The sequence below is a fragment of the Equus caballus genome, chromosome 30 (assembly GCF_041296265.1).
Source record: "Equus caballus isolate H_3958 breed thoroughbred chromosome 30, TB-T2T, whole genome shotgun sequence".
Lineage (NCBI taxonomy): Eukaryota > Metazoa > Chordata > Mammalia > Perissodactyla > Equidae > Equus > Equus caballus.
The window spans coordinates 16,153,381-16,420,389 of record NC_091713.1 but is presented as its reverse complement, the minus strand read 5'-3'; the positions used below and the strand labels follow the sequence as shown (position 1 = coordinate 16,420,389).

Below are 267,009 nucleotides of genomic sequence, written 5' to 3'. Positions count from 1 at the left end.
GGGACACTGCCTAATATAGTGCTGGGGGGGAGAGGATGGCACAAAAGACCGGGCACATTCCGCTCTGCTGTCCACAGGGGCGCCAGGAGTCGGAATCCACTCCACAGCACTAACCACAATGGAGTAGTACTAGTGGCCTCCAAACTGCCTATTTTCTGAATTGCATGCTGCCTGGCTTTTATTTAACCTTAAATTTTCCCTCCCTACGTCCCTTTTCTTGACTCAATCTCTTTCCTCGTGCTCGCTTTCTTCAAGCAGTGGAGGGAATTTCTCATCAGACTGTACAAGCGCAGTGCTTTAACTTGCAAAGGCTTTCCGACAGTGCATGGCTAACTCTGTAACTCTGCTCCTTTAAAGTCACCGACAAATTCTAACACTAACACACCGAGAGGGGGAAAACACATCAAAAATGCAAGCATACCCTTTGGGAGGCCAGCTGGCAGAAGACAGCATTAACATAGTCTCAAGTTCTAGTTCAAGGTCTACCTGAGCAGTGATAACATTCAACATATACTAAGTTTACCAAAGTGCCAATGAGCCACTTGGCAGCAGACGGGCCAGGTAAATACTATACTCTCCGTTTTTCAAACGTCCGACATAATCTACGGTAACCACAAATGTAGTTCTGAACACCGCTAATCAGGCCATCCCAAACTTTGCTGATCGCAAACCAACAAAATATTGACACAGTGAGGCAACTTACTGCAAAAGACCACACTTAGGGGTCGAAAGAACAGAGACAACGTGATGGTCACAGCTACACGCAGCATAAGCACATTCTTTCCCACGTACCCGCCACTCTCAACTCCACAGTGGGGACACGGGCGAGCCAGCGCTCTACTGGGGAGGAGCAAAGCCAGGCTGTGGCTCTTGGGTCACCAGGAGCACAGGAAGGTTACACCGTAAAAATATAAGGGTCACTAAATGCTCAAAATGAAAATGTGACAGGAAGCAGCATCTGTTCCATCACCCGGGTCACCTGATGGCAACGAGCCACTAAGAGACAGTCAGAATGTTCAAACTCCCCAGTAACTATCAAAATGCAAGTTAAAACAGTGAGTGGAAAATCTTTGACAATCATATTGACCAAAAAAAAAAAAAAAAATCAGCATTAGAACACTCAGAATGAGAAAATGGGCATTCCCACGCTGCCGATGCTGGGACCAACTTTCCCGGAGCTGTTTGGCGCCATGTACGGAGACCGCTAAGCTGCTCCGCCCACCCAGCCCAGCAGCTCCACTCGAAAGAATTTACCCCAAGAAGTGTCAGATCGTCTGAGATTGTTTCCAAGAGGGAAAATGTAGAAACAGAAAAACCTAAATGTCTATCAATAAGGAGGCTGATTTTAACAATTATGTTACGTCTATACAATTGATGGTCTATATCCAAACAATACCATACAACAAAAATGATGTAGAAAAACAGAACGCAGAAGGCCAGTCCCAATATTTTAAATGTAAAACTCCAACAGTATGTACACAATCCAGTCTTTTAAAGTTATTAAAAGTCTGTGTGCATTTTATTCAGAAAAAAGGTAATACTAAGTGAACAGAATAAAAGATGACCTTTAGTCAATTCCTTTTTTAAAAGAATAGTTTCCACTCTGCCCACCATCTAAAATAGTCCTTGCGCGAGGTCCTACAGGCTCCTTCCTACACCCGGATCTTTCCAACCTGGAGCTTTGAAAGCAATTCCGTTAAAATGACCAGCTTTGAAGAGGGAAAGTGACCAAGTATAATGATGCTAAGAGAGCAAGAATATGTTTTTATAACATAGAGTTCTGTGTCATCATTTTATACAAGAACTTACACACTATAAAAACTTTTTCAGTTCAACCTACAATCTACATCTATTTCAAATTTAAACACTGCTTTTTCTTAAACCACGATATTAAAGAGCACTCTCATAACTTAAGATCATTGTTTTTCATTGGTATTTAAAAGCATTTAAAAGCATTTCCATTCTTCCAAACATTCATTTTTATCTCATCTCCCAAAGTCATCACCTTAGATTTGATGTTTCACTGACATTTTAATATTTTAACTGCAGGTAATTTGAGCACACAGACATAAAGTGGAAGACTGTGTTTTGGCAGACTAAACACTGAGTAAGGATAAAGATCCCCCAAATACGCGTACACGTACCAATACCAGTGGTGTCAGTTTGACTTCCAACACTTCCTTCCTCATTTCCTTCACGCTGGCCTGGTGCGAAGCAGAGGCGGACCGGCGGGAACCTTTAGGAAGTCGGCCAGGCGACCGGGAGCGCGACCTCGACCTGCTCCCTCGCCGTCTGGAGGGAGAACTGGAAGTTGAGCCACTTTTCCTTTGCCTAAAGGAAGTTAAAGGCTAGAGAGGGAGGAGAAGGCAAAGAGCTTTACCCCAAGTCGTAACACATGCAGGCAGACCCGAACTGGAAGAGGGGCGCAAAGGCAGTAACTGGTACCGTTAACTCTAAAACCATCACGGGAAATCATGGCTCTGAGAAGGGGTCGGATGAGGCCAGTGACAAACACTGCAACAACAAGCCATCTCTCACGAGGCAAACGCAGCCTTTCCACTCCCCAGTCTTTTCTGAAGGTATTGCCATGAAATCAGTGTGTCTAAACCAATTAGCTGTACATTTTCCCAATAACGTATCCAAGGAGAGTTATAACTATGATTAAAACTGAGATCATGGGACAAAAGAAATTAGCACACAGACACTAACAGGAAACTAGTCCCACAGTTTCTCTCTGAACAACACGCACAGGGAGATTCGGAAAACGAGCACAAGCTGGGACGACTGAGCAGCGTTTTACCTGCCGTGCCCACTCCCAACCACTCCTCCCAGGGTCTCCAGGGACTTCAACCCGCAGAAGGCAAACCACACCCCAGCCAGGTCCTTCCCACCCGTTCTTGGGCAGCCCAGGAGCTAAGCATGGCTTTACATTTTTTAAATGATTGCAAACAAAACCAAAAGAAGAATGAAACTTCATGACACCTGAGAATTAGCTGAAATTCAAATTTCACTGTCCACAAATAAAGTTTTATTGGCACACAGCCATGTCCACTCGCCTCCAGGCTGCCCAGAGCTGCACTCCGCGGCGGAAACCACATGGTCCATAGAGCCTAAAACATTTCCTGTCTGTCCCTTTACTCAAAAATTCTGCCAACCCCTGGTCTAGGGCACTCAACTGTGGTTCACAGGCTACGGGTTCAAGAACTGTTCATTATTGATGTGCAAGAAGGAATGAAATTGAGAATAGGTCAGTAGAAATTTTTATCGCATTTCAACAAAGTAATTTTATGTCTGTTGGATCTGGTCATAAAAAGTCAGGCCTTTTCCTTCGTATGTGTTCCTTTGCATTTGTCTACTGACTCATTTTATGCTATTTTACGTAAGTGCTTGAATACCATGGATCAGACATTTTAAAGCTCAGACCCTCCCCAGATGAGCCAAGAAGCCCTGGGCCAGACTCAAGTCTAACTGATGCCACTTCCCTGATTAAATCGTCAGGGCTCGGGATGAAGCCCACACTGCTCCAGGTCTGGCTCCTGTTTAACCCTCCGCTGACCCTCGCCCACCAGGCCCTTCCAGTACTTGGGGGTCCACATGCCCCTACCCCAAGCCTTTGGCAGGCTGCCCTCTGATGAAGACACTCCCTCCACCCCTGAGTTTTCCCCACTTGGTCTCAGCCCCCAGCTCAGGTGTCACCAGCTCTGAGAGCCTTTCCTGGAACCCAGGGCCCCTCCCTCACCTCCACATGCTCCGCCAGCAGCCCAGTAAACCCTGTCGCAGAATGCATTCAACCAGGGAGATGAGCACTGTAAGCACCTGTCCCCCCAGCACACTGAGGGCCCCTCGGGAACAGGGCGCTGTCCCTCATGCACTCCCAGAGCCCAGAACAGTGTCTGACCCAAAGCAGGAACGCGCCCCTGCGCCTCCAAACAGTCAGAACTCACGGCTCGAAGCTTAAAAGCCACACCGACAGTCGTCTCCCGCTCCTCACAGACACATCTGGCAAACCACAGGAGCGCTTACCTTGATGTCACTCTCTTTCAGCTCAAGTTCGGTTCCATCTTTGTATTTGACCGTGTAAAGCTGGGAGCTGCTGTCATGGCTCAGAATTTCTACTTCAAAATAAAGTGAGCTCCCGGGCCACCGACCTCTCACCAGCTCCCCATCGGCGAATTTCCTACTTGGCATTTTCAAAAATGAGTCTGAGGAGTTTTAAAGAAAAGAAATGGAGTCAATGCATATATACTGATGTTTGTCTTTTTTCACAGATTGAACGTTAACATACAACTTTCCGAAATTTTTAAGTGGTCAAACTTTTAGGGCCATAAAGGCCTCTGGAGGAGAGAGTGCACAACCCCGTACTTTAAAGGTGAGGAAACTGAAGCTTAAAGATGTTAACTGCTTTGTCCACGGGCATAAGAATACACGGCATGCAGTGGCAGAGTTAGGGCCACACAGAGGCTGCCCCTTCCGCTCCGTCCTGTCTCGTCCGCAATCACTTTACACGGGACGACTCCGCCACTGGGGTACACAGAAGTGACACTAGAATGAACTAGGACAACACGTCAAGCCAGCAGATGGTTTGCACTATGCACAATGTTACCCACCTACAATGACAATATTTCTTTAAACAAGGCACAATCTCACAAAGGACACATTTTCTGATTTATAAACTTGCATATAGTCTTACAAAGCCTTTAAAAATGTATTTAATTTTTAACAAGTTACCACCTTTCTTAGAAACAGTAAACTCTATGAAACAGACTGTCAGGGAAAATCAAGGATATATAATTAACGTTACTATAACTCACCAGAGGAGAAAAATAATCCCAAATCTACAACGAATAGCAAATTTGGGGTTCTTTCACAAAGCTTTCAAGTCTTACAGCCAAAATCCCAAAGGCGTCCAAGTAACTCTGCCGACCACACACCTGGGCCAGCACGTCCCCCTGGCCTTCATCTGGCCTGTCACTCTCAAGCCACAGCAAACATCAACGCCCAGTTATCACATTCTTTCCCATACACGGCCCACGAAGCCTTGTATAAACAACACCCTAAGAAGCGACAGCAATCTGCACGAACTGCCACTGACTAAGGCCTGTCTGCCACCCTTTTTTCAAACATCAACTGACTGCAGGGTCTCCCAGCTCTTTGGTAGTAACGGTCCCCCCCACCAGCAGATCCACATTTCCACACCACAAAACCAGCGCCTCTGACCTCTCCCACACCACCCGAACGCGCCGGGCCGCATCTAAGCAGCAGGTGGCATGACAGAAAAATCTCTCCTAAGGCACTTTCATCTCACCAGCTAAGCAATTCCCGATAACAAACAGACATTCCTCCCCCGGCCCCTGTCAAGAGCTGAGTCTACAACAACATTCAAGAACTTCCAAAGACGCGGAGTGAAGAACGGAGAAAGTTACATTCCCACACCCTCCTGAGAAAACTTTCCTAAGCACCACATTTCTTCACAGATAATCGCCTGAGAGAGCACTTAACAAGCTGGCTTTCTCCATGACACCCAGCCGAGATGGCATCCCGAGATAGCATCCGTCGGGGTAATGAATGGGTCTGGGTGGGGAGCAGCAGGGAGAGGAGCCCCGAGGCTCTGGGGATGAAATCACACCCGGCTGAGGAGTCACCTGAGGGGCGCTTGGAAGCAGGGGACAGTGGACACCTTGGGACTCGGACGAGGGGCACAAAAAAGGAAGGTGACAACAGCAAGCTTTGCCTATTTCAACATTCAGCCGCAAGCCTCCGAGTACCAAGAAAGAGGAAGGAAACGTGCCTTCCCTTCTCTCTCCTCTCGTGCCCTCTCCTCCTGGACCCCCGAAAATCAAACCACTGTTAGCACTAGTTCTATGACCCTGGTCAACCGGGTTGGAAGAGGACAATGATATCTTTCTACAGGAAGATGCCATTCAAGTTTCCAACAACTCTTTATAAACTTTTGAAACACAGTCCCTCAGGCTTTTAGGGGCCACCTGGATTTTTCAAAAGGCCTTTGTGCCAAAAATTCTGTACCTTTCTGAAAATTTGTTTACTGGCATCGTTCCATTGCGCCTATCACACACCACATGCATAGATCTGTGCAATACTGGACACAGGTCAACGCCAAAGAGCTTTTCTGTTACCAACTAAATATCTGGGGCTAAACAAATTAAGACATCTGGTGGATCTCTGTTAGGTCGCTAAGCTTAATCTTTTGAAAAAAGTTAAGAATGGGGACTTGATAGCAATCTTTCATAGGGTGGTTAAAAAAGAAAAAAGGAACACACCAGCACTCTCCTTAAGAGACCTCTACCTTATATACAAATGTTCCAAAGGATGAAACCAGCAACATTACGCGCACTCCCACTTTGCACAAGACCCACACACCATTGTCACACATGACAAAGCCGTGTAATCGCATCTTGATATAATCTCCTGCACAAGTGAATTAGCCAGGATAGCACAGAAGAGCCCACGACATCTGTGCCTGTCATCATACACCCCTAATGGAGTCCCGAGACTCAGGGACAGGCTTCCCTTACAAGGGGTGTTTGGGCCAAGTGTGTTTGTAAAGAAAAATTTTGTTTACTGAACACAATGTCCTCATTCCTCATAAGCAGTGGAAACATGGGGACCCTTTTTTCGATTAAGCCACATGCTTGCTAACTTCAGTGTCAACTGGCACTGGAATCCGCACACGTTTTGGCTCCAATATGTTACTATTTACCAGCACAACAGACTGCGGCTATTCCCTGCTGCTTGCGGGGTTACAAGGGTCTTTGGTCCAAAGGAGGCGGCGAAAGGGAAGCTCAAATGAAGACTGACAGCTTCCCCCTTCAGCACCTGAGCCCAAGGCTGGCCTACTGGGCAAAACGCAAACAGCAACCCCTGGCCTTGTCCCGTGCCCCTGCCGCAGGATGCAAAAAAACCGCCACCTTCCGGGCGCCAGAGGCCAAGGGGACCGACTTTTCCCCAAAGTAACACAAACACCTTAAGGGAACCATCATTCGCCTCCTACTCCCACTTTGCCCTCCTCCCCAGACAGCGCTCAGAACTAAACTTACGCTGGACCTGCCGCCCAGCCTCCGGGAGGGCCCCGGCTCTCCTCCGCAGCCCCCATCCTCTCCTTCACAGCAGCTGCTACAAAGCGTAACCACAGATTTACACGTGTCCATCTGCAAGGTCCCCGAGGGCTGGCCCGCCAGCGCGGCTCTGGCCCGGTGCATGCATCACACAGCGGTGAGCCAGCACACTCGCTCCGGCGAGACCCCTCCGATCGCCCGCGCGCTGCCCCGTGTATCCACGGCACGGTTCCGCCATCCACAGCCTGCCCTCCCCACTAGACCGCGCAATCATTCTGGCGCAGCGCCTGGAACCCGGCCCTCTGCAATCAAGCGCTTACTAAGTGCCCCTTGAGACCGCTGGAGGGTGTCATTACGAAGAATTTTTTTTTAAGTCTTTAAAAGGTTGTCAAACAGGACCGAGCTTTCGCAGGCGTACGCAAACCTGCCCATCTGTTTTTGGACGTGCGGAAGCCCCGGCGGAGGGAACGCAGCCCGTGCAGGCGAGCAGCCCTGCAGTCCGCGCTGCACAGCCACCAAGCAAGCAGGCTGCGACCCTCACGGCCGGTGACGCGCGGGCGCGGTCAAGTCAGCCCTGCACCCCACTTCCCCGTCCGCCCGGCTGCCGCGCCTTTCCTGCCTCCCCACGGCCGGGACCCGCTAATCTGTCAAAACGGCGCTCGGGGCGGGCCTGGGAGGGCGGGCGCCGCAGGGCGGGGACACAGGGGCCGGGCAGGGTCACTGGCCCGCAAATCCGCCCCGGCCAACATCATCTTACCCCGACGCGCGCGTCCAAAATGGAGGGAAACGTGCGCAATTTAAACCCGCAGCTGCATTTCCGCAGCGGGCCGGCCGGGCGCGCTCGAGCTCGCCGGCCGCCGCCCCGATCGACCCGGAGGAAGGGCGGGCGAGGCCGCGGCGTCAGGCCCGGCGCCCAGGGTCCGGGGTCCCCGGCCCGCCTGCAGCGCCCGGCCCGCGGGCCTCCCCCAGCCCCGGGCCCTCGGAGTCTGCGCCGCGGGGAGCGGCCCGGGGCTGCGAGCGCTCACCTGCGCCGGGCTCCGGCGGGAACACGAACGGCTCCGGGACGGGCGCCGAGCAGCACCCCGGCGGCGGTTCCGCGCGCGCGACGCTGCCCGCCGAGCTCTCGCGCTCTCGCGCCCCGCGGCCCCGCGCCCCGGAGCGCGCCGCCAGGCCCCGCCCCCCACGCTAGCCCCGCCCCCAGCGGGGCCTCCCAGGGCTCCCATTGGTCCCCCTTCCTTTTGAATCGTCCCTGGCGCTGTCGATTGGTCGCACGGGGTGGCGCGTCCGCCCCGCCCCGCGGCCGAGCTGGCCAGCCGGGGCACCGAGGTCGGAGGGCCGGCGGCTCGTGGGGCGCGGCGGCGTCTATTCGCCCCGGTCTTATCTCGGCCGCCCAGGCGCCCGCGGCCCGCGCGCTCCCGCCCTTCCCCTCCCTGCGCCCGCTGCTCGCCTGGCGATGCGCGGCGGAGAGTTTGGGGTGCCAGGGGGCTTGGCGAAAGAGATAATGAAAAGCTACAAAGAAAATAATAAATTCGCATCGTGCTAACTAAAGATCAGCCGTCCGAGGCCGAAGATGGTACTTGCTGAAACACTATTAGTGCTCTCCTGACCGTGTTAAAATCTTCCAGAAGCCTCCGGGCCAAGCAGTGGCTCTGAAGGCGATCAGGGGCTCCTTTGTCTTGGCGGTGGCTGCGCCTGGGTAGAAACTGACCTGGACCACAGCTTGAGGCCAGTGGGCGGAGCGGGTGGTAAAGGATGTCCAAGGGTCCCTACAGCTCGCAGGGTTCCTAGGATGACTGGTTTAAGGAGCGGGGTTAATATTAAGAGGAGGTCCTCCCGAGATAGGCTAGAAAATAGTAACGTGCGGCATAGAACAGAAAATTCTCTGCCTTACACACTGAGATACAAATTAACCTGTAGCCCACGAGTCTTGTTTCAATCTGTCTCCAAAATGCTGAATCATTACATTGTTAACTCCGATTCTGCTATGGATCCTAAACCTTTTTTCTCTCCAGTTATCATTATTGGTTAGTTGGCTTCCTTCCTTTGAGGTCGAGAGTTTAAAGCAGTCCATTGAAATTCCCCATTTTGCAGTGTGGTTTTAATCAAAGTATTTCTTAACCTGACTACTAGTTAACCTAACTTACTAGGTAAATTTAAGTGAATTTCTTTTTTGGAAGCACTATCCTTTAAATTATAATAATAAATAGGCTGTTTCCTTTAGAGCCCAGCTTCAGGCACAAGAGCTCTCATTTTCTCGGTTATAACTACAAAACATTCAGGGTTACTACTTTAAAAAAAAAAAGCTGATACATTGAGCTATTGCCATCATTAACATCATTCACATGATGAGTTCATCAGAGCCTTTCCCGAGAACCAGTTCTGACGTCCAATTATCATTGTCATCAAACTTGCCCTGGGTGGAAATCTGAGCTACAGAAATGCACACTGCACTTCGAAGTCAGAAAACCTGTGTGATTTTTGGCAAAGCCCTAAGCCTGAGTGGCCTTAACACCTAAAGTAAGATAGTGTTAGCCCCACCTCATTATTTGCAGTAAATGACACAGAAATGAAAAGGCTACACCAGGTTTACGCGGACCTAAGATCATTATTTTTCCTAAGAGCCAAGCAGTGCTACATTATTCTTTTCTTATATGTTCTACCCAGAACCAAGATTTCCCTGGATTTCCCTTGAGACACACATTTCCTGGATCATTTCCGTTTATGAAATAAAAGAAAATTCACTTTTAAAAAAACCCTCACTTTAAAGGTCAGGCTTATAAAGTCTCGTCATAACAAAATGAAGTGAAAAGATTATAAATTACTAGAATCAGTTTAGTTAACATTCTACCTTATAAATTATCTACTAAACACACTTTTAAAACAGAACTGATTTTGACATCAGAGAAACTAGGCAAAAATTATTGTTTGTTTCTAGTTAGAGAACCACAGTATATTGAGAAAAATCAGATTACTATCTGGGCCACTTTCTCAATAAAGGAACTGTTGGTTTTTCCTCTTTATCTTTTTAAGAGACTACTAAAAAGTGTGTAGATTTGGGAGTGGAGAATTTCCAGGTTTAGTTCTCAGAGAGTTGCTTGTCACCCACAATTAATTAGTAAGTTGTGAATTTTCTGAATATATAAAGCAAAAGTCACTTAAAGAGCCACGTCTTGGCACTGCTGTTGTTAACGTGGCCGTGAGTGGCACGGTTCCCTGCCCCATTTACAAGGAAAATGAGAAGCAGTGAGGAAGCCAAGCGCATCAGCACTGCCACTGAAGCAGCCAAAACACACATGTGGGGCCCGGAAACCTTAGATGGGAAATACGGGAGCCTCAGTGCATTGCTTTCCATCGTGGCCATTATTTGGCTCTGCTTTCCAGAGGGTCTGGCCTACCAGAATGGAAGAAGCATTTCTTTCAGGAAACAGGTCTAGGTAAAATGTCACGTGGCATAAAGAAGTCCAGTTGGACTCATCGGTACTGTTTTATAAGGAACAAATTGTTATACGCTGGGAGCTTCATTCATAGAGTAGAAGCACCCCAAGAGCTGTCTGATGAAAACACGTTCTACTGATGTTGTTTGAGCCAAATGGCTTCTGGTCCCACAGAAATGGCGCTCAAGATTAGCACGATGGAATCTTTATGTCCGTCTCAATAACGATTTTTTTCATTCTTATTTGAAACACTTACACGTATGTATATTTTCAGCACTTACTTATCTGCCTCTTTTTTTTTAATATTTAACTATCAGAGGCCAGAAGGGGAAACTATCTGAACAGATGGATCCAAGTACACTGCTGTCGTCAGCTTCAGTGGAAGAACTTGAAAGCAGGGGCAGCTGTACCTTAATGCATTGGTGACACAGAAGGGAGAGGAGCAGCAAGATCTGGCGTGGTAATCATCATAACTAACATTTAGTGCGTTCTGGCCTCTGCCGGCTGCTGCTCAGAGCACCTCATGTGTCCTGAGTTGTTTACCCCTCACGACAGGCTGGGCCAGGAACCCTGCGTGCTCGTGCAAGGCCGTGTGAATTCCAGTTCCAGCCCTTGCTGTCAGCCCTCCTCCAGCAAGTTCTCTAAGTCTTGATTTCCTCATCTGTAAAATGGGATGATAGGGTACCTATTCCACAAGGTAATTGTGAGGGCTAAATGCAATTACACATGTTAGAAGGCATGGCAGGCAATGACTCCTCGTCTGACTTCATTTTATTTCAGGTTCGTTGTCACCATTTTTAATCACTTGTAAATAGATTAAAGGGTGTTTTCAATAGCAAATGTGTCAATAAATTTTTCGTGCATTTGTTGCTTTTTATCTAAGTCTCTAAATCCTTTGAACCCTCCTATGGTGCACATTTGAGACGGTTGTATCTTTGGTCTTTTCACCCATATGGTTCTAACTGAAAAATCTAAACCACTCTCTGGGTTAGTCTTAAAACTTAAAGATCCTTTGTTCAAAAAGTAATTATTATTCAAACTTATACTGTCTTTAACATTTGCTGATTAATAACTGTTAAAAAAAAAAATAGCCTACAATTTGTTTCGGTGTGTTGGGAGTTCTGAAACATTTGTCTGCAGGAAAAAATTCAAACTCTGTAGCATGACACACAGCAAAGACCTTCAAAACCTCTTGCCCTCATGGATCTCTGCCAGCTGGAGCTTCCTCTGTCCCTTTCGATGCCTGTCTCACCTTTCCCACCCACTTTTCCCTCCAGTTCTACAAAATTCTGGACGGGGCCACAGGTGAGCCTTGTCCTGAGGATGCCTTCCCCTTCCTAAGAGTGGCCTATTCTTGCTCGTCCCCACCGAAGCTTCCCGTGCCTTTCTGCTCGCACGCCACTTCCCACTTACACCTGTCACTGCCTCACCGTGTTGTAGGCATGCACACTCCTGGAAGGCAGGAAGCACACTTTATTTCTCTTTGTATCTCTCCCATTAAATAAATGAATGATTAGTTAATGAGGAAGCTATGTCATCTATGTTCCTCTCAAAGCCAGACTATATTATATTCTCTCCCTCTTGGGCTAGTTACTAAGCTTCTAGAAGGCGGGATTAAGGCAAGCCACAGTGGAGCCTTTGCTGGTAGTAATTATTCCCATTAACCAGGACAGGTGAGGGAGCTTTCTCCTTTGGGAGCAGTGCTGACTGCGCTCCCCTCCACGTCTCCTTTGCCCTCGGCCACTGGCCCTGCTTCCTCGCCATTGTCATCACCATCGCCATCCGCCTTGGTCTTCATCTCTGCAGCATCATCTCTGGTAATCCAGAACATGTAATTAAATGTTTCTTTTGAAAACCTACTGTATATCTCCCGCAGGGTTTAGACACGGAACACACGTGCAGGGTTTGTGCTGGCGCAGTTGCTAACCTGTGAGTCCCTGAGGGCAGCCTTCCGCCCCCACCTCCCACCCAGAGTCTGCACTTAGAGGCCAGCCGGGGCCTCCAGTGTGGAACAGAGCGTCCTCCTTTATGTAATATGTAATTACTCTATTTCTTCACTTCCGGCCAAAGCTAGGGCTTAGCCCATCAGTGCTAATGTTTAGCTCCCTCCCTTCTCTTCAGTGACTGCGCCCACTCCAACACTAAAACTGAACCCTGACCTCCAGGAAAAGTGGGGAGCACCCCTAGTTGGCATCAGGGTAGTGGAGAAAGGGAAGGAGTGGGGAGGGGACTCACGTCTAATGAGACCCTGCTGTGTGGAAGGCACTCTCCCTTCTTGACCTTATTTATGGCTCAAATCAACTCCATAAGTACCATTATCCCCATTTTTAGGACAAGGAAACTGAAACTCAGAGAGGTCAACAAACTTGCACTGGGTTAACCAGCAAGTAAGTGCTGGAGAAGAAATTCTAACCCCATCTAAGGATTCCAGAGCATCTGCTCTTTCTACCACCTGAACGCACCTGGTCCCCGGGCGGCCCCTTGGTTCTCCTGGCCGTCGACTCCCAGTTGCCACAATAACTCATATGACATGATCCCACTGTCGTGTCAGCTGGCGACTTCCAAGGCTGATGGAATATAGCTCATGGGCTTTTTGTCTTCATTTCTGGGGCAAAGAACACCCATAACTACGCTCCCTGAGCACAGCTGTCATGTGAACTTGCCCTTGCCTCCACCCTTCGACTCTGCTCCCTGGCTCTTGTCATTCTGATGCCCTAATTCTGGACTCCGCAGGATTGCTGGACGTCTTCCTTCCGAGGGGCTGTCTTAGAAGAGTCACTTGAAAGAGTCATAACAAGGTCAGGATCACTCTAATCTTTGTACTAAATTTGGTACAGTATCCAGGGCAATGAAATCCACTTCAAACATGTTTGAGGGGGATGATATAAAATATTTGAGATAAATGGTTAAAATCAAACTTGCACAATTATTTTAAATTTCTTCCTTTCACTTGAGCAAGAGCATCCTAATTGATTGTAAAACCTATTTGGAGCACAGTAGTATATTTTATTCGGAACACACACCTACATAAATCACCAAAAATAGATATGAATATTACATCTTCTTCTTCTTCTTTTTTTTTTTTTTTTTTTTTGGTAAGGAAGATTGGCCCTGAGCTAACATCTGTTGCCAATCTTCCTCTGTTTTGTATGTGGGATGCTACCAAGCCATGGATGATGAGTGGTGTGTATGTCCACACACGGGATCCAGGCCCGCAAAGCCTCCCTGTCAAAGTGGAGTGCACGAACTTAACCACTCCACCACCAGACTGGCCTCTAAAAGGGTTGGAGGAATATTCACAGGACCGAGTAACAAAGAAAACGTGGACTTCAGAGTCAGGGAGACCTGCATTTGAATCCTGGCTTCTCCGTCTACACTTGGGACCTTAGGCAAGACACTCAAATTTTATTTTCAGACTGTTTCCTTATCTGTAAAATGGGAAAAAGAATACCCACCATTCACGCGGCTGGGGCAAGGTTTAAGTTTAATAATAAGCAATCACTAAATTGTTCTGATTCATCAGTTTATTAGTTCATTCATTCAGCAAATACATATTGATCTCTTACAATAGAAGAAATTTGAAATCAAAATTTAAAAGAAAATTTGCAACAAATTCCAGTGGTGTCTGGGATTTTTATGTTTATCAAAATGAGTTACAGGTTAGGGGCCAGCCGAGTGGTGTAGCAATTAAGTTCGCACGTTCCGCTTCAGTGGCCTGGGGTTCACCAATTCGGATCCTGGGTGTGGACATGGCACCGCTTGGCAAGCCATGCTGTGGCAGGCGTCCCACATAGAAAGCGGAGGAAGATGGGCACGGATGTTAGCTCAGGGCCAGCCTTCCTCAGCAAAAAGAGGAGGATTGGCAGCAGATGTTAGCTCAGGGCTAATCTTCCTCAGAAAAAAAAACAAAAAGAATTACAGGTTAAGTCGGGGGGGAGGAATGAAGTGCACTGCTTTTGAGGAATTATTTCCATAGGGCTTTCCAGCGAGGATCCACGTGGCTGCCGTCCAGTTAGCCTGCCTGGAAAAGTGCGTGCAGCCAGCTAGCTCTTGTTCAGAACACAGCCTGCCACAGGCAGGAGACGGCGGTTCCCGGGTCCCTGAATTAATACTTTGGGCTGGAAAATCGTCACCGTATCACTGATCCCAGTGACACTGGACTGACTCCTTTATAGCTGGATGAGTTCTTCGGTCTCCTTCCATCAGCCTAGAGTGACTAAATTGAAAAAACGTCTTCCCTAGTGTTTGGAAATCTCTCAGAATCCAAAAATACGGCCTCTAAAAATACTTGTAGTGCTTGGGCCACCGTGTAATTATAAAATGCAAGGGGCCAGTTGGCAGAAAGGCCTTCAAATTGCTTGCACGTGCTCATCGCCCCACCACACGCACACCAACGTCTGCCACACCCTCTGCCTTTACACACATTTTGCAATGAGTCCTCACTGAGCTCACACCAGGCCCTTAAAGATCTTACCCAGTGGTCAGTGTCGACCGAGGCTGATCTGAGCTACCGAAGAAAGCCCTCGCCTGCGATAGAGAGGGGGCATGGTACACGGCACACGCCAGGTTCGCCAGTCGGATTTGGTGCTCCTCAAGGTGACGTTGCCACCCGCGCCCATGTGGAAATGAACCTGCTGTGTCTGGCGCAGACTCAGGAGTGTTCTATGATGAGTTTCATTCCCTGTCGGTAAGATCTGGGTCATTTATAGATGTTTGCTTCCACTGCCCCTATGCCAAGCATTAGAAATTCTGAACACACTTAATTAATGATTAATGACATCCTGAGCTCCCTCTGCCGGCCCTGCCACAGCCGGCTGTGGCGGGGGTAGTTCTGTTTATATTTCTTTCAAGAACAGAGCAGTGTATGAGCCACAAACAGACGATGGAGCCGAGGATGTTTGAGATGTAGCTCGAAGTCGACAGGCACTCAGGAGCAGGTGGACCCTTGCAGGCAGGGGTGGGGTTGTCTGTGCTGCTCTCGGCTCGGGGGAGATGGCGCTCACTTCCAGAAGCTTATCACAGCGAACGGATGAAACCGAAAGCAGAGGGACTGGAAACTTTTTCGTTTTTTGTGCACCTGAAGGAGCTCAGAGAGAATCACACAGTATCTGATCTCTGTTTTCTGTTTCAAGTTTCTAAACAGGAAGAACAGAAAAGCCTTGATCCGCGTGAGATCACCCCAGCATGACAGGCCCAGTGGCGCCTCCCTTAGAGGAGGAAGGGGCCCTCCGGCAGACACCCTCGGGAGCTCTGCAGAGGGCACCCCGCCTGGCACTGCCAGAGCCCGGGGAGGGCCGCCAGCATCGGTGGGGCCCAGCGTGGCCAGCACACAGGCACATCTTGGCCATCAGGGGCTTGTGCTGCGCGTCCCCCCTCGTAACTGGTATCACCACACGTCAGTCAGCATGATGTGCAACTGGCTGTCACTCCAAACCGAGGACAGGCACTGTTTCATCACCTTAGTGGTCTTTGTGTCCTTGTCATGGTATCGCCCAATAAAGATCTGTTGGGTAGATAAATAAACACATGAGGGAAGAAGAAAGGGTAATAAGGAATAAGAAGAGCGGAGGAAGAAAATGTGCCACCCTGGAGGGGTGACGTGGTTGCTATGAGGACCTGGACATATTGGCCCAGACAGTCCCCAGCCATCAGGGTCTGCCCAGTCACTGTCCAGCGGTGCTGCCCCCGAAGCATGCTGCCACCTGGCCTGGGAAGGGAGGTGACAGAGAGCTGGCTGAGACAGAGAGCAGGGCACCCCCGGGAAGTCAGGTTCTCCACAGCCGCCCCACGGAAGTGATCAGGGGGTCTGCATCTTGGCAGGATTATCTAGAAAGGATATACTGGAGGAGAGAGAAAAATAAGGAAATGTGAAGTTTGACACCTGCCTGCCGTCCCACGTATCATCATGCCGCAGCCCACTGCAGGCCAGCCCGTATCTGGGATGCAAAGATGCATGAGACTACCTGACACTTGTGACAACTCCACTAGGTGCCAGCATTTTACGTGCAATCGCTCCATTAATCCTCCCAACACCCTGTGAGGTGAGAACACTTATCCCCATCGTGCAGGTGAGGAAATTGAAAGAAGGGTTGACTGACTTGCCGGGTTGACACAGGGAGGGAGTGGCGGAGCTGGGAAGAGACATCAAGGGCGTCACTCAGAGCCCACGGTGATGTACAAAGGACAAGAGAGGCCAGCCAAGGGCAGCTGAAATTGCACTTGGTTCTCAAAGAGTTGGGATGGGACTCAAAGATGTCTCTGAGGTGGGAAGTGTCTGCTCCCCCGCTCAGAACCCATTATTGTGCCCCTGCTGGGGGTGCCAGCTTGAAGTGGGTGTGGGCGCCTAAACTGTGAGCACCCTGACAGCTGGGTCCATCATGGGCTCTTGTTACAAGTCCCCTACTTTGGCGGCCATGGCTGTGTGCTCAGTACACCCAGTCAGTTGCTTGCTGTTCGGCCCAGCTGTCTTTTTACGACACTTTCTGTGCTCTTTGTAATAGCAAAAAACCAGCCCCCACCAGGGCTATCTGATGTCACAAAAACCCAGCCTCCTAACTCTGCTTCTACCAGAAGGGCTTTCTCTAACAGCTCCCCTGGGAGCCTCAGCTACACGAGCAAAGGAATAACCTAAATACAAATAAGTAAAATAAATAACAGATCAACATCTCCATGCATAAAGGTAGAGTTAATCCATATTTAATTTCGAAGGCCTGGAGTTTGTGGGATGGGCTGGGGTTTGTTACATGAAGAATTTCAGGTCTATCTGAAGACAGGGCACTTCTGACCGCGACAGGGCTGCAGAGGAGCCTCAGGAAGTGGCCTCGCTATTGTTCGGGCTCTGCTTTTGACTTCACTTCCTGGAGGAAAAGGTCGTTGCAGGCCGTGCACGTGGGCAGGAAATGGGCAGGGCTTGCTCACTGCCTGGTGGTTCATGAAAGAAGAAACGCGGAGAAGTCGTAACCTCTGCGGTTTGGTTTATGTTGCAAGATGGAAACCAGGAAGCCCGTGTTCGAGGAGACTGATGTGTAAAAGCTGGGAATGGAGTGGAGCTCTTACCGCTGGAAACTCAGGAGGGGAGCCAGCCTGTGTCCTCCACGGAAGCGCCCAGGTCCCGGCAGCTGGTAAAACCATAAAACTTTGGAAACATCCCCCAAAACGTAATCACGTCATCAGAATGGGACAGTCAGAAGAGTGTTTACAAGAACGCAACTTGATTTAAAAAAAAAAAAAAAGAGTTTGATTTTCTCTAAAACTTAACAGCCCCTCCCTGTGGTTTGACTTGAGGGAGAAGCAACATGAGTCGGTCGGTGATAGGAAATGGGGGGACAGTGACAGGAGATGGGGAATGCTGATGCCCTGCCCTACTGCTCCTGGGTCTCAGGGCACTTCAGCGGGTGGAGCCAACCTGTCTTTCTAAGTCTGTGGGTCTGCTTGGTCTTGAAAACCGGTCGGGCAGTCTCGCAGACGGTCAAGAACCACAGCCTGGATCAGCGCTAACACGAATGCCAGAAAGTACTGCTCACGAGCCAGCCAGGAACATGTTTGTACCAGAAAATTGCTTGAGAAGAGACCACAGTTTCGGTAGGGATCTGCCAATTAAGGATAGAAAAACGCAAGTTTAGTGAAATGGAGCATCCTGATGGAGCGACAGGAAGACAAACCCCCTGACAGTCACGTCAACAGCATCCTGAGGGCATGGGCAGGGTGAACCTCACTGGCTCCCAAGGTTTCTGGGACCATCAAGGGGGAGAGAAAACAACCACTCACCTGCTACACCTGGCTCAGCAAGTAAATCAGACTGGAAAAGCAGGACTGGGTGTGGTTCTGTCACACTTGCTTGAGGAAATGTCTGAGTATTATCAGTTCCTCCTGAGTTTCTTATCACTTTTTGAGATAAGACACCATTAACTAAATTTCCAAGCACACCCCCAGGGTGGTGTCACTGGTTCCCTGGGAGAAGTCCTTGCAGGCTGGCACCCCTGCAGGTCTGGCACAGGTTGCGTTGTAAATACCTGTAGAGGCTGCCGCACCCCCAGGGTGAATGGCAGAGTCACTTTGATCTTCATTAGCATTTTGGATATTAAATAATCACCTGGCTCCCAGGGAAGGGAGAGAGCTCAGGAAAATCCTGCAGGTGAAGTTCTCAGGGGTTTGGGGCGGGCTGGCCTCCAGAATCCACATGGAGCTCTTCAGCAGGCGGGGGGCACAGCTCACCTCTGCCCAGCGGCCCCGGGTGTTTCCCAGAAGCCTCCTCCCTGGCTTTGGCCTCTGAGAACAAAGAGAAGAGCTGTGTGTGAGGGGCCATGCCTGAGACACATGGGGAAGCCATGGCTGCCAAAGGTAAACACACACTGGCCATAATGTTCCAGGAAGACGATGCCATTCTGCATGGGGTGGAGGGAATATGTTCATATGCAGGGAGGGTACTATGTGTGCAGAGACCCCTGGCTCCCAACCTTTGGGTTATGGCTGAAGGGACCCCCTGCGGAGGCTCTGGGAGCTGGAGAGCTGGTGAGCATGTCCCAAGTCCGGCCCTGAAAGGAACAGGGGCCCCTCTTCCGGCCCAGAGCATCCCCTACTCAGGCTCCCACTTGGACAGGACCCCCCAGGTCTGATCACAGCCACAGGCACTCACTGGGCTGGGTTTCCCTCAGGAGGGCATCCTGCCAAGCAGCTCCCGGAGCATCTGGGAAAAGGCCCCTTCCCAGGGGCGTGTTTATCTCATAATTAAAGGGTTGCATTTCAAAGACACTTCTAATGATCCAAAATGTTGTTGCCAGTGTGGGGGATTGGAATTGGCCACCCTAAGATATGCCTGTTTGGCATGAGGATTATTTGGGGCTGGTTACTCTTAAAAACTACAGACATGAGAGAAACTCTGAGAAGTAGAAGTTGCCCTTTGTAAGAGACATTCACATTGTAAAGGAAATCTCCATCTATAAAGGTGTCTCTCTCTCTGCACCAGGAAGAAGGGGGATGACCTTATCTCTAGAAACTCTTATTAATGAGGAAGGCAAGGACTTAAATCTGCATAATAATCTTACTCTTGTTTACTGTGCTTTTCTCGTAATCTCTCATAACTGACTCCCCCACCCCCAACATCCTCCTTTGTTGCTGAAACGGTATTTAAGATGAGGACCTCTGCCATTTTGGCAAGTTGCTCAGTTTTCCTGGGTCTCTCCCATGTATACGTGTTATAAAGCTTTGTTTGATTTTCTCCTGTTATTCTGTCTCATGTGAATTTAATTCGTAGCCCAGCCAGAAGGACCCAGAGTGGGTAGAGGAAATGTCTTCCTCCCCAACACCAGAAAGGAAATAATCTAGTTGGCATCCCCAAGGGACTGTATGTTGAGCCTTCTGCACAACGCCTGGTGTGGTGAGCCCACAGTCAAGGTTACACCCTCGTCAGATGCTAGAGAAGGGGGTCTTGTGGATTGACGGTGGATGGATGGTCACTCATTCAGGACAACACCGATGGAGCGCCTGCTGGGTGCAGGCCTGGGCTAGGGCTGCCCACCGCCTATGGGAGAGACAGACGGGGGTCCCCATGGGCCCAGCGTGGTCCCGCTCTGATGGAAGCCAAAGGCCCAAAGAGGGGCAACATCCAAATCTGACCCAGCAAGTCGGGGACAGGTCAGGCTGGGGGGCGCTGAGGGCCCAGGAAGAGCAGCAGGTCACCCAGGCAGGCAGCCCCTGCATCCGGCCCGCCAGGCCCTCTGAGGCAGGACAAGCTCCTGACACTTCCCCCCACGGTCGAGAATTCCAGGGTGCAGCCTTCTCCAGCCAGCCCAGTGCTACGAAGCTGCGCCGCCTGGTGAGACGAACCGAATATGCATGAGCATAAGGGACTGCTTTTCCTGCCCACACAGTTGTGCCAGGTGTCTGTGCAACTCCAGCTTCCTACTCAGCTCCCCGCCAGCGAGTCCTCGGGCGTGTGTCAAGGGGAAGGTCGAAGGGCTCAGCAACCCTCGCTCTCCTCACATGGCTGTGGGCAGTGGCTCTCTCTGAACGCCATCTATACAATAAGGACCTTTTCAGTAAAGTGCAAGGGAAACCCAACTCAAAGTGGCTTATGCAAAAAAGAAAAAAACAAGGAAATTACTTGATTGCTGCCTAACTGGAGAGTGCAGGATAGAGCTGGTACTTCAGGTACAGCTTGATCCAGGGCTCACACATCTTCAGGAGGCAGCTCTTGCCTCCACTCCTGCCAGAAGTTTCCTTTCATCAGGCCCCAGCCGTTCAAGATTTGGACACTCCTTCCTGCTGTTAGGCCCAGTAGGAACGATCTGACCCCAAGGTCCTCTGCGAAGTCTCATTTAGCCTCTCTGCTCTGAGTGGGACCTCTGCCGCTGCCTAGTGAGGACCCTGTGAGTCCCAGCTCCCCTGTTGCTGAGCTGTTTTCCACACAGCCACCAACTGATTTTCTCTTCTTAAAATGTGAGGTCATGTCATTTGTCTGCTTAAAGCCTCCCAGTGGCTTCCCATCTTTTGCAGCAGTGCACAAGGCTCTTCAGAATCCGCCCACCCCTCCCACCCTTCACTGGCCTCATCCCCTGCCACCCTCTCCTCTGCTCACTCAGCACCAGCCACCCTGACCTCCTTGTTGTTGGCTTCCACCTCAGGGCCTTTGCACATGCTGCCCTCTCTACTAGAGCACTTCCCCAACACTCCCATGGCTCTCTCCCTCTCTTCTTTAGGTCTCGCCCCAACGTTACCTTCTCAGTGAGGCCTTTCTTGACCATTCTACTGAAAATTACAACTGCCACCAAGCCCACTTTCCTGTCCTTTTCTCCACTTTCCACAAAACATATATACGTCCCTCCTTTTATGGTTATCAGTTTTTCCGATCTAGACGAATACCTCCTCATGGGCTGTCTAGGGCAGGGGTTTGTCTGTTTTCCCAGCCCTAGAGCAGTCTCATGGAGCACACAGGTGCTCCCTAAACCTAAGGGAACCAACGACTGTTCAGACTCTGCTCTGTGGAGCATGCCACAGACTGCCCGAGGCGGCCTGCTGTCCTTTCTTCAAGGACAGACACCGGGTGCTGTAAGGAGATGCCCTTTGAACAGCAAGTGTGGGGAAGGAAAAAGCCTGTGCTTGGGCTGCGCTAGCCGTTTGCAGTCAGTCCCCGACGGTTCAGTCACCTCCTTCCCGAAGGCCGAGTAGACGAGCCTGGCGGTCATTTAAAGACCGCCCCGGAGATGCTCCTTTGTTAGGGCCGGACAGCATCTGCTGGAACCTTTATTTAAATTTTTTTTAAAGTTTCTAAGAACAGTGGTTGTCAGAAATCTTCGGACTCCCCCTCACTTTGTCCCCACCTGTCACAGATGGGCTGGGGAGAACAGAAAACAAAAAATGAGACCAGGAAAGGAAATGTGGGGGGCCGAGCAGAGCTGGACTTCTGTGTCTCTGGGAGCATCTTGCAGACCCGCACCCCAGCGGCCTGAGGAAGCTCCGTCAGACCATCGTGCGGTCCGAGAGCGGCAGGGCCACTAAGAAGCCCGAGCTCCCATCGTGCGCCCCTGCGGCAGGTGCCTGCGCCCGCGCGGGGGCCCCTCTGGAGCGTCCCCGGGGAACCGGGTCTGGGTGCCGCGGGTCCTGCGCCGGCTCCGCCCAGCCAGCCTGGGTTCCCGTCACGGGGCCGCCCGGATCCTGGGGACCCACCGCCCTGCGCTCTCGTGCCTGGATTCTGGGAGAACTGGAGCCTTCACGGCCCAGAAGGGAGGCACAGAAGGGTGGCACAAGACAGTAGAAGCCAACCTTTGTCCTCAGGGGCCTCAGGATCCGGGGGAGGAGGCAGCCGCCTAAAGGGATGGTTAAGGGCGGTGGTGGGTGGCGGAGAGGCGCAGGGTGCGGAGGTGACGGCGCCTTCTCCCCACCACGCAGCCCTCGGACCCCCACTGGCCGGCCCTGCTCAGGCCTTGATTTCCTTCATCAATACGGTGGAAACAGGCCTGTTACCCCCACGTTCATAGCAGCGTTATTCTCTCCAGCCAAAAGGTGGAGGCAACCTGTGTGGGTGGACCCATGAAGGGATATTCAAAATCTGGTGCGTATGTGCAATGGAATATTATCCAGCCTGAAAAAAGAAGGACATTCTGACACGCGCTTCAACATGCATGAACCTTGAGGATATTTTCTTAAGTCAAATAAGCCAGCCACAAAGGCACCAGCACTGTGTGATTCCGCTTAAATGAGGGATCTAGCCCGACTCCTGGAAACAGAAAGCGGGGTGAATGGCGGTTGCTGGAGGCCGGGGGAGGGGGATGGGGCTCACTGTTTGATGAGCACACAGTTTCAGTCTAAGATGAAATGTTCTGGAGATGGATGGTGGTGATGGTTGCGCAACGAGGTGAATGTGCTTAATGCCACTGAACTGGACATTGAAAAATCGTTAAAATGGTAAATTTTGTGTATATTTTACCACAATAAAAAAAATCTAAATTCAGCTGCTTAGGAGAAGATGTGTTTGCGTGCATTTCATCTGCAGAATCCATTGGCGAGGATGTTGGTAGATATTTATTTGGAGGAAAGGGTATAGCATACTGGCAGGAGCATCAGTCCTGGAGACGTTTCTCCTGGATTGAGATTCCCGGGTTCTCATCTGGCAGCCGTGGGCCCTTCCTCTGCTGTAAAAGGGGGCTAATGTCAGCTCCTTCCCTGTATGGCTTGTAATAAAGGTAAGAAGGGAGAATGCAGTGAGCGCTCAGCACAGCTCCTGACATACAGCAAATCCTCCGGACAAATGCCAGCTCTCGTCAGCTGTTATATATTGGGAAAACATATAACCAAAACTGGGCAGCCCTGCCCTCAGGAAGCGTGTGTTCTAGAGGCAGAGTGAACTCTCCCCCGACTCCCCCACTGCCCCTTGGTGAGTAATAATAAAACAGGTCCCATCATGAAAATATCCAGGAGTAGGCGACCTTAACCAGAACACGACTCAAATAAAAATGGTCATTCTTAGAAAAGGACGTGGCTCAAGTCAGTCAGGACACCCTGAGGGGCAGACCAGGCCCGGGGCTGGCTGGGGAGGGGCCCTGCATGGTCACTCCAGAGGACCTGCCCAGGGGAGACGCCCTCTGGTCATTCAGGTCTTAGCTGAGATGTCATCTCTGGAGAGATCCTCCCTCAGCATCTGACCTCAAGTAGCCCTTCCAGGACGCTCCAGGCTATCCCTGTTATTTTCTTCAGAGCACTTAACAGTGCCGACATCATCCTGTTCATTATGGGCCTTTCCCCTCCCTAGAGTGCAGACTCCACAAGAGCCAGGACTCGTCTGTCCGGCGAGCCCATGACAGGAGCTCAAGGCACCCACCTGAATGAGGAGGCCCAGGCCTCTGCGTTTTAATAAGTTCCCACAGCGATCTAGATGTGCTCCTGGGTTAAGGGCCAATGATCTACCAAGACGAGACTGTCAGTCACCCAACATTTCCCAACTTGTGATTCACATACTAGTGACTCAGCCACCCGTTCAGCCAGAGTGATGGGGACATCAGCAGCACAGCACGGCTGTGGTCCAGCACAGGCTGGCTGCTCCTGTCGGCTCTCCCACACGGCCCACTCCTTACAGTGAGCCTTAGGAGACCAGGGCCAGTGTGGCTATTGCCCCACCGTCCACAGGGAATTAGAAGAGATCTTTAAGCAAAAGAGTGAACCCAGATTATTATTATTATTTTTTTAATTTGAGGGAGCCAGGATAGCCAAGACACTCCAGAAAGAGAACAAAGGTGAAGGACTCACACTTTCTGATTTTAAAATTTACTCTTTGTTGTAATCAAGACTGTGTGGTACTGGTACAAAGACAGACATAGAGACCAATGGAATGGAATTAAGTCCAGAAACACACCTTCACATTTACAGTCAATTGATTTTTTTTTTTTTTGAGGAAGATTAGCCCTGAGATAACACCGGCTGCCAATCCTCCTCTTTTTGCTGAGGAAGACTGGCCCTGAGCTAACATCCATGCCCATCTTCCTCGACTTTATAGGGATGCCCACCACAGCATGGCTTGCCAAGCAGTGCCATGTCCGCACCTGGGATCTGCACCAATGAACCCCGGGCCGCCGAAGTGGAACGTGCGCACCTAACCTCTGTGCCTCCAGGCCGGCCCCTACAGTCAGTTGATTTTTGACAAGGGTGCCAAGACAATTCAACAGGGAAAAATAGTCTTTGCAACAAATTGTGCTGAGACAACTGGATATCCACGCGCAAAAGAATGAAGTGGGACGCCTACCTCACACCATATACAAAAATTAGCTCCAAATGGATCAAATACCTAAATGTAAGAGCTAAGACTATATTTTCTAAGAAGAAAATATAGACATAAATTTTGTGACATTGAATTAGGCCACAGTTTCTTAAATATGACACCAAAGGCGCAAGCAACCACAGGAAGAATGTAACTAAATTGAATTTCATCAAAATTAAAAGCTTTGTGCTTTTTAAAGGTTACTCTCAAGAAAGTGAAAAGACAACCCTTGGAATGGAAAAAAGCTTCATAAATCAGATATCTGATAACAGCCTTGTTTTTAGAATTCATAACTCCTACAATTCAACAGTAAAAAAATAACTAACCCAATTAAAAATAGGCAAAGGACTTGAATACGTTTCTCCAAAGAAGATATACAAATGGTCAATAAACACATGAAAAATACTCACCATCATTAGCCATAAAGGAAATGCAAATCGAAATCACCATGAGATACCACTTTACACTACTAAGATGGACATAGTGAAAAAAAGAGAGACAGAGATTAACAAATGTTGATGAGGATGGGGAGAAAACAGAACCCTCACACACTACTGAGATGATTACAAAATGGTGCAGCCACTGTGGAAAATAGTTTGGCAGTTCCTGAAAAATTTAAACACCGAGTTACCATATGACTCCTGGGCACATACAGAAATGAAAACATACGTCCCACAAAGACTTGCACACGAATGTCACAGCCTCATTATTCATTACAGTCAAAAGCTGGGAACACTCCATTTCTCGTTTGGTTCATCCGATGAATGGATAAACCAAAAGTGGCATATCCACACCATGGAATGTTATTTGGCCATAAAAAGAAATGGTGGCCTGCTACGACGCGGATGCGCCTTGAAAGCATGATGCTAAGTAACAGAGGCCGGTCACAAAAGACCCCATGTTGTGTGATTCCATTAATATGAAATGTCCATATAGGCAAATCTATAGAGATGGAAACTAGATTAGTGGTTGCCGGGGGCTGGGGGGCGTGGAGGCAGGCGGGGGAGTGACTGTCAATGGGCACAGGGTTCCTTTTTGGAGGGACGGAAATGTTCTAAGATTGGTTGTGGAGCAGGTCGCACATCCCCATTCAGCATCTGCCGGGTGTGAGTGACAGAGAGCGGGTGTCCTCCACCAGCCGAGGGTCTCTTTCACGCACCTGCTGGCAGACATGCACCGCTGCCACTGCCTTGGCCCAGCAACGGAGGTGATTTAACTTCTCCTTCGAGTCACTTCCTCTGCTCTTAGCTGTCCTTGAGCGTCTGAGGGCACAGCATGTGGGGCTCACTGCCCCTGGCCGGAGCTCACCAGGAGGGGTGGGACTGCTGTGGAAGGACTTGGAGGGCCTACCCATCCTTTATCTCGCATCCGCTGTTTGCTCCTTCCCCCTTCCGGGTCTGACGCCCTCCACTGGGGTCTGGAGGGCCGGTGTGGGGCAGGGGAGCAGCGGGCAGAGCCCAGAGGGGCTGCCTTCAAACACATTAGAAACCAAATGGACCGACACATAAAACAATCCCGTAAAGTAAGCCCCCTTAGGCAAGCCCCTGCTGGCCCTCTCAGGGCTGTGCCCTCTGCTCTCAGGGAGTAGACGGCCTGGGGGGGTTTCTGGCAAACGGCCTGCTTCTTGCTGAGACCCTGCGGGATCCGCCCCCTGCGGCCAATGCCAGCCCAGGGTGCAGTGTCCTGCGCCTGCTAGCCTCCCAGACCAGGCTAGAAGAGACCACGGGGTACACTGTTTTGTCCCAAAGCCAGAGACGGCAGGAGGAGTCTGGGCTCCCACGCCCCCCTCCCCGCCCAAGGCCCCGGTTGCCTGGAGGAGCAGAGGGTTTTGTGAAAACCAGGATAAAGAATGGCCTGGCCCCAAACCACCCTGGACAACGCCCACCCCTGCTCTGAACCCCGTTGGCAGGAGTGCCCTGGGGGAAGGGAGGGAGGAGCACAGTCGCAGGGATGAGGGGGGGTCCAGCCACCCAAAGCATGATGGCGCTTCAGACGACTGGGGGACCCGCCTGCCTGCAGAGAGCAGAAGCTCAGGGGTACGGACCGTGCTGAGGGAGGGAGGCTCAGGCTGGCTGGGGCCACAGAGCCTGGATTACTTGCCATGGGACCACATCCTCTTCTCCCAGAGTCTCCTCCAACATCTGTATGATGGGCACATGACCCCTGCCCTGCCGCCTCCCGGCCCAGCTGGCCGCAGCTCTTCTCTCTCTCTCTCACCAACTTCAGCTGCTTCCCCAGGCCGCGTGGTGGTGGAAAATGCCTCTCCCATAGCCCCACCCACACCGTGTAGGCCCATTCCTCTGAAGAAACGCCAGCACCATCCAGTTCCTAATTCCCAGGGAAGAGACTGAACGGCGGGGGCTCCTCCTCTTGCAGGAGGAGGTGTCCTGTTGAACTGAGGGCAGTGACCCGGGACCAGCGAGGGGGAGGGGGTAAAACCCCGAGAGGTGGACAGAGGGCTGCGGCTAAGGCGGTTGCTGGGAACCAGGAAGCTGCTCCAACAACACATCCACTGGAGAGACCGTCCTACAGAGAGGGATGTGGGGAGAGCCGCAGGCTGGGGGAGAGAGACGGGGAGCGTGGAACCGCGGGCCCTCCAGGACCACTTCAACTGACTCATCTCTTACCAACAGAGTGATTAAGAATTGCCTTTCAGAAAATCTATGATGTCACATAACCAGAGCATGTGCAGAAGAAGAAATCTTGACCTGAAATGACCACGGAACCAAAGATTCTCCTTCCCATAGAACCCAAGGACCAGTACACGACCAAAACTTGAAAGTAAGAATCTTATCAGAAGTGAGGAGTCCATCATTCAGGAAGATCCATGGTTTTTATTCTAAAAATATGCTTTTTTTTTTTTTTTTGTGAGTAAGATTGGCCCTGTTGCCAATCTTGCTCTTTTTTTTTCCCTCCCCAAACCCCAGTACACAGTTGTATATCCTATTTGTAGGTTATTCTAGTTCCTCTATGTGGGCTGCCGCCACAGAATGGCGTGATGAGCCGTGTGTAGGTCTGTGCCCAGGATGTGAACCAGCAAACCCTGGACAGCCGAAGTGGAGTGAGCAAACTTAACCACTCGGCCATGGGGCCAGCCCCAGGTCAGGTATTAAAATTCCTTCCACACTTCATCATAAATGTTTAGGACCCTGTCATAGAAGTCTAGAAGCTCATCATAAATGTTTAGAACCTTGCCGTAAATGCTTGAAGCCCACCGATCAAAACATCTCTCTCCAGCATTTCCACGTGCCAACCTGTTCTCCCGAACCTCTTAAATTTCACCCCAAATCCTGAATCGGGGGGACAGATCTGAGGGCGCACGCCCCTGTTCTCGCTGCAGGTCGATGTCACAGAATAAAGCTGACCTCTTTTCCCAAAGGCTGATGCAGTAATCAACCGGCCATTTATGGGCATCGGGCAGAGAACCCCAGTTTTGTGGGGTAACAAGTTCAGGCATGGACGCACTGAGCCTGAGCGGCCGAGGCGGCTTCAGGGTGTGGCTGTGTGGTGGAGGCAAGCACGTCCTCTGAGAGGTCCTGCCCAAGGAGGGCAGCTGGGCCACCCGCATCCGGGTGGGAAGCGAGGTCATGGGAGCTCACCCAGCGTGAGAGAGCCAGGAGGGCTGAGAAAGGGGCAGCGAGGACCAGCAGCAGCCACGCCGGGCAGAGTCCAAGGAGACAGAGGAGGAGCAGCCAAGGAGGCAGGAGGAAACCAGGGGGCGAGACAGATCCGAGGGAAGAGGAGTGAGTGGCTGGGGCTGCAGAGGTCAGGTGAGACACAGCCCCAAAGGGGAGTGGCCTGGGGGGTGTGCGTGGAAAGGCCCCCGAGAGGGTTGTGCTGAATCTGGAGGGACCCGTGGGAGCTTTCCAGGTGGAGAAGGGGCAGAGCCAGGCATCCAGGACGCAGAGACACAGAGGGAGCAGAACGCCTTGTGGGAACCGTGAGTCATATGGACCTGGCAGTGCATGGGGCGGGGGCGTTAGGGGGGTGTAGGTGGTGACAGTGAAGAGGTGGAAAGGAACCAGCCCTGGAGAGGTCTCTTATCGCACGCTGAGCTGTCCACATCGTATTCTGTAGATCAGGGCAGGTAAACTGCAGCCCACAGGCCAAATCCAGCCTGAGGCCTGGTTTTATAAATAAAGTTTTATTGGCACACGGCCCCACCTCTCATTTACATATCACCTCTGGCTGCTTTCCCATACCATGGCCAATGGCCGAGGGGAACTTCTGACCAGAAAATATTGTGTCCGACCCTCTACAGAGAAAGCCTGCTGCCCCCTGCTGTAGACAACATTTCACTTCTGAGCAAGAATGAGCAGGAGGGTCAGCCCTTGCCGGCTGCAGTGTTCACAGTGTGGGAGCAAGTGAGGCTTGAGACAGGGGAGGGTTCAGGGGCTGTAGCTGTCGTCCTGGTGAGAGCTGGTGACAAGGTGGTCAGGATTGGGGGGCCTGGCTTTACAGGAATGGCAAATAAAATCCTTTGATTGGCACTGGATGCCTGAAGCACTGGGTTAAGAAAGATTCTGAGGATGTAACTCTGCTCAGCAAGAAAGATTTCACTGTGTCATTAACCTCATGTGGAGGAAGGATGGGGAGAGGGTGGAGGCACATGACCACCTATTTCCCCCCTAAATTAAAATGTCTGTTACCCTTTTGTTGAAAATAAACACTAAAGCTTGGCTGCTGGAATTTCTTCTTTGCTGAAAGATGCTTAAAAATGAAGAATTCATCTTGGGACTTGCTCTCATCTGAAAATGCTGAACAACTCCCTTTGTTCTCCTTCTTAAGGACAGAACCTAGGAGGCTTGTCTGGGCGTTTACGCAAAGGCCCCTGCCAGCAAGCCCATTCCGCATCCTGAGGGAGGAAGTGATGAGAGCTGGGGTCCGGAGGCTGCCTGGGCTCAGACCCGGGAGCCAGCTCTGGGCTTCGACCAGCAGGGCCCAGGGAGGAGCCACGCGGGCGGCGGCGGAGGCCAGCCTGGGCCGAGTTGGCAGGATGCTTTTCGAAAGAAAGGCTGTACCGTTGTCCCGGTTGTCGGTTGTCTGTAAGTGCGTGTCGGGGGAAGCAGGAGTGCTGGCCCCGGGGCCATTGGGGTGTTGGGTGACCTGCGAGCAGACGGTGGAGGCCGGGGCAGAAGGTGATGCTGGGCGGTGGGTGCATGCAGGGAACATGGGGGCCTGGGTGGGACAGGAAGTGGGATCTGAACAAATGAGGTGACAAGCTCCCCTCAGCCCCAGCTCAGGGAAGGAAATACGAAGCCTCGTCTTTTCCTGAGTGAGCAAAGTGGGAGCAGCGGGGTCCTCCTGTCCCGTGTCAATGCGGAGGTGCGGGCTGTGGCCCGGGGCTGTGGTCTGGACCCCCCTCAGCACCCTCTCCCCTGAGCCTCGGGGCCTCCTTTGAGGCATCTTTGGCTGTAAGTGTGCGGGATGGCTCTGAAACACACGAGGAGCAAAATGAGGGGCATGTTCCCTCCCCCACCCAGGAGGACAGACGCCCTCTGTGTTCCCAGCCAGGCCCTTGGAGGGAGGGAGCCGGAGGGAGGAGGAGGCCATGGGGACGTGAACTGAGTCTTTGTGCTTCAGGGAGGGGCTGCCCAGGCGGGAGAGGAATCCACTGGGCCTGCCCACGCCTGGCAGGGGAGCCCTGGCCTTGGGGCTCCTCCAGTGGGAAGGCCGGACCGCCCGGGGGCACCGCACGGGCCCTGGACTAGCGCTTGGAGTCCCCAGCCTCGGAGCAGGGCGGGGTTGGGGGGATCCCTGTGCGTGTCTGTGGCCCCTCAAGAAGACCCGGTGGGGGGGCATCTCTGAGGTCCCGGAAGTGGGGACATGCTCAGGGATCAGAAGGAGCCACAGTGACTGCCCAGGACTGCAGCCCAGGCCCCTTCCCAGTGTTCTTGTTCCCCCAAAGCCTCGAGATTCCTGCGTGAGCCCATGCAGCAGGGAGGGGTCCCCAGGAACTAAGGGGAGACGATCCCCCCCAGGGAGGCGCAGGCCTGAGATCACAGTAATTCCGTTTGGGAAAACGATGTCTGTCTGTTTTACGTTCCAGGGTTGTGGAATGGTTACATGCTTACGTAACAGAGACCTTAACTTTTCCAAAAAAGGCAATTCACTGGAAAGAGGACAAGGGAGCAGAGAGAGCCCAAAGGTGGAGCTGCAGCATGGTGTCTGGGCACGGGGACGCCAGCAAGAATCTGCAGGAGCCCCCTTTGCTGGTCTCTGCTTCATCACCCCCAGGCGTGGGCATAATCAGAGCTGACCCCTGCTGAGCCAGGCCCAGAACTGAGAACTTTACATGCGTGGTTTAATCCTCGTGACAACCCCATGAGATAGGTGTTACTACTATTCCTCCCATTTTGCAGATGTGGGATGAGGCACAGAGAGGTTGAGTAACCACTGAAGGCCACACAGCCAGTACATGGCGAGCCAGGATTCTCTCCACGGCTCTACTGTGCTGCCTCCAGAGAACCAGGGGCCATCACAAACTGGATGGACATCCCAGTGTGTCTTCTACTCTTGACAAGTCCCCTCCCGGTAACTTGACAAGGACAGGCAGGGAGAAGACGGGGGGGTAAGACCTGTGTGTGTTACAGTTTACACGACAACTTCACACACGTTTCCTCATCTCAAGCTCACCACAGCCCCCGGGGGAAACGGAGGCCCGGCGAGCATGTGACGGGCCTGGGGCGCCCCCAGGGTCTCGGGGATGTTGCTTGCTCCCCTCGGCCTTGGCAGGTGCACCGGGGCTGGGCCGCTGGTGCGGCGAAGACGGGCCGGCGGCGCCCGGACACCAGACGAGCACCATCTATGTGCAAGGCCCTCTCTGATCCAGGGCTGCGTTGCGGTTCTCCAAGTCCTGACGCCGTGGAAGCCACTAGGAGAGGCTGGAGCCAGGCGCGAGGCCTCCCCGCCCGGGCGCGTAGCTGCGGCTGCTCCCTGCCCGGTCCTCTGCGCGGAGCCAGCAAGGCGCTCAAATTAGACCCGTGAGCACCTCCCCGAGGTTAAGGGCGCCTCGTGGGCCCCCGGCCAGGACTCGGCCGAGCCGGAAGTCCGGGGGAGGGGCCCCTAACTGCAGAGCGACAGTCACCCAGGAGCAGGTGGGGCTCCCCCAAAACCACGCACCTGCTCCTCGGGCTCCTTCTAGAAACCTGCGGGAGCTGAAGACCAGGCGCGGCGCCAGCTTCTCTTCACCCCTGTCCGCGAGGTCCCTAGAGACCCTGGAGCTGTCGGTAGCAGGAGGGGTTTACACCAGGTGACCCGTGAGCAGCTTCCCAGCTCTGACCCCAAGACAGTGAGTCAACCCCCTGGGCTGTGCATGGAAAATGCAGGAAGGAGGAGGGAGTAAGACAGACTCTAAGGGGGCTTCTTTAAGACGGTGAGTCCTGTGCCTGCCCTACACCTACTAAATTAGAGGCAGGACCCAGGATCTCCTTTTTTTTTTGTTTCCTGAGGAAGATTTGCCCTGAGCTGCCATCCAATGCCAGTTTTCCTCTTTTTGTGTGTGTGTGAGTGAGCTGCCCCCACAGCATGGCTGCTAACAGATGAGTGGCTTAAGTCCGTGCCCAGGATCTGAACCCAGGCCGCAGACGCGGAGCATGCTGAACTTAACCACTAGGCCCCCGGGGCTGGCCCCAGGATCTAGGTTTTAACCAGCTCGAACTAAAATCTGAGACCACCCCACACTGGCCCTTGTGGGATTCCTCCCACCGTCCCCTGCCCCCACCGTTTTCCCAGATCAGCTCTGCTGTCCCTTGATTTCATTGAGGTCTGGCCCGATGTCCCTCAGAGGGGTCCTTGCTGAGCCCCTGGTCGAACAGGTCCACTACAGGTCGTTTTGTAGTCCAGGTGTGTCCCTGCAATGTTCGGGAAATACACTCATAAGTGTTTATTGTCAACCTGAAACTGAAATGTAACTGGGAGTCCTGTGTTTGTATTTGCTAAGCCTGGCAACCCTAAGGGAGGGGACGCAGCGCCCCTGACAGTAGGGCCGTTTGCCAGTCTGAGTTTCCATGGGCAGCAGATGGCTGCAGCCGCCACCCTGGCACAGCCCTGCCCCTCCGCACCCACCCAACCACCAGCAAGAAGGAAAACCGTCCCGTGGGGCAGGCCTGCGTCCCTGCAGAGGGGTTTCTGGGCCGGGAACAAGCCCTAGGATCTTTCTTCTCCATCTTCCGCTCCCGTGCACAGCTTCCTGCTGCAGGTGCTCAGGGATTCTGCCCGAGGCCCCAGGAGGGATGGGTGTAGGTGCCCCACTCAGAGGACGGCTCCCTACAGGACACGCCCAGAGCCCCGGCCGTGGGAGACAGACACCACGCGGCCGACTCCGAAATAGACAGTGAGCCCCTGCCCCGGACACGGGTGATCGTGGCGACTCAGAGTTAGGGGTGGAATTGTGTCCCCCCAGGTTCCTTTGCTGTTGTCCTAACCCCCAGTGCGCCAGAATGTGCCCTTGTTTGGAGACAGGGTCTTTGCAGAGGTAATCAAGAGGTAATGAGGTCATGACGGAGTCCTCAGGAGAAGGGAAGTTTGGGCACAGACGAGAGCACGTGAAGACACAGGGAGGAGGCGGCCATCTGCCAGCCAAGGAGCGGGGCTGGAGCAGGTCCTCCCTGGCAGCCTCAGAAGGAGCCAGCCTGCCCGCTCCTTGAGCTCGGACTTCCCGCCTCCAGACTGTAGGTGACACGTTTCTGCTGGGCAGCCACCCAGGCTGTGGCCCTGAGCTATGGCGGCCCTGGCTACCTCGGGCAGGGCAGCGGGTCTCAGCGCCCTCTGTCCTGGCACCTTCCATCCCTCCATTCACCCCGGTGGGGTCTCTACCAGGACGGGTGTGTGATGAAGCCTCAGGCCTCCCTGAGCGTCTCAGATCCCTTAACTCTGGGCTGAGCGACAGGCTTGGCTCAGGACAGGCGCTTGGTGCCACCCAGGCTGGGGACCTAGCTCCAGGGACTGGCCTCCACGTGGGGAGCACGCTTGCTTTATAGCAGCCTTGCTGGGGAAATTTGGGCCCCGGCCACAAAAAACTCACTGGGAGCCAAGAATAAGATTGTCAGGTCCTGTGGCTGAAGGAAAGAAATTCAGACCAGGCAGAGTAAGAGGAGGGCCCTGGGCGCCTGAATAAAGCAACGTGGAGACCGACCTTCCGGTTTGCAGAGTTCTCTGTGACCTCAGGACGACCCGCAGTGAGGGAGCATGCTCGCCAGTCGCAAAGACCGTTTTATCTCTTCGTGTTCCCAGCACAGCGCCCAGCACACAGCAGGTGCTCAATACGTGCTAAGTACTTCCTAAAATAAAGCATAAACATCCTGCTCCTAGCAGCAGAGAAAGGAGACAATCACCGTCTGCTGGGGGTGGGCAATGTGATCTGGTGCTTTAAATGCCCAGACGGGGTGTGAGGACTCCCGATTCCGGAGCGGACATCCACTGCTGGGCGACCTCAGGCGGCTCTCCCCGCGCGCTCTGGCTTTCCGGGTCTGTGAAGTGGGACAGCCTGGTCCCCGCTGGGGCAGCCTCCAGCCCCAAGCATCCCTCCTGGTTCCGGGCTAGGTGCACGGTGCCTGGTCCTGAGAGGCCTCGCTGGAGCTGGAGACGGAGCTGGCCGGCGGCAGGCAGCCGAGGGCAGAAAGCTGGCAGGTGGCCCTCACCCGCCAGCCGCTCAGGGCCCCCAGGCACCGCACCCCCAGCCCGACACCACTTTCTAGCCATCTGGGTTGTTCCAGAGTCCTGCCCTGTGAGGTCAAAGCCTTCGGAGCTGGAGGGAAGGACCAGAGAAGACGGCCCACCACCAGCAGCCGCGTCAGGGTTTGCACGGTGAGGAATTCCACGGAGCCGCTCAGTGCTGAATGTGTGCCCAAAGTCATAGGCTGAGACCTAAGCCCCAAGGTGATGGTGTTAGGAGGTGGGGCCTCCGGGGGTGATTAGGGCATGAGGGCGGGGCCCTCAGGAATGGGATTAGCATCATTATGAAGGAGACTGAGAAGAGCTCTCTGCCCCTTCGGTCACGTGAGGACGCAGTGAGAAGCCATCCGTCTGTGCGCCAGGGAGCCGGCTCACTCCAGACCCCGCGTCTGCCCAGCCCTTGAGATTGGACTCTGAGCATCGGGAAGTGTGAGAAATAAGTGTCTGTGGTTTAAGGGCCAGGCTGCAGTATTTTCCTATATGGTCTAAGACAGGGGCAGACTTGGCTTGTTTTTAGCGTTTTAGGGAAATGAATGCCAGTTTTGAGTGACTGTCACCTTGCACCTGCCCCTGGACAAGGAGCAGCAGGGCGTGGGAGAGAGGCATGGGGGGAGGGGCTCCAGAGGGCCACATCGTCACCCACTGCATCTGGCAACACCAGTAAGTGGGCTGGGCCCCTCCCTGGGTGGCCTGGGGACCCCTGGGCCGGAGGAAAGGGGATGAGAGCAGAGGGGTGGAAGGTCCAGAGCTCTGCTCCTGGTGGGGGGCTGGGTGTCCTGAGGGGAGGCCCCAGCACCCCTGGCCTGTGACCTGCCATCACTGCTGGCCCAGGAGGAAGAGTGGACAGACACCCACAGGGGCAGAGAGACCCCGAGGCCAGCAGGCGACCTGCACACTGGGTCCAGGCAGGGGTCAAGGACAGGGCTGAAGTGAGCGAGATGCTCAGGTCCGACACTGTCGCCCTGAAGAAGGCAGGTGGCCTTCCTGTTGGGCCACTGCCACTCTGAGCTGTGCCTGCAGGCCACACGCACTCTGTGCTCAGGCCCCTGGTGAAGCCACATCTGCCAGACGTGAGCCACCAGGGACAGGACGACCCTAAGAAGTCAACCCCGGCCTCACTGGGGGTCCAGGGCCCAGCAGTTGGGAGACCACCCCTCCTCCCTGGGCAATGGGGAGGAGCTTGACGACCCCATCGGGGTGGCCTCTAGGGGAGCCCTGGGCCCTGAGGCACGAGGTCCACCCCGCGCTAGGGCAGACTCAGAGCTGAGCTCCTCAGGAGCAAGAGGCTACCCAGCTGCAGGGAGGGGGGGGTCAGCGGATGGCTAACCCGAGGACGGGGTCTGCCTCGGCTGCCAAGGTCAAGGTCATCTTCTCGGGCCCTGCAGCCAGAGTGAGGGAGGGTGCGAGGGCCCAGCCCCTTCCGCCCCACGCGGGCTCCTCCGACGGGCAGCGATGGCTCGGAGCTCCACCGGGCTGTCGGAGGCGCGCGCAGCAGATCCGAACATCAGTTTACCAACCCCTCCTACCCACCCCTGCTCGTCCCTTCTCTCCACCGGTGCTGCTCCCCAATAAATCTTTTGCTCCCCTGACTCTGGCTCAGGGTTGGCCTCCTGGAGAACCTAACCTGCAGCACCCTCTTCCGCGCCCTTGTGCCTCAGTTTCCCCTCGTGGGGTGGTACCTGTGCTTCGGGTTCAACACTGCACGAACAGGAGGATGACCTGTTTCCTCAGTACCCGAAACACCCCCCCGCACCCAGCCGGCAGGGCACGCGCAGTGGAGAAGGGGGCGCCCGCCTCTGGTGGCCTCAGCGCCCACCCCACCAAGGGGCTGCCACTAAAAACAAAACACGACATCACAAGACCCAGAGAAAGCGGGGGAACCGAAGGCTGGCTGTTCTCCGGGGCGCCCCCTCCCCGCTCCCCTGCGGGCTGGCAGAAGGGGCCCCCTCGGACTTTAGGACGCTCCCCAGTCACCGCCTGCGGCTGGGACCACGCTCTGCTCCCCATCCCTGCTTGCCCCAGGTCTGCAGCTCCCCTCGTGATGCCGAGGTGACACGTTCCCCCGCCGAGCCGGCCCCGTGCACGCCCACCCCCGGAGCGCTCCGACCCCGTGGGCCCCCCCCCACCCCCGCCCCCCCAGGAGGAGAGAGCAGCCGGCCTGTGCCGGCCCTGCTCCCAATCCCAGCGCCCGCATACCCTGCACAAGCGGTCAGCGCCGCCGAGGGTCTCCCCGCATCCATCCCACCCCACGCCTGCCAGCACGCGGCCTGGGGGCCTGCCCTGGGCCCGCAGGGAGAGCACAGCCCTGGCCCATGGAAGGTTCTGGACTGCAGAGATCTCCTGCCTACAGCCTCCACCACGGAATCCAAGGCGCTCCGGACCCTCTTCCCCACGCAGCCCTTCAGGTGCGGGAGTCCCCGAGGCCCCTTCTCTGAGCTAAAACACGCCACTCTTCCCATTCCTCCTCATGTGACTGGATTTTGAGCCCTCCCACCATCCTGGCCACACAGTCTGGAATGTGGTTTGCTGATGACTTTCCGAAAGTGGGGTTCCCAGGGCTCAATACGCTCCCGGGAGCGGTCAGGTCAGCCGGCCCGGGGAAGGCTCTGCGGACACGTTTTGTTGACCCAACTTGAGGTCCTATCAGCTGTCGCGGACCCCACGCAGACTCTGCAGTCACAATGCCCCGATTCATGTCCCTTCTCAGCCAGTTCCACCTTGGGTAAATTATTTAGCTTCTCTGTACCTCAGTTTACTTAACTGTAAAATAGGGTCATAACGGCACCCCCTCTCCCCCACCCCAAGCCAAGACGCGGGAAAAGAGCCGGGCGGCCGTCGGCCGGCAGAGGGCGCTGCACGCCCGCCTTGGACGGGATGCGCTGCCGGACGCGGCCGCCAGGGGTCGCCCGAGCGCCGCGGCGGACCGAGGAGACCCCTGGCCGGGCCGCGCCTGCACCACCCGACTGGTACCCACGAGGGGGGAGGGGGGAGGCTGCGCCGACCCTGGACTGGCCGCCCCTTGCCTGCGCCTCACCCCGCCCTTCTGGAAGACTCGGAGCAGTTTACTGCAACCTCCGCACACCTGATGCGGAGCCAAATCGCAGGCGCTGTGGCCGCCAAGCAGGTGCAAAGGGGAGCGAGGCTCGGGGGGAATCGGGGGGATGTGTGACCCCAGTGACGCAAAGCCTTTGAAAGAGCGGCAGTGACACCGCCCAGAGGCGCAGGACACACCCCCGGGACCCGGCCACATCCGAGAACAGGATAGGGCTGCTCACCCGCTCCTGAGACCCGCGCTGCCTCGGGTCATCACATCCTCCCCCTGGCCCCCACCCTGGACCTCTCCACCCTGCATGGGGTGCGCTTGCTGTGTCCAGGTGTCCAGACAGGTGAATTAGAAGGATCTGGGGAGTCACGGATGGGATACGGAACTGAAATCTACTTCCTCCCCTTGGCCATGAAATGGGAGAAAACCTCCTCTGTTCAGGGTGGGGAAGGGCATACATGGTTCCTGGAGGAGGAAGCCAAGGGCAGCATTTTGATCTGGCCCACAGTAGAGAAAAAGTCCTGTCTCCAAGGTCTGCCAAGGGTTTGGCATCCAAGGTAAGATCAGGACAACATATCTAGGATGGTTAATTTTATGTGTCAAGTTGACTGGGCCCAGAAATTTGGTCAAATATTATTCTGGATGTGTCTGTGAGGGAGTTTTTGAAAGAGATTGACATTTAAATCAAGAGACTGAGTAAAGCAGATTGCCCTCCCTGGTGTAGGTGGGCCTCACCCAATCAGTTGAAGGCCTGAAGAGAACAAAAAGGCCGAGGCTCCCACGAGTAAGAGGGAACTCCTCCTGCCTGACTGATTTCCAGCTGGGACATCAGCTTTTTCCTGTCTTCAGACTTGAGCTGAAACATCGGTTTCTCTTGGGTCTTGAGCCTGCCTGCCTTCAGACTGGAACATCATCAGCCCTCCTGGGTCTCCCGCTTGCTGACTGCAGATCTTGGGGCTTGTCAGCCTCTGTAGTTACCTGAGCAATTCCATACCCTCTTGGTTCTACCCCTCTGGAGAACCCTGGCCATTCACTGGCCTAATCGACAGAGCAACATGGTATCATTCTCCTCTCCTCTCACATCAGCAAAGACAAGTCCTTCAGGTGTATGGAGGAAATCGAACGTGTGCAAGTCTGTCGAGTCAACATGCTGTCTTTGGAGTCCGTCCTTGGGAACCAACTGCACGTGGTGGGGTGTCTTGTGCACATAAGGATGTTGGGAAGGACGCTCCCCCACCCAGCGCCCACTGCCCTCCTGGTAAAGGGGCTTCAATGCCTGGTCAGTCAGAGCAGTCTCCTGGCCAGGGGATTGGCTCAGGTTGGGCCAAGCCAGGTCAATTAGGGTAAATGAGATTTTATTCTGGCAATTTGTAGGAACTGACTTTAAAAAAAAAAAGTGTTTGCTTTTTCTTCTGAGAAGATAGTTATCCACTGAGGCTTCTGGCAGCCATCTTGTCACCATGAGGGGAATAGCCGGCCTGAGAATTTCCAAAGCACGCAGGAAAGTCTGAGAGCCACTCATGCCCCAAGCCGGAGACTTCCCCTGGGTGTTTCATTTCCATAAGCAGTAATTTCTCTTGTTTGATTCAGCAAGTGTAGCTTGTGTTTCTACAATTCTGACTGATTCGACAGGGCTGCACTGCTGTAACAGTGGCAAACAGGTCATTGAAATGGCCGCAACGGTAAGTTGATCAAATAACTGTCCAGGATCCTAATAAAATGCTTTACAGCAATTAGACAAGAGGATGTAGATCTGTATTTGTAGGCACAGAAACTGGTCCACGTTATAGTATTAAGTTTTTTAAAAGGTTATAAAACAGCAACAGCATATAATCTGGGAGAATAAATAGCAAACATCTTACCCACGGTTACTTCTAAGTGGTAGAATTGTAAATTTTTTTATACATTTAGTGTTGTCTTATTATCCTTCAATGCTAATTGTTTACTTTCTAAATTTTTTTTATTTAAAAAAATTTTTTTTTTTTGGAAGATTAACCATGAGCTAACTGCTGCCCATCCTTCTCTTTTTGCTGAGGAAGACTGGCCCTGAGCTAACAGCCATGCCCATCTTCCTCTACTTTATATGTGGGACGCCTACCACAGCATGGCTTGTCAAGCGGTGCCATGTCCGCACCTGGGATCCGAACCAGCGAACCCTGGGCTGCCTAGAAGTGGAATGTGTGCACTTGACCACTGTGCCACCGGGCCGACAAATTTTTCACTTTTATAATCAGAATAAAAAATTATCACTTTCATTTTGGAAAATGAGAATATTTGATAATTTGTTTTTTAGAGTGTTTCGAATGTCCCTGTGTCAAAATGGCCACTTAACTGCATACCTATTAGAACAGCCAAAATCCAGAACACCGAAGGCCAGTGAGGACACGGAGCAACAAGAACTCTCGTGCGTTGCTGGTGGGAATGCAGAATGGTGCAGCCACTTTGGAAGACAGTTTGGCAGCTTCTTACAAAACTAAACAAACTCTCCCCGTACAATCCAGCAATCCCACTCCTGTATTTACCCAAAGGAGATGAACTTACGGTCACACAAAAACTGGCATGTGGATGTTTGCAGCAGCTTTAGTCCTCGTTCCCAAGGCTGGGATTTCTTCTGTGACGTCTACGCCTTGGCTCCTCCAGTACTCTCGGCCTGGAATACCCTTCACCCATCTACCCTCCAGTGTTAAACTCAGACACCACCTCCGCCATGACGGCTTCCTCTGCTCTCCCACAGCACCCTGCTTGTGTCTCTTGGGAATCCTTTCAGCCACAAGTAACAGAAACTCTGGCGAGCAGTGGCCTAAACAAATAGTGGTTTATTTTTCCTTTAAGGAGGGAGGTGGTTGCTGACATCAGTTCAGTGGCTCAGTAAAGTCAGAGCTAGTGTCTCTGAGATTCTCTTGACCTGCCCCTCATGACTACAAGACGGCTGCAGCTGCTCGGGACATCATATCCTCACATCACATTCAAGGAAGAGAAGTGAAGGGCCGAGCAGGGTAGAACATTTTTCCTCATTTACCGTCCTCTTATCTGGGAGGAAAAAAACTTCCCCAGGAGTTTCCAGCAGGCATCCTCCTATAGCTCATTGTCTAGAACGGGGCCACCAGGCCCCCCTCAGACCACAGTGGACCTACGTCCCTGAGATCAACTTGATTGAGACCCGAACTTGATTGAGATGGGAACGGAAAGGGGTCATGTCAGGAGGGAAGAAAGGAGGGGAAAAGGCACACTTTTTTTTGTTCCTTTGTCCCCCTTCACCCATTTTGCCCACTCCTCACCCTCACCTCTGGCAACCACCAATCTGTTCTCTGTGTCCGTGAGCTTGGTTTTTTGCTTTTTGTGGTTTTTTTAGATGCCGTGTAAGTGAGATCATACAGTATTTGTCTTTCTCTGGTTTATTTCACTTAGCATAGTGCTCTCAAGGTCCATCCATGTTGTTGTGAATGGCAAGATTTCATCCTTTTTTATGGTTGAATAATATTCCATAGTATATGTACCACAACTTCTTTATCCATTTATCCTTTGGTGGACACTTAGGTTGCTTCCATACCTTGGCCATTGTGAATAATGCTGCAGTAACATGGGGGTGCAGATACCTCTTTGAGATCCTGATTTCATCTCCTTTGAATATATATTCAGCAGTGGAATTGCTGGATCATATGGTATTTCTATTTTTAAGTTTTTTTGTTTTTTGGTGAGGAAGATTCACCCTGAGCTAATATATGTTGCCAATCTTCTTTCTTTCTTTTTTTGCTTGAGGAAGATTCACCCTGAACTAACATCGGTGCCAATCTTCCTCTGTTTTGTATGTGGGTCACTGTCACAGCATGGCTGATGAGTGGTGCTAGGCCCACGCCTGGGATCCAAACCCACAAATACCAGGCTGCTTAAGTGGAGCATGCAAACTTAACCACTACACCACTGGGCCAGCCCCGTCCATTTTTAATTTTTGGAGGACCCTCCATACTGCTTTCCATAGTGACTTCACCAATTTACATTCCCACCAACTGTGCACAGGGTTCCCTTTTCTCCACATCCTCGCCAACATTTGTTATCTCTCGTCTTTTTGATGACAGCCATTCTAACAGATGTGAAGTGGTAGCTCATTGAGGTTTTGATTTGCATTTCCCTGATAATTAGTGATGCTGAGCATCTTTTCATGTACCTGGTGGCCATCTGTACGTCTCTTTGGAAAAATGTGTGTTCAGATCCTCTGCCTGTTTCTTACACGGATTGTTTGTTTTTTGCTATTAGTGGCATGCGTTCTTTAGATGTTTTGCATATTAGCCCTTTGTCAGATAGGTGGTCTGCAGGATCTCCTCCCCTGCCTTTTCACTTCTTTGATGGTTTCCTTTGCTGTGCGGAAGCTTTTTAGTTTGGGGCCGTCCCACTTTGCCCTTGCCTCTGCTCTCGGCGTTGGGGGAGGTTTGAGGAGGCACTGGACGGTTCTCTCACAGTGCCAGTCGTTTCCCTCCCCTTCCCCCGGAGGATGGGGCCAGGCCATGAGAGGGCTTGTTAGGGGTCCAGGCTCCATCCTGCGGACAGCTTCGAGCAGAAGGGACGTGCTCTGATCCGCATGTGGTGAGGCTGCCGTGGACTGTCTGCAGGGCAAGAAGGGAGAAAGGGAAGGAGGCTGATTTAGGGTCCAGCGGGAGGCCCTACGGCGAGCCTGGACCAGGATGGAAGCAGGTGCAGCTGCGGGAGGCACATTCAGGAGGGAAACCATGGGACGGGTGCATCTATTCGCAGGGGAGGTGAGCCCAGGAGAGAAGTCAAACAGAAGCCCTGGAGGATGGGAATGGGGGAGGCGTGCGATGAGCTCGGTGGGGCATCTGGAATCTGAGGTGCCAGAAGGTCGCTCTGAGGTCTCGTCCAGCAGACAGGTGGGTAGAGGGTCTGGGGCTCCGGAGAGGACGGGGCTGAGACCCTACTCAGAGCCACAGGTGTGTCGATGGGACACTGGCCTGTGGAGACTCAGAAGACGGCTCTCCCCGGAAGACACAGAGGTAGACACAGGACCAAACCTTCAACAGCCCCAGCAGAGAGAAAGAGGGACTGAAGATGCTGAGGAAGGAGCCAGGACAGGACGGCGCCAAGGAAACGCCTGACATGACCTCTTCTCTGTAACTCACGGGTTCCGCGGCCTCTAATCTTTGGTCTCCAGGAACCTCAGGTAAACCCCAAAGTGACGACATTTCGCTCCACGTGCAGCTGTCTGGATCGAACGAGGCACCCACAGGGGATGTTGCAGCTGCCTCTCTCGTGACCCGCAGCTCCCGATCCGTGCCGTATGGCGCACACCTCGGACCTTCGTAACAAACCGTCGCTCAGTCCTCACAGGGGGACACTAATCTCAGTACCCGCCCTCCTTCTGTGTTGCAAAAACTGCCCCCCGTCCCCTGCAGTTCCTTCCCCGAGACTGTTTGACCAAGGCTCTTCGTTGTGTGCCGCATACAGAATGCAGAGAAGGTGCACCGTCATTCATTTCACTGTACGGACCAGAACGAACCATCATCGAGTCCAGAGAGGAGTTTCTTTCTGTTTCTCCTCAGCTCTATTTGACAAAAGCTTGAATCCACATAAATCCACAGACACAGCCATTCGGTTTTTGGATTAAAATCCTCCAACGTGTGGCCCACACAAATGCATTGCTACCTCTCAGACCACAGGAGCTGACTTTGGGCACAGGAAACAAGGTCTGCACAGAGATGTGATGTGCCTCAGTTTCCCTCCTAGAAACCGCCTCTCCCCAGCCACGCCCACTCTTTCCTTGCCGGGCAGCCAGGTGCCCGGAAAGGTGATGGGACCTGAGAGATGAGTGGTAACTGGTCGGAGCCAAGTAAGGGAATCTCACTGCTGTCTGCAGATGGAGAGCGGTGGGCATGGACCAGCTCTGCTGGGGTCGGAGGGAAGTCACCAGGGCCCATGGAAAGATTTCCCTCCCTGAGGGAAAAAGGAGGGATGCACAAGGAGAACACCTCCTCCCTGGAGCTGTGGCTGTGACAGTGACGGAGAGAAAGGCTGGTACGAAGCTGTGACATCAAAAGCCATGGAATTAACCAACCTGGGCTGTTCTGCCTCAGAGTTCATTGTCACGTGGGCTGGGCCCTAAAACTAAGACCCAATATCACGTGCTGCCTTGACGTCTGGTGAAGTCGGGACGGCCTCCTCTGGCCCACCTGCAGGTGCCCCTCCCGACTCTGCTCCCTCGGATAAGGTCCCCAGGCAACAGCCCTCCCTGAGGGGCCGGGCGCAGCTCCTGCTGATCCCTGAGTGGTGGGTTTCCCTTTCTGTCAATCACATCCCCTGGTGGGAAGTAGGGGGCACCCCACCCTCTTGGTACTACCAAGCCCACCTCCCATAGCCCCTGCTGTTCCCTCTCTTCCCTCCACGTGGTGTGCGGTGCCCTCCCGAGCTGTGAGGACCAGTGGTTACTGAACGGCTGCCAGCCTCGTCTGTCCCATGTGTGGGGTCGTGGTTGGCCATTCCCATCGCCCTGGGTGGAAAGCCCGGCGTCCCCAACAGGGTGGCTCGGAGGCAGTTACAGCAAAGCTCCCATGAGGGAAGCTGCTTTTCAGTGGGAGCTCTGTTGCTTGTGGCTGGGAGCATCCTGTCACATGAGCCCAGGCCCTCCCATAATACCCAACGTCCCCTGTCTTGAATGTCTCCCACTCACTCTCGCTTAAACCAGCCTGGGGAAAGCACCACGCCCATGGCTCCTCATTTCCTGGGGCCAGCGGGTGACTGATCACCTGAGCTGACCGCTCACAGCATTGCCAACGAATCCGGTAGCACCAGCCTAACCACCCCCTGCCACCATCCGGGAAACGGGAGGCCAGCTTGTTTCCTGAGGGGGCCACTGCTTCTTACTTTCCCCCTGGACACGTTCAACCAATTTAGATAGAACGTGTCTTAAAGAGCCGCATTAGATTCTCCACATGGGGTCTAAACGTGTGGGAGAATGCCAACCCAGAAACCACTGTGGACTCCAGCAGACAGGGACCGTGTCACATATGTTTCTGCAAACCTCACACAGTCCCAGCATGTGCTGGGTTTCAGGGGAGAGCCTGTTCAGGGCAACAGAGGCCCACAGGCCCTTCCAGCCAACGTGCCCTCACACGTACAGTAGCTCCATCACCATCAGGAGCATCTTTAAAAGTGGGTCAGTAGAGGGGCCGGCCTGATGGTACAGCGGTTAAGTGCACACGTTCCGCTTTGGTGGCCCAGGGTTCGCTGGTTTGGATCCCGGGTGCGGACATGGCACTGCTTGGCAAGCCATGCTGTGGTAGGCGTCCCACATAGAAAGTAGAGGAAGATGGGCACAGATGTTAGCTCAGGGCCAGGCTTCCTCAGCAAAAAGAGGAGGATTGGCAGCAGATGTTAGCTCAGGGCTGATCCTTCTCAAAAAAAAAAAAAAAGGTGGGTCAGTAGCTACTTGAACTCAGGCACACACCATGACCCAACAATTCTATTCCAGTTACACACCCAGAAGAAATGCATCCATATGTCACCAAAGACACCTGCTAGGATATTCACAGCATCTACCCATAACAGCCCCAAGCTGGGAACAACTCCATCACAGTGAGGACGGATAACCCACCACGACCCACGCTGTGGATGAATCTCACTTGTAAACTTGAGGGAAAGGAGCCAGACACAAAAAAGCACGATTCCATTTCTATAAAGCACAAAACCCACCAAAACTCATCGATGGGCTTAGAAGTCAGGAGTGTTTCTCCTGGGTGTGGACGCTGGCTGGAAGGGAACACGAGGGGGGCTTCTGGGGTTGCGGCAATGTCCTTTCTTGATCTGGGTGCGGGTCACATGGGTGTATTTAGTACGGTGAGCTGTACATGAATGTGCACTTTTCTGTGTTTTACTTCAAGTTAAAAAAAAAAAAAGAGAGAGAACCATAATGGTGGGGAATCCTGGCTGTGAGGACCCCTGACAGCAGCCCTTTCATGGGGCTTGGGCGGCCCCGTAGCAGGAACCCTCTGTCCCGGGAAGCGGCAGCCTGCTCCTTGCCTTGGGATCCGGTCCCACAGCAGGGTGGGGCACCCTATCCCGGGCTGGCTGTGACAGTGCCCATCTGCAGGGTCCTGGCACCCCACCCAGTCTCACATCAGAGGCAAGAAAGACACAACTCTGCACTCTGCTCCTAATTTCAGCTTCCCGGCTTCTCACACAGTTCTTGTTTGGGGGTCAGGAGTGATGACTTACACTATAATCATCCAAGAAGGACAGAAATCGCTATCACATCCCGAGGGATGTTCACAAACAGCCTTGAAGGGTGGTCTGCAACGCTGCCTTCCCCCACAGGAGTGGCTTTACAAGCGTCTACATCAGTTCAGCGCTACGTGACCCCCAGCCTCTGCTGGATGGCTCTGTGGCCAGAGAGGAACGGATGGTGGTTCTTTCCACCCAGTTCACAGAGAGGAGCCTTGAACTTGACCTGCAGGACCTCTCCGTGCCCAGGGCTGCAGCCGTCTGCGAGGTCAGAGGCTGTCTCCAGTTCTGTGATACTGATTGTCACTGTCAGCCTGGCTCATCTGTAACAGGGACCCTCAGCCGTCTGCAGCCGGGTATAAAGGCCACCCCCAAAGACCCAAACACTAAACTTTCCGGCGGAGAAAACAGAAGCGCTGAACTCCCAAAACTCAGGGCCACCCAGTTGGGGGCTGCCTTCAGCTCCGCACCTCACTTAGCAGCCCCTGGATGTCTTGCTGTCATACAATTGCTAACGCAGCATCTTAGGGTATCAGACCTCAGGATAACAGGCTCCCAGACAGGCTCTTCCTGGAACTGAGGGGCCTGGGAAATCTTTGTAACATGGAGTCTCTTAGCCTGGAATGAAACCATCCAAGACTGCAGGAGCCAAGGAAGCGTGAGATGCTGCAATGGCCGAGCGCCTTCTCCCACAGCTCCTTCCCTGTGAGCCTCGGGGGGCTTCTCGGATATTAAAGAGGGGAGGGAGGTAAAGAAATCCACCCTCCTTAGAAACGAGGCTGGTGGAAAAGGAAACCACTCAGGCGGCTCCAGTTCAGTCTGTGAAAGAGGCCGGAGCCTTCTTTTCGCTTCCCTGACTTCAGAGTATGAAAATGAGGACTGTGCAGAAATTAAAGGGGGCCATTAAAAGATCACACCCTGCTCACTAACGTACGAGCAGGCTCCTTCCAAACCAGAGGTGCACAGATGTCCTTAGCTGACAGGCAGCCGCTCTAAGAAATGCAGAGAGCACGATGGTGACACAAGGACATGGGGTGTCTGCTTTGCCCTCGGTTCTCAACTCCAACGTGCTCCAGGCATCGGGGGACCTGCACTGGTCCCTCTCCTGGATTACAAATTAAACCCAGGTGACACTGAAAGCACCGGGTATGGGGGAGGCGCACCTGCACGCAGCCGTGCGTTTGTCCGACAGGCCACTCCCCAGTCTGGGTGTCTCCAGCGCAGACGGACCAGGTTTCCGTGGACACCTGCAGAGGTGAGGAGCAGCACTCAGGGGCACGACAGCAGATTCCTTGACACCCTCTGCGAATGGCTGCCAACGCAGAAGGATGCCTGTAGAAAGCTCCCCAAGCTTTCTGACAGAGCATATTTTAGGATCAGATTCACACTGGAAGCGCAACCCAGAACTCTTTTTCACAAAGTCAGCCACCTTTGGTACACTAAGAGCGACTGGTAAAATAAATACACGTCTCCTTTGAATTAAGTGTTTCATCTTTTTATTTTAAAAGAAGGAAGGATACCAAGAAGCAGAAGGGGGAAGCAGTTAAAACCAGCAAAGCTGCCAAGTAGGAAAGAAATCGAAAGAGAAATGGACCAGATTTCAATGATACGGTTGCTTAATGCCAAGGCAGGGGTCGGACGCCACAAACCTGTCACAGAGTCCGGTGACGTCAGCGGGCTCGCTGACCCATCAAAGTGACGGAGCAAGGCCCCTTTCTGCTGCCTCTCAACTGTACACAGTCTAGACACACGTCATGCACGTACAGGTTACACTTCGTGGTTACATGAAATTGCATGCGGTTCACACAGAGTCATTTTGAAGGCACTGGATTGGGCAGCAGAAGCTGCCGCTTCCTGGCAAGTCTTTCCTACGTCGTCTGGCGGCTGGTCTTCCTTTTTATTTATTCCTTTTTGGAACTTTGGTGCAAAACCCAGGTGCTGTTTAATCCTACCTACCCTGCCCACTCTGTTCCTTTCCCGTCTCACCCTCGCTCCCACTTCCCCTCCTTAAAGGTAGATGCCAAGCTTAGAAGATGCTGTTTCCTGACAATAAGATCTTGTTTTAATTGGATTTACAGATGACTTGAGTCAAAGAGCAATTTACTATTTGTTGCTTTAAAACAAACTGCTACCAGTGTCTTTTACTCCTGAAACTCAGCAAGGCCCGTATGCCAGAAATTCCACGAGCGAGGACACACGAGGTTCCATGTGCACATTAAATAATTTCTCATTCTAGTTAAAATATGGCCTTCTGTGTTTAAGTCAGCTTTAACTTTAAAAGTGTTATTTCGGTCCACGCTGCCATAAGAGAATCGTGCCCAGATTACAAAGCCCCAGATTCATGGGACGCACGCGTTGACATCCTTAGTAAAGAGCGCTCTACAGGCTCTTTTCAGGACGCGAACACACATTTCTACTTTTAACATTTATAGCAAAGCAAGATAACATGAGAGACTAACCCATTTGGACCGAAGAAATTCACCTTAAATGTTATCTACTGTGCTGTACTGTAGGCTTTTGGCCTGCCAGCTTGGTAGGTCTGAAAAGGACAATGTATTTACCATTGCAAACCTCGTAATGGAAACGGTGTCTGTGGCTCTCTGACCAGAAGGGCTCATTGTAACTCCCCAACCTTCAAAAACCAAAGGAAAAGCACCAAGAAAGCTTTCCTGCCGTGCGCTCACTCCGGTGCGCATCCCGGCTCCCCAAGGGCCAGCAGAAAGCACACGGACGTGCTTCCCATTCAGGTCAGGGAAAGAAGGCAACAGAAAGCTTCAAACTAGAACTACGGGGTGGACTTCGGCCTGAGTCCTGCTCAGCCACAGCAGGTCCGGCTGGCCCTCCCTCCCCCTCTCTCCATTTCCGGCTACAGACGAGACAGACACTTTCAGTGTGTTTCCATAATTTCAGGCGCACAGAGGCCTCCTCTGTCTTACCAAGCAAACCAAAAAAGAATTTCTCTGAAAATAGGGAAATAGTGTAATTGAGTATTATAGAATATTTCCCATCAACTACAGATGCCTCAAGACAGAATTCTCTTTCTAGCTCACTCACTTTGTTCGAAACATTTCATTTTCCCAAAAAAAGAAAAAAACACACATCACAAAAAGCACATCCTACCGCTAACTAAAAAGGAACCCATCACCCCCCCCCCCCAAGCCCACCGAGAACTGAAGCGGAAGGGGCTGCAGGACAGTGATCCCCACCTTCCCGCTCACCCTCTCACCTCGTGCCAATTAGCTCCATGTTCTTAAGATCAAGCAATGGCTCAGAGCAACGTTCACTCAAACGCCACAGAGGACTGCCCTGGTGTAAGAAACTGCTGTGACCGTGTTTTGGATTAAAATGAAGAACTAGGAAAAAACGACAACTTGTATAAGAAGAAGGGCAGAGAGGGGAGGGTAATGTTCCTTTTTCCCTCGAAGACAACAGTGACAGAACAGACGACAGCCCAGGAGGTTCAGGGGATATGAAACCGCCCAGGTGTGTTCCTCCTCAGGGCTGCTTCCCGCCATCCAGCTCTGCAGGGTGTTTACTTACAAACAGCTCCTGGGCCAGGAGAGTTGAAAGGACTTGCGGTCACTGAGATATCACAGTTGGAGCATGGGTCTCATGTCTCCTGGGATCCTGTCACATTACTACAGTCAGTCTATCTGAACGGCAGGCTGTGCTTCCAGGCCAGGAGGGCTGTGGACGGGAGATTGCAGCAGACGCCTGTATCCCAACCTGGGAAGGTGCACAGACGATGCCAAGAGCAACCACGTGCAGCGCACCACATCAACAACACTTCCTACCACACTGGTGACCTCCAGCCATCAACTCATTGACTTGTCCTTACTGTTCACTCCTAGGAGGTACGTCTTTCAGTGAACGGGATCTAAGATTTCAAAATAATCAAGATCAGAGAGCAAAACTCAGGCCTTTTTCCCCTTGGATCAAAAAGAAGAAATAAACTAACCAGTAGCTGCAGGGGAGACACTGAATGAAGAGGCGCAGAACTGAGTGTCAGAGGAGGAGGGGACCGTCGAGACGAGGCTGGGCGAGGTTAACTGCCCTGCCCTGCGCTCTGACAGCTGCCTCAGCAGCCGGGTGCATCCAGTGACGGGCCCACAGCTCCAAAAACGGGAGGAGCAAGGCGGCAGAGCGGAGGACAGAGAGCATCAAGTCTCAGCAAGGGCTGAAGAAGTGGATTAACTCAGAGTCCTGGAAGAAGGTTGACTTCCAGGAACGAAGCTATTTCACGTGACCAAATACTACCCCTCAGACTTCACTTTCAGCCACTGAAACTTAGAAAGATGAGGTATCTCTGATAAGGAGACCAAACTGTAAATTCTTGGCTCGGGCCTGAAACTCCCACCCCCTTGGCAATAAATAAGGATAAGAGAAAATGATGCCAGATTTAATGTGGCTTTCTGCTGAAAAGCTAAACCCTCCCAATGCTTTTCTGAGCAGGGACTCCTTCTCTCTGAGGCTTGTGACCGAGTCAGTGCCTAGTACCAGCCCTTCGAGCGCTGTTCCGAGGTGCAGAACGAGCTTGGGTCTACCCAAATTCATCAATGCTCAACCGCCAGCCCTGCGGCCATCAAACGGGGCTCAGGTTTCTTTACATGCTAAGTGGGTCCACCACAGAGAAGGGGCAAACCTCAGACTCAAGGAGTCAAGGGAGACCCCGACATTTAAAACACCCAAAGCCAGGGCAGGCAGAACCAACCCAGTTTACACCCGAGGTCAACCCACGGCCGACAATGGAAATCCCAAGTCGATATTTCTCACCTAAAATTTAAATGAAGCAAATTGATAGACGTTCTAAAAAAAAATGCCTTTCATCTTTAAAAAAGGCCCTTAGAGGTCCCACGGATATTAAGGCTTTTTAAGAAGCACATTTTAAAAAGCCTTCTGTGACATATTTCTTTCTTTGGTTACAATAGCATCTATTTTAAGTGTAAGACGAGAATCTATTTTCTCGGTTTCTGTGGATTTGAATGGAAACTTTCGGACCTGATGGAGCATTAAATATCCCTCAGTGTAAACCTCTATCAAGGCCGATGTCTTTTCTTCTAAGTGCTATTTCCTGTGTAATTCAGAGGACTGCCTGCTAGCTTTCTATATATCCTAAACCTGCTTGGAAGAACCATTTACTAACAACTAACTAAACAAACCCGTAACATTCTTCACTGCCTTTATTAGTGATTTCTTCTTTATACATAATTTTAAATTCTGTTATCTACTGCTAAAGAAATCATTCTCGGAACTGGAGAGAGAAAGTTAAATCAAATTTATAACATGATAAACTATGAGGTTGCTGTTTACATACAGATTTTTTAATGGAATAAATGCAAAGTGAGTCCTTTAATGAAATACTAAGATTTTCTAATAATTTTTATTAAGATGGAAAGCTGTATTTTTTACTCACAACTTAACTTTAGTGACAGACGGCTGAATTTAGTGGCCAGTTCCCTGGTATATTTGAGTTTCTCAACTACCAGGAGTCACAGGCCTTTAAAAAAATGAGCGAAAGGGGAGCCCTTTTCAGACGTGTATTTTTTCTCCTTCCTCCACCCGCCCCCCACCTGCGCCCTACAGGCCCACACCAGGCGCCTGCAGAGACTCCGCCCTCCACCCCATTTCTGAGTAGTCAACATGCTTGGTAGAAGTGGGGCACAGCTCAGTGCCTAGGGTCTTGGGGCTCAGACACTTCACTCAAGTTTCAGCTTTATTCTCTATGTTAAATTAATTGGCAAGTATTTGAGGCCTGCTACATGCCTGGGACGAGGGTAACATTTCTGTTTATAGAGCTTATGTGCAATGGACAACATGTATAACAACTGACAGGAAAAGTCATTTTCTCGCTTTCTCAATCTTCACGTATATAGATTTAACAGAAAGAACTGATCAATGTCGCAGTAATTTTTTTAACATCCTAAGTGTTTATGACCAAGTTATTTATTTACCCTCTCACAAGGATTGTTACTTTATAAACTATTTAGAAAAAAAGACAGATAAATGGACAGAGTTCAGATTTAAGCAGTTTTCAAATATACCTCCTTACCCCAAGAATCCGTCTGCCTCTTACATGAACTCGTCATTAGCATTCAACAAAAGATTTACTCTAGAACTCTGTGTAGGTTGACACTGAATATCCCTAAACCATCCTAAATTTACTCTTTCAATATTGTTTTTTCTAATCAATTTTAGACTTCTTTCAAACTGGAAGGTTTCACTTTTCCAGCATCATTAACATAGAAAAATCTCTTTGATTCTCAAAAATTACCTAGAGACAACCCAAAGGGAACAAACCTAATCCACAACCCTATTTGGATGCTGGGAACAGAGGAAACCTGCACTACAGACCTCAACGCACTGGCTCGTCTGAACAGCCTTTCTTGGAGGGGTACCCACTCTAGCTTCTTAAAAGCAAACGTTCTCCACGTCTCTAGGTAGCCAAAGGTGCCCAGAACAATTTTATTCACTCAGATTCACAAAGATTCCTTATACATACTTCAAGTTTTGACTTCAAAAGCATTTAAGTAGAAATATTAAATGGCTTTTCAGGAAAAGTCAGAGGTATTAAGCATCACTAATTTCCACATTCTCATGGGTTAAATTCCCATTCCTTGGAGCTTTCAAGAGATGGACAGATATAAATTCATCTTTCTATTATAAACAAAAACGGAACTAGCAGGATCAGGTTTGGAGCTTCAGAGTGAACGCTAGTATAAATGTCTTTAGGAAAGTGGATTTTATAACAGCTACTTAAAGGAACTAAGAGCTCCTAGAGAGTTCTTTCACACTGCATGCTTTATATGATGTCATTTTTATGCTTACAATCGATAGAATTTAAAGAGTACTGGGGTTATGAAGTTACGATGGCTACAAAAAAGAAGGACAGAGATCCTGCAGCCTCCTTTGTAAACTGTGCTTCCTCAGACAGCACTACTTAGAATGTAAGGCCAGTTCTGCACAATGGCACTGAAAGGATCTACAAACTTAGGAGGCGCAAAAGTTGCAGCAAGGCAAACTGCAAAAGCGGCCATCTGTTACTTCATTCATTCTCGAACGGGAAGAAGTGACTTTAGTTTGCAGACAAACATTCTGACTTACATATGAAAGGAAGCAAGAACCTGAGACAGGACAGAGAGAAACACCAGTTGATATTTTTAGAACTGTGGCTGTGTAACGAATGACAAGAACACGCCCTCCATGAGGAGTGGAGAGGACAGCAGAGGGAACATCCGGGTCTGGAAAAGGAAAAAAGACAAGGACCACTGTATTTCTAATGAAGGCATCAGAATTTTAAAATGGAACTCAAAATTAATCCTTCATAAGGGTCAGATAAAAAGTACGGTTGCTAATACGTAGATTTCCAGAAATTGGCATGATGTATGAATAACACCACAGAGACAGATTTCACTATATTTAAAGTTCATACTCGATAAGGCCCTTTACCACACAATGTCCTTTATACCCTGCAAATACATAAAGGAAGATTTGAACTGTGTAAATGAGCTTAAGCATCTGAGTATGTTGTAGAACAAAGCAGAGCAAAATTAAATATTTATCATTCTCTTGACTGTAAGAGTAAGACAGTGTGTCAAGCTGGGCCAAGAGAAAATAAGAACCAAGAGGAAACACCCAAAAGTTATTTCAAACAAAAAGTAGATACATTACACACATTCCCTTTGTATACATTACTTAGTATTTAAGACTTTTATGAAATCTTTAAAGAACAGTGGTGTGATACGTAAACTTTGAAGTAATGAAGTCGTGGACTTTAAAAAGTGTTCTTCACATTCAATATAACTTATTTGAGAACCAACAGATTATTTCAGATGATTATCTAAGTGTCACAAACAAGCAACATGTATATACCGCAATTTTATTTCAATCGCACAAACGAAGTTAGCGTGTAGGAAATTTAAATGAAACAGTACGGTAAAAATAGCAGAGAACCGAAAGATCTAAACAGGAAGTACACCTAAAGCATGAGAATCCGACATTCATTAGTGTTTCATCTTCAGTTTTGAGTGACACTTGATGCTCGCAAATTTCGAAACAAACTTTGAAACCGTGATGTCTGTTCTGAAGAGATTTCAGCACCAGCACTAAGATTTGTACATTCAGTTGGTTTGCATTGACTGGTTAGCCATTGACAGAGCGTATGGTACAGATTTGTCACAGGTCAGATCACAGTGTTGAGGGAAGAAGTGCCTTCCTGTAATGAAAAAGGGCCCCTGAACTTCGCTCAGCGTAAGACATCCAATGTACACGAGCACGAAACCATCGGAATAAGGGGTTCCAAGGAACACAGTTTTGAGGAGGAAAATAACTTAAGCTTCTGTTTCCCATTTTAATTACTGAAATCTCTAACAATGACAAAACTGTCACGCCTGACAGTAAATATATAGAGTAATTCAATCAAACCTCTTGGAAAGAACACAGTTAGCAATCTGGGATAATGCAAAATGATGGAAAATAGAATGTGATTCGACACTGGTTCTTTTTGTCATTTTACACAGACATCGTGTCAATATTAGACCAAGGCACAAAACGTTTAGTGCATAAACCGGTTTCTTTTAAGATCTACCAATTTATTGTAGTCTTTTACCTTACTTTGGACCACTGTACCCAGTACTCTATCCTACCATAGACTATTTAACTTAACCAACAAAATCGAAAGTGATTTCTGACCAGATTTATAGGGGACATAAACGTTTGTATCATTAAAGTGTTTGCATAACCAAAAGTACAATAATAAAGATGAAAATGCCTCCTATTTCTTTTAGAAAATAGTACTTATAAGCCTTCACTACTATTGCATGACGGTGAATAGTTTATAGAAAAAAGAACTGTATTATTGAATTATGATAGCTCATCCATCACAGATTAATCTCAAAATGAAGTTTCTACAGAAACAAGAACTATTTTAACAAGGAAAAAATATTCCCTCATTCCAACCTCTCTGCAGTGGTAGTGGCTGCAGAAGGGCAGCATTTAGAAAACTATGCTATCCACAAGCTCTGTCCTTATGAACCGAGAGGTAAGAAATCTAGAAAGCAGATGAAAATGGATTATGTCTCCAAAATTTTAGTAGAACTTCTGATAATCAAAGATTTCAAAGCAAATATGGCACATAACAACTCAAGCATAAATCAAGATGGAGAGCCTGGAGAATTTCTGATTTCCTAAATTTTCAAAAAGAAATCTATCATTGCAACATACAGGATTTCTCCCCTATTTTAATCTTACGAGTTTCGAAGAAAAGGGAGTGGATTACATACATGCCTGCCTGCGCACACCCACACGCACGCGCACACAAACACGTGCGCACCCACACAATGAGAACTTGGGTGTCTAATTCCTCTTCCCACCACCTAAGTCTCGCTTTATTTATTCAAAGAAAATCATGAAGAAGTCTTCATTGGTTTCCCTTTACCTAATGATTTCTGAGATCCTAAGGGCTGCCATCATTGTTAACTCTTGTATTTCAACATAACAAAGTTCAAAAGCAGCTTCGTTGTCAGGAACATGTACCTGGACACCTGTACAACTGCAGGGCCCCGAGGGGATGGCAACCGCCAAACCCGGGGTCGAGCCTCTGAGCTCCACAGTGAGAGGGGACTCGGGAAGCTCAGAGTCACGTTTCAGACCATCGAAATTACTGAAGTTAAAATACAAATAGCTGAAGACATGATGTAACAGATTAAGTACTTGGTTCTGTTAACATATTTACCAATTAAAGTCACAAAATATTCCTCATTATTATTCATGCAGGTAATTGAGAAAAAAAGATAGTGCAGAAGTTAACTTTAAATAAAAACTTATTCCTTCCCTTCCTCCCACTCCCCTATACTCTACAAAACGATCTCCCTGGGACTAGGCCTTGCAAAGGCCACTACGTATTAGTGTGACATGCATTACTGTCTGCAATTAAAAAAGCTAACTTTGTGGTGGTTGTAATTACGTTATAAAAATGTCCACATGCATAAATCTAAAAAAGGTTGAAAACCTACAGTAAATCTACAATATATTGTTTTACATTTGACCACTGGTTTGTGTTATGTAGGAGTCATAGATTTGGTAAAGCATTGTAACAATTTAGGAAGGCATCTAAATCTTTAAATTCTGGACGAATTTTATGTTTTAATCTACAAAATTGCATGAAGGCTAACTCGAGAGACTTCCTATCATTCTAAAATTCCTCAAGCTGGACAAGTCATTTTTAGGATACTTTCTGATAAATATCACCCTTGGAAAGCACATACAATTCCATTTGTTCCACATTTTATGATCTTAACCTACATCTCAATTATTCATGGAATATCAAATATGATAGGAAGACAAACCTGAGAGAAACATTTACAATACAATAGCATAACTTGCTAAATTCTTCATCAGCGCTCTCTGAAAAACACTTCTTAAGCCTTTTTCTTCTTTATTTTAGCAATGGACTGTGGGAAGTGTGCAATTTTTTTCTCGACATGAAAATATTTCAATGCACGGTGATCCTGTCTGACGGGTTTAGTATTTTCTGCATAACTGTCGTAGGAACTCTTACATGACTCTCTTCCATCCTGTTGAAAAGGTCAGAAAAAAGCAGCAAACTGGGAGGGAAATAGCTTATCACCAGAGTAAGAATGTCTGAAGGCTTTCAAACACGTTGGTTTTTCCCTCCTTCTGACTGTTTGTCTCCATTTTCTTCTTACAGCTCACAAAATCTAGGGGTTTGTTGTTTGTAGGTTTTTTCTTCTTTCTCCAGATTAAAGTCCTCTCTTCTCCTTAGTTTGTGGCTCTACGCGGTATTTGACTTGCTCAGTTCCTGCCTGATTGCTGGTAGGAAAAGGAAAAGTATTGAAAGCAAATATAATGATAAGGTAAAATAAATGAGTAATTCATTTTTAAGAAATGTTCATGATTGCACTCAAACTCCCAGTAATAAAAAGATACTCTGACCTTGCATCTTTCATTGCATAGACCTTTGTTTTCTTACCACAAAGATGACACTAATTTCTCTATGTGTGTATTTATTTATTCTCTCCCTTTTGTATACAAAACGAAAACACTGATTCTGTGGGCTCAAAACCAAGAGGCAGTGGGGTGGGATGGATGAGGGGAGGTGACCTAGAGAAAGGCTGGTTTGCCTGGCTTTCCGTCACCTGGAACTTAGGGATCTTGTTGGTCCCTAGTTTTACAAATGATTTCAATTAAATGAAGGAGCGAGAGATCCTCCCTCACACCCTCAGCCAAGCGAAGGGCAGGACACTGGCAAAGTAATTGTTTTATGCCCTCAAGTAATCAACTGGACACTTCCTTATCTGCATTTTCTTAAAAATGGCTATTTCTTAAACATCACTCTAGGGGCAGAGAATTTTTTTCAACACTCACCATCAATGAGTTCTTCTTTTAGCTTCGTTAATTCTTTTCTCATTTCATCTAAAATGTCCTAAAATATTAGAGAAAAACATCAGGAATACAGGAAAAAAAATACTGCTAAAAACACTCTTCTTCATATAAAATTTTAAGAATGTATGAAATACGACATGGGTTTTTTGTTTCCAGAGCCACACTTATGTCCTAGAAGACTAGCCTTGGTAAATTTAACAGTCTTCCCTTCCCAATCTCTGCTTATTCTGGCCTAGCCAGATATGAAACAGAATGGTTTCTCAAACTAAAATAATTACTCTGCCATCCAATGAAAGGCATGATTCAGATAATTTCTGGAAAAGACAATAGCTCTGCTTTTAATCTAGTCTTCTGGGAGCAGACTGAGAAGTGATGCAGAAAGAACTTTCAAGGAAGACAAGTCAACTGGACAATGAGCTCTTGGCACATCTGTCATCTGGACTGAAGTATGGTGATTCCTTAGGGGTCACCAAAGCTGCCAGATTATGTTTCCAGGAATCTAGGATTCCCCTGGAGGGTCCTCAGGGGCTGCTCAAATAGATGGAGATTAGGTGGATGGGATCCTCCTGGACCCGCTCTGTCCAATATGGCAGGCACCAGCCACACGTAGCTACTGAGCACTCGAAAGGGGCTCGTCTGAAATGAGATGCTCTGTAAGTGTGAAATATACACCAGATCTCAAAGATCTAGTATGAAGAAAATAATGCACAATAACTCATTAGCAATTTTAAAATATTGATTACATATTGAAATATTATTTTGGTTATATTAGGTTAAATAAAATATATTAAAATGAATTTCACCTGTTTCTCTGTACTTATTTCATGTGGCTACTAGAAATTTTAAATACTTCTGTGGCCCATGTTACAGTTCTATGTATTAGTGATGCTCTGGACCCGCCTTCCTCCATGAAAACCACTCCATCTTCATATTTTTTGCAAAATCTCTAAGTTCAATTTGAAATAATGGACATTCTCCAATTAAAAATGATCAAGAACTGTATAATATGGAAGCTAAAAGGGCTACATGACAAGGTGACAAAGTTTTAATGAGTGAAAAGAACATCTATCCTTCGGAGGGTTAGGTTCGAATTACGTGACTTCCTTTAGTATTGCACGTCTCAGGTAAAATGAAATTGCTCTGTGCTAAGCTTCATTTTTTTTAAAAAAACTTTCCATGTTTAAAATAAGGTTGAAAACTATCAATTAGTTTAATCCCTCCATTTCACCAGTGAGGAAACTGAGGCACAGAAATTAATACATGAACTAACAGATATACTTATTAAGATTAATCTTAAAATCAGTGCTAAAATCAAATCTATCCTCTCTTTTACTCCACTACTTCAGATAGCCAAGAACGGACCATATTTTAAAGTGTGTGCAAGTGCTTTATTTTAAAACATTTTGCAAGAAAAGAAAGCCATATTTAATACACAGGAAAACAAGGGCTTGATCATCAATGACCACACGGTTCCTTTTCAAATTATATAACTCAACTTAATTTTTCAAATAGTTTTGCAGTATAAAAATTAGGTTTATCTGAAATTACTGTTAGTATTTCTCTTTTTAATTGCTATTTAACTTGTATTTTGAACTCACATTACTACAAAATTATTGGTCCCTTTTTGAGTTCCAATTAAACACCTGCTAGTGTTTTAAACAATGAGTGATGGAATGGGGAAAATGGGCTTTGAAGAAAGATTTGGGCTCTAATCCTGACTCAAGTACTTACTTAGCTGTGGAACTGAGTAAATTTAACTTCTCTGAACCTTAGACGTGCAGAAATTGAGTAGAAACATGACACGACTCCCATTAGGATTAGGAGACAATGTCACGTGAGAACCCAGCAAATGCCTGGCACTTACGTCCACCAGACAGTCAATAAATGGTTGTTTTGGTGATGAGAATAACCCCTATTTTCAGAGGCCATCCTGAAGGGCAGGGTGACAAGATGGAGATTAAATTCTGCATTACAGGCCCATCTGTACTCAGGTCTGCAAAACCGAGAGCCGTTTTACTAAGATGCACTGCCTTCCATTTCAAATCTTTTTAACACTACCAATTTTTAAAAAAACATTATTTTACCTCTTCTCGGAATAAAAGCTGCACAATCTCATCAGCTATCACTCCTTCCACTTTTTTCCCCTGAGTACACAGGTATTAAATATAATGCATATGTATCCAAAATAGGGACACCACCTTTTTTCTTCTTTATAAAGTTGAGATAATTGTCCGTATAGTTTGGTTACCTGTTTCCCCTAACACGAGAAAGTGTTCACAATTCACTGTTCACTCTTCTCAGTCACGATTCCCTAACGCTGCAGGGCCCTCCCACACGCTGTGTATTCATATATTTCTATGGTCTTGTCTCAGCATCAACTCTTGGAAGTGAAACTGCTGAGTTCAAGGGTAAGACATTTATTTTTAAGGCTTTTGAATGTTTTCCCAAACTGCAAAGTGCCCATTTTTGCCAATGATAAGTGAAAAGTGCAAGCCTTTTTTTTTTTACACAACTATACACCAGGCACTCACATTTAAAGTTCACAGTGCACCATTCAACCAGTGCGCCCACCCTCCACCACTGTTGGAACTTTATGTGAACTCACTGACGCAAAACATGAGGATTGAAAAAGGCAATACAGTGCTAACGCCACTAATGTTTAATTTGTATAAAAATGTCTTAACTCTATATTCTTTTCAAGTACATTCATGATCTGTCAAATATACGCGTGTACATTTCTTAAAAAGAAACAAACAAAGGGGAGTTGCCACGGAGCACCCACCTGCTTCAGTCTGTCGTAGTCCAGCCCCTCCGTCTGGACTCCGTTGGCACTGGGCTGGGACGAGGGTGCAGATTTGGGTCTGTACAAACGAGATTTTCAGGACAGGTAAACAACACTTAGGATATTGAATGAGTTCATGAACAACTGCAAATTTACCAAACCAACACCAGATTTAAGTACAGTTCTTAAATCACACTGTGTTAAAAAGTTAATTGTCAAAGCTGCAGGACTGATTAGAACATAAAGCAGAAAATATTTTTCACTTTTCTCAGTACTTTCAGTTATTTGTAAAGAAATCAGAAAGAGGCGATGAGATGACGGGACTCCTTCAGTAAAGAGTAGAAGATAGTGTCCTCTGGGCACGAGGCAGGTGACCAGGAGAGGTGAGCGTGCTGATCAAGACAGAGGTGAAAGGCCAGCTGAATACCCGAGGCCCACGGACACAATCTCATTTTCTCCTTCTTTTGAAATTGTGCATTGTCTACTAAATATCTGGAAAACCAATGGAAGGGAAAATATAAAGACTTGAATATTTTACACCAATATGGATCAGTTTGCAAATTCTAGGCCTTAATTTTCAGGAAAAAGGCATTTTAGTAAGCATGATTTCTCTGTATATGCTTTATTCCATTTCAAGCATCAAAATAAATAAGAATGTTGGAAAAGTGATTATTAGATTAAAAGTATATTTATCTTGGGGCCAGCCCGGCAGCAGAGCCATTGAGTGTTCACACTATGCTTCGGTGGCCCAGGGATTGCGGGTGTGGGTCCTGGGTGTGGACCTACACACACGACTCATCGAGCCATGCTGTGGCGGAGTCCCACATAAGAAATAGAGGAAGACCAGCACAGATGTTAGCTTAGGGCCAATCTTCCTCACCAAAAACAACAAAACAAAACAACCTATATTCATCTCCAATTGGCTATGTGGCCAGTTCCAGATAAAGTTTTTATGGAGATGTCATCTGAATAGTGTTTCCAACTATTTCCATAAAATTATTTTGTTTAAAAAAAAAAGGAATGCCAGACAGAAGCAGACTGTCAATTATTATTACACTTTCAAAAGTTTAGATGCTATTAAAAATTTTACATGAAGAAATAAGTCTTAGGGATTGGGTACTTTCTTTGTTTTTTTTAATAAGATTTTATTTTTTCCTTTTTCTCCCCAAAGCCCCCCGGTACATAGTTGTGTATTCTTCGTTGTGGGTTCTTCTAGTTGTGGCATGTGGGACGCCGCCTCAGCGTGGTCTGATGAGCAGTGCCATGTCCGCGCCCAGGATTCGAACTAACGAAACACTGGGCCGCCTGCAGCGGAGCACGCGAACTTAACCACTCGGCCACGGGGCCAGCCCCTGGGATTGGGTACATTTTAAGCAAAAGTTTCAATATCAAATAAATCAGTCATGGCTCCCTCTCCAATTCTGGCAATAAGAGAAAATCCTAAGTGGAAAATCTAGAGTTTTGAATGAGTACTCCTCTATTTTCTGCGTTAATACAATAAGCAGCCACTCTCTAGGGGCCATAAATCAATGCAAATGAAAACCATCAGTCAAGTCACATATTTTCCATTTTGCAGAGTACCCGTGGTTAGAAGTCTGAACCAAGACTCAACAGGTATAATAACTTTTTCAAAGTTATAATTTCATAATTCTTATAAGGCATATTATACTTCAAACCCACAGGCATAGTTTGTGAAGTTGAAATACTGAGTTAATTTGCTTTAATATCAAAACACATTACTGCTTAAAAGGTTGTTACGAAGCAAGTCAACCAATTTCACTTTATTAGACATCTGCTGCTCTGCTTATCTGAACAAGGAAACTAAGAACTTCCAGAAAGCTCCATTCAATAAGCACTGAGCCAAGCACTGGGGGGATATGAAGATTCTATGACGCATTTCCCTTCCTCTTGTGAGGAGACACCTTTATCCTTTGCTGGGAAGGCTGTTTAGTTCCAAAGTCACTGAAGATTTACTGAGATCTACCGTACGCAAGGCCCGGCGCTCTGTGCAGTCTGGCTGAGCAAATATCCTTGAAGGTGACACACTGTGCACTTCGTACACCGTGCTCTCTATGCCCGTGCTCCCGGATGGCAGTCTTCATTACTCCGCTTTTCTTTTCATATTTAAGTGGTACACTTGGCTAATTATTTTCGCCTCAGTTACATAATGAATACCCCCGAAATTCATGTGAATAACTATAGTCTGCTACTTAACCGGGTGGTATGTTATGAATATATCCATATTTACCAAACAATGCAAAAAATTATTGTTGTTATATAATAAACAATTGTGGAAACATGCAATGTTTAAAAAATTTAATTCATGCTAACATGCAATCCATTACCGCCGCCGCCACCACCACCACCACCACCACGGTAATTAACTAAAGGGGGGAACTTTTCATACTGAGGGAAAGAAGTAATCACCACTTTTTAAAAAAAGGATTATCAACAACTTACCCCCGGGGCTACTATGTGTGAAAGCAGAAAGGCAACTGAGAGATTTACAATGGAAAATCTCACTGTCAAATGCTATTTTTCTCTCTATGTACTAGCAAATGAAAATAATTTTAGCAAAGAAAAATTTGGCCAAATAGAGTCTGATTACAGAACTCCTTGCTCATTGCCATAGACGCCCCCTCCACAGACTATTTAATTCATGTTCCCAGTAGACTGGATGTGCATTTTTAAGAATACATGCACATAACAACTTGGGTATACTTCGATTATTTCTAACCTATGGGTTTTCAACATAATTGGTCATAAAATATGAAGGTTTCTCAGAAGTTTTTATTACTTTATCATGAGAATGTTGCCCCTAGAAGCTGACTATAAAATAACTGTAATATGATATTTAAGTCCCTATTCTGCCAAATTAGTTCTAAAAATAAGTATTTGAGGATTTTTAAAAATTGTCAAATTTTTTTTTAATTAAGAAAGAAATATATGGTTCATATCTTAAGTTTTCTCAATTAAAAAAAACATCTGCTCAGGATGTTAGACGTTGGGTTGTTAAAGATAATTTATTACAAAGTATCTCGGAAACAGATTTTCCTCAAAGAAAAAGGATGCACAAGTGTGGCTATAATACCGTCCGGCGTTCCAGTAACGACCAGCGCACGGTGTGCTCCTCCACTGTTTAAAAGCCACGTCGCACAAAGAGAACAGCCTTTAAAGGAAAGTGCAAGAGCTACAAACAGCCCGGGTCCAACTGGGGCCCCACTGCGTGTTTCCGAGGCGTTTACCACTTGTATCCATCCTAACCCGGCTAGAAACCGTGGCAGGGAAATGGATGCTAGGAAGTTTTTCTAATTAAAACCTCTTAGGATTTTCTTAAGTGTTCTAAATAAAGCTAAATATGAAAGACTCAGTGTTCCTAATGGGCTCCCCGTGGTGATTACCCATCCACGCAGAAAAGCTCAGCCCTCCCCTCAGCAGGTTACTTAGTCCCAAGTCACAAAGGCACAGCAGGGTGATACCTGTGTAATGAATCATAGGACCTGTTGTCAAAAACAATCTGATTTTTCCTTGGAGAATCCCGTCTATGAAGGGGAAAAACCATTTAAAGGGGTATAAAATAGAACTTTTAAGAATAATTCTCATTATGTTACTGTTTTATAGGGTTTTAGCCACAGCAAACAAAGTAAGAACTGAAGGAGTCCATAAACCTTAAAACGATCCATGTTCCAACAAAAAAAGAAGATATTTGGAGACTAACCCTAGTTATGCGAGGATACTGTTTACTTGACAATTACAGAGAATTAAAAATATCATTATGCAATGCTTACTTTTATAGACTGATGACAGTGAAACCTACCCACACACAGATTCAACAAGTATCAAAACACAATCAAAGACGTGCTATCAGTGAACGTAAAGCTACAGACTCAAGTGAAAAGCACCATGAAAATCACTGCAGCTTCGAGTACACAAACTTAACTCTTCTCATGAGGCACGTGAAGAACTTCTGATCTTGAATATAAGATCTCTAAGCTCTTAACAAAATCGCAGGAAGAGCTCACAAACTTTCCAATGTTGCATTCCAGTCATAGTTTAAAGCATTTTTTAACTATGACATTCTTGCTTTTATTCTGCCATCTGACATCGTCACTTAATATATACAGCATAATGCAACATGTCATTTATATGACAGGATTAACCCGTCTGACCACAAACATAATTTTGACATGGACATTCGGAGGAGAAACAGCGGCTTTCAGTACCGCACGAGGATGAGGCACATGTCAATAAAAACATAAAATGGCCAATGTACTCCTTTCAGAAGGAACAGGGGAGATGACTTGGAAAGAAAAGCAATACCGTTCTTAATCTTTTAAACATATTTTAAAAATCTTTTATCATCTAAAACTGTTCGCAGTGAAATTTTAAGACATACATATCAGCGGTTGGATCAAACCTGTCAAAAGGTATGAGTGGCCAGGAAATAATCGGGCATTTCAGAATTTCTACTTGGGGAAAGGAGAGGAAAACCATGCACCAGAGTCAGAACATGATTTCAGTGCACTACTAGATAACAGTAACCAATATTCAATTAATCTATGTAAAAATAGTTTTTAAATGGTGACCTTTAGAACACTTATTAAATTTCCTTTGGAAGTCTGAAAAATCTTTCAAAGAATATTTTTTCCTTCACTAAACGAACCCAAACACATCAAGGGACATATTCCATTTGGAGCAGCCTTCTAAGATGCGCCCTCTGCCGTGAACTCAGCTTTAGCTTTCGGCAGGCTCACGGTGGGACTCCTCTCCACGCGGCAGGGACGGACGAGGAGGAGAAAGAGCTCCTCCCCGTCACCACTCACATCTCAAAGGACTAATCATCGCAGTTCTGTTCTCTGACACATCCTGGATAACGAGGCCTCATAGCGTGCTACTGAAGAACATCCAGAACTATTAGACACGCATTAGAAGGCCACCTCAGTTAGGCATCTAGGAAACACAAAAATTTTTCTACTCTATCGAAACATGTCCACCAAGGGCAATTCCTGCATTTTCCTCTAAAGTCAAATACATTCATCTTTCAGTCACTTAGAAACTCCAAGCGTCTATACATTCAAAAAGGCCCAGTTTCCTCATGGAGCTTAAATAATTGTGTCATCACCAAATCTTTCCCTTACCAGCAGAAAGAACCACACAAAAATCAAATCCAAATGTTCAGATTCAGGCTAAGACAGAAGAGATTTGTGACAATATGAGGCCCTTCCTTGTATTTTTATTAGGTTTCTATAATTAGAGTCAAGTTTGCTTTTTATCAGGCAAATAGCTCAGAGAGAAAAGGCAAAAAACCTTTTAGTCTCTGAATACATACTTTTTCTGGGAAAAATGAGTCCTATAAACTATCTCATAAACCAAGAAAGGGTTTTATCCATGTTCAAGACCGGTGACATTACATTCAGTTACAATAATAAAGCATGCCTAGCTAAGGAGAGCTGGATTTGCTGACCGTGCCCAGGTGGCCCCTTGTAGAGAGACACCTTAACTAGCCTTGTTTCTGGGTATTAACTTCTCTAACCTGATTATATAGTGTCAACTGAGAGAGATATAAATCTTTCCACTTTACAAATTCAAAGTTTTAGATTTTACGTTGCTCTCTCTTAAACCCTGTAGTCTTTTCTCTCCAGCTGCTTTTCAGTTTTAAACATAAAAATTTCTCTCCACAATTACATTTACAAAATGAAGGATGTCACGGAGATTAATGGGGAACTGCGAATATATACATTACATAATATAATGGCTTAATGTTAAACTTCCTGAGAGTGATAATGCTCTTGGGGTCACATGGAGAACACCCTGGTTATTAGGAAAATGTTCAAGTATTCAGGTTGATGCAGCACATATTTGTAAAGTGTTCCCCAACTATTCAGAGGGAAAAAAGTGTGGATGTATAGGTAAGAGTTCAAGCAAATGTGGCAGAATGTTAATATAACTGGTGGATCTAGGTGACGGGTACATGGGTGTTCACGATGCTGTTTTCTCAACTTATCTGTAGTTTTGAATTTTTCAAAATTAAAACACTGGGAAGAATAAAAGCTATCTAAAAATTTGAGAGAAACTGTCAGATAATAATAAGCATACGGTAGAATTTAAGACAATCACTAGTAAAAATATCATGGGGCTCAGTGGTTGTCCAACAATAGGATTATAGTGTCTTCTTTGCTCCTTGTACAATTTCCGATCTACCGTTTGATTTTTTTCTACAATAAAGATGCAGATGTTAATTTCTCTTTCGACACAAATGTAACAAAGTTGATACCTGGAGATGACGGGCGACTTGCTGCCATTCATTGTGTTTGTTCTTTCCCAAGGTTTTCTCGTTGGTTCTTTAAAAATAAAGAACATAAGTTAGTAACTATCTTATATGTTCCCAGAGATATTGTAAAACAAATAACAAAATACTAAATCTCAATATCATGTTAATGTAGCAATATAGATAAAAATTTTTTAATTTTAATTCTGAACTTTAAACTCTATACAGATTCTAAATTGTATTAATTTCAGACCTCAAAATGAAAAGAAATAAGCAAGTGAGACAAGCTTCCTTAGGAAAAACTTAGATTAAGTCTAAAGTACTATCATTCTAGGGCCAGCCCCGGCAGCCCCGTGGCTCAGTTCGGTGCGCCCAGGTTCCAACGCCACTCATCGGCGTCCACACTGTGGAGGTGTCCCACATACACAAAGAAGACTGGCACAGATGTTAGCTCAGGGCGAATCTTCCTCAGCAAAATAATAATAATAATAACCAAATCTATACACCAGAGGGTAAGAGATTCTCTAGTACAGATACGATAATAGGAATAAGAACAGGATAATTTTAATTGGAATGGAATAGTATAAATTATTTGAAATTAATAAGGATAGTTAAATTTGTTAGATGGGGTAGTATTGACTATACTATTTACTAAACTACTTTTAGTGCCAGCGGTAAAACAAAAAGTATAATCTTTAATATGTTCATGTACTTCAGTATTTAATCTAAATTCAAATAGCCCTCTTGAAAAAAAAATTCAAACAACTCAACACAAACTTCAGAATCAAGTTCTACTGTACTTCCTTGATGCTCAAACAACCAATACTCGGGACTTAGTGGACAACTCCAGCTAAATATAAATAAGCTCAGGCTAAGCTCTTATTACAGAAGACCTACACAGTGACGCACTGGTCAGCAGTCTACGGTGCTGTGAACCGCTGCTCTAATTTGGGCCGACCCACTGAGGCATCACAGGCCTCACTCACGACTGGGTGACACTGGGAGTGGCATCCTGTCATGGAAGGAAGCATCTGGGCCACATGGGAATCGAGTCTAAGTCTGAGTAGTGATCTCACTGCCCAGTTTTCCATTCCTTTTCTTTTTTCCTGAGAAAGACTGTCCCTGAGCTAACATCTGTGCCCATCTTCCTCTATTTTATGTATGGGATGCTGCCACAGCATGGCTTGATGAGTGGTGTAGGTCCCCGCCTGGGATCCGAACGCGCGAACCCCAGGTTGCTGAAGCAGAGCGCGTGAACTTCACCTCTACGCCCGTCACTGCCCAGCTTTAACCAGGAAACTCTCCACTGAGTTCCAATGTGGCCCCTCAGCTGGCTTCTGCACGTTCTCACCGACATAGCTCGTCCTCTCTTCAGTCTACACAGATGCAAAACTAAACTCAAACCCGCCCAGGAAACACGGCCTTTGGTGTGGATTTCTGCCGAGTTCAGTCACGTGGTGTGAAACCTTAGTCGGCACTGATCTTGCTTTACTCCTCTCTTCAATCAATCATCAACTCTCCCCTTCAAATTACACTTTGCCATTCCTTCTTTTGTATTCTAACCGCTAACACATCTCTCAGTGACCACCACAGAGCAGGCCAGGGGACATCAGCTAAGCAGAGGAGGTCCAGGACAGACAGAATCAGAAATACACCCACAAAACACCAGCCAGAGGAGGCGAAGAGGGAAGTCCTGAACGACACTCAAGGACAACTGGACAGGCAGGGGAATGGTCATCAGGACATCGTCGCCAAAGAAGAGGTAGGCAACGAGATGAGGAAATAACTCCAAGGCACCAAGAGGTAGCGAGTGCTGCCGTTTAACGGCTGGCTGAGGTCCCTTCTCAATCGGCCAAACCAGAACTATTTAACCTTAAGAGAGCTGCTCTGGTTTTGAGGAAGAGCAGGTCAGTTCAGCTCCACAGGGAGAGCGGTCCCCTTCTCTCCACGGGGCTCCAGGCTGCTCTCAGGAGGAAGGACAGAGGCTGGGCTACCTCCACCAGGATCCCTACTGGCACCAGTTCCCCTATCTCGGTCCTGCTCACAGCTGCCATTTTAATGTTCCTGAAACAGCTTCAGCTGGTCATCAACTCGGTCCTCTCAGGATAAAGTCTAAGCTCCTGATCTCCCATAAAAGGCTTTCAACGTTTTGGTTCTAACTCACTTTTCCAACCTTTTCCCCCAATCCGCCTCAAAAAGAATTCTCTGTTCTAGGCAGGCAAGTCTACTTAGCATTTCCTGGTCTCTTCTTGCTCCTCTCCAGCCCCCCTTCTTTGCTCACGCTACGCCCACTTCCTGACGTATCACCCCTCCTCTGCTTTCAGCCAAACTACATACTCTTCAAGCCACAGCAAAATGTCCTATTTCTCTCCAAAGACGACCGAGGCCACTCCAAACTCTAGGACCCCCTCCCTCTTTGACACATTATTTAACGTTCAACATGTGGTCATGAAAGATTAGCTTTTCACTTGTCTGTGTCTTGACTTCCCAGGAACTCTAGAGTTTCTCGTGCTCAGGGCAGCAATTTCACTTCTTTTTGGCCTGTCAAGTGTCTGACACAGGCCAATTACAAAAAAAAAAAAAAAAACACCTGAATGAAACAAGTGAAAAAAGAAGCCCCCAGTCGTGCTGAACGAATCCCTGATTTTATACATACGGCACACACGATGCAAACACACACACACCATCCATGCTTTAGTTTTCCGTCTTTTAAATAAGGAGATATATATGAGGCAAGGAATTCTTAACTTGGGGTCCATGGCTAACCTTTAATTAATTCATGAACATTTTGAAATTATGAGCAAATTTATATGAATATTCCCTGGGGAGAGGATTCACAGCTCTTTTCAAATCCTAAAGGCTTCTGTGACCCCAAATTACAGTTGAGTTCCAAAATATCTGCGGTCTTAAAAACAGCATATATAATTAATTTTGGCTGATAGAAGAAAAATAAAGCTAAAATCAGTGGGTCACAAACTAGAGAATTTTTGACGAAAATTAATGTAAACTGACTTGAGTCCTTTTCAGAGGAAAAACAAGGAGAGCTGAGGAAAAATAGCTCACAAATCCACAATGTACCTATAATTCAGCAATCAAAAGACTACTCCACAGTCTCGATTCAATAACGAGAATGAGAGGTTGGGGCTTTTTCGTTGCAAATGGGTTAAAATCACAAAAACCGAAGTATCTTTTCTAAAAAGTGGAATCTGGAGGCAGCTGGGGGTCTCCAAATCACGACGTAGGAATTAATATAGATATTTCTCTAAAATGGTTACCTATGGATCATTCTAGATATTAATTCATCAAAATCATCAAATTTATTTATGTGATCTAATTCCAAATTGGATGAAGAGGTGAATAGATAGTCCAGCTCTTAGCCTTTCAGTCAAATATGAAGAAATGACATGTACATTTGTAACAATCTCATATTCTCATCACAGATACAGTACTAAGTGCCTCCAGTGAAATATATTTTGTTAATATTCTAAGTAATATATTCTATGTCCAAGAGTTGTCAATGTCACAAATTTCACCAAATTCAAGAACATTTCCCAAAAGCTTTAAGGAGATTTTTTTCTACCTTACAAATTAGAAGCTTTATTTCCTTGATTATCAATATCACCCAAATGAATGTTAAAATGACAAGCTTCTCAATTTGAGAATGTTCTGAAATAGACTTCAATGCTAGCTGACACACTTACTTAATCTTTACCCTCAAGAATCAATTATTAAAAATACTTCCCTTTTCACCTGATAATGTATTTTTCTTTGTTTTACTGAACGATGTCAAATCATTAACAATAATACACATGGAATCTGTAAAAATTATGATTTTCAAAGACACAGTCATCAGGAAAGAACTCTGGGTTTTACCGGGTCTCCCAAAATCAGAAAGGAATTAATAGCTATTTCCGGGATCAGAAAGGCAGAGGGAAAAACGTCAGTGCTTTCAAGCGTGAACAAAGAACCTGAACATTTCAGTGACCACGCAGTCACTTGATCCAAACGTGGGGAAATTGGGATTTTTAACTGGGGAGTAGTAATATTTAGAGAAAGTTTTTAGGTTAAAACACATCTCTTGAACTTACCAGGTGTACTTGTTGAAGACGCCTTAGAAGTCACAGGCTCTGAGTCTTCCTAAATGAACAGAAATATGTATTAATGACATCAGATCAAGGAGACGCCTGTTGTACATATTTACTGTTTAAATTTCCATGTCCAGCCTTCTTTCTGCCACTCCCACCTTCCCTTCATCAATCTTCTCTCCCTCTCTCCAAGTTCAGGCTCTTTTTTCTCCTACCCTCCTACATTCCCCACGGCTCCTTCCTCGTGTGTTGTCATGGAGCACTGCACCAGCCAATGTTACTGAGCCAGATCTAAGGGACAGACTTGAGGAATGGACCAAAGAAGGCTAATACAGCAGGGAAAACAATTATATCATTTGTCAAACACCCATACATAGAACAGAGAAAGCAGTTTGCCCAGGTGAACTGGGGAGGGGGCACGAAGGTTACACTCAAGCTAACGACCACAGGGCTCCTGGGGGAAATATCTGAAAACCGTTCACTTCGCTTCATTCCTTCACTTTAAATGCAAAGAAACTGAAACTCTAAGAGTAAAAAAGAAAAAAACCTGGTAGCAGGTCATGTACTCATTTACTGGTGGGCTTAGGTATGGTTCTAAACTCTACAGGTTTGAACTTGAGTGTTTTTCCCATAACTCCACACATTCAACCCATTTTACTAAAAGGACCATTAAAAATTTGCTCAAAACAAGCGATTTTTAATATCTGAGGAGTTAAAAACAAGTAATTGTGGACTCAAATTAATGAAATTCACACTAATCTTTGACACGATTTCCTGAATGAGGTGTTCCTGAATTTCACATTTTTACGTGTAGTAGACTATAACTTACATTTTTGTCCTCTTTTTGATCTGTGTCTATTGTTGATCCCTTTTCAGCAATTCTTCTCCTAGAAAGAAGGTAAACTGCATTTTTTAAAAAGTCATCCAACTCTTAGTGTTAAAACTACTTCTTCAAAAGGGAAGAATTGCATCTAGTTAAATTATATTTGAATAAAATTAACAAAATCCTCTCAATTCTGGAGACATCCACACAATTTCTCACTTACCTCCTGGCCAGCAGGGCACTCATTTCTTCCATTAAACCACTACCCCCTAAAGGAAGGGGTCCATTTCCACGACCTGAATCTGTTTTAGATGAGGCCGAATTCACGCCAATGGTACTCCCTCCGCTTGGGACAGAGGCATCCTCCATCTTAATGAGAATATACATCATCATAAACTCCTATGTTAGACAATCCTACATTTATTAATAGATTACATTCAAAACAGAAGGAGACATCAGCATGAACGTCAATAAACACAGTTAAATATTATTATTATTCTGCTGGGAAAGGCTTGCCCTGAGCTAACATCTGTTGCCAATCTTCCTCTTTTTTTTTCCCCTCCCCAAAGCCCCAGCACATAGGTGTATGCTCCAGTTCTAATTCCTTCTAGTTCTTCTGTGTGCGCTGCCACCACAGCATGGCTACTGACAGGCAAGCGGTGTGGCTGCAAGATGGGGAACCAAATCCAGGCCACTAAAGTGGTGAGAGCACCGAACTTCAACCACTAGGCCATGAGGGCTGGCTCTAAATATCATTTTGTACATTTTCTTAAGAACCAATGGAGTAAAGAGCATTGACTTTATATCAATGGCAGTTTTATAAAAGGTAACATTACAATGGGACGAAATGCTAATATCACCAGGTGTCTCGTGTGATACACTGAAGAGGACATGTTACTTCGGTGGTAAAAAATGCATCACCCAAATCTAATCTTGAGGAAACACCAGACAAACCAAACTAAATGATATTCTAAAAAGTAATTGCTTTATGGTATTCAAAAATGTCAATATCATGAAAGAAAGATTAAGGAATTCTAACAGATTAAAGTAAAATAAAGACATATTACAACTACATGTAATGAGTGATCTTAGATGAAAAAACATTTGCCATAAAAGACATTATGGGACAATAGACGGACTTTAAATAGATTTGTAGATTATAGTATTCTAGCAATGCTAAATTTCTTGGTTTTGATAATTATACTGTGGTCATGTAGGTGACTGTCCTTGTTCTTACAAAATACACACTGAGGCATTTAGGGAAATGGGGCACAGTGTCTGACTTCCTCTCAATTCAGACAAAAAGAGAGCGTTTATAGAGAAGCAAATGTAGACAAAGAAAGAATAAAGCAAACGTGGTCAAATGTTAAGTGGTGAATCTGGCTGGTGGTTTTACAGAAACTCTTTATATTATTCTTAGGACTTTTCTGTAAGTTTAAATTATTTCAAATTTTTTAATCGATGAAGTTAATAAGCTTCATAAAATTAGAATACAATAAATTCAGTATTTTAGATATTGAGACAGGATAAGACATATATAAAAAATACAATCATTTGGAAATGCATTTACCCGCGACACTTTCCTAAGCTTTGCTCCAGCAATTGCAGCTGCAAGTCCAGTTAAAGGGCGATTGTCTTCCGACATGGATGCCGCAAAAAATCCAGATGCAGGGAGAGGAGGAGCGGGCGGTGGTGGAGGCGGAGGGGGGACTTGGTTAGGAAGAGGGGGTGGCGGAGGTGGAGGCGGAGGCCCTGAGGATGGAAGAGGAGGGGGTGGAGGGGGTCCTGGGGGTGGAGGGAGTGTGGCTGAAGCCTGGGCAGGACCTGGTGGGAGGGGAGGCGGGGGTGGAGGTGCAGGTGGTCCCAAGACAATGCCTGAGAGATAGAAACGTTAAATAAGACCATCAACATTAGAGCTAAGTGATAATATTTTATGAGGAAAGGTATGCAGAATGCCAAGCTAAATTAAACTCACTCAAACGTTACTACCTGTTAACGAGTTCCATTTACCATAATGTTTTAAGTCTAGATCAGTATTAAAAAGATACTGAAATGTAAAGCCGAAGTGTATAACTACTTACACACTTTATTAATAGAACTATGCAATAGATTTAATTAGATTTTTTGGTTGTTGTTTATGGGGATTTGCTAAATAAACAAAATAAACCCTTCTAAAGTTTGGGAGGGAGGCAGCCTCCGTAAAAAGTAAACTAGTGTACATGACGGCAGTTAGTGCTATTTGAACTAAGAGAGCCAAAGTAATCTGTGCAGACCTTAATTCTGGACACAATAAACCCCACAATAGTGAACACGTATATTACTTGTTTATAGATAGCCAAAGTGACTGGAGTGAGAATACGAAGGGGGGGTGGGTCCCAGGCTTCAATTTCTCAAAACATTCCACGTCTAAATCCAATGTGCGGCGAGAGCTGAGAATCACCAACGTAAAGGAATCTACTAGTACAACGCAAAACCTCAGGCTAACTATCAGAAATAATTAAATGCCATGGAATTTGAAGTGCAGAGTTTTTTCAGCCTGGAAGACGGGTGGTAAGAGAGAAATGTCCAAATCTGGTGCAGTCCACAAAGGGAGTGAACAAGAACTTATTTACTATCAGGAGACTGAACTAGCCGGTACTCTTTTCCTTAAAAGCTTAAATGGGCGTTTTAGGACAAATAAAATGCTATTTGTACACTGAGTGGAAAATTTTTTTAAGCTGCTAACTTTGAGCAGTTACACAAGCTGAAAACAAAAATTGCTCAACGAAGAGTACTACGGGGCACCAGGCTGTCAATCTGCCCCGCGTCCCTGGAGCTCTGAGGACAGAGCACGAAGGCCACTTCACCTATCAGCGCACTGTGCCTCTGCAGCCCAGCAGTCCCGTCACAGCGATAACTGAAGCGCACGGTTCAAGGTATATGCAAATCCGCTCAGTCAACAGGAAAAACAGATACACAGCAATAACAACCCTTGGTACTTTATCTTAAGAACTAAGGTTTTTTAAAAGAGGTGTGTTTAAATCCAGACTATGACACTGTTTCTTTGTAAGTACCAATTTGTTGTCGTATTCCTTCCTGTAATTCTTGCTAAATCCTATTAAAAAAAAGAGGAGGAGGAGGAGGTCGCTGGACATCTTCTTATTTACTTACAGAACCAGGTCCTTCTGTGCTTACAAATAATCCATCTTAGAGGACTGCATCCTCCCTGCCCTGCTGCCATGACAGTGAGGTTCAGGCATGGGGAAGGGACACTACAGAGGAGGCTACTCTCCCAACGATCCCTTCAGCCTGTTACTTCTCATGATTCTGGACCCTCAAAACTGGAGGGTCTATTTTGAGGGTTTCAAAAATGGAACCCTTTGGGACATATGTCAAGCCTGCCACCCTCCAGCCCTCCTGCAGTCAGGCTGCTCCAATCCCTGGAAAGTCCAATATGGGAGGCCCAGCACAGGAGAGCCCAAGATGAAACAGGTCCACCATCAGAACTGTTCCAGAGGGGCCTCCAGGAAGATGTACACGATGATTACAGTTGGGCACTAAATCTCTAAGTTTCCCAGAAATTAAAAGAAGACAAGTTAGGCCATAAATTTATTACACAGATCAAATGAGTCACGTAATGTTTTCCTAGTGAAATTTTTAAAAAATGTATTATGAAGGCCCTTAAATACTGGAAAACACCTCCAATTATGATACTACAGAAGATACCAAAATCTAGTTCAATATGGAAATTCCTCACATCGATCCTTTAAATGCAATTAATTCAAGAGAGAAAAAAAAACATTCATTTTCTTTCTTTTTTTTTTTTTGGTGAGGAAGATGGGCCCTGAGCTAACATCTGTGCAATCTCCCTCTATTTTGTATGTAGGACACTGCCACAGCATGGCTTGATGAGTGGTGTGTAGGTCCGTGCCCGGGATCCAAACCCAAGAACCCCGGGCTGCTGAAGTGAAGCATGTGAACTTAACCACTACACCCCCGGGCTGGCCCTGCTTTAACTTGTTAAATTACAAAAAATATGGTACTACGGCATAAAGATGTTCAATCATCAAAACCATCCTCCCCACTCTTCCAGGCAGTTAAAGTTGCCGATGTGGAATACTTTCAAGTGGTTAGCTGTCAGCGGCAATGACGGAAGCCTTACCCTGTTGGGCTGGAGTCTCGGCCGGCTGAGAGGCTGCCTGCAAGCCTGGCTCAGAAGCAGAGGAGTCTCCCAGCACAGAGTTTAGAGGAGTCTCCACAGAGGCGGGGGCAGCTGCAGGGGGAGAAGGGAGAACACTAGGCTTGGATGAGGGAGTTGAGGCAACGGGGGTGCTCGGAGGAGGAGAGGCTTGAGATCCACAGTGTGCGAGTGGCGCGAGGGAAGGCAGTGGAGGTGGCGGAGGCGGCGCTGCGGGCCCCGAGGTAGGCGGTGGAGACACTGGGTATGCTACCGAGTCAAGCAGCCCGTTGGGTGCGGTTGGTGATGGAGGCATTTGGGGCACAGGAGAAGAAACACAAACAGGGAGGACAGGCCTTGGACCCGTAGCTTTGCCTGGGGGGCTGCTAATCATGACTGGAGGAGACGGAGGGAGGGGCGAGAAATTGGAAGGAGACCAGGCACAGGGCTTCGCAGCTGGAGGCTGAGAGGAGGGTGTGTTCACAGGAGAAGAAGGCCGAGAGTTTCTGTTCAGAGGACGAGGAACTGTAGCGTAATGGGGAAGAACAGGGTGGAAGGCTGAACCTAGAGATGTTGCAAAACGGGTCGCTGGGTGTCGAAGTGGTGGTGTGGGGGGTGTGGAAGTAGGTGGCAAAGCGGTCACTACGGCATAGTCAGGAGTGGCCTCTGATACTGGAGCTGAGATGACTTTAGCATATGATGGAGGAGGTGCTGAAGGAGGCTGGCAACTGGCATACTCAGGAAGTGGAGCACTATACAGGGAGCTGTCTGAAGATGGAGCTGGGCAGAGGTGGGAAGCGGCAGCAAGAGACAGGGTAAAAAAGGAGAGAGAAAAAGGGAGCGAGTGAAGCCACGAAACCAGCATTCAGACGGAATGTACAAACGCACACTACAGTTAGTACAGAGAATTAGCCACAAGTGCAAACACCTAATCTCACCCCAGAATACTGTAACTTATAAACACATTTTGAGATCCAGAAGAGGACGAAATAAGTTTTGTTTTTATCTAACAAGTAGATTGATAAATTACATCGATTAGTTTAACCTTTACAAGAAAAAGACAGTAGTCTTAATTTTCATTATTTAGTCCACTAGGAGGACGTTAAGATTACATGAATAGGACCACAAGCAGAAGAAGAAGTTTAGTTGTTTTTTTCAAAACAACAAATAGCAAAACTGGCAAATATTTATTATAAAAGGCTAGGAACCCGCTATTCAGTGTTTATTTGCAGAAAAGTTTTGTTTTGCTGGCTATAACACCAGAAAATAGTTAGGCAGTTAAAAATAAATGCATTAACTCAAACAACAGACCAGTCAACCAATATTGAATCAACCCACATCGAGACTTTTCACATAAGCTACATGGAATAAAAAAATAATTCTTAAATCCTATAATAAATGTTAATTTTAATGAATGTAAAAATATCTCAAACTTTCAGTTATATCTTAACCCTTAGGGTCCTTCAATAAATTATATAAATAAGTAAATCCATCAGATCTAGTAATTTTCTCTAATTTTTTGCAATACTAGAAAATAAATGTAAATAGTCAGTTTTAGAGAGGGTATTTTCACCTACTGCCTTTAATTCCTCTTTCAAAAACTTTGGAATACAATGAAGAAAATTTCTTGCTGAATGATACTGTAATACTACAGTATTCAAGACAATTTTAAGCAATCTCAAAAGGGAAATATATTCCAAGTTCATCCAATATAAAAATTTCCCCATAAAAACACACTTTACACTTTATAGCCAATTTATAGGGAGTCAGAAGAATTAGAATGGCAGAATAAAAATTTCTAAGAGCTTTCGTCAAGTCTCCAAGCAATAAAAGCAATACAGAGAGAAATAAAATGTTCAACTGCTTGCATATTTTTCCTAATTTCCAATCGTATCGCTTAATCCCAAGCATCTCCAATGGGAAATGTTCTAACATGTGAATACACAAACCCTCAGCCACCACCAAGCTCAGACATCAAGAACGCAGGACAACGTGTCAACTTCTTACCAGCATTCGATACTCTTCGCTCTCGCTCCCATTCCAACTGCTCCCTTTCTAGCTGCTCCTGCCGCTCTCTCTCCTGCCTCTCCCGGTCCAGCCTCTCCAGCCGCTCGCGCTCCAGGCGCTCCCGCTCCAGGCGCTCCTGCCGCTCCTGCCGCTCCCTTTCCTGTCTCTCTCTCTCCAGCTGCTCCTGCTCTAGTCGCTCCCTCTCCAGTCTTTCCCTTTCTAGCCTCTCCCTCTCCAACCTCTCCCTTTCCATTCTTTCTCTCTCCAGCCTTTCCCGCTCCAGCTCCTTTTGTCGTTGCTGTTCTTGTAGTTGCCTGAAATGGAAAACAACAAAAAAAATATGCATCTATGGCTACTCATCATTAAAAACCTATTCCTTTCACAGTGAACCTATGTGAACCTTATCTCTGACTCGAACACAAAGCTTTGGAGAGCATGCAGTCAACATCTCTCCTCCCACCGGAGGAGGGCAACTTTAGATAGAGATGACACATTCGTTTCATAGAAATGAAAACAATTCCTCTTCTCAAGACCATTTTTGGCTGAATGCTTCAGCACATTACACTAATCTCACTTTATTCTGTACTTATCATGAATAAAGTGTTGCAAATTCATGCATTTTCCAAGTAACTGAACATAGCACTAACAACAAGTCATTAGTTTAATCAATTATTGAAAAAAATTTCTAAGTTGTCATTTCCTTCCTAAAACATAACATGAAATTTTCATTGTACAAGTAATATACTATTATTATATAATATTAGGAAATACACTGGCTGGTCACAGCAATAGCTCAATAAAAGTTTGCTGAATGAAAAAAAATACACAGTTAAGAAAGAAGGAAAGAAACAAACTGAAATCATCTCATATTCAAAGGTTAACTATAATCAACATTTTGGCATTCATACCTCCAGATTCTCCTCACGTAAAAATATACATATAAACTTTAAAAACCAAATAAGACAAAATACTATTTCCCGATCGCTCTGAAATCTACGTTCTTCTCTGCCATTTAAGATACTGTAAAAGGTTATTCCAAGGCACTCAGCATAGTTTCGCATCGTGGTTTTTCAGGAGTGCATAGTGTTCTGTGGCTAAGCTGTCCGTGTGCAAGCAGTCTCCTACGGCAGGATGTCAGCTAGCCTAACACCATTACTAACACCGCAGCAAACATTTATCTCCATTGATCTTTGGACCCTTTCTAACTGCTTCTTAAGGATCACCACTGATGACCAGATTTGCTGGGTGAAAAGGTATAAATATCAAGATTTTTGATACACGGTTCCAAACTGTCTTCAGGAACAGCTGTGCCAATTAATACTCCCAGCAGCCCAGCAGTATATGAGAAGGCCCCCTTCCTTTCCCTCACTGACACCGAACATGACTGTCGTTTTAATCTGCTAACATGACTGATGCCACATAACAGTTTGCATTGTTAAGTACTTGGAACCTGTTCACTGATTCTGCACATGGGTACTGTGAAATGACGGCACACAGTCTCCCCCAGTTTTCTCTTGGGATAGATAATATTCCATATTCATTTGAAAGAGGTCTTTTCTATATGGAAGATAATAACCCTTTATCACATGTTAGGCATGTGCATTTTAACTTTTACTCTTTTTTTTTATGTCTTTGATTTTAGAAGTTGTTCTGCAATACGGCTGTTATTTTTATGTAGAGGATCAAGGAATAACATTCCTTTGTGTGATCCTCCCTTGATATCTTTCTAAGGCAGCCCTTCCCCATAGCAAGATTATATAATCACTGACACTTTCTTTAAATACTTGTATCTTTTCTACTAAGATCCTGACTTCCTGTGAAATTTACCCTGGGTTGGAGACAGGAAGTAGTGATCTACATCATAGCACCGTTTATCGACAGCCCTGATTTAAGATGCCACCTTTCCATGAGTTGACTTTCTAACTTCCAGGATGTTTCAGGTCACAGATCTGTTTGCCTTCTATGCACCAGTATCTGGATATTTCGATGTCTGAAATAGTCATTTAAGGACGGGCACATGTTCTGAGAAATGCATTGTTATGCGATTCTGTAGTTGTGCGAACAACACAGAGTGCACTTACACAAATCTAGACGGTGTAGCCTCCTACACACCTAGGCTGCATGGTACTATCTCAGAGGACTACCATCATACATGTGGTCCATCGTTGCTCGAAATGTCATTACGTGGCGCATGACTATATACTTTAACATCTAGCAGGGTGCATCCATCCTTATTGCTCTCCTTTTGTTTATTTTTTATTAAGACTATGATAGTTTACAACCTTGTGACATTTCAGTTGTACACTATGGTCAGTCATGTTGTAGGTGCACCACTTCACCCTTTGTGCCCACCCCTCCTTGCCCCTGGTAACCACCAATCAGTTCTCTTTGTCTACATGTTTAACTTCCACCTATGAGTGGAGTCATACAGAGTTTGTCTTTCTCTATCTGGCTTATTTCACTTAACATAATACCCTCAAGGTCCATCCATACTGTTGTGAACGGGACTATTTTATCCTTTTTTTTGGCTGAATAGTATTCCATTGTATATATATATACCATATCTTCTTTATCCAATCATCAGTTGATGGGTACTTAGGTTGCTTCCATGTCTTGGCTGTTGTAAATAATGCTGCAATGAACCTAGGGGTGCATGGGACTTTTGGAATTGCTGATTTCAAGTTCTTTGGATAGATACCCAGTAGTGGGATAGCTGGATCGTATGGTAGTTCTATTTTTAATTTTTGAGAAATCTCCATACTGTTTTCCATAGTGGCTGCACTAGTTTGCATTCCCACCAACAGTGTATGAGGGTTCCTTTTTCTCCACAACCTCTCCAACATTTGTCACTTTTTATTTTATTTTTGCCATTCTAACAGGTGTAAGGTGATATCTTAGTGTAGTTTTGATTTGCATTTCCCTCATGATTAGTGATGATGCTTATTGCTCCTCTTTTTGAGTTTTTCTAGATAATTCTCAGACATTTGGCTTTTCTAGGTAAATTTTAGAATCACTTTGTTAAATTTACGCTTTCTCCCAAGTCTCATCCTCTCAATTCTATTAATGTTTTATTAAATTTGAAGATAAACTAGAAAAACATTCACATGTTTTTATCTCCATATCTTGAACATACGGAATGTCTCAGTGTTTATTCAATTCAATTAAAAACCTTCTTTAACTCTCGGACTTCAAATGCTGACTACATGTATTGAAACCTACAGAGGCTTACAGTATGTGGCTCTAAAACACTCATAAAAATCAAACACAAAAGTTTGCTTTTTACCTTCCATACACATATGTATGAAAGAGCATGAAAATGTCTCCAGGACCCACACCTGCGCCTAGACGATCATCTTGCCGTACAAGCTAACTCTCCCTTAAATAAAAAAAAGGACTCTTCACCTTACACGTAATACATTCCGTAGCTCTGTGGGGAAGATTAAATGAGGTAGTCAGTGCCTTAAAAGCGCTTTAAAAAGTACCCAGAGCATAAGAATGCTCAATAAATGTCAGCTATAATAATAATAATTTGGAAACGTCAATGGGACTTTCTCTGGGCTAACACGTGTGGCAGCACTGAATGACAGAACATGTCTGCTACCCTTCTTCGTTCCTCCTGGTAGTAGCAGTAAACCAGTAAGATCTTTCCAGAATGTCTCCCCTTCACGTTTCCTAAACTGACTATAAAACAAACAAAGAAGCCCACTTAAATAAATCAATCCCACTTCTCTCACAAAAACACAAAGCTTCTCTCTGGATACAGCACCATACTTAATAATGGCAAGAGAAAAACACAAGAAACCGAGGTATCACTTATTATGAGTGGCAGCTGTTTAAGATCCTGACTGCTAAATAAAATAATCAGATTTTCAGAATCTAATACCGACTTCATTACGCTATTTGATAAGCCACTAGCTGCCAACGTTCCTGAGGGACAACATATCACTGGGGGAAGAGGGCAAGAAATTAGGTGCATTCACAAGAATTTTTTTAATAATAAACTAGCAGAGAAAATCAGTTCTTACTTTTTTAATAACCTGCATCTAATGAATAAACTCACCTGGGGATTATATGTATTAAATTTAAAGCATACAATATGCATCAAAAAATAAGGCCGGTTTAAACGTAATACTCTATCTATTGGGTCCAAAAGGCAGAAGATACACCCACACTACTCTAATTAGAATACACCTGAATACAGAAGCTAAGGGAAAGTATGTAACTTTCGAGGACAGTGGCTGCACCAAGAAATCTACGATAAAAAGATCCACGTTATTGAGTCCTTTTACATTCTGTGCCACCTGTTTCACTTTATTTGATCAAAATAGAATGAGCACAGTTTTTAAAGCTTGTAACAAAAACCAGCAATTCACTGCCCTGACCCTCCCACCCGTTTCTAACACATCAGAGACGATTAGTGTCAACTCTTCTAGCTGTTTCTCATGTTTTAAACTTTAGATATTACTTACTGACTTTCTAATAAGAAGGTGCCTCTTGCAACCCCGTCCTCACGCACAAGCTTCTTCCGATAGAGTCATGAGAGACTATAGATTTCTGGGTAAGTCAATACTCAGAGTTAACGTTATTAATATAATAATCTAAATAGTGCTCACAGCTGAAACACAGTATTTCTAAGATTACATTTCATTTCTTATCCAAGTTCTTTGTTTTTCTGCCCCTAAGTTACTGTCTGCTTCTCTCAGCAACACAATGCTTTTAACATAAAAAGTAAGCTTAATCACAGGTAGACGGCCAGGGACGCGTAAAGTGAATCAGAGAATTACCGAACGACGACATTTACAACTAGGATGTCCCAACTTAGGAAGATGGTTCCACATACCATAATATTCTAGGGTTTTCTGTCTAGAAAAGACGAAGAGCATCTACTGAGGCAGGAAGAGAGCACAATGCCAGAGAGATCTCCCAAGTTCACTGACAGATGACTAAAGCAGGCAGTTCACACAACTGCAGATCTGCTGTCTATTTTCTTGGTTTGAAGGTAAGAAAGGAAAGCGTTAAAAGTCCCCAACAATATTTAGCCCGCTCACTGAAAAGACGCACAGCTACATATATTTCCCAACGTAGTGTGTCAGACAGAAAAATCCCAGGCTTACAAATCTTTAGCGGCATGAATAATTCCCACCTAAACTGGAGAGTATATAAATCTTCCAACTTTCAATGTTTTGACCTCTAAAGCAGGACATTTGTTTATCTTTTTAGGGAAACAGTTTCCAAACTTATAAACTCTGCTTTTCTTAGAAATATCACTGCCAACACTCAGCCCGGAAACGCACGTGACTCTTCTTCCTAGAGTCTATCTACAACCTCCTGCTCTCCTCGCTCATTGACAGAATCATCGGAAGACTGTGTTTCGAAGTCCAAAGGCCCTAACTCTGAACTATGGAAAAATTCTGGTGGACTGATTTTTCTTTTAAGTTAGGATATGCATTTTACAATAATTTTAAAGTTAATGAGAAAATATATATTTTCTCAGAAACAATTACAGTGCCAATGACCAGTATTATAGCCTTCAAGAACATTTAAAAAATATCAGAAATAGTTCCCTCCACCACCAAAATATCTGTTTTTCCCCAAGTGAAGAGATGCACAAAGCACTGGCCGACAATGAGGTAAATAGTTTTTTTAATATATTCAAACACGTTTAATTTATGTTGATTCGACTTATTTTTTTAAGTAAGATATAAATAAAATTTAAAAACACATTTCATTCAACTTTCCTATAATGAATAAGTGTTAGGTAAATAAAAAGTGATTTAAATTTTGACATAATAAAGTAGGAGGGCAGACCAAGAAAAAGGTCTGGGTTCATAACATATAGTAACACTTTGATGATACTGACAACTGTCAGAAAATAAAACTATACAAATACGTTTTGATCAGATCATGTGGGCATTTCACCTCTCCATTAGTAAATAAACGAGAAACAGATCAAACTAAACAAGATAATTAGGTTTTAATATTATAAAGCTCCTGAGACAAGAGACAACACTTACAGGAGAAGGCGGTCCACCCTGGGTCCATCCTGCCTCTGCGGGCCAACCGGAGGGCCATACACTTTCATGGCTCCAGCTCCCTGCTCTGTGCTGGGGTTATTGTTCCCCTTTTATAACCGCCAGGTAGCGGTGGTGATTTGCAAACTATTTATAGATATTAAATAATTAAGTTCCACGTTGAGACTAACACAGGACTGACTCATGTTTCTTAGAATATGTTTTTTCATCACAATCAGCCAAGAGAGCCAACTATTAATAATACGAGTAGGAACCAAAAGCTGATATTAACAAATGATGCACAATGAACAGAAAACTAAACTACACTATTCATGGTCCTAGAGTAAAGGTATTGGACTAACAAGACTTAACACCTAAAGTAAATACTCACTTTATCAACTTAATTTCACCCTTTTTATTAAAAATTTTAAAATTAAACTTATAAAACACATACACATAGCTTAAAAAGTCAAATAGTATTACAAAGCTTATAACAAAACAATCCTCACCACTTCTGATTTCGCTCCCCAGAAGCACCTACTTTCGACACTTTGGTATTTATCTCATATCTCTAAATATAGTTAAACCATTTAGAACTAATATTTCTTACCAAACAAATTATTTAGTCCCTACACCCTCCAACCCCCTGAAACCGCTCCTTCCTCATTGTCCCAATAAAGTCCTACCACCACCTTGGAGACGTCAACATTCACTCACTCATAGCTGACTACAGTCACCTTTCACAACAATTTATTTCTTACTCTGGTGTTAAAAGTAATACTACTTTTTAACGTTTGTTTCTCTTTCTATTCCAATTTCACCCCAAACTCTCCATAGAACTGTAAACCCTCTCAATACGGTCAAACATATCAGCTGAGTATTCTACTTTTGTTTGCTCCTTTTGCTTTTCTTCCCCCCGGAAACACGCCATCAGGAGCCTCGGCCCTCCTGGCTCCCGACGGACGGCTCCCTAGGTTCTCCTTTCCCCTCAGTCACCCTGGGAATTCCCTCATCTCTTTCTGAAGTCGGATCCCTGGCTACCTGGCTCCTCCCGTGGTCTCATCCTTCTTGGTTTACACTCTCATTTGAATAGAATCCATCTTCCAGTAGCTTCCTAGGAAGCTGTACAGAGGAAGAAGTTCAGATTGGAAGTCTCTCAGGAATTTGAAGTTCCCTCCCTTGTCCCATTCCAAGCTTTTAAAATCTTCTCTCTATTCAAGTACTCTAAAATTCCACAGTGATATATGTCTTGGTGGTGGGCCTTTTTATGTTTTTCCTACTTACTGGTCTGGACACTTGGTGAGTCTTTTCACCCTAGACCAGGGGGCCTGGTAAACGACAGTCGGAGGCCCAAACCTGGCCAGGCCCATCATTTACATATCGTCGTGGCAAGCTACAAAGGAAGAGCTGAACAGCTGCCATAGAAACCTGTGGCCCACAAACTAAAATATTTACTATCTGGCCCTTTGCAGAAAAAGTTTGCAGTCCTCTGACCTACACAAACAAGCCACTGAGTTCCAGGAAATCTTCTTCTGTTATGTATTCACAGATTCTGTTTCCTCACATTTTTGTTCTTTTCCCCCCATAGCACCTATCATTGGGAAGCTGGACGTGCTAACCTGATCTTCTTCCATTTTCTTTCTCATATACTACCTCTATCTTTTACGTTATTTTCAGGGCAATTTCTTCAACCTTATTTCTCAAACCTCCTATTATTAAAACTAATGCTGTTTTTTTTTTTTTTAAATTTGTAAGTACATTTTCTTACGCTCTGTAAGTTTCTTTTTAAATAACTTACAAGTTTTTGCTTTATGAATAAAATATATTCTCTTGGTTCTCTGAAGTAATTACAGCATATTTTTAATTTTTCTTTTGCTCCTTGTATTATTTCCTCTAATTTCAATTTTTCGTTTGTTTTGATCTGTCTTCATGTTATAGAAGTTGTCCTTAATGGTCTGACGATCCTTGGCTGTCCATTCATACTTAAAAAGGGCACGAAAGCTGATCAGAAGCCTTTAAATAAATGAGCTTCACTGGGAGGGACCCTGAGTGCCAACATCTTTGTCTTTTCTCTCCGCCAAGCCAATTTTCCCAAAGGGGACTCTCAAAGTTTCTTGCCTGGCCTCCACAGGTCTGGCTGCCGATGTCTAAGAACTGAGCAAGGGAAAGAAATCAACTTGGCTAACTTTCACTAACCCTTCCTTCCACTATGGCGCCTCACCCTGCCTCACAGCTGGGCTGGTGTACCTCAGTCTAGACCAGCGGCCACCAAACTTTTTCTGCAAAGGGCCACAAAGTACTCTGTCGAATATTCTTTTTAAATTTTGTTTTTTTTTTTAAACAACTCTGCAAAAAAGTAAAAGCCATTCACAGCTCTTGGCTATGCGAAAGCAGGCTCAGGGCCGATGTGGCCAGCAAGTTACAGTCTGCCAGCTTCCAGCCTAGACTGCTGTGCTGTCCAAAATGGTAGCTACTAGCTATCTGTCACTACTGAGCACTGAAGATGTTCCTTGTCTGAACTGAGATGTGCTCTAAGTATAAAAACATAACACCAGATTTTTCATACCTATATGAGAAAAAGAATGTAAAATATCTCTAAAATTTTCGTATCAATTACCTATTGAAATCATATTTTAGCTGCACAGTTTTATTATTAAAATTAATTTCACTTGTTCCCTTTAAATCTCTAAAAATGTGGTCACTAGAAAATTTTTAAATGACACACAGTTTGCATTCTAGTCCCATGGAGCAGCACCGGCCTAGAGCATCTCTGGGAGAGAATAAATCTCCAGTCTCCTGTTTGGGTGTGGCAGAGAAAATGTGGATATCTGAAGACTCCTTATGAAGACTTTTAACTAACCCTCTGGGGTGCAGCATTGTGAAAGGGATTGCTATTGGCAGGCACCACAGCAACTCAGCCCTTCTCTTCTCTGTCTTGGCTTGTTTTAACTTTTGCTGGTCTCCCAAGTTAGCTGCCACCTGTATTAGTATTTCACAGCTGCCATAATAAAGAACCACAAACTTGGTGGCTTAAAAATAACAGAAATTTCTTCTCTTGGTACTGGAGTCTAGAAGCCTGAAATCGAGGTGTCGGCAGGGCTGGCTCCTTCTACGGGCTCGCAGGCAGAATCTGGTCCACGCTTCTCTTTGGCTTCTGGTCGTGGCTGGTACACTCCTGGCGTTCCCTGGCTTATAGATGCGTCGCTACACCGTCTGCCTCCATCTTCACTGGTGCTCTCCCTGTGTCTCTGTGTCCTCACAGGGCCGTCCTGCTTCTGTGTCTTTCTCTTCTTAAGGGCTATCACTCATGTTGGATTAAGGGGGCCCACCCTACTCCAGTATGACCTCATCTTAACTAATGACTCTATTTTCAAGTAAGGTCACATTTTGAGGTATTGGGGACCAGGACATATCTTTCTTGGAGGACACAACTCAATCCAGAACATCACTCCTCAACAAAATTGCGTAAACGAGAAAGTGGACGGCCATTTCTTGTCTGTCACATTGTCTAACTGATGCGCCTGAAGTGCCACTGCTGTTCCTCAAAGTGCAACTGATTTCTCTAAACAAAATCAGACTCTAAATATGCTGTTACGCTTTTCTTTAAGCAATTAATTTCTTTTTTTGTAACTATATTCAAAAGCTAAGAAAAATAATTCGAAGAATAAGAATTTTTAGCTATTAAGATAATCCAGTTATAATTTATGGTTCTGAGCTAAAATCCTATCAAGAAAGTTTTTTATGCATATGAAACATATACGTGCGTTCACATGCCTGAGGAACACCTTGTTCATCTTTCTCTTCCCACCCCATTCCTTATTATTAGCTCGCCAAATACAAACCATTTACCAGTCTTCAAAATTCAACTTATGAGACCCCCCCAAGAGCTCACCTGAAAGTAGTAACAGAAATGTAACATTACTGATTATAATATGAACTTTATACTAAAAATATAACCACTGAAACTTATGCATGAATACTAGGATGCACATTAATATTCTTTTTCATTACAATTCTTAGCAATGGGGTAGAAAAGAGCCAGCTACACAGCCAAAGTTAAAGGACAAAGTTACTCAGCTTATGAAATAAAAGTTCGCCCAAGGGTATTTTATCACACCTCTGAAAATAAAACCAAGTAAAAGAAAATTTATTTTTATATGAATAACGGCATGAAATAAATTTTGGAAATAGAATTTCTATTGGGAAGCAAACTTCTCCCGAGACCATGCTGTACATCCCTCTGCCATTGTGTTTCCTAACCTGGGAAACCGCTGCTGGTGAGAAAAGGTGAAGACCAGTACTAACTGTCTAACAGAATTTAATCGGTATTTTGGGGGCTTGTAGTATCTTTTTCTAAGTGTGGTTTAACCATAGGCAAAAACAGATTATATGGGATGAAGGTCAAAGGAAAATGGCATATACCTTTCTTATAACTTGAAAACACTACAGTGTTAAAAAGCAAGCTGCCTCAGGTCTCTATTATTATTCAGGTCTCTACTCTCAAGCAGCCTATAACGGTCACTGTGGAGCTAAGACTCCTATGTAAAATAAACAATAAAATATGAGTGTATGATTAAGTGATAGGAGTACAGAAAAGAAAACCATTACTAGGCCTGAAGAAGAGTTTACAGAAAATGACAACACAGAGATGAGAAAGGCGTGTCAGAAGAGGTAAAGAGGAAAAAACAAGTATAGATACAGTGGCAGGCAGGAGAAATGAAAGAGATACAAAGGGTGGGTTCTGAAACGTCAGGCCAAAGAATGAAACTGGAGGTGAGGAGAGGCGGCCATCAGGAATGCTGAGCAGGGACACAGCATCATCGGAGCACGTGGACTCCTACTCAAGCTGGCAGATTTGAGCAGTCAGACTATCTTCGCCTACTCCAAGATTCTACTGGAATTCCAGAAAAATCATAAAACTGTACACAAAACCATTATAAGTAGAAAATTGAGGAGAGTGGTTATTAGTAAACCAAATTTATCATGCAATTTCTAGAAGACAGGAAGGGTAGAGAGGAGCTTTCCGGCTAGACCTCTTGCCTAGTTCCTACGGACTAGTACATCCACCTACCTACTCAACGTCTCCACTTGGATGTCCAGGGAAAATCTCAACCTCCTATCTTCAAAATTCATCTCTGAGATCCCCCAATGAAATCTCCTCTACTCACAGTCTTTCACATCTTGGTTAAGGTCAACTCCACCCTTCGCACTGGCTTAGGTTAAAAACCACAACTCCTGCGCTTCTCTCACACCCCACAGACAACCAACCAGGAAATCTAAGAAGCTAACTTCCCACCACCTCCAGTACCTGGCGGACGCCACATCATTCCTTAATTGGCTTCTTGCTGGGCAGCTTCCACTCGTGCTGCTCTGCAGTCCAGCCTCAGCAGAGCAGCCAGACTGATTCTGCTAAAATGTTAATCTAGATCATTCCTATTAAAATCATCCAGTGGTTCCTCACATCTCTCAGAATAAAAGCTAAATTCTTTACAACCCCCTGCAAGGTCCTGCAAGATATGACTCCCCATTATCTTCAAACTCATCCACTACTCTTTCTTGTTTCCTCCTCTCGTTCTCTCTGCTCCAGGCTCAACGGCCTCCTTGTTTTTCCCCGTAACACAAGCACAATGCTGCCTTAGGGCCTTTGCATTACTGTTCCCTCTGCACACAGTGCACCTACCCAGACATCCACTCAGCTAACTCCATCCTTTCATCTCAGTAAGATCTACCCTGAACGACCTACTTAAAATTACAACCAGCACCTCCTCTCCCTCTCTGCCACATACACTCCCCTTTACTTGGCTCTATTTCTTCCCACAGCACTTAGCATCTTCTCATACACCACGTCACGTCTGTTGTTCACTGTCTGACTAGGGTAAGGCTTTTGCCTCCCTGTGTCGCATGCCTTCCCCTAGGTGTCCTAAGCCCTTAGAACTAACGGTGTCTGGAATATAACTGGACCACAGACTGGAGGCAGCCACAGTCCAGAATGCACACTGAAAACGGCTGAAGCAGACACGAGAAGAGCAACCTGGCAAATATCTACTGGCGATCAGCAAGGAGAGAGAACGGGAAGGGGCACGCCTCGTCTGAAGAACAGCTGCCCCAGCCCAGCCCTTCTCCAACCCCAGCTCAATGGAGGAACGGCGTCTGCCACAGAAGACAGTTTTCTGAAGAAACGGGACAGGCTGACTCAGGCGAGCTAGGGCGTCTGGTGGATAAGCATTTGTGGGGTCCTGAGGCCTGTCTGCTCCCCACTCTTGTCCTGAAGGAGAGCCTGTCAGTCTACCTGCTCTGCCTTCTTCCACGGACCTCCTTGGCAGCCCCCTCAGTCAGGGAAGACGCTGCCCAGGAGAGATCTAAACTCCACGATGGAAGAGGAAACCCAAGACAAGCACTGATCTCATTCAACCTAATTCTTTCATAGAAATAAATGACGAGTGAAGATCACCAGATATTTGAGTAAAACCATTAAGATAAACAATACAACTCTATAGGAGGCAGATAATTGAAGCAAAGAAAGAGAAACAAGAGAGACTTAAGATATGGTCATGAATTTAGAACAGGCTGTTACGATAAAGGAATAATTACGAAAAAGAAAAAGCTGTTGGAGATTAAAATTAAAATTAAATTTTCAATAAAAAGCCTACTACTCTGCTTTCCAATTAGGTGGCCATGAGTGGCTACGAGCGGCTCCTGAGCACTTGTGATGTGACTAGAACAGAAAAATGCAGTAAGTGTAAAATACTATCGAATTTTGAAGACTTGGGATGAAAATTAGAATGTAAAATATCTTAATAATTTTTATACTTATTTCATGTTGAAATGATAATATTTTGGATACACTGGGTTAAATAAAATACATTATTAAAATTAATTTCACCTGTTTCCTTTTACTTTTGCTAATATTGGCTACTAGAAAAAATTTAATTACATACATGGCTCATAGTTCTACCAGATAGGGCTGGTCTAGCATCTACGGTTAAAAATATCGTCAATGACAGGGGCCGGCCCGGTGGCGCAGCAGTTAAGTTCGCATGCTCCCCTTCAGTGGCCCACAGTTCAGTAGTTCAGATCCCGGCACAGATCTACAAACCGCCTATCAAGCCATGCTGTGGGGGCGTCCCACATGTAAAGTAGAGGAAGATGGGCACAGATGCTGGTTCAGGGCCAATCTTCCTCAAGAAAAAGAACCCATCAAGAATACAGAACAAAAAAAAGGGAGGCAGAAAATGATAAAAGGTAAGGATCATAAGACAATAATCCGGGAGGTCCACCATTTGACCAGTAGGAGTTGCCCCCCAAAAAACAACAGAGAAATCAGAGAGATGGAAATGGTTAAAGACATAATTTTTTTTTTAATTTTAAGAGTTGTGGCCAAGTCTTCAAATGGAAAAGGTACACTAAATACTGAGCTAAGTAAGTGGGGGGAAAAGGCCAAAACCCAAATCATATCTAGTCAGACCACCATGGTTAATCAGAAGGTTTAAGAAGATTCTAGAAGTTGAGGTGGGGGAGATCACTTACAAACCTAAAGACAAAGATTTAATGACACTTATGGAAACATTGCAAATGTATAAACCTTGAAAATAGAAAAACGATATGTCTGCCAAAAGCAGGTTGGAGAACGGAAGAAAAGGGACAGGCAGATGTCCAGCACCACTGGGGCCCTCTTCCGAGGGAGGAGCTAAGAGGTAAGTGTCTAAAGTTAAGACACAGGATTGGAAAAGAAACCATCAGCGGAACTAAAAATAATAACTACTGATAATTGGCAAGGGAAGCGAAGAATGCACCATTTTTCACAGTGGAGAGTCAATAGCTACTAGCTACAACTTGATTAACCAAGAAATAGAAACATAAACATATTATTTAGTGGAGGAAGTCATTAGAAGTACTGAAAGGAGAAATGGTTAAAAGTGATTAATTCTGGGGATTCCTATGCGGGAGGGGCACAACCGTGTAGCAGAGGACCTTCACCCATTTTTGGCCCTCCTGTAGTGTTTAAGATTTTCTTTGTTTAAGAAAAATGAATCGGGCAGTAATAAAGTAGAAATAACCAAAAGGGATCGAGGTTAAAAAAAGAAAAATTGACTAAAAACCATGGCAGTACATAAGGGAATAATGAGACTGTCAGAAGAGGAAATCTAAGAGGCTTTTAGAGAAAGAAATAATAAAGTATACCTGAAGAGAGATTGTGAATGAAGATAATTACAGACTTTATAAGCTGAAAATTTGGGAGGAATGTTAAAGAGAAGAAGGAACATACATTAAGAATAAAATCATAAAGAGTTAAAATTGAGGTGTCAGTAGGACATCGAAATGGATGAGCTCTACAAGAGGAATTCTCATTGAAGATCCAGTGTCGGAATGTATGGGCTCTGTGACCCTCAGAAATGGTACACGTTTCTTCATTGAAGTGCGTGCACATGTGCACCATCACACACATATCTGAAGGACCTGGGGGTCAGGGGGAAGAGGGCAGTAGTCTACTGCTCTCACCAAATTCTTAAAGGATCCACAACACTCCATTTAGCTGGAAATATGGGTCTGGATCTCCGTAGTGGATGATCACAGCGGGAACTGTGGATATGGAAGCCACCAGCATAAAAGTTAAGAGAAAACAATAACATCCAACCAAATCATCAATTTGTCAAAAAGCATACTGCGTACAGAAAGGAAAAAAGATCGCTAAGTGCAAGGCCCTATATAGGAAAAAGAAGAGGTACAGAAAAGGATAGAAAGAGAGAAGAGTCAGCAAAAGAGAAGAGACTCTACAGCATCAAAAGGAAGACAGAAAAGCGGCAGACGTGGACTAAGAGGAGACATTTAAACCAGAAGCCAGTCAACAGGGGAAACCACGTGTCCAGCAGACTTGTGGAGACGCAAAGCAGATTTCACAAGACTAAAGAGGAAATGGGAGGAGAGGAAAGAGAGAAACGGAGATGAAACTAATACTGAAAGAGAAAGAAATTGATTGCTGTCTCGTGGAAGGTTTATCAACACGACAAGAGTCTGTGCATGGCTACGGAAAGAAAATAACTGAAAAATTCATACCACTTTTTCAGAAACTTGTATTTCAGTCTTCAAAATGACTGAGTTCAAGTCTTCAACTAAACAAATAAGTAATATAAACAACAGTGTCAATTGTCAAACCCTTATGTATCTACTTAGATCCAAACAGGAAAACCTCAAGTTCAGATGGGCACTGACAGGGGAGCACTTTGATAGGAGAAAGCATATATGTGAGGCTTGGAGTTTTTATAACAATTACTAAAAATTCACTCAATACTCTCTTACACCAAAATTGCAAGCTGCAAGTCCTTGACAACCCTCTGTGCAGTGGATCAGCCATCGGGGACCCTTAACAAGCCAGGAGTACCTCCGACGGTCTGTTTCTATCCTGTATTGTCCTGACCTCCAGCAACCGTCTCAGGAAATACCTGCTTGTCCATTCTGTATTACCAGAGATTATCTATTATGTTCTGGGTTCTCTCCTGGTTCCTCCTAGTTTTCTAAAGATGTGTCACTCTCAATAATATATGATCATTTTTTACTAATTACTTCTCTGTTTTTCTATGTATGACAACAATATCATTATAATTTCTAACTCTTGGAATTATTTGGGTATGTTTAAAACTCTCCACATGGAACTGAAATTGTATCTTCTACGCTTTCCTATTTCCACAGAAACTTAATTTTATTTATTTCCGTTACAGCATCACTCAAAAGAATTGGACAGATTTTCACCAAATTTGGAGGCTATTTCCAGAGCGATCTACTGAAAACATAGCCTATGGCAAAAACAAAATTCATTTTGGGAGATTCCCAGAGGACCTTCCTCAAGAGCTAAGTAGTTAGACACCAAAGCAGCCGACACGGAACCATAGCAAGAGATCCCTTTGACCGTCCATCAGGGGAATATGACACAAATATTAAGACAACACAGAGAATATGAAGACTGTTTCAAACGTCAGATCCAAATCAGAGGTCACAAGATGAAATGCTGGCTTGCCATGGAGCAAATGCTTCTCAACTGGAAACGTCCATCTATATAATAGTTACGAATTCTCCAGAACAAAGCAGGGGTAATCTACTAGTGATAAAATGCAATATCAACATCTCCCAAAAAGTTTTCATTTGTTTAAAATGGGACACCTGGTTTAACTAGCTCAATTTTAATTACCTGAATTTAACCTGAATTTTATAAAACTATTGTTACAAAGTAGCTTATAATTCAGAGATTATATGCTAATTCAGAAAACACTACCCCTAAATGAGGCTGCATTATAATTTCAAATGTTATTTCTAAACTGCACTGAAATAATGAAGATAATGTTACTGATCACATTCATCCAGCAGTTTAGTCGTAAGAGAATGATTCTGTATTCCATTACTAAACCCCACGGTGAGATCCCAAGATCAATGCTTTATAGAAAAGCCAAGACCATTTCAGCTTTCTAGTTAAATTAGTCACGTGAAAGCCATAATGATCCAAGATTAATTTATAACTACCATAAAAATAAGGCTCCTTGAAGTGTAAAGACAGTTTGTATGCTGTTGAGCGTATTTAAAATACGTTAAACCTACACTAGTACAATTTTTACCCAAAAAGCAGATATGAAATTTCATAACATCTCTTGTCCAACATAACAAGAATCTGCTCTCTTATTAACAGTGATTCCAAAACTTAATAATATAACAGTAAGAGTTCTGACTTTTAAATGTTTGCCAAGACATAACCTACTTTCAATATTAGGGTGTTCCCAGTTTGGTCTTGAGTAAAAGAAAAAGTGCCAACGACAACTTGTGAATTTACCTTCTTTGAATTTCCAATTCTTCTTGTGATGGGCCATTTTGAACCTGGGCAGGCAGTTGTGAATTTTGTCTAGGCAATGTTGGCCCTAAAAAGGGAGGAAAACATTATAGATGAACATTATCTTTATATTTAGCTGGACAGAGGAGATAAAATCATGAGAGTAACATAAAACCATCACATATTTACAAATGTTCCTTCTTTTTGTTTAGCAAAATAAAATAGAAGCTTTACATAACACAGAGCAAATGAAAGACTGCAACATAATATTATCATCATCTCCAGAAGGCTTACTTGAAACAAATGGAAAACGTCAACAATAAAGGAAAAATAAACATTTATATATGAAGAGCTTGAGTCAAACAAGTGTTCAATGAGCATTTGAATAGGCACCTAAGCTCGACATTTTCTACGACAATGAGACATTCTCTTTGGGGGGCTTATTCATGGAGTGGAGAGGGAGAACTCAAATGAAAAATCAGAATTCAAACTCACCTAAATAGAACACTGGAAATGAAAAACAGGAGAGAGAGAGCATGAGAACCTTATTACTAGACTGACGATTGCTAATGCATTTATCAAATTTGCCCAATTTAAGCTGCCATTCTTATTTAACGGCCTGGCATTTCCAGCACTGGTGAAAACAAACATTTGCTAAACTTCCATATATAATTAACCTACGTATCTGAATTTTTAATGGAACAGAGGTAATCTTAATAACTTTTCATTTGGGGTTAAAAAAAAAAACCCTACATTCAAACCAACAACATGATTCTGTCATGAGAAACTAATGACCATCCATTCCCACATATCAAGTACAATGCAGATCCATTTTTAGCATCTTATGAAGAATGCCACTAAATTATGGGACATTTTAATGTCACTGGATATAAAAATTAAATGTATCATAAAATGAGATAAATAAATACTAGACCTAATGTACAATGCCTAGGCTTACAATAGAACAATCTTGAAATCTAATGCAGTAAATAAGAGAATAAAGAAATGGTAGTTATCTTCCACTCTTGGAGAGAAATATATGAGTAATGATGCTGTCCGTATTTGTGAATCCTAGTGTGCCAGCAAATGCCCCTAGTGGATATTCTGAAAGTGTTTTGTAGACCACTAGTATAAAAATCAGTGAATAAATAAATGCTCTGTGCACTACAGCAAATTCTTGTAATCTATGAGTTAAGAGCGCAAAGTATCTATTTTATACTAGTGGAGCAGTCTTCACAACTAGTAGGATACGGTTCATTAGAATGTAATACAGTACTAGCATATCCCAAGTGCAGAAAAATAAATAATCTGGTCTGAACTTACCTACTAATTTTTTTCCTCATCTCTTTACACGTTTTTAAATTAATCATGTAATTTGTCCTCTAAAGACAAATGAGATGACAAATGCAGTGATATAGCTCATTAGATTTCCTAAAAGACTGCTATTTTGAGAACCACATAAAGGAAATATAAAAATATATTAATGCCATGTAATCAGTAACACCAACAACAACAACAAAATCAAAAAGCTTTTTAAATTAAAATTAAATATGCACTTGAATGTTTGCATAAATGAAAATCTATAACTTGTCTAGTCAACAGACTGGTAGGCTTTCCTTCTTCCAGAAATTAACACAATGATGCAAAACAGACTGTCATATTAAGCCATACGCTTAATACTTTACAGAGAAAAGATATGTCTTCTGGCAGAAGGAGGGGGACAGACAAGGTGAGAGGGTAAATTTGAGAAAATATAAAGTATTTGGGTGAAGTATTTTATGTATCCAAAGGTATGTTTATCCAAAAATACTAAATGTGAGCATTTAGCATGGACAACTTACAAGACCATTATGGTTTAACTATTTCTTAAAATAATGTTTGTGTATTTAAGTGAAAACCTCATGCTGCTCAAATAATTAAACAGCTGGATGTGAGCAGGTTAGACTTGCCTGCCATCCATCTCAAAGAACAATGCAATCACACTACGGACACCGAGGGCAGGCATTATAGCTCAACCATGTTAACAGAATTCACCAATTAACATCGACCAATGTAAGTTTTAACTCAAATATACAAATTCAAGAAAAAGATGTCAAAATTTCAACTCAATCCTATTGATTTTATTAAAGAGGTTTTTTAAAAAAAAAACTAACAAAAGTTGGATGTAACTCAAAAAAATCTGAATGAGAAAAAAGTATCTTAGCACTTTACAGAAACTATTTTGGATTTTAAGTTAAAGTTTACTTAGAAAACTTGTTTTAAAAATATGGGCAATATTTTCTGGCTGATATCATTAATTATAAAAATAATTTACTACATTTTATTCATGCAGCTGAGAAGCATAGAAAAACTTCAAGGAAGGGCTTTTTAAAGTGGGGAGAATTTTGATCCAAGAACAGCTCTTAAAATTCTTTTCTACATGGTTCTTTGTGATAATGGCCTGTTTGTCTTTCCATAGACATTTCTTAAATGGCAGGCAAGAGAGGAGAAGCCTTTCCCTTGGCATTTTCTCACGTCTATATTTAATCTGGCTGTTTTGTTCATCTCTTCATCAATATTGTCAAGTCACAATAACGAGCACATTGAAATTCATGTGCATTTAAAAAATAATATAAATATGCTGTAAGCATCAAATAAAAGAATTCTAGGTAAATTATAAACTTCAGGTACACAATTACATTTTTCCTTCTCGTCAAACATTCTTCTGGGTTATACAATTGGTAAATTATACTGAAGGCATCACATACAACATGAAGCAGCAACTGAGATTAGGCAAGGCTGTCAGCTGCCACTGTATTGTCTGGAATATAACTATTACTTACTCCACATAGGCCATATTCCTAGGTGAGTATCTGTGTTCTCGTAGAATGCAAAAAAGGTACTTTCCTAACCAGTGGGCAAATGACAATATTTTATGAGCATCATATGGTGGTTAACAGTTCTCTTTTGGAAAAAAAGAGAAGAAACAAGGGAAGCTGCTTTGTTCCGACTATATTATCATAAAGAACAGTAGCTATTTGAGGACTAGTTTTCTCTGTTTTATTACCACAGCCAAAGACAATGGTTGATCTTAATTTGTCCTGGCTAGAATTCATATAGCAAAGTACGTGAATTACTGTTTCTAACAGAGAAAACGTGTCCATGTCACTGACATGGTGTCTTATAAATGACGGAAATCAGAATAGAGTATCTCTCAACCAGGAATGAATGGCATTTCAGTCTTGACTTCAATATTGAGCTTTGGCTAAAGCTTATTTCACTTAACTGCCACATTTTAATTTCCACAAATTCCACACTTAGCCACAGACTATTTAAAAACACAGGACTAAAAAGACAAATAGGTGTTAATATACACAATACAATCAAGTTTAACCTTAGTAATGTGGTATTATTTGTACACAGTTAAATCAATTAAAGGTAGTAGTAAGTAATGGGGAGAGATCTGCATATTAACACATGATGAAGGCCAAACCAATCTTTTCTCTGCAATTGGGTAAACTGAGTCTCTTATTCTGCACGTGGAACTCAATGTATAAGTAGCCAAGTATAGAACATCAAGTAGGTTTTCAAAATGAACTAAAGAGAGTCCTCATAAAACAAATATGAATAATGACTCGTGACTAGTTCACAAGATGGCCTGGAGATCCCCCAGGAGGAGGCAGAAAAATCAGACACAAAAGTTACTGATGAGACACCTAATCTGCACTGAATAACTGGAATCTGGGACGGAGAGGGGGTCTGCAAAGAGCGGTACAATAGGCTGGCAGCTCTAACTGTGTCACCTGGGGCCATCGTAAGATGTAAGCTTCGGTGATTGAGAAATACATTAGAATTTTCACTTTTGGAAATTTTTAACACATGCTTCTTTGCCTAAACCAGCAAGCACATATGTTTTAAAATAATTTTCTTTGGAGGTAAAGAAACAGTATCAGTACAACTGAAGAATCAAGTCAAAAACTCTGAGTCACGTGGATAAAGTACATATAACACAGCTGAACTGTTTATATAAACTTTTAGCAGTACGTCATTTTATAATTTTCTCTCTCATAAAACAAGCTGGTCAGCCAAGGTATACAGGAGTCAGAAAGGCATATATGAGTCAAAAAAAATCTAAGATTTAAAAGTCACTTTTTCAACTTGGGTTTTCAAAACAAAGTTTTAGAATCAAAGGAGGATAAGAAGAATTCAGACAAGAGTGTCTGCGTGTGTGCGTCTGTTTGTGTGTGTGTGTACAAACATACAGAAACATCCCTGTTCAAGAACAAGGATATGATGTATCTGATTAACTGTAATTTGGGGTGGCTAAGTGACATATCTGGTTTCTCCCTGCAAACAATATATATATGTGCACACGTGTACATGAGTGTGAAAGAAAACATTACATCAGCCTGGATTCACTCTTAAGCCACACATATCTGAGCTACTGACTAAAGGAGGCTGTCGGTCGGAAATCAGACCATGAAAGAAGGAACAGCTTACATCTGCCTCACAACAGGCACACCTAGAAATTCATTCAAGTGAAGTAAAAGCTCCCTTCCAATAAGGCACATTGACATCCCCAAATCATAGTATAAAGATGGATATAATTGTTTTACTTAAACGCTAAATTAAAAGATTGCTTTCAAACAAAATAGTTGAAAACAAAAACGAACGAACAAACAAAAACCCCTCATTCGTGTTGGAAGAAGCAGGCAAGACTTAGTTTTTTTAAGATCCTACTATTAACTAAATCCTAAGAAGCCAACTCGAAAGCTGACCAAACCACCTACATGAACCACAACAAATATCACAACATAAGACAGCAGCTGGCCATATACCCCAAACCACGAACCAGACCATGGCCTCAGGAAACAAAAGTCATGGAAATGTGCAAGTAGTATGTACCACAGCTTGAAAAAGTAATGTAAACGTAATGTTGCTTACCACAGAAAATACATCGCAAATTAGTGCTGTCCTGGGTAGCAGTAACCTTGCTCTGGGCTGCAACAGACACCTTGGTGTTAGAAACGTCAAAGGACAGCGGGGCCATCTGAAGAACGCACATAAACTAACAGGTGCTTTGAAAGGTTCAAAATGTATTTAGACATACGTCCTATCTAGATCCTCGTTCTGGAAGCTCTGTAATTTAATAAAAACGTATCCTCTTTAACATGAGCTTTAAAAAAATTTATGTGTCATCGTATTTGTGGAAAAACCCTATAATAAGCCACAGATCAAATGATGCACTTATAGCTTAACTATTTCCTGAGTTACAGAATCAGAGAGTGCAATCGATTTCTGTTTTACAATTATATTTTAAAAAGTAAATGGAGCTGAGGTATAGGAAGTCAAGATCTACGGCCATTAGTGTTAATTTCAGGATAACTACCCTCTTTTAGAATTGCTCAGAAAGGAACATTTGCGGCTGAGAAAACTTTAGGGGAAATGCTTAAGGTCAACTAAACATGAGATGAGCTCATTTCTACTAGCTGAAAATGACCCAAAGCCATTTTAAACAGCCTACAGCAATTAAAGTGTTTTATATTGATTGATGTAAAATACGAATATTTTCATTTGCTTTGCACTTTGAAAAACATCAAAACTAATCATTGTTTTACCAAGCCACATTTTATTCTTCCTTTTTTGCTCAATACGTATATATGTGTACATATTTGACGAAATATCTTATTAAAAATGTGTGGCCACATAAAATAGCCATTTAATATTTAAGTTATCTACATCAAAATTTACCTTAAGTATTAATGAAGTAAATTCTCTTTAAGAGGAAAAACTCAATGAGAAGGAGGGGATAATTTACGAAAAGGGGGAAGGGCTTATATAAAATCAAGCTGACGCTCAAAATCAAGGTGGAAGAAACAAAATTTTAAAAAATTTTAGTAGTATATTAGTGACATTCAAAACTTCACAGCAATAATTTTCTATAAAATCCTCAAGACCTTCTTTTCAGCATGGGAAAGATTTTCTTTTTCCAATGGGTATTAAGCAAGAAACAATGAACAGGTTAAAAATATACTGACTTAAGAAAGACTACATAAAGGCAAACAAGACAATATTTGGAATTTCCCCTAAAACTGATTCTTTAAAAACACAGTCTATGCTAACTAAAAAAGTTGGCAGAGAATCAGAACCAAACCAATTTATATTTAAAGAATGCACATCTAAAAATGGTAATGTCTTAAATAATCAAGAAAATTTCTTATCACATTTAGAAATTAGATTTAATATATCCCATTTAAGTTTAAACTTTGCTTTAAAAATATTACATACAGCAGATATTTTAAACACAAACAGAATAGATAAGACTGATAAATGTCACCTTTGCTAAGTACTGCTAACCACTCAATCTATTATTTTTAAAGTCGCATGCACAATATTTGCAGTAATGACATAAAAAACACCACAGGCATACATATAAACTGTCTACCAAGCTAATTAGATCATTGCAAAGGAGATAAACAGTTTAGAAAACTTTCAGTAAGTATATTTTAAGTTTAAACAAAAAAAAAATCTGTCTTACCGATGTTTGTCAATGACTACTTCTATAAAGCCTTTATTAAATAAACATGCCTACTTTTCAGGCTTTACCTTTCAGTTCCTTTAATTCATATTTACAGGGGAAACAAATAAGAAAAATATAAAAACTTACAAGAAAAACCCGAGAAATTATCTCGTCTCTGACAGCAAAGAAACTGCCACATTCCATTACCAATCATTTTGGCAAGAAGCCATCTGACAATTGTCAGAATGCAGGTAAACCGTTATTATTGCGTAAGACAAACGTTTTCAACCAAAACCTCCCAATCTCGCCACAGTTTAAACTATTATGCAACATTCTTGCTCTTGGTATCTTTAAGCATTTCCTCTTTCTAGACTTTTACTTCATAACATCACGTAAAATACTGATCTAAATTCTGATAAGGTTGCTTGAATTCTACTGCAGTTTGCATTTCCTGAAGATACTAAATTATTCATCCATCATATGCATAAGGCTAACAGCACTTCCTGCTTAATATGATGCTATTAACTCTTTCTTCACTCAGTCAAGGAAGAAGGGGTGAATATGGGAAAGAACAGTCATTGGCCAGATGGAGTAAATTCAGTAATACGATGATTACAGCATAATCAGTTTTAGGACTAGCGTCATATTCCATCTATCTTACATTTTGCCTATGAAAGGCCATTTCTCTTTTAAGTTAGCCATATTAAAATAGGCTTTGGGTTGACAGAAATTAGGATGGGCCATAAAGGAAAGCATGAACTGAGGAGGTTCACGTATCAAAAAAAGGCAAAATTTAGCATCTATATCAGACTTACAGAGAAGAAAAATGGCCAAGTTTATCAGCTATGCTGACCTTACAACAATCTTGTCATGGTTGTTCATTTATCTCTAACGTGGTTTGTAAAACAGCTGTCCCACAGGCTTTCCCCCTGCCTTTTAACATTCCCTACCATTAGGTGTTTTTTTTGGACGAGCAGGGAAATGTAGAAACCCTGGGTGAGATGTGAGCAGCAGAAAATGCCAGGCTGTTTAGATTTGATCAGCATTACAATATTTCATTTCTACATATAATTACTATAGCAGACCCTTAGCATTCCTATGTTTTAACATTAGAAGTTTCCACGATTAGCCGTTAACCCCAAGGCAATTTGTAATGGGGATATTACCTATCTCAGCATTTTTTCTGAGGATTAAACGAGATGCTTGCTTAAAGTTGGTTTTGAATTGATTGGCACTCTGGAAAGCTGGTCTGTTGAGTGAGCACAGCATCAGCATCCAAATTAGCAGGGTTCACACTCTGACCACCAATGGGCCCCCAGGTATTACCCCCAAGACTGCAAAGATCTACTACAAACATTACATGAAGGCACGAAAGCAAATGTGTGCGTGTTGTTCTAAGGTATCCGGAACAGAACGGAGGGAGACCCTGCAGTGCCATGGCTGCCTGCATTCAAAGCAACAGGCACCATGGAAATGTAAATCGGTGTAGCCGCTAGGGAAAACAGTATGGAGGTTCCTCAGAATGTTAAGAATAGAGCTACCATACGACCCAGCAAGACCACTTCCGGAACTATATCCAAAGGAAGTGAAAATTGGATCTCAAAGAATAATCTGCACTCCCACGTTCACTGCAGCATTATTCACAATGGTCAAGATACGTAAACAATCTAAGATGAATGGATAAGGAAGACGCAGTTTATATATACACAATGGAATAATATTCAGCCATGAGAAAGAAGGAAATCCCACTGTTTGTGACAGCATGGACAGACCTTGAGGGCATTAGGCTAAGTGAAATAAGCCAGACAGAGAAAGACAAGGACTGCATGGTATCACTTGTATGAGGAGTCTAAAAAAGTCAAACCCATAGAAACAGAGTAGAAAAGTGGTTCCCAGGGGCTGGGGGTGGCAGAAACAGGGAGGGGCTGGTAAAAGGGTACAGACTTCCAGCAGTAAGATGAATAAGGTCTGAGGATCTAACGTAAAGCTAGGTGAAATTTGCTGAGAGCAGAACTTAAATATTCTTACCCAAAAAAAAGCTGAATATGTGAGGTGAGGTGACAGATATGCTAATTAACTTAAAGAGAGAAGTCCCTTTACAATGTATACACATAGCAAATGACCACAATGCACACCTTAAATATCTCCTAATTTTACTTGTCAATTATACCTCAATAAAGCTGGGGGGAAAAAACAGGTACCCAGTGCACTGTGCCAGGAGACATGAGATTTACAAATAGTAAATTTTATTCAAAGGGACGGCATCTTTAAACTAGTATTTGAAAATATTTTCAAAAGAACTTCAAATTTTGTTTTAAAATAGAAGTCGTTCTTAATAAAAGAAAATCCTTATACAGCTCAGGAAATGGAGCATCCATAGCCACATATGAAAAAACACCATCATATAGAACCCTCTCCCTCTCTTTTTTGTTTTATTGAATCTTAGGCAAAACTATACACATGATTGGGTTCCCCCACCCCCCTGTTTCTTTAATTCTCTCCCAACTTATGGCCTCAAATGCATTTTATTCCGTTCTAAGCAAATATGAAAATGACGGCTAACAGCCGATAAACTGCTGGTAATTTACTAGGCTTGACTGACAATAGTCTCAATATGCTCCTCGGTCCAGCATCTATTCTGTAAACCATTTATTTCAGTTGTGGAATGGATGGCTCTGCTTCTAGCAAAAGAAATGTCAAGAGTCAACCAGAAGTTGAGGGGCCTATAATTTACCAAGGGAAATACATAAACTATAAAGGCACACATATTAGGAGATAAGTTCAAAAATTAAGAGACTACCAGCCTAGGCTCCTACAATAGCATCATCTAATTAAGCTGCCCATTCTCATCTTGGTACCTCCCCCCTTCCCACTAGCAGCCAATGATACTTTAGTAACTAAACCAAAGCAAATCATCTCCCTTAGGAAAATCTCTTCAATTGCTTCCCACTGCTCCTAAGGTAAATATTAAAATCCAGCGCTTTCTCCTGCAATGTGCCTATCTCATCCAATTCATACTTTGTCACTCTCTATGCTCCAGGTACACTGGTCTTCGAATTTTTCACACATGCTATTTATATGCACATGCACATGCCTTCTGCCCATGATACTCTTTTCTTGGTCAACTGGGATGCTTATTTTTTTACTAATTAGAACTTTCTGGTGGTCAACACTCAACTTGCTATTAGCCCCCAGACAACCAAGGTAATTATTTCTCCCTCCTTCACTGGGAATTCTTATTCTCTACTTTTATATTTTTTCCTATTAGTGATTTCAAAAAATTTGAAAGGAGATAATAAGCACAAATATGAAATTAGATAGTATCAAATTTTCTAAGAAATATCAAGAATCTGTCTAAAGACTTGAGAAAAGTTTTAATGCAATGTTAAAACTGGGCAAAGTGGTCCAAACATACCAGACAAGAAAGAAAGTGGGAGACCAAGAGAAAATAGCTCTGCAACAGCCTAAAAACTTAAAGTTTGGAGAGAAAATGATCAAGGCATCCAATTCTATGGGCAAGGCTCATGTGCAGGAGGGGGCCTGCATTCAAGGACATGAGGGTGCCTCAGATCATGTTTAGGAAACTCATGCAATTTCACTCCCTCATCCACATGTAAAGACCTGAAACTCTCTTAATCAAGAATAGTATTTTCATTCTAAAAATATAATACAGAGACTTTCAAAGACCATATCTGTTATTTCATATTTCTGTAGGAGAAAAAGAATTAAGAGAACCAAAAAAGTATGAAGTTTCTAAGCTAATGCACTTGGGTGTGGAAAAAAATGAAGGCAGGACAATTCTGGGCAATAAAACTGAGCCTGGGGACTAAAAGAATAAACTTCAGAGATTTCACAAATTTGGTCAAGTATTCATTCTATTTATGTTGAGTTTGGCATAAAAATTACTACACAGTTCTGCTTTACACAATCTACCAGGTTTTTAAATGCTCACTTTTTTTTGAACTAAAGAATCTGAGGAAGGCTTTTTGCTTTGCTTTTAATCTCTTTATCTAAAAAATGTTGATTTTAGTCATTTTTTTCACTGTACACCATACTCATACAACTTTAAAACAAGAGAATCAATTGTTAAAACAAGAAAGTCAATTGTTGAAACTTAGAAAGCACACCTACATATAAGAATAGATGCTTTCTATTATGCTTTACTTTTCAAATTGCCACGTATGATACATGCTATAAGCTGTATGAACCTTGAAAATGTTACACTAAGCAAAAGAAACCAGTCACAAGAGCATCAACTGCATGAGTCCATTTACATGAACTGTCCAGAGTAGGCAAATCCCTGGAGACAGAAAGCAGGTTAGCGGTTGCCAGGAGCGGGGAGGTATGGAGGACCTGGGGTGGGCGAGGTGTGGGGATGGTGACCATGGTTTGAAGGTGCATGCTTTCTTTTCGGTGTGATGAAAATGTTCTAAAATTGACCGTGGTGATAGCTGCACAACCTTGTGAATATACTAAAAACCGCTGAATTGTACACTTTAAATGAGTAAACTATGATATGTCAAGTAAAGCTCAATAAAGCCGTGACGGAAAGAAAAGTGCCATGTTCTGCCTGTGTTCTTCATCTCAGAATTGTTTATTATTTTTCAACACAAAGTAGAAAAATATCTCAATGCCTACCCCTTTTCCATCACGGAAAATATTGAAGGTGATTACCTCTGCGTGGTGGGACTTTAGGTATTACTTTCTTCCTTATGCTGTTCTGTACTGCTTCAATTTTTATAATAAGCACACGACTTTTTAGTCAAGGAAAAAAAACCTTATTTTCACTTGAAAAACAAAATGCAGTGCTGGAAATTAGAGTTCTATTCCCCAAAACAGCTCTTTAGTCGGGTGGAGCTCTAACGGGTTCTAGTTTCTGACAAGAGAATTGGATGTAAACAATGAAGGATGTGACTCGATTACTAACACCAATGTGACCCCAAGTGGCTGGGGGGACCGAGGGCTGGGACCCAGACGCCCTTTCCAAACACCGGAGCTGGTCTGGGAAGGCACACGGCAGTTCCTCTGCCGTCAGGTTGTTTTTCTGGAGGAATCTAAAACCAAAGGTGCTTCTTAGGTCCTGACTCTGAACACACATCCATCCAGGATGGTTCATGGCAAACCAGGACTGTCGCCTTCTCCAGGGATCTCCACTGCACTGGCCCTTCTTCTTTTGTCTGCACAATAATTCATGATACTTCATCACTGAAACCAGGAAGCAACTTATCTCCAAAACAGTGCAGGACAACTAATATCTAAATGACAAAGATGTCCAAACTTACTTTCTGAAATTCAAAAATATGTAAAATTTTATTGAAAGAACCGTTTTGTTGAATACATAAAAAATTAAATAAACTGGGTTTATTTACCTCACATGGAGTTTATTAAACAGAATTCAGTACAAGTAAAGTTATTGGTGTGGGCTGTCAGCAAGGACATTAAAATAAACTTGTTTATAAACTAAAAATCATTAACTTCAGTCTGTGAAATATAATTATATCAGTAAGAATATGTATCTTTATTTCACTACTCTCTAAAAAATATATTGTCTCATAAATAGCAGGCCATAAATTCTGGTATGCCAATTCAAACATGATGGCATGTGGTTCAGACGAAACATCAGTACATTAAGGCAAACAAAGAAAATGAAAAAAGCCATCATTTATGTTGCCAAACTTGTAAAAATTAAGGAAACTTTATATTAGGAGTCTCATGTTCCCACTCTTAAGACTTAATATGTTACTCAATAAAGTACTTCTTTTTCAGGAAAACTGTGCATAAAATACCTATTACCATATTTTAAATGATATTTTTAGTATTTAAGTTCAATCTAGAAAGGCTTATATTATTCTATTTTCTTCATTAGACATTTTCCGTGTTAAACCTTAGTCTTTTACTATTCATACCCTCTGAAAATAAGCTATAAAAGCAACAGCAAGTCATTGTTATTCAAAAACAAAACAAAACAGAGGGAGGGGGGAAAAACCCTTCAGTATCGGCAAGAGTCCAGAAGCAAGCACATTATAAAACCCCAGCACCAACTGGTAGAGCCCAAGATCTTTCCAACATACTGTGTGACTGACGAATTATTACTTTACATTACCTACTGAGAGTCAGCTGTCTGCCTCACTAGACTTCAAGATGCTCAAAGGCGGCATCTGTGCCATATTCACCTTCCTATTACCAGCAACCAGAACAGTGCTGGGCACACAGTAATTGACAAATTTGCTTAACTACATTGTTTTTTTTACAGAACTGATGCAACTTAAATAGAATTTGTCGGAGGTATGCTATGTGCTAGCTGTAGTCTAAGTACCTCTATACACACCAATCCATCTAAGTAATGCACACGGCAGAGAACAACTATGAGAATGAATGAATCTGTACATAATTTTATAATAAAGGAGGAAAAATATACTAGACCAGAAATATTTAAACAAAAGTCAGGGAAATAAAATTGTCTTTAACTAAAAAACAACATTTATGTGGATGGGGAAGTCCCCCCTTCAAAGTCTAATTCAGTATAATGTAAAGAAAACCCCAGAAAATCCATATCTGGAGTTTTTAATGGACTGTAAGGTTGGGATCCCACAAGCTTCCAGGAAAAAATTACCTCTTTAAAAAGCAAGGAAGAGGGCTGGTTCTTAGCCACTTCCCAGAGTGAAGAAATTCAGGTGAAGACAAGTTCCTTCCCCAAGCTTCATGACCAAGAACCATCACAAGGCAGTACAAGAGCCACGATAAAGGGAGGGGACTTTAGAAACCAGGGGTGTTCTTTAGAAAGGCAATCTGGCTGCAACTCCTCTGGCAACAGTCTTATGCTGAACTTGTTTTTGAGCGAGTCAAGACTACAAGCCAGCCACGGGGACCATATCATCACTATTCACAGGAAGATGAAATGGAAGAAACACTGGTGGGAAGATTTAAATAACACCTGTCCAAGTTCACACCTTAAAGATGAAAGGGTAGATTTTGGCAGAGAAATAATTGGTGGGCTAATTGAGAATGTGGAAATATCACAGAATCCTGAAATCCTAGTTCTTGTCTGGGATGTGATACTTGAAAATAAAACTGTTACTATCCAAACTGAGGCAAAAGTACCTCTTAAGAGAGAGAAGATATAATTCAAGCTGATTTCCCAAAACAATAGTATCCCTTTGAAACTTCCTAAGAACAAAATTCTAGAGACTTAAACATCTATTCATGTAAATACCATAAATTACTATTATTGCATTAAATATACTTGAGAGCTGTTTATATATTGTATCTTAATCCAGATTAATAAGACTGTAGGCTACACTAAAAAATAGATGTAATGTCTTTTGGCAGAAAGAGAAAGAGACACTTTGAATAATTTGATCTCTATATGCAGATAAAATCTGTTAGAGGTGTCACTATATTAGCATTGTCACTAACTTAGGTTCTGCCAAATTTATTCATACAGTTCAGAAATTAACAGTTTAAATCATTTTGAAAAAAATAAGTCCAATAGTGGTGAAAGAAGGCACAGAAAGTACAAGGATCTGGCTGCAGCAGAGTGTGCTTGCTTAATGCAGAGTCAGAGGGGGCCAGCTCATGAAGGAATCGAGAGTCAGGTTAAGGAGCCTACACGTTATTCTAAGAGCACTGGGAAGCCACTGCAAGATTCTTTGGTACACAGAACAGTAGGTATGCAAAAATCCACCCTATCTCCTATTAATGTAAGGTCGATCCCAAGTATTATCTGCAGAACAGACGAGACTCATTTTCCCAGAATTAATGTCACTAATCCAGTCAATATCTTAAAATTGGGAATGTATAACTCTAATGCTTAAAGAAAATTTTAAGTCCATGAGAACCAGTGACTCTAAATCTGAATGAGAAAAGTAATCCTTTGTATTTATCATAGTATTACCACAGTAAAGATGAGGACAGTATTTGCAAAGAAAACTCCTTAATAAATATCCCTGCAAATTTCCAGAAAACAGAAGTCATTTGTTTTCTGGTATGAATCATCTCAGAAATTGCAAAAACCCATAGAAATAGCAGGTCTACCTTATAAAAATTGCTTTTGGCATCTTTACATGAGTAGCGTGCCATATTTATTTATGCTACTTCCTAATTACCACTCTGTACCATTCATGGTACTTATACTGCCTTGCTGATATTTCTGACCATGTCTTATCCTCTCTACACAATTAACACGCCCCTAAGGTCAATAATTTTGAATTATGCATTTTTGTTTCTCTCATAGCATGTAACACAGTCCCTTATTAGGCGTACAAATAATTCCGTTCACCGTGGCTTGTCTTCTTTTAGATTATGAGATCATTTACCTCTTAGAATGTTTTATGGATTAATGAAACAATGTTACAAAATTCTTTATATAAAATACTGATTTCAAAGGTACCACTATTTAACACCATCTTCAAAAGACTGATTAAGAATTCTTCTACCTTGCCTAGATCATAAAAGCAGGAATACCCAACCTTAACTCAGAGGCATTGCACCAACGTGCACACACTGTTTGCTGAATAAAAACATGGACACCCCAATGAGACACCACCACATGACAGACCGATGAAAGCACGCCCAGAAGTAAGCTGTCAACACTGAGGTGCAGGTCTGGTCACCACCATGTGCTGTGATTGCTCACCAGAACAGAAGGGGTTCCTGCAATCCATTTCTTATCATCAATAGACCACAAGATAGAATCTGCTCTATTCAAGCTTCTCCCTCTCCCCTGCATCCTTGTTTAAAGATGAAAAAAATCCTACAAAAAAAGTATCCGAGTTATTGTGGGAAAATGCTTCTCCAATTTGTGGGCAACAAGTATGATTAAAATTCAGGAACACAAGTAAAGTAACTGTATTCAAATTACTATTCTCACGCAGGATTAAATTCAGGAACACAAGTAAAGTAACTGTATTCAAATTACTATTCTCATGCAGGAAAACATGCAAATAACAGTAGATGACATCCTTCCTGGGATCGTACAGCACCATTAATTAAATTCCAAGCTTTACTGTAAAATAAGCCTGAAGAGAACTGAAGTCACAGACAGATGCGCACCAGACAACACACTCTAAGACGGCCACCTGCCAGAGAAGCAGAGAACAGGAACAAGAGGCAGACAGAACACAGCGTCTGTCTGACAGCAAACTCCAGGCTAAAACAGCTTTCTCTAAGGTTATAAAATGCAGATTTATCACAAAAATCCTATCTGCCTCTTTTAGCCACTTAATCATTCCCACTTTGGAGCAGGACAAGATATCCTAAGTCCCACAACGTTAAGACTAAAGCCATGCTCATGAAAAACGGAGTATCACACCGGAGCTGCGTCCAGCTAAAGCTGCTTTCCCACACAGCTAGAGATCAGGAACTTAAAACCCACAGAAGTAAACATTTTAAAGTTATTTTATTATAAATAAGAATTCACATATTACGTGAATATATCACTCACATGATATTCGAATATATGATAATTCCTATATTGTAACACAATTGTGAAAAATCACACACAGAGAAGCCACAAATGTACCAAGTAACTAGAAACCAGAAGAACCTGAATTTTTAGGAAGCAGAGATAGAAACAGCAACACTGGTTACTGCTGCTGCTGGACAGATGATGGTTACAAATCTAATCACCGGGCAGTGTTCAGAGATTAAGCACAAAAAAAGACCACCAGACCTCCATTTTCCCTTTCATTGACAGATGATGATGATGGGAATTAGACAAATCCCCACTTTTAAATGCCCAGCCCTCCATGAAGCCTTCTTCACAGGGGAGGAAAGAAGATGAAAAGCAGGAAGAGAGGAAATCATTACGATAGGAAGAAAGGTTTCTCTGTTATAGGCAAAGCCAGGCTTACAGTGAAGAGAGAGGAAATAGGGAATAATAAATTCTCATCCAATAGACAATCGGATCCAACAGACAACAGACAAGATTTCTTTGCTAGGCCGTCTGGAAAAGATAAAAAGACATTAAAAATTCTGTTCTCAGTCAACAGCTCTCCCTGATAAGTCAGGGCAGGATTTCTCAAAGCTTGTTGGCATGGGATCCCCTCATACTCTCAAATAAAATTACTCAAGACCCTGAAGAGCTTTTGTTTATGTGCATTGTATCTATCATTATTTACTGTATTAAATAACCACATTTTTTCACGTTGAATTTTTAGTCATTCATTTAAAAGATAATTAAAAAGCTGTTACATGTTAACATAAATAACATTTTTATGAAAAATTATAATTTTCCAAAACAAAAAAATTACTTTCCAAATAAAAAATATTAGTGATTAGAATGATGGTTTTAGATTTTTACAAATCTCTTGAATGTCCGGCTTAACAGAAGACAGGTGGACTGTTTCATTCGCTCTTGCCTTCAGGATGCTGCTCTGGTTAAGTATAATGGAGAACAGGGGGTGCTTTCAGACCCCCTCAGAGGGTCTGGAAGAGGATCCTCATGGGGGCTTAGAGCATACTTCCTGAATCTGTGAGTTAGCGTTTTAAACTCGAGATTTCTGATTCTGCATCCGGTTCAGCCCAAAAGAAAATGAGAATATGGAGAACACTCAAGCAGACAGTAATCCAGGCATTAATCCCTCTAATGACGAGGAGGTCTGCAAACTAAGAGTAGCAGCTACGTTAAACATTCATTCAAACTTTCCTCAGTGACTAAGAATTAGATACAGAATAATTTCAAGTACTGATCAATAGAAATATTAGCAGGTAAAGCTGTACTGAACAAACAAGAAAGCTGATCGCTAAGTAATTCTCACTTCCATTAATCCATGGTCATTTTCTGGTCCCGAGTCCAGCCCAGAACTTCAAGGTACTTCTCGCAGGTGAAAACAGAGGTATATATATAGAGAGGCCAAGGGAAAGAACAGAAGAGAAGCGGTCTTCCAAGAGATTCTGGCCCTAATGCATCCAGGGTAGGTAAAGAATGTGCCCAAAAAGACAGTCACCCAAAGCACTTTCCATAGAGCTGAATTCCCTCATGGAACCCTGGTTGAGAAAGGTGCAGAGAGTGGCTGAAAATTGAGGCTGTGAGTGGGTAGGGCGTGCGAACAAGAAGCCTAATCCAGCAGCTCCCAACCTTTCCAACCCTTTTATTATTTTAACTAACTTCCTTGGACTCAATATCCAGAGTGAGCCTGTCCAAAGAAACTATTTATCATTACTCTTTGTTCTTTCACAAGTAATCAAAGATACATAATTGGCCATTTTCAATTCAGGCACGGAGACTATCTAAACTTTTCTTATCAGTCACTGGCACAATCACAAGATCCAAAAATGCCAAAAAGGTCAACAACAGTTGATTAGAACTTGTGACTGGTTTCAGCTAAGTATCTCTACAAAGAGCTGGTGAATTTTAGCCCCAAACAAAGCAGCTTAATATCAGAGTTAGGAGGTATAACCAACGCTATCACAGAACGCACGGACACTGTTGACTCAGCTTTCCGAAACACTGAGAACGATCTCAGAACCACTTCCGTGGTTTTCAGGCACCAAGCTGAAAACCGCTGCTCTAATCCAAGCAGAATTACCTCCCAGGAAAAGGACGCTGGTAGATCTCCTGTACGCCAACTCTGTTAATAAATTACTAAGCTGGGGGCTTAACATATTCACACTCTAATTTCACTTTGTCTAATTAAGAAACTAATGAAGTTTCTTCTGCCTTACTGTGAGTTCTTTAAAAACAAACTTGTATCTATGTACCTTTCTTACTAAAACCTGGACTCAGGTTCACAGCAGGAATTCAAAGATGCTGAACTATATTTTCATTTTTCACCTTTCACCCAAACTACTGATTTTCTTCAAATAGCAGAAATAATTTTAGGTACCACATCATCTACAAACAAATATGATACCGTCCCAGAGATCTCTACTGTTGTCATGTGAAAATGGGTAGCCAGAATTCTTTTTTAATGAAAAAAGTTACCTAAAGGGATGAAGTACAACCAATTCAATCATGGTTTCCTGTTTAAACTCACCTGATTCTACCACTGTAATCTCTCTCCTATTTGAATTTTCTTCTCTACTCTACTTCTGCCTCCACTCAGCAATCAATGCTTGAACCACAGCCTCCAGTGCCTCCTTTTCAAACCGCTGCTAGCTTTCTCGAGTACAGTTTTGTTGACATTATGCCACTTGCTCAAAACCTTACACGAAACCGCTATCAGCCATAGCTCTCAAAGGCCCTTCCTGATCAGACTTACCTCTCTGACTTTATTCCCACAAGGCCAATCACGTAACTCCCTGCTCTGCAAACACATCTCATGCTTCCCACTTCTGCACCCTGATGCTATTTCCCAGGCCTTACAGGCCTCTCCCCCTCATCTCTCCATGCCTACATTTTATCCACCTTTCCAAATCAGCTCAAAAAGCCATCTCCTCACCAATGCTTCCCCCAATTGCTCCAATGAAAACAAATCTCATTCCTCTTCTTGTAACCATATAGGATTTTCTCTGTACCTCCAGTATGACTTTGTCTTTTGGATTATGGTTGTGTCTTAGCCCCCCTTCAAGAGCAGAAGAATCCTTGAGGACAAGATTTGAGACTAATTTCCCCTTGCATACAGATGCACTCAAATGATAAATGAAGTAACTAATTTCCTTGGGGAAAAAATATAATAAGATACTTCTTTAATGGGCAGTAAAGACAAAAAACAGGTTGGAGAAAATTTGAAAGTCTCTCTACTACTTCTTCTCTAAGTAAATTAATCCACACAGTAGAATTTTTTATGTATTTTAAAATACTGGCATTCAAAAATAACATTTTATAGTTTAATAAGACTGATGTCCCTATCTCATTTAATTCCCATAACGCTATCCTAACATAGGTATCCTCATGAGCCACATTTTATACGTAAGGAAACAGCTTTAGAGAAGGCAACCTGTCACCAGAGGGAGAGAGAAGACTGGAGTCTTCTGATTCCAAGTATGAGTTCTTTCCGCTAAATCACAATAAAAGACCTTAAAATTTTACTAAAAAACATAAAAAGAAAATGAAAGTTCTTCTCTTTCCTACCTTCTCACCCTAAAGTGACTTCTCTCAAAAGCCTTTTAAAATATGCGTTGAAGATCTTGAATTAAGAAACAGAGAAATGTAATAAAAATGGCCTAAAGGTCACAAGACCCAGTCCCAGCTGTGCCCCCCTTTCTACGTACATACGACTTCAGCGAAGTCCCATCTCTCCACGTCAATCTTCCTAATTGGAAACTGGGAGCGATAGTACCGACAGACTAAGTTCACATTACTGTGAGATGGTGAGCCCATGAATGGGGAGGACTGTGGAAGAGTATCGATGAGAGTGAAGAAGCACGCGACAGCACCCACGAAAGAACGTCCCACCACCCAACCCCCAAACCTGTCACTCCTGTAAGCCCGACGAGCAGCTCATGCTTTATCGGTTTCAAAACGTTACTCCTCCAATCAGGTTAGTTGATGTAGGAAATCTAAAAGTGAAAAACACTGTCCAAGACTACCTTTGGGATCCTTTCCAGGTCCAATTTTATCTAATTTTAAGAAAGCATTAATAAAGTACCCCAAATGCATTATGTTCAGAATCAGATTTGTTATCCACTGTCCAATTCTCTTACTCTCCACCTCTGGCTAACAGTACCATCTTCCCAGTGACCCAAACTGACACATCTGGCAATCATGTTATAACACCAGGGCCTGTCTACTACACCTCACTGTCTATTACACAGGAAAGAGGCTGAATTCTAAAACTAGATCTGGATACAAATCCCACTTAGGCCACTGTCTAGGTGTGGGCCTCAGGCCAGTCCAGTGACCCTCTGTAAGCCAATCTCCTCTTTAAAACAAGGATAATACCACCAACTCTGCAGGGTTGTATAAAGATTATCAGTAACATATGCGCCCAGTTAGGATCTGGCACACAGCCGGTACCCAATAAACAGATCACGATTCCTGCTTCAGAACTGCTTTATGGACTAAATGAGGACATAAGGAGAAGGCCTAAACAATGTCTTGGCAGGTACAGCAGGCATCAAATAAAAGTTTGTCACCTCCTCTTCACTGTACTCCTTTCCTCTTTCTACTGTATCATTTCAGGCCTCGTCTTTCTCAGCGAAATCACAACAGCATCCTACACTGATCTCCGTGCTTGTAACCACGTGCTTACCAATCCATCACGTGTGTCCTAAAGCACAAACCTAATTACATCAAATATTTCTTAGCTCCCTTCAATGACTGTGCCACTGCTTGCATCACAATATGCACGCTCCTCAGCAGGAACGCAAGGCCCTTCTCAACCTTTCCACTCTTAGCTCTTGTGACTTCCCTCCCCCGCACATAAATTCTCATGCCCAAGCCACAACACTGCCTATCAGCTGTTTCCCAATTGCTCCATGCTTTCATGCCTCCAAGCGTCCCTAGAATGTTCTATCATGATGAGGTCTACTCATTCCTCAGAACATACATAGCTCAAGCACCATCTTTTCTTCAAAGCTTTCCTTGACCCTAGAATTTTCCTTGGTATTCCAAAGGTCCTTCTGCATACTTCATTCACGAACCATTCTAATTTTGCTGACCTTGTTTCTAGTAGCTCAGGCCCAGTTGTGATGTCCTGGAAGGCAAGGGATGGGCCTTTTCATGTTCGTATTATCTCCAGTGCCTAGCATAGCACCTGTGCTGAAAACATGTTTGATGGTTTTTGTGATATCCCCTTAACATTGTTCCCATGAATACTGGCAATCTAGAAAATTGAAAAATAAAAGTGGCACTGTGAACATAAAATATTTCTAGAAACTTTTTGAGATTTTTTAAAAAATCCAATTAATTCTAAAACATCTCAAAAAGATTAAAAAATGCTGAGATAAAATTCATGCAAATGCTCATATTGGAAAGTATATCAGGCCAAATTATCTAAGGAAAAAAATGTATGGGATCTAAATATTTATAAATATTTATCCATAAAATCTAAAGAAAATTTCAAACATGAGGAATCCTTGACTATGTTCTCATTTTCAAAAGATATAAAAGAAAATCTAGCAAAAGCTGTCTTAGTTAACGGTAAAATATTTTTATCTTGGTTGAGTAGAACAAAATCTTACTGGTATGCATATGATTTTCATTTTTAAAAAAGAGATTTAAAAAGTTATCTCCTATTTTCAAATGACTGAAATTTTTTTCAAAAATGAAACAGATTGTGTAAATTTACACTATCAATCATCACAAGGATTGACTTTATATTTTATATAATCTATAAATACTATCTGCAGAATTGCTATAAATGTACTTGATAAATAATACAGAAATCAAAAATACCAGTCTGGATAATGTGCCTTGAACGTACTTGTTTAAAATTGAGTCCCTTTCCATTAGACAAAGGAAACAGATAAACTGTAGCATTTAGTATAAAAGGAAGAGCACTAATCAACTCTTTTTCAAAAATACTAGAACATGCGATTTGTGCTTTTTAAATTCCAAATATAACTCACTGTATTTAGCACCTCCTGTACTTTCCAGTATATTAGATAATTGCACACCAAGTTAAAAACAAAATAAAGGAAAACATTCCTGCCACCCACCCTTTTCATAAAACAAATGGAAATATTAAACACACACAGAGCACCTTGTAAAGGTCAGTATGACTAGCCCCAAAGAAAGCTGTTTTTTCTTAATTTAAAAAATTTGTTTGAGGATTTAGAGGACTTGGGGGGCAAGGGAGACAAGACAGGAGAATTGTGTGATTATTGGTTTTAGCAAAAAAGATGGGTTAGTAATTTTCAAGTCCTGCTCTGGAGAACCACATAGGGGCCTCAGTCGCTGGGGGCTCTCGACCCCTACATTAATCAGAGAAAGTCCATTTCTTTGTCCGTTTATGGACTGAGCTTCTGAAAAAGATGTTGTTTGAACAAGAACAGTGTCCATAGCTTTAAAAAGTCTGAAAATCACTAAGAAGATTTAACCAATACTCAATGGATAATATTGGTATCAACATCTAATAAACAAAAAGATAAACAGGAAGTATTCAATACACAAAAAATGGTTTTAAAATGTGGTAAAACATTAAGAATAGGAAAGACTAACATCCATAGTTGCTTTACCTTTATGAATGTTTGTTTCTTTTACTTCTGATCAGAGATTTATTGGGTACATTGTTTGCTTAGGGAGGGGAACATGCAAGTTAAGCTTTTTCAACTTGGTTTTGGCAGGAAGACAATAGATGGTTTTAACAAGGAATTGGCTGTGAACCCCAGGCAAACAGCTGTGGAAGGGGAAGATATGTTCAAGATGAGAGGCGACATTATGGGGTATGTTTGTTTAGGTGGATGGGAGGGGACCCACTAAATAATATTGGGGTGGGGTACACACCTTTCCGACTTTGGAGATCTCTAGAAAGAATCATATCCTTTCCCAAGGACACTTCTGATTCTTGGCATCTAAATTCTCCTATGCCGCCACTTCTAAGCTGATTAATAACTGCCATCAAAAATCAGAAATTAGTGTTTACAGTAACTTATGAAAAGTCATTTTCTAAAAAAAATCAGACTATAAAGAACATCAACCATTTTATATGCTTGTTTTCTCTGATGAAAAAGCTACAGAACTAAAAGCTTCTTTGCCAATGACTTGGCCATGATAAAGGAGATGGCTAGCATGGACCAACTTCCACCATTCTTTCTCTTTCCTCAGCTAAGACTGTGACAGAGAAGAGGATAAAGTTTCAAAATCATCATTTTTTCCCCTCAGCAAAATGCTTGAGTAGCTAGTGAGATGATGAGCGAGTTTCCCATTTGCCAAACTTTTTATAATGTGGAAATTACAACAGAGAATGTAACTAAGTCTCTCCACATTGACTCATTAATTTCAAAAGATCAAGATCAGGAGAAAAAAACATTAATTAGCATTTGCATTTTGAAAGCAAACTATACGACTACACACTGATAAAAAATAATCCTTTCCATTTGGTTAAAAAAAATTGATGCCAGATGAACAATAATTTTAATCACTTTAAATTAGTATCATTTCATTCCTAACATCAATGGATACTCTTCTGAAGGTTTAGAAATAAAAATAATGCGAGTTTGTTCCAAACATAGGGAAGCCAAATGTTTCTGTCATACACACACTCTCTAAACTTGGTCCTTTACTTATCTATCACGTGGTTATCTATTTAATAAGATATCAAGAACCAAAACCCTAGCTTCTTCCCTATGGTAAAATGATGGTGACACAACAATTCTATACCTACAATAGAATGCCAATAAAATACTGGGTGCCTGCGAGGAAAACACAGTGACTCAGAAAGATGACCTACATACAAGACTGTACATACAGGCAGACCTTCCTTCGCTATTTTCTGGACTTACTGACAAACCAGGAGAAGCGCCAGTGGTTACTTTCTCAAAATAGATAAGATATGAAAGCTATGCACAAATTATTTATAGAGGTATTAATTTCCTCAAAAGAAGATCTAACATAAACCATCTATAGGAGTAATAATGTAGTTCTGGATGCCAAAACGTCTTCTTGCTCTCAAATTCATATTTGAAATAGACTAACACATGGGCTAGATGTTTCGATTCTTTTTAGAGCAAGGCAAAGTATAAATAAAATTTAACATATCTATAATAGGTTTTAAAATTCCATACCTTCAACAAGATAGCAAATTTTAATCTCACTATGTAAGTCCTTCCGCTTAAAATACATAAATAAAACTTGTTTATAGCACATTTGCATCAAGGTCACTACTAAAAACACAACAAAGGCAAGAGTAATGAGTAATCATATTTATATTATCTTATATATAATATTTATTTTCTGGTTATAAAATCTATCACCCTAAAGAGATAGCCACACATCCGTGTATTTCTTTGCCTAGTTTTTAAACAAAAACAAAAACAGAGCTCATCTCTGACACATACACATCAGACTGTTTTTTAAAACAGTAATTTAAAAGTGAATTATTTCTACATGTCTTTCTAACCACCACGCAGTGTCAGAGGACATGCAATTCATGGCTTGTACCACCCGAGGGCACTCCTAAAATCTTTCAACAACTTTTAGAATCAAATTTTTATCTACTAGGATGAAGAAATCTAGTGCTACTTGCAGTTCATGGGCTGGGTACTGGCTTAAAAAAGGTGTTTCAGAAAATGCGTTTCTTCATAAAGAGTGAGACGATAATAAATATGCATAATTTCTATCCACTGCATAGTCTCTGGGCCTCACGTCCTTGCAACAAGTTGAGGTTCTAGAGCACGATGAACATTTTACCTAAATAACTTCAAATGAGAGGGTTAAAAAATCACTAACTAATCAATCTCATAAGATGACCCTTCTAGACTATGTTTATCATCAACAAACAGAAGTTCACATTTTTGTAGAAAACAATAGAAATTTAAGAAATACTTAAAATACTTCTATGATTTAAAAGTTGGTCAGAAAAGATTAGCTTTAACACATACATGGCACTCCAAGTCAAGGAAACAAGGAAACCACGGGCACCTTACCTGTTTCCTGGGAATTCAACACCTCTAAGGCATGCATCATGGCACTTGCGAAGACATTGGCATCCTCTTTGCTGCCAAAGTTGAGACCATACACCTGTCTAGCATCTCGCCACTGGTGGAAGGTCTGTGTAGCCTGATTGTACTTCAACCCTTTAGGAATGGCACAGTTTATCACGACCTAAAAGACAGGAATTCTTCATAAAGTCAAGCTAGTAACTGGTAAAACCAACAAAGTCAACAAGTCCTGACTGGACATATTCATTCAAACATGTTCCTGACAAACTTTGGCAAAAAATAGTTAAAGCAGTTACCTAAGGTAAAATCAGGTGCAGAAATAACCATGAGATGGAAGTTCAGCTGCCTGATGGTTACAAAGGTCTGCAAATCAGCAAAATCAATCTATATCCCTCATTAAATATATTTTAACATGTTTACTGAAGTACGATAAACTCAGAAAAACATAAGCATGTATCTCAGCGAACATTCCTGTGTAGCCAAAACCTGCTCAAGAAATAGGACGTTAACATCAGGAACCTCCTTTGTAACTCCTCCCACCTCCGGAAAAGCACTAGCCACACTTCTAACACCATAGATTACTTTTGTAGGTTTTTGGTTTTTACATAAATGGAGTTACACAATATATACTGTAATTGCCTTCTTTCCTGCAAAATTGTTTACAGTCCTCTATTTGCTGCAGGTAATTGTGGTTTATTCTTTCGCATTGCTCTATGGTATTCCGTTGTATAAATCATGTTTGTTTATCCAGCCTCTCATTAATAGACATTTGGATTATCTGCAGTTTGAGGCTATTAAAAATAGTGATGTCATGGGGCTGGCCCCGTGGCCGAGCGGTTAAGTTCGCGCGCTCCGCTGCAGGCGGCCCAGTGTTTCGTTAGTTCGAATCCTGGGCGCGGACATGGCACTGCTCATCAGACCACGCTGAGGCAGCGTCCCACATGCCACAACTAGAAGAACCCTCAACGAAGAATACACAACTATGTACCGGGGGGCTTTGGGGAGAAAAAGGAAAAAATAAAATCTTTAAAAAAAAAAAAAAAAAAAAAATAGTGATGTCATGAACATCCTACTAAATACTAAAGGTCTTTTGGTACACATGAGCACACATTTCTGTTGGGCATTTACCCCGGAGCAGAACTGTCACAAGCCATATATATGTTTAACTTTAGCGGAAAACTCCAAGTAGCTTTCCAAATTGGTTCCGTCAATTTTCACTTCCACAGCACCATACAACAGCTTGCACAACTACACATACTGAGTTGTCCATCTTTTTCTTTATTGATTTGTAAGAGTCCTTTATACATTCTGGATATGATCCCACTGTTGGTTATCTGGGTTGCAAATATCTTCTCCGTTTCTTTGGCTTGTCTTTTCACTCTCTTAATGGGTGTCTTTTTTTTTTTTTTTTTTTAGATTTTTTTATTTTTTCCTTTTTCTCCCCAAAGACCCCCGGTACATAGTTGTGTATTCTTCGTTGTGGGTCCTTCTAGTTGTGGCATGTGGGACGCTGCCTCAGCGTGGTCTGATGAGCAGTGCCATGTCCGCGCCCAGGATTGGAACTAATGAAACACTGGGCCGCCTGCAGCGGAGCGCGTGAACTTAACCACTCGGCCACGGGGCCAGCCCCTTAATGGGTGTCTTTTGATGAACAGAAGTTTTTAACTTTTATTCAGTCCAAATGAGCAATCTTTCCCTTAATAGTTAATGCTTTTTGTAACCTGTTTAAGAAATGTTTCTCAACCCCAAGGTCATGAAAATATTATCCCATATTATTTTAGAGAAGCTTTATTGTTTTAACTTTCATATTTGCATCTCCCATCCAACTGGAATCGACTTATGCCTACGGTGTGAAATAAGGTTCAATATGGTTCTCCAACTGATCAGCACTATTTATTAACTGTGCTGTAGGTTTACCGTTTTCATAAATCAAGTGTCTAAATGGCTCTCTTTTGTTCTGCTGGTCAACAGGCCTATCTCTGAGCCAACATCACAGTGTCTTAATTATTGCTGCTTTATCCTAAGTCTTGAGAGCCACAGAAAACATCCTCCTACAGTGCTCTGGCCAGGCTCAGTCCTTAGTGTGTGGCTACAATTTTATATCAGATTATCAATTTTGTGTTATTCATCCAATCTGCAGTCTCTGCTTTTAATCAGAGTACTCAGTCCCTTTACATTTAATGTAAATACATTTGGGTCTAAATCTAGCATACTTTCCTTTAGAGTTTATTATTATTGCACCCTCTGTTACTTCATGAATTATACGTGTTTTTACTGTTATTTCAGTGGTTGCCCTGGAGACGACAACAGGCATCTTAAACTTATCAAAAGCAGATAAAAACTAGTAGTTTTCCCTTTCCCTCAACACAAAAACTTCACCATACGTTTTCTCCAACAGCACTCCATCTCCCACGTCCATCTCAGGACTCCTATGCTATTTCTACCAGGTTTTAAAATTCTACATGTATTTTTAACCCCACAAAACACATTAGTAGTTTTATACAGTTGACGATCACTTAGGATTTACTCTATATTTACACTTTCTGTTGCTTTTTATTCCTTCTGCCTTCTCCAAACTTCTGTTGGGACCATTTTTGATCTTAAAGAACGCACTTTAGCATTTCTTTCAATGCAGATCTCCTGGTGATGGATTCTCTCCATTTTTCTTTGTCAGGAAATGTCTTTATTTCACCTTCATTTCTGAAGAATACTTTTATTAGATATGGAATTTTAAGTGGTCATTATTTTCCTTCAGTACTCTGAAATCCACTGGCTTCTAGCTTTTGTTGTTTCTATTGAGAAATCAGCTAAAAGTTTATTGTAGCTTATTTAAAATAGTTTTTTTGCACTTGTATTTAGTTTAGTAATCTTAATATGATGGGTTTATATATGGTTTTGTGTTTATCCCACTTAAGGTTTATAGCATTTCTAAGTTTATGGTTCTTTGATCACTTCTGAAAATTTTTGTTCATTCTCTCTTCCATTATTGTTTCTGCCTCAATCTGTCCTCTACTCTGGGATTCTAATTACACACACATTATGAGTTATTTTTACTGTATTCCCTAAGTCTCTTAAGCTTTTTTTATGTATCTATATTCTTCTCTCTCAGATTAGCTTAGTGTCAGTCTGAATATTTTCTTCTGATCTATATTCCAGTTTACTAATTCTTTTCAGCTCTTTATAATCTGTTGTAAAACCCGTCACTGAGTTGTTACTGTTAATAGCAGTTATTTTTCAATTCTAAAATTTTCATTTGGTTCTCTTTTCAAGTTTCCAGCTCTGCTGAAATTCCCTATGTTGTCTTTTATTTCCTTGAGTATATTAAGTACATTCTTTTAAAATCAATTTCTGATAATTCCATTAACTGTCTTCCCAGAGGGTCTGTTCTAGCGCTGTTCCTCCTGTCGCCTCGTATGGCTGGCTATTCTGACTGAGTGCCAGACACTGTGCATGGACAGTTGTATGGAAATTCTGAAGCCTACAATGATGTTATATTTTTCCAGGGAAGATTTACATCTGCTTTTGGCAAGCAGCTAGGGAAACTAACAATCTCACATCACTTTAATCCAAAAGCGATTGGAATGATTAGAGGCTGGGTTTCAGTTCCTTCAAAGGTCAGTCTAATTCTGACTCAAACTTCTTCCCAGGGTTTGGGGCTCCTGGGTCTCAAATCACGGCCTGGGGGATTACCAAGACAACCCTCCCCTCATTAGAAGGCCTTAACTTCTAATTTTTGTTCTATTAGCTCCATGAGTCTGCCAAAAGCTTTGCTCAGCTCCTCAGCCCCCCTTTCAAATCTGACACATGCCTCTAGGCAGAGAGGTCCAATCTGGGCTCACTTCTCTGGTTCTTTCTGGTTTCAGATCATGGACCCATAATTCTTCACAGTCATGTGAGCCCTTGAAATAGATTTTTTTCTTTTTAATTATTTTATCCAATTGTTTTAGTTCTCAGAGAAAGGCTCTATCTAAATTACCTCATCCCAGCAACACTCAAATTTGAAATTATTTTAAAACTATGACGACCTCTTAAAGACATTATGCTACGTGAAATAAGCTAAATGAATTTTAAACTTCCAATATAAGGAATTTTACAATTTGAATCAATTATTTCATTCATTTCTAACTTTCAAGGATAGACAATCCTGTAAATAATCTCAAAAAGCTTTAAAGGCTTTTACAGCTTTAACAACTGGATTTTCATAAGCATGTCATCAGGTTTGGACTTCCTCATAATCCTAAATTCTGCACTTCAGACCCAATGAGCTTCAGTCTAGATTAGAGGCGCTGCTCCATCCTCCACACGCCCATCCATTTTGGCCTGATCATAACACAGAAAATCACGCAGTAAACATTTACTCCTCCCTGTGACTTGGTTCAATATCTTACCTTGTCTATGAAGTCATCCACGATCCTCTTCCCCATCTTCTCAACAAACTGATGATTCTTTCTGTTTTTTTTTTTTTTAATACTGAATGTCACTTTGAATTTTGTATTTTTGATGAATGGCCTGCATTTGTCAACTGACTGATGATATGATTTTGCAGACTAAATATCCCTAGTTCCTTTTTTCAGATACTACCCATCCTGGAAAACGCAGGATTCAAGGTCTGTGACCTGAGTTCAAGTCTTGACTCTGCCCGTGGCCATTCCCATCTCTCCCAACACTCCCCTAACAGTTTATTTGGACCGCAAGATGAAAAGCAATGCTCATCAAACATCTTGCTCTAAACTATTTTCAGTCTTACTTCCCTCCATCCCCACCAGGCATGCTAGCCTCCATCCATCTCCAACTGCTTCCTCTGCTTGAAGGATAATGCAAACTTCAGGTGGACATTGTGGGCCTTTGTACAAGGGGTCCATCTGCCCCTTTCTCATATCAGCCACTGTGAGAACTCCTACTCGTGCTTAAAGACCCAGATCAAATTCATCTCTGCTCTCAGTGTGCTATGATTTACATTTATCATTACTGAAACAATTTACTGCACTTCTTTCCTCACCTTCTGAACATCCACACTCTCTCCTGTATCTTTCTTTCAAGGTCGGGAATTTTATTACATACATAAAACCTAAACACAGTGCCCAGAACATAATAAGCAGCTAAGTGTTACGCAAAAAAATGAAATATTTTAATATATATTTATATAATTTGTACATATTCAATTTTACAAATAAATGGTGAGGTTTTTTTTAATGGCTCTACAGTGCTTTCTTTCTACACAAAGTTTAGATTTGATTTAATAAATTATAACATGTTTCCACTCAGAACTGACTGACATCCATTAAGAAGTGTAACAAGGTACTCTGGAATGAGAGGAAACCAATTATTTATTAGATTTATTCTTAGGTATATTATCATTTTTGTTACTTTAAGTAGTATCTTCATAGAATTATATTTTCTAATTGTTTATTGCTAGTTATACAAAACTCCTACTGATTTTTATATACTGATCTTGTATCCAGCAACTCTGATGAACAACCTTGTTAGTTCTAATATTTTATCTGCAGATATTTTCGGGATTTTTTATGTAGACAATTATATCATCAGTGAGCAAAGTCAGCTGTTTCTTCTTTTCAATCCTGATAGCTTCCACTTCTTTATCTTAATATGTTACCTCTTCTGCAATGCTAAATGAAAATGGTTAAAGCTGAAATCCTCAATTTATTCCTGAGTTTAATGGAGATCCTCCCAACACCGTACTGTCCTATAAGATGTTTGCTATATATTTATATTATCCATCCTTATCAGCTTGAGAAAATCATTCTTATGCTAAACATGCTGAGAATTATGTAAGAATTTTAATTTTATCAAATTCTTTTCTTGAATCTTGTTTCTTGTACATTTTCCCCTGGTAAATTACATTAGCAGGTTATCTAATGTTAAACTATCCTTACACTACAGAGATAAAGAGAGAGAAACCCTATTTGGTCAAGAGGAAGTCTGGTTTTTTTTTCATATCCATTGCTGCATTTGGTCTGCTAATATCTTACTGAGGACCTTTATATCTATGTTAATATTCAGAATTGAGACTGGCTTATAATTTTCATCTTTCAAACTGATCTATGTTTTAGATACCAAAATTATACCAGCCTCAAAAATCTATTCTTTAGAATAGGTTGCATAAAACAAGCAATTATCTTGAAAGTTTTTAGATTTTGTCTGTAAATGCTATGGATGCTCCCTTGTATTTTTTTAAATTTTGGGGCTAGATTATTAACTATTGATATATTTTATGACTGGAGATCTATTATGCTTTTCTACTTTTTTGCCAATTTTGGTCAATCATATTTTTCTACAAAATGGCCCATTTACTGGCATAAAGCTGTTCATAATATTATCTTATAATTTATTTCCTTAGTATAATTATAGCAATATCTCTTTTCCAATCTTAATATTGTTTATTTGTAACTTTTTTTATTAGACTGTCATTTTTTTCTATTCGGTGGAGCAACTTTTGTGTTAATAATTTCTATTTCTTTTTCTCCCCAAAGCCGCAGTTGTGTATCCTAGTTGTAGGTGATTCTAGTTCTCTTATGTGGGACGCCAGCACAGCATGCCTTGAGGAGCAGTGCTAGGTCCGTGCCCAGGATTTGAACCGGAGAACCGTGGGCCGTCGAAGCAGAGCATGTGAACTTAACCCTTTGGTCACAGGGCCAGCCCCTATTTCTTTTTATTTAATTAGTTTCTTCTTTTATTTTTAGTATTTCCCTCTGCTTTCATTGGGTTAAGCTCATTATATGCCATTAAGATTTGTCCATCTAAGGACAGCTTAGACGTCCTATGGGTTTCTATATGTAATATCTTGTCACTCAGGTCTAAGCATTTTCTTATTTTATAAACATTTTCTAATCTTCATAACGTTTTCATCTTAGTCTCATGAATTATTCATAAGTATGTTTTCAAATGTCCAACCATTTTAAGAAACACTCCATTTTTCAAAAGCTAGAGGAGAGCTTACTTCTCTTATGAATAAAAATTTCAGTGCTTCATATGGAAATGTCCTGACTTACACAAGATTTCTTTCTAATTCTTTTTAAATACTCATTTTCCTTTTTACCAATATTTAGATATTTTTAGGATTGTTTATCAATTCACCAAACTTACCAAAAATGTGTTTATTTTACAGCTACTCGGTTAGAATGTTAAGAACGTTCAACAACCTCTACAAAGTTTTAATTGTCCAGTTTTCATTTGTTCTCTCTAATAGTAGTATTTGATTTGTCCCTGGCCTAACTCACTGCTGGGACACTTTGCTGGACGAAAGATAAAAGAGCAAAGAAAGCACACAGGACAAGCAGGACTACCAACGGGGCAGAGAGGGTTCCTGCTACAGAGACTGGGGAGACCAAAGCAGGCTGTGCAACAGTACATGGAGCAAAAGGCAGATTTGCTAAACTCAGTGAACTGCTCTTTCTGCAAATTGACTCAGGTCTATGAAGTTGTCTCCAGAAGAGCACTGTACTTGTTTCTGCCAGGTGCCCCAAGAGTTTCACTGGCCTGCAACCAGTATGCGTTCATTCCTTGACTGGAGTTGTGTAAGTGAAGTTGGAGGTTCCCACTCTTCAGGGGAGCCCCTAACCCAGCTCAGACAGAAAAGAACTCCTCTGCTTACCTGTGCCAATAGAAGGACTTTTCTTAGTTCTTTTTTACAGTGCGCAGCCTCTCTAAGAGTCCCAGCTTTATGCAGAGACACCAGTTTCAAAGCCCAACCTCAGAGGCCCAGTCTCTACATGCACATATGACAAACCTAACTCCCTAGCTACGGCCAGTTCATCATCTCCATCCTAAAAGCGCAGGGCTGGGCAGCAGCTGTTTACACAGCACCCTGTTTCCTAGTGGAAACCCAGGGCTCTACCTTTCTTTAGAAAGAGCTCAGCCGGAAACGTGTTACATTTTTCCCTGCATATCCTCAATGCTGGTTGATTCCACCATCTTGCCAGAACCAAAAGTATCCTGTCAATCTATTCCTTATAAAAGTTCTCACTGCTATTATTATATGCTTAATGCTGGTAAGACCCTATCTACGCTTCCTCCATCTACTGCTCCTGATCGGTTAAGGCCCAAGAAATCAAGTAATCAGATAATCCAGTCACCTTTCCAACAAATCCAGAGCAGGGAATTAGTAAAAGCTTAGTTGTCATCCCAAACGTGAATTACAAAAGCCTAACTATTCTAGCAATCATTATACCTACAATTTTTCTATCAGAGATGAATTTAACAATATTTTCTGAAACTATTCGCACTTTCAATTCCTCCCTCTAGCCCCATTCCAAATTCCTTTGACAGGAAATGAATTCCTTAAACACACAATCTGCTACTTAAGTGGTGTTTCACATTCTCGTTTGTCCTAATTTTACTTTAGATTCCAAAAGCTAGCTAACTAGCTGTAAGGCCAGAGGATCTAAGGAATATTCACAATTCAAACACTGGTATTCATAGTTTTGTACAATCGGTTCTAAATCTTCATCTAAATTCAGGCTTCATGAAAGGTGAAAAGGCTGGGCAGGCAAACCTATAACCAGTTTTTCCTAGAGAGACTGTTCCAACTATAGTTTTAAAGCACTACTTTATTTTGCTGAGTATACCAAGTCCTTTGTAATACTGGGTAACTTTGAGAATTTAACAGACCCTTACCTGATGGTCCTGAATCTTCCTGCCCACCACTCTGAATGTGTTGTTGCCTGTATGGTGATATATATGAACTCTGCTGAACCCAGTTGAGCCACCAGCTGGCACCCACTTCTTATTGGCATCATCATAAACCATCACAGCAGCTCTTGCCTGACAGATACTCTGTTCACTGTAAAAAAAAAAAAAAAAAAAAAAAAAGGTAAACAAGATATTTAAAATACGCTAAGTTTCCCACAAAGCCAGATAAGCCCAAGTTTGCCAAACTAACAGTCAGTCAACAATTAGTGCTTTACTGGGTGCTGGAAACAACAGTGAACAAGAGAGAGGCTTCCCGCCCTTATGGGTACAGTCTAATGGGGAAGACAGACCAGAAAATCAAGTGTAATAAGGGAGCAGCAGAGCTCAGGAGCCACAAAGAGCACTTAGACAAGCAACATGAGGTGTTTTCTTCTAAATCTGAGAATCTAATACGTTCAATAAACTGAGCACAACTGCAAGTGTAAATTAATCTTACAGTTATAAATCAAGTATAATCTAATTGCATATACAATTATAACATTGGTGACCTGGTAGTGATGACCTCTCTTTACTTGCAAAATTATTTTTATCATCAGGCTTGCTTCAAGGCCTATATAACAAATTCTCCTAAGCTCTATCTGCTCCTTGAGATACGGAGTGGCCAGTGACAATCAATGGATGGCACTGTAACTAAGTCCTTGATTCCATCTGGGCAAGGTAACATCCCATGCTGCACATTTCTTCATTTAAAAATGAAAAAGTGGGGCTGGCCCAGTGGTGTAATGGTTAAATTCACGCGCTCCGCTTTGGTGGCCCGGGATTCACTGGTTTGGATCCCGCATGCAGACCTACGCACTGCTCATCAAGCCATGCTGTGGCAGCATCCCACACAGAAAATAGAGGAAGACTGGCACAGATGTTAGCTCAGGGCTAATCTTCCTCAGCAAAAAGAGGAAGACTGGAGGCAGACACTAGCTCAGGGCTAATCTTCCTCAAAAAAAAAAAAAAAGAAAGAAAAGAAAAAGTAAAATGAGATGATTTCTAAGGATCTTTCTAGATTTTAAGTTCTAACCTTCACAAATATTAAAGAAGAAAAGATCAATTCCATGACAGAATCTTTAAATCTCAGCTTCATCTCAATTATTTGTTAACAAGTGAGACTGAGATACACAAATAAATAGAATGTAGAGATGATCTTAATTTCATATTAAGCAATATTTTCAGTTTTCAAATATTCCATACTACTACCAGGGAAAAAAAGACTGATTTGAATTTTACTTTATTTCATACCATATTTTATTTTTAAAAAATCAAATACCAAAATTGAGCAACAGAAGAAAACATACATTAACTCTATGCTATTAACAATTAAAAGAACTCAGTCTCCATACAGAAGACTTCTCTGACGCCTGAGCGTAGTGAACAAAGATGCTGCTAAGCAGCTCATCCAACCCCATCTTTAACAAAAGCGTTGCTCATTCCACCAACGTGAGCCCCAACGACCTTACACAGTAAATCATGTGGGTTCTTCCTCAATATTCTCAGAAACAAGAAGTCACTTCCACGCCCTCCCCTCTTACTCACCCTCTGCCCCATCTCTCAACAGTACACCTAAGTGTTTTACTCGACTTGTCAGGTGACTTGATGACAGAAGATGGTGGGAGACCTAAAGAGGTCACAAGAGGAAGCCTTGAAATCCCTTCAGATTAGTGGGGTTCTAACTGTACATAATTTCCCATTACAGAAATTACACAAAAACTAACTTGTAACAATATTTGCGCAGCGCAAACCCTGAAATAAACCCAGTGGTACCGACTAAATCTTTAGGCTGCAGCGAAATTTTTTGGTAAAATAGTTCTGGGGGAAAGGGAATAAAAACAAGCCCATGACTAAAGCTTGAATTATTTTTAAAAGCTTCATTAAAGAGCATTTGTCAGCACAGCAGTTGAAATCTCTTCATCACTCACAACAGAAATTCTTGTTAAGTGACAACATTTACATAACCCGATAGAAAGATTACACGAAACAAGCCGAGGCAAAGTGCCTCTTACAGCATACAATCCACAAAACAAATTTACTACTACTTGTAAATAACAATTCAATAAACAAATCGGTATATTAATATAGAACAGTCTTTTCCAGTTTTCAAAAGTTAGCGTTTTGGGACATACACTGTTTCCCAAGGTTCAAGAAATAATGTCTCTTCAGGAAGTCCCAGTGGGATCAGACAAGCTAAAGCAATAGTTGAACCCCTATTTTATAAATTAGGTCTTTCTGTGCCTCAGAAAAAAAAGTTAAAAAAAATAGAGAGAGAGAAAGTCTAAAACCCGGAGAATTAGACATAATGTCCCAACTTTTCCCTCCATCCTTTTTTTCTCCATTGCTGTAGGGTGGGTTGCTGGAGCCATTCCAAATAGTGAAGCACAGAGTTAATTAAGCTTTGACTAGTGTTTAATCAATCAAGCTATATACAAACCACCTGGTCAGCAATCAAACGTCTGCCCACTTCGATTTCCCTGGGAAGGCTATAGCCATGGAAACAAAGACACCCCCAAATAAACATATCTAAGTAGCCAAGAAAGGCCAAAACTGCAAAAATTAGGTGATTAGTTGATTCGTTTTCTAATGAAATGAAATCTTCAAAATGACATGTTAAGGATACACATCCAACTCTGAAATAAGCCGAGAAGCCAAGATCAAGGAAAGAAATAATAAGATGTGGCTAAGAGCTGAGGTGTTACTGGAGAAGCGGGAACCGCCACGTGGGTATGTGGCAAGCTGTGAAGGCACAGGTTAAGCCAAAATAACTCCGTGGTCCTGGGAGACCTCAGGCACTCAGAGTAAGCCACATCAAGGCCCAGCCAGGAAGGGATGGCACTGCCCACTGGGGTTCTCAGTGACAAATGCAAATCAAATCTTCACGTTCCTGCCCACAGCATCTGAGGACCTCTCCTCCCTGGAGGCAGACGTCTTGTGGTACAGGAAAAAATATTTAGGCTTCGCCTCAGTTCCTGGCACAGAGCTCCTAAAATACTTGGAATCCCCTTGGTGTCAAGTAATTAGTAAATTACTAAGCTATTGGGAAAAGAGGCACTAAATCAGTTCTAAACGAAAATTTCATTTTATCACCAAATGCAACTGGTATTTGTAGTTGATTATACTTCATCTTCCCGATGTTCATTTTGGTATTTTAAAATGAAATATGGCATTAGAAGGCTAGAAAAGCTGGTTAAAAGGTCTAAAAATCATGACACTACATTACAATTTTTGTGGCTTTATCAGGTAGTTCATGTCTGAACACAGTCAAATTTCCTAAACAGGTATACACGATGGCAGAGAACGCTTGCCAAATTCTACTCTCACGGGTACCAGTGAACGAAGTGTTTCCTGGTGTTGAAGCTGACGGAGGATTGCTCGGCTATTCTTGAATATGCTATTTACTGAGGTTGCAATAAAGCCAGGTCTTTGAAAATAGCAACTGCCTTACAAAGACACCACTTGTCAAGGTACAAATATGACAGTGCCTAGTACATAGTAGGCACTCTTCAAATGCTTGTTCAGTGCATAATTTCACCTAACAAAATCCTACTCATCAAGACCTGGATCAAATACCACTCCTTCTGTTAAACCTTTCTGGATGCCCCAAAGCCAGAATTAACTGCTCCCTCCTCTAAGTTCCCATACTCCTCCTCAACTTTCAACAAGGAGGACTCTCGGAGCACATAATATTTGAGCCATGGGAGGGTGTTGGGAACTTACTCCAAGGGCACTGGGAAGCCACTCGATGGCTTTAAGCAGAACATGACTTCCATTTTTAAAATATGACTCTAGCGACTGTGGAGAAGGGATTCAAGACGGAGGCATGGAAATCAAGAAAGGAAGCATGAAGATCAGTGTGAGATGGACTTATGGTGAGACTCGGACTAGACTAGAAACAAAGAGGGAAGCCTGTGGGATAAATACTGGAAGGACGGCAGACAGGCTTTGCTAACAGAAGATGAAAGAGGAGGGGAGGAGAGGGGACAAGCAAAGGCAGGAAAAGAATTATGGATGACATCTGGCATCTTACTGATACTCCCAAAGTAGTACATGACATGTTGTAACATACATCACTACTCAAAGTCATGGTTCCAGTTCATTTATTCTTACATCCACACAAACATGTCTCACCATCTTTGAAAAAGGAGAATGTCATTCATCTTCAAATCCCCAATATGCAACACAGAGCCTGGTCTGTGGTAAGTTATTAAGGTCTGCACAATAACCTCTACTCTACTACCAACCACTTAGAAAGTTTGCCCTGAGAAAGAGAATTAGCACCTCGTCTGTTTTGATACTGAGTCACTCGATGACCTAAGATGTCAGTTACTCAGAAGATAAAATATTAAGGAAGAAATTACACAAAAAAGTTGGGAGTTTTAAACACAGGATTTCCAACTTATTCTCTGATGTCAAATTTTTTGCTCAAGGCTGCAATTTTATAACACTTGAAGCATTAAAAAGGCTCAGAGTAAAGACAATGTTGGATTTCAATTCAGTTCCACAAATATTGTTCCACAGCTCCTAGGGGACAGTAAAATTGAGGTAGGTCATCTCCAATTATAAAAGACTATGCACCCAAACCAGAATAATAAACGTGCATTTTTCTCAAAAAGGAAAGTAAACAATAAACAGCACGTCCTATATTGTGATAAGCACTAGCAGAGTCACGAACAGAGTGCTTTTTCTCTCAGTTTACCACTCTGGACTCTACTCATCCTGCAGACTCCAGAACCCTCCCAGCCCATCACTTGCCCGTGCGCTCAGACACCAAGGCCCATCAATTCTGCTCCTAAAGACATCTAAACTCATTAGGTCCCTCTGTTCACAATGCTCAAAAGCTTTAATTTGGGCACTCCCTAGTTTCTCAACCGGATTATTTCGACAATCTCCTAACTGGTATTTCTGACTGCAATCTTACTCCCTCCTCTCATTGCTTCCAGAGGGACACTTTACGAAATCACCTCTGATCAGATCACTCTTCTGTTCTGGTTAAGACACCCCAAAGGCTCACGTCAGGATAAACTCTGGCTTCATAGCATAGCATACAAGGTCCCCAGTGAACTCACCTCTGTCTTCCTTGACGTTCTTTGTTTGTTTCTTTCAAATGGTGTGGCAGACACCATTCCACCATCCTATTGCTGGGGGCACATAAGTGTTCAAAATAGTCCAAAACCCCAACACTAGAGCCATAACAACTATGCTATACCTGCCCATATTCCTACACCTCTGCACAAGCCTTTCTCTCTGCCTGACCCATCGGAACACGTCCTCTTTCCAAACACCTTCTAATACTGACCGTCCTTCAAAATTTAGACACAAGTGTCACATCTTCTTGAAAGCTTTTCCTCTCCCGTCCAAAACAGGAACTCATTCCCTGTCCTCTTGCAACACTCTATGCATATCATCTCTGGTTGCCGTTGTGTCTTTTCATCTCTCCTAATTAAGATCTGTTAAAGCAGCAACTTGAAACGTAGTAAGAGATATTAACTGTAAAAAGTAAAAATCTGTAAGCTTTGAGTAAGAGCCCCAAAATATGCCAGCAAAAGTTCCCTTTTCTGACTTCCAATGCCCAAATGGACAATGCGTCAAATTCTCTCCCTTCTGTCTACAAAACACACCATTAGCGCTTATAAAACTCAGAGCTAGTAAGCTCTAACCGCCCTGCACGGTCCACTCCCAGCAGCTGTCTACTTACCAACAGGCAGCTGTGTCTGCCACCAAATGTATTCATCCCAACTGTACTCGTAACTATGCAATTTAAATACCATATAAACGGGTACAATGCAAAATTACAGAAATTCTGTGAAATTAGGTCGACAGTTTTGGAAAATTTCTATCAAGGTGTAAGACATATGTAAAAGATGGGGCATCAATCAAGTCTGGGAGAATTCTGTGCTCAGAACGCTTTGCTTAGCTCCAGGTTCTCTCTCCACTTTAAAGAAGCCAAAGCTGAAACTTTAGAGTAAAACATGGGCACGCCTTAGGAAAGAAAAATAATGTAGAACTCTCATCACCAGACCAACACTAAAAGCTTTACTGAAAAAGGCTACAGAATTAACAAGTACGTTATAAAGTAGACTAAAGTGTTTAAAGGTATATGTTGTTTTTAAGGATACTAAACGTGAACTAGTTCAGTTAACCAACCACTATGACCAACACAGATCACATTAGAGATGAGAGCTTCTACGACGGGTACATTCATGAAATACTAAATAGCTTTCTCCTTTTGTATTCCATCCAAAAAGAAAAAAAAACTTGCTAAGATTCAGGATGGGTTAAAGCTGCTTTTAGTAACAATTAGGTGCTTGCTGTCCCGGCTCACTGACTGAGGGATACAGGGAAAACACCGTGAATGCCCCTGATAAACGGCAGGCACAAATAATGGCAGCAAACAAACTCATTTCTTGCAAGGCAGGAAAACCGGCTGGGAGGTCGCAGCTCCAAATATGCAGAAAGGCAAAACTCCGTCAAGACCACACACTTGTTATCATTCATCCTTCTAAGAAATTCCACGATTAAAAAAAGAGCAAAACTATCATAATCTCCCTGCTAAACTCTTTATCCCACAATATCCATATTCATGTACAAAGTATAAATGCAATCTAGTATGACAACTGATCCACAGTTACCAGAGAAAATGATCAGCATATCTAACGCAGGATAGCATGTTTTAGAAAACATTTCAGCAAACCTGTTGGGTTACCCTTTAGGAGGAAAAAAATCTCTTAAAATAGAGAAAAATCATTAGGTTAAGTAAAATGTAGAAAAAGTGCCTTAAAGGAGGCACCTGCTACTAGCAGTCATGCGTGTTTCAGAATAATGAGAGTATTCATTTTAAGATCTTTACGGTACCATTTGACTTGAATTATGAACACCCCTTACTTGAATAAGTAGAGAATGCACAAAATTCTATAAATGTGACGGCCAAGAAAAAGAACCTGTCTCTGTCAACAATATACCTGGAGAGAGAGGAACAATATAGAAAATAAAAACGCACAAATCCAATATTCTTAGAACCACAATAGAGAGAAGAAAACTAGACTGGAGTTCATAAAAGTTTGTGGAGAGAAAATAAGTGAAATCATATTGAGCAGGGAGTAAAAAAAGACAGAAGAAACTAGTAAGACTGGAAAGACCCCGGAGGGGAGCCTGCTCCCGCGCAGCCCTGCTGGAGCAGACCCGGCCTGCCGCTGAGGAGCACGGGCAAACGCAAGCCCTCCTCCTTTGCTGGGAGAAAGAAGACGGTAACAAAAGTAAAGCAAATGTTATTTTTTTAAAAATTGAAACCAACTGTTTCGGGAGACTGCACTCTACAACTATCCATAGGTAAATATTTTCACAGCCTACGTTTCAAAGTGTCGCTTAACTGCAAACACAAAAATCATAACAAAATCAATGAGAGAAAATGTATTAATGGATTACTGTCTACAGTATCTAGTACAGACTGACATCTCCCCAGTCACAGTCATAAAGAATCCAAATCTCCTCACGTTACGAAAGACCTGAAACCCAGAGACAATTAAGTGACGTAGGTAATTAATGACTGAGCCAGTGATGGGATAATAATCATATGAATTATAAAAATAAATACTAATAGGAATATAGTACTTGATAAGTGCCACACACTGTTCTGTGTGCTTTGCCTTTATTAATTCATTATTCAATAACTTGATTTGGTAGATACCTGTTAATATTCCCATTTTACAGGTAGGAAGTTGAGAATAAGAAGTGAATTAATCTGACCAAGGACATACTACAGGAAGTGGCAGATTCAGAGCAGCCAGTCCACTTCAGAGTCCGGACTCGTGACCACTCTACTTGAATGAGAGTTAGAGTCCGTCTGTCGACTCTATTAGTTCCACAAAATTATCTCCTCCTAAGTTTTATATTATTTCCACATTATACTTTATGCTATATTTAAAGCTAAGGGAAGGGAATCTGTGTATTTGCTGAAATTGACATTCTTGCAGAAATAAGCATGGGTTCTTCTGAAGATTTCACTTGGGAAAATATCATGTTATACTATAACAAAAACATGTCTAGACTATCACAGCTTTTTTTTAAAGATAGTGCAAAACATATGCACAACATTAATACTTCGGGGGAAGTTTCCTTCAAGTAGAATCGCAACCTTCTTCAAAGAATTACATGAAAGCAAAATCTCTGGGAAGCATTTTAGGCACCAAACTACACACACACACACACACACACACACACACACACACAAATGAAGAGTATATAAATATAACACGATTTTTAAAACAAGTCACATGGTAGAACAGCACCCCACATTTCATTATTTTAAACTACTCTGATTTTGTTACTACACAACGTATCAGTTTAGCATTACAGGGAGTACATGAACTTTAAAATAAATTAGCCAATTTGAGGAATACAACTCCCATTTTTCAAAAAGAATAAGTAAAAAGAAACAATATAAGAAACTTTATTTTCATCCAAGTCAGTGTAGGAAAGTATCAGCTAGAAAATTAAGATAAAATTTCAACCTAAGCTACAGAAAAAAAGATCCTTCCACATAAACGAAAACGAAGAGGGTTGAATATGAGTATGGATCGAACTAAGGGATGACACTGTAATTATTTACTAAAGTCTCCCCAACTAGATTGGGAGGGCAGGGACCATGTATTACTAAAATATTTACCTTAGCTGGGTGTTCAGCTCACTAAATTTCTCCTGAATCAAATACTTTGTGTAGAGTGAAGTGATGAATAAAAATATATATATACAGTATAAGAAAGCTCCATTTTGTGGCCAAGTTCTAGATGGTTAAAGTTGCCAGAAATCTCACCTTTAGATAAGTGGCTATTTTAGTGTCTCTAATTTTCTAAAATTGGGCACACCTATATTACAATCTGAATCTAAAATTATTGTAGAAAATGTGAAAGGGCGGCAGACCCAGTGAAATCTGGTGTGGCAGCTTGTTTATCTTTTTAAACACCATAACGTCCCAGCATCTTAAACTACAACACTGCATCAGAGTTAACTCTTCCTTAAAGCAGTCACTGAAACAAGATTCTTCATAAAAACTTTGGTCTTCCACAAAAAGGCTAAAAAACAATACAACTTGGTAAAGTTTAACGAAACAATTAACTACTTAGGTATCTACCATTTGCCTTTTTAAAACAGTAGAAACCTCTCTCGTCTGATATAGATCTCTTTTTCAAGACAATTAAACTTAAAGCCAACTCCTTCCTATGTGCACCTGTACCAGGAAGCCTCTACAATAACGCCCAGAGTGGGGACTCAGACATCTGCACACTAATGTCCACAGCAGCATTTCTCAGAACAGCCCAGAGGTCAAAACCACCTGAATGTCCATGGACCAATGAATGGATAAATAAAATGGGGTCTATACATACAGCGGAATATTATTCAGTCTTAAAAAGGAAAGAATCCTGACATGTGCTATGACATAAAAGAACCTTCAAGATATTATGCCAAGGGAAATAGCCAGACACAAAAATACAAATATTGTATGATTCCACTTATACGAGGAACCTAGAGTAGTAGATTCATAGAGACAGAGAAGAAGGGTGGGTGCCAGGGCTGTGGGAAGGGAAGGGTGGGGAGCAACTGTTTATGGGGACAGTTTCCGTTTGGGAAGATGAAAAAGTTCTCGAGGAGGATGGCGGTGATGGCTACACAACAATGTGAATGTGCTTACGGCCAACGAACTGTACTAAAAATGGTTAAAATAGTAAATTCTGTGTATTTTTTATATTTTACCATAATAAAAAATATATATAATAGCTTCAAATAGTAAGAAAATCTAAGAAAGTATTTTTGTCCTCCAAAGAATAAAACTATATTTATTAAATCTCACTCGCATTTGAAGGTTGTATCTTAACACAAGTTTTTAAAAATTAATATTAATAAAGAAAACATAGACAATGACATTTTCTAGAATTGATTCAACTTGTTATAACATGAATATAGAAAGTTTTGCTACATCCTTTTATTTCAGATGTTTTGCTACTCTTACTTCTTCCTATAAGACATCTCTTTGGGTTGTTACTGATAACCCATAGCTTCCTAGCTGTAAACTTTGTTTTAAAATTTCTCACTGCTCTATGTTCCTGGCTCCTACTTTAAGTATACACCATAAGAAATAACTTAAATCGACTTCTTCCTTCCTCCCAATAACAACAAAAAAGATGGCTCCCAATGATCTCTATCTCCTGGTATCCATGCCTTTGTGTAATCTCCTCCCCTGTGTGTGAGCTGGACCTAGCAACTTGCTTCTCTTCTACAGCAAAAGTTATGGAATGTCACTTTAAGGCAAATTTACAAAAAGACTGTGGCTTCCATCTTGTGGGAAAGGCCCACATGACAAGACTGACTGTAGGGTAACAGAGACCTTCAGTCCAACTGCCCGAAAGCAACTGAATCCAACCAATAACTAGGTGAATGAGCCTAGAATCAGATCCTCCCGTCTAGTGACTTCAGTTGAGAGTGCAGCCCTGGCCAACATCTTAACTGCACTTAAGAAACCCTGAGCCAGAGGACCCAGCTAAGCCATCCTCAGATTCCTGATCACAGAAACTGTGCGATGATAAACCTGTGTGTGTTGTCTTAAGCCACTAAGTTTTGCTGTAATTTTATTGTGCGGTCATAAATAACTAATACATCCCCCCCACACACACATACTCTTGACTGTCCCCAAGACCTTAAACTTCTTTTTTCCCCCCATTATATTAGTTTCAGGTGCACAATATAAGGATTTGATGTTTGTATATATTGTGAAATGATCACCACAGTAAGGCTAGTAAACATTCACCACCTCACAGTTATAAATTTTTTTTCTTGTGACGAGAAGCTTTTTTTTTGAGGTCACATTGGTTTACAGAAAACTTTCAAGATCTACTCTCTTAGCAACTTTCGAATATGAAATACAGTATTTTAAGTAAACTTCTTAAAAGCCAAGATAATCTCAGATTTCACATGCCCCACAGCACTTAGCAAACAACAGACACATAGGGCTCAGATTCTTGATCTAGCCATCCATCTTTTTTTCCACTGGGTTTGCAGTTTTCAAAGATTAATTTGCAATGCACTAGCTAACCCAAACTCTCATTAATAGCATGACAGCTCACAAAAAGTATACACATTTAGAATTAGTCACAAAGGAAAAAACATGGGGAAACATTTCACCTGGCATAATCCTCCCAACAAGAAATTTTTCTCAGAGCAACTGATTAGAGATTATTTCACCTGTTTCCTGAAGTTTTTTGCCTCATGATAGTTTTATCAGGTTATACAGCAAAGCAGCCCAAAGTACTTCCAAGCATTGCTGAGTTAAACATACCGAGTGTGGCTGATTTTAGCTATAAAGACAGCAGACAGGGCCAGGTTAGGACAGACGTGGAAGGAAAAACAGGCACAGTGGGGAGTGGGGTTTCTTTTCTTTTCCTTTATATTCGCACTTTGCGAGATTATTAACTTCCTGAGATCATAATTCAGTGACCATGTGCGGGCAATAAGGCAAAAGACAAGCACCATATGAGATCAAGAAAGAAAACTGAAGCAGATTACTGCAGGATCTTAACTTGTTTTTCTCAGAAATCTACGCAGGCAGGGTTCTGCTTCTGGTCAAGTAAGGGCCACATGAGCTCCTTCCCGAATGACCCTCCCATAGATAAAACTGTAAACTCTGGATAAAATTAACAGAACAACTATGCGAGAGTACTGAAGAACGATGGGAAGGAAGTCAACTTTTGTAGGAAACAAATGATGTGGGGAGAATTATCTGATTTTTACAGCTTTTAGACTGAGGACAGGTCCCAGTCTGTGCTACATGGGAGAGCTAAAACTTCAACAGAAAACCTCTTTAAGCTAGTCTTTCTACTTAAAGAACCAAAGAAGAGGGGTCAGCCCATGGCCGAGAGGCTAAGTTTGCACACTCTGCTTTGGCAGCCCAGGGTTTTGCCAGTTCGGATCCTGGGCGCGGACACGGCACCACTCATCAGGACACGCTGAGGCGGTGTCCCACATGCCACAACTAGAAGGACCCACAACTAAAACATACAACTATGTACTAGGGGGATTTGGGGAGAAGAAGGAAAAAACAAATAAATAAACTTAAAAAAACAGAACCAAAGAAGAGAGTTCTGGGCAATCCATAGATGCTGGAAAACTGGAGGACAATTCTAAGGGAGAATGGGAGGGGGGAGGGAACACAGGTTAAACTCTGTGTACAAACTCTGCCTAAACATCTGATGACCCCTGAACGATGCACATGCGGAGTGCTTTCTAAGCAACTTAGCTAAGGCCAAAAGAACTGAATTAAAACCTGACCCGCTGCCCAAAAGATAGAATTTTCAGTTTAAGTCCAACCAAGTTATTTGCCTATTATAACAAAAATATCCAGCCTCTTCAGAGCACCATAACAGAACCAGAGCACAATACACCATTTACAAGGTCCAGAATACAATGAAAATCACTCAACACTCCCAAGAGAAAAGACAGTTAATGGAACCCACCCACAGGATGACGATGATGCCATGCCAGGCTTGAAAGCGGCTACAGTAACCACGTTCATTAATATAAAGTAAAATATATTTACAGTGAAAAGACAGGAAATGTCGCCAGAATAGCTTTTTGAAATACCAAATGAAAATTTTACCACCGATATTTACTTTTCCTTATTATTAAAATTAAAAATCCCCCGGATGGGCTTAACAGCAGAATGGAGATAGCAGGGGAAACAATTGGTAAACTTTACGATTTATCAATAGAAATTATCCAGTCTAAAGATGAGAGAGAATAAAATGTGGGAAAAATGAACTGTGGCTCAGGGATCTGCAGATCGATACCAACAAATCTAACATACGTGGAAGAGTCTGAGACCAAAAAAAAGAAGTGAAGCATAAAGGAAAATATTCTTTAAAAAAAGAAGGCAAATAAAGACATTTTCAGATAAAAGAAAATTCTTCAAGATGAAAGGAAATGGTACTAGATGGAAACTCACACTCAGTATGGAAGGAAAGCATTGAAAATGGTAAATATAAATTAGATTGTGACTGTTGAAAGCAGAAATTGTAATATCATCTTATGGCCTTTCAAACTGTGCCGACAGAATACACACGACAACTACAGCAAAGCAGGCTGGGGGAAGACAGCTAGACAGCCGCAAGGTTTCCACACTTTATGTGAAGGCTACAACATTAACTCTAAGTAAATGGTGAAAAGTTACGGACATACACTCTAAGAACTAGAGCAATCCCTGAAGGAAAAGAAATGCAAAGAGGTACAGCTAAAAAGCCAGCATCATATGGAATTCTAAAGGGATTCCATTTACCCAAAAGAGGGCAGGAAAGGAGTAAAAACAGAGGCGACACTCAGAAAACAAATATTAAAATGGCAGACAGGAGCCCAACCATATCGATAATTATATTAAATGTTAATGACTAAATACTGATTAAAAAAATGGATTCTTTATTAAGGATCCTATTATACGCTCTCTTTAAGAGAGGCACTTTAAATATGTAAGGCTACAGATAGGTTGAAAGTAAATGAGTAGAAAATTGTACGTCAAGAAAACAATAAGCATAAGAAAGCTGGAATTTATATAGTAATATCAGAAAAAGTAGACTTTAAAACAAAAAGCAGAGATAAAGGACTTGTAAAAATTATAAAAGGGTAGATTCATTAGAAAGAACAATCATAAATGTGCATGCACCTAATTACAGTTTCAGAATACATGAAGCAAAAATTGACAGAATTATCATTTCTGCAACATATAAGCCTATCAAGTCAACACCTTAAACTTCTACGATCTTATATGTCAATTATTTCTCAATAGAGCGGGAAAAAAAACTGACAAAATTTAAGGAAGAATGACATTTCCACAGTATTAGTTGCCAATTTTAACACTCCCTCTCAGTAAGTGATAAAACTAGACAATTAATAGAAGGACACACAAAAAAATAGTACACACAGATCTGAAAACTCAACCACTTTGATTTAATTGATATTTTAAAAACATTATACCCAACAATGCAGCATACACATTCTTTGCAAGTACACATAGTATGATCACCAAGACAGATGATATGCTGGCCCATAAAAAATTCTCATAAATTCAAAATAACTGAAAGCATACACACTATGTTCTCTGATCACAATGGAATTAAACTTGAAATTAACCACATAGGACAACCAAAAAAATAAATGTGGAACGTTTAAAACATACTTCTAAGTAATGCATGAGTCAAAGAAGAAACCACAAGGAAATTAGGAAATATTTCAAATTAAACCATTATGAAAATATGATCAAGAAAAATCATGAGATGCAGCTAAAGCAATGTTAACTGGGAAACTGATAGTTGTAAATGCTTGTTTTAAAAAGAAAGCTCCAAACCAATTGTCTAAGCTTCCCTCTCTTAGGAGGTGAGAAAAGAGCAAAGGAAGCCCAAAGGAAGTAGAAGAAAATAATAAAGAACAGGAATCAGTGAAATAAAAAACAGTAAGAAAAATTAAAATTCCTGGCTAAACTGCTCAAGAAAAGGAGAGAACACAAATTATCTAACGGAATGAAAGAGCCCTTATCACTACAGATCCTATAAAAATATTAAAAGACTAGTAAGGGAATATGATAAACAACTTTATGCCACTAAATTTAACAAATTTGATGAAATGAAAAAATTCCTTGCAAAAATAAATGGATACAAGATAAAACAAAATCTAAACAATTTTATCTATTAAAGAAATTATAGAGCTTCCCACAAATAAAACTCCAGGCACATAATTGCACTACTGAATTGTATCAAACATTTAAGGAAAACACAGCATCGATTTTATACAAACTCAGAAAATGGAGAAGGAAACATTTCTAACTTGTTTTATGAGACCAGCATGGCTCTAATGCCAACACCCGACAAAGATATTGCAAATAAAGAAAACTACATTATCCTTCAATAACCCAGATGTGAAAAATTATTAAAATACTGTCACATCAAAATTAGCAACATATTTAAATAATAATGTATCATGACGAAGTAGACTTTATCCCAGGAATGCAAGGCTAGTATAACATTTGAAAACCAAAGTAAGTCACCATACTAACAGAATAAAATAGGAAAACTGTGCATTGCAAAAGACGCAGAAAAGGCACTGGATAAAATGTAGTATCTGTCATGACAAGAACTCTCGGCAAACCAGGAACAGAAGGGAATTTCCTTAATGTGATAAAGAATATCTACAGAAACAGCTATAGCTAACATCACACTTAATTGTGAAACAGTGAACTCCGTCCCCTTAAAATCAGGTACAAGGCAAGGAGGCCCATCACCACTTCTAGTCAACATGGTAGTAGCAGTCCTAGCCTTCGCACTAAGGAAAAAAAAAAAGAAAAGAAAGAAACAAAAGACATATCAGAAAAAGTAATGGCCTCTAATTACAGATGACAAATTATTTATATAGAAAATCCTAATGAATCTACGAAGCAGCTACTACAACTAATAAGTAAATTTAGCAAGGTCGCAAGATTCAAGTTTAATAAAAATTAATTGCATTTTTTATATAGTAGCAGCAACCAATTAAAAAGCAAAATTTTTTTAATTCCGTTTAAAACAGTACCCAAAAAGTTAAATACGTAGGAATAAACTTAATACCAGATGTGCAAAATCTCTATGCTGAAAATTAGAAAACACTGGTAAGAGAAATCAAAGAAAACCTAAATAAAAATATATACCATGTTCACATATTGGAAGGCTCAATATCATTAAAATGTCAAGTCTCCCTCAAATTAATCTATGGATTAAATGCAATTCCAAAGAAAATCCCAAGAGGTGTTTTTCTAGAAATTGACATACTGAGTCTAAAATTCATACGGAAATGCAAAGAACACAGAATATCCACAACAACTTTGAAAAAGAAGAATAATGTTGGAAGGCTAACACTATACAATTTCAAGACATTATAAAGCTACAATTAATTGGGAGAGTATGGTACTGGCTTCAAGACAGACAGATATATCAATGAAACAAAATAAAGTCCAGAAAAAGACTGACACATATATGGACAACTGATTTTTTGCGAAGGTAGAAAGGCATATTAGTGGAGAAAAGATAGCCTTTTCAATAAATGGTACTGGTAAAACTGAACAAGCATATAGCAAAATGTGAATCTCAACCCCTACCTCACACCATACAAAAAAATTAAGATATACTTAAACATAAAAGCTAGACTCATAAAACTTTTAGAAGGAAACGCAGGAGAATATCTTCATGAGCTGAAGGTAGGCAAAGGTTTCAGCAATAATCATAGAAGCAAAACGTAGGCAAGTTAAAATGTTCTCTCATTAAAAAATACCTTTAAGAAAATGCATACGTATGGTACATGAGTCACATCTCAGTAAAGCTGCGACAGAGAGGAAGGAAGGGAGGGAATACATGGGCAGGGCACAGATGAGAAAAAAAAATCTGCAAAACATAAATCCGACATGTATCCAAGACGTATTTTAAAAACTCCCGCAACTAAAGAACTAAAAGACAGACAACCAATAAAACACTGGGCAAATAATTTGAACAGATGTCACAAAACATGATATATAAATGTCGGTAAATCCATGCGAAAGTGCTACACATCATTAATCATCAGGTAAAAACAAATTAAAACCACAGTGAGACGCCACCACACACCCACCAGAAAGGCTAGAATGTGGCACAACGGTAACGTCCATACACTGTCAGTGGAGCATACAGTAAAATGGTTCAACTCTGAAAGACGATTTGGCACTTGAACAGAACTAAACATACATTCGCCCTCTGACCCGTCAATCCCAATGCTGGGTATTGCCAAAAACTGGAAAGAGCCCAGGGATCCATCAACAGAATGCACACACAATTTGTGGTATATTCACACAATGGTACATTACAGAGCAAGAAAAACAAACAACTGCTATGTGCCACACCAGAAGAAATACACAAACATTACACTGTGAAGGAAGCCTTACACAGGAGTATCTATTTTACGATTCCTAACAGATGAAGTTTGGCAACAGGAAACACTAACTTACAGTGGAAACCAATCAGAACAGCAGTTGTCTGTGGGGGAGAGGGGCGACAGTGAGATGGCATGGGAAGGAGCTTCAGGGAATGTTGCCATCACCCCAGAATGTCCCATATCCTGAAAGGTTTGGGTTCCATGGGTGTGTGAGTCTGTCAAAACTCACCCAATGCTCTGTGCATTTCACTGTAGACATTTACTACAAAAGGAAAAAATACTGTATTACTGAACCCTACTTAAATGATACACGTATTGAAATATTTGGGAAATAGTGCACTGATGACTAACTCACTTTTTTGAAATGCACCAAAATAAATAAATTATATATAGATGGATAGACAGATTGATAAAACAAGTACAGTAAAATGTTAATGGTAGAATCTAGATTGTGGGTCTACAGATTTTTACTGAATAATTCTTTCAACTTTTCTGCATGTTTGGAATTTTTCATAATAAATTGTTGGGGGTGGGGGATATTAACCAAATGTTCATTCCTGTGCAGCCTTCTCGATAAAGGAGCTAATTATACACAGATTTCACATGCCTAATAAAAATTACATAATATAGTACATTTTTATATCTTCATTAATAAAAAGGAAAGACAAAAGACTGGCATGTTTTATTTCTGCATGTTCATTCAAGTAAGAACTCTAAAAATTTTGAACTGAATGAGTTGAGACACAACGTGTAGATGAAAATGTTTGGCAAGTTGTGTAGTGACTAACCTCCTCTCCTTGTCACTCAAAACACACACCACCACCGGCAGGACCACCACCACCACCGGCTTAAACAGAGCCCATACTCATATTTAACACTAATACCTGTTAAAAAGTGCCCAAAAGGTATTTAAATTCCAGACTTCTCTCCTTAGCTCCAAACCCACATAGACAACTGCCTAGTATATTTTTCTACCTAAATATAACAAATGAACCTCAAAATGCAACCTATTTTCCTCCCTCACCCTATCTGCTCCTCCCTCCCCATTTTCCATCCCAAGTGAAGGATCTGAAAAAACCCTACTGTCTGGCCCCAGCTAGAAACCTGAGTGTCACTCTAGACTGGCCCTCTGCAGTCATCCCCACATCAGTCACCAAGCCCTGTCAATCAACCAACCAAATCGCCACTAAAACCCCTCCATTCTGTCCCACAGCCGCTGCATTAATATATACTTTCCCGGATTACTATCGGGGCCTCCAAAACAGTCTTCCTACCTCCACCACTCCAGCTAGGAGCCCCATAATTAGCACTTCCTGATCAAGGATAAGCAAGCATCTTAATATTATCTAGAAAATATGTCCTACTGTTTCTGCACAGGAGACTCTAGTTGAGAATATTTTAATCAGGACCTTTTACAAAATAGATGTACATTTCTGCTGGCTTCACTAATCTCATTTTCAGGTAAACTGATAAAGACAGTTTATCCACATTACCACATCACTTTTGTAGTTAACACCAGGTGACAATGATAATCTTAGATTTCATTATAGAACTGTTGCTAAGCATACGTATGTTATGGAAATCATTGATACATGGACTATACCTTTTTCCACTCACACAGCCTGTAATCCAACAAGGCTTCACATTTCTCTCTGAGATCTGAACATCAGTACTAGGTTCCATAAGGCACAGAGTGGGTATCCTTAGAAGTGCTGGAGCCTGGGAGTCCAGCATTAAACCTGAGAGAATTTCAATTCCAGCTCTCTCCTTTCCATGCACACATCCGTGTGACCTTAAACACGTTGGTATTTAGCCTCCCTAAGCCTCAGTTTCCTGATGTCTAAGCGGAATAATAACAGTACCTACCTCCCAGAACTGTTGTGAGAATAAACCATGTACTACAAAAAGCACTTCAAGTATCTGGCACCTGATGGGCACTCAGTCATGTCAGCCATCGTTAGTAGCAGCAGCAGCAGCATTTTGGTAAATGGGCACAGCAAATAAATGGGGTCCCAGAACCACAAGTGAGCGCACCACCAACAAACATAACATCTGATGTGTCGACAACAAGCCTACTGATCCACAGTACGCATGGAGTCATCTTTTGACAAATTCAAGAACTGGAACTTTGAGGCCAGCCCGGTGGCGCAGCAGTTAAGTGTGCACATTCCGCTTCTCAGCAGCCTGGGGTTCGCCGGTTCAGATCCAGGGTGCAAACATGGCACCGCCTGGCAATAAGCCATGCTGTGATAAGCATCCCACATATAAAGTAGAGGAAAATGGGTGTGGATGTTAGCTCAGGGCGAGGAGGATTGGCAGTAGTTAGCTCAGAGCTAATCTTCCTCAAAAAAAAAAAGAACTGGAACTTCACACTTGGGAGACTGGTACGTGGAGAGTGAGCTTGATCAAGTTCCTGTCATCTACATGCCAATGGGGCTTTCTTCATTTCTACTCATCCTTGGGTATTCATTTTATTTGGTAGCTATTACAGGCTACAGTGGGTATTTACGGATCTGGGGATTCACAATGGCCTTGAAATGTCGCCAGCACACTGCTACAAATGGCTGCTGCTTGGCACATCTCTACGGGACTGGAATACACTTCTAACTTCTTGTTTCAATTTAAGTTAACCGCTACTGCATGTAACTTAAGAATTATGGACTCTTCAAGTCCTAAGAAGATGCTATTTGTTAATTTTTAACATCTGAATTAAAAGTCAACTTAAAGTGAGATATATATGAATACGATATTCAGGTACATTGGATACTTAGTCAAACTGATTATAAACTCATGTTTCTCATGCTTAAAAATAACCACTTGAGGAAAGCCTGGTTTTTCTATTTTCCTAAGCAAACTCTTAATTTTCCAAGAGCATTTCTTGGACATTCATGGTTCCAGACCAGATATTTATAAAGTTTGGCAAAAACTTCCAACATTCACCAACTGCCAACTCCTGCTCAAAACTACTTTATAAGTTGTGAAATTCTGTCCTGAAAAACAGCCTGTCCACTACAGCTGGGAAAGCACACTTCTCTCCTCTTTCTCCATATCTAGTTCTTCCATTCAGACCAGGAATTCAGCCCCTAAGGACGATTTATCCCATCACCCTTGGCACAAATTCGCTAAATCAAACAAGGTCAGCATACCTTAGCTCTGAGGACTAGACTGTGATGACCACCACAAAACAAGAATTCCAGAAAAAGTCTATGAAGATTTTACACGACAGCCGAGTAGACTTCAATACGCATACCCTAAAGACATCTAGCAACTCTAAAGAGCCTACAGCAAACAAATTTCTTAGAAGGTTCCTGTTTCATATTAAAATTTAACGAGTATTTTGCAATTCACTCCACTATACAGCCTGTTTTCATATCATGTTGTCCCCAAAAGGTTTTTAGTAAAACTGACGTTCTGGGTAGATACGCTGCAATTGTCTATGGTCTGCTCCACACACTAGGACACACGGCATGTCCCTGAGGCGGGTCTAAGTACCCGAGCAGTATGAGAAGATGGAAGCACCAAAGAGTGCCATTAAGTGCTAAAGAGGAAGCCTGAATTTCAAGGTGAATACCAAACCTACATGGAGACACTGGGAGGTGGAAGAAATTGCATAGCTGCAAAGTCAGCAGTCGTGTGATTGCCACTGACAACAGCATACACATGATAAAAGCTAAGAGTGACTTAGGAATCCCTAGCATATGATGTTCTGTTCACACACTCTGGCAGCGTGCTCAGGAAGTAATAACAGCACAGCATAATCAAAGAGAATTCCTGGCCGTAATCTGAAAAACTGGGGCCAGCTTTATCATTCGTCTTCAGACAAACACAAACTGCATGACCTTCAACAAATTTTGGAATTTCTTGTCCTGTACTTCTACAAAATGTTCAAATAAGGTGTAATGGTAATTATTACACTTTTTTTTTTTTTAAAGCTGCGTGCCTAGAAGGCCTTAGTGCTGTGCTTTTCTGATAATACCAACAAAGTGCAGTTATGAACAAGCAATGGTTGCGGAAGAGGCTGTCTGCTGGGACCTAGAGAAGAAGTAACCAAACTAACGTGCCCTGAGAGTCCACCTATTGTGCTCACATTGTATCAGCTGTGAAGACTCTCTTCTCCAACCACCTGAAGCAGCAGCTGAAAGAGTGGACGTGCAAGAAAAGCCAAGATGAGCCTGGAAATGCCGACATGATTTCACCTCGAGAACCAACTACACTGCCTCCCTGGCAGCCTGCTGGATTCAAAGTTTAACAGCAATCTGTTCTTAAATGGTTGTGAAAAGTGATAAGCATACGAAATATTTATTTTTTTGAGTGAGGACATCTTCAAGCAGTGCACAAAGTCTCAGTTTCTGGGACTGCTTCAATGAAATTACATCATTAAAATCTACTACATCTTGTCGTTCCCACTGGGGCAACAGTCTGTCTTCTCTCCGTTCCTTTAATCGCGATTCCTGAACGTCCGGAAAGCCTTCTTTGCCCCACCCTCTTGTCAACTGTTACTGCTCAATCCGCATCTCACAGCTTCCATCCAAGGAGTCTCCCGGGACTGGCCTCTTCCACACCACCCCTCCGGGAGGCCCCACAGCCCTCCAGGTATGCTCCCACCACGTGCAGTCCTAGTGCAGACGGCTGCAGCACCTCTGTCTACAGTGTTAACACTGAAGCAGATTCAAGTAGTTGCTGAATGTAAACGAACCAATGGATTACACTGCCCAGCATGAAACACGGACAACCACTATTTTAACCTTCTTAAACTTTTTTTTATTAGAGATCGCCTCCCACAAAAATAACAGGCAATTTTGTATTTGAAGTCAATGGGAAAATTTCCCTTACTTTATAGACAGCTTTGCTAAAAGCTTATAATCAGTGAATGTTAGAAACTATCTATGTACTAAATAAACAGAGAATTGATATAATTGAGAGAAAATAAGCATATAGAAAACAACACATACGGTGTCGATTTATTGAACTGAAGCTTGAGAGCACCTCAGTCTTAAAACTACCGAATTAATCACAGCACCAAGGTTCAAACTAAATATTCCTCCTCATCAATTAATTTTAATCGGATGAAGTGTGAAAATGAAGTTGATTTAATGAAATACACTTTGACATAAGTAGTTGGTCACACTTACTCCAATTCCTAACAAAATGAGGAGAAAATGCTCCCAGCTTTCCAACAGAAAACCCAAAGCCAGTCACCTAATCATGAAATGCACCCTGTCGTGACAAGCAGGAACCTAAAACAAGGCAGGCACTACTCAGAACATTCTCCAGTACGATGTTTATACCCATATTCCCAAGTGTTAGCTTAATCTTTTAACTTTGCAGCAGCTGACTATCAGCTGGCATAGGCTCTAAATCCCGATCCTATTTCTCAAAGCAATTCACATACATCTCCAGGCAACAGCTGTGTAATTTTTATAGTACGTCTAAAAATATAAAGTTCAAAACATTCAGCGAGTTTCATCTAACATTTAGGAATATGACTGAACGAGAAACACAGTCAACTCAATTCATGTTAAAGGAGTAATTTAGCAGAAGGCAACATTCAAAATGATGAGTAATCCAATTCATAAAAAATTAAAATGTTTATGGGCTGCACTTTAATTTTAGAAGCGCTCCCTTTTTTCCTCAAGATATGTAATAGCTGCGACTGTACTTAAAGTATTCTTTTTTATTACTCTTTCCCTACTGCTAAAGAGGACATTCTTCTCAGCTAAAAATTTAGAGACCACAGGTTTCTCGATATCCTGACGTAACTGTGCCCTCCCACAACTGTGACTGACACAGTCTTCTGAAACTGGCTTACTCTGTCTTCCCTGACTGACCTCATAAGCCACTTAGCTGCACAAGGCTCATGCTATCTTTAATACACTGTTTAACTGTTTATATTCATCCAATAGCACTTAAATTATACAGAAACAGACGATGAATATTCTCCAATTATTAAGCCCGGAAGGAGTGATTCGGCTTATGTATTTGGCTCTAAATCAATTGTAACAGCTTGTAGGAAATTTAACTTATTTGGTCTAGGAACATAGTTGAAAGCTTGATCTTACAGAGAGCAATTCCATTTCAAAAGCCGCCAAAGAAAATCATCATAATTAAGTGATTGGACAGCAAAAGGTTAAAGATTCCCCTTTATCTTGCAGTTGGATAGGCTATTCCTCACACACAGCTGCCTTCTGAAGACTTCAATCTTTCTCTAGATGTTCAAATGAAAACCAAAATAAAACATCTGACGAGTAAGATAAAAATGGTAAATCAGTTGAACAAGTGGTCCCAGCTGTCAGTTGCACTGTTTCTGTCATTCTGATGAGAGGTCTAGACAGAAGACTTCATTCAACCCCCTTCTCATCTCTCCTCTCCTTTCTCCTATATTCTTGAAAAGGACCATGGAAGTGGTCCAGTCAAATGCTAGACACCATTCCTACACCTGGGACACATGCCCAAAGTAACCAGTTTCTGTTTCCATTCTGCCAAGAAGCAAGCATCCTACCAGTGGTGATGGATAACAATTTAAACATTAAAACCAAGTTAAGGGGCCAGCAGTGTGGCCCAGTGGTTAAGTTCAGCATGCTCCACTTTGGCTGCCAGGGTTCGGTTCCTAGGCACAGACCTACACTACTGGTCAGTGGCCATTCTGCGGCAGTGACCCACATACAAAATAGAGGAAGATCAGCACAGGTGTTAGCCCAGGGCTAATCTTCCTCAAGCAAAAAAAGAGGAAGATTAGCAACAGATGTTAGTTCAGGGCAAATCTTCCTTAACAACAACGAAAAAACAGCAAGTTAAATCATTACCCATAGAAACTCCATGTTTTGTAATGATGGTAGTGCCTTGGAACAAGGTTAATACTGAAACAAAATACAACCTGAACCGGAGGACATTACACCAAATAAATAATCTTTACTCATCAAAAAGGTCATGGTTAATAAAGACTGAGGAACTGTCCAATATTAAAAGAGATGTGACAACGAAACCCAACACGCCATCTGAATTTATCCCTAGACCAGAAAAATATTTATATATATATTTTTTTGCTACAGTAAAACCGCACGAAATATTAGCAGATAATACATAAGGTCTACTAGACATATTCTAAGATCATATTCTACTGAGACCTGGATCTGAAATCAACCTAACTTTTTATTTAAATCTTTTTAATCAGTGGCATTTTCAGAATTTCCCTCTGCTTAATGTTTTTTATAATTATTAACATTATTATTTAGTCATATGCTTCTATACGACCTCAAACTTCACAAAACCTCTGCCAGGTCAGTATTCTTAATTTCCTTTTTGAAGATAAGGAAACAGCTGCAAAGAACTGAAGGAAGCTACCTAGGAGCACCCAGCTGAACCAAAAGCGTTCCATCTTTCAAACAGTGTTTCATGCACTAATGTCTCATGGAGTAAAGTGGAAGGGAATTAAGTTGTTCAACTTACAAGAGTATTTCTATACTCTAAGCATCAAAATTTTATTTTTAATTACTACTTTAATCATTGGAAAGATAATATAAATTATACAATATCCTGCTGTCATCTACAAGAAAGAACCCTACACAAGAGTACAGAGAACAGGAAACAAAGTGAGGAGGAGGAATGAAGGAGAAGGAGGGACAGAGGGAGTAAGAAAAAGGAAAAAAGAAATAAAGGGAAATACAGAAAGTATAGCCACAATTAAAGAAAACAAAAACCCTAGATAATATCAACTTGACTGGGTGGGGGAAACACCTCTCCCAAGAACACGGAAGTGTCATAAAGTCCTTGTCTTATTAGAGAAGATACAGACAGTGGTAAACTTTTTAAACTAATAAAAGCAAATAAACATATATATGTTTTAAGTTAAGAGCAAATGGCTAAACACACACACAAAAAGAATGGATAACTTTTAAACCAACTGAAGAAAATTCCACCTATCCAGTGGAAAGCAGGAAGGGGTAGGGAGGGACAAGAAAGAATAAAAGGATGGTAGAAGATATAAAAGAAAGTTGATAAGAGCAACCTTAATACGTAATAAAGTATAAAGTAAGGCAAAACTATAGAAGAATGGCAGTTAACAGAATAATAGAGAAAAGTCACTATTAAACTACTATTCGATTAAAGTAAAAATCAACAGATGCTCAACACTGGGTTAGAAGTTGTTGGATATTGACTCAGTCTCAAAGCATCACTCCACAGACCACGTGGTAATTATAAAGACACAGATGCTTTTACCATGGAGAGATCTGGCGGACACCATCTTAACAAAACAATCAAACAACATCATAGTATGAGGGAAAACAGCCACGAAAGGCCTCCAGGTGATGGATTGAGAAGAACACAACATAGCTGTTTAAAATAATACTCTTGCCTCAAAATGGTTAGCCTGAATCTACTCACGCAGAAACAATCAAATATATCCAAAATAACGGACATTCTACAAAGCAACTGGCTTGGCCTCCTCAAAATGGCAAAGTCAAGAAAGAAAAAAAAGGCTGAAGAACCATTCTAGAATCTAGATTAAAGGAGACTAAAGAGAGAGGATGACTCAATGTAATGAATGAATGCAGGGAGGGGGGAGAAGGGCGATGAAGAGTATCATTGAGAAACTGAAGAAAATCTGGGCGCACAGCATATTAGATAACAACATGGTACCGCTGTTAAATATCTAGACTATGATCACTGTTTTGTGATTACGGAGGAGTATGCCCATGTTGTTTACATTTAGGGGGTAAAGTGCCGTGTGGAACTCTCAATTGGTGCGCCAAACACACAGATACACAAAGAAAAATTAGTAAGAAAGCAAATACGGAAAATAGTAACAATTGGTGAATCTACATGAAGAGCACATTAATTTCCTTTGTAATACTCTCATAACTTTCCTAAGGGTTTGAAATTTTTCCCAAAAAAGGAAATTAAAGAGACATAAAGAAGAAGTTATATACTGATGAAAACGACAGGAGAATAAGATCTATCCACCATAAACAAATTCACTCTAAATAATATGCCTCAAAATATATCTAACAACTAAAAGAACTGTAGGGAAAAATCAACAATTATTCTTAATTTAATCTACTCTGTTCAGACCTGATAGATGAAGCAGACAAAATACAAACAAAAACACTGAAGTCTGGAGCAATACAATTAGAAGGCTCAAATTAGAAATATATAGAACTCGGCCCCAACGGAAGAGAAAATACATATTTTTTCTAGGCTATCTGAAACACTTACATAAATAAACTATGTATTAGGCATAAAGGAAGCCTCATTAAATTCCAAAGAGTCTATTTACAAATTATGTTCTGATAACAATGTGATAAAATTAGAAACCAATAACAAAACAACAAAAAAATCTCAAATTTGGAAACCAAAGAAAAAGTATAATTAAACAACCCTTAGGTTAAAAAGGAAATAAAAAGTTCTGCAAAGGCAGAACTTAGGAGGAAAATACATAGGTTTAAACACATTTATCAGAAATAGAAAAGGTTTAAAACTTAAAAACCAACAGAAGGGGCTGGCCTGGTGGTGCAGCAGTTAAGATCGCATGTTCCACTTCGGTGGCCCTGGTTTGCCGGTTCGGATCCCGGGTGCGGACATGGTACTGCTTGGCAAGCCATGCTGTGGTAGGCGTCGCACACATAAAGTAGAGGAAGATGGGCACGGATGTGAGCTCAGGGTCAGTCTTCCTCAGCAAAAAGAGAAGGACTGGTGGTAGATGTTAGCTCAGGGCTAATCTTCCTCCAAAAAAAAATGAAAACCAACAGAAAAAGCCAAAGAAAGAGGACTTCATACAGACAAAGGGAGAAATCAACGAAAAATCTAGACCAAAGGAACAAGTGAGAAGATAACAAAAGCCAAAAGCTGCTTCTCGGCAAATATTAATAAACCAGATAAAACTCTAGTTTAAAAGTCTGATCAAGAAAAAGAGGAAGAAAACCCAAGAAAAGGGAAGTAGCTAAACAGATTTTTTCCTTTTAACTAAACACTAACGAATGTGTAATCTAGATGAAATGTCAAAATTATCACAAAAATACAGAGAACTGGAATAGACTGAAAGAAAAACAGATTGAAAAACAGATCAAAAGATTAAAGAAACTGAAATGGCAATGCTTCTCTCCCCAAAAAAACTCTCCTGGCTGAGATTTTTTTAATAGGCAAATTCTATCAAGCTTTTAAGAAACAGTTTATTTTTATCTTAAACAAGTTGTTTCAAAAAGTAAAAAAAGGGCAAAAGTTGCCTAGTTCATTTTATCAGGCCAGTACAATCTTGACTCTAAAACTAGATAACAGTATGAAGTTATAGGCTAATTCACTTACAAAAGTAGGAATTAAAAATACCCTGAATAAAATACTGACTAACCAGATCTAAAAGTGTGCTTAAAAAAACAAAGATTGTCCATTATTAAAGGCTAAAAAAAGAAAAACATATGATTATCTCAATAGAAGGAGAAAAACTGGAAGACATCAGCATCTATTTAATTGAACTTTTTTTTAATCTTAGCAAACTAGGAACAGAAGGGAGTTTCCTTAATTTGGAAAGGTTATGTATGTATACCAAAAATTCCTAACAAATATAAAATAGAGAAACTTCAGGTGCACTCCCCTTAAGTCAAAGAAGGATGTTATCATGCGGTCTAGCACAACGCTAGAGTCCCTGGCCAACACAGTCAGAAAAGAAAAAGAAAGAGTGCAACAGTTAGAAAGGAAGAGATGGAACTGGCGTTGTTGCTGATGACATCATCGTCTACCTAAAAGAACCAATACAATCCCCAAATATCAGAACAGCATTTCTCTACCAAAATTAATGTATAAACTTAATGCAATCTCAAATTCTACTTGGATTCTTTAAGGAACTCAATAAACTTCGCCTAAAACGTTTACGCAGCTTTCTGCTTTCTGGGGAGGGGGGGCGGACCAGACGCGACGTCGACATGCGCGGACCTGTGCGCGCCGCGGGGATGCTCCGCCAGCAACAGCGTCATCAGCACTGGGGACCATACGTCCATCCAGATGAAGGTGGCCGAGGTTGCATAAATAAATAGTGAAAATCCCCCCTCAAAAAATGTTTATGAAAAATAAAGGTTAATCAATAGCTAAGTCAACCTTAAAAAGAGTAAACCGGCACTCTCAGATACTGACATACTATAAATTACAGCCACAATAGTGAGAACAGCAAGGATGCACACAAGAACAGATGGCCAAACAGAACTAAGGCGAACTTCTCCATGACACACAAAATCAAACAACAACTTTAAATAAAGGATAAAAGAGCACCACAAATCAATGGCCAAAAAAACAGATCCTTTAATCAATGGCTCTTGACCATCCAAAATGAAGACTCCACCTTAAAACAGGTCATTTTCTCTAAGTAAAAACAAGTAAATAATTTAATGAACATACATTTAAAATTAGATGTGGAACTTTTTGAAACTTCCGAAGAATTTTTTTTAACTACATATATCTCTATTAGAGTTCAAGGTACATGTTTAAAAGCTAGTGAATTACCAAAAGAATAACCCCTGAAATAAGTTAAGATACGGTAATTTGCCGCTCCTATAAAATTGTATTTTTCTTCATTTTTTTATTGAGGTAACACTGGTTTATATCATTATATAAATTTCAGGTGTACATCATATTTCAATTTTAGGCTACACAAAAGTCAAGAATTATTTTTAATTCTACATTAATACTCAGAGAAAACTGGAAAAAAGTATGCCTTCAAATATAACTTTGCTTTTCTCTTTCTTCAAACAGCTGTTCTGTTAGTCTTTAAATATTACATAGTATCAAGCTTCAGTTTCAAAAAGGAAAGGAATTGCCATGTTTATTCTACCACAGCCCGAAATGGACAGAGAAGCATTCATTACAGGCCTGCTCCAGCTACCTGAGCGCTGTGAGCCGCGTTTATTTTCAAAGACAAACTTAGGGAGTACCAATCAGACGCACAGTGAAAAAGTCAGTGAAAAAGTACATGAAGGAAAACGTTACTATTTAACCAAATGTAAAATTTTAAAAATCAGAGCATCAGCCAATATACAAAATCATAAAACTGAAATCATTTTATATAAAAGTTCACAAATTTAAGTAGCATATGGCTACGGCTGTAAATGGTCAAAATAAAAATTGTTGATCACTTAGGATTGCAAAGAAAAAAAGATCATGGTGAAATCAGAAATGTGTTATATAAAACAGATGAAAATAGGAGCTAATAGCCTTTCAAATATCAGGTTTTAATGGGTCAATCTTATTGTAAATCTTATTTATTCAACCATAATACAATGTAAAACTTTTTGTGAGTAGTTAATTTCTGCTAGAAACTTCTAATAAGCAAAAACTCCTATGCCAAAAAATCTTCAGTAACAGTAGACATGATGAGTAAAATAATAACACTGTCATTCCACTAAAACTCAGAAACTTAAATAAGCTATTTTTAGTCGCAGACATAAAAACCGGAATTCCTTGTCTCTTGCATTTTGAAAAAACCAAACTCTTACGGGTTTTCCAGGAACAATTAAAGTCCAGACTCCACCATTTTTGGCCAGTGAAGTTACTACTGTTTCTTTTTTTCTTTGGATAATGTCAATTACTTGAGGGAGAATGGGCAAACAGATAAAGGGGAAAATAAGGGCTTAATATAACGGGGATGTGGGGGGTGGGGGGGCATTAGGTAGGTGGGAAAACATGCACTGAATGGCTATTAAACAAAGGGGGACTATACACTGAGGGAGTGACTTAACCACTGGAAATAAGTTTCAAAGTTTAAAAATTATATGTCTTAACATAAAATACTGGAATATATTAATAACAGTAGGCGAAAGACCAAACAGCATAAATTCTCCTTTTTTATTCAGCTAAATATTCAGCAACAAATATTTGTAAATGGAGAAAAAACAAGATTTGAAAATAAACATAACTCAGAGTGTTTCAGTAAGCCCTAAGAGACAAGATTAAGGATGGCTGCAAGCGCACTCTAGTCAACACTAATTAGACATTACAGTAGGTTGTGAAGGGCTCACCAGTTTATACCCAATAGGGATGATGTCAGCGTATAGTGCTGATTTCTCACAGGGCTTACGAAAGAAAATCTGCATGACAGAAAAACAGATCCAAAAACCCAAACCTAGAGCAATCAGATTGCTTGTTATTCTCTGAAACACAAACAGGAAATACCAAATTAAAAATCTAAAAAAAAAAAGCAAACAAATTACTTTGAAAAGACAATAAGAACATTACAAAATAAAGCTTAAAACATGTAAAAACAAAGCACTACATCTGCCCTTTCACCAGTCCTGTTATAGCACAAAAAGAAGTACCAATGACGGGCAAACAAGCAGTGAAATGTATCTAATTGAAAAGCAGACTGGATACACAGGTCTAGCTTTTAAATTTTATTGAAAAAGAAAAAAGTCACCAATTTTTCTTAGCATTTAGCCAAGCAACATCTAACAGTTAAAACTAGCCTTTTGGTCAAACGGTTCTTGTCACGTGCAAGCTTTAACTCTCCCAAAAATCAAGATACATGGAGGGTGTGAGTTTGTGTTCTAACATGACCAGGTAGAAGCAAAACTCATGTGCTGTCATGAACAGGGTCAGTTACTGACCTCTGCTGCAAACCACTGCTGTGGACAATCAGAATCCCTCTTAAATATGGCGTATTATGTCCTATACTGTTTTCAAACCATCATCACATAATCAGAAAAACAAAAGCAACTAAATAGACATATTCAAGAAATCATTTTTAAGACTAATTACAATCAGCTGGGAACACACTCTGTCTTAAAATGAAAAATGATAAATACTATTTAAAATAAATACTTGCTTTCTATTAAATGCTGATGAGGTTTCTAGTGAAAAGGTTGGGAATGCCAAAAAACAAAGGGCACAGAATCAGAAGTTCTACTCCCACAGCCATTATCTAATCTTACTGCTGACAGCTAACCTTCAATGGTACTTACAACGTGACACGCACTGGATAGGAGCTTTACAACCGCTGTCTCATTTGATCCTTGCAATAATCATGTGAAATAGGTACGTTGTTACTTCCGGTTTTGCAGATGAGGAAATTGTGGCTTATATATTAAAGAGCTTGCCTAAAGTATAAAGGTACTAATCCATAAAACCAGGATTCAAACTTGAGCAGTCTGGGCCCAGAACTGACCCTTCCCTTAACTACCAAGTGTGTATGCATTTGGTCTTTCTGGTTTCAGCTTCTTCATCCATGAGATGAAAAGGTTCTATTCTCTTTAATTTAATTAACAAATGGGAAAACAGTAAAAGAGTTTTCAACTTTTAAACAAGACAATCTAGAGACAAAGGAAAAGAGATCTTTAAAATCAGTAAGGAAAACAGAAACACCTCAATATAAAAATGAACAATCCACACAAAAAATTTAGAGAAGGCTGACAAAGGTATGAAAAATACTGAAGCTCAAAGAAATGGCAAAGAAATGCAAGTTAAAACAAGAGATCCTTTTCAACCATGAGAATGTCAGAGTAGGAAAAGAGCATCATCCTATCTTATTGATAACAGTGAAATGGTATAAGCATTTTGAAAGGTACAGGCGTTATGCATCACAAGTCTTCAAAATGTAGATATCCAGTGATGGAGCAGATTACATTTCTGCAGGTTTCACTTAGGGAAATAAGGAAGAGTGTTACATATGTATAAGGATGCTAAACCAGCAACTACTTGTGGGGAAGGAGGCAACGTTAACAAACTAATCCTGTATCTTCCATAATGGGAAGTCAAGAGATAAAGTCTAAAAATTGGAGCAAGTCAAGAAATGTTGGTTTAAGCACACTATCTGGGAAGACCAAAAGACTGCAGAAGAAACCAGTAAAAGGGGACAGTGGTCCCTCTGGACAGTTGGATTCTACAAGGGAAAGGAACATGGCTGGGGACTTTTCTTTTTTTTAATTCTAAGCCTTGCAGAACTATTTGACTTTATAAACTTTGTACTACTTTGATCAAAATTAAATTTTAAAATCATGCTTTTATTTTAAAAAATCATGCTTTAGAATAGTATTTCATTACAGAGGAAAGTATTGACAGTACATTATTGAGGGGGAAATCACACCACAGAAGATTATGTTTAACAGAAAACCAATATTGCTTAAAAAAAAAATAGAAAGTAAACACACCAAAAGTGGTTTTTCTGGAGTAGAGGTGTTACAGTCATGCACCACAACATTTCCATCAACATACAACAGGTAGACACAACAGCCCCCTAAGATTAGTACCATAGAGCCCAGGTGTGCAGTAGGGTGTACCACCTAGGTTTGTGTAAGTCACTCTGTGATGTTCGCACAACGACAAAATCGCCTAACAACGCATTTCTCAGAACAACATTAAGCGATTCGTAACTGTAATTTTTTGCATTTTTCAAATTTTGTATAACATATATGCATTATTTTGTAATTTTAAAAGAAAGTAATTCAAGGAGTAGAACATTAGTAGAGCTCAAAGACCAAAGAATTAAAGTAATATTGATTCCTGCCCCAATAAGTCACTTCGGTGCCACTGTGGGATTAAAAATAAATCTGTGATTTTTACAATTACTATAAAAACACTGGAGGACATTCTTAAAATCTAATAAGAAAACAAAACAACCCCAGGTCCCTGGGTCAGAAAATATTCTCATTCTTTTCAAGTATGCTTACATTTCATTAGTCTTCAACTTTATACCAAGATTATCTGGCTCAGAGAGCTACCTTCCAATTTCAAAACTCTAGATGGAGGAGTCATTTTCTAAACTTGAAAGAAACCAAAGAATGTAAAAACAAAACCACTTAAAACTTCTCTATATCCAAAAGAGAACTGAAAAGAAAAAAAGAACCAACCAACAAAGTAGAGGAAATACTTAGACCAATGGCAACGTTGTAAAAATAAGACTAAAACTGAAGCTGGTATAACCACTACAAAAGCCAAATCTGACCCCCACACATATACTCAAGAAAAAAACAAATACGAGAATGTTCATAAGATTCCAAGATCCCAAAACTGCACACAATGCAAATATTCACCAACAGCCGACTACATCAGCAAACTAGCAGTTCATACGATGGAATAACAGGAACGACGTGCACGAACAGGACAAACCCAGCGTTGAGCCAAAGCAGCTTGCTATAGAATACATACTGTGTGATTCTATTTATCTAAGTGCAAAAACAGACAAAACTAACTCAACTATGTTTCTAAAGGTGCGCTGTGGTTACCGTTCGGGGAGAGGCTGAGACCGTAGGAGGGCACGAGAGGAGCTGGATTCTGTTTCTTGGTGTCGGTGGTGGTTACACCGGTCTACTGAGTTAGTGAAAACTGAGGGGAACGCTTACGACAGGGGTACTCTTCTGTACCTGTTACACATGTAATATTCAACAAAAATTTCAAATTGAAAAAAGATAAATACTCAAATGGTCAACAAGCACATGAAAAGATGCCCATCATCAGTGATTAGGGAAATGCAAATCAAAAACCACAATAAGATACCACTTCACTCAGGAAAAACAAAAATAACAGGTGTTGGCAGAGGATGTGGAGAACCTGGAACCTTCATACATTGCTGGCGGGAGTGTAAAATGGTGCAGCTGTGGAAACCAGTTTGGTGGGTCACCAGTAAGTTAAACAGAGAACTACCACATGACCCAGCAATTCCACTCCTAGGTAAACGCCCAGAGAAAATGAAAACAGGCACTCAAACAGGTACTTGGGCATCGATGTTCATAGCAGCTCTATTCGCAATAGCCAACAGGAAGAAGCAACCCAAATGGCCACCTACAAATGAACGGATCATCAAAATGTGGCAAATACAGACACACCAAACAATGGAATAGAAAGGGCGAAGCTATAAAAAGGAATGAAGTACTAACACTTGCTACAACATGGGTGAACCTTGAAACCTCAGCTAAACAAAAGAAGCCACACACAAAAGGCCACATCGGCCGTGATTCCATTTATATGAAATGCCCAGAATAGACAAATCCATAGAGACAGAAAGCAGATTAGTGGTTGCCAGGGGCTGGGGGCTGCGGGGCTGAGAGGCTGAGGAGGGAGGGGGAAGTGACTGCTTACAGGCACAGGCTTCCATTCCAGGTGATGAAGAAGTTCTGGAACCAAACAGTGGTAGTAGGCGCACAACACAGTGAATGTACTTAACACCGCTGAATTGTACACTTTAAAATGGTTACCATGGTAAATTTTATGTTGTATGTACTTTACCACAATAAAAAAAAAGTTTTCAAAAGAAAAAGATGATAATGCAGGTCAGGATACAGCAAGCATTCATTGGTAACTGAAACACAAACTAAAAACAATCCATTTTGCAAACTATTTTGGCAATAAATAATAAATATTCATATCTTTGCCCCAGTTCATATTTCTCCTTCTGAGAACCAACCCTAAGAAAAAAAAGGCTTTAGATCCAAAAGTGCTCAAATTATAACATTTATAATAACAAAAAAAAAAAAAGAAAGAAAGAGAAAATCTAAATGCCAAACTATCAGGGAATGGGTAAGTAAATCATGACACAATTACAAAATCAATTATGCCAAAACTAAAACCGTATACTAAAGGCCTTCATTGTGAAATGGGGGAACATTTACATTACGAAGCAAATGGGATAAATGCAGAATACAAATTCTATGAACACAGGCCAAACTATACATCAAAAAAGACTCAAAGTATGTTTACTGTGGGTTTGCCACGGACGCTCTATTTCCTTCCCCTTCCTGCCCCTTTGGACAAACCAAGCTCGTTCTCATCACCCTGCCTTTGGACCCGCTGTACCTTCTATCTGGAATGCTCTTCCTCCTTATCTCCACATGACTACCTCCTCATCTTTCTGGTCAACTCAGACCTCATCCCCAAGAAGGGACTTCCTTAACCATGCCAATCAAGTCAGGTCTTGGGGCACCCCCTCCCCCATCTTTTCCCACCACCCATTTATCTTCTTTGCACTTATTGCAACCTGATACTACCAGACTTACTGATTTATTGGTACATCTTTCCCCTCCATCCCCTACCAGAACGTGGGCCTCCTGAGTACAGAGACCTACAGAGCCCCAGGCCAGAAAATTGTGCCTGGCAGTAATAACAAGTATTTGTAAGGTTAATAAATACTAGTTGACCTATTCACTTGTTCCTTCTTTTCCATGCTTCGTCAATTTTCTATAATAAGCACATCCATTTTTATATTTTTAATGCTATTTTAAATATAAAACTACTTCAATGGGCAAATATCACTTATCAAGCCAAAGAAAATATAGAACTTTGCTGGGTATTCCCTAAAGTCAAGACAAGGGTCTGGTTCTCAGTCATAACAACAAAAATCACTAATTATAAATCCTTCCTGACAAAGGATAATGCTCCAGCCCACTACGAAGTGAAGATACGCTATGAGGCACATCTTATCTATTTTCAGAAGCTTAGACACCTGTCTCAAATTTCTGCTCCCATAAGATAGTTAATAACCTTCCCCCCTTCCATCACCCCATGCCCTTCCCCCCACACACAAACCCTGTAATATGTTAACAGAGTCACATCTAAGGCATGAGAATTATTTCAGAATTCACTGGAAACAGTATGCCAATATTAAATAATACTTAGAAAAAAACTAAATAAATTTAATTTTACCAATATAAGTGATTTCAAATTAAAATACACTAGAAAAGCAGCCTAACTACATTTACTCTTCTGTTGATCTGTAGTTGAAATGCAGTTTCACAAGAACATAACTATATATAGTATTTACAGCTATATTTACATGGTATCCATATATAAAAATTGAAGAGAAAAATATCCTTTTCTGAAGAGAAGAGTTGGTTGAGATGTTCAAGAATCAAAAGTGATACCACTCTTTGGAGGAGATAATTCCAGACTCCAATAAAATACAAGCACTCAAAGTTTACTGTCACATTTCTACTAGTGATTCGGAAAACGGAGCCCACCCACTCCATCAAGGTTTGAAACTGCCCAGCTTAAGTGCTGAAAATCCGCTGAGCTCAGGCCACCAAATGCAACCTGGGACATCAGAAACAAAAGGACATTTGCGTCTGTGATTCTCTAGTTAGATGAAATTTACCAGTCCACTGACGACTGTGTCACCAACTCTAAAAATGAATTTAAATTCTACTCACAAAGATACCACCAAACTTAACATGCAAATACACCTCCGAATCCTTGGACCTTACTCTTCCAGGCTCAGAGATATCACAAAAAACCTTCCAGATAAAACAAAAGACCTTCGAGCATACTGAGCTTGAAAGCAAAGCCTAAATAGAGATTGGGGTTGTTAAGATCCTGGCTCAGGATTGAGACACATTATCTGATACATAAAGGTCAGCATACACCCAAATTAAAAGCACATACTGCAGGTTCTTATTTCTGTAGTATTAAATAAGTATTCACTCAGATAATCAGAGCAATCTTAACAGAACAGCGCTAAGTGGGCAATGGTCAGAGGCTGGCAATTAATTGAGTCTCTTCTGTAATCTCTTGGCGTAATTAGTACCACCAGAACCGGTCAGACAGGGACCCATGTATGCAACCCCAACCCACTAGCAAGCTTAGGATTCAACCAGGTAAGTAAACTCTACTACTAACACTTCGAAAGGTTGTTCGAACTTCAATTCCACTACAAGGCATGGACAAATCTCGCTAGGTACTGCCATCGAAACATTCAGAAGGCATCTTCAGTCTCCGCCATTACCAAAGTGGTTAGATAATAAACAGCTAACTTTTTAACTCAAACATCCTGCTACCACCAACTTCTGCTTAAATTCTGAGCAAAAACTAAGGGAAGGCAGAAGCAACATTTTCAATTCGCTCAGAGTAGCTATCAAATGCTCTTTCAAGGAAGCTCCCTTAAAGCGAAAGGTTATTAGTTAGAAACATTACCAGACAAAACTAAGCGACTATGACTGGATTGGGCAGGAAAACATTTATCCTTGAGGCAAAGGAACATAACTTCGGGAACCAGGAGGCAGATTTCAACGACATACCAACTTGCACCTAATCCCCAAACAGACTGTTGAGCAGCTGCTGCCCTGCCAAAGCAGCCTCACGCTCATCCAAACATCCCCCAGGAGGAAAACGACAGCTCCCTGAAAGCAATCAGCCTCCCCAGCAATCAACTTCCCCGGTAACTAGGGAGAAAGAAAAAGTGAATCATGGGCCAATATCCCTAAAAAACAAAACCAGCAGCAGCTCTGTATGAATGGCTTACCCAGCTCTCCTAAAAACGAATGGCCATCCAGATACAAAGCCGGCCACAGGGACTGCTGTTAATCAACCAGTTGCCAATTTGGGATTCCTTTCTCCTTATCGCTCTCCTTCCAAGAGAGCACAGCACAGAAATAAGGGGAAGATGATCGCCTCTCTGTTCCTACCATCCTCACTCACCAGCAGCAGTTCACGGATCCTAGACGAGTACTCAGGACTCTCTCCATTCCTTCATCCAGTCCACAAATATTTACTGAGTGCCTACTAAATGTCAGGCACTGTTCCATCTTGTTTTCTCTGAATCACAGACGAATCCTCAGGGATTTCTGGACAAAAACTCAACTTAGGAAGTTCTATGTTCTATTCACAACACTGAAATGAAAAACGAGAAAGGTGCCTCTGTGCCTTACGTTTTCTATTTTTAACTACCTTTACCCCAGCAAATACTAGGAAGCCCCTTAAAAACTAACAAACAAAGGATTCTGCCCTTGTGCTACACGATATTTCATCACATAGCAGGTAAAGGAGGGACGTGAGCCGGAGTCTGGGGGAGCTTGGAGCACCAGTAGAAGGAGAGAAGGCCTATCATTCCGGACCCCAGTAGAAAGGGAGAAGGAGAAGGAAGTCCCAGGACCCCTACAATGGCATACTGTGAATCCCTGAGATGCCTGACCCAAACCAATTCATCCCCCACAACAGCATTCGTCAAAGTTTTGAGTCTGGTGATAAACACACCGCATATACTGCAACCCAGCGCACATGCACACAAAGACCTGAAAGTTTCATGGAACAGTACTTGCCATTGCCATGTGCAACACATTCTGATGTTTTCTATTCTATTCTTTCGATTTTGATAAATGCTGTTAAAAATGCACAGTTTGAAGACAACCACCCTAAAACAGCTCCCCGCCTTGCCTCTCTTCCTCCCGCACTCCGTAAGTTTTATTCTGGGGACAGAGGAAGGGAGCACGACTGTTAGAAGACCCATCAGAACCTTGAGACTTAGGAGAAACCCTGTTCCCAAAGCAGATTAGGGAGCAACACCCAGGGGAGGGGGGAATCTTCAAACTTGGGCATCCCAATTTGAAACACTGAATGGGTGGTCCCAGAGGAATGTTTGTAAGACACATCCATCAGGTCAATTTGGTAGCACAATATTGTTACTGTTAAGCAAACAAATTATAGACATCAAAAATGTCTGGTGAGGGGCCGGCCCAGTGGCGTAGAGGTTAAGTTCACGCACTCTGCTTCGGCAGCCCAGGGTTCGCCAGTTCGGATCCCGGGTGCAGACCTACACACCACTCATCAAGCCATGCTGTGGCAGCATCCCACATTGAAGAACCAGAAGGACTTGCAACTAGGATACACAACTATGCACTGGGGCTTTGAGGAGAAAAAAACAAGAGTAAGACTGGCAACAGATGTTAGCTCAGGGCCAATCCTCCTCACCAAAAAAAAAAAAAAAAAAGCATAAAAGAGTCTGGTGATAAGCAAATGTACTGGGTTAAACCATATTAAATCGCCAATACCTGATGATTTTTTGACCTCCAAAACCAGCACGTTTCATATAGTTAACCTAATAAGATAATACACACCTCAAGGACACGATGCATTGAATGGCCTGAGGCTTGAGGACCTAGTCAGCCTTCATAAAACCACAGTTTCCACTGAAAGGCATGTGCTGAGCTCCTAACAAACACGTGATTTCAAAAGCTGGGACCGTCTGAAATTAAGCTGTGATGGGATCTACTATCTCTGAAAGCTTTTTCAGTGTGACCATTCCTGGTTTCTCCTCTTACCCACCAGAAAAGTCCCAGGCCCCTATTAAAAACCCACGACTTTCCCATGCAACCTGGGATCCTGGTTCATTCTTGTTTTCACAGTTACCCATCTGGAGCCTCCACCCCTGCCCACTCCCCCATCAGCCCTATCTCATTTTCTGAAAGTGCGTTGGGTTTAAGCCAACAGATGATAAGCTCCCTACTGGTGGGGACAATCCTTTTTAATTGTTGGAAATCCACTTCTCCGCACAGTCTCTTACTATCAAACAATAAAATGTGTCCTGAATTAAAACCAATCTTCTCCAGAAAATCCCCGCCGCATTTCAACTTGCCTAAAATCTTCTTCTGGAGGGTGACAAGGCCATCATCCTATTACCAATTCCAGAACGCTGGTGCAACCTTCACACCTCACGGTCTTTCATCTCACCATACTGGAGTCATCACCAGACTAATGCTACTTTACTCACAAAAACATCTTCCCAGGGGCTGGCCCGGTGGTGCAGCGGTTAAGTGCTCACGTTCCGCTTCGGCGGCCCCGGATTCGTCAGTTCAGATCCCGGGTGCGGACATGGCACCGCTTGGCAAGCCATGCTGTGGTAGGCGTCCCACATATAAAGTAGAGGAAAATGGGCACGGATGTTAGCTCAGGGCCAGTCTTCCTCAGCAAAAAGAGGAGTGGCAGAAGTTAGCTCAGGGCTAATCTTCCTCAAAAAAAACATCTTCCCAAACATTTCTTCGTATTCCTACCAATTATCTAAACTTGTCCTAGTAACCATTCTCATTACATTTATCACCGTTCTGACCCTCCTGGTATGGCCATGAGCATTATCTCTTTAAATCTACCTCTTAGCACTATGCTAAGTAAAATAAGCCAGACAGAGAAAGACAAATATACTGTATCTTCTCACTTAATCCGTGGAATCTAAAAAGGCTGTCCTCAGAAACAGAGAGTGGAATGGTGGTTGCCAGGGGCTGTGGAGTGGGGGAAATGGGGAGATGTTGGTCAAAAGGGACAAACTTCCAGCCATAAGATGCATAAGGTCTGGGGATCTAATGTACAGCATGGTGACTATAATTAACAACACTGTATTACATACTTGAAAGCTGTTGAGAGAACAGATTTTAAATGTTCTCACTACACACACAAAAAAAGGTACTTATGTGAGGGGATGTAGGTGTTAACCAACTTTATTGTGGTATTCATTTCACACAATACACACATGCATCACATCATCACAGTGTACCTCTTAAAGTTACATATACGCCAACAGTATCTCAATAAAGCTGGGAAAAAAGAAAGAAATGTGCATATGTAAAAAATAAGTAAATCTATCTCCATCAATCATTGAGATTACATATATACCATGAGGCTCCTGACACTCCACCTACCAAATTCTTCATTGTTTTTTCCTAAATTATTTCATTTGAATTAAATTGAATTTCAAAATTCAAACTTCTCCCATAAGCTACATGGGCCTTTAACAACTGAATATATCCCAACTAGGCACTCTCAATTTACCATGTCCCTTACCCACAGCTTCAGTTTCACTCAATTACAACGTACAAGCTCTCGGTGGCATACCTGTACCCCACTCCCAGCCCTTGGGGACAGGAGTACTTGCTCTGGAAAAGAGCAGAACACCCAGAACCACTTAAGCTCTCCTTGCCACCTTCTTCCTCTCTCTTACTTCAAAAGCAGCTGAAAATCTGTTTCTATCCCCAACATGAAACATTCTGTGTACTGTCATGTTAGATGTGTAAAGAGGGTGTTTCAACATGCCATTGGTCAACTCTTTAAAAAGTCTTGCTATTATTAAGACCCCGTAACAACAGGGAAAAGTGTTCATGATACCACGTTAAATGAAAAAGGACACCGAAAATTATGCAAATTAAGTGTTAGGGTTTATGGGTGACTTCCCTTTTTTCCCCTACATTCCAAATTTTTGTTGACATGTGTATATTACATTTTAAATCGGGGGTGATGGATAGGTTCACTAACTTGATTGTGATGATGGCTTCATGAGCACATACATGTCAAAACTTGTCCAATTATACACTTTAAACATGTGACATTTATTGTATGTTAATTATACCTCAATGAAGCTGTTAAAATGTCTAAGTTGTATGCCATGTTTGAGAAACTATGGCAGAATGACATAACTACAAGCCTCAAACATGCAAGGAGAGCCTTTAGGAAAAGGCTGGAGGCTGAGGGACACCGAGAGTAATCTGCTCCATAAAGTCACTCAAAGGGTGAATTTAAACGCAAGAAACCACAAAAAGGAGGAAAAAAAAAAAAAGATACACTTTTAAAGAGAAATCCCAAACACACATCCAGTTTACGGAAGTCTTCTCTACTTGAAGCAAAAAACCTTGCGAGTTAAGTTTTAGAAGTAGAAGAACTTTTATATTACAGAAAAGATTCTGGATTACATGAAAATCCGAAAGAAAAGCAGCCCAGAACTTTCAAGACACTAGAGGTCTTAGGATGGATTTAAGAGATTCCTGAAAAAACAGGCTTAGAGAAAGGAACAAGATAAAACAAAAAGGGAGGGGTTTTCTATCTGTTTTTAGGGACATATGCTTCTTGTGTTTAGTATTTATATTCTATTGCCCAAAGTTTTTTCATATTTTACCTATAATTAGCAAAGTAAGTTAGTCCCTTTGATTTGTTTTCTAAACTATCTTTCCCAGTTTCTCTTTGTTTTGTTTCATATTAGTAAAATACTTCCTCAAGGGCTCAGTCTGGGGGTTAACTCTTTTGAGTTGGTTAGCTTTTCTAAAGAACACCTGTATTATTAACCCACAATTGAAAAAAGAAAGGAAATAACAAGTCTTTTTATCAGCAATCAAAACCCCAAAATTTTACCGGTAAATCCAAAGGACAAGGATACTTCCATTAACAAATCTCTTGGAAAATACAGAAACTTTAAATGTTAAAAAATCTTCATAATTTAGTGGAGGTTAGACAATCTGTGCTAGCAATGAAAGGATGCTCTATTTTCCTCAACATTTGGACCCTGCTATAGGGAATGAAAAGGCCAAGACTAAGGTCCCCTGAAGAGGAAATACTCTGGGATCCTGATACTTGTGACAGCTGTCACAGGGTCGATTGTTCCCAGGCCACAATCTTACGTGGTGTGTATGGCTCTGCATCACCAAATAAGGGAGAAAGCTGAGATGTAAGTGCCCCCTAACCCGGAGGGACGTGCAGTGGCTCCTCCCTTAGGCTGATATGTGATGGGGGAGCACTCTGGTCAGCAATGTGGACGTGGAACACTCAGACGTGCAATTCCAGTGTCCCTACTCTCACACAGAACCCGTTCCTGAAAGCAGAAGGTGGAGGAGCTGAGCAGTAGTCTTAATTTAAAAATTAGGGTTCATTCCAAGAGCCAAAAAATATGAAATGCCTACTTAGGGGATGAATGTTTAGTTTTAAAAACTAAGGTACAAGCAATCACTTAAAACAAGATAAAGTAAATATAAAGTGTAGATAAAATTAATTTTCTAAATAATTCTCGCCTCCAATTCTAGTTTTTACCTACAGCAATATTTAGTAGACAGAAGTGATTTTTTTTTAATTGCTCAGAGACTTCACAAGAAGTGAGACGCTGTCCTACCAATTTTCTTAGGATGAAGGTGAACCCCAGCCTTCTCTTATTAGTGTAAAGGAAAGGAGTGTTGCAAGTTACGTCCCTTAACAAGCTCTAGAATCCTGTCCTATAAGTCCAACAGATCACTAAAACATTAATCTCCAACTTCTTCCATCATCAGAGTTCACCTTTTAGAGATGTTTCCTGTATGTTGTGTATTTAACTTAATTTTGCTACTGTCCTTGTTAGTTGGATATCATAACGGATATCTGTTGCCAACATTCCTTCCCTCACTTCAGAAAAGTGTTCATTCCCCACCACCCACTGGGGCTCATCACAGTACCCCCCATCGCCCACTGGGGAAGAAGGGACAATGACCCAACCAGGGCTGGTCACCAGTCGTAATCCAGGATTTTTCTACCTGAAGACTACAGAAAACAGTCTTTGACTTCAATTTACAAAAACTGGAAGAATAGAAAAACCATCTGAAGAAAGACTGCAGGGACAACAAATAAAGCTGAGCAAAGATGAGAGAGAGAGTAACTCCTAGTGAACCAAACTGGCTCGCTCTCCTGTCGACCCTGAGGTCCTGGAGCTGCCCTGGCCCTGGGAGCGCTCACTCTGATGACGGAAGCTATAAAAGGGTCCTTCTTAAGCTAACTTGAGTTTCCGTCAGTGATAACAAAATTATCTCGTCTGATACAAGATACAGACAACTGGCTTACGCACAAATAGGGTCCAGTCCCACTGAGACTGAAGAAATACCTCTTCTGGAATAGCGAGAGACTTCCATATCTACCCAACTGTGTTATTAACATGAAATTTCTTCTACTCTTCCCCTCATTTTTACAAGGGCAAAAATACAATAATAGTCAAATAAGCAGGCAATGCTCTACAAAGGCATCAATACTGACAAAATTCAACTGCTGATTGAGCAGGCTGTACGCCATGCAATAGTTCAAATTACTGAATACAAAATACTCAACTGAGGAAAAGGAGAGGTATTTCATGGCACAGATATATACCACAGACGAGCTCACACGAGTAAAATCTTTTAACAATTTTCACACTCAGTTATTCAGAAGGAAATAGGTAAACTTTCTTTTGGCTTACCAGAATAAAAATAATGGCATCTAAAGGTCACAAAATGAGAGCAGAGGACATTCATTTCAATATTACAAAATCTTATATTGGTATTATTTATCATTTAGCCCCTTACGTTATTTTTATAGTTGAAAATCTGAGGGAACCTTCTCACTGAAATACCTATTTATCGTAAGCATAAATTTGTATGAACATATCACACACTCAGATTTGGACATGGATATATAAGGGGCCTACGAGTTACACAAAATTAATTAAGTTGGAGCTCCTAAGAGTGCTGGCCAGAAATGGAAATGCGGGAATCAGGAGTGCACAGCAGGGAAAGCCCAGGGGCTCAGTCAGACGGGGTGGGGGGGGGGGGGGGAATGAAAGTCAGAGGGGAAAAAAGAAAGAAAAGGCAGGGAAGGACCAAGCAATGCAGCCAATGAGATAAGGAGAGAACCCGGAGAGCACAAACCACTCAAGTCAAAGTGGTTGGAGGCCAGGATGGTGACCAGTGTTGAACGGCTGTGTGAGGTCAGAGGCAGCCAGATAAGCCTCCAGACTATCGCCTTTCTGGGATGCTCTCCCTTGACCTCTCTTCTATTCGGTGGAAAAAATTTCTACCAGTACTCAGTCTATCTGAATTCCACGACAAGTCTTTACGGAGAAGCCTCTTTACCCCCAGAGTTGTTAATGATTTTCTAGCTAAACAATGATTTTCTAGCTAAAGCAGCAGCAGTAACCCAGGCTACAGGTGAGAGGCACGCCCTGGACAAGGTGGCCACTGACCTGCTTTCAGACACCTCTACTGACCCATGGAGCCCACTGGCAGGCTGAAGGAGGGAGCCAATGCTTTTCCTGCCCCAACTTTCAAGGGAAATGTCATTTGAAACACACTCTCCTTTGTCCCGTACCATTCAACTTACCAAATAATTTAGGGGGTTGAAATGCAGAGGAGGGAAGTCACTTCATGCACCCAAAAGAGTAGAGCGTTTCGTGAAACCTTACCTGGGCGGCGGCTGTCCCAAAACCGAACTGGAAAAGCAGTTTAAGGAGCGGAACGTAGTAGCCAGGCCTCCCTTCTCTCCAGTCCCATCCCGACCAGGATGACAATTCTAGGTGTAATTCAAGATAAAGCTCAACACAGCCACAAGGCAAGTCTTAGACTGAAAGGTCAATGTGAAAACATTCACTGCTGCTGCCGGCTGTGGGGAAACGGACACTCCATATATTTGCTAGCTGGCATGAAAACTGGTACAACACTTTTGGAAAGCATTTGGCAATATGATTCAAGAGCTCTTAAAACTGTTTCTATTTCTTCAGAGATCTAACACTATTTCTGGAAATCTATCTTAAGAAATTAGTCTGCAATTAGGAGGAAAAAAACCCTTTGGGTTCATGAAACATTATTCATTATACAAAATCACTTCAGACCATGTAAATAGCCATTTAAAAGGAAATAGGTAAATTACAGTGAAATATGCAACTAATAAAATTCTGAGTTTTTTCAAAGCATAGAAAATGCAAAACATATCAAGTGAACAAAGCAAAAACTGTGTGGAGTATAATCAAACGTGTATACAAACGCACAAAAATAAAAAGAGGAAATTTTTTTAAAAGATGGTACAACTGGGAAGAGAAATGAAAAGCAAACTGACTGTAAAGTAAATCTGTTTGATCAGGATGGGAACATGAAAACTCAGGGAGGATCAAGGTCCAGGGTTCTCACCGCAGATCTACCAGAATATTCAGGGAGAAGGGGAGGGTCGAGGGAAACATAAGTTCTCTAGTTAAAAATAAGAACAGGGATATGGTACCCAGCAGAAAGAAAGCGGAGTTCGCAAAAAGCCATCCCTTTGCGTCAACTCAAAGTTCAAATGACACCGTGCACTGCTTTTCTCCCTTTTCATTCCTGCCCACTGCTCCTTATTCTGGAGTGCCAATACCACAATTAACTCCAGACTATCCATGAAAAAGACGGCATGAATTCAGAACATACGAAGAAGCAGATGATCCAATGCCAGTGGGCTCTGGACATTCGATGGCATCACTTTAGAATTCTCTAATAACAATGTGCCCTACTATCTACTTATATGAAACTGTCAGAAAATAACTTACATTCTCTGTACACTCTACTGGAAGGACCAACGTGGAAAACGGTCCAGAAACAAACTGAAAGGGGAATTAAATCCTTTTCATATGATTTACCATAACATATATCATTTTATGTACAATTAAGCATAAAACTAAATAATACACACTGTATCCTTTTAAAATACTTAGGGAAAAAATATCCAAAATATTACAGGGATTTATGGCCAAACTAAATTCATTAACAGTTCAACACTGTTAAAGTATATTAACATTACTTGAAAAAGCTACCCCCCAAAATTTTTTTAATTGTTGCTCTTACTACCAAACAGAAAAGAAAGTAATTAATTCCAAAAGAGGGCAACACAACATAAGTGGCTGGGAGCACAGAAGAGCGGGAAGGCCGGGGTTGAATTCTGGCTCCACTCGCAACCAGCGTGTGCTCCTCTCTGTGCCTCAGTCTCCTCATCTGGACAGAAGAGAAGTGCTTACCTCACAGCGCTGTTATGCAGATCAAATGAGTTCATTTCTCTAAAGCGTTTAGAAGACAGCCTGGGCTGGGCTACTCAGTGGATACAAAGAGCTGTTACTCAGTTCTGGAGATGGAAAGAGCTGACAGTCGCGCAACGTGTGCCACGGAACTGCACACACAACAGGGGTTCAGCTGGTAAATTCTACGTTATACATTTTACCACAATTTTTTAGAAAAGGGCTATTATCCACACCCATTTGCTATTAAAACATTTTAATTTCTCCTGAAAGAAAACAAACTACCAGATTCTAAATGAGACGCCATACAAGTTCAGAACTCCTCTAAAAATAATCTTATCAAACAAGGGATACTGATAGCAACTTCTGGGTCCACGCTTTTCAAAAGGAAATTTCAAAACAATCTGTAGCACTACGGTAAAGCTCTGATGTTCAAGTTACTCAACTTGAATTTTCTAGCAAAAGTTCACTCATTGGAAATTGGCAGTATCACCCCACTTCCAGTCACAAAACAAAAATACTGCTCTAACCTGAAACAACCTGGAAACAGATCTATAAAACCCTTTCTTTGAACACAAGCATTTTAGTTTATCTTCTACAGAAGAACAGAGAGACTCCACAGACTAAATGTAACCAAATACAAAAAGCAACAAAAATCTTTAAAATGCCTGTTTTAAAATAAAACCTTGCAAAATAGCCCAAAACCACTTTTCTCAGATTACAAAATGAGCATGTGGTAAAAAGGGACAGAGAATACCAATTTACTATACCCTATACTGACTGACAATGTTTGTTGCATAGCAACAAGATTCTGCAGTCTGAAAACAGCCCAGAACTCCTTTTCTTGATTCGCCAAGGCTCAATTAACCCCATCAAGGCTGAGAAAGTAAGCAAAAACAAATTCCCATGGGCTACCACCACCGTCAGAAGTCTAACGATATAAATTCTAAAACTATAAAATCACAAGCCCAAATTCCAGCCTATTTACAACTTGAATGGTACAGGTATGCCTTTTCTCAGTGTTTCTCTATGTACTAGCAAAAAACCGCTACTCAATTTGGACACATTACTTTTAGAAGCATCATCTGCAAGAGTTGGTTTTTTAGAACTCCTAGGTAATAGCATACCCACACATCTTTTGTTTCATAATTTAAAAGAAGTAATTGGATCCTTTCAGTTTATTTTCTAAAAATCATAATTCATAAGCAAGGGCTATAATTTCCTAACAATTTAAATTCTCTGCTACTTAAAATTTATTTACTATTTTTATGGATTGCCTATATAGGCAACTAGTAACAGTTCACAAATTTTGTCTTTTCTTTTTTACAGAATTCTACTTCATGTAAAGAACAAAAAATTAAAGTTGGCAGTTATTCCTGTGATAGCTTTAAATGCTTTCACTGTTTTGAGATTTCCTCCTTTCTTTTGAGAAAGTTAAATGACTGCCAAGCCCCACCTAAGAAATAGATTAAACAGAGATAAGATCAATTTACAACAGCGGTTCTCAACCTTTTCGAAGATGAGAAGGCCCTTTAAATTCATGAATTCTACTTTCAATATAGGTTGACTGAGAAAAAGTGGTTTAAAAGCACTTTTAAATTAATCTGTACATTATCATAACAGCATCTACATATACTTGACATATAATGCATATGAAGGCTGGCGTTTGTGGATTACAAAGCTTGATGAACCCACATGGGTTCAAGTACTCTTTAAAATAATCCCACAGCTGCCTCCAGAGCCCACAAACTGGAAGTCATTAATCTACCGGAAAAGGCTGAATCATTTTGAAGACAAAAACACACAGAGGTATGGAAGCAAGACAGTGCTAGGTTCAGGTCCAGGGCCCATCACTTACTAGCCACATACTCTCAAGGAAGGTCGTTTATGAGGATAATAACAGGCCCCCTGCAGAGTAGCTGTAAGGATTGGAAAAAAATAATGTAAAGAAGTACATAGCACATTAGTTTCATTACTTTACCTGTCATTCAAAGCCTTACACAATGCAGCCCAATCTGCAGCCTTTCCTACCACTTCCAGTACAAACTCCAAGATGAGAGTGGAGATAACATTGGATGTGACCGATGCTGAGAACGGAAGATGAAATCTGAGAACAGCACTGAAAGGTAAAGCAATTAGAGGCCGGACAGACTTCTAAGAGTGAGGCCTTTGGAATTATGCAGGACTTTGTATCTCAGCTGTCATTAACCAACTCTGCGACTGGAGCCAAGTCACTTAAGCATTCTAAGTCTTGGTTTACCCCAGTGGAAAAGAGCAATGAAGACACCAATCTCCCAGCTTATTCTAATCCACTAAATGAAATGACTCATGTGAAGCACTCAGCAAGTTGCCTGGCCTGTCTTTAAATGCAGAACAAATAACAGCTATTATTTATCAAATGTCTACTTATTTTACATAAATAGAGCATATTAAAAGTTGTCATATGCAATTGGCTAGCCCACTTGGTTTGTATCCAGTGTGCGCAAAGGTTACCCAAAGGTTAGCCCTGATCAGAGATGCTGGGACTGAAAGCCAGGCATGTGTGGGATCTTCAAGCATTGGGCCTCTGGAGCAATGAGGAAAATTTATAGGGTCTTTGTGACACAAAAGTTAATCACAAAAATATCTTTAAAAGCAATGAGTTAAATTTATTTTAAATATTTACACTGAACTAACAATGAAATACAACAATTTCTTTGAAAGTGTTTTTTTTTTTATTTCACTTGTTAAAATGCAAAAGCCGGTATTTTTCATCTTCAGGTAGTTCCTAACTTACAAATGGGCTAATATCCACTGATTTTCAGGGAGGATTTTCTTTTCTGAAACACTGTTTATAAATCGTGGTTGGGTTACCAGGCTAAAGTCAAAGTAACCAAAAAGATACAAGATTCTTGTAATAAAAGTAGGAAACAGCACAAGTGTCACCTTTTTCATTTAAACATCAAACATTTAAATGTTTTAAGTATTTGAACATATTTTTTAAACTTACAAAAGTTATCCTGTAGTTCCTGAATCATAGAATTTAGCGTAGTGGTTCTCAACTGGGGTGATTTTCCCCCAATGCAACCTTTGGCAACGTCTAGAGACATCTGGTTGTCATACTAGAGGGAACGGTTAGGAGTGAGCTGCTAGCATCTGGTGGACAGAGGCCAGGATACTGCTGAAGACCCTACAATGCACAGAACAGCCCCACACACAGAATTATCCGGCCCCAAATATCAACAGTCCCAAGGGTGAGAAACCCTGATTTAGAAGGAGGCTTGTAGGAAGAAATGCTAAACTCTCTTTCAAAAGAACTAGCAATATCCAGTTTTCCCAGCATCATTTGTTGAAAAGATCATCCTTTCACTGAGAATGGTCTTGGCACCCTTGTCAAAAATCGAGCGATCATACATGTGAGAGCTTACTTCTGGGCTCTCTATTCCATTGGTCTATAGCGCCACACAAAACAGTATCACACTGTTTTGATTACTGTACCTCTGCAATAAGTTCTGAAATCAGGAAGTGTGAGTCCTCCAACTTTGTTCTTTTTCAAGATTGTTTTGGCTATTTGGGGTCCCTTGAAATTCCACACGATTTTAGGATGGGTTTTTCTACTTCCGCAAAAAATTGCCTTTGGGATGTTGACAGAGATTGTATTAAAAATCTGCAGATCACTTTGGGTAATACTGTCATCTTAAGAATATTATGTCTGCCAATCCATGAGCACAGGTGTTTTCATTTATTTAGGTCTTCTTTAATTTCTTTCAGCAATATTTTATAATTTTCAGTATACAAATCTTTTGCCTCCTTGGTTAAACTTATTCCTAGGTATTTTATTCTTTTAGATGCTACTATAAATGGAACTGCTTAATTTCCTTTTCAGATTGTTTATTGCTGGTATATAGAAAGACAACTGATTTTTATGTGTTGATCTTGTACTGTGCAATTTTGCTAAATTCACTTATTAGTTCCAGTAGCTTTATCATAGATTTTTTTTGCATATATTTATATTTAATATATGCATATGCATATCTCCCTCTGTATCTGTCACCTGGGGCAGTTAGTCCATCTGATTAAAGTGAGAGGTGAATGAGGCCAAAGTTGTGATCCACACTCCAATGAGAAACTCAAGCAAGAGTTAACGTAGAAGTCCTAACCCCCCAGGATCTCAGAATGGGACCTTACTTGGAAACGGGGTCACTGCAGATGTAATTAGTTAAGATGAGTCATACTGGAGCAGGTTGGGCCCTTAATTCAATATGACCGGTCTCCTTAGAAGAGCATGGGAAGACTGAGACACACAGGGAGAGGACAGCCATGTGACCACAGAAGCCGAGACTGGACTGAGGAATCTACAAGCCAAGGAACACCAAGGACTGCCAGCAAACATCAGAAGCCAGAGAGGCAAGGAAGGAATTCTGCCTCAAAACTGTAACAAAAATCCTGTCCGAGTCTCCAGGCTGCCGGCCTGCCTCACAAACTTCAGACTTCCTGGCCCCACCATTGTGAGAGTCGATTCCTTTACATAAATAAATAAGTGTTGGTTCTATTTCTCTGGAGGACCTTGACTGCCAGAAATTATGGGAGCATTTGGGAAAACAGAGGCAGGAAAAGAGTAAATGTGGAGGTCACAAAAAATAAACTGCCTACTTCATAATCTGTATACCCATGATGTGTATAAAAACCTTACTGAATTAGCTTTTAATTTTAGTACTTTTTATAGACTCAGACAGAAAGAACTAAAACAGTTAATGTGTTAAAGGGAAACAGGATTGCTGATCGGGTGACAGGATACTTATTTTGTACAAGATTTCCAGGCAGAGAAAAAACATACATACACACAGACAGACACACACAGAGACACACACTTGATGTGTTTTTCTTATACTTTCAAGCACATACTAAAATTTTTAATCTGATTTTACACCATGACATCTTCATTTTCTCATTTATTCATACCTTTATATAACTTCATTAAAGGGGTATAAAAACATACTGTGTTTAATATAAAATCGTTCAAAATACTGTCCTAATATGTTTGAAAATTAGATGATTTACCTACAGAATTAAAATGGGAAGGGCTAAAACAATCAATAATCATGAGTTTCGTGTTTTTTTTTTGGTGAGGAAAGTCGGCCCTGAGCTAACATCTGTGCCAGTCTTCCTCTATTTTGTATGTGGAACGCCACCACGGCATGGCTTGATGAGCAGCGTGTAGGTCCATATCCGGGATTCGAACCTGCGAACCCTGGGCTGCCGAGGTGGACTGTGCACACTGAACCACTCTGCAACTAGGCCGTCCACTTTAGTTTCTTAATTTATTTTTAAAAAGCTATTGGAAGTCCCTGATTGTACCCAATATGTTACAAAGTGCTCAGGGAAAAGGGCCATGAGTAAAAGCAGCTTACACTTCATGTTTTGAGGGGAAATTTACTCTGAAGTACCAAATGAACTGGACAGTCAACAGATGCTGTGAGTTCCCTAAGACAGAGAATTAGCCTGGAGTGCTCACTAAAGACATAAACTAGAAGGGGAAATTAAAGCAAAAGTGAGACTGAGCGAGCAAAAAGAAGGCAGCTTTCCAGAAAACAGAACAAAAGTAACGAGACCAAAATCCCTCAGTGCCTTTGGGGAACAATAAACACCATCTGAAATGAATTCACGTGGGCAGTACTGAAAGGCAAGGCTGGAATGTTCTGTGGGCCCTGAATGCCCAGCTGAGACATCTCTTCTGTGTGCCACGGGGCACAGGCTTTTTAGGAGGAAGGCTAGCAACAGCTGACCAAGCCAGGACCAAGCATCATGAAGGGACAGTAGAGTGAGAGAACTGGGGTGGCCGCAGGGCGAGAAAGGGGACTTCTTCCTCGTGATGCAAATGACGGTTCCACAGGTCAGGGGGTCTGCTTTTTAATGCAAAGGTTCATCTTAAATTTTAAAACAGAAAAGACACCTTTCATATTAAAAGTTAAAGAAAAAAAGGCAAAAGAACATTCAGGAGCTTGAACTCACTTTAAAAAAAAGTTATTTACGGCGCAACAAAGGAAAACAATAAACAGAATACACCAAACCCATAAATCCTCTAAATGCATTATGGCAAACCGCACAACAAGGCAATGGATTATGGATCCTGTTTTGCAGAGAAAGAAACTGAGAGCTGCGACAGCCAAGGCCTCAGAGCCAGTAAATGGCAGAATGACTTTGAAGCCAATGATGATTCTATTAAACTTATCTCCTCCCAAAATAAAAGCACCTAGAAAAACTTCCACATCCAGAGAAACATAAAAAGGTGACATTGAGAGGGATTTCCCTTAAAGCAGATGATCTGAACAACATAGTAGATGAAAAGAACAACACTAAAGCAATACAAAAGAACGCTGGCAATCTGCTGTGACCAAAAGGCACACATACCAGAGGAAATTTTTAAATCTTATTTGCAGACGACATTATTTAGAAAAGAATCAAACAAAAATATATGAAATAGCCTCTAGCCTCAGGAGACCAGGTAGCGCTCTTCACGGCTCTTGCAAATTGACTGATGCCTCCTCCACCACTAAACGCTGAGCATAAGGGAATGGCATGTGTCTATGCACATCTTTACTTTTTTATCAGTGGTTTTTGAAAATTTATCTTTTTGGGCCATTTTACTAACTCTGGAATCACGGAACAAGAAGAACATGCAGGAAGTAGGCCATGATAAGGAGTTTGGTGTTAACCCTAAGAGCAATGGGAAGCCACGGAAGTGCTTCAGACGTGAGACTTAGCATTCAAATCTGAACTTCAGAAAGATCTCTCTGACTGCTGCATGGACAACAGATTGGATGGAGTAATAAACCAACGCAATAAATTAAGAGAATCCAGAACACACACATAAAAATACAATAAAGACAAAATAGGTTCAGCGGTCCTAATATGATTCGTTGCCAGACTCCCATAAGCTGCCAGATTGCCCAGGGAAGCAGAAGTAATCCCACCATAAAAATATCCACTAGTGAACTAACCACTTAGAAAATTAGTTCCTGTCCAACATCCTTCCCAAGGTAGCATTAGCCTCTGTCGGTCCATTTCACCTTTGCCCTGTCAGTCTCTCCTCCACGACTGGCAGGTATTTCAATCACAAAGCACCACAACGCAAATCATCTACAAAGCAAAAGTGCAAACCTCCCAAAAGATGCAGGTCTCTATGAAATCACTGAAAATGATGAGAACAGTTTCCAACCACCGGCAAAGCCACTGACAAAAATGAAGACTTGAGAGGGCCCCCGACAGGAAGGAACACGAGGGAGGAGGGAATTTAATGGGGTGATAAATACGTTCTGTATCCTGACCCGGTTGGTGGCTACACAGGTGTGTATATATAGCAAAAACTCATCAAGCTGTATGTACATTTACGATTTATGCATTTAGCTGTATGGAAATTGTACCCGAAGTGGGGAGGAGGAACACAAGAAGAGATAGTCCTCTTTTCTCAAAGAATGACTGCTCCTGAATGTGAAGCATAGAAATCCCAAGGCCTGCTTGCTACCAGTGTGAAGACGAAGCGGACACTAAAGACAGCAAAACGTACCTGAGTTCTCAAGACATCGGCGAGCCACTGAGTGGCGTAGCCCACTCTTCCTCTGGACTTCCAATTACATGATAGTCAATTTTCTCAATGTTTAGGCACTTTAAGTCTGTTCCTTGCAGCTGAAAGCGTTTTAACGGATACAATCAGCTAATAAAATGGAGACAGCTAACAAAGACAAGAGAACAGGAGGTCAAAAGAAAATTATCTGAAAATCTAAGGAAAGCCCTGGGCTTTATGAATGAAGCCCTTGAATATTTTGGCAAAAATGACTTTCGCAAGGATCATGCTGGAAAAGTCCATCATAATATGAAGGACATAGTTTCATGCTATCTTGCCATTTTTTCAAGAAAAATTATGCAAAAACGAAAGCAACCAACAGTTGATTCATTCTTCCATTCTAAGAATTTAATACATAGTTGCCACCATGTCATGAATGTTTTCATAATTTTGTTTCCTTTTTCAAGATTAAACCCAAATCAGCCTTTTCTCCCTACCCCTGCTTCTCTGAAATGTTGCTCCTATTCTAGTTCAATTCACTCTAGATGGCCTTGTTCTTGTGCTAATTATTTTCAGAAAATAAAGAACTCTTACATGATGAAATCACAAACAAAAATAAACTATTTGCTCATACGTCAACAATTAGAAAATTCAAATATAGACCTCAGTTCATAAAAGTTAACCATCACAGAGGGGCCCTAAAGTGCAACGGCTAAAAGCATGGGGCTCACATCCAGACCACCAGGGATGGGATCCCAGTTTGACTGCTAACCAGCTGGTGACCCTGGGTAAGTCACTTAACCCTCTGTGACTCAGTTTCCTCACCTATAAAACGGAGATTACAACAGTTCCTCCCTTATAAGCTGTCAGAGGAGTGTTAAATGGTTGATATGCAAAATACTTCAGGCAGTAAGTACTCAGTAACTGTTAGGTATTACATTTCAAAATCTAAGAAAACTTAGGAATATAAACGCCAACATTGGAATTAAGCTCATTAGTGAAGGAAAATTTTTTTAAAAAAACACAAGCTTTATGTTTAACTACAAGCACATGCATTTTAAATAAAATTAAAAGTGAAAACAGATGTACTCATAGTGAAAATGAGCCAAAAGTTTAATCTCTAAATACGTAAGAACTTTTTTAAAAGTATCATATCAAACCTATTAAACCAGAAACTGTGTTGCAGCACTTGACTAAAGATCAAAGAAAACATGCGGATATATGGAGAGAAAAAAAGAATGGAAAACTTGGTATTATAAAAGGCTCAATTCTTCCTCCACTCACATTAATCCATTAGTTTAACACAATTCTAATTAAAACTTCAACAGGCATGAGGGTGTAAATTTCCTTTTTATTTCATCTTGATTTGTTTTAATTGACAAAATGAACCTAAAACGAATATATTAAAATAGAGAATACATTAAATGAAAAGAATATATTTAATGAAATAGCAAATATGGTTTTGAAAAATAAGAAAATGAACAGTAACTTCCCTTACTAGATATTTAAAAAGTTATAAAGTTTGAGTAATTAAAATAGTGAGGTACTAGCATAGACTTAGACAAATAATTAAAGAGTCCAGAAACAGAACTAAGTATTTATGGGAATTCACTACACAATGAACGTGACATTTCAAATCAACGGGAAAGGATGGATTATTGAACAATGACACTGACAAATGACTATCTGATATTCAGTTAGATACTAACCTTTCCCCTTACACCAAAATAAATTCCAAGTGGCTTAAATTTTAACATAAATGAAACCATAAAAGTAAAAGAAGAAAATGTAGATTAATATGCACATAACTTTAGGTTGGGGAACACATGACAAGAAAGGCAGAAGCTATAAAGGTAAAGACTGACAGATCTGACAAGAAATTTTAAAACGTCTATACCAAAACAAACAGACGTAAAAGTGACGAATTTAGGAGATACATGTGGTAGATTTTACATCACGGCCCCCGATGAATCACACCTCCTGATACATCCGTGTATTGTCTCCTCCCACGCTGACCCTAGGCTTGACCATGTGACTTGCTCTGGCCAAGAAGACATAAGGGGACGGGACACAGGCAGAGGTCTAAGAAGAGCTTGCACAGTGGGGCACAATCTCGTGGAAGGCTGCTATGACAAAGTAAGAGACAGACACACCACATGGACCCAACCAAGGAACAAAAACATGAGTGCGTCCAGGGCAGACCAGCAGAAGAACTGCCCAACCAACTCACACACGTTTTACTAGGTCCTGAGGTGGTTCGTTACACGGCATTAGAGAACTGACACACTACGTCTGCACTTTATAAAGGGTCACTTATTAAAACATATTATAAATCATTACAAGAAAACTAAACATCCCATCAAGAAATCAAAGCACACGAACAGACTGATTCACACAAAAATAGAGATGTACAATAAACACATGAAGAAATGATTCAACTCTACTAGTAATCCAAGAAATATAAATTAATATGACAAGATAACACCTTTTGCCTATCGGATTGGTAAAGATTAAAAAGGCTGATAATGTCCTGAGCTGGCCAGAACGTGAAGATACTGGCACACTCACCTAGGGCTGCTACCTTGGTTATATGTATCAGAAACTGATAAAATTCCCTTTGGTCTGGTAATTTCATTTATTATTCTCTCAAATACTTATTGTGTACTCACAGACACTGGTGCTGGGAGCTAGGAATATAGCCAGATCAGCCAGGACTTTAATAATTTTGGTTTTATTATTAATTTGGGTTTTATCCTAAATGTACAAAGATGCCATTGAAGGCTTTAGCAGGGGGAATAACAATTATCTAATTTCCTCTTTAAGATCATTCTAGCTGATGCATGGAAAACGGGGGACAAGAATGGAAATGAGGAGACACTAACTGTTCAGGTGAGTGACAGTGGCCTGGACTTGAGCAGTGGCAGTGAGATGGAGAGAAGCAATGGAGGTCGGCCTGAGAGGACCTGCTGACAGAGAAAACTAAGAGAAAGGAAGGAAATAAATGCTACTCCTTGATTTTACTTGGGGGAATTTATCCTAAAATCTAAGTACATGTGCAGATATAAAATATCAGATATGTGCACAAAAAACATATATCCAAAGATGTTCACAGCAGTGTTTTTTATAATAAGCACAATAATGGGAAAAAAATCTACCAGTCCATGCCTAAGAGATGATTAAGTAGATTAAGGCCATCCAAAGCATAGTGAAAATACTGTGCAGTCTACATAAAATTATACAGATCTGTGTCTAGTGACAAGAATTACGTGGAAAGGGGCCAGTTACAAAATATATAACTGCAGCTTTACCGAGTACGATCTCACTTTTATTTAAAACACATTCATACACACACACACAAGCACATTTACGGCTGTATATACGCATTATAAAAAGTCTAGAAAGCTATTCATCAAAATGTCAAAACTCTAGACGGTTTGGATTTGAGTTATTAACATCTTTAGACCATCCATTCTTTCTAAAATCTATGCAAAACCTGTACCACTTTATAATAGAAGGAAAAAAGTAAAAGACAAAACATTGACCAGACATTTCTTCAGACAACAGTAATTGGTTCATTCTCGTAAAATGCTACAAATACAAAGATTAAAGAGACTACAGAGAAATAAAAACTCTAAGTTTTAAATGAAAACTTCTAATTCCTAAATCGTAAATTGTTAAAAATTGACCAGTCACAATTTTGCTTGTAATACCAGTCTAACGGGAGATGAGAATCTGGAGGAGGAGAAGAAGGGACATCTCAGGGTTGCAGAACAGAGCAGACACTCAAATACAACCAATATTTACTAAAACCTGCACAGAAAGACCCCTTCACTTCCCTGTGAAACCAGCAATACGGACTCTCTGAGACCTGCCCTCAAGAGCGACTCATCTTATTTCACTTATGTCCAGGGTCCTTTATGAAGCTTCTTCCCTACCACGTTGACACATATAACGCAGACACCAAAAAAAAAGGCGACTGAGAACCCTGGAAGCCAGAGTTAAAGGTAGTCATTCTGACTTCATCTCATCAGATGTGCTGGTTACCAAGACCAGATGTTCTAGAAGGCCTTTACCCACTGGAAAAGTACTCAGTCCGTTTAAAAATGCCATCAAGGCCACTTCATCCCCCAAAGACGAAACTTTCTTTGGTATTTGAGATTATTGTAAACAGACCCAAGAAAAATCACCACTCAGAGTAAACAGTTTTCTGAAGATTCTGATGGATTTGCTTTGTTGGCTTGATCAGCGACCTTAGACATCCTTACTTAGAACAGGGCTCCCAGAGAGATGGCTGCGACCCTGGCAGGACAACAGGGCTCCAAAGTCTGTCCAGGCCTCTCAAAGGCACCAGGGTCAGTGCTGCCCCTGGGGCACTGCCATCTCCTGGTTCCCTCCAGAGAAAAGCCCAGTGGCTCTGTCTTCAGTCTCTTCTTCAGAAAACAAGAAGACGTCAATTTAAAACATTAAGGCAAAGTAATAAAAATGTCAGAAACAATGTAAAGCAAATGAGAGCCTCTTCTGATATTATCTATTCTAGTGAAAATAACAAACCAAGGATGGGGCAGTGGAGGTTGAGATACAATTCACGTAACATAAAATTCACCATTTTAAAGCATAAAATTCAATGGTTTTTAGTCTATTCACGAGGTTATACAACTATCACCACTGTTTAATTCCAGAATATTTTCACCTCCCCAGAAAGCAAGCACCTATCCTCATAAAAACAGTCACTTTCCATTCCTCCTTCACTCTCCCCAGACTCCGGCAACCACGAGTCTCCTTTCTGTCTATAGATATGCCCATTGTGGACATTTCACATCAACGGAACCATACAACACGTGGCCTTTCACATCTGACTTTCTTCACTCAGCATACTGTTTCCATCCACGCTGTGGCATGCACCAGCTCTCCACTCCTTTCAACGGTCAAACATCACTCCACTGTAGTGACAGATCACGGTTTGATCATCCACTGACCAGTCACTGGGCATTTGGGTTGTTTCCACTCTTTGTCTATTGAGAATATTGCTGCTATAAGCATTTGTGTACAAGTTTTTGTGTGGACATATGTTTTCATTTCCCTTGGGCAGCACCTAAGAGTGGAACTGCTAGGTCACACAGTAACTCTATGTTTAACTTTCTGAGGAACTGCCAAACTGTCTTCTAAAGCAGCTGCGCCACTTTACATGATTTTTCACATTCTTAACATAAACTTAAGAGATGTCAGACTTCCATAGAAGTAAAGGATTTCCTCTTATCAAGACCATTTTACGTGCCAAGTGTTATGCCAGGGTTTTATGTAATTTCTGATTTAATTTTCCCAACAATTCTGTAACGCAAAAATTATCTCCATTTTACAGAAGGAATTCAAATCTCAAAAAGTGTAACCTACTCAAAAATCAATTAGTTAGTAAATGTCAAAACAGAATTCAAACTCAGGCTGACTTCACAGCTGTACCCTCCATACCGTGCAACCTTCACACTCAGATGTATGCACACTGCTTCACACCAGAGGGATTCTTTGGAACAGTTACCCATTAATTAAATTTATTAGAATTATTAAAAAAAAAAAAGAAGCTTCCCATGGTAGAGAAATTTCTAGAAAATGAGATTTCTTGCATAAGTCAGCCCCCTCATTTATTTTCTTTAGTAAATGATTTCTACCTGTAGGGTTACTTAAAACAAAACCTATCTATAACTCACCTAAGCATTACAGAGATTAGCTTTTCCCATCAAAGTGGTATGCACTGACAACAAAATCTGGCTATCTTCTGCTATGGACTAAATTGCGTCCCCCCAAAATCCGCATGTCAAAGCCCTAACCCCCAATGTGGCTGTATTTGGAAATAGAGCTTCTAGGAGGTAATTAAGGTTAAATGAGGGGCCGGCCCCATGGCCGAGGGGTTAAGTTCACGCCCTCCACTTCGGTGGCCCAGGGTTTTGCCAGTTTGGATCCTGGGTGCAGACATGGCACCGCTCATCAGGCCATGCTGAGGCAGCGTCCCACATGCCACAACTAGAAGGATCCACAACTTAAAATATACAACTATGCACTGGGGGGCTTTGGGGAGAAAAAGGAAAAACAAAATCTTTAAATAACTAATAATAAAAAGGTTAAATGAGATCATAATGGTGAGGCCCTAATCTGACAGGATTGGTGAGCTTCTAAGAAGGAACAGAGAGATCTCTGTCTCTCTCTCTCTCTCTGCCGTGTGAGGACACAGCGAGATGGCAGTCTACAAGCCAGAAGAGAGCCCTGCCAAAACCCAACCATGCTGGCACCCTGATCTCAGACTTCCAGCCTTCAGAATTTATAATTGCAAAAAAATAGGGAAAAAATTATTGGTATTTTAAACACTGATAAGAATCAAAACAAAGGCGGCATTCGATGGAGCAGAAATAAGCTAAACCAATAGACATGCATACACTTGCTGCTCAAAAATACTTACAAGTCCCATGATCAAAGAGACTAAAGCACAGAAGGATGGCCCCTTCATTAATTCAGGATTTAACAAGAAAGTTACAGAAACATGGTACCCTCCAAGGGGCTGTGGAGTTAGACAAACCTGAGTCTGACTCTTTTGGGCCACTTCTGTGCTTTGTTTGAGTAAGAAACAAACCCTACATCTATTGCTCTGGTCAGGATGCTGGTTTTTGTTTGGCTGTTGAAATTAAATAACTTTTTTAATATTTACTATATGCGAAATACTATATTACACCCTATAGTACCCAGCAGAGCTTCTAGAACATTACAGGTGCTCCAAAAATGGTGGCTGTGATTGTCAGTGAACAGATTCTGGAAAAGAACGCTCCAGTCAAAGTCAGAAATTTATATGAGCACCCACTGTTTGCCAAATATTTTGCTGGTACCATGAATATAAAAACGTAGTCCCTGCCCTCAAGGAATTACAATGAAGAGGGACAGACAGATCCAGATAATTATAAAACAATGTAATAAATGCAACAGCAAAGAAATACGCAGAGTGCATAGGAACACAGGAATAGCTGGGAGGTAAATAGATCAGAGACTGCTTCCCAGAAGGTCTAACAAGGAATTCCCTTCCTGCTTTCTATTCCAGAAAACTTCATATGCCCTTATTTGGGGAAGCATCCACTGAGGTACAGCCTCAGTTCAGTCTCTGAACTTTTACTTCCACTCAAGTCCATCCACCGATTTCAAAGAAAGGGGAGGTGGGTAAAGGAAAAGGAGATTTTAAGTTGGCACAGGTAGACTCTAAGATTCTCTCCCTCCCCCACAACCACATAAAAATGGAAATCACATGTTTCCAAATCCTCCTTACACTTATGATAGAGACTGGGCGCTCTACAAGTTATACAATCACCCCAGATTTAAGCTGGGTGTAGGTAAGTAACCAAAACCATCAGTCCAGTAGGTAATTTCCTCCATAACAGCCAAATGGGGCCTGCCGAGTCATTTTGCTTATTCCAACTGGGCCAAGAAGGTATCCAAAACCTTGAATACTGCATAAATTTCAGGAGATTTTCTCCATTAAGCCTCACTAATTCAACATTTATTCACTTAATAAATACCTACAATGCCAAACAACGCCTAATTACAAGGCACTGACATTCCAAAAAAATGCAAATTTGGCTCCTGTCCCTAAAAAGAACCTCTGTGGGAAAGTCACACATCCAACAGCCATAAGTAGAAATGAAGCCACATGGGAACAGAGACTACTAGTTGTATCCATTCATAGATATCTCTCTTGACACAACAATCTTGTGAAATAATAGAATTATCTCCATTTTTACCAGTTTGCTCAATTAACGAGCCAGCATATAAAACCTGGATCTTCTGGGCTTTGACAGGACCAGACTCTAAAATATATATTAAACTTAGCATTACCATAGATGAAAGTAACAAAATCACAAGTCTTACGAAGACTCTAAATATACACACAGAAAGGAAATTAAAGATGGGTTTCCTCATCTATAAAACAGGAAGGCTGGACGAGATCAGAGATGGGTAAATAAGTAGCATTCCAGGAAACACTCTCCACTGCCCCTCTCTGGGACCCACATCCCAATCAAACATTACAAATCAGAGCACGCTTTCCCACCAAGCCCAGAAATGCATCCATGTCCTTACCAACATGGCGGCCACTACCAGCTGGAGCTTGCTGTCACATGCTGTCCAGTCAGCTCCGACTCCTGGCCACCCTATGAATGAGTGATGTCTACAATGTCCCGTCCTCAACAGCCCTTCTCAGCTTCTTCAGACTCAGGCCTATGGCTTCCTTTATGGAGGCAGATGAGCAAAACGTAACCTACTCGCCATCCTTGAACCAGATAAAAGGCCCAGAAAGGTGAAGCAAACTACCCAAAAGTTTTACGTAACTAGTCTAAAGAGAGCACTAAGCCTTGAAACAAGGGTAACATAACCGCGTAACGCTTACAAGGATACAAAGCACCCTCTCTTCCATTACCATTTGACCCTCACTACCCAGGAAAGAATTATCCCTGTATTTACATAGTTTGAAATATGGACCTGTGAAATAATGTGATTAGGTCAAGGTCATCCAGCTAGTAAGTGGCTTGGACGAATCCCCACAACCTCACGACCCCTTTTTACATGAGAAAGCCACAGAGTGGTGAGTGGAACCTGGATATTTAATATCCACCCAAGAATGTCAATCCAAAATCTTCTGAGCTCTTCTTAGCCACTAGGCTACATGCAACTATTTTAGATCAGATAAGCTCCTCTTTCTATAAAGAAAGATCTTAAGTAACTAACCAACTAGTAAAAAAAAAAAAAAAAAAAAGCAACTATTTAAAAGGCATACACTCTATAATATTACACCTACCTCAATCACAAATCATCATATACTTTTGAAAATTTACATAAATGAAAAGAATAGAACCAAAAAGTTGGACATTACACTAATAAAACTACCAATTTTTTGTGAGTCAGCCCTTTCACTGTCTCGTATAAGAAATACACTTTTTCATTTTTTTAATTCTCATCTTTAAGCCAAGTATTAGCAAGTAATTCTACATACAGCTTTTTACAGGTGTAGAATGCCCTGAAGATTGTTTCAGGAATGTAAAGTATTATTCAGTTCCCTCTGCATAGGGATTATTACATTATAGCACAATGAGCATGCTATGCCTAAAATTAAAGTCATGTGAGAGATCTTATCGCAAATACTTAAACCGCAACATATTCATCATATCCTCTCCTCAGAATTTGGACTAACTTAAGTGGAAATTCCTCTTTCTGGACGGCCTTGAAGACATGAGAACTACTCCTTAAGATAACTAAAAGACTCAGTTTAATTGTATAACATTTATATCCTACAGTACTTGAAAGCATCACTAAGTCAAATATTAATATAACCTGAAAAGCCTTTTCTTAAGCACCAAAATATCCCAAAGCTTTTTGCAACCAGCACAAGAACCTTTTACCCCCCAGGAGACCACCCTGCTTTTACAGGTGTCTCAGGAACTGGCGTGCACGAGCTGCACACGCCACCTCCCAAATGACCCGATGCCTTCCAGAGTGAGAAGCTGATCCTCTTTTCTGCTCTTAAATTATTCAAAATTAGCCTACAAAGAATTACTGCAGACTACTTGAACGAACTTTGCAGACCCGTGGGCCACATTCTGCATTTACGTTGCTGGGAAGCATCAGTGTGACTCCTCCCTCCCAGGGTTTAAGAAGGAATAGAGCAGGAAAATACCTTAAAAATCACAAGCTACTTTTCATTAGAAAAGGAACTTTTCAGTGAAGATTTAAGTGAAGACATAATATGCCTGTGACAGACTGACAACTATACATGATAGTGATCAACCTTCAGTGAATACCCAAAACTACTTTTTTTTTTGGTTCGTCACCTCTGAATCAGACAACTTTACTATCATTTCATTTAAAAATATCCCACTTTCACGGTTTTACATTTCTCAGTGTTGAGATAAATTTACCCGAAGTTTGGAAAAAACTGGTAATTTCTGGTCTGCAAGACCCCTATACAGCATTAAATCTTTAAAGCAGAAATCCACAATACATAATATTACAAGATATAACACTACGAATGTTTTATTCTATCTTCTGAGTTTTCAAGGACATTAGTAACAATAAAAAACCATGCTCAAACACTTGGCTTAAGTTTTTCAAGCCATATTTTACAAAGATTATGGTTTTTGTATGCCATAATTACATTTTAAACTGATCCACTACATTGAAAGTAACTTGTGTGAAATCACCAAGGAAAAGGGTCACTTAGAGAAACAGCATTGAACACAGTTTTTTTAGGCCATCAAAATAAAGGTCTGTAACTTGGAATCAGAGAAAAACATAATGCAAATTCACAGTAAGCTGAAGTGAAAATCCCACACAGCTACATAACAAAAAAAAATACATAAATCAACAAAATTTCCTTGTTAGGAAAAAAAAAAAACCCCTGAAGTTTAAAATGGAAACTACTTAAATTGAGAAAGAATTCCAATGACATGACATTTTCTCACCAAAGCGAAGGAATTTGAAGATTATATCATTCAAATCTCATTGTGCTATATTATAAAGGTCTTGGCAATAGTTGGCCATTAATCTTTAACACAAAGGAGATTCAAATCCAAAAGAAGTAAGTGTAAGACTATCTCTTCCAGGAGACAGAAATGGAGTAATTTACTTTATTTACAATTGTTTAACCTAAAAGGAAGGCCCACAAGGATGATACCGCAGAACGGACCAGCCTTCCGTCTCCCGAGTCCCAGTTCTCACGAAGTCTTGCACCAATCCGAAAAGAGAAGGTTATGGACACAAAACAGGCTTAGGGAAGGCTGAAAAAAATTCCCAATGAATGACACACCACATCATGGTTTATTCTCTTACACAATTGGAGAAACGACAAAGAAAAATATCACACCATATGTTCCAGCGTATCAATTAAAAAAATATTTTACGACAGTACATTCAATCCTTTTCTTTGGGACTGAAAAGATAATTTAGCTTCTGTTTTATTGATTACAGAGGAAAGGGGAAAGCCAGATGCTGCAATGCAACAGAGGGCTGCAACAGAGGAAGGAGAGAAAAGGGTTTTCCAAACACATCCCGCCCCCGTTCCCGTCTACACACCCCAAACAACTTACTTATCCCACCCTTTATTGTCCCCCCAAATATAAACCTAATAAATCCTTTCCCTTCCCCCACCATCGTGAAATTTCACCTTTCAGAGCTCCCTCCCCTCCCACTCCCAGAGCACTCGATGACCCGCACAGATTTCAGATCTTTCAAACTTTTCTTCCTTTTTTCATGAAACGCGAGAGTTTTGTCATAAAAGCGCACGACATTTTCACAGATCTCCAGAAAAATACCTGTTTCCCAGCAACATGCACGCTTCCATTCTCGAACCCCTCCCCATCTCCCAGGTTTGGCTCGCCAAGGTTGGGGGGGAGGGAGCCAGGAGCAAACGAAATTTCGGAAGGGAAATCCAGGACGAAAGGAGAGCAGTTGAGGAAAATTGGGAGACCGTCGAAAAGAGAGCCCCCCCATAAGAGGGGCTGCCAGGGGAGGGGGACAAGAAAGAAAGAGAAATTGGAAGGGACAAAAGGGGGAGGGGGAGAAGAGCTCGCTGAGCCGGGGCGCCGCGCCGGGCCGGGCGGGGGAAGGCGGGGTCGGGGAACGCGGGGATCGCGGCACAATGGCCCGCCGGCCCCCGCCCCGCGCGCCCCTCACCTCATGGTGCCGGCGGCGCCGAGGGGTCCCCAGCAGCCGGGAGACGCCGAGCCGAGGGGGTCGCTCCTCCGGGGGCGGGGACGCAGCCGGCTCCTCCGCGCGGCGGCGGGGGCTACACCATGCCCGCGCACAAAGCCGCGGCGCCGGCCCTAACGGCCGAGCGGGCGAGACCAGGGCCGGGGAGGGCGCGCGCAGCCGGCCGAGCGAGTCCGCCGCCGCCGCCGCCCGGAGCTCCTCGGCCGCCCTCGGGGGTGCCGCCGGCCCGCGCCGCCGCCGCTCCGCAGGCCCGCGCCGCCGCGCCCGCCCGAGGCCGTGTGCAAGCTGCAGCTGCGGCAGCCGGAGCAGAGCCGGGCGGAGAGCCGGAGCGCCGCGCGGAGCCCGGAGGAGGCGGGGCGCGCGGAGGAGCACGCAGGCGCCGCCCTCCTCCCGCCTCCCCCGGGGCCGAGGGGGCGGCGCGGGGGGAGGGGAGGCGGGGGCGGGCGCGCACCCCCCGCGGGCGGCCCGGGCCCCCGCCGGACTGCGGAGAGCGGGGCGGGGCGGGCGCGGGCGCGGCGGCGGCGGGGCCGTGGAAGCTCTTTGTTGCCTCCCCGCCCCGCCCCCTCCAGCCCCCTGGGATCGGGGCGCCCCCCTACCCCCGGCCCGCTGCCCGCGGGGGGGGTCCTCGCCCCGGGTAGTCCTTGGCCGTCGGCCCCCTCCCCGTCGCCTCCCGCTCCCCTGAAGCTGGGGGAGCTCCCGGGCCTCCCGCACGGGGACCCGCGGGACCTCCCGGGCGCGGGACGCGCGGGCACCGGCGTGGGGAGCGGGAGGCTGCGAGCGGGATGCGTGACTGGGCACGGGGCCGGGCCGGGGGACTCCGGAGCTGCTGGCGGCCGGGTGCCCTCGCGCGGGGCTTGTCCTCAGCTCGCCCCGTTGCTGTCTCAGGCCCGGGTCCGCGAGTCGGTGGGCATCCCGGCCGGCCCCACCGCCCGCCCCCGCCGCGCGGCGGCTCCCAGCCAGTCCTCCGGGAAGGGGGGAGGGGGTGGCGTGCAAATGTAAAATATGGTCATCATTGTTCGCTGCGCTCCCGTTCTTCCCCAGGAATCCCAGCTTGCTGGACCGATTTAACGAACAGATATGCACACGCTATGTTTAGGGATGACTTCATCCCCAAACGAACGCAGCCAGCTCGCGGGGAAACGCAGTCGCCGGGAGACGCGCGCTCAAACGTGTGCAGCCGCGGGAGTGGAGGAGAGAAACGCAGCCAGTGAAGCCGCTTTCTCTCGTCATTAGCAAAAAGGGAATTCCGGCCGGCGGGCGGGGAGGGCTGCGAACTAATGGTGGTTTTAAATTTTCCGTCATTCACACGGTCTTGAAATCACCTCCTTTAAAAGGTAATTGTGAAATGCTGGCGAAGCAAACTCACTGGGGGGTGGCGGCGTACGGGGGTCATCGAGGAAGCCAGAATTTAGAGTTGGGGGAGTTTTTCGGTATCCAGAAGCAAATCCAATAATCAAATAAAAATTTAAACTGGACAAATTGCAGGCCTCCTGTAGTCTCGAGGTAGGGGATGTATTTTCTCTATAAAAGATGACTAGGATGGAAAAGGTCTGTTGCTTCTGGGCTGCTATTACTAGAGGATCTAATCCAAAATGGAGGACCGACTGTGACTCCAGGAATCTATTCATAAGTTTGGCTGTTTTATTTTAAGATGGAAGTACAATTCGAATTACGTATGGTTGCGACAGTTGAGATCATTTACACTTCCAAAACAAAAGTGGACAAGTTATAGTCATATTTGGTCAATGCCTGACTTGTCTGTAATAGAACGGTGTGGCCCAGTTTAACTATAAAAAGCTCCCCGGTTTCAGACTCAATACCCAGTTATTTTCTTTTTGGAACCTGAAGTCTCAAACCCACAGCCCTGTGGGAGCAAGTGACCTGGAGCTATGGCACAGGACCAGGGTGGCCTCAGGTAGTAAAAAGCACAGTACCTCTGCTTAAACATGGTGTACTTGAAGAACACTAATTTCCACCCACATATCTAATTACAGCTCACCGTCACAGAGAGTATTTTATTCAAGGATCTCCAAGCACTAGAGACAAAACACCCTTGCCAGTCAAATGGCCTTGTTGCCATCTTACAAGTAAAGACGGAATATAAGAGCTGAAGAATGGATGAGTTAGTGCAATAGGCATGATTAAAAATCATAGCTACTAACTAGGAGGTTCATTGTCTTGTCATAAACACTGTCATTTATGTAAGTAAAACACAGGCACCTCAAATATTATTTTCCAAGTTAATCAAAGAACATTTGCTGTGGAGGCTTTTTTCTTGGAAAAGTAATAAGGACATATGGAACCATCTTGGAAAAGTGTTAATAAGACATATTCGACCACAAAGAATTCACACCAATTTGCCTTAGTCCATTCATAGCAATACAGTAAATCCAGCAGAGCTTGTGTTTCAGGGAAAACTCTTACAAAGGGCCAAAAGGGGTGGAGAGTTTGCTGTAATGACTCAAACTATCTCCTGCCAGAGACAAGAGGCAAGGATAAGAATTCCTTACAGATGACTCCATAACCTACTTCTCATTCGTGAAAGTTAATCCATCCTGCACTAAATAAGTGATATATCACATCATCTTTATCCTAACAGCAAATGTTCCAGTGGTATGGGTACCAAATTAAGCAATCCAAGTGGAAAATGCTGTTCTTATTTTCTATGTTTATTAAGAATGTACCAGCCAAGAATTTTGGCTGCCTACAACCATTTCCATCCTTCTGGATGGCAGCCCGCCAGCTCACAAGTTGGTCATACCCTTGCCTTTGGATTTAGATACTGCAATGGGTGGCCTGACCGCCAAAGGTCATTCTGTGGAAGGGCAATTTGTTGGCTGTGACCAAATGTTATTGCTTCTTGTTCATATTTGGTTTAACAGTCAAGGAGGGCAAAAGAGAAATGTGAGCTAGGAAATCACAGACTAATTCTGGTCACAAAGGAAACTTTGTGGAATGTGTTGCCATATAGAATAAAAGAATTTTAGAGATGGAAGGAATCTCAAGTCCAACCCCCTCATTTTTTCAAAAAAGGAAAGTGAGGCCCAGAGAGGTTCAATGAGTTATCCACAGCCATGCGTTCCCTTTGTGGTGGAACCGGAACTTAAACCTAGGATTTCCAATGATTGGTCCATCGCCCCTTCTACCACACCATGCTACCTTCCTATGACATAAGTAAGAGTGGGTTAAGGCAGTAAAAATTTAAGCTGATTTTCTTCTCATAAACTCTGCTTGAAAATTACCTGAGGGGCTGGTCCCATGGCTGAGTGGTTAAAGTTCCACCCGCTCAGCTTGGCGGCCAGGGTTCACCGGTTCGGGTCACGGGTGCGGACATACTTGGCTCATCAGCCATGCTGTGGAGGCATCCCACATACAAAAAATAGAGGAAGATTGGCACAGATGTTAGCTCAGGGCTAATCTTCCTCACAAAAAGGAAAAAAAAATTAGCTGAGATTGTGTTGGCTTGGCTGAATGGTAAAAATCACTGAACTGTTCTCTCATAGGGGTTGCCCCACCTGAAGCCCCATACCCGGCCCTCATGTAGGTACCTGGATGATTGAAAGGTGAATGAATGAATCAACGAATGACTGCTCTAAGATGATGAGGAAACAATTAATCAAAAGAAATACACTCTCCTTAACACTAAGCATATGGACCTCAATCTTCCCTCACAGTACAAGCCCAGCTTAACACCACAATAGTAGGCCTGCTCCACGCCCTGGGTACGCACAGCCATCCCAAGTTGACCTGCGCATCTATTAGCTGTGTGCACCCAGGCATAAGAAGAAACAAAACGTGCTCTGTTGAAGATGGGTTTGCTGCAGGAGTGTTGTCAGTCTGGCTCTCAGGGTTCTCTCAGAACATGCCTTGTTTAAATTCGTCTGATAGCATCAGTGTGGGCTTGTCCTCCATTTATGGGCGTGAGAAGGATGCATGACTAATGCTACTCAGCAGTCAGGAAATCATTGCTAAGGATTGTAGGCACTATCTCCCCCATCACCCAAAAAAGGATTCTCCCTTGAAAAATGAGGAGTTGCTTAGGGATGGGTGAGGAAGAGAAGGTAGTTTGGAGCGAATGTGATTATACATTTTCTACTTATCTGTAACAGTACCTGTTTTCTTTTGTGGCAATTAATTCACAGTGTAATTTTTCTTTGTCTCTCCAAGAATGGAAGAAAAATAATGTAGAACATGATATTCCAGTAGGATTCAAGATATTTTTATTACTCATCTTTCAGCTTTAGCTGCCCATATATAACCTCGGTTCTAAAATATTATCAAGAGACAGAGACATTAGAGGAAACTATTTGCCTCTGCCATTTGCATTTTTCTTCCATTTGTCATTTTTCTCCCTTCCAAATTAGGATTTATTCAGTTAATTTCATTTCCTCTTCCCCAGTGTCTCTTTCTTTTCTTAGCACTACCCTGTTTAAACTTGGCAGAAGATTCATAAAGCCTGAACAGCATTGAAGTAACATTAGTCGGTAGAGGCCATATTCTATAAAATGCAATGCATTATTTCCACAAAATTCAGCCATGGCTGCCATTTAAAGAATTCAGCAGGTGGGCCCCAATTCTAGACAGCAATCAAATCATGGTCCTTTAGAAATTGGATTGAAAAGAAGCATCACCATAATCTAATTCTGAACTCTTCATCTTTTATTTTATAAAATCAAGCTGGTAGCTTGGGAAGAAAAATGAGTGGTTGCCCTTTTTCTTCCACCGGATTGATTTACTAACCCCATTTACTGTAATCAAACTTGAGAATACCAGTCTTTTCTTTTAGGGACATTATGATCAGGTGACAACTGAATTTGGAGTCTTTCCTCAAAGGAAATCAGGAGAAAAGTTAATAAAGAAAAGATTATTTTCGGCTAATCACAGTAGAGAAGAAAGAAATTACCACTAGGATGTATCCTGAACAAGCTAAAATTAATTCACACTGCTTAACACCACGTCTTTTGTAGCTTTTTTCCCCACTGCTCACGTAAGTTTCAAAGTTCATTAAAAATCCCAATTATCTTTCTCTCTGAAACCGTTGCTAAGCATGGTGACCTGGCCAGATTCTAGTTTGAGAAATTATCTTCAAATCTTCATTTTCTTGGCTTTAACGTCAAAATTCAATCTCTAATCAAGCCTTCCTAAAGTCGAAAGAAAAGCAGCAATTATCAGAAAAAAGATTCCATTATGTGTCATTAGTGGTAATACTTCCATTTGGCCTCCAAACATTTTAATATTCTTAACTCATTTATCATTAGTACCAACTTATAATGAAATAAAATGGTGATATCGTACTCATCTTGTATATGAAGAGAATGAGTCCTTTGATCAAGGTAGTCAGTGGTTAAATACTCTTATTTGGTCTAAAGTGAAATGAAGTGCAAATCAAAAATTAAGATAATTAACGGCAGAATTTAGTCTCCCATTCCCATCTCCTCTCTGCACTAATCCCTGCTTTAGATGGTAGCCAACGTAGATAAGCTTTACATTGAGAAACGTAGTGTTCTTTGAGTCACAGGAATGTAAGAGATGAATGTAACTAAGTAATTGACTAGCCAGTAATGATATTTGCTAACCTGCTAGGCACTAACATACATTGACTCAGTTAATCCTCACAACATTCCTAGGAAGTGGGTACCGTTATGGTCGTCCTTGATACACATGTAGCTCATGAAGGTGAGGCACAGAAAGGTTAAGAGACTTACCCAAAGCCACACAACTAGTAACTGAGAAAGCCAGAAAGGCCGGTTCCACAGGCCACACTCTTAACATCTGCACCAGATGGCCTCTTCTACTTCACTTTACTTCCTCTGGTTAAAAAAAGAAAGAAAAAAAGAAAAAGAGACTCAAGTTCCACTTAGGAAATGGAACTCGCATAGTTGAAAGCAAAACACCGTCAAGGCATTTAACTCGTGATTCTCCCACAGGTAGCTGGAACAATAGTGTATCCAGTAAATCATGACATTCGGATCACCCGAGCTATAAATAAACCCCACCCCTGAGTGGAGATTTGTATCTCGGGTGCCCAGGCTGGTACCTTGTGCAATGTAGGGACTCAATAAATGAGTTAAATGAGTCTCCAAACTAGGGAACTCCAATTAATGTTGGGTTTTTCTCCAGGATGATAATGCTACCGGGAAGTGACCAATGGTAATTCAGTCATTCACCACTCCTTCACCTTAGAGATGCCAGGCATACAGCTAGCAGGGGTTTCTAGACCTTATAGGGGTAGAGTTTCTTAAAGCAACTCAGTGAACCAAAAACGCGTATACAAATGGTTGGAGTGTATTAGCTAACATTTTTTGTTGAATACAGGTCAATAAACAAAACGAAGCCAAGCCCAAAGGTGTTTAGAAAAATGTCTATATTCTCTTTATTAATGTTCTGATTAGTATCAGAGAGACTAAATAGGGAACATCATAGCCCCTAGGTGACCCCATGCTGTCTTGAGCTTTGGTTGTTTGCAAAGCAATTGGACATAAAAGTCTTAGTGTAGGATGAAACTTAACAAAAATCTTTGGAAAAGATTCATTTATTTCTTCACTTATCTTCTTGTGAAGGACTTTTTTAGGTATTAAGTACTCATTGGAAATTTATCACCAATGCATATGGTTACAATATTTCAGGGAAAGACGTTGAATAGAACCCTAGTCTCTTAGCTTCCCATTCAGGCTTTCTTGTCTAACCCAGGTGGCATTTTATATCTGTCAAGCATCTCATAATTAATTTTTCTTTAAATAGCTCCTATTTTGTGTGTTTTCTGTAATGTTGCCTTCACTGAGCATCTCATTGTACTTGATTTTATTCAGTGTGTCTCACTTGCAAATAATATTTCCCTTCAAAATTTCACGGTCTGGTCTTTTTCTTATTTTTCCCTTTATTTTCTCTCCTGTTACTAATGAGATGGTGATCTTGATTTGCTTTATATGAGTTATTTATATCTTCAGGCCTCTGTCTAATATCAAGGCTGGTTTGGCATTCCTTTCCTACTGAATGATGCCCAAATTAAGTTAAGAAACAATTCCTAAGAAAGCTGGCCTGTGATTCTTCATGTTTTTCTGGTATCCCAAGCACTGAACGGTCTGTTTAATTTTGAAAGTTGATGTAACCAGCTAAGTTCATAGTTTATATCAGGTTTGACTCAATGATGCTTTCCATAGTGACTCTGTTCTAAGACTGGATGTGAGGATACAAGTAGGGAAGGGAGCATTAAAGCAGTCTAGGCAGTGAGCGTAAATGCATAAAAGTTATTGACATGGGGCAATTTGATCTTTTGGTTAACTCCTACTCATTTGGCGTCAATCCATAGAATATAAGGCATTTAACCCTCTCGTCATGATAGGGTTTCTAGTGAGAGGACACTAAGAGGAATATTGTAACAAGGGGCCCTGATGCTAAACCTAACGTAACTACTCCCACCATGACCATTAACCTGTCAAAGAAAAGGAGATGTTCTTGCTTCGACCGTCTAACCAAGTCTTTTCATAAGGATTCTGGTTGCAGCTCATGGAAACCCAATTCAAAGTAGCTTAAGCAAAAAAAAAAAAGGGAACTTATCTGTATATTTCAAGTATGATCTTCAGACTAGCTAGATTCAGGGGTGCAAACAACGTCACCATCTCCATCTCAGAGTTCTGCTTATCTTTGCCTTTGTGTTTTGACCTCTTCTCTCCTACTATACATAGTTCCAATTTCACATTCTACCAGCACGGTGATCCCAAAGCTGAACAATCCCATGCAACCAGCAAGGACTCTGACTGGACCAGCTTGAGCCACATGACCATCCTGAACCAGAGTGAAGAGGTTCTCTAATTGGCCAGGACCAAGTCAGGGGCCTACCCCGTGGTCAGTTTTTACAAAATGGTTATAATAAATATTCTCTCAATATTCATGCCTTTTAGTTGACTCTGAGTTTGGTCATGTGACTTGTTTTGGCCAATGAGACAATAGCAAATAGCAAAAGCAGAGACTTGTAATGGTTTCCACATTGGGGCCTGCCCTTACTTGCCGCTCCTTGGAAACCGAAAATGAGATGGCCATGTCAGGAAGCCTAGTCTGGTTTGCCAAAGAATGGGAGACCACATGGATAAAAGAGAGTTGTCCAAGCTGAGGTCCTGGACCAACAGCTTGTGAACCCCCAGTTGTGAATGAGAGTTCGAGACCATCCAACCCCAGCTGAGCTGATCCAGACCAAAATAATTGCCCAGTCAACCAACAGAATCATGAGAAATAACGGATATTGTTTTAAGGCCATTAAAGTTATGGGGTAGTTTGTTATACAGCAAAATTAACTAATAAACCAATTCTCTCCTTCAAGAAGTTCCCACAGTCTTTGAGTAGAGCAATGGCTGCTGCACTGAGGGGGAAATCTGTGGTTGAAGCTTTTGGTCCACTTTCACCTAGGTTCTCGTATCAAGGGATGCTCTGAGAACTTCTCAGAGTCCGTGTGCCTTGCTGCACCACAACTCCTCACTGGTTGGTTGGTTAATGTACTTTGGAGTTCTTCCTCCTCCAGAAGAGGGCAGGAAATGCAAGATGGGGAAGGATGCGCAGAATGATAAGAAGGCAGAACCTCTTAGGGCACCACATTACATGCAGATAAGACAGGAGCTCTTGAGGTCATGAGCAAGAACTGTAACTTACAACCCAGTGATCTACATTCTTGCTTCCCTCTCTGCTTATTTTCCCTTTTTTATCCACAAATCTTTAGTAAAGTCCTGTTTGAATGTTCCAAACTTCTCTCAGTTGTTCCACCACATATTAAGAGTCTTTGTCCATGTTCAAGTTCAAGTTTCTAGAAGGAACAGCACCCCTCTTAGGCCATCAAGTTGGTGGCAGAGGTAAATATGAGGAAGATACTCCCCTAATCCACTAAACTCTTAGGAATCAGCTCTCCGGCAAAGTTCTCAGTGAGGGACCATTGTCTGGATGTCATGGCTGAGGAGCCAGGCATGAGCTGGGATGAAACCCATGTGTCTCCAATTTGAAAAAGACACCGAGGTCATCCCTCAGAAGTTCAAGAAGGCCTTTCTCTCAAAGGAGGGAAGAGAGGAGGAGCAGATATTCTTGGAGGTCTCAGAGCCATATATTAGATCTTGGCCTCCAGACTTACTAGGCAGCGGTCCAGAGGAAGAGGTGCAGGGAAGCTAGAGTGTATGAAAGATCCAGAAGGCTCCAAGAAGGGAACTTAGAGCTTGAGACACTTAGGTCTGTGGAAGTGGACATCTGAGTCGGGAAGAGGAATGGACGGTAGCGGGAGGGGAAGCCTTTTACAAATACCTGGGGTGCAGTGGTCTGGAAGGGGTCCTAGAAACCAATTAGGTTGCATGTCAATATACATATGCCCTCGCTGGAGGACCCCTCAATGTTTTTTTCATTAGCACCCCACACCACTCTCTGCTGCCCTGGAAAGGCTGATTGTATTGTCGTCCATACGGGAGGACAAGAGACATATATTAATCTCTTTTTTTTTTTTGAAAGCTTGTAATGGACAGAAACCAGCCTGAACTAAGGGAGTTATTCCTCATGTAATAAAACCTCTGGAAAGACAGGGATGACCAGCGTCTCAAACGGTCAAGATTCTCTCTCTCTCTTTTATTTGTATCTCTCTCTTTCTCTCAGATTGGCTTCTTCACAAGGCTGTAACTGCAGCTGCCAGCTGCTCTTGGCTCACCTCTTACTTGGCTATCAGAGAAGGACATGCTCTACCCCAATAAACTGTAGGTGGGGAAAACGGAGAAAAGCTCGGATTGACCCTCTTGGGTCACGTGCCCCTACCTGACCAGAACGCCGGCCAGCTGGATAAAGTACTTTGATGGATGTAGCTCTGTCCCCCACCCAGCGTGAGTGCCCTCCTGGAATCACGCCCCCGGAGGGAGGGAAGAGAGGCTCCGCAAAAGAAGGGAGGGAATTCCCCCTTCCCCCCTCCCCCCTCCCCCCCCACCCCCCCCCCCCCCGAAGACGGAGATAAGACAGTTCTAAATTCATGTGGCTTCCCTACGAAGTTCTGCTGCTTCCCAGTGGATCACTCCTTTAAGGAGTAAGATGGAAAAGAGTGAAGTCTAAACAAGGACGTAGCAGCTGTGGAACAAGTTCTGGGCAATGCCTCTTTCACTTTACCTCCCTCCGTATTTTACTTCTCCACATTTCTTCTCCCCTGGATGTATAATAAAATATGTGAAGATAAGGATAAATATGAACACGTAGACACAGAGAACAGATTGGTGGTTACCAGAGGCGAAGGGGACAGCCGGAGGGTGAAAGGGGTAAAGGGGGCACATGTGTTCGGTGACAGATGAAAACTAGACTTTTGGTGGTGAACACGATGCCGTCTATACAGAAGCTGAAATATAATGAAGTGCACCTGAAATTTCCATAATGTTATAAACCAATGTGACCGCAATAAAATGAAAAAGATTTTAATTAAAAATTAATTAGAATAAAAATGAAAATACAAAGGAATAAAGGAATTTTTAAAACCAGCAGTATTAAAGATAACTCAATTATTTTATTAAGCCTGAATACATAAATAGAGCAGAGATGCATTTAAAACATAGAAGAACGTAACTTTTCAAATGGATGAAAGGTGGTGCAGGAATCCTTAAAATACATTATTTCCAATTCTAGTGGAGTTTATTAATACTCCATTAATATCTAGTTGAGTTGCTTTTTGTTAACGTGTGGAACTGGGTCTCTGTATCATACTGGCTACTGAATTTTACTGTGTAAGTCTCTCCCTTTGATTGGCCGGATGGAATGAGAGGTCCCTTCTGTATTTGTTTCTGTGTCTGTTTAGATTATTTTAAGACATCAATTCATAATTAAGTAGAACCAAGAGATAAGCCTTTAAAATCAGATCAACTAGCATGTTTTTCATTTATTTCATTCACCAAGTTCAATTTAGTATTTTTAAATGAAGTTTATTGTACAATTTATATATAATAAAATGCATCCACTTAAAGTTTACATTACTTCAATGAGCTTTGGCAAATTTATGCACCCGTGTGACCACCATCACAATCAAGGTATAGAACAACCCCATCACCCTGAAAAGTTCCCTTGTGACCCTTCCTAATCAATCTGCCCCCCACTCTCAGCCCCAGGCAGCTGCTGGTCTGCTTTGTGTCATTATGGATTAGATTAGTCCTGTCTAGAGTTTCATATAAATGTAATCAAGCAGTATGTGCTCTTGTGTGAACTTCTTTCACTCAGCATAATTTATTTGTGATTCCTCCATGTTATAGCTATCAATAGTTCATTCCTTTTTATTGCTAAGTAGTATTCCACTGTATGGATATACCACAATTTGTTTAAATATGTTTATCCATTTATCTGTTGATAGACATTTGGGTTGTTTCCAGTTTTTAGGCTATTAGGCATACAGCTGATATGAACATTCATGTACAAGTCTTTGTGTGGACATACGTTTTCATTTCTCTTGGGTGAATAATTAGATTTGGAATGGCTGGATCACATGGTTAGTATATATTTAACTTTATAGAAAACTGCCAAGCTGTTTTCCAAAATTGTACCATTTTACATTCCCACCAGCAGAATATGAGAGTTCCATTTGCTCCACATCCTTGCCAACACTTAGTATGGTCAGCCATTTTAGTTTTAACCATTCTAGTGGACATGTAGTGTTATCTCATTGTGGTTTGAATTTGCATCCCCTGATGACCAATATATTGAATATCTTTTCATGTGCTTATTGGCCATCCATCTATCTTCCTTGTTCCTCATTATTGCCACTCTTCCACGTTTAAGCTCTCATCACCTCCTGTTTAGAATGTAAATTTCTAACTCATCTCCAGTGTAAACCAAAGTCTGACCACATCCTAGCCCTATTTAGAAGCCTTCCTCGGAGCCCTGTTTTCTCAGAATAAGGTTCACATTTCTCAGCATGGCATTCAAAGCTTTTACCAGTTTAGCCACACTAGACTTTTTAAGACCAACCTTCTGCCGTTTTTCTTCCCTACCTCTTCTCATTCCCTTACCCCACACCCTTGCACCTTAGCCTGTTGGCCGTTCCCTGATCCTGCCGTGCACGCCCAGGGCTTTATGGCTTTGCTTCTGCTGTATATTCCGCCTCGGCTGCCCTTTGCACTTCTCCACATGAATACATAAAATGTTCATTCCTTAGGGTCCAGCTCAAAAGTCTCCTCTTCTGGGAAGCCTTCCTGACCTCCTCGGGTAGAATTAACAGCTATGTCTGTGCTTTGGTAGCACTCAGCCCATGCTGCCAACGAGGTCTCGTCATAATCTGCTGTAGTGGGTGGGTGGGGCTCTGCCTGCCGGCCTCTCCTCGCTGGAGTTCAACTCCTCCAGAACAGTGATGGTGTCTTACAGCTTCCTGCCTACTGAGGGCCTCGCATTAACTCCTGCTTGGTAAATTGGTTGACTAACTATGTGGATGGATGACTGAGTGGATAAATGAAAAAGAACCTGCCAAATTGTTTACCCTCTCCAGATCTCCATTTCCTTATCTGTAAATAGAGAGTGAGAATAGCTGATTTAGAGTATCTTTCCAGTTCTAATGTTTTTAAAATTCTATATTTATTATTTGAAATCCCGTAAATTAGTATATTTCAACATATTCCAAAACCGGATGACAGAGCAAATGGTGCTAATTAGATAACGCTGCATTATTGTCAACTTTGTTGCTTTGAGGAGCAACATCGTGTTCACTATGAAGTGATAAGGTGAAAATAGTGGGTCTTGTCTCAATTAACTTTGCTGCCAGATGTGATAATGAAGAATTGCACTATAATAATGGAAATCTACAATGCAGCAACAACAGCACCTTCTAAGATTTTCCTATAAATTTCTGCCTTTATGTTTCTATATGTCGTGTTTTTCCTTCTTTTACACCATGAGGGAAGACAAAAGGAAGAAGAATGATAAATACTTAGGAAAATACAGTCTACTATTTAGCAGAATAGTCACAATTAAAGCAATCTAGTAATTATTACTTAAATTCTAACTTGTAGCATTTATTCATAATCTAAAAAAAGTTGTTTACTCAAGTATATCAGGTTAAAAATATGTGACAAAGAAATTTTTCCCATATAGGATATCACAAATATCTTTTTAAATAATGCAAATTCTCTGTCATATTTTTTGACCTATAAATCCACAAGTTTCTTTTCCACATGATTACACTGGAAAAAGTTAGAAATTGAAGCCATCTATGATAGCTTCTTAACTTCTTCCCAGTGTTATAACATTTGTTGGCTGGCAACAGCCAGAGCCAAATCCACAAATTGGAATTCAAATTTAGTAAGTGGTAAATCATTTGTAAGACCCAAAATACACAAAGCTACAGCAGCAACAATATCCTTCCCAAGCATTTCAGAAGAATCACAAACACACTGCCAACGTTTATTAATTGCTCTTTAAAAAGACACATGGAGGCATGAGCCGCAAACTTCTGACAATGCCAGAGCATCACCGGGATTACTGTTGACTGTCAATTAACTCTGAGGCGAAGCTGCTCACAGAATCACACAACAATAATCTTCCAGAACTCCTTCGTATTTTTTAGGAGTTTTTGTCCAAATTAGGGATTTTCTTCCTCCCCTGACAGTCTGAGTGCCTGATTGAATTGGCCCATTCTGCATACTTCTTTCCCATATGCAACAGGTCAATATTCCTGCCATTTAGGAAAAAATACCAGACCAAAAATACCTCTCTGGGTGTCTGTCTTTCACCATCTATAAAATGGGAGTAACAATCTCAAGAAAGAGTCTTCCCAGAGAGTTTCCGGTAAAAACAGGTTTAATTATTTTTTTTTTCTTTTAAAGACTGCACCTGAGCTAACATCTGTTGCCAATCTTTTTCTTCTTCTTCTTCTCCCCCAAACACCCCAGTACATAGTTGTATATACTAGTTGTAGGTCCTTCTGGTTGTGGCATGTGGGACGCCCCCTCAACGTGGCCTGACGAGCGGTGCCATGTCCGCGCCCAGGATCTGAACCAGCAAAACCCTGGGCCACCGAAGCAGAGTGCGTGAACCCAACCACACGGCCGCGGGGCTGGCCCCTAATTATTTTTTTTAAACTCTATAGCATCCCCAAGAAAGTCCAGAACATGAAAACCTCCCAAATAGATGAGAAGAGGTGACTATTTTTTTTAAGGATTCTTACCATACTGCTATTAAAAAGTTTATATCTGAAGATGATTTAAAGATATGATGACATGGGAAAATGCTCTTAATATATTATAAAGTGAGAAAACCAGGCTACCAAACTGTAAGAATAGAATGAGGCCAATGTTCTTAAAGAAGAGTAGAAAAGCCACAAACCCATTTGCATGTATGGCAGGATTAGGGAATGCTCAACAGCCTAAGGTGCAAGTGTGGGGGATGTGCAGGTCATGGGAGAAAATGTAGGGAAGAAAAGTGGCAGGAAATATATGTATGTACATAAATACTTGTATCTACAGGTGTGTGGGGATGTATAGAAAGGAAGGATATGCACAAAAATGTTAACTGAAATTATCTTTAGACACTGGCATTATTTTCCTTTATTTACTTTTCTATACTTTCTAACTTTTCTACAGTGAATATATATTACTTTATAATAAAAAATGTATTTTAGGAAAGATCTGTTTAAAATAATTGATTATAGGCTTCTTTTTAGTGGTTAGCTCCTCTATATATTTAAAATATGATTTTTATTATTACAACTGCTGTGCAAAAGGAGACAAACTTAACTTGTTATTGCTTCCTACAGGAAACACCCCACTGATGCAGAGGTCTGAAAGCTGGTAGTTTTCATTATCTAAAAGACAACCAAGAACCAATAAGCAAGCAAAAAAGGCATTTGACAGAACGTAACAAGTGCTGGCGGGGATGTGGAGAAATTGGAACTTTTGTGCGCTGTTGGTGGGAATATAAAATGGTGCTACTGCTATGGAAAACAGTATGGAAGTTCCTCAAAAAATTAAGAATACAATTACTACGTGTTCCAGCAATCCAGTATATACTCAAAAGAATTGAAAGCAAGGAGTCAAAGAGATATTTTTACACCCATGTTCATAGCAGCATTATTCACAAAAGCCAAAACGTGGGAGCAACCCACGTGTCTATCAACAGACGAATGGATGGACACATTGTGGTAGACACATACAAAGGAATACTATTTAGCCTTAAAAAGTAAAGAAGTTCTGACACATGCTTCAACATGCATGAACCTCGAGGATATTATGTTTAGTGACATAAGCCAGTCACAAAGGGCCAAATACTGTATGATTCCACTTATATGAGGTACCTAGAGTAGACAAATTCATAGAGACAGAAAAATAGAACGGTGGTTGCCAAGGGCTGGAAGGAAGGGGAAAAGGGGAGTTACTGTTTAATGGGTACAGAGTTTCAGTTTGGGAAGGTGAAAAGAGTTCTGGAGTTGGATGGTGGTGATGGTTGCACAACAATGTGAATGTACTTAATGCCACTGAACTGGACAGTGAAAATTGATTAAGATGGTAAATTTCATGTTATGTGTGTTTCACCACAACTAAAAAGAATAATTAAAAAAACACATTTGTGTTGTTTTAAAAATCAAGGTACTGGGGCCAGCCGGGTGGCACAGTGGTTAAGTCTGTGCACTCTGCTGCGGTGGCCTGGGGTTCACTGGCCCAGATCCGGGCGAGGACCTACGCACCTTCTATCAAGCCACACTGTGGCAGGCGTCCCACATACAAAGTAGAGCAAGATGGGCACGGATGTTAGCTCAGGGCCAGTCTTCCTCAGCAAAAAGAGGAAGATTGGCAGTGGATGTTAGCTCAGGGCTAATCTTCCTCAAAAAACAAAATCAATGTACAAAAGCTAGGGCACTTAATTCATATGAGAATGATTTCAGTCTTATTTATTATGTATTAACCGGTTCTGAGTTTGACATTCTGGCTCCCCCAACCATATACAAATTAAAGTTAACAAAAAATGAAAGAGGCCTCAAGGCAGGGACGGGTGTGACAGCAGGCAGGCACCTTATAGGCTCATAACAGAGGTGAGGGTGGTGGGAACTTGTTGGGGCAGAATAGGAGACCCACGAACCTCGGGGGTCCTAAACGGGGAACATTAAGGGAGTCCTAGTAATGAGGACCCATTAAAACGAATACATTCAGAAAGTTTCAAAAAACAACAGCAATAAATGTTTAAAATTTGCAGTTTGGGTTCCTCTAAGTTCCGGTCACCTGGAAAATTTACCAACATGCTCCAGTATCTAGGAGTTCACTCTCCTCCCCAGTGCTAGACAAAGGAGGTGTTATTTGCCCATATGTTTGCAGTCATCTGAGTGACCTCACACCCAGGCCGGCCTGGCGATCGCCTTGGTGACAGTCTCTCGGGCCCAGCTTCACTCATTAGCGCTCGCCCACGCTGCCTTCCCGCCAGGCGGGTGCCTCTGCGCGCACATCTCGGCCTCGGACCGGTTACACACACGCTCTCCCCGCAACAACGCGGCCTCTCTGGAGGGCGGAGGCTGCAGCCGCGGGGCGGGTCTGGGACGTCCGCTGACAGCGCCGGCCCTTGGGGGGGATCCGCGGACGTGCGGAGACGGCAAACTGCATAGGCCACCTCTCAGCTTCTCCTTGAAAGGGAGTCCTGTCCTTTCTCCTTTCTCTCCATTAAGAAGCCCTCCTCATCCCTTTTGGCTGGTCCCACAGCCATCACCAGTAGCAGAGAGAGGCCACCCCATTCAGGGTTGGGTGACTGTCTTAGAGAAATCGGTTTTGAAGTCTTGGGGGAGAAACGCCCAGCTTTACCTCACACAGTGTAAATGCCACAGTTCTGGCTGGAGGAGAGCGAGATGTCAAGGTGTGCTTCAGGAAGGCCTGTAAAGGTTTGAAAAGTTCTGGTCAAACTGACTGGCAGCTGATTCCCCCCAGGATTCCTCAGGCTGACCTGTGGACACTCTCCTGAGGGGAGCTTCTGGACCCCCACCCGCTTCAATCGGCGCAGCTTTGCCTTCATTCATTTTAAACTCTGAGTGCACTTTTCTCTGGAAAATCATAATCAAAAATAAAGACATGTTTCTGATCTAGAATGGAGGTCAAATTTGAGGACTGTTCAAATGAGACCGTTTGGCTAAAATCCTGCACTGGCTGGTCCCCGGGCTAGTCAGCCGTTGAGTCGTAGTTTCCGAGGAGAGGCTGTGATAAGGTTATTTAGCTACGTGAGAGAACTCGTTGGTGGCAAAGCCAGGGCTCACAGCTTGCAAATTATCCATAGTTCACCCAGTCCCAGTGCAACTCGGTCTCCTTTTGTCTCTTTTCCCAGGAGTAAATACACCTGACTTAAAGAAAGGGCATAGCGTTGAAACTCAGAAGACCTGGTTTCCAGTTCCAAAGCTGTCACTTGTTAGGAGTGTAACCTTAGCTATGTCACATGGCTTTTCTGAAATTTACTTTTCTCACATGTAAAATGTTTCTTAATACTTGCCCCAACCTCCACCTCAGGGTTATTGTGAAAATCAAATGAAATGACCCAGCTTTTGTGTTCAAATTGATTTTAAAATATTTATGTCCAATGTGTTGAAGTACTGAAATTATCAATATTTTTACTTACAGAATGTCTTACAGCCTAATTTTCCCAAGGCCAGAGGCCTCCTTTTTTTTTTTTTTTTTTTAATTCAGGAAGAACTTGTAAGATGATTCCATTTTGGTCAAATTGAAAACTCAGGTTTAACACACTGCTGTCCGGAGGTAATAGGGGGGTTGGAACTCACACATCCTGACTGCTCCTCTGGACTGGGTCAAAATGATCACTGGCTTGCTTCTGGTAAATGTCTTTCTAGCAGGCTTCAGTGAACGTTTATGTAGAAATGTTAGTATAATTCTACAGTCACTTACCAGAGGCTGCACCTGACCAGGGGGTTCCAAACATAGGGTCAAAGGACACCTAAAACTGTGAAGAATGGCTGCTGGTAGAACTTTCCTGGGAGGTCTTGCTGCTGTCTGCCTGGCCTCCAGGGAAGCCGGCGCGGCCCTCTCTGCCTCGCTCTGCACATGTGCTTGGCTCCCCACTTGCCTCATCTTTCCCCCCTCACCTGCCTCACCTCCAACCCGCCCCCCACCCCTACTCCCCGATTGTGGCCGGCTCTCTCTAGTGAGCCAGGGATGGGAGATGTCAGAAAATGAACAGATGTGAAAAGTAACATCTCAGGTGGAAGCAACCCCAGTGTCCACCAACAGATGAACGCAGAAGCAAAATGTGGTATGTAGATACAATGGAATATTCTTCACCCTTAAAAAGGAAAAAAATTCTGACACATGCTATAGCATGAATGAACCTTGAAGGCATTATGCTAAGTGAAATAAGCCAGTCACAAAAGGACGAATATTGGGATACCTAGAGATCAAATATGTGAGATAGCTAGAGTGGCCAAATTCATAGACATAGAATCTAGAATAGTGGTTACCAGGGACTGGAGCGGGAGGGGATGGGGGGTTAGTGTTTAATGAGCATAGAGTTTCAGTTTTGCAACATGAAAAAGTTTTGTAGATGGCTGGTGGGGATGGTTGCACAACAATGTGAATGAATGTATTTAATGCCACTAAACTGTCACTTACAAATCATTAAGATGGTAAAATTTATGTAATGTATATTTTACCACATTTTTTAAAAAGTAACATCTCCCAGCAGAAATTTTAGGGACCACCTAGTGACACTTTTTTTTCCGAAAGATCTAACTCACAACCAATTCAAATTCCCTGACCACGGTGCTAGAAATCAAAGATGAGTGCTTATTACTCTTCTAGAATATCCTGTTTTGTTCCACTCATTATAGTACTGGCTTAGCCAGTAAATTGTATCTTCATTTCTCACTCGTAAATCAACAGGAATTATAAGCGGATAAGTAGGATTTGGGCATCTAGTGAAAGTATAATTGTCTTGGTAACCTGAACTCTCACAAACACTCTTAGCCACCAGCAAACTGCTAGCTACGTTTCTCGCTCCCTGTAAAATGTCTGTTTTCAAAAATCTCACGTCTTTGAACCCTTTTAGAAAAGTAAGATATACCCATCTATGAATTCATTTGTAGACAAATAACATTCATGCAACGCCCAAAATTCAGTGATTTGAAATGCCTATGATACATTGGGCTACAGAACGAGAAATGTACACAAATCCTCGCCTTAATTAGAAGGTTGGGTCCGGCATTCCTAACCTTGTTCGAAGGAGAGGTTGCCTTGCTCAGCGGAATGACTTCTCTAACAATGAACCATTCATTCGCTCGTGATTGCACCAGAAGGAGAGAATTACCAGCTCTTCAAAGTAGCTTTTTAAAACAAGAAATTAGCTTGGTGGGGGTGAGGAAGTCTGGGAAACAGGTAGGGGGTAGGAAATGGGGTCTAGATTAATTCAACCTGGGCCACCCAGGACCTAGAAGCCAGTTTCAAACTGAGATCTTTTATCTGAGTTCTAAACCCTGGGCCTTGCTCCTGTTTTTAATGCAAAGAAATGGGCATCATACTGAACACAGCTGATGCTAATGGAGTCTCTCTGATCAGCACAGCAGAAGGGGCAGAAGCTGAGTGGGCCAAGTGCCCTCTGCCTTCTGCCTTGAGGCTGCGGTGGAGACAGACACAGAGGTGTTGGAAGGAGGAAAGCCCTCACTGATGCTCCTCAGAAGATAATTCTTGCTGCAGAATTGTCTACCCAGCATTGTTCATCTGGGTTGAATTCTTCTTAAAATAAAACAACTCTCTTCGGGGATCTCTTATAACAATGAGAAATCTGTAGTATTATAGAGTCTTATTAACCAAAATTAGCATTGGGTTTTAAGGTAGGAAGAAATGAGTTTTGGGGTAATGATGAGGGACAATTCTGGCAGAGAGCCAATTTGAATAAATTGGGAGAAAGAACACGGATGGAGAACAGCAAGATAAGCCTGCCCAAAAGAGAGAGAACGGGCCGACACTAGCCACTAACTCAAGCACTTTGCCCACATTTTGTGCCTGAGAACTGAAACTCTCTCTCCCCACTCCCATCCAGTTTGGACGTGAGGACCAAAACCATCTACTGCCTACACTAGCATCACTTTATTATTCCATTGTGTTTACCAGAATTGCACTACTGCTCCAGGAGACACTTTCACAGGCAAGTAACCTTATTGTTCATCACAGGAACTTTCAACTCTTTCAACAGAAAGCATCAACAGTTTACGTCCAAAGACTCTTTGAAACCCTGTCTCAAAATCCTTGCCTTGCTATTCGCACCATTATCTGACAGTCTTTACCAATCGTACTCAAGCCCCCATATGGAAAGACCTGCCTTAAACCAAACTTCAAATTCTTAATAAACTCCAACCTTGTCACTAAGACACTACCAAAGTTCGGTCGAGGTGGTGTTCTCCCTTCCCGCAGTAAGCAATAAACTCAGCTATGTCTTATCAACAGGTTTGCTGGCGTTATTTGGGAAGCCAGCATATGACATACTAACACACACAATACTTTAGAAAGTTGGTCAATAATCACTACCGTCACTTTAATGGATGAAAACCAGAATATTTTACACAGTAATCGGATGCTTCACAATTTACAAAACACTTTCCCATGTGTTATCTCACTGGGTCCATTTACCACTGTGAGAGGTGAGTAGGGTAAATATTGGGATCACGACCATTTCACACACGAGAACACAAACTAAAGAGGGTAAATGATTTGTTTGAGGTTAAACAGCCAATTAAAAGGCAGAGCAGAGTCTTTATTCCAGGTCTCCTGATTTCAAATGCTAACTGTAAGCCTACAGAGGTCATAATTACAATATTCAGCATTTAAATAGGAGATAAAATGTTTTCTAAATCTTAAAGAACCAAAGTGTACTAGTTTGCTAGGACTATTGTAACAAAGTACCAAAAATTGCGTGGCTTAGAACAACAGACACCGTTGCCTTACAGGTCTGGAGACCAGAAGTCCCCGGATCAAGGTGTTAGTGGGGTTGATTCCTTCTGGAGGTTGTAAGGGGGATCTATTCCACCCCTCTTGCCCAGCTTCTGGTGGTTTTCTGGCATTTTTGGCATTCCTTGGTTTCTGCTGCGTCACTCCAGCCTGCCTTCATTCTTCACATGGCATTCTCCCTGTGCACATGTCCTTATCCAAATTTCTCCTTTTTATGAGAGCAGTTATATTGCATTAAGGGCCCACTCTACTCTGGTACGACTTTGTTGTAAAAAAATTCCATGTACAATGACTCTGTTTCCATATAAGATCACATTCTAAGGTCCTGGGGGTTAAGCACCTGAATTTTGAGGAGAAACAATCCACCCCATAGCACAAAGATATGAAAGCTTGTTCCACCTTTGCAAGCCCAACAATTCATAATTGATGCTTTTACTCCAGTAGGTCCTTGGGACTATGGATGGTTTTTAAAACAGCAAAGTTTGCCATAATGTAGTGACACTTAATACTTTAGGGCGGATCCATTTCCTGGGCTGCTCTGCGGCTAATTTTCCTCTATTCTCAGTAATAAGCAATCATGAATACTTCATGAATTATTGAGTCAAATGCGTGCCTAGAAGCCATTGCCTGTGTTCAGTTTAAAGGATACAGCCATTTCAATTGTGTTTTGAGAGTGAGAGCAGTAAATGAATTGGATCCACTAAAGAGCCGGCTCCAGTCTGGGGCGTACTGTACTCCCACTGGCAAAATGAGTTTGTGCAAAAGTACAGTTTGAAGAAAATAATCTATTGTAGTCAAGAAAAGTAGGCAGGGAACATGGTCTGTGACTAACTTCAGTGGATTTATTCTGGAAACCTTTTCTGCTTTAACATTCAAAGGCTGATCTCAGGAGAAAACATTCTACTCCTTAACAAGAGTCTGGCCTGATTCATTTACCAACTATGAAAATAAGGACGGATTTGTGTGGTCAATGCTTTAAAGCGATTGGTGAAGACTGCCTGAAGGGATTATTCTTTTTCTTCTTCTGTTTAGTCCATTTTTTGTTGGTTTTGATAGAAATCTCTATTTTGAGGGGGAAAGGTATATTTGCTTACTGGAAACAGATGTTTTTTGAGTTAGCGGATTAGACATTTTTATGGCTACATTGATTTTGGTTTTACGTAACATTGCACACATTCGTATATTACATACATGTATACATATATGAAACCGATCTATAAATTCTGAACTATAATAATAAATAAACACATGTGAAACCCACCACCCAACTTAAGAACCAGAACCTTACCAGTAACTCTCTCCTTCCCTCCCCTCCGGCGGTAACCACTATCTTAAATTTGGGATTTCTTTGCTTCAAAAAAGCAATTTTGCCATGTATGTAATACGGTTTGTTTTGTTTTGCTGTTTTAGGGCTTTATAAAAAGAACACACTAGATACAGTCTTCTCTGCACAGCTTTTTTCTCTTGTTATCATATTTCTTTTTTTTCTTTTCTGCTTTTTCTCCCCAAATCCCCCCAGTACATAGTTGTATTTCTTAGTTGTGGGTCCTTCTAGTTGTGGCATGTGGGATGCTGCCTCAGCGTGGCCTGATGACTGGTGCTGGGTCCACGCCCAGGATCCGAACTGGTGAAAACCTGGGCCACCAAAGCAGAGCGCACCAACTTAACCACTCGGCCACGGGGCCGGCCCTCTTTTTTTTTTTGATATCGTACTTCTGAGATCTTCCCATATTGTTGCGTGTAGCTAGAGCTCATTCCTTTTCATTGCTATGCAATAGTTCATTGTGTTCATGCTCTACAACTTATGTATCCATCTTCCTGGTGATGAATACTTGAGTTGTCTGCAATTTCTTGCTCTTGTGAATAATGAACATTCTACATATCTCTTGGTACATATGTCAAAAAGGTTTCCTAGGGCATTGGTTTCCACACTTATAAAAAATGTAATATTTTGGGCCTGGCCCAGTGGCACAGTGGTTAAGTGCCCACGTTCTGCTTCTCAGTGGCCCAGGGTTTGATGGTTCAGATCCCAGGTGAGGACATGGAACCACTTGGCACGCCATGCTGTGGTAGGCGTCCCACACATAAAGTAGAGGAAGATGGGCACAGATGTTAGCTCAGGGCCAGTCTTCCTCAGCAAAAAGAGGAGGACTGGCAGTAGTTAGCTCAGGGCTAATCTTCCTCAAAAAAAAAAGTAATATTTTATCTACACATAATAAATGCATTTTACAGGTACGATAAAAATTTTACATCACAACCTGCACACAGGTGGGAGCATACACATACGTGAGACGATTTATGAAACAAACTTATCCTTACTACAGACAGTGTCCTTTTAAGTTTTTCTACTCTGCTGCATTCTCCTTTGTTTGTTAAAAATGTTGGTTGTGTATCGCTAAATTGGCTTCATGACTCACTAATAGATACGTGTTTGGAAAAACCTGATCTGGAATATCTATGCAGGAGTGAAACTGCTGGGTCCTAATTATATGCACATTCAGCTTTACAACAAAATACCCAATTGTTTTCCAAAGTGATTATACCAATTTACACTCCCACTAGGAATGTGAATGGATGCCTGTCGCTTTGCCTCCTTTTCCACGCTTGGTATTGTCAGAGTTCTTAATTCTCGCTAAGCTGGTAGGTGTCAAATGACATCTCACTGTGTTGGTGAGTCCCTGAGGAATGATCAGCTTGATATCTTTGGGATTGTTTATTCACCTTCTCTGTGAAATGCCTATTCATGTCTTTTTCCCATTTTTCTGTTAGGTTTTTTTTTTTTTTTAACAAGGCACTTACTGAACAATTTGCATCATGTAGCGTTTTGCTCATTTAACCCAGGGCTTAAATGGGGACATTCCTCCATTTGGGCTGGATTGGGAGTCAAGCAACTTGATCTGCTCTGAGGGGTGTAAGAGGAAAACTGGCACCTCAGTTTTTGTTTTTACTTCCGAAGCCTTCTGCTTACCCTTGTCAGGAATAAACCTGCGTCAGGAACAGTGTCTCTCTCAGCCAGGTCCAGTGCCTTTTTTTTTCTTTCTTGAAAGTGTAGTAGCTGTTGAAGACAGTCTGAGGGGTTGTCAATCATCCCTCGCTGATGCTGCTTGAGGAACAGCAGCCCGCCTCCCCCTTCCCCAGCCCATATCTCTTCTAGCCCAGTCAAACATCTTGCTCCTCTGTTCATGTGACATTGGGATTATGGGCTCCTCACTGTCCAGAGGCTTCTTTTGATGTCATCCATAATTTAATCTTGAGTTGGACTTCTAGGTCTTTTCTTTCACATGCCCCTCTCTCGATATTTCACCATAAGAGGTAGAGAGTCGCTGGTCCCTGGGTGCTGGTAGTAACGGCGCTGTCAGCAGGGAGCCCCTGTCTGTGTCTTCTGCCCAGGTCTGCGTGGTGCTGTCCTGGAGCTGTCTTGGGGTCAAGATGGGCCTTGTCCCAGGAGGGCTTTTGGCAGTTGTGCCATCTATGAAACCACGTTATAAAGTGGGTGATATTTTTCCATGGTAACCATGTTAAACTGGGGTTTGTGTTATTAACTAAATCAATCATAAATATAGCCACCTAATATCATAAAACAAAAATCAAATAATACACGTCTCCATAATAACAAAGTTATGACCCAGAAAATGAGTAAACTTCACGTTTGCCACTTATATGACCTGGAGCGTCAATACGAGGTTCATGATAGTCCTAGTTTGACGTGGACGACATTATCCTTGGTAGCAGCTTCGGGGTTCCCATAGCTCAGGGGTTCTCAGATTGGGTTCTTGGAGCCCCGCTGTTCTGGGGGAAGACTTCTGAGTTGACATCACATCCCTTGAGTGTCAGCCTCTAGGATGCCAAGACAGCAAGAGCAGGGAGGATGAAGGGGGAGCCAGAGCTCTGAGCCCTCTCCTCTGTTTCAACCAGAGCAATGCTTTTGTTTTCTTTTTTACAAATAGATTCCGATGTAAGAATTTATTTTTATAAATGCAAGTTCTTTTTTAAAAAGTTTGAATACCCTACAACAACTCACCTTAAAGCAAAGGTCCTTAGAAGAGCGGGCTGTAGCTAAAGAGGAAGGCCAGGCTGGGGTTTGCTGATGGTTTATTTTCCTTCAAACAGACACGCAGCTCCTAACAAGGATAGCTTTTTTTTCCTTTCCCCTTCCCATGACATTTTTGATGGCTAGTCAAGGGTCCGCAATTCCTCCCATCCCTATTGGTGTAGTCTTCTGGTTCCTTATTGTAGCAGACTGCGGATGTCTCCCCTTCTTCCACAGTGATGGAGTTTCAGCCCACATATCCCTACCCAGCCAGAGGCTGCATTTCCCAGCCCCCTTATGGTTCAGTATGCCTATTTGACTGTGTTCTCACCAACGGACCGTAAGCGCCAGCGATGTGTGTAATTCCCACATGACTTGCTTAAAAAGAAACTGCTTATCCAGGACTTTTCTTTCACCCTTCCGCTCTCCCACAAGCTGAGCACTCATGTGGTAATGACCCTGCGTCCACGATGCAGACAAGGGACAACTCTGGGGTAAGGAAGAGCAACAAGGTAGAAAAGGCCTGGGTCCCTGAAGCTCAGTTGCCCACCAGTTGGGACAGCTCACCTCCAGACTGCTCTAAGAGTCCATAGTCAGTTGCCATGTAAGTGGCCTGCAATGCTATTCTGTAATAGAATCAGTGAATGCAAGAATTTTAGAGTTGAAAGAAGTCTCAAGGGGTTGAAAGTAGTTCTAGGACTTGGGTAGAGAAGTTAGTTTTGGCTTTCTGAGGTCTTGAGGTCACAGGGAGTTGGGAGGCGGGGCAGGGCAGAAGGCGTACTGCCAGGCTTCGCGGCCGACTCCGTGGGTGTCCGAAGGGCAGGAGGAGGGGCCCAGGCCAGGCGTGGCTGGCTGGAAGCAACCAGCTTAAGTCCTCTAACAAGTCTGAGATCTATTCTGACTCCTCTGCGGGAGTCAGATCTCTTCTGATTGAGATCTCCTCTTTGGGAACCCCTATCCTGGTTCAACCTCTTCTGCTCATAGAGAAGAAAACTGAGCCCAAGTGACTTGTCCAAAGCCACGCATTGATTTAGCAACAAAGCTGGGAGTAGAATCCAGATGTTCCTGAAGTATAAGCTATGTCAGGGCACCAGGACAAAGTGTTTGACCACATTTCACGACATAGTCTAAGTCAACCATGCTCGTACAGAAACGAACGCTTATGTCTCTTGATCTTGGTCTCCTGTCTATTTTCGTGCCACTGTTCAGATTCCTGCTTTCCTTCCAGAGTCTCTTCCCTAGAGCACCGTCCTTGTCTGAGTCCTCTTTCTCCATCCTCCAGCACTCTCTACTCCTCCCCCCTTTTTGCTTAGCAGACCCAGCTTTCTATCTGACCTCACTCCTTGGCTGCCTTTCTCTCTTTGCCAGGTCTCGGCATAGCACGGAAACGAAGAGCGGGCAGGAACCTTTCGGATGTCAGCGCATAAGACAGCAAGACAAACAGCACAGATGGCTTGGAAGTACCATCTTACAATGTCCGGGAATAAACGAGTAACAAGCCAAAGGCTCGATATCTGACAAAGACCGCCACCTCCACTGTGGACACCTGGAGCCACGTTCTCAAAATGAATGATCTGGAGAAGGAACCAAATTCTCATGAGAGGGCATATCCTCCACTGTTCATACATTTTTCCTGTCAACACCTTTCTGGTTGAAAAGAAATAAGAAAGCTGTGCTTGAGTTTCACTCTGGTGCTTTTTAAGATCAAGCGGAAATCTCACATTCTTTCATGGCCCTCTATATTTCTTTCCCTTCTCCCCTTTCCTCTTTCTTTTAAAATTCAGATCATTTAACAGACAAGCGTAACAGCTAAAAATAAATCCTCATTTTCCTTGAGCTACCTATGATGTCATTTACTGTATCCTGAGGTCTCCAGAGTGAACACTCCAGACACACAGGCACGTAGATACACACTTGCAAAATAAAGCGTCAGTTCACAAGCAGCCTCCGGAAGCTTGTGGCATTGCTGTGGCCGGAGTACTGGACTTTTTCAGCTGATATTCATCCAGGTTGCTGCTTTCCTTCCATATCACCTTTCATCCAGAGATCTTCCCTAGACTGGTAGCCAAGCACTGATGCTCGCCCCTCCCCGAGGACGCAGGTATTCATAACTCTGTTTTTAACAGAAGGAAACTGAGGCCAACGAAATGAGGCAACAGACCGAGTGACTGGAGAAGTTTCCAGCCAAATTAGAAATAAAATTTATTTTGCAAAAAGACCAAGAATGCATGCTTTTATCTGTTTTTCCTTTGGCAGATACCAAAAGGTAATCAACATGCAGAGGGTTAAACATGTGGGGAAAATAAATTCCGTGGTGTCGGGTCAGGACACAACATATTGGGAATGAATAATAGAAAAAGAGTACTCTCACTAAGTTTCATAACTCCAGCAAATTTGTGGATTTGGGTTAACCGAGGCTGGAATTCCAGAACTCGAGTTACCCAAGTGTGGTGGGCCAGGGGAATTTCTGTTGGTTGGATGGGAAATCTTCAATGTCAGCATTTGCATTGAATTGCACTCCACATTTCCATCCAACATGTAAGTAACTTTCCATTCTTGTGTCGATAAGGAGTCCAGAGGCTGGATGGAACAGAGGAGGAAAAAGTCTGTATCCACCTGGGACTAAATGTGGATACCAGTTGTGGAGAATGCTGACTGTGTCCTATCCCATTTAGCTCCTCACGCCTTGCACTAAAAGACACTGGACACCTCGGGCTGCAAGGACTACAAGGCAATGACCACATTGTGCATTTGTCACTTGATCCATAAGCTGCCAGGAGTCCCCAGCTGGCTGTGTTTAAATGCTCCATCTCCCCAATGGGCTGGGAGCCCCTCGAGGGCAGGGACGCCTTTGTATTTCTTCGGCAGGTCCCATACTTTTACCATGTTGGCTATTCTATCAGTCAGAGTTCAACCTGGGAAAGCAGATCCACTGTAAGCCTTACAGGGTATGTTAGGCAGTTGTGGGAGAAGCTGAGGAAGTAGGGGTGTCCGCGGGGGAGTTGGAGGACCTGTCACTAACCAGCCCTCCCAAAGCGCTGGTGTCAATGGACCAGTCAAAGCTTGCCAAGGAATATGGGAAGCCGGGCACATCCAGTTGCTGGAGTGGGACTGTGAAAGCAGAGCTTCTAGAGAAGTCCATGGAAAGCTATAGCCTTTGCATCTGGTGTTGGGTCTGGGGCCACTGTTGGTCACAGGACCAGCAGTCAGAAAGAACTGCTGGATAGAGTAGAGTGGTGGCTGCCAGGGCCTGGGGGGAGAGGAAAACGGGGAGATATTAGTCAAAAGATACAAAGTCTAAGTTATACAAGATGATAAGTCCTAGAGATCTCCCGTACAGCATAGTGCCTATAGTTAACAACACTATATTGAATACTCAGAAATTTGCTAGAGTATAGAGACCTAGAGAGTAGATCTTAATTTAGTGTTCTTAACACACAGACAAAATAATAATAATAATAAATCAGTAAAGAGGGTGGGAGGAAACTTTTGGAAGTGATGAATATGTTAATGGCATAGATTGTGGTGATTATACATGGGTTTATACTTATCTCCAAACTCATCAAGTTGTATACATTAAATATGTACAGCATTTTGTATATCAATCATACCCCAATAAAGTGGTTCCAAAAAGAAAGAAAGAATTTCTGGACGTGGAATGGAAGCTGGGACCCACCAGCACTTCTGCATCTGTCTGTCACCACATGAAACCACAGTGACCTTCACAGAGTAGTGGCTACTCCTTTACTTCCACCTTCCAAATCTTGCCCCTATTTCTCTTTTGGCCACCTCTAACCTAGAGTCTACAAAGAAGGGAATTCTGGGAAACATAATACCTGCTAACCCAAGCTGACACAGGACAATACAAAATCATTGCAGGTATGTAACTGTTGCTCAGACCTCTGCCGGTCAGTTTCTGGCATCACGGGAAAAGCCCTCATCTGGAGTCAGGAGACCTAGGAGCCCTGGTCATGCTCCACGTCTAAAAACGTGTTCTTGGCTAAGTAGCTTAACCTCTCTGAACCACAAGTCCGCAGAGGGAGAAAGAGAACAATGCTGCTCAGCTCCATGAAGGTCCATGCAGAGGTGAGGGAGTTCAACTGTTAGCAGCGAGCTTTGATAACTTCCATCCAAAGCTTCATTATTTCTCTCAGATTAACCTACAGTGCATTTAAGGTATGTCGGTTTAGAGCTGCCTCCCGGCTAAAGCATGGGTTTGAAAGTCAGAAATTCTAGCTATTTTGCTCTCTAACTATAATCTTGGTGTGCTAGGAAATTTGGAGCAGGTCATTAAACCATTTGCTGTGAACGTTCACTCGTATACAGAGTGGGGATAAGAACATTCCCACAACAGTGATTGCCCACTAGCTAAGTCCCTTAAAGAAATGAAGCCCCCCGCAGAGCAGCTGTGAGCTTCCCCAGAGCAGGGTTCTACAAGGTTTCCAGGGCCTGCTCTCTTATCTCCTTCTTGGACAACAGATAAGATCATGCCAGAGTTTATGAAGCCGGCAAAGCTGCTCCATTTCACCTGGAGCTGAAGCTACAGGGTTTGTTTCCCTTAATGATGGACCATCAAGCGCAGAAACACAATCCGCTTCCTGGGTCCAGTCCGACCAGCTGCAAAGCAATGAAGAAGGACCTGCCTTGCTTGTCCACTGGAAGTGATGACAGGGAGCCGAAGAAAGATGGAGGAGATGGATGCAGGCCAGGGCAGAGGAAGCAGGTCTCACCAGAGCAGATGCGCCTTCCCCGGGACCAACTGCTTTCCTCAGAAGAGTAGGGAGCTCTGCCGGTGACCTCCTTCTGAGACCACAGCTCTGAAGAACATCAAACAGAAACTTCACCGTGGATGTGGAGGGTTAACTTCATGGCAAGCAGAGGGGTTAAGAAAAGAAGGCGCAGTAATATGTTCCCCCACATTTTTCGTGAACATGTGCCTTCCTAGGTCTGAGGACTTCAATGTCTATGCTTGGTAATTACCATCTGGGGCACTAAACATTTCAGCTCTTTCTACCCAGCACCCATAAGTGTCAACCAGAACCCTCCAACAAATGTAAACACGTGACATTTGAACAGAAAGTAACATCTCTCGCCTTCAAAGGTGACACGGCTCCAAGCAGCATCTTTCACGCACGGCTTCCCACTGTTGTTATGAGGTTTTGTGTAAAGGTGAAGTCCTGGGTTGCACCATCCACTCTCTCCCCCATGTCTCTGTGATCCGGAACATGCTGAAACACGTCGGCTGATGGTCGGTGTGTGAGGTCTGAATATTTATACAGAGTCAAGGATGAACATATTTTGGTACTTTAAAAGCCTGGAATAAAAATAGCAGTAAAATATTTCATGATAAAAATAATCAGTTCCGAAGGCCTTTATTAGCTTCTCCCTTTCTTAATTGGAAGACTTTTATGCAACTTACAGCATTTGGGTCCCGGGTCGTGTCTGTTATGTTTATATAGTAACCAAAAACTCTGGGTAAATATTTACGTAGTTACAAAACTTTTAACAGGCCCCAATCTTGGAATAATCCAAACGAAAGCAAAACACTCCATTTTGGGCAGTTGTAAATCCCCCGTTGTCAACGTGACTTGGACATCGGAAAAGAAGGAGGAAGCCCGAATGGCTCCCATATGTTTGCCGAGAGCGGGCCCTGAGAGGTGGCTGGAAGGAAAAACAGAGGAAGGGGCTGCCGCGGCTGGGCTGCGCTGAGAATCCCGACAGTCTGGTAACGCACAGAGCATCATTTTGCACTTGTCAGCTGTTGCCCAGCGGACGCCTGCGTAATAAATGAATAATGGGCTCCATGGGCTCTTCTTACACTAAAAAATTCAGTGCATATGGTCCTGGCCGGTTCTCTATCCCATCCTATCTTTTGGTCGTTGTGGAAGTACATTTGTTTCTCAGGCCTTAAAAAAGAGTATCACAGCTTCTAGGAGAGAATTGAGGCCAGGAGCTCAGAGCACTAGTCTTGAGGGACAGGATACAAAGAAAGCACACTTGAAACCTGGATGCAGGGTCTTCTAGAGAAGTATCTGGGGTCAGTGAGGTAGGAATGTGGAGAAAGAGAAGAATCTAATGAGGGTTATTCCTTTGAATATATAAAGACTCAAATGTGCACATTTTAAACTGGGGCTCATTTGAGAATTTTACAGAGAGAGACGGTAAGCAGAGGACGCTCCTAAGCTTGTATGCATTGCAAGGTGGCTGTGGGCTCATAGTAATTCCAGGCCAGTGATATATAAAATAGTCACAACTGTAGTTACCTCACAAGGTTGGTGGGAGAAATAAATACGACAATGCAGAAGTTGCTTAGCACAACTTTGGGCGCAAAGGCAGTGGTAACTAATGTTCGCTGTTGTCGTTGTTTCTGTATCTTTGGGGCACTGCCTCCCGACCTGCACTGCAAGGGAAGAGTTCATTCGAGACATATTCAGCTGGAACGACTAGAAAAACTGAGCAGAAAATCTCCACAAGGACTTTGGCTCCGAGGAAGGATGGTTATGGTTCTGTTCCCCGAAAGCTCTGGCCCGGGGCGAAGACAGTCTCCCAGCCCAGGAGAGAAACTCGACCCTCGCTGTGGCCGAGTTCCGCAGAAAGCTGGCCTCCCAGGAATGGAGGCCCTGAGGGCCTTTTGGTCCTTGAATAGTTCAAAGCATTTCTCAGAAGCTTCGCTTGTGGGGCAAGGAACACTCAGTGAAACCTAAAATAGCCCCTGCCAGGGCTGATGGCCAACAGCTGCGGCAACGGCAGTTGCTGTGACCCACGTCACGGCACCTGACCCCAGGCGTGGGGGGCCCTGACAAATGGTCTTGAGAGCCTCCCACATTTTATCCGTCTGGAAGCCCACGGAGGTGAAAGGGAGCCCGATTCTGATGCCCGACGGTGGCGCCCGGCCAACACGATCGTGTCCCCTCCTGTTGTTTCTCTCTCTGGAGCCCACGGGGGCTGAGGCAGGAAGGGAGGATTCCCATGCTTTGCAGCTAGGGCGGGACTGTTCTTTTATCCTGTTCGCAGGGCAGTTTTCTTTCCCTTTGAAATTCAGGTAAATTTCTCATCAAAATAGAATTTTCTACCTGGTGCTATCTGAATATGGTTTTGAACACAGAACATCATTTGAGCAGGAATAATGATGCAAACTGCCACGTATTATGGGTGCTTTTCGTATATTACCTCATTTAATCTTACAAAGTATATCTCCAATACCAAGGTTACACAGCTAGTGATGGGCAGGGGGGAAACCCACTCACCTTTCTCCTCTGTAAAAGGCTGCCTGGTTTTTCAATGAGTCTCTTGAAGCATTTTTTTTCTTCTTAAAAATGGTTTACAAAGGGGGCTGGCCCCGTGGCCGAGTGGTTAAGTTCGCGCTCTCCGCTGCAGGCGGCCCAGTGTTTCGTTGGTTCGAATCCTGGGCGCGGACATGGCACTGCTCATCAAACCACGCTGAGGCAGCGTCCCACATGCCACAACTAGAAGAAGCCACAACGAAGAATATACAACTATGCACCAGGGGCCTTTGGGGAGAATAAAGGAAAAAAATAAAATCTTTAAAAAAAAATGGTTTACAAACTTTTCTGGTTATAAAAATAGTGTGTGTCCATGCAGCATTATTCATTATAGCCAAGACATGGAAGCAACCCAAGTGCCCATCAACAGATCAAGGCATAAAGAAGAGGCAGTATATATATATATATATACAGTGGAATACTACTCAGCCATAAAAAAGACAAAACCGTCCCATTTGCAACAGCATGGATGGACCTTGAGGGTATTATGTTAAGTGAAATAAGCCAGATAGCGAAAGGCAAACACCATATAATTTCACTCATATGTGGAAGATAATCAAACATGTGGACAAAGAGAACAGATTAGTGGTTACCAGAAGGGAAGGGGGTGGGGGTGGGGTGGATGAAAGGGGTAAAGGGGCACATATATATGGTGATGGATAAAAATTAGACAATTGGTGGCAAGCACTATGCTGTCTATACAGAAACTGATAAATAATAATGTACACCTGAAATTTCACAGTTATAAACCGTATGGTCTAAATAAAAAAATAATATATGTTCAGATTTGCAAATTCAGAAAATATGAGGTGCATAAAATAGTAGCAATTCTACTGCCTCATATAACTGCTGTTAACGTCAAAAATTTTTCCTAATGCATTTTACTGTGTATATATTTCTAATATTCTTCTTTTTTTCTTTTTTCTTTTGAGGAAGATTAGCCCTGAGCTAACATCTGCTGCCAATCCTCCTCTTTTTGCTGAGGAAGCCTGGCCCTGAGCTAACACCCATGCCCATCTTCCTCAACTTTATATGTGGGACGCCTGCCACAGCATGGCTTGCCAATCGGTGCCATGTCCACACCTGGGATCTGAACTGGCGAACCCCAGGCCACCGAAGTGGAACGTGCGCACTTAACCTCTGCGCCACTGGGCCGGTCCCTCTAATATTCCTCTTTTTCTAAAATTAGGATCTTGCAACTTTTTAGACTTTCCAAAGATTTTCAAATTTCCTTGAAGTACTGGGAAGATTATTTCATCCAATGAAGCATCTATGGACTTCTGGAGTTCAAGTGTAGTTCAGAAAACTGACCACGCTGTTTCTAGGAGGGGACTAAATTTGGCAAGATGTTTTTTCCACCCTGCTAGAGGCTTTAAGTGCCTGGCCATTTGTTGTTCTGGCAGCAGGACCGCTTTTCAGTGGTAACCAGTGGCTATTAGCGTCATTAGAAGTTCTTAAACCTCTTTAGGCATTAATCACGCTCCGGAAGTTAACAAAAATTTAGTGACTGAAAATGAACATACATTAAAGTCTTCAGCAGCTGCCTCAAGGTCATGGGGATTTCAGCCTCATTCTCCCAGTTCAGAGTTTCAGCCCGCCCCCGTCAGTGGGATGTCCCCCTCATTAGAAACCAAGGAGGCTTCATTACGCGTATGTCTTAGTATTTCATATTTTCATTTGGCCGCCCCAATAGTGCATGCGCTCCTTTAAAACGTCTCTCCTTTGATAGATGGCCCCTCATGAGGTCCTGCGTGGGAGGAGAGCTCACGCTGTGTTTTGATTCCATCTCTGCCCCTGAGATACCAACCAGTAGCATTCTTCCTACTTTGATCAAATGGAATTATTTTTAGTAGAGGCTGCTTTGCTTGAAAGACGGCTTATAATCTTAAAAAGCCCTTTACACTGTAGGCGCATGGGCTTCTCGACAGTGTGTGTCTGGAATTGCAATGTCTTCTCTGCCTAGAGAATGACCTTTGAATTCACTCTTTCTGCTCGTCTATGTTCATGAAGGTAGACGCATTGCTTTGGCGCTGAATATAGTAACTGCGGCATGCATCAATTTGGACAGCCACTTCCCGAGCTTCAGCCCTGAATGCTGCACAGAACATTTTTATGGGTTCTCAACAGCACTCAGTGGTGCCAAGGGGAACGACCAACAGGCAGCAGGAGCCCTTCCTGGTACCTTTCCTCCTATGGCTTTTACATGCTGCTTCATGCAACCCAGCCCAGTATTTTTACATATTCACTTGACAAACGGAGTGCACTATCTATTCACGGGAGCCCTGTTGGGTAAATAGGGAAAAAATGTGGGAGCTATGTCATGAACCACAATGGTTTTGCGTTCTGTGTAATTGGAACGCAAGATTCCTTTGCTGTGTGTCACTTACCTCCTATATTACCGCTGTCGCCCACTGTTTCGTAACCATCAATTCTTTGCCAGTGCCCACATGCAAAGATGGGTTTGTCTTAAAAAATAAATGAGAACAGCACATTCTGATGTGGTGTAGTATATCAGTCTTTTCCACCCGAAGCCTCCTTGCCTGCCCTTCCCCTTTGAGGAAACAAAGGATATAAGGCGGAGTGACTTATTCCGTTACAGCTCCCGATGAGAAGGGTGGCGGGATGTCAGAAATAAAAGAGAAACCTTTTTCCTTTGAAATATCTGAATGTCCAAAGATGGGAACAGCCACAGGGGGAGAACACTGTGCTTTGCACTTTGATCTGATTTTGTGGACCATCCATTTCCAATTGGAAAGCTCAATTATTTTCAACTGCAAGAATCAGAAAACCAGATGCACAGTGTCTTCCATACACAGAGATTTATTTTTCTCGCATAACAAGAGGACAGGAAGTGGGCAGTCCAGGCCGAGTCATCAGAGACTCAGGTCCTTTCTGTTCCTCCAACCTTACCATGTTGGATTTCTTCCTTGTGCTTGTCACCTCGTGGTGGCAAAGTGTCTGCAGCACCTCTGGGACTCATTTTTAAGGTAGGAAGAAGGGGACAGGGCCATACTGGCCAGATGGGGTTACTTTCATCCAGAAAGCAAAAGGTTTCGCTGAACCCACAGCAGATTTCCGCTGTCTTCTCATTGGCCAGAGCTGTGTCATATGATCACTCTCAATAGGCTTGAAAAATGCATTTGAACTGGGAGTACGCCGGCTTGAACAAAAGAGTGGTTCTGTTAGTGCAGAAGAGGGAGGAATGGGTGCCATTTAGTGACACATCACAAAGCTGCTCTCCTTAAGATGCTCCTGTGAGGATGGCGGGGCTGAGGGAAGGGCACAGAGGTCGAACACACTGACCCCTTTGGAGAAGTAAGTGGCTGTCTCCGTGTGTTTTTAGAGGTACAGTCACCACAAAGAACCCTTGCTACATGAGAGCAGTTCCAAACTTCTTGTTCAAATGTAAAAATGTCTGAAATGGATTGTTATTCCCCATTACAATTGTTACGAAACTTGTCATGTTTAAATTAATGGGAAAGTAAGACTGTTATTTTTAAAAGGTAAATCTGATCATTTCACCCCCCTGCTCAAAATCCTCCAGAATCTTTCAATAGCTCTTAAGACAAAATATAAAGCCCTTGGCATGCATGGCTTTACAAACCTGCAGGCCACCGTCCCTGTTTATTTCCTATCTGTCTCTCTGCCTCAGGGCCTTTGCACATACCCTTCCTTCTGCCCAGAAGCCTCTTTCCCCACTCTGGGCCTAGCACCCTCTACTTATTGTTCAGCTCTAAGATTAAAGATTCCTTTGAGCCACATCCTCTGACCTGTCAGACAAGCTTGGGGCCCCCTGATAAGAACTCCAAGTATTCTAAACTTCTTAGCATTTATCTAAAAAGTTAATTGATTTTCAGTGAATTGTTTCAAGTTGGCTTCCCCTGCTGGAATGTTAGCTTTGTCCAGGCCCTAATGTTCTTGTTTACTGTACCTGGTTTATTGCCCTACTGCACGCTGTGTAGTCAGCACTTCACAAATATTCACTGAGTGAATGAAATGAAATTTTAAAAGCTTGAAACCAATTTTGCTGATAATATGCATTTGTGTTACTAAAACGTATTCCTCAAACTGGTGCTAGTCTGCAAATCTGCAAATTGTCTGTTGTTAACGTGCAACAAGATAAGTATAGAAATTGCAAGTGCGCATTTAGAAACTTTTATAGCAGTTTTGAAAGTGTTGTCACTCAATGGTTTGGAAACTCAAAAAATTAAAATAAAACTTGTCCTTCAATGCAGACAGTTGGAGAAGCATGGCTGTAGGTTCGATACCACAAACTGTCGTTAGGCTAATCAAACGCGAGCATCTCCAAAGCTGCAGGAGCCCCACCGCCGCCAGCCACTGGCAGAGGCTGGCAGCGGAATCCTCTCGCCCTAACTTCACAGCAAGTTATTTAACGTGGGTGCGTTATTTAATTTGTCTGTGCCTCAGCGTCCTTGTGTTTAAGTAAATGCGGACAATAGTGGAACCTACCTCACCATGTTGTTGTGAAAGGTTAAGCAGGGCGACTCTATGCGAAGCATTTTGAGACACTATATGGTATCTGGGAGTATCACTCACAATACACAAGAGAGCCATTTCTGTGCCAAATAAGAGAGGATTTAAAAAAAAAATGAAACATGGTTTTGATTAAAATAACACTTGGGATATAAAAGCACTCTGAACAGAGATTGACGTGGAACAACACTGAGAACAAACGGCCCGTGGGGAGGATGCGAGGTTGCGTGTGCCTGAGGCAGGCTGAGACCGCACTCTGACCTCATATCAAGGAAAATATTTGCACAGCAGAGCTGGCGTATTCGTGCCTGGTTCTTATATAGGAAAACTTGCAAACCAAATAGAGAGGGAGGAATGAGTATATCATTTTTTTACTCTAATACTCTTCTCCAGCTCGGGGTAGATGCCTGAAATTCTGTCATTAGGACTACATCTTCTAAGTTGAAGACCCTGATGTAAAATGGAAGTACAGTTTCTAGGCTACATTTTAAGCTCTTGTCAGTCACTTACACTTTAGTGTGAAAAAAAATCTGAAGGGAGCTTAGATGGGAGCCCTTGCTCATGTCTTACTCTAACCTGGCACTTGCTCCCTAACCTCACGTCCCCCCTAAAATCTTGCCCATTATACACAGTTTAGCTCAGCTCATACCTTAAACTTGAACATTCCCTTGGCTGTCCAGCCTCGGTGTTCTCCCACTTCCCTGACAGGAAGTCTAGCCTGTGCCATGTAATTCGGTACTTACTTGTATTCCGCCATCCACTCTTCCGTACTGTTTCATGTGTGTTTCTTTTCATCGGATCTCTGAGTTGAGGGACCACATCTTAGACTTTTTGGTCACCTCTCCTCCCCCAGCACAGGGCTGCACACAGACTGGGTCCTCAATAAACTTATTGGAGGATGGGGAAGATGAGGCAGAATACCCAGGGTTTCCGTGTCAGAATTTGAGCCTTGATAATAGTGGAAAGAAAGTTTGGGGCAAGTGCTGAGATATCAGCAAAGACGTGCCTAAAAAGGTTACTCAGCAACTCTGAGGACTCTCCTTTGAACGGCTGCCCGGACGCACAGCAGACCCAGCAGGTCATCAGTTCATCAGGCAATTAGGTGTCCAACACCTCCCGTGTGCCAGGCTTTTCTTAAAGCCTTGGGGATACGGCAGTGAACAAGAGAGCTTCCGTCCCCTCCTCGAGGAGTTTGTAAAGGGGAGGGGAGACAGACAGGCAAACAGGCAGTTCGAACACAACAAACGGAGTGTTATAATGGGGGTACATATGGGGGCTGTCAGAGATGGCTCCAACCCTAGTCAGGGACGAAAGGCTGCAAAGGTCATTCCATTCAGGGCGAGTGGCAGGATCAAAGGCCCAAGGGCAAGAAAGAGCTCAGCGTTTTTGGAAACTGAAAGTGGAGCCGTACGGTGAGAGGGAAGAGAAGGTGGCCAGGAGTGGGAAAGACTGGAGGAGGGAGAGGTAAGCAGGGGCCAGACCACAAGGAGCCCAGCCCGTCCCTCCAGACCCCACCCAACACGCTCCACGCCTGGGTTTTATCCTGTGGGGAGGGAGGGAGTTTGGAAACAAAGAGGCCAATTAGGAGAGTAGTGACAGTGGAAAAGAACAGAAGTTAATGGATTTGAGGAACTTCTAGGAGGAATAATTGACAAGGCTCCTTAATTGATTGGAGAGAGAAGTGAAGGGAGACTCTCAAGTTTCTAGTTTGGGCAACTGGGTAAAGAGTGGTGCCATTCTCCAAAAGAGGGAAACGGGAGGACGAACTAGTTTATGGGGAATGACGATAAGCCTATCTCTGAAGATTAGACTTCGAGGGGCCTGTGGGGAATGTAAGTGGAGAAGGAAGGAGACAGCTGGATGCAGCGTCTGGAGCCCAGATGAGAGATCTGGGCTGCAGGCACTGAATTCTTGGTCTCCAGCATTGGATAATAATGGCAGCCCTGGAGTCACGGGGGTGAACCAAGGGAGAGGGGAGAGAAAGAAAAGAGCCAGACTGAGGCTAGAACAGGAGAGAATATGACCACTTAGGGAACGGCAGAGGCTGAAGAACCCGCAGAGGAAGAGGGACTCATCCGCGAGACCCAGGAGGGGGCTCCAAAAAAGCGTGAAGTAAAGACTAAGGAGCGTGATGCTATGGAAGTCAAGGGAAGAAAACGCATTTCAAGAAAGGGACAATCGGCAATGTCAGAAGCAGCTGAGACATCAGGGAAGAAAAGACTCAAGATTGTCCGTTGGCTCTGGCAGCCACAGGGAGATTTTAGGGATCTCGATAAGACTGGCTCAGAGGAGTGGTGGGTGAGTATAGAAAGGAAGGGAGGAAGGAGAGACCATGAGACTGGACCACTCTTTAAGGAAGACTAAGTAGAGGAGAAAATAGAATGACAGATAGAGGGGCAGGTGGGGTCAAGGAAAGCTTTTAATTGCATCGTCATTTTTAAAAATTGGAGTAAATTGAATTTCCTTAAATGTCAATGTGTAGGAGCCTATAGGAGAAAGGTTGAAGAAATAGGGAGAGCGAATAACTGACAGGAATGGAGTTCCTGACTAGGCAAGATGGGATAGAATTCAGAACACTCAGGAAGAACCTGGACTAAATAATAACAGTAATACAGTTCCAGAAAGTTTCTCGTGTCAGGCCCTCTGTTGTCCCTCTCATTTAATGCCCACAACATTCTAAACAAGTAGATACAGTTATTCCCATTTTTAAATAGGGGTCGATTTTTTAATTTATTTATTTATTTTTTATTTGTTTTATTTTTTCCTTTTTCTCCCCAAAGCCCCCCGGTACATAGTTGTGTATTCTTCGTTGTGGGTTCTTCTAGTTGCGGCATGTGGGACGCTGCCTCAGCGTGGTCTGATGAGCAGTGCCATGTCCGCACCCAGGATTCGAACTAATGAAACACTGGGCCGCCTACAGCGGAGTGCGTGAACTTAACCACTCGGCCACGGGGCCAGCAAATAGGGGTCTATTTTTAACTGAGGCCCAGACAGTTGCCTCAGTTTCTTGGTGTCACAGAGCTGGTAAATGGTGGAGCTGGGACTTGTTCATCTCAACAGGAACAGAGGAAGAGACGATGGACTCAGATGCAGGGAACTCTGCAGATTTGGTGATGGGAAACTGGGCATGGTCTTCTATCTCTGTGAATTAGGAGATGGGGGTGGCACCGGAGGGGCTAGAGGCAAGGAAGAGATTGCCCACCACGAGGGACGGTGTGACAAATGAGCCCATGATAAGTCACCTCCCCAGCAGCTCCTGGGAGCCAGGGAGCAGAAGCAGAGGAGGTGGTGACACAGAGCTGGGGACTAGTTCTCGCTTGTCTCTCCCTGTTCTCACCTTTCAGACCTGAGGAAGGGCCTGCCTTGGAGGTGTACTGGCTGGAGTGCCAGTTTAGTTCCAGAAAGGAGGAGGAATCTCTGGTTACCTGCCAATGCTAATACATGTCAGAACAATAGTCCTCCTGCTGGATCCCGGAAAATTGTGGTGCAACACCCATGTCATTAACATCCCTGTAATTTTTCATTCGCTTTTGGAGCAACTTTATAATTTGCATTGAATTTCATTTTGATTAGCAAATCTCAGTAGCATAACAGTTTTTGGTTCTAAAATATTTCGTTCACTCTATCATTCATTGATCCATTCTACAAACATTTATTGAGAGTTAGGCATTGGTGGCCAATACACCCATTTTCCCTGGGGCTTCACTTGCCCCTTTCAAGGCTTTGGGAAGGGCCCTACTATGTGCTTTCATGGTTAAATGTTTTTATAAAGTTTCAAAAGTGAGATATTTTAACTAGTTAAGATCTCTGTCTCTACCCAAACTTTCCCTCCATCATCTTCCCCTCACATCAAGTGACATCGAAGTGGCCCTGGGCATTTGGGGATCCAGCTAAGAGGAAGTTGCATGGGAAATACATTTAGTATGGGGTGTGGGGGACATGTTTATGGGGCACGCTGTCATTGAAGTGTAGAGCTAAGTTATCGCTGGCTGTCCCAGTATAGGACTCACTCCCGGGAATACCCCTGCTACCCTCTGTGAAGACTCACCTGGCACGTCACAAAAGATCAGGGTCAGATGTGGCACCATAAAAATGAGCATGTCCTGGGTCCTGGCACTGGATGTTTGTGAGTGATAGAGAAAAAAGATCTTTCTTTAAGAGGCCCTCTAAAATTGTGTAAGCTTCAGGCCCCTCAAAACTTGAACCTCCGTTTCACCAGATGGATGGCTGAATCTGCGGCCTCTCAGGGTTGGGGAACGATCCGCTCCTACTCTCCTTTCTCCTGGCACCTACAGGCAACAGAGTCCAGTTCACAGCTTGCTCTCGGTCGTAGGAAACACTTCAAACCCTTGTAGTAAATGGTCCGTCTTCCTAAATGATGCTCTTGAGAGAATAGCTGGATCATTCTCTCCAAAGGGCAGCTTGCTTTCGGTCAGATCTTCAGAGCTGATATATCCATCAATTTCTGATTCCCTTTATATCATATCCAAATAAATATTGTCCCTGCAAAATTCTTTGTACCAAATGCTTTACAAGCACAATCGTTACACCTTAGATAATGACTATATTAGTAGATTGCTGGTGGTGTTCATTCATTCATTCAACAAATGTATTGACTCCTTGCTATGAGTCAGGCATTGGGGGTAAAACATTAAACAAGACACAGTCCCCTTCTTTAAAGAGCTTTTAGTCTAGTGGGGGAGTGAGACGTTTAAACAGGCGATGATGACCCGTGATTCGCCTGGTGATGGGGGTAGTGATGAGCACAGCATTTTCCACGCCCTTGGGTGGAGCACCTAACTCAGGCTCTGTGAGTCAGGGAACATCCCTTGGCAAAGCTGAGTCAACTGCTCGGCGGGGATGCTGTAGGGTGAACTGGATCAAAGGTTCCCAAATCTGGCTGCTCATCAGAATCACCTGAGGGCACTTTGAGCTTCCCAGGCCCGCCCCAGACCCACTGACTCAGAATTTCAGCAGGTGAACCTCAGGAATCTGTTCTTAAAGAAAATCACCCAGCGTGGTATTTTTGATGAATGAGATTTGGTGAAGTGGATAACGTTTGTAATTCTGTGGGGGACAGAGGGGCCTGCAGGAACCGGGAAGTTCCTACGTGGAGGCAGCAGGAGAAGGAGGCGCTGAGGACTGCGGTGGGTGGAGGAGACACTCCAGGCAAGAGAATAGAGGCCTCCTGGACGGGCTGTTGGAATGGAGGAGCCGGGCCCTTTCTGAAGAGTCACTCAGCATGGCTGGCAGGTCTTCTGGCTGCGGGCTAATTCAGGCTCTGAAAGCCATTTAGCAACCTGATAGAGGGCACAGAGGCAAGAATGTCATGTGGGGAAACGGGACGTGAGCACCAGCACTGTGAGGAAGGAAAAGGCTCGGCTGCCCCATGGCCCTGCAGGGACTTCCTGGCCCCCTGAAGGTTTGCACTAGTCCAGCCTCCAATGCTCTGGTTCAAGAGACAGCTCTATGTCATTAACTTTAAAAAAAAAAAAAAAGCTTTATTTACATGAAATTCATATACCCTAAAATACACCCTTTCAAAAGGGTACAATTCACTGGCTTTTACTATATTCACAGAGTTGTGTAACCATCACTACTGTCTAATTTTAGGACATTTTCATCACTCTGGGAAGAAACTGGAACCCTACAGGAGTCACTACCCCTTCCCCTCCACCGCTATCCTCATCCCTCTCCCCCATCCCTGGCGACTGTCAATCTACTTCCTATCTCTATGAATTTGCCTATTCTGGATATTTCATGTAAACGGAGTCATACCACATGTGGCCTTTGTGTCTGGCTTCTTTCACTTAGCGTGTTTTCAAGGTTCATCCATGTTGCAGTAGCTATCAGTACTTCATTCCTTTTGATGGCTGAATAATATTCCATTGTATAAATTTTTTCTTAATCCATTTTATGTATCCAATTGTTATTTGGTGGGTATTTGGGTTGTTTCTTGTCTTTTCTTTTCTTTTTCATGAGGAAGATTGGCCCTGAGCTAACATCTGTTGCCAATCTTCCTCTATTTTGTCTATGGGGTGCTGCCACAGCATGGCTTGATGAGCACTGTGTAGGTCCACGCCCAGGATCTGAACTCGAGAATCCCTGGGGTGCAGCAGAGCACGCAAACTTAAGCACCATGCCACCAGGCTGGCCCCTGGGTTGTTTCTACCTTTTGAATATTAGGAATCATATCACTATGAACATTTGTGTATAAGTTTTTGTGTAAACATAGGTTTTCAATTTTCTTGGGTGTTTACATAAGAGTAGAATTTCTGGGTCATGTGGTAATTCTATGTTTGACAGTTTGAGGATCTGTCAAATTGTTTCCCAAAGCAGTTGACCCATCTTACGTTGCCACCAGCAGTGTGTGAGGATTCTGATTTCTCCACATCCTCCCCAATACTTGTTTTTGTTTCTCGTTTTCATTGGAGCTATCCTGGGGGCGGGGGGGGAAGAAGGACCTCATTATGGTTTCGGTTTGCATCTCCCTTGAGACCAATGATGTTGAGATCTTTTCCTGTGCTTGTTGACTATTTGTATATGTTCTTCGGAGAAACGTCTATTCAAATCCCGTGCCCCGTTTTAAATTGGATTGTCTTCTTATTGTGGAGTTGTAAGAGTTCTCTACATGTTCTAGATATAAGCCCCTTACCAGATATATGATCTGTAAATACGGTCATCCCCAGTAACCTTGGGGGATTGGTTCCAGGAACCCCTGCGGATATCGAAACTACAGGTGCTCCAGTCTCTTACATAAATGGTGTAGTACGATGAATACAGCTGACCCTCCATGTCTGCGGGTTTCGCAGCCACAGGTTTCACCTCCGTGAATTGAACCAACCCAGATTGAAACTGGTTGAATCTGGGTAAACAAAACCTGGGGATATGGAGGGCCAACTGTATTTTCTCCCATTCTGTGGGTTGTCCTTTCCCTTTGTTGATGGCATCCTTCGAGGCACAAAAGTTTTTAATTTTGATGAAGTCTAATTTATCTATTTTTTTGCTTTGTCGCTTGTGCTTGGTTGTCATATTTAAGAAACCATTGCTTAATCCAAGGTCACGAAGATTTATCCCTATGTTTCCTTCTAAGAGTTTTATAGTTTAGCTTTTACATTCAGGTCTATGATCGACTTTGAAGTAATTTTTATATGGTTGACTCTCCATTCTTTTGCTTGAGGATATCTAGTTGTCCCTACATCATTTGTTGGAAAAACTATTTTGCTCCCCATTGAATTCTTGGCACCCTTCTGGAAAATCAGTTAACCATATGTGAGGGTGTATTTCTGGGCTCTTGATTCTATTCCATCAATCTATACATCTATCCTTATGCCAGTGCCACGCTGTCTTGACTACTGTACCTTTGCAGTAAGTTTGGAAGTCCAGATGTGTGAGTCCTCCAACCTCGTTCTTTTTCAGGATTGTTTTGGCTGTTCTGGGTCCCTTGGATTTCCATGTGTATTTTAGGATCAGCTTGTTAACGTCCATGAAAAAGGCAGCTGGGATTTTGATAGCACTGAAGTCATTTTCTCTTGAAGCAGTTCTATGAGGTCACTAACAGCTCAGAGTGGGGAGAAGGTATTTATTATCCTTTTTTTTTCAGGTTTTTAAAATTTTTATTTTTATTTATTTATTTTTATTATTTTATTGAGGTCATATCGGCTTACAACATTGTGTAATTTCAGGGGTACATTATTATATATCAGTTTCTGTATAGACTGCGTTGTGCTCACCACCAGTTGTCTTAGTTTTTATCCATCTCCATATATATGTGCCCTTTTACCTCTTCCCTCCCCACCACTCCCTTCCCCCTGGGAAGCACTAATCTGTTCTCTTTTATCCATGTATTTGTTTATCTTCCACATATGAGTGTCTGTCTTTGGCTTATTTTGCTTAAAATAACACCCTCAAGCTCCATCCACGTTGTTGCAAATGGAATAATTTTGTCTTTTTTGTAATGCCTGAGTAGTATTCCATTGTATATATATATATACCACGTCTTCTTTATCCATTCATCATTTGGTTGGCACTTGGGTTGCTTCCACGTCTTAGCTATTGTGAATAATGCTGCAATCAACATAGGGAAGCATAGATCTCTTTGTATTGTTGATTTCATGTCCTTTGGATAAATACCCAGTAGTGAGATAGCTGAATTTTTTAAGAAATCTCCATACTGTTTTCCATAGTGGCTGCACCAGTTTGCATTTCTACCAGCAGTGGATGAGGGTTCCTGAAAAGGTATTTATTATCTGTTTGGCAGAGATATAAACTGAGACCAGATATAGATAAAACTGAGACTAGAACAGTTCATTTTTAATCCCCTTTGGTCTGACAATGCTGATTTCAACAGTAGCATGGATACCTCCTGACTCTCATCATGCCAATCTCCGTCCCTGTCTTTAATTTTCAATCAAGCATTTACTGAGGGCTTGCTCCGGGCCAGCACAGTCCTAGGCACCCAGCAATGCAAAGGTCCAGTGGAAAGACCGTTGGAAACTTGCTGTCCCATCAATTGTTCTTTCTGATGCAGAGAGATGATGTCCATTAGGGACCTTCATTCTCTTTACTGTCTAGAAAATCCCAACTAAACATTCTTTTAATTTAATAATTACCATTTTTTTCCTGATTCCAAAGTTAAATGTGCTCATCATACAAAGTTTGGAAAATACAAAATTCCAAAGAACAAAATTAAAATTACCCATCATCCCACTAGTCAGAGACAATCACTATTACCATGTCGGTCTAAGACTCTGAACTCTACGATAATAACAGTAACATGGCGGTTACTGTGCGTCTGGTCTGTTTAAATACTTCACATTCATCAACTCAATTAAACCCTCTCAATAACCCAATGAGTTAGGTATTTATTTATTTGTTCATTTATTCAACAAATATTTTTTCTGCCCCTGTCATGTGGTCATTTGGTCCTTATCTAGGTGCTTAGAATATGTTAGTAAAAAAAAATCAACAAAAGTCTCTATCTTCTTAGAATTATATTTTTAAGCAAGGGGAATCAATACTAAACAATAAATGTGATAAGTAGGTTAATGATATACTATGTTAGAAGATGATAAGTGCTATCTATTGGAGAAGAGGTTTGCTACTCATTGAGTAGTAGATAGTCGGGTCTATTTGTCTGTTTATCATGATAACAGTAGATGCTCTGACGCTGTCTGGCTACCCCTTCAGGACTGAAGACTATTCCCCCAGCTGCTGGAAGTGTTGACAGCCCTCAGCAGTCAGTCCTCTTTGGATGAAGAAGGGCACTTTGCCTAAGATCACTTTGGCTGCTGGGGCAGCCCACATCCGATGATTGGTCAATGTGGAGATTCGAGGGCCTGCTCCCTTGCCCCATCTTGACACTAGTCCGAAGGGTCATCCCAGCTTCAGATCTTCGCATGGGCAAGGCTGAGGCCTCATTGCAACTGCACTGTGGTCCACCAGCTTCTCCCTGAATGCAGTCTTGCCCTCGTCACTTCCCTTCCACAGGTGTTGACATCAAGAGCCCTTCCTAAGAGACTTCTCTTGTGCTAATATCTGCCTCAGCGTCTGCTTCCCTGGGAATTCAACCAGGCCTGTTGGCACCAGCAGTGGGCCAAGAAAGCAGATGTGGAGGTGGGATTTTGACGTTAGATCACCTGCCTTCCAGCCGGCAATGAGGACCCCATTGATGGTAGCCGGTGGCATACAGATAGTCCCTGTACGAGGTGACCATGAAATTGTTAAAACTTTCACTGATGGTGAACTGGAATTGGTGGAAGGGAATGCACGAGTGGGTGCAGTATATCAGGCATTTGAGAAATACGGGGGAAATGATAACCATGAGGACAGTGGAACTGGGTGGCTTTTGCTAGGAATAATTAGCCCTTTGAAATATTGAGAAGGGTTAATCAGCCATTTAAAACTTCCTGTGAAAGGCAGAGGACCTCCTTGGGAGCATTTAAGGAGACACTCATCGCCTGTACCTGGAGGCTGGGAAAGCTGAGGAGCAGTCACACGGCTGGACCACAAGAGTAGCAGAGAGACAAAGATGGTTAAACTCCCAACCTGGACAGGCCTGCTATGTCAAGGACGGGGCCCTGACTGGGAAAAAATGGGGCCCTGACACAGGCAATATGAATATCTGAGTTGACGTTCCCCCAAATCTTGAATTTCCAGATTACTTGAGCCCTCTGAGCCTGCAGAAGTGGCCCAGCTCTCCCTGTGAAGGGCTAGCACCGCCTCCTTGCTTAGAGATGATACAGAGGACTCGCCTCTACAAGACAACACACACCCCTGTAGAAGCTGCCGCCATCTGCCTTCCGACCACTAGGCCAATAACTAGGGTGACGTCACAGTATAACCTGGCCAGGACATGCTGGGCCTGATAAGGGAGAAAGAACTTCTATCCCCAAAGAGCTGCCAAGCCCACCAACACAGACACCAGGAACTGCTGGGAGAGTCCACAGGGGACCCATTCTGAAAGTGTGGGATCAACAGGGGCAAAACGTACAGCTGGAAGAGGAAGAGATTCCCAATTTGGGAGCTGGCTTTCGGGACAGAGGATTTAACACCATGGCAAGATTCCAGAGTGACCGTGTGAACACACTGCTAGGCTGGCTCTTAGAAGCATGAAAAAAGGACAGTCTACACTGTGTGAGGTGGAAATGCCAGAATCACCACGGCAGGTGATGGAAGAAGGGGATAAAAGGCCTGGAGAAGTGGCCATCCTAGAATTGATGTACTCTGTGCAGCAGAAAAGCCTGCCGGATGACTATATTCAGTAGAAGGGCCTGGAGAATACCCCGAAGCAGTGAGTGTATGGCAGGTATGAGAGGGGCGCCAGGGTCACTAAGAGTCCATAGGCCAGAGCCAATGGTAGGAGATGCCGTTACAGAACTAGTCTCATTAATGACAATGGGCATGATTGGACCCTGAAACGGCAGGGAGCAGATGTGGCCGTTAACTCTCGGAAGTCAGGTAGATGCAGTTATCATAATAAGCAGCAAGGTTGGAGTGGCAGCCGGGGGACTGGGACACAGAGAGTTGCACACAAAAGTAACTGGGCAAAAGGGTTCTGCTCAGTCTGTCCAACAACAAACACAACAGATCAAGAATGGCCGATCAGGAGGCCAAGGATAGCCACCCCAATAAAACTCCATGAGCTCTTGTCAGTTTCCAGAAACGAGGTCGTTTTCAGACCCAGAACCCATGGATTGAAAGAGAGGTAAGGGCCCCAGTAGGAAGTACCCTGTAATACCACGTTGCTGTACACAGTCGGCATTTCCCAGGTCTTTCCCCAGAGGGAACCGTGCCCCTTTATTTGGGTAGCCATACACTGGGAAAAGGAATGCTCTTTCAAGGCCTGTTGGGCCTGGAGTCCGAGTTGAGACCCTGAGACCCGAAGCATCATCATGAGACCCCTGTTAGAGTGAGTGCGTATGGGGGCCAGTTAGTTAAGGGAGGCTGGCCTGGGTCTGGCCCCCAGTGTGTCCACCATGTTCACAGGCCCATGAGGTGGTCATTTCCCCAGTCCCTGAAGGTGTAATTAGAATGGACATATCCTGGTTTCTTGGCCTGGAGAATAAAAGCTATTTAGTGGGAAGGCCAAGTGGAAGGCTTTGATACTTCCTTTCCTTCATCGCTCCTGCTCCAGCAGCCAAGATAGTAAATAAAAGACAATAGCACATCCCAGGGGGAATGACAGCAGTTCATACAAAGTAATTACAAAAGTAATTCAGAATTCTAAGGGCTGGTGGTCTTCATGTCTCCATTTAATCACCAGTTTGCACCCTGCAAAAGTCAGACAGATCCTGGAGGATGACAATAGATTACGGTCAAGCAAGCAGTAGTCCATCTGCAGCTGCTGTGCCAGGGGTGATAACTTTGCTAGAGCAAATTAATGTGTCCTCAGGTGCATAATACGTGGCCTCTGAGCCAATGAATGCATTCTTTTCTATCCCACCGAAAAGAGGATCAGAACAGTTGATTCACTTGGAACAGACAACATACACATTTACAGTCTTGCCCCAGGACTATGTTAATGCTCCTAAGAGACCTGGACTGGCTGGATATTGATGACATCATGCTAATTGGATCAGCTGAGAAAGAAGTCACTAGTGCATTCCAGTCCTGTGTTAACACATGCATTCCAGAGAGTGGGAGAAAAAAGATTCAGAGATCTGCCACGTCAGTAAGGTTTCTGGGGGTCCAGTGGTCTGGGGCATACTGAGACAGCCCCCCAAAGTAAAAGATACATTGTTGGCTCTTGCATTTCCCACCACAAAGAAGGATGCCCAACACTTGTGGGTCTCTTTGGATTCTAGAGGCAGCATATTCCAAACCTGGGAATATCACTTTGACCCCTACACCCAGTGACATGAAAGTCTGTCAACTTTAAGCAGGGCCAAGAGCAGGAAGGGCTGTGCTGAGAATGTCCAGGCTGCAGTGCAAGCAGTCCTGCTGCTTGGACCATATGATCTGGCAGACTCCATGTTACTAGAGGTATCAGTGGTAGGAAAAGACGTTGTGTGGAATGCATGACAAGTCCCACTGGGAGAAGCACAATGCAAATCTCCAGGGTTCTGGAACAAGGCCATGCCATCTGCAGCAGAGAATTAAATACCTTTCTAGAAAGCTCTTGGCATGCTGTTAGGCCCTAATAGAGACAGAACACTGACCGTGGGACAGCAAATGACTAGGCTGCCAGAACTGCTTGTCATGAGCTGGGTTCTGTCAGATCTGTTGGAATAAGGTCAGGCTGCCCCAGAAGTAGTCCACCATAAGATGGAAATGGTACATCCAGGATCAACCACAAGCAGGGCTGAAGTGCATAAGCGATCTGCACAATTTGGTAGCCCAGACACACCTGCCACCCATCGCTGTAACACCAGTGCCTCTCTCTCAGCTCACTCCTATGGCTCCGTGTGCACCCCTGGATAACTAGTTATGACCAATTAACAGAAGAGGGAAAATCCTAAGTGTGGCTCCTGGATGGGTTGTCTTGATATGTGGGTGCAGACGGAAAGTGGATGGCAGCTGCACTACCGTATCACTCTGGGTGACCTCGAAAGACAGTGGTAAGCAGAAATCCTCTCAATGGCTAGACCTTCAGGCAGCAAATCTGTCATCTAGTTCGTGTGAAAAAGGAAGTGGCTTGGGTTTAGATTAAACAAAGACTTACGGGTACCAGTGAATGGCTTGGTCAATGGCCTTGAAAGAGAAAGATTTGAAGATTGGGACAAAGAAGTCTGCGGTAGGGGCACTTGGATGGACATAGGGAACTGGGCGAGCAGTGTAAAGACAGTTGGTTATCATGATAATGCCTGTGAGATAGTGCCCACTGAAGAAGAAATCGTAAACAACCAGGTAGACAAAAATGACTCGGCCAGGTGAAGTCAACCCGCCTCTGTCATTGGCCGTCAAATGCCAGTATGACGGGTGCATGAGTGGAATAGCCATGGCGGGAGGGATGGAGGCTATGGATGCGCCAACATGGGCTCCCACTGGCCGAGACTGACCCAGCTCCTGCCACTGCACCTCCAGCCTGCCAGCAACAGAGACCGACTCTGAGTCCTTTCTTTGGTGTCGTCCCTTGAGGAGACCAACCAGCCACCTTGCACAGAGTAGTGACCAAAAATTTTTAATAGAAAAACTAGTAGCAAATATAACATTTATTAGGTCTGTGCAGGAATGACAGTTTTCATGGCCTTAAAGCAAGAGAAGCTACCAGTGAGGAAAAGATGAACAGATTTGAATATTTTAAAATTTAAAACTTCTATGCAAATGAAGCGTCAACAGACTCGGAAAGTTTGCGCTAAATTTGTGTCACATAAGTGATTAACATGTGTTATGATTGTGATATATAGCTCCCTCAATGTATAAGAAAAGAGCTGGGACCCTAATAGAAATGGACTATAACAGCTAGCATTTATTGACTATTTTTCAATGCCACATAGATTTACAAAATCAGATTGCACTGATGGTTTTGTGTACAGAACGTCTTGTAAACAGCTTTTCTCACATAACAGCACAGACTACGTTACTAACTAGTCTTCTAAAACTTAGTTTTCAGTGGTTGCAAAGTATTTTGTTGGTGAGAAAGTACAGCCCTATTTTACTTAACTAAGGTTTTGTTTCATTTTGGTTTGGTTTTCTGCGATTAATTTTGCAAGAACGAGACAGATATTCCAGGGGTGGCTTTGCCTCTTCGCTGTGCAGGGCCTCAACCAGTGCCACAATCCAAGTGCTTACAGAGTGTACAACCCGCCAGCGTAGGATCCCATGTCACATTGCGTTAGACCAAGTGGCTCATGGCACAGCAAGAGGTACAAGAGGAGGCCCGTGAGCACGATACATACACCACACTCTCTAGTCAGAGAGAGGGGTGGAATAGCCTGTCGAAGCATCAACTCCGAGGCATTTCAAGAATGACAACAAACTTTTTCCATCTGGGCACCAAGAGGTGGAAGCATGAATAACTCCACTTACCATTGCTCTCAACGATCCACTTGGGGAATCTGTGCTTCCTGTCTCTGCAACTCGGGGCTCCGCGGGGTTAGAGGTCCCGGTTACAAAAGGAGAAATGCTTCCACCAGAGGCCACAGCAAAAGACTCACTGAACTATAAGCTATGGCTGCCACTTGGGTACTTCAGGCTGTTTGTGCTAAATGACCAGCAGACAAGAGAAAGAGTCACCATTTTGGCAGGGGTAATGGACCCTGGGCAGTCAGAGAAGGTGGGACTGCTATTACACACTGGGGGCAAGAAGGAACATGTTTGGCATGCTGGTGATCTGTTTGGGTGACTCCTGGTACTCCCTCCCCCAATTTTGACAGCTAATGGGCAAGTACAACCGCCGTGTCTGAGAAGGGCATGGTGACCAGGGAACAGATCCCTCAGAGAGGAGGGTCTGGGTCGCCTGGCCAGGTAAGCCACCTGTGCCAGTAGAGGTGCCATTTGTGTGTGAGGGGAATCCAGAGTGGAAAATAGGGGTAAGGGGGGAAAATGAATATCAGTTGTAGCCCCCAAACAGTCTGCAGTGTCGGGGGCTGTGGTTCATCCTCTTCGCCTTCCTCTTACAAGTTTCTCGCAAGAAAGAAGCCCCCTGGAATTCTAAAGGAGCTGCTCCCCGAACCGATATGAGGCAGCAGATCCGCGCACACAAGAGATGGATCGCAGTGGATGCTGTAATGCTCCATCTGTGATTCCCATCACGACGGATGGACTTCTTTCCCCAAGTGCTTGGGAGTGCTGCCAGCCGACAGCCCTCGGCTCAGCCTGCCTTTAGAATTGCCTCCGTTGAAGCCCCTCCCGTGGGGCTGCCTCATCCTACGACTGGTCAAAACAGCGATAGGACGGCAGGGGCCCCCCACCGTAACTCAGCACGGCTCTGAAAGGCCTGCCAGCTGCAGAGCTCCTCGTGGGGTTGGCTGACCACTTTGTTGAGACCGCTTCACAGACCGATCTCGCTTCCTTTTCCCTGCTGTAGGAGTTGACCCCAAGAGCACACCTGAAACTTTCCGCATGCCAGTTGCCAGCTCCAAAGCTGCTGCCTGGGACACCCAATCTGTCACAGGGATATTTGAGCAGACTTGAAGGGCATAAGAAGGAAGATCATTCCAGGCAAAAGCGCAGCTAGTCCAAAAGCCCTAAGGCAAGAACGTCTGTGTGGTCAAGAAACAGTAAAAAAGCCGGAGTGGCTGTAGTGGAGGGAGTGAGCGGGGAGAGTGGGGGACGAGGAGACCAGAGCGATACAGGAAACCAGATGGCGTAGGACTTTGAAAGCCATCGTTGAGATCTGGCTCTTCTCTCCAAGTAGGCACCATAGCAGGGTTTTGAGAAGAAAAGTGACATACTATAACTCAAAATGTGAAAGAATCAGTCAAGCTGCCATCTTGGGAAAAGAGTGGTGGGGGGCAAGGATGGTCAGAGGCAGGCTAGTCTGGAGACTATTTCAGTAATCCAGGCGAGACGGGATGGTGGCTCAGATCAGGCTGGTAGTGGTGAAGGTGGTGAAAACTGATCTGCTCCTGGATATATTCTGCAGGTGGAGGCAACAGACTTCCTGAGAGAGTGGGTGTGGGTACGACAGGAAGAAAGGAGGCGAGGATGACTCTAAGGTTTTTGTTCTGAACAACTTGAAGAATGGAGTTGAGATGGGAATGCTATGTGGGGAGCAAATGGGGGAGTGAAAATAAGGATGTTAATTTTGAGATGCCTGGGAGACAGCAAATAAAGATGTTGAGTAGTCAGTTGGAAATACCAGTCTGGATTTCAGAGGCGAGGTCTGGACGCATTAGAATCATCTGCATCCAGACATTACTGAATGTCTTAAAACTGGATGAGACCATGAAGATGGGAGTGTAGATGGACGTCCCCTTGTAAAATATACCTTGTGGGTCATAATTTTCAACTTAGCTACTGTTTTTTCCAATAGCTTTTTTTTGTGTGTGTGTGAGGAAGATTGGCCCTGATCTAACATCTGTTGCCAATCTTCCTCTTTTTGCTTGAGGAAGATTGTCACTGAACTAACATCTGTGCCAACTTTCCTTCACTTTGTTGTGAGATGCCACTACAGCATGGCTTGATGAGCTGTGAGTAGGTCTGTGCCCAGGATCCAAACCCATGAACCCTGGGCCACCGAAGCCGAGCACGTGAGCTTAACCACTACACCACCAGGCCAGCCCCTCCAATAGCTTTTTTTTCAACAATTTTTCTGTCTTCCTCTGCTTAATCTGGAGGACAGCTGGTAAACTCGCCCTGGCACATTTGAAAGAAGTATAGATATGTAGTCATGCCAGTAATACATAGTTGTTGCAGAAGGACTAGGAAATAAAGACAAGCAGAAAGAAAAATAATTAAACCCACAGAAATTCCTCCCACTGTGCTCTCAGATAATTGTGATTTACATTTTGCTGATTTTGGGCTCCAGATATTTTTATTAAAAATTCTACATAATGCATTTATATAAGCTATTATTTTCAGTTAATAAATCTCTAACGTCTTTCTAGCTTCTAGTTGTCAGTCAATGTTGATCTACATTGTCATTTTTAATGGATTAATTTTCATAAAATTCTATTGTAAGAATAATTTTAATTAATTTACTAAATCCTTTATCTTTGGACTTTTAGGTTATTTCTTAGTTTTTTACTATGATAAGATCAACAATGTTGTGCATACATATTTGTGCACTTGTCCACTATTCCTCAAGGATACACTCTAAGTAGTGAGGTTACAGGTCAAAGAGCATGGATTTTTAGGGTTTGGGGGATGTACCCCTAATTTTCCAAACATTTCCCAAACCACTTTCTCTCCACAACAGGGTTCTAGTTCATAAGTGAACACTGGTTTTCTTTCACTTAACAATGTTTATGCTAAAATAAGCAAGAAGGAAGACCCAAGTTCGCTTTGGAAAAATAATTCATTCCCTACGCAAGGATATTACTTGAGAAAGACACAGTGAAAACAAGAGACAAATGGAGGAAGGATAGCTTAACACTTAGAAAGTGAAGAAGTAAACCTGTACATAAGAAGGACCTAAGCTTCCAGAATCTTCCAGTTGGCTTTGCCTCTGGTTAATGGTGGCGGTAGTCCCACAGCTCTTTTCTCTCTCTCTCTCTCTCTTTTTTAATCAAGATTACATTGGCTTATAACATTATGTAAGTTCCAGGTGCACATCATTATATTACAGCTTCCGGATAGCTTACGTCGTGTTTGCCACCAAAAGTCTAGTTGCTGTCTATCGCCATACACATGTGCCCCTTTACCCCTTTTGCCCTCTCCCTACCCCTTTCCCCTCTGGTAACCACCAGTCTGTTCTCTGTATTTATGTTGGGTGGTTGTTGTTGTTGTTTTATCTTCCGCATATGAGTGAAATCATACGATATTTGGCTTTCTCTGCCTGACTTATTTCCTTAGCATAATACTCTTGAAGTCCATCCATGTTGTCACAATGGCAAGATTTCATCTTTTTTATGGCTGAGCAGTATTCCATTTTATATATATATATATATATATATACACCACATCTTTATCCGTTCATCTATCAATGGACACTTGGGTTGTTCCCAAGTCTTGGCTACTGTGACTATTGCTGCAATGAACATAGGGGTGCACATATCTTTTTGAATTGGTGTTTTCATGTTCTTTGGTTAAATATCCAGAAGTGAAATAGTTGGATCATATGATAGTTCTGTTTTTAATTTTTTGAGAATTTCCATACTGTTTTTCACAGAAGCCAAGAACACACAATGGAGAAAGGAAAGTCTCTTCAATAAGTGGTGTTGGAAAGACTGTGCAGCCACATGCAAAGGAATAAAAGTAGACCACTATCTTACACCAGATACAAAAATTAAGTCAAAGTGGACTAAAGACTTGAATGTAAGATGTGAAACAGCAAAACTCCTAGAAAACGTAGGTAGTACATCCTTTGACACTGGTTTTAGCAGAAGTTTTTTTTTAATACATCTCCTCAGGCAAGGGAAACAAAAGAAAAATAAACAAATGGGACTACATCAAACTAAAAAGCTTCTGCACAGCAAAAGAAACCATGAACAAAACGAAAAGACAACTTACCAATTGGGAGAAGATATTTGCAAATCATACACCTAATAAGGGGTTAATGTCAGGAATATATAAAGAACTCATGCAACTCAACGATAAAAAACAAACAACGCAATTAAAAAATGGGCAGAGGATATGAACAGACATTTTTCCAAAGAAGATATACAGATGGCCAACAGGCACATGAAAAGATGTTCAACATCACTAATTATTAGGGAAATGCAAATCAAAACCACAGTGAAATATCACCTCTGTGCTGGTCAGAACGGCTATAATTAACAAGACAAAAAATAGCAAGTGTTGGGGAGGAAGTGTAGAAAAGGGAACCCTCATCCACTGCTGGTGGGAATGTTAACTCATGCAGCCAGTATGGAAAACAGTCTGGAGGTTCCCCAAGGCTCTTGTTTATGCTCTGTCTACATTTTCACCCTGCTGGCCGGCAGAAGAAATGATGGCCCTGAAAGAAGGGCCAGATCAGAGATGGACATGTGGCGGGCACTTGGTATCCTCTTAAAAAGACTGAAACCGTAAACAGCAGAAGAATCCTCTGCAGAAACATCAACAACCACCTTCATGTCATACCCTAGTCTCTTAACCCAACAGGTCCCAGACCAAGCTCATTATTACTTCCTGTGCAGTATATATTACCCATAACCCCTATCTTCAATTAACGGCACCACCGTTACTTAGCAGCCTATGCAAGAAAACTCATTTGTCGCTCAGGACTTCTCCCTCTCCTTTAACATCTAAGCAGCTGATCATTTGCATCTATTCTATCCTCAGAGTGTCTCTTCTGTCCATCCCCTCCTTTCCATCTTCACAGCCCTAGGGGAAACTTCCATCTTCCATTGCCTTTTGCCTGCAAGGAGGCGGCAGTCTCCTGAATGTGTCTTTCCATAAAGATTTGAAAACTCCTCGTGGCTCCACACAGTCTGCTGGGTAACGTTTCCCTTCCTCGGTAAGGCATTGACAGCCATTCCAAAATCTGGCCCCATCCTTGCTTTTCAGCTTCCTCCCTGCCACCTCCCTCCCTGTATTCCAGATACGTGGACCTCCCCAGCAATCGCCTCCATATGCTTTCATTCCAGTGTTGGGTCCCTCACCGTCTTCACTCTGTTTTCAGTCTGCTGAGTCCTTCTCATCCTTAAAGGCCCAACGCAAATATTAATTCTCTGCAGCTTTCTCCAGGCAGAATGAATCATCCTCTCTTCTGTGTTTCCATAACCTTTTGTCGATACTGCGGGGAAAGCGTTTCTCACGGTCTTAGCTGCCTCCTAATAGCCTAGGAGTTCACTGAGGACCTGGAATGTGTCTCATTTATCTTTGGATTCCTAGGACCTCAGCCAATGCCAGGCATATAGCGCTCAGTAAATACTGGTTGAATTAGATTGAGTCACAAATAGATTCAGGTCACCCGACTCTTATCCAGGCCTTTTTACACTGTCCCAAAGCAAAGGCTTGCACAGCTAGGATGGAAGCTACCATGAGGCAGAATGGGCTAATCTACCAACTCCCCAGCAGCCGTTTCTGCTACCTGCTGAATTTCCATTGGAAATTAATTCTTCCGGGTACGATATTACTTCTGGTTAAATTAGAAATAGCCCCGGGAAGGAGCGAGTCTTTAAGGTATTTTCACCACAGTTAAGCATACTAAAATTTTTGTGCTGGAAGGGAACTTAGAAGTCATTAGCTCCTTTCCAAAGCAACAGCTACCCACAAGGGCCACCTGCAGAAGGGGTTGGCCTGGGATAAGAGTTACCAGGGACGTTGGAAGGAGACAGGTCCAGAGCAGCAGCCGAGGGCCATTGGTGAGGGTCCGTCCTGTGTGAGGTACTCTGAGGGGACGTACAGGACAGAATTGCCAGGGGCAGGGATGTCCATGGGGAAAGGCACCGTGTGGCCGGATGGGGGAGGCAACAAAGGAAACTCCCTCCTGCTTCTCGATTTGGTCAAACGTCTTCCCTGCGTGGAGTACTGATCTCTCCTTCTGATTTCCAAACATCCCTGGTAAATCTCCTTTTTGCTAGAGTGCCAGGAAATTCTCAGGTAATTTTCCAATTTTACTTCACTTTCATCTTAAAAATAAATACATGCCTCATGGCATTTTTAAGAGGGGTGGGTGTTTGATGAAGTAAAATGAGTGACAATAGGGTGTCACAACTCCGGAGAGGGTTTATGCCTCGGGTTTAGAGTTTCCCGGTGAGTAGGAGTTTGATGAACTAAAAAAATGAACCGGCTTCCAAATCACTCTGCCCTACTATGCTGATTTGGGTTGTGAACACATGACCTTCCCACACTGCTGGAGAGCTCCCAGCCCCGGGTGAGGGAACCCTGCAAAGCGAGTACTTGGCGTCACTCAGCAGTTTGAAAAAGGCAGTGACAGGAAATGTGAGCAGTGAGTTGATAGCGGCAGGACCCTTAGGGAGGGAGAGGCAGTGTGGGCACCAGCCGGGGCAATCTGGCCGGGCCTCCAGGGTACAGCACAGAAGGCTTCCTTCCCAGGGCCTCTCAGGACGGCAGCAGGTTGGAGCCCTGGCCTCATGTTTCATCTAAAAGAGGCCATCCCCCGATGGGTTGAGAGGGTCTCTGTAGTCAGAGATTCACACTGCCCGGGAGAGGAGAGGAAAGGGCGGATCAGCCTTATTAGCGTCTGGTTACTCTTGGCCTTGACTCTGAAGCGGCATTTGGTGACATCTTCCAGGACTGGAAGAGGTTAGAAGCATCTTCCTATGTTGAAGGCAACTCAGGACTTACTTTCACATTTTTTTAGTTCTGGATTATGTAGGAATCTCCTATATGTGATTATTACCTCGGATTAACATATTGAATTGTGATCTTCTCACATCCCAAAGAAGAGAGCTTGAGGAACCCAGGAGGCCAGGATCTGGCTCTTGTGGAACCCAGCAGGTGGTGTTACTGCTGTAGAGATCTATTCACGGATGTCCTGCCGAGGCCCAGATGACTTCAGTAGACTTTTCTAACACCCGAGGAATAATGACCTCACCCTCTCCGATTTTTCCTTCTTCAAAACTCTTTACAGCTGCTAATGGACACGATAAGGAGAATGCAGGTGGGGGCTGCGTAAACATTTTTGAAGAAATAGAACTCTTTTTCAAGTGAAATCTGTACCCAACCTGAATATATAAAACCAGAAAAAGACGAGGTCGTTTGGTTCAACTGGGATGGGGGCCTGGAGCCTTGACCTCTTGCTCTGGCCCCTGGGAGGCATATCTGTCACAAGTCCCAGAATTCTGTCATCACCCAAATGGTACTTTCTCCATCTCCAAGGGACATTTTGTCATCTGGCATTTCAAAGCCTGTTTTAAAATGTTACAAAAGATGTGGCAGAGCCCCAGCGGGGCGCAGGCACCTGCGTCTGGACTTGGAAGCCAGCGGGTGCGACGTTAGGGAGTGAGTGACCACTGCCAGCTCTGCTCAGTGGCTCTCATCCTCCTGTCTTTTTGCTGTCTGCATTGCATGAACCACCTGAGTGAGAAAAGGCCTTAGGAAGAACCAGAGAATACCAGAAAACAGAAAGAGTATGACCCATGCCTTACTTGGGTCGGGCAGCACGTCAGCTTCACTTTCCTAGCTGACTAAGGACGCCTCCCACCAAGCCACTTGCTTGCTGAGACTTGCTTTGAAAACTGACAGTAGACAGTTGTGACTAGCCGGTTTTTCCCTAGCAGTTAATGACCATGCAGTGGATGCATACCTGCGACCCCCCCGTAATCCTCCCGAAGGCTCCGGGTCAGGTGGTCTCCTTGTCTGAATGCCCCTATGAAACGGGGCCACACAAGCAGCTTCCATGCTGGATCAACTAAATAATCCAAGACAGTTGTGACTCAGGATTTTTCTGGAAGAGAGGAAGGGGCTCTGCCTCAACGAGCAAAGGGAGCCGCTTTAGTGCTGGAATGAAAAGGGAATGAAATACATGCTTTGAAATCGATAAACCCTGTTCGCCGGACAAGGAAGGCCGAAGTCAGGCCTGAGCTTTGGGGCTGGTTCCAGATGCCCAGTGGCTTCAGCAAAGGAGGAGAGTCAGCCAGCCGCCCTCCTGACTCCCCTCGGTGAGCAGCCCTGGTCGGTTCGCCATGTGCTCTGTGCAGTTCAAGACAAGCTCACCAAATGTCTCATCCTCTGAAAACTGACCCCTTCAGGAGGGCAAGTGCCAAGAGCGCTTTTCCTTCTGGTAGCGGGCACAGATTGCCATGCTGCTGTGATTGGAGGCGTGAGAGCCACCCTGGGAGCTGGCCAGGCCTCCTCCGTGAGGGGATGCTGGTCCCCAGAGGCTGGCCCAACAGGCAACTAGATGGACTCACACTTCATACTGTCCTGGGAGGCAGCTTAGGGGAGAACGGTGGAGATTCCGGAATCAGGAGCCAGACTGAGTTCAAGTTGAAGCCTCTGTAAAAGGGGAGAATGATCAAACCCATCTCACAGAGTCTTTGCAAAGAAGAAATATGCTAATAGATGCAAATCTTAGAACAGAGCCCCGCACAGGGGAGGTACAGCGTGAGTGTGAGCTGCTTTTACCTTGACACCTGGATTCACCTCTATTCCATGCCTCAACCTCCCTCTCAGCCCCACTGGGGCCACACTCCAGGCATGATTTCTTTCAGGTGCTGGAAACAGGGGAGGCATCGGGTTGTCTTACCCCACCCTCCCCCCCAACACTCCCATCTCCAGAGGTTATAGTGTGATGTTTGTCCTGAAAGAGTTTCAACATCCCTGCTCCACAACTCGCTGGCAGTCAGACCCATTTGTGATTTGGGAAGAAAAATCACTTTTTACCTCTTGTCCTAAGCTGCAAGGGAAAACAGTCATGCCCTAGATTTACGTGTCTGCATTTCTCTGGTGATTACGAGGGACCGATTTGAGCAGTAAGTACAGGACTGGAGAGGCCCCCACAGGCATTCACGGAGCCGATTGCTGGAGCTGGCTCGGTACACAACATGCGAGAAATTTTGGAGTCATGAACGCCAACTGTTGCTTTTTGGCTGCACACTCTTCAGTTACTTGTCTGTCCTGCCTTTGTAAAATGGGGATAAGCTATCTCTGAGATTGTTTTAAGAAGAGACACTAATGAAAATGATTGCCAAGTCCCTCTCAATAGAAAGTACAGGGAGGCATAAATGCTTTCTGTAATGAAATTTAGTCTTTCTTCCTCTCTTTGCAACCTGAACCACAGAATCAATAATGTTTTTCCAAGTGCAGTGTCCACAGGACAAAACGTGAATCCGCTCGCTGAGTTGGGCCTGCCCTGGGATGGGGAGTGGCCCTTGCCCTCTGGAGCCTGGCGTCTCAGGCTGGGGTGGTTTGGCTGCTGTAAGTACCCATCCCTTCCCGGGATTCCAGCCAAGGTGCCAAGGTTGCAAATTTCTCTAATTTCAGAGGAAGCTTTGTTTAGGGGTTGAGTCTTGACAACGGCTTTGGCCGTCTATCTCCATTCTGTTTTCTCAGATGTAAACTTGGCTATCTTTCATTGAGAACCCATTTTTCTCCAGGCACTATGCTAAATGCATTCACCAACATTATCTTGTTTAATCCTCTGAGCAGCTCTGTCATTACCATTCCTATTTTAACCGAGGAAATGGACCCTTGGGGGAGTTGAACAAGCCAGGAAGGCAACACAGAAATCAAGGGTCAGGCCCCAGATTCCAACCCAGGGCTCATCATTCCTCTCCCACGTTTCCCTTAGCCTAGTCATCCTACATTCAGACAGACCCAATTTAAGAGAGAATCAGGTTGCAGTGTGAGAAAGTACTAACTGGCCTGAGGTCGTGGAGGCATCTGCCATGTCATGCAGAAGATGCTGTAAGTGTGACTACTGGGGACCATCTGCCCTAGGGGATGAGGATGAAAGAAAAGGGGTCCCTCCTCCTTCTCCTGGTCCTGGAGACCAGCACACAGGCCTGCGGGCTGTCAGGGCTTTTCCTGCAAGCTGTGGATCGAAATGCAGAGCATCCAGGCTGTCCATTCTCTAGCAGGGCCCCAGGGTACTAGGTTTCTTTCAAGGTTGCCGTCAGCCCCATTTCAGCTAACTCCTCCAGCCTCGTGAGAGAGGCTCACTTGCTGAAGAGCCTCGGTGCAGCTGGCACCTCCGCAGCTTTTTTAGGATGCGCTCTTCCTGTGGTCCCGCCTTGACTGAGTGCAAGCGATGAGCGCAAAGGAGAAGCAGACACGGGCAGTGGCCCCCCACACTTCCCTAGTTCTCTGTGTAGAGATGGAAGTACTGACTACCATCCCCTCCAGCAAAGGGAGCTGAGACGTACAGCTAAGTGGAGCTGGCTATAGACCTATTGATTTTTTAACTTATTTAAAAAAAGGCTCTTTCTGAGAGTTTTGCTCAGGGAGTAGGGCAGAGACGGCAGGTTCCTGCATAACACCTGTTCTTCTCTTCCCCCTTACTTATAAAACTCCAGGTTTATTTGAGGTAGCAGTGTACCCAGCTACAGTCTACATTTTCAAGCTTTCCTGGCCAATGAGATATAAGAGGATGTTATATGTGCAATTTTCAAGAAGTCTGCTTAGACTCAGATGGACAGGTCACCCTTTTGTTGCCCATTTGCCTTTCTTCCTCTGTCCTGCTGTGTGAAATTCAGATGTGATGGCTGGCATGCCACAGCCCTCTTGGACCATGAGGTGACCTTGGGGATGGAGGCCAGTGCTAAGCATAGTGCTGGAAAGCCAGAGCAGCTTGGGGCTCCTGATAACTTTATGGGGTCCGCCTTCCCGTCCAGGACTGAATTCCCCTGGACTTCTTTGACATGAGAGAATAAACCCTTGCTTTCTGTTGTATAAAGTCTCCATTAATCCTAAGTGATAGATTCTATTTGATAGAGGGTCCCGCAATTTCTCACTAGTCAAGGGCACCTGAGCCCTATGTGCTCTCTCTGCCTCCTAAACACACATACCTGAGTCTACCTTATAGTGTGATGAAGCGCCAAGTATATGGTCATCTGCAGAAGTTTAGGTATGGGGACTTTTTAGGTAGTGCTAAATTAATGCCGAAATTCAATCCTTTGTTGAATAAATAAATATTGAACATCTACCATGTGCCAGCGACTGAACTGGATGCTGGTCTCTACTCTTAGGACGTTCACAGGCAATTTAAACAGAGTGACATGTGTAGTAAGGAGGTCCATCATGGAGAGGAGTTCCCTAAACTGACCTTGGGGAAGGCTTCCCAGGAAAAACTGGGGCCTGCAGGGCACGTGGGAGCCAGTCAGGTGCTGAATAAAGGCAGTCAAAGGAGGAGCTTTCTGTAGCTGATACACAATCCCCTTTAATGGACTGCATTTGTCTTTCCAAACAGGCCGTGACCCGGCAGCTGGTTCTTGCTAAGCTTGCAATGATCTTGCCATGATCAATGTGGACAGCCACTCCAGCACTGTCCCCACAGTTTAGAAGGTAGTTCATCTTTTTCCTTCTTCTTCTTGTTTTTTTTTTTTTTACAACACAGTTTTTACTCCCTTCTAGGGCCTAGAGCAAGGGAAAAAAATGCATGTGCATCAGAAACTCTGATCCTGTACCGGGAGTAGATCTGAGCGAAAGTGGGACTCTGGCTGTATCCAGATCAATTTGCACACTCACCATGTGCTCTGAGGCCTTGGCCCTGGCAGGGAGGTGGTGGCAGGGCAGGGGAGCGTCCCCGTCATCAGTGGTCTCTAGGGACCCGGTTTGACTGTCACTCCCGGACCTGATAGTATCGAGGCAGCTCCGGGGCTCCTGCTTCTGCTTTTGTTTATGTTGAAGATGAGACTGGATTCGTTGGAAGTAGCCGAAACCAACTCAAGCCAGCTTACGCACAAAGGATCAATCACTGAACGGGCAGAGGGTTTCTTTCTGCACCCACTGTCGGGAAAGCAGTTGTGTCTCAGGAAGATCCCCAAATCAGAGACTAGAAGCTCTCAGGAGCGTCTTTCCATGTCTCATCTCTATGTCGATGTCTTCGTACATGGTAAGAAAAATAAAATAAAATAAGAAAAAATAAACAAAAGGCTGTGCCTCTGTTTCTGGTTTTTCACATGTTCAAGAGATCAGCCAAGGGGCCGTCCTGGTGGCACAGTGGTTAAGTTCGTGTGCTCTGCTTTGGTGGCCTACGGCTCCCAGGTTCGGATCCCGGGCACAGACCTACACGCTGCTCATCAAGCCATGCTGGGTGGCATTCCGTATACAAAATAGAGGAAGATTGGTACATATGTTAGCTCAGGGACAATCTTCCTCAAGCAAAAAGAGGAAGAATAGCAACACATGTTAGGTCAGGGCCAATCTTCACCAAAAAAAAAGAAAGAAAAAAAGAGATCAGCCCAGACTGAACGTTTTAGTCTGAATTCCAGATGTGGTGGCACTAATTAGCCCAGCTTGGTTTAGAGGCCCGTCCTGAGATGAAAACCATGGCCCAGGAAGGGGACTACAGCAGAGATGGAGCTGTGGAGCCCACGCCCGCAACCATGATGATGGCAGTAGGCAGTGTTGGGGAGGGAGGGTCGGCAGGCAGCCCAGCAGGTGCCTACTCCAGTCTGTGCACAGCAGCCCAGGAGTCCCAGAACTCTGGCCTATCTCCCCCAAAGCTTCCCGGATCCCTGCATGGACTGACAAGTCACGGAAGAACCTCTCTCAGACACATGTCTGTACCCTGGCTGGAATGCGAGCTCCACAAGGGGAGAGATTTTTATCTGTTCTGCTCGCTCTTAACCCCAGCATCTAGAACAAGGCTTGGCGCCATGGTAGGCACTCACCTACTTGGTACATCAAATAATGAAATTAACTTTCCCATTCTATGCTTTCTTGGAAAGGGCAGGGGGACAGGATGACAGCTGCAGAGTGGAGGGCACAAGAGAGGATATAAGAAGAGAATCTTAAAAATACATCCCTGAGACATATTTGTAGGCACTGACCGACCCAGGTTCTGGGCCCTGGACATGCTCATGGAGCAGTAGGCAAGCCCCGAGCTTGGAGCCGAGCAGACGCGTCCATTCATTCAACAAGGGTTTATAGAGCGCTCATCAGACGCCAAGCCCGCCGCATTCTCAGCATCGACAGGCTTAGGTTTAATACCCGTCCGGTCCCGTGATTCCTGGCTACCTTTTAGCATCTCTGAAGTCTTCACTTATTTATTGTTAAATATGATCACAAAATTATTGAGAAGATTAAACGATGTAATATATTAAATACTTCCCTGTATGTAGTAGCTGTTCTGTAAATATCTATTGACTCTTGAAAACCGTGGTTGTTGGGTTTTCTGTCGTTTTGGGGTGCGGGGGAATAGGGTCGAACTGTAACCATGTAATTTACTGCAGGTCTTGGGTTCTTAGAGGAGATGGAATTGACTAGTATAATTATCATTTCTCACACAAGAACAGCCCTGCCTTCACCTGGATCCTTTTGTTCAAAGTACTCTTCTTTCTGTATGAAGGCAAAGCTTTGGCCCATCAGCAGGAACCATACACACAGCACAGGCTGGTTGAGGGGACAATTCGTCTGCTCCTCCCTGCGGATACCTTCCTGCCCACATCCTCCTGGTCAGAGGGCAGGTGGAAGGTGATGGCCCCCGTGGCTGGAGTCCTTGACCTCGTTCATCTGCCTCCTCCTCACCTGGCTTCTGGTCCCAGATTTCCGAAGCACAGTTCAGCCTCTTTGAATTCCCCTTCTCCCGCCTCCGCCACCCAAGCCGTCCCCATCCTTTCAGCCTGCCATTCCTGGCTCACCTGCTTCCAAGGCCCGCCACCTCTTCTGCTCTGGTTTTGAGGCCCTGCCCCCACTCCCCCAGGGCTCATCCCCTTCCCATCCAACACCACCCTGAGACAATGTCTCCCAGGCTCGGTCCCCCAGAGACTCTCCCTCCCTGCCTCCACACACCCCCAGTTTGGCCTCACAGGGCAGACCATTTGTGTTGGAAGATCATCCCTATTCTCCGGATGTCCCATTATCCACCTTCAGCCGTTAGGGACACAGTGACAATCTAAACCACATGGAGAAAGCAGGAGAAATTTTAACAAGAGAAAAAAAGAACAGATAATTTCTAAAGGACATTAAGCTGTATTCAGGGACACAATCTCCAATCAACAAATTGAAAGGTGAGCAGTGGCCCCACAGGGACTGGCTGAAAGGCAGCCTGGTGGTGAGAGTGTTCTGGAGCTGGCTTCTCACACAGGGCCTCCCACAGTCCCCCAGCAACAGCCCCCTCCCTGGCAGCCAGACCCACCCTGGGAGCTCAGGTCTGGACCCCCCCTCCAAGCTGCAGGGCTGTGGGTCTCCCTGACAGTGGGGCTTCCTCCCTGACACGCTTACAAAGGCTCCCTCGCTGGGGGTTGCAGCAGGACGGTGCTTGGCTGACAGAATTCTTTGGCAGGAAAACGCTGTCTGAGTCAGCCCCGAGAAATAATTAACCCTCATGATGTTTCCTGGAGCACGGAGGAGAGCTGAATGCTGAAGAGCAGGGAGTGCTGGAGCCGTGGCTTCTGACGGGGCAGGGAGGGAACACCGGGGCAGCCAGGCCTGGGCCACGGGCACCCCTCACCTGGGGCAGTGGGGCCCTCCTAGCCGGCTCAGACCTGCTCTCTGGGCCTCCAGATAGTTCTAGGGGGACAGAGAGAAAGCCCTGTTTGCTCAGAGACTCTTCCTGGAGGTCTGCTTCCATTTAGGGTCTTTTCAGAACATGAGTCAGGCAGTAAACAAGTAGAAAGAGCTGCTGTGTGCTGCTCCGTGCAGGGAAGATCCAAGTAAAATACATGAGACCCAGACCAGGCCTCGGGGATTCGCACCCGGCGGAGAGGCAAGACAGGAGAAGATATTAAATTAGAGAGCCCCTGTTGGCCGTGCGTTCACACATCCAGTGTGAAAGGAGAAATGATATTTCCTTGAGCCTAGGCAGATTATCTTACACATTTAGATGAGGAGCTCAAAGACTTGCTAAGGTAATAATGTTGCCCATGCTTCATACTGGTTCTTCCTTCTAAGAAGGCTTCAGAGCTCCGCGTCAATATCTCGGTGAGCCTTGGTCAGATTCCCCTCATTGGTTTCCCTGCATCCCAAGGCCGAAATTTCTCATCCTTATTTTACAACCAGGCAGGTCCAGAAACAGGCTATAGGCCGGCCTGCCAGGCAACGGGCCTCAGGTTTACACAGACTCAAAGGGGCAGCTGAGGGTTTTAAAATCCCCACTGGCACCTCCATCTTCATGTACAGAACAAATCCATTGAGTTTTTAGCTGTTAAGCACACTCTTGGAACAGGCCTAGTCCAAAGTGAATCAGAGAATTACAGAACGGCGGACGCCCTGCGGGGGCTCACCGGCAGCACAGACCACATTGGTGCGGTAGGATGCTGTGCTGTGCTAGCTCAGAGGAGAACACACTTTTTTGTAAAGGGCCAGAAAGATAATAGAAAATATTTTAGGTTTTTATGGTCCAAATACCACCTCTTTTGCATATGCTTTTTTTTCACTTAAAAATTTTTTTTCTTAAAATATACATAACATAAAATTTATCTTCTCAATGGGGAAAGGACAGTCGCTTCAAAAAATGGTGCTGGGAAAACTGGATATCTACATGCAAAAGAATGAAGTTGGATGCTTACCTTGTACCATTAACTCAAAACAGATTAAAAACCTAAACATGAGACCCAAAACTGTAAAACTCCCAGAAGAAAACATAGGGAAATGCTTCACGTCATTGGATTTGCAATGAGTTCTTGGATATAACACTGAAAGCACACGCAACAAAAGCAAAAGCAGACAATGGGACTATATCAAACTTCAAAACTTTTGTGGATCAAAGAACACAATCAACAGATTAAAAAGCAACCTACGAAATACGAGAAAATATTTCCAAGTCACATATCTGATAAGGGGTTAAAAACCCAGAATATAGGGGCTGGCCCGATGGCGCAGTGGTTAAGTTCACACGTTCCGCTTTGGTGGCCCAGGGTTCACCGGTTCGGATCCCGGGTACGGACATGGCACTGCTTGGAAAGCCATGCTGTGGCAGGCATCCCACACATAAAGCAGAGGAAGATGGGCATGGATGTTAGCTCAGGGCCAGGCTTCCTCAGCAAAAAGAGGAGGACTGGCAGTAGTTAGCTCAGGGCTAATCTTCCTCAAAAAAAAAAAAAAAAATTAAAAAAAAATCCAGAATATATAAAAAAACTCTTACAACTCAACAACAATCAAATAACCCAATTAAAAAATACGCAAAAGACTTGAATAGACATTTCTCCAGAGAAGATACACAAATGGCCAACAAGCATACGACAAGATGTTCAACATCACTAATTATAAGAGAAATGCAAATCAAAACCGTAATGAGATATCACCTCACACTATTAAAAAAAAACCTAGAAAATAACAGGCATTGGCGAGGATGTGGAGAAACTGGAACCATTGTTCTCTGTTGGTAGGATTGTAAAATGGTGCAACTACTATGAAAAACAATATGGTGGTTCCTCAAAAAATTAAAAATAAATCCAGCAATCTCACTTCTGGGTGCACACCCGAAAGAACTGAAGTAGGACCTTGAAGAGATAGGTGCACACTCACGCTCATAGCAGTATTATTCACAATAACCGACAGGTGGAAGCAACCCAAATGTCTGCTGATGGATAAATAGATAGACAAAATGTGGTATGTACCTACAGTGGAATATTATTCAGCCTTAAAAAGGAAGGAAATCCAGTCACATGTAACAACATGGTAGAAACATGAGGACATTATGCTAAGTGAAATAAGCCAGTCACAAAAAGACAAATATAGGTAGATTCCACTTATATGAGGTGTCTAAAGTAGTCAAATTTATAAAAACAGAAAGTAGAATGGTGGTTTCCAGGGACTAGGGGGAGGGAGAAACGGAGAGATGCTGTTTAATGGATATAGAGTTTCAGTTTTGCAAGACAAATATTCTGGAGATCTGTTTCACAACGACGTGAATACACTTACTGTTGAACCGTACACTTAAAAAGGGTTAAGATGGTAAATTTTATGTTGTGTGTTTTTACTACAATCTTTTTAAAAAGGCTTTAAAGACCCAGCCAGAAAAAAAATTTACTATCTTACCTATTTTAAGTGTACAATTCAGTGTGTTTGTGTTTTTAACATTGCTTTAAAAATGTTAAAAAAAAAAAACACGCATTCTCAGTGCGCAGGCCTTACAAAAACAGGCGAGGCTAGACTTGGCCCATGGAACACAGTCTGCTGATCCCCGTGCTAGACCAATATACACAAGACCCAGATTTGGTGAGATGGAAAGACTTCCCTGCAGGACACAGGAAAGTCATCACACACATGAGACGGTAGTGTGGTTGTTGAGACTGGCGCCTCTGTCAGACTTCCAGCCCTGCCACGTACCGGCTCTATGATCGCAGACAAGGTACTTACCCTCTCTATCCTCAGTTAGCACATCAGTAAACTTGGGGTGATAAGTGAACTCCCTTGTCAAGTTGTCGTGAGGATTAAATGAGATAACACATGGAAAGCACTTGGCGTAGTGCTGGGCGCGTAGGAAGATCATAGTAAATGTTGGCCTCTGTGTATGCTAGGAATAAAGGAATTCAGAGAAAGACATCCAGTTAACTACACTACCAAAGTTGGAACTGTTGGAATTCCAAGACGAGGCAGTGGTCAAAAGTTTTTGCTCAGCCTGGAAAGTCTCTGGAAGTGTGTGGCTATAACAGCTGACTGCAAGTTGCATGGTCCCATCACCGTGGGGCTCCTGTGGGGAAAGCCAGGCCCCTCCAGCAGACTGATGGTGCTGTTTGAACCCTGCCAATTCGGCTCCCGGCTTCCCCTGCCCCTTGACCTCAAGCTTTAATGTAGGGAGAGGCTGCCTCTGCCAGATAGGGGTTCCCCTTCAGGTAGGAGAAGTGGGGGTGACCAGATGGTTGGAGGGGTAGTGATGAGTAGAGTCACAAGAAAGAGAGCCTGTGGCCAGATGGGTGGGGCCAAAGCCTCATAGGCCAAGCCGTCCAAACACACCTTGCTGAGGGCAGCTCTTCTTTGCTCCAGTGGGTGTGACAGTTGGCAATGCGCCTAAGAACTGTGGACACCCTGGCTCCTTAGCAGGCATCAGAGAAATTAAGGATAGGGATGGGGATTCTGACAGCTGCCCCTCAACAATGGATTTAAAAACGGCCTCCTAACTCCCAACCCTTCCCCACGTCCGCCATTGGAGTGATGCTCCCCCAGCAGCATTCACTGAAGGCCCACTGTGTGCAAAGGCCTGTGGGAATCAGTGGCAGGTTAAATGGAAAACTGAAGACAGGTTTCCACCTTGGCCGTGGAGGCCTCCTTTTGATCCACAGCACAAGCCAGCGAGGGAGGAAGTCACGAGGACGCATTGGCTCCAGACTGGCCCATGAGTGCTTCCGAAGCAAAGAGGATGGAGCCTGGATGTGGTCATCCTGCACCGCCACCAGCAGCAATTCCTCAGGGCTCACTGACTTGAAGGGCACTGGCAGGCCAGGTGGTGGGCAGGGATCCATTTGGTTTTAGCGGAAAAACAACCACAGATCCTATTTCAAGGCTTTGAGTCTCTCCACCCCCTCCTTCCAGTCTTTTCTAAATAGCTGCAAGAACTGGAGCCCCCTAGAGGGGAAGTGGCCACAGGCCCCCACAGTGCCCCACAGGAATCTTGCCAAGCCCCCCACCCAGCTCCTGCTGTCTGTGCCAAGGGGGCAGCCCTGGCTTTCCTCGGTGCAGGGAGACGGAGGAATCTGAGAGAGTCTCCAGGCCCAGTGAGGACCAAGCCTGGGTGACTCTGACACCAAGGACAAAACCTGCAAGATCCACGCTGGGAATTCAACCAAGAAGAAGAAAAAGAACAAACAAGATCAATTCTCCACCCACAGGAACCAGAATTTTTGTAAGCCAAAGCCACCAACGTCCAGAGACATCTTTATCCTGTGCAGGTCCCGCTCAGGAGCCCTCTTCTTTTCTCCCTTCTGGCAAAAAGAGAGAAGCCCCTGTCCAGTCCCACGGAAACCCCTCTGAGGCATCAGTAACAAATGATTTATGAATTCCCTCTCCCAGGGGGGGTTAGTTTCAAAACTTGGTGTGGGTTAGGGAGTTAGGGTGGGAAGAACCTTTAAGACTGACAGGTCTTAAGAGACTAAAAGTCACGAACCTCTCAGATAATGCCCTCTCCAGCCATGGGCGCTGGGTCCGAAGAGTGGGGAAGGGAGGCATGTTCAGACTGGGGACCATGCCTGAGACCGAAAGTGTCACCTGCACTTTTAATTGCAGGCTCCCTACCACCCTCAGGTTACTTGTTCCACCAGTAGTGGCATCACAAGCAGCCATTCGGTTGCCACCTGCTGCCATACTGACCCGGGGGTCCTCAGGGCTTTATCCGAAGCTAGGTTCAGGCATCAAAGCTCCCATGGCTGGAGCCACCGCAGGCACTCCCAGTTCAGCAGAAGGCAGCCAAAGCTAATAGAGGAAGACGTATTTTAGAGGCCACGCCCCAAAGCTGGCACCCTTTAACTACAGATCCAGCTCCAACCCAGGCCAAGACAAAAATTTGCATTATTTTGCATTTTAAGCAATTGACTCTTCTTGCAAAGACGACTGATTGATGAGTAGCAATTAACAACGAAGTCGTCAGTTGTAAATTGCCAATAATTGCCGTCATTTCAACGGTGGGTTTTTTTCTTCTTCATTTTCTTCTCTCTGCTCTCCGTCTCTGTCTTTAAATCAACATATATTGATTGACCTTCTTTAGAGAAGATGTGGGCTAGGAGCCCTGGGGCATCAAAAGATACACCAGCCAAGTGTTTGCATCTGAGATATTCGTAGGCTGGCTAGGGTAGTAACATGGTACCACAGGAAAAAACCACACACGTCAAAAGAGCAATAGTGATGAACGCCGGCTTTGCAAAGGCGAAAGTTACTTTGGACGTTCAGGGAGTTTGGTTTTAAGTTGCTTGAAGATTAGAAACTATTTCTATTTCCAATGAGGTGCTTTCCTTTACATCAGTGGTTTCCAAACTTGAAGTCTATGAATTTGTCACAAGTTCAATGAAAAGAGTGTTCTATGGCCAGAAACATTCAGGAGACACGCAGGTTTCTTTTTTTTTTTATTGAGATGTGAAGGACATATAACACTGTGTGAGTTCAAAGTATACAACGTGGGCAGGTGTCTTTATTGTAGAGGCTTCAAGAGCCGAAGGGCACTAGGAATCAGTTCAAGACAGTGTATGCAGCAGGTCCCAGATTTGACCTTGATTTGTCCTTCCTCCACGCCCCTTTTCCCACAAACAATACGCATTAGCATCTTTCTAGACACTGCGACTCCAGAGAGAAATGTTCTAATTCTGCTGAGAAGGCGAAAAAAGAGAGCACTCAAGCCCCATTCTCTTCAGGAAGCTTCTCCCAAAAGTGCAGCCCATACTGATCCCTCTTCCCTCACATCTCCAAAAGCACTTTGGTGTCACTGATTTAGAACCCGACCTTCGTCTGTCTCCTGTCCTTATCTCACACCACCCAGCTTGTGCAGAACATACAGCAAGTGCTCACTAATGACGAATTACCTGGTTCTCAAATATGCTCCAACGTCGTGGATAAGAGCAGACCCCGGACTCAGGAGGCCAGAGTTCAAATACTGGCTCTGGCTTATTGACTGTGTGACCTTGGGAAAGTTACTTAACCTCTCTAGACTTTCCTTTCTTCAGCTGTATCTCACAAGGTTGCTGTGAGCATTAAACCAAAGTGCCCAGCATATAGTTGAATTTAATAGATGTTAGCTATTTGTATTACTAGTCCTAAATTTGTTGTACACTTAGTGAAGGAGAGAGCATGGCCAGTGCATGGAGAGCCAGAGTTCAAGGGCAGCCCATAACGCTGGCCCAAAACACAGGGATGTTGTTTGTTTATCTCTTCTACAATCTCGATGTACTTTAAAATCTCAACTTATCAGTTTTCACAGGAGTTCCTCGACATAGGTTGGAATCCAATATAATCACCCTAGGGAGGGGTTAATGACCTGCTCAAGGTTACTTGCCAGGGTCAGCCACAGGCTGAAAATAGCAATTGGCTCCATGGTCACCTCTTTGTCTCTGTGGCTTCCTCCCCCTGTGGTTTTGGCAAGGATGACACACCCAGGAGTGAGGCAGCCACTGGAGTGAAGGTCAGAGAACAGCATCCGTGCTTACACAGCCTCAGGGATGCTTTTGTTCCTTTGTCCTCCCACAAGCAGGCTGATGCATCCAGCAGCCTCCTGTCCCTCTCTAAGCACCCAGAATAGCATTCCCTGACCTCCATTCACCAGGCTATGCTGGTGAGAGGCAGAGAGGATGCACTGGGGATGCCAGGTGGAAGGGCTTGCGAGCGCCAGGTGGCTCCCTGACCTCAGACCTTTAGCATCACACATGCTTCTCGTCACCTTGGCTGCCTTCTGCCATCGCTGCAGTCACACCGGCTCCTCGGAAGGAACCCGCAATTCCCTTGCTGCTTCCATAAGCAGGAAAAGTTCTCTGCAGCCAGTCCCCGGCTCAAGCATCCAGGCACCGAGCTGGCAACATCCTTATTTACGACTGCAAAAGCGGTCAAGCACAGAATAAAGCAGAAGAGAAAACCATGTAACAAAGTCGCTGAGAAACCTCATCCTGGGTTTGTGTGTGTGTGTGTGTGTTCTCAAACTCCTCTCTGCCCTGGCTCTCTGGTTACTCAGAGCTCCTTGCTTTTACAGTTACAACACTTAATAATTTACAGTGACATACTGCATTCGGAGTCTCCCGTGACCACCCAAATTGTTACTACCCGGGGAGTTTACTGCCTGAGTCATTCGAACAGAACAGGCAAAGGAGCCATAAGTTGACCGGTTAGGGACAGTGACCAAAGTTGGGGCTCCCGACCTCACCAAGAGTTGGGAGAAGTGGTCTGAGGAGGTGATAGAGGACGATGGAAGAATCTAGTTTGCCTTACTCCCGGCGGGTAGTGATATGGAAGCAGGTGGGAGGCATGTCAGGAAAGTGAGAAAGTAGAAACAATGAATTCCTGACCCAGCTGTCGGGCAACCTCTCTTGTCACAACACATACCTGGAGTGACTACTGATAACCTGAATGTTCTGCTCGTGGCGAGAAGCATGTGTAAAGAGATCCGATCATAGCGGAGTCTAGCCTAGACTGAGCTGCAAGCACTGGGGATTCTGTTCTTGACCACCCACATATGATCTCGGGGGCCACTAGCCAGTCATTTCCTTCATACAAACCTTTTGTTCAGGATTTCTGCTTGTTAGGCTTTATCTCTGTTCTTTATTGCTCTTTTTTTGAAATTATTTTTTTTGAAGATTAGCCCTGAGCTAACATCTGCTGCCAATCCTCCTCTTTTTGCTGAGGAAGACTGGCCCTGAGCTAACATCCATGCCCACCTCCCTCTCCTTTATATGTGGGACGCCTACCACAGCATGGCTTGCCAAGCAGTGCGTAGGTCCACACCCGGGACCTGAACTGGCAAACCCTGGGCCACCAAAGCAGAACATGCGCACTTAACCACTGTGCCACCAGGCTGGCCCCCTTTATTGCTCTTTATAGAGCATACCAAGATATATCTTCCTCTGGGTCTCTGCCCTTTAATAGT

The 267,009-nt window shown here is 43.2% G+C and overlaps 2 protein-coding genes and 1 long non-coding RNA gene across 22 annotated transcripts in view; all 3 read right to left on the bottom strand.

Annotated features, from left to right (window-relative positions):
• LBR (lamin B receptor) overlaps nt 1-8,254 on the bottom strand; it is a 25,358-nt gene extending 17,104 nt beyond the window's left edge. The window contains exons 1-3 of one of the 2 annotated variants that reach the window (XM_023632705.2): nt 8,099-8,254; nt 4,024-4,202; nt 2,145-2,348 (exon numbers count right to left, since the gene is read on the bottom strand). In XM_023632705.2, the coding sequence (XP_023488473.1) occupies nt 2,145-2,348; nt 4,024-4,188 (369 nt within the window). In that variant the 5' untranslated portion in view covers nt 4,189-4,202; nt 8,099-8,254. Of the gene's footprint in view, nt 1-2,144; nt 2,349-4,023; nt 4,203-7,393; nt 7,833-8,098 lie in introns of those variants that run through there. The other variant, XM_005607983.4, reaches the window with a different exon arrangement.
• A 5,759-nt stretch (nt 8,255-14,013) lies between these two features.
• Nucleotides 14,014-18,698, bottom strand: LOC138921588 (uncharacterized). The gene is made up of 3 exons (XR_011434280.1): nt 18,275-18,698; nt 17,564-18,096; nt 14,014-16,010 (listed from the first exon to the last, which is right to left on the bottom strand). It is a non-coding gene; the product is annotated as an uncharacterized lncRNA (long non-coding RNA).
• A 34,861-nt stretch (nt 18,699-53,559) lies between these two features.
• Nucleotides 53,560-193,676, bottom strand: ENAH (ENAH actin regulator). 19 transcript variants are annotated; one of them, XM_070255991.1, is made up of 16 exons: nt 193,156-193,437; nt 127,661-127,826; nt 119,012-119,189; nt 116,871-116,978; nt 94,048-94,132; nt 77,221-77,534; nt 75,199-75,993; nt 72,628-72,932; nt 71,281-71,426; nt 71,064-71,121; nt 70,238-70,286; nt 66,156-66,222; nt 63,361-63,423; nt 59,882-59,960; nt 57,082-57,139; nt 53,560-56,526 (listed from the first exon to the last, which is right to left on the bottom strand). In XM_070255991.1, the coding sequence occupies exons 1-16, from the start codon at nt 193,158-193,160 to the stop codon at nt 56,489-56,491; spliced, it is 2,514 nt and encodes an 837-aa protein (XP_070112092.1). In that variant the 5' UTR covers nt 193,161-193,437; the 3' UTR covers nt 53,560-56,488. The 19 variants fall into 19 exon arrangements, with proteins under 19 accessions (XP_070112092.1, XP_070112091.1, XP_070112093.1 ...); XM_070255990.1 differs by lacking the exon at nt 193,156-193,437 and adding an exon at nt 192,795-193,079; XM_070255992.1 differs by lacking the exons at nt 116,871-116,978; nt 193,156-193,437 and adding exons at nt 98,968-99,024; nt 192,795-193,060.
• Between the last annotated feature and the right edge of the window lie 73,333 nt (nt 193,677-267,009).

Bases quoted from the DNA above. Each gene is read 5' to 3' on its own strand.
- ENAH (XM_070255990.1), bottom strand. From the start codon at position 192,841: ATGGGGAGGGGTTCGAGAATGGAAGCGTGCATGTTGCTGGGAAACAG. The intron at 119,190-127,660 runs GTAAGGGTCTGT...CCTGTCTTTTAG, and splicing joins GGAAGATTCAGGACCATCAG to GTCGTGATAAACTGTGCCAT. The intron at 94,133-116,870 runs GTGTGTACCCCA...CTCCCTTTTTAG, and splicing joins AGATCTCCAAAGTCGGAAAG to GGCCAACATTGCCTAGACAA.